General features: G+C 53.0%; 4 protein-coding genes across 4 annotated transcripts; 1 reads left to right on the top strand and 3 right to left on the bottom strand.

The window, feature by feature from the left end:
• The first annotated feature begins 1,123 nt into the window (after window positions 1-1,123).
• On the top strand, window positions 1,124-17,854 carry LOC131555505 (collagen alpha-1(I) chain-like). The gene is made up of 10 exons (XM_058801542.1): window positions 1,124-1,523; window positions 1,716-2,345; window positions 2,620-2,805; window positions 5,427-5,562; window positions 9,633-9,873; window positions 10,487-10,860; window positions 11,203-11,638; window positions 14,799-14,887; window positions 16,703-16,898; window positions 17,813-17,854. Exons 1-10 carry the CDS (start codon window positions 1,124-1,126, stop codon window positions 17,852-17,854), a joined length of 2,730 nt encoding a protein of 909 aa, XP_058657525.1.
• A 4,733-nt stretch (window positions 17,855-22,587) lies between these two features.
• DTNB (dystrobrevin beta) lies at window positions 22,588-171,274 on the bottom strand. The gene is made up of 22 exons (XM_058802790.1): window positions 171,196-171,274; window positions 170,571-170,650; window positions 156,660-156,727; window positions 155,026-155,106; window positions 149,910-150,123; window positions 146,565-146,650; window positions 140,830-140,984; window positions 137,507-137,612; window positions 134,834-135,000; window positions 130,218-130,342; window positions 112,977-113,054; window positions 110,787-110,879; window positions 106,601-106,688; window positions 103,660-103,745; window positions 100,291-100,404; window positions 93,183-93,279; window positions 81,488-81,508; window positions 42,760-42,919; window positions 35,098-35,187; window positions 29,957-30,131; window positions 25,549-25,582; window positions 22,588-22,767 (listed from the first exon to the last, which is right to left on the bottom strand). The coding sequence occupies exons 3-22, from the start codon at window positions 156,724-156,726 to the stop codon at window positions 22,681-22,683; spliced, it is 2,124 nt and encodes a 707-aa protein (XP_058658773.1). The 5' UTR covers window position 156,727; window positions 170,571-170,650; window positions 171,196-171,274; the 3' UTR covers window positions 22,588-22,680.
• A 9,863-nt stretch (window positions 171,275-181,137) lies between these two features.
• ASXL2 (ASXL transcriptional regulator 2) lies at window positions 181,138-231,584 on the bottom strand. Its single transcript, XM_058801894.1, has 12 exons — window positions 231,384-231,584; window positions 213,338-213,420; window positions 201,505-201,613; window positions 198,957-199,107; window positions 196,560-196,672; window positions 194,640-194,781; window positions 191,218-191,358; window positions 189,432-189,595; window positions 187,736-187,832; window positions 186,743-186,848; window positions 184,773-185,553; window positions 181,138-183,785 (listed from the first exon to the last, which is right to left on the bottom strand). The coding sequence occupies exons 1-12, from the start codon at window positions 231,438-231,440 to the stop codon at window positions 181,731-181,733; spliced, it is 3,999 nt and encodes a 1,332-aa protein (XP_058657877.1). The 5' UTR covers window positions 231,441-231,584; the 3' UTR covers window positions 181,138-181,730.
• Window positions 231,585-245,124: 13,540 nt separating this feature from the next.
• Window positions 245,125-262,472, bottom strand: KIF3C (kinesin family member 3C). The gene is given in 9 exon segments (XM_058801911.1): window positions 245,125-245,218; window positions 246,462-246,481; window positions 246,483-246,641; window positions 247,501-247,609; window positions 249,219-249,335; window positions 251,809-251,927; window positions 252,010-252,132; window positions 253,083-253,184; window positions 261,060-262,472. Coding segments are annotated over 9 exon segments (2,256 nt in total).
• Between the last annotated feature and the right edge of the window lie 3,090 nt (window positions 262,473-265,562).

The following is a 265,562-nucleotide window of genomic DNA, read 5'->3' as shown; positions in this document are numbered from 1 at the left end:
AGCGTGAGAGGCACGTGGGGTGCAGGACACGCTGCAAGGGCACAGGGCAGGGTTTGGGGTGCAGGGTGTGTGGGGTGCAGGGGGCACACTGTGGGATGCAGGACACGCTGCAGGGGGAGCACAGGGCAGGGTTTGGGGTGCAGGGTTTGGGGTTTGGGTGCACACTGTGGGGTACCAGGCGTAGTGTCTGCATGGTGCAGGATGTGCGGGGTGCTGTCAGTGAGGGGCTGGTAGTGCCATCACCTGCAGGGTTCTGGGGTGCCAAGGGTGCAGGACAGGGGTGCCCAGTGCTGCCTGGGGGCCCAGGGGGATGCAGGGTGTGAGTGTTGGGTACAGGGAGTCGGGGGACATTGTCTGTGGGGTCTGGGGGGTGCTGGCTGTGCGGGACGGGGTGCGGGGCGCAGAGTCCCGGGTGCAGGCTCTGGGGGGATGCAGGGTGTGGGTGCTGGCTGCAGGGGGCTGGGGGTCGCTGGCTGTGGGGTGCGGGGGGTGCTGGCTGTGCAGGACGGGGTGCGGGGTGCCGGGTGCGGGGGGTGCTGGCTGTGCGGGGTGCCGGGTGCGGGGTCCCGGGTGCCGGGTGCGGGGTTGCTAGCTGTGCGGGGTCCCGGGTGCGGGGTGCCAGGTGCGGGGGGTGCCGGGTGCGGGGGGTGCCGGGTGCGGGGGTGCCGGGTGCGGGGGGTGCTGGCTGTGCGGGGTGCCGGGTGCGGGGTCCCGGGTGCGGGGCGATGCCTGCGGGCTCCGGGGGCCGCATGCGGGGGGCCGGGGGGGAGGCGCCAGCCGGCACCTGTTGCTATGGCAAACGCTGCATTCGCCATGGCCGGGGCTGCTGTTGCCTTTGGCACCGGAGCTGCAATTTGTTTCTAGAGCTTTCCAGCCGCAGCCGTTCCCAGCGGCGGGCGGGGGGCTCGGGCGGGGGCTCGGGGGGGCCGGGCCGGGCAGGACGGCACCGCTCCCAGCCCAGGGCATCCCCCGGCCCGCGCCCGGGGCAGCTGGGGGGCTGCTGGGGGGCTGCAGCCGCCCCCCGACACAGCCCCCGGGATTTGGGGTGCTGGGGGGCAGTTGGGGAGCTCAGCCCCCTGCCCCAGTGCCCCCCGAGCGGCCCCTCCCGCGGGGTGGGGGGAGGATGGGGAGGGCAGGGGAGTGGGGGGTGGGCGCAGGCTGGGGGTGCCGGGTTGGGGTGTGGGATCTGGGGGTGCAGATTGGGGCTGTGCGGTGCACGCTGTACCCCAAGCACAGCGGGCGCTGGGGGGGGACTCCCCGGCCCCCTTCCCTCGGCAGCCCGGGGAGCCCCCGGGGAAGCCCCGGTCCCCTGGGTGGCACAGCGCTGCCACCCCACGCCAGCGCCCCGCGGGCACGCTCGGCCCGTGGGCACCGGGATGCCGTCGGTGACGGGCCGGGGCTGGCACCGGCACCCCCCGCACCCCCAGACCACCGCTACTGCCCCCCTGTCAGCGGCGGTGCCACCAGGCAGCCCCACGGCACGGCACGGCACGGCACGGCCCGGCACAGCACGGCCCGGCACGGTACCTCGGCCCCCCGTTCCCCTGCGAGTCGCCTCCCGGGGTGCCGCTGCCTGAGCCCCCCACTATCCCCGAGTCCCCCGGGACCCCGCTCCCGCCGCGCCTCGGCACGGCACGGCACGGCTCGGCACGGCACGGCACGGCCCCGAGGCGCTTATGGCACGGCACGGCTGGGCACGGCACGGACACGTGCAGCGGGAGGGAAGCACCGGGGACACCGCGGCTGCACCTCGGGGGATCCCCGGCCGCGCTCGCTCGGGGGGTCCCAAGCCGGGGGTCCCAAGCCGGGGGTCTCCGCCGTGCCGCCCCCGGTCCCGCCGGCAGCGGGGACCCTCCGGCAGCCCCGGGGCACGGCCGAGCCCCTCTCCCTCCCTCCCGGCCGGGCCCGCCTGGCGCTGCTGGCGGCTTTGATTCGCTTCCAGCCAACATGGTCTCCGAAGGCTCTAAAAATAGTTGTTGTGCGCACAAGCCCCGCGGCACGCAGCGAGCCCCGGCCGCCGAACAAAGCCGGGATCCGCCGCGGCCCGGCCGCCTCCCGCCGCCCGCCCCATCCCGGAGGGGCCCGCGGGACCCGGCCCCGCTCCCCGCGCTCTTACCGGCACGGCACGGCACGGCCCGGCCCGGGGGATCCGCGGCCCCGTGCCCTGGCTCAGGCTCAGGCCGCCGGCACCGGCCTCGGCGGCATCCCCCGGCCGCGGGCACGGAGCCCGCCCGGTGCTCCGGCGCTCCGGCGCTCCCCGTGCGCGGCCCGTGTGTCCCCGGTGCTGGCGGCGCTGCCCTCCCGGGGGCCCCGGCGGTGCCGCTGCCGCACGGCGGGAGCGGCGAGTCACGCTCGGCGCGGCGGCAGAGGCGTTCCGAACTGGGTTACCTGCGCCGGCTGGGCGAGACACGCGGCAGCCACCGGCACGAAAATGGATGGAAAACCCACCCGAAATCCCGCCTTTTTGCTTTTTTTTTCTTTCCTTTTTTTTCTTTTTTTTTTTCTTTTATATATATATATATATATATATATATATATATATATATATATATATTTCGGGACCTCGGCGGTGCCGTGCCGCAGCCGGGAGCCTGCAGGGACCTTAACCGGCCATTTTAGGTGACGGCGAGCGGGGTGTCCCCCGCAGCCCCCGGTGCCCGTGGGACGCCGTCACCGCAGTGTCCCCCCCGTCCCCAGGTGACCCCGCGAGCGGCGGTGACACCCCCGCCTTGGCCGGGGTCCCCCGTGCGCCGGCGGCCGTGGGGACGCACGAGGGACCCCGGCCAAGCGCCTCTCCCGTGACAAGTGCCGCAGCGTATTATTATTGTTGTTGTCACTTTGAGTCACTGCCGCCGCCGCGCTCCTCCTCCTCCTCCTCCTCCTCCTTCTCCTCCTCCTCCTTGCCAGCAGCACGGAACGGCTCCGGGATTGACTCAGAGAGGGGACAGGAGCGGCGGCCGTGAGTCACCCCCAGCCTGTGCGCCCCCAAAGCCGAGTCACCCCCAAAGCCTTGAGTCACCCCCAGCCTGTGCGCCCCCAAAGCCGAGTCACCCTCGAGCCCCCCAAACCCCGGAGTCACCCCCAGCCTGTGTCCCCCAAATCCTGCGTCACCCCCAGCCCGTGGCCTTGACCCCGTCTCCGGGGCTGTAATTTAGGGGTGAAATATTTGGCCCCTGCGTGCCACAGCTCTGGAAGCATCTGGGGGACTCGGGGGTGAAGTGCCAGTGGGAGCTGGGGCGATCCTAAAAATACTAAAAATACACCTGGTCCCAAGGGGGGGGACCCTGGGGAGCTCAGCTGCACTGAGCAAACCCTGTGGTGCACTCCAGGGATGGAGTCACTGCACCCCATGGCACCCCAAGGATGGAATCACTGCACCCATGGCACCCCAAGGATGGACATGGCACCCCAAGGATGGAGTCACTGCACCCCATGGCACCCCAAGGATGGAGTCACTGCACCCCACAGCACCCTGGGAGTGATTCACTGCACCCCATGGCACCCCTGCACCCCACAGCACCCTAGGGAGAAACACATGGCAGCCCACAGAACCCCTGAGAGTGATGCATAGCACCCCAGCACCCCATGGCACCCCACGGAGTGATTCCTGCACTCCAGGGCACCATAGCACCCCAAAGAGTAAATCACAGCACCCATGAACAATCCCAGCACCCCAAAGAGTCAATCACAGCACCCCATGAACAATCCCAGCACCCCAAAGAGTAAATCACAGCACCCCATGAACAATACCCAGCACCCCATGAACAATACCCAGCACCCCATGGCACCCCTGGGAAGGATTTCCTGCACTGCATGGCACCATGGCACCCCAAAGAGTAAATCACAGCACCCATGAACAATCCCAGCACCCCAAAGAGTCAATCACAGCACCCATGAACAATCCCAGCACCCCAAAGAGTCAATCACAGCACCCCAGGGCACCCCATGAACGATCACAGCACCCCATGGCACCCCAAAGAGTAAATCACAGTGCCCATGAACAACCCTCAGCACCCCAAAGAGTAAATCCCAGCACCCCATGGCACCCCAGGGACTGATTCACTGCACTCCAGGGCACCACAACACTCCAAAGAGTCAATCCCAGCGCCCCAGGGCACCCCAAAGAGTCAATCCCAGCGCCTCATGAGCAATCACAGCACCCCACAGCACCCCAAAGAGTCAATCCCAGCGCCTCATGAACAATCACAGCACCCCACAGCACCCCAAAGAGTCAATCCCAGCGCCTCATGAACAATACCTGGCACCCCAAGGACAGTCCCCAGCACCCCAGGGCACCCCAGGACCAGGCCCTGCCCTGCTGCACACCACAGCCAAGGGCAGCCACAGCCCCACAGCCAGAGCAGCACCCACCTGCCCAGGGCATGGGGCGGGATAATGGGATGGGATAGTGGGATGGGCTGGGATAATGGGATGTTATGGGCAGGGTAGGATGTGATGGGGTGGGATGGGTTGTTATGCAGTGTTATGGGGTGGGATGGGGTATTATGGGGTGTTATGGGGTGGGATGGGTTGTTATGGGTTGTTATAGGTGTTATGGGATGGGATGGGTTGTTATAGGGTGTTATGGGGCGAGATGGGGTATAATGGGGCGGGATGGGCTGTTATGGGTTGTTATAGGGTGTTATGGGTTGTTATGGGGTGTTATGGGTTGTTATAGGGTGTTATGGGCTGTTATGGTTTGTTATGGGTTGTTATGGTGCGTTATGGGGTGTTATGGGGTATTATGGGGTGTTATGGGCTGTTATGGTGCGTTATGGGGTGTTATGGTGCGTTATGGGTTGTTATGGGTTGTTATGGGGTGTTATGGGTTGTTATGGGTGTTATAGGGTGTTATGCAGTGTTATGGGTTGTTATGGGGTGTTATGGGTTGTTATGGTGCATTATGGGTTGTTATGGGGTGTTATGGATTGTTATGGGGTGTTATGGGTTGTTATGGGGTGTTATGGGTTGTTATAGGGTGTTATGGGTTGTTATGGGTGTTATAGGGTGTTATGCAGTGTTATGGGTTGTTATGGGGTGTTATGGGCTGTTATGGTGCGTTATGGGGTGTTATGGGATATTATGGGGTGTTATGGGTTGTTATGGGGTGTTATGGGTTGTTATAGGGTGTTATGGGTTGTTATGGGGTGTTATAGGGTGTTATGGGTTGTTATGGGGTGTTATGGGGTGTTATGGGTGTTATAGGGTGTTATGGGTTGTTATGGGGTGTTATAGGGTGTTATGGGTTGTTGTGGGGTGTTATGGGTTGTTATGGGTTGTTATGGGGTGTTATGGGTTGTTATGGGTTGTTATGGGTTGTTGTGGGGTGTTATGGGTTGTTATAGGGTGTTATGGGCTCTTATGGTGCGTTATGGGGTGTTATGGGGTGGGATGGGCCACTGAGGCATGCGGCCCCCCTGTGCCAGGCCGTGCCCAGCCCTGCAGGTGGCACAGGGTGGATGCAGCCAGAGGATCCCGCAGGAACAGGATCCTGCTGCAGCACCGGGAACACCGGGAACGGGAACGCCCCGCCGGGAGCACCCAGGAGCTGCAGGAGCTCCGGTACCGGGGAGAAAACCCGGGAGATGGGCTGATCCCGGTGAGCAGGGCCTGGGGCAGGGCTGGGGGCCTGGGGCAGGGCTGGGGGCCTGGGGCAGGGCTGGGGCAGGGCTGGGGCCATGCTCAGCAGGATGGGATGGGCTGGGAGCAGTGGAGAACCACGGGAACCGGCCCCACACCCGGCACACACTGAGCCCAGCACCGGGCCAGAGGGACGGGGCCGTGCCGGGGGAGGGGAGCCTGCTGAGGGCTCCTCCTGAGCTGGGGGGGAAACTGAGCGGGGCCTGCAGCCATCCCGGGCCTGGGGCCATCCCAGCAAACCCAAACTGAGCAGGGCTGGGGCCATCTCAGCAAACCCAAACCCATCCCAGGCCTGGGGCCATCTCAGCAAACCCAAACCCATCCCAGGCCTGGGGCCATCCCAGCAAACCCAAACCCATCCCAGGGCCTGGGGCCATCTCAGCAAACCCAAACTGAGCAGGGCTGGGGCCATCTCAGCAAACCCAAACCCATCCCAGGGCCTGGGGCCATCTCAGCAAACCCAAACTGAGCAGGGCTGGGGCCATCCCAGCAAACCCAAACCCATCCCAGGCCTGGGGCCATCCCAGCAAACCCAAACTGAGCAGGGCTGGGGCCATCCCAGCAAACCCAAACCTATCCCATCAAACTCAAACCCAATCCAGGGCCTAGGAGTCATCCCACCAAACCCAAACTGAAAACCAAACCCAATGCGGGGCCTGGATCCATCCCACCAAACCCAAACTGAGCAGGGCTGGGGCCATCCCAGCAAACCCAAACCCATCCCACCAGACTCAAACCGGGGCCTGCAGCCATCCCAGCAAACTCAAACCCAAATCCAACCACAAACCCATTGCAAGGCCTGGAGCCATCCCAGCAAACCCAAACCCATCCCACCAGACTCAAACCAGGGCCTGCAGCCATCCCAGCAAACCCAAACTCAAATCCAATCCAGGGCCTGGAGCCATCCCACTAAACTAAAACTCAAACCCAAACCCATCCCACCAAACTCAAACCAGGGCCTGGAGCCATCCCAGCAAACTCAAACCCATCCCAGCAAACCCAAATGCATCTCAGGGCCTGGAGCCATCCATTCAAACTCAAACCCAAATCCAACCCCAAACCCAATCCAGGGCCTGCAGCCATCCCAGCAAAGCCAAACCCAAAACCATCCCAGGGCCTGAAGCCAAACCACCAACCCCAAACCTTGCCAGGCCCTGGGCCATCCCACCAAACCCAAACCCAACCCCAACCCCAAGCCCATCCCGTGGCCCGGAGCCACCCCAGCACACCCGCACCGTGCCGTGCCACGCCGTGGCACACGCGTGCCTGGCACGCTCCTGTGGCACCTGCCGGCCCACGCGCTGCCCCGGGGTACCGCGCCCTGCTGTGGGAAGGGGTGTGCCAAAATACAACTGGGACGGGCCAAAACAAAACTGGGATGGGCCAAAGAGAACTGGGATGAGCCAAAGTAAAACTTCCTGCACGAAATCCAGCGCCTGAGGCTCTGAGAGTGAGAGTGGCAGCCATGGCATGGCGTGGCATGGCACGGCGCGGGGTGGCACAGGGTGGGGTGGTGCAGCGTGGCAAGGCACAGGGGCTGGGGACACAGCGGTGGCTGCCAACGTATTGCAGGGACACGGCCAGCCAGGGTCATTGCGGCACGCTGGGATGCACTGGGACACACCGGGACACCAAAGATGCACCAGGATCACCAGGATGCACTGGGACATACTGGGACAAACTGGGATGCACTGGGACACACCGGGACACCAAAGATGCACCAGGATCACCAGGATGCACTGGGACATACTGGGACAAACTGGGATGCACTGGGACACACCGGGACACCAAAGATGCACCAGGATCACCAGGATGCACTGGGACATACTGGGACAAACTGGGATGCACTGGGACACACCGGGACACCAAAGATGCACCAGGATCACCAGGATGCACTGGGACACACCGGGATGCACTGGGACATACTGGGACAAACTGGGATGCACTGGGACACACCGGGACACTCTGGGTTGCACTGGGACACAATAGGACAAACTGGGACACCAAGATGCACCAGGATCAGCGGGACGCACCGGGACACACCAGGACACACTGGGACACACAGAGATGCAGTGGGACACACCAGTATGCACTGGGATGCACTGGGACACACCAGTATGCACTGGGATGCATCAGGACACACTGGGACACACCAGGACACACCAGGATGCACCAGAACACACCGGAACACAGCAGGATCCACCAGGACACACTAGGACACACCGGGACACACCAGGACACACCGGGAGGCACCAGAACACAGCAGAATGCACCAGGACACACCAGGATGCATCAGGACACACTGGGACGCACTGGGATGCACTGAGACACAGCAGGTCACACTGGGACACACTGGGACGCATTGGGACACACCGAGACACACCAGGACACACCAGGACACACCGGGATGCATCAGGACACACTGGGACACACCGAGACACACCAGGATACACCAGGACATACCAGAATGCACTGGGGTGCACCGGGACACACCAGAACACATGGGGATGCACTGGGATGCACTGGGATGCACCAGGACACACTGGGATACACTGGGACACACCGGGATGCTCTGGGACACACCAGGGTTCACCGGGATGCACCAGGACAAAGTGGGATGCACCGGGACACACCAGGACACACCGGGATGCTTTGGGACACACCGGGAGACACCAGGACACACCGGGCCCGCCAGCAGGCACCAACGTGGTGCCATTCCACAAGGGAGCGGAGGCTGCTCCTTGTCACCAAAGCTGCTCGGTGTCACCAAAGCTGCTCGGTGTCACCAAAACAAGCCAGTGCCACCAGAGCTGCTCGGTATCACCAAAGCTACACCGTGTCACCAAAGCTCCTGCATGTCGCCAAAGCTGCTCCATGTCACAGAACCGCTCCACTGGGAAGTTTGGAGCTGACTCAGCACAGGGGGCCGGAGCTGCCGGAGCTGCCGGAGCTGCCGGGGCAGCGGGGTCGGTCCCACCCCAAGCCGGGGCTCCCCCGGGGGTCACCGCCACCACGGGATGTGGCCGCCGGTGCGGCGGCCAGCACGGAACCCGGCCGGTCCCGCGGTGACACCGGCGACGTCACACAAAGGGCAGAAAGAGGAACCGGGGGAGGAGGAAAATCTCATTTGGCCGCAGGTTTGCGCAGGCGAAACACCCCGGAAAGCGAAGCGGGGGGAGGAAACGGCGGTGGGAGGGAAAGGGACAGGGGAAGGAGGAGGGAGAGAGGGGAAACGAGGGGGGAGGGAGACAGCGGGGAAGTGGGGAGGGAGTGGGAAAGGGGAAGTGAGTGGGATGGGCGAGGAGCAAGAGGGAAGGGGAAAGCAAAAAGGGAAAAGGAAAGCAAAAAGGGAAGGGGAAAGCAAAAAGGGAAGGGAAATGATGGGGAAGGGGGAAGGAAGAGAGAGATAGGAAGCCAGAGGGGCAGGGGAGTGGGAGGGGAGTGGGAAGTGAGCAGGAAGGGGGAAGTGAGAGGGAAAATGAGGAGGAAGGGAGAAGTGATGAGGAAGTGGGCAGTGAGTGGGAAGGGGAGAGGAAGATGGGACAAGGGAGAGAGAAGGAGAGATGGGAGAAGGAAGGAGAGAAGGGAGAGGGAAGGGGAGAAGGGAGAGGGAAGGGGAGAAGGGAGAAGGAAGGAGAGAAGGGAGAGGGAAGGGGAGAAGGGAGAGGGAAGGGGAGAAGGGAGAGGGAAGGGGAGAAGGGAGAAGAAGGAGAGAAGGGAGAAGGAAGTGGAGAAGGGAGAGGGAAGGGGAGAAGGGAGAAGGGAAGTGGAGAAGGGAGACGAAAGGGGAGAGGGAAGGACAGAAGGGAGAGGGAAGGGGAAGGGGAGAGGGGAGAGGGAAGGGCAGGGGAAGGAGCCGGGCCCCCGGGGGGAGCAGAGCGGGCAGGCCGAGCACCCGCAGCCCCGGCAGGCCCGGCCCGGCCGCCCCCGCCCGCGGGCCCCGCGGCGCTGCGCCTCCTCCGGGGGGGATTTTTGGTGCAAAATCCCCCAAGTTCGGGCAAGGCCGGCCCGGCCCGGCCGCTCCCCCGGGGGCCCCGCCGCGGGCAGGGCACGGGCGGCCGCGGCCCCGCGTCCCGCCGGGGCGCACACGGCGGTGACACGGCGGGCCGGGAGGGGACCGGGAGGACAGCCCGCGGTGCCACCGGGCCCCGCTGCCCTTCAGCCGCCCGCGCCGCGCTCAAGGACACGGCGGCGCCGCGGGGGCCGGGCCGGCCGGGCCGCGCGGCCACCCCCGTTCGCACGGCCGGGCCGAGCGGGGCCGGGCCGGGCCGGGCGGGGGCGGCGCGGGGCCGGGGGGGCCCGGCGGGCCCGGCCCTGCCGTGTTTTCCTGCCGCGGGCCCGGGACGGCGGACGCATCGGGGCCGCGCCGGGCCGGGCCGGGCCCCGCCGAACCCCGCCGGAGGCAGCCGAAGTGCGCCGGGGGGAGCCGAACCTCGGCCGTGGGGAGCCGAACCTCAGCCGCAGGGAGCCGAACCCCCGCGGAGACACCCGAACCGCTTCCGGACGGGCCCGAGCCCTTCCGAAGGCACCACCCGAACCGAACCGGACGGGGCTGGGCCGAGCCGAACGGAGCCGAACCGAGCCGAACGCATCATCCGAACTGAACCGAATGCAGCCGAGCGCGCCCGAGCGGAGCCGAGCCGGGCCGGCGGTGCCGGTGCCGCTGTCCCGCCGTCCGTCCCGCCGTCCGTCCCGCCGTCCCGCTGTCCCGGTTACCTGGGCCGCTGCGGGCCCGGCGCAGAGCCCCGCCGAGCCCCGCCGAGCCGTGCCGAGCCCCGCCGAGCCGCCGCCGCCGCTGCGCTGCCCGGCCAGGCCTCCTCCCGCAGCGCCGCCGCCTCCACTGCAGCACCGAGCCCGCCGCGCGGTCCTAGAGCCCGCCGGCAGCGCGCACCGGCACGGGCACGGCGCGGAACCGCTCGGGAACGGGCACGGGAACGGGCACGGCACGGCTCGGAACGGCACGGGCACGGCACGGCTCGGAACGGCACGGAAACGGCTCAGGGCACGGAACGGCACGGAACGGCACGGGCGTGGCACGGCTCGGAACGGGAACGGCACGGCATGGGATGCCTTAACACGGCACGGCGCGGAACCGCACGGACACGGCTCAGGGCATGGCACGGCACAGAACGGCACGGCTCGGAATGGCACAGCACGGGCACGGCACGGGCACCGCCAGCACGGCTCAGGGAATCGCATGGCACGGCACGGCACGGCACGGCACGGCATGGCATGGCATGGCATGGCACAGAGCTGAGCTCCTGCACTGGGGCACGGACAGAACCCGGTGTGCCGTGCCAAGGCGTGCCATGCCAAACCTTGCTGTGCAGTGCCAAGCCGTGCCGTGCCAAGCCCTGCCATGTGAAGACCAAGCCAAGCTATTCCATGCCAAACCATGCCATGCCAAGCCAGGCCAGGTTGGTCTGAGCCAAGCCAAGCCAAGCAGAGTCAAGGGCTGTGCAGTGCCAAGCCAAGCTGTACCGTGCCAAGCCATGCCGTGCCAGATCAAGCCAAGGGCTATCCAGTGTCATGCCAAGATGTGCTAAACTGTGCTGTGCCAAGCCAGGCCGGGCCAAGCCAAGTGTGGTCAAGAGCTGTGCAGTACCAAGGCAAGCCAAGCCAGGCCATGCCAGGCCAAGCCAGGCCAAGCCAAGCCAGGCCAAGCCAGGCCAAGCCAAGCCAAGCCAGGCCAAGCCATGCCAAACCAAGCCAAGCCAAGCCAAGCCAAGCCAAGCCAAGCCAGGCCAAGCCAAGCCAGGCCAAGCCAGGCCAAGCCATGCCAAGCCAAGCCAAGCCAGGCCAAGCCAGGCCAAGCCAAGCCAAGCCAGGCCAAGCCAAGCCAGGCCAAGCCAAGCCAGGCCAAGCCAGGCCAAGCCAAGCCAAGCCAAGCCAGGCCAAGCCAAGCCAGGCCAAGCCAAGCCAGGCCAAGCCAGGCCAAGCCAAGCCAGGCCAAGCCAAGCCAGGCCAAGCCAAGCCAGGCCAAGCCAAGCCAAGCCAAGCCAGGCCAAGCCAAGCCAAGCCAAGCCAAGCCAGGCCAAGCCAGGCCAAGCCAAGCCAGGCCAAGCCAAGCCAAGCCAAGCCAAGCCAAGCCAAGCCAAGCCAAGCCAAGCCAGGCCAAGCCAGGCCAAGCCAAGCCATCCCTTCTCGCCCTGTCCCCACACTGGTGCCAGCCGTGTCCCCGGTGCCAGCCCCACCCCTGGCACTGCCAGCACTTCTCGGGGGCTCTGCCCCTCCCTGGATCCTGCCCGGGCAGGGGGAGGCTGGGGGGACCCCAGAGTGACCTGGGGCCCTCGGGGGGCACAGATCCATCGGGATTCCAGACCCACAGCGACCCACAGCAGCGCTCGGCCCCGGGGGCAGGGGGGTCTGGGGAGGGGTCTCAGTTCCCTCTGAGGGGCCTGGGGGGGCTGGGCTGGGAGAGCTGGGCACTGCCAGGGGAACCCAAATGGGCACTGCCAGGAGAACTCAACGGGGCACTGCCAGGGGAACCCAAATGGGCTTGGGGCAGGGGGCTCAGGGCTGCAATTGGGGAACTCCAGAGGAGCCGGGGGGCTCAGGGGGCTCAGGGGGCTCGGGGGGCTCAGGGGGCTCGGGGGGCTCAGGGCTGGGCTGGTGAAGCTCCCGATACCCCAAAGGAGCTGTGGGCAGCTGCCAGTGCCACTCCCAGCACCTGGCACAGCTGTTGTTTCAGTGCCCAAAGCCCGGGTTTGATCCAGGCCTGGGCAGGTGCTGAGGATGGGGGGACTCTGGGGGGACCCTCGGAGCACCCAGCACCCCCTGGGCACCGTCTGGGCACCGCTGGGGCTGCCAGGCTGTGGCACAGAGCCCGGCGGTGCCCAGGCTGTGCCCGGCTGTGCCCGGGTTGTGTTTGGCTGTGCCCTGGCTGTGCCCTGGCTGTGCCTTTCTGTGCCCCGGCTGTGCCCTGGCTGTGCCCTGGCTGTGCCTTTCTGTGCCCCGGCTGTGCCCTGGCTGTGCCCGGCTGTGCCCTGGCTGTGCCTTTCTGTGCCCCGGCTGTGCCCTGGCTGTGCCTGGCTGTGCCCGGCTGTGCCCTGGCTGTGCCTTGGCTGTGCCCTGGCTGTGCCCAGGCTGTGCCCTGGCTGTGCCTGGCTGTGCCCTGGCTGTGCCCGGCTGTGCCCTGGCTGTGCCCTGGCTGTGCCCTGGCTGTGCCCGGCTGTGCCCTGGCTGTGCCCTGGCTGTGCCTTTCTGTGCCCTGGCTGTGCCCGGCTGTGCCCGGCTGTGCCCGGCTGTGCCCTGGCTGTGCCTAGCTGTGCCTGGCTGTGCCCTGGCTGTGCCCGGCTGTGCCCTGGCTGTGCCTTTCTGTGCCCGGCTGTGCCCGGGTTGTGTTTGGCTGTGCCTTGGCTGTGCCCTGGCTGTGCCCGGGTTGTGTTTGGCTGTGCCCCAGCTGTGCCCGGCTGTGCCCTGGCTGTGCCCTGGCTGTGCCCGGGCTGTGCCCAGCTGTGCCCTGGCTGTGCCCTGGTTGTGCCCGGGCTGTGCCCAGCTGTGCCCTGGCTGTGCATTTCTGAGCCCCGGCTGTGCCTGGACTGTGCCTGGGTTGTGCCCTGGTTGTGCCCAGCTGTGCCCGGCTGTGCCCTGGCTGTGCCCTGGTTGTGCCCTGGCTGTGCCCCAGCTGTGCCCGGCTGTGCCCTGGCTGTGCCCAGGTTGTGTTTGGCTGTGCCTTTCTGTGCCCGGCTGTGCCCGGCTGTGCCCTGGCTGTGCCCTGGCTGTGCCTTTCTGTGCCCGGCTGTGCCCTGGCTGTGCCTTTCTGTGCCCGGCTGTGCCCGGCTGTGCCTTTCTGTGCCCGGCTGTGCCCGGCTGTGCCAGGAGCGAGCGCAGCCCCGAGAGGGGCCCCTGGGCAGGGCTGCCCTGGCCCTCCCTCCGTGCTGGGAGCTCCCGGGGCACGGGGGGGCACTGCGGAATAGCGCATTAATTAACAATGCTAATTAACGGCTGTTCCCTGCGGGACAGGCCCTGCTCGCTGCCAGGGGTGAACCGATGGGGAGCCCGGCTGGGAAGGAGCAGAGCATGGCATTGATCCCCCAAATCTCACGGGCTGGGATTGGGATGGGCATTGATCCCCCAAATCACACAGGCTGGGATTGGCATTGATCCCCCAAATCTCACGGGCTGGGATTGGGATGGGCATTGATCCCCCAAATCACACAGGCTGGGATTGGGAGTGGCATTGATCCCCCAAATCACACAGGCTGGGATTGGGAGTGGCATTGATCCCCCAAATCACACAGGCTGGGATTGGGAGTGGCATTGATCCCCCAAATCACACAGGCTGGGATTGGGAGTGGCATTGATCCCCCAAATCACACAGGCTGGGTCCTGCTGGGCTGGGATTGGGATTGATCCCTCAGATCCCATAGGCAGGGTCTTGCTCGGCTGAGATTAAACCCTCAAATCCCACGGGCAGGATTGCACTGAGCTGGGATAGACCCTGCAAATCCCATGGGTTGGGTCCTAATGGGCTGGGATTAAACCCTCAGGTCCCATGGGCAGGGACTGGGATTTACCCCCTGATCCCATGGGCAGGGATTGGGATTGGGATTGGGATTGGGATTGGGACTGGGATTGGGATTGGGATTGGGACTGGGATTGGGATTTACTCTCTGATCCCGTGCTGGGGAGCAGCCCCACATGGGCTGGGCTGGGCAGAGGAGGAGGAAGAGGAGGAGGAAGAGGAGGATGCCCATGGCTCATCCACCTTCCCCAGCAGGCCCTGCTGTCCCCACGGTGTCCCCACGGTGTCCCCACGGTGTCCCCATGGTGTCCCCACGGTGTCCCCATGGTGTCCCCACGGTGTCCCCATGTCCCCAGCGCCACCGTGCCCCCCGGGGGTGGCAGCTCCATCCCCTGCAGGCTGAGAGCCCCGTGGTGTCCCTGTGGTGTCCCCTTGGTGTCCCCATGTCCCGGTGGTGTCCCCAGGGTGTCCCCAGGGTGTCCCCAGGGTGTCCCCAAGGTGTCCCCATGTCTCCAGCGCCACCGTGCCCCACGGGGGTGGCAGTTCTATCCCCTGCAGGCTGAGGAGCCCTGTGGTGTCCCCACGATGTCCCATGGTGTCCCCATGTCCCCAGAGCCACCGTGCCCCCAGAGCAGCTCAGCCCCAGCCCTGTCCCCCTCCCCGGGCAGGACGTGTCCCCTGCTGTCCCCAGGCAGCGTCCCCTGCCACCGCTGCTGCCACCCCTACACTGGGGTGTCCCTGGGGTCCCAGCCAGCCCTGTGACCGCACCGCGGTAACGCGGTAACGCGGTGACACGGTGACACGGTGACACGGTGACAGCTGCAGGGCAGGGCGGGTCCCTGGGGCGGGATGGGGTTAATTAGGGATTAATTATTCATGCCTGGGGGCGGCTCCAAATTAAACCGGGCTGGTGACACGGCCTGGGGAGTGCTGGTGGCACCGTGTGACAGTGGGACAGGGTGTGCCCGTGTGCTGGCAGTGTCACCGTGTGCTGGCAGTGTCACTGTGTGCCAGGGTGTCACCGTGTGCTGGCAGTGTCACCGTGTGCTGGGCAGTGTCACTGTGTGCCAGGGTGTCACCATGTCCTGGCAGTGTCACCGTGTGCTGGGCAGTGTCACTGTGTGCTGGGCAGTGTCACTGTGTGCCAGGGTGTCACCGTGTGCCAGGGTGTCACCATGTCCTGGCAGTGTCACTGTGTGCCAGGGTGTCACTGTGTGCCAGGGTGTCACCATGTGCTGGCAGTGTCACTGTGTGCCAGGGTGTCACCGTGTGCTGGCAGTGTCACCATGTCCTGGCAGTGTCACTGTGTGCCAGGGTGGGGGTGACCCTCCCTGGCCACCTGTGCCAGGCCCTGGGGACACAGGTGTGGTGACACTGGTGACACAGCTGCCAAGCTGAGCAGTGCCATGGGGCAGTGAGGGTGGCAGCGCTGGTGGCCAAGGGATGGTGACCCCGAGGGACGCAGGTGTGATGCCACCCGCACTGGAGGGACCCCAGGGGACCCGGGCATGGTGCCACCATGGCTCAGGTGACCCAAGGGACATGACTGTGATGGTCCCACGGCCAGAGGGATCCCGAGACTCAGCTGTGGTGGCATCGTGGCCCCAGGGCCCGCAAGCTGCTGGCACTGCCACTGCTGGGTGCTCCTGGTGTCCTGGTTCCGTGTCCCAGTGCTGTGTCCTGGTGCCACTCCTGGTGACATGTCCCGGTTCTGTGTCCCGGTTCCATGTCCCAGTGCCAGTCCTTGTCCATGTCCCAGTGCTGTGTCCTGGTGCCACTCCTGGTGACATGCCCTGGTGCCGTGTCCTGGTGCCACTCCCAGTGTCGTGTCCTGGTGCCCTGTCCCGGTGCCACTCCTGGTGCCATGTTCTGGTTCTGTGTCCCGGTTCCATGTCCCAGTGCCAGTCCTTGTCCATGTCCCGGTGCCGTGTCCCAGTTCTGTGTCCCGGTTCTGTGTCCTGGTGCCGTGTCCCGGTTCTGTGTCCCGGTTCCATGTCCTGGTTCCATGTCCCGGTTCTGTGTCCCGGTTCTGTGTCCCGGTTCCATGTCCCGGTGCCGTGTCCCGGTGCCATGTCCCGGTTCTGTGTCCCGGTTCCGTGTCCCGGTGCCATGTCCCGGTTCCGTGTCCTGGTGCCGTGTCCTGGTTCTGTGTCCCGGTTCCGTGTCCCGGTGCCGTGTCCCGGTTCTGTGTCCCGGTGCCGTGTCCCGGTTCCGTGTCCCGGTGCCGTGTCCCGGTTCTGTGTCCCGGTGCCGTGTCCCGGTTCTGTGTCCCGGTTCCGTGTCCCGGTTCCGTGTCCCGGTGCCGTGTCCCGGTGCCGTGTCCCAGTGCCGTGTCCCGGTACCATGTCCCGGTTCCATGTCCCGGTACCATGTCCCGGTTCCATGTCCCGGTTCCATGTCCCGGTACCGTGTCCCGGTACCGTGTCCCGGTACCACTCCCGCCGTGCCGCTGCCGCTGCCTCCGCCCGGGGAGGAGAGCAGAGCAGCTGCGGCCGTGCCCGCTGTCCCCGCTGTTCCCGCTGTCCCCGCTGTCCCCGCTGTCCCTCCCGCCTGACCTCGTTTCCCGGTTATGCAACCGCGGCCGGTTCCTCTCAGCGGCGATGGCCGCAGCCCGGGCACCGCGGGCACCGCGGGCACCGCGATCCCGCAAGGGGCTCAGTGTCCCCCGGTGCCACCGGGGCCCGTGCCACCCCTGGCTGTGGGAGCGCCGGTGGCACCGGTGGCACGGCGCGGGCGGTGCCCCGTCCCTGGGGACACGGCGAGTGCCACACGGAGCCGCGGGGCGGGCAGGGTGGGCACGGGATGGGCACAGCCTGGGGCCGCACCCGCGTCACCTGTGCCACCCATGGGCAGGAGGAGGAGGAGGAGGAGGAGGGGGCTGGGATGAAGGGCAGGGGGGGCAGCGATGAAGGGATCGAGCCGGGGATGGGATGGGATGGGATGGGATGGGGTGGGATGGGATGGGATGGGATGGGGTGGGATGGGATGGGATGGGATGGGATGGGATGGGATGGGATGGGATGGGATGGGATGGGATGGGGGGCCGGGGGAGCAGCCCCGGGACCTGGCGCTGAGCCGAGCCCCCGGCCCCGTGTTGGGGGACACCGGGTGTACAGGGGGTCCCTGAGGGTGCACAGAGACCCTGGGGTGTCCACGGGGTGTTTGGGGCGCCCGTGCTCTCTCCTTGGGGTGCTTGAGCTTCTGGGGACCCTCCATGGGGCACTTGGGGTCCTCAGGGTCTCTGTGGGGCTCCCGCGGCCTCCTTGGAGTGCACCAGACCTGAGGCGTCCATGGGGCTCCTGGGGTGTCCATGGGGTTCCTGGGGTGTCCATGGGGCTCCTGGGGTGTCTATGGGGCTCCTGGGGCGTCCATGGGGTTCCTGGGATGTCCATGGGGTTCCTGGGGCGTCTATGGGGCTCTTGGGGTGTCCATGGGGTTCCTGGGATGTCCATGGGGTTCCTGGGGTGTCCATGGGGTTCCTGGGGTGTCCATGGGGCTCTTGGGGTGTCCATGGGGTTCCTGGGATGTCCATGGGGTTCCTGGGGTGTCCATGGGGCTCTTGGGGTGTCCATGGGGTTCCTGGGGTGTCCATGGGGCTCTTGGGGTGTCCATGGGGTTCCTGGGATGTCCATGGGGTTCCTGGGGTGTCCATGGGGCTCTTGGGGTCTCCGTGGGGCCGAGCAGGAGCTGCCCCTCCCCCTGCAGCCGGGAACAATCGGGATTAATTACGGCTCTAATGAGGAGTGAGAGGGTTACGGCCCGGGGGACGAGCGGGCGGCCCCGGCGCGGTGCCAGAGCCGGGTACGCGACAGCGCCGTCGCCACCTCGATGTCCCCAGGCCCGGGGTTTGCTGTGGGCGTCCCCGCCTTGGTGCCAGCGGGCATCGGGGGTTCTGTCACCGCCCTGATGCCCCAGTCCCGCTCTCCCCGGCCAGATGTGCGGCCGTGCGGGGGAAGGGAAGGGAAGGGAAGGGAAGGGAAGGGAAGGGAAGGGAAGGGAAGGGAAGGGAAGGGAAGGGAAGGGAAGGGAAGGGCGGGGCAGCACATCTGGCAGCTGTGCCGTGCCGAACAGTGCGCGCTCTGTGCGGTGACCGCGGCCATGACCAATGCGGGATCTCCGCTCCCGCAGCTGCTCCGGCCCCAGGGAAGCCTCGCTGCCCTTTGCCATCGAACCCGAGCTCTGCCGCATGGCCGGGGGACAGGAACCGGGGGAGGAGATGGAGATGGAGATGGAGGGGACAGCACCCCGGGGAGGAGATGGAGATGGAGGGGACAGCACCCCGGGGAGGAGATGGAGATGGAGGGGACAGGAACCCGGGGAGGAGATGGAGATGGAGGGGACAGGAACCCGGGGAGGAGATGGAGCTGGTAAACACTTGGCGGATGGCAGAACACGGCTCCGTGCTCGCAGGCTGCTGCTGGAATCCTTCCCCGGGACTGCGGCATCGGCTGCGGCTCGCCAGCCGCTCGTGGGGACAGTGCTGATCCCTCCTGGGGACAGTGCTGATCCTGGGGACAATGCTGATCCTGGGGACACTCCTGATGGCTCCCGGGGACAGTGCTGATCCTGGGGACAGTGATGATCACTCATGGGGACAGTGCTGATCCTGGGGACGGTCCTTCCTGCTACTGGGGACAGTCCTGCTACTGGGGACAGTCCTGCTCTGGGGACAGTCCTGCTCTGGGGACAGTCCTTACCCCAGGGACAATCCTGATCCTGGGGCTCCCAGGGACAGTCCTGCTTCTGGGGACAGTCCTGATCCCGGGGACAGTCCTGCTCGCTCCTGGGGACAATCCAAGTCCTGGGGACAATCCTGCTCCTGGGGATAATTCTGCTCCAGGGACAGTCTTGCTTGGTCCCAGGGACAGTCCTGATCCTGGGGACAATCCCACTCCTGGGGACAGTCCTGCTCCAGGGACAGTCCCCCACTCCCTGTGCCTGCAGGAACAGGGAATGGCACCGGAGCACTGTTCAGCCCAGGGGGCAATTAAAAAGGGGTTAATTACCTCCCCAGGGACACCCTGGCTGTGTGGGCACTGCCAGGGCTTGGGGAGCCAGGAGTGGCCATAGCCAGCCCCGTCCTTGTGTGTGGCACCCACAGAGCAGGCACTGTGGGACATGGCTCCTGTCCCCGTGGCAATTGGCATGTCCCTGTCCTGGCATTAACCTGTCCCCATATAAATGGGCATGTCCCTGACCTGGCATTAATCTGTGCCCATTCCCTACCCCATGGCAATGGGGATGTCCCTGACCTGGCATTAACCTGTCCCCATTCTGTGCCCCATGGCAGTTGTCATGTCCCTGTCCTGGCATTAACCTGTTCTCGTGACAATTGGGATGTCCCTGTCCTGGCATTGACCCATCCCCATGGCATTTGAGATGTCTCTGTCCTGGAATTAACCTGTCCCCATGGCAACTGGCATGTCCCTGTCCTGGCACTAACCCATCCCTATTCCCTGCCCCATGGCAATGGAGATGTCCCTGCCTTGGCATTACCCGGGGGTGCCAGCACAGGGACAGGGACCGGGCTCTGCCCCAGGGCTGCCCATGGGTAAGCACTTTTAGGTGCATTTTCCTTGGGTTCGTTTTTTTTCAGGTGCATTTTCCTTGGGTTCGTTTTTTCAGGTGCATTTTCCTTGGGTTCGTTTTTTCAGGTGCATTTTCCTTGGTTTGGTTTTTTCAGGTGCATTTTCCTTGGGTTCGTTTTTTCAGGTGCATTTTCCTTGGTTTGGTTTTTTCAGGTGCATTTTCCTTGGGTTGGTTTTATTCAGGTGCATTTCCTTGGGTTGCTTTTTTTCGGGTGCATTTCCTTGGGTTGCTTTTCCAGGTGCATTTTCCTTGGGTTGGTTTATTCAGGTGCATTTCCTTGGGTTGCTTTTCCAGGTGCATTTTCCTTGGGTTGGTTTATTCAGGTGCATTTTCCTTGGGTTGGTTGGTTTTATTCAGGTGCATTTCCTTGGGTTGTTTTTTTCCAGGTGCATTTCCCTTGGGTTGGTTTTGCCCCAGGGAATTGCAAATGGCAATCCTGATCAGGAGGGTGCAGCTGGTGTGAGCTCCATGTCCCTGCCCCAGCCTGTGTTCAGCCCAGGGGGCAATCAACAAGGGGTTAATTACCTCCCTAAGTGACACCCTTGGGTGGCATGTCACAACAGCCAAAGGTGCTGCACGCCCAAATGCACCAAATTCAGCTGAAAACCCTCGTGAAGTGGTCCCTGCCTCTGTCCTGGTCCCCTTCTCTCCATCCTTGTCCCCATCTCCATCCCCATTCCTATCTCCATCTCACCATCTCTCCTCATCTCTGTCCTTATTTCCATTCCCATCCCTGTCCTTATTCCCATCCCTCTCCCCATCCCTGTCCTTATCCCAATTCCCATCTCCATCTCCCATCCCTCTTCCCATCTCTGTCCTTATCCCCATCCCTCTCCCCATCCCCGTCCCCATCCCCGTCCCCATCCCTGTTCTTGCTCCCATCCTTCTCCTTGTCCCCATCACTGTCCTTGTCCTCGTCCCCATCCCTGTTCTTGTCCCCATTCCCATCCCTGTCCTTGTCCCCATTGCCATCTCCATCTCCCATCCCTCTTCCCATCTCTGTCCTTATCCCCATCCCTGTCCCCGTCCCTGTTCTTGCTCCCATCCTTCTCCTTTTCCCTGTCCCCATCCCTGTCCTTATCCCCATCCCCATTCCCCTTCCCATCCCTGTCCTTGTCCCCATCCCTGTCCTCATTCCCATCCCTGTCCTTGTCCCCATCCCCGTCCCCGTCCCTGTTCTTGTCCCCATCCCCGTCCCCATCCCTGTTCTTGCTCCCATCCTTCTCCTTGTCCCCATCCCCATCCCTCTTCTTGTCCCCATTCCCATCTCCATCTCCCATCCCTCTCCCCATCCCTGTCCTTTCCCCCATTCCCATCCCTGTTCTTATCCCCATTTCCATCCTTCTCCCAATCCGTATCCCCATCTCTCTCCTCATCCCTATCCTTGCTCTCATCCCTGTCCCTGTCCCCATCCGCATTCTTAAACCCATCCCCATCCCCATCCCTGTCCTTGTCCCCATTCCCATCCTGGTCCCTGTCCCTGCCTCTGTCCACATCCCTGTTCACATCCCTGTCCTTGTCCCCATCCCTGTCCTTGTCTCCATTACCATCCTCATCCTTATCCTCGTCCCCATCCCTGTTCTTATCCCCATCCCCATCCCTGTCCCCATCCCCATCCCTGTCTCCATCCCTGTCCTTATCCCCATTCCTGTCCCTGTACCCATCTCCATTCCTGTCTCACACCCGTCCTCATCCCTGTCCTTGTCCCTGTTCCCATCCCCATCCCCATCCCTGTCCCCACCCCTGTCCTTATCCCCATTCCTGTCCCCATCCCTGTCCCATTCCTATCCCTGTCCCCTTTCCCATCTGGAGCTGCTCTTCCCTCCAGGTTCTCCTGGCTGCCCTGGCAGCTCCTTCCCAACATTTACACCAAGCCAGGCTGTGGCCACCAGGGTGTTCATTGTCCCTGTCCCTGTCCACCAGGATGTTTATTGTCCTTATTGTCCCTGTCCCTGTCCCTGTCCACCAGAGTGTTTGTTGTCCCTGTCCCTGGCCACCGCGGTGTTCATTGCCCCTGTCCCTGGCCACCAGGGTGTTTGTCTCTGTTGCTGTCCCTGGCCAACAGGGTGTTTATTGTCCCTGTCCCTGTCCCTGCTGTGGGGAGGGGGCAGACCTGGGGGTGCTGGGGGTCTCTGCCACCCCGGCTCCCTCATTTCCCCAAATTCCACCCAAACTGAGCCCAGCTCCTGGTGCTGCTGCTCCTCTCAGCCTGGCCCTGCTCCTCCCTCCATCCCTGCTTGGGCTGGGTCCACCAGAGGTTGGTGACCCACCACAGCCCCACCCCTGCATCCCACCACCCACCCGGGAGGCTGTGGCCTCACACCTGGCTCCAGGTAAGGGCTGAACCCCCCAGGTGTGGGCAGGAGCTCCAGGTGGGTTTGGAAAGGCTGAATCCCCATTGCAGGAGCTCCAGGTGGGTTTGTAAAGCTGAATCCCCATTGCAGGAGCTCCAGGTGGGTTTGGAAAGGCTGAATCCCCATTGCAGGAGCTCCAGGTGGGTTTGGAAAGCCTGAATCCCCATTGAAGGAGCTCCAGGTGGGTTTGGAAAGGCTGAATCCTGAACCCCCCCCTGCAGGAGCTCCAGGTGGGTTTGGAAAGGCTGAACCCTGCCTGCAGGAGCTCCAGGTGGGTTTGGAAAGGCTGAACCCTGCCTGCAGGAGCTCCAGGTGGGTTTTTAGGGCTGAACCCCCCAGGTTTTGTGCAGGGGTGACCCTGGGGGCTGCTGCCCTCTGTTCCATGCACAGGGAGGGACAGAGCCAGGGGCAGTGACCCCGTGGGGGTGACAGTGGCTCTGTTGGGGGGACCCTGGGAGGGAGCAGCACACAGAGCCACCAGCAGTGTCCTTTCAGGTGTTATTTTTGTTTTTTAAGCCTGCCTGAGCGGCTGAGCCGGGCGGGAACACACCGAGGGTGCATGCAATGGCCTGAGGGGCAGGAGAGGCCTCGGGACAGCTCCCGGTGCTGGCTCCAGGTGGTGGAGATCGGTCACAGTTGCACGATGGTGATGGATGGGCTGGAACGGCCTCTTCTGAGGGGGGAGACATCCCTCGGTCGCAGGAGCATCCTCCGAGCCTGCGGCACCGGGAAACCCGTCAGGGACTGCGGGGATCCTGCAGAAATCACCCAGAAATCCCCCAGAGATCCTGCAGGGATCCTGCAGAAATCACCCAGAAATCCTGCAAAGACACTGCAGAGACCCCACAGGAATCCCACAGAAATCCCCCAGAGATTTCACCTGGCCCCAGAGCCAGCAGTGCTGGGAGCAGGGATGGGAACGGAGCTGGGAAGGGAATGGAGCCCCAGGAGGGGCTGAGGGAGCTGGGAAGGGAATGGAGCCCCAGGAGAGGCTGAGGGAGCTGGGAAGGGGCTCAGCCTGGAGAAAAGGAGGCTCAGGGGGACCTTGTGGCTCTGCACAAGTCCCTGACAGGAGGGGACAGCCAGGGGGGTCGGGCTCTGCTCCCAGGGAACAGGGACAGGACAAGGGGAAATGGCCTCAGGCTGGGCCAGGGCAGGCTCAGGGTGGACACCAGGAGGAATTTCTGCATGGAAAGGGTGCTCAGGCCTTGGCAGGGGCTGCCCAGGGAGGTTGGCAGTGCCCATCCCTGCAGGTGGCACCTGGATGTGGCACTGAGTGCCCTGGGCTGGGCACAAGGTGGGCACTGGGCACAGGTGGCACTGGATGGGCTGGGAGGGATTTTCCAGCCTGAATGATCCTGGGATTCTGTGAGGTTCCAGCAATCTCTGCCTGGAGCTGTTTGCAGTTCAGATCTCTGTCAATGACCTTCCTCAGGCCCTCTGTGATGGTTTGGGGTCATTTTCAGCAGGTGGAGCCCCCAGCTCTCTGCCCTGCAGCAGCTGCTCTGGACAAGGGGAAATGGCCTCAGGGTGGCACCAGGAGGAATTTCTGCATGGAAAGGGGGCTCAGGCCTTGGAACTGCTCAGGGAGGTTTGGGGTGCCCATCCCTGGAGGGTTTCAAAGCCCTGTGGCACTTGGGGACAGGGAAAACCTCTGGGGTCACCAAGTGCAATCCTCACCTTGTGCCCTGAGTGCCACCTCCAAACCTCCCTGGGCAGCCCCTGCCAAGGCCTGAGCACCCTTTCCATGGGGAAATTCTCCCTGCAGGAAGAGCCACCACGGTGTAAAGGGTTATTTTTGCTCTCCTTTTGTCCTTTCCCATTTTTCTGTAGGATCCAGGAGCCTGGCTGGTTCCTCTCCCTCGTTTCTCATGGTATCTCATTCACTCTCTCATGTGCTGGAGGCCCCACTGGGCTCTGGGGAGGGGGAAACTGGGGCTCCTCCTGTCCCCTCCAGCCCTGGGGGTGGCAGGGTCACTCATGTCCCTTTCTCCAAAGCCTTTCAGGGGTGAGGAAAGCCTCACTCTGTGGCTGCCCGTGCTGCCTCCCCCTCCAGCACTGCAATTTCACTCCTTCTTGAGTTACCAGATTGTTTCCCAGATCAGGCAGGACTTGAATTCCTAATGCAAAAACTGCCAGAAAGGCTCCTGAGCCCCTCTGGGGCTCTCTCCTTGCACTGCTGGGAGGTGGGGAAAAGGGCAAATCCCCTTTTTTCACTTGGCAGAGGATGTTTGGTGCGAGCTGCTGCTGGGATTATCCCACAGAATCCTGCTCTGGATCCACAACTGGTTCTCCTGGCCCCTGGGGATCAGGGAGAGGTGGAAGCTTTGTCCTGCCTGGTGCCTGCCATCCCCAGGGAGAGGGAGGGGGTCCCAGAGGAGGGTCCCTGCTGTCCCCATGTCCTGCTGTCCCCATGTCCTGCTGTCCCCTCTGGTGCATCCCCCTGCTGTCCCCATGTCCTGCTGTCCCCATGCCCTGCTGTCCCCTCTGATGCATCCCCCTGCTGTCCCCATGTCCCTGCTGTCCCCTCTGGTGCATCCCCCTGCTGTCCCCATGTCCTGCTGTCCCCATGTCCTGCTGTCCCCTCTGGTGCATCCCCCTGCTGTCCCCATGCCCTGCTGTCCCCATGTCCTGCTGTCCCCATGTCCTGCTGTCCCCATGCCCTGCTGTCCCCTCTGGTGCATCCAGGCAGGATTTTCTGCCTCCTGCCCACCGGGAGTGGTGATGGGCGTCATGGCAAACCTCCAGAGGCTGAGGAAACCCGAGCCTGCTCCTCGCAGCTTTTCAGGTGGGGCAGATAAGGATCTCCCTGGAGACACCGCAGGCTCCAGCCCTGCCCCTCCTGCCCTCCCTGCACCTGTCTGTCTGTCCATCTGTTGTGCCTGGTTATTAACTCGCGGCCCTGCTTTTCTGGGGGCAGACAGGGTATTTTTGGTCTGTCTGGACAGCGTCCATCACCACGGGCTCCTGTTTCCTCTCCTTACAGAAGGGACAATAAATGGGAGATAAGGCTGGCAGAGATGGGGGTGATGGCGTCTGCCCACCCTGGAGAAAGCTCAGAGCCCTTTGCAGAGGCTGAAGGGGCTCCAGGAGAGCTGCAGAGGGACTGGGGACAGGGATGCAGGGACAGACCCAGGGAATGGCTCCCAGTGCCAGAGGGCAGGGCTGGATGGGAGATTGGGAATGAGGAATTGTTCCCTGGCAGGGTGGGCAGGCCCTGGCACAGGGTGCCCACCCTGGATCCCTGGCAGTGCCCAAGGCCAGGCTGGACCATTCTGGCACAGTGGAAGGTGTTTCTGCCATGGCAGGCATGCCACTGGATGGGATTTAGGATCCCTTCCGACCCAACCCATTCCACAGTTCTGAGGAAAACATCCTTTTGAGTGGAGGGATGGGCAGGTGGGACCTTCCTGGGGCAGAAACAGGACAAGAGCAGGAGGTGACAGGAGCCCAGGAGGAGACAGGAGCCCAGGGGCTGGGACAGGTGTCCATCCTTACCTGAGCTGCTGTCCAGCCTGTGCTCCCTCCTAACCTGCAAAGAGGGAAGGACAGGTTAGCACGGGGAGCATTTCCTGTCCCACGAAATGAGGATGTGCCCCCAGCTCCTACTGCTGTGCTGGGACAGAATTCCCTTTATCCCTGCCCCTTCTCCCCAGGTGTCACACACATGAATTATGAAAAATCCTTCCCTTAGGGTTTTCCCTCCTGAGAAGCTGAGAGGCCTCAGGAACAAAATGTAAACAATGATTATCTGCTGCTGTGGAATGCAACAGGAGCGTCTGTGATTGGGCTCATGTGGCTGTTTGTAATTAATGGCCAATCACAGTCAGCTGGCTCGGACAGAGAGCCCCAGCCACAAACCTTTGTGATCATTCCTTTTCTATTCTTAGCCAGCCTTCTGATGAAATCCTTTCTTCTATTCTTTTAGTATAGTTTTAATGTAATATATATCATAAAATAATAAATCAGCCTTCTGGAACATGGAGCCAGATTCTGTTCCCTCACCCTGGGACCCCTGTGAACACCACACACCCAGCACCACAGAGAAGAAAGATCCTGCCTCAGTTTCCCTGTCATTCCCACCCTGGGCTTTGATCCCGGTGCCCTCAGCCCCTCCAGGTGCCACCTCCCCGGTGCCATGGTCCCTCCCTGTCCCTGCTGTCCTGGGCAGCTCAGCTGGGCCCAGGGTGGCCTCTCTGGTGCCAGGCACAGGGGCAGGGCTGTGCCCTCCTTGCCAGGAATGCCACGGGAACCACAGAGCCTGACAGGGACACGTCACTGCCGCGGGGTCACCTCGGTGTCCCCGTGCCAGGCTGCCCCTGCCAGCCTGTCCTGGCACCTGGGCACCTCCCCAGGGCTTGGCCCTGTCCCTGCTGAGCTGCACGAGGGTCTCACAGGGCGTTTCTCCAGCCTGGGGATGTCCCAGGGGCACAGCCCCCTCTGCCAGCTCGGTGCCACCCCAAACATGCCAGGGACTGTCCTCTGGGGACAGGGGGATGCAGGAGCTCAGCTTTGGCCAGGATGGGCAGGGGCATTCCATGGAATCCTGGAATGACCTCGGAGCCCCCCCAGTGCCAGCCCAGCCATGGCAGGGACACCTGGGACTGTGCCAGGGTGTGCCAGTGTCCGGCCCGGCCCTGGGCACTGCCAGGGAGGCAGGGTGGGCACCCTGTGCCAGGGCTGGAATTTCAAACAGGGTATTTTTGTTCAGGAAATGCAATGGATCAGAAAGCTCTGCTGTTCCCAGCAGTCTGAGCGGAACCCAGGGGTTTGGTCCCCCTTGCAGTGGTGCCAGGGTTATAAAACCCAAATGGGCAGCAAGGAAGGGACAAGGACGTGGTGAGTCTGAGGTGGCACTGTCACAGGGTCGCATCCTGGCACTAAGGGGGAGAAGCAGCAGGAGCTGGCCAGCCCCTGGCAGAGCTGCTCCCACCTGGGCTAACAGCTGGCAGGGAAGCTGTGCCTGCACGGAGCCAGGGGGGATGCACAGGGAGCAGCACCGAGGCTGGGCTGCCGTGGTGGCACATCTGAGCCATCCCCAGGATGGGACATGGAGGAGGCTCTGCCAGCTCCCAGCTGCGCCCCCAGAGCCCGGAGACCTCGGGGACACCTCTGGGGACACTGCTCTGTGATCCCAAACCACAGGGGATGCACCGAGTGGGATTTGTGACACAAATCAAAGCGGGAAACGTGTGTGCAACAAATCCTCCTCGTAGAGGATTCATCCCCCAAATCCAGCCCTGCTCCACTGAAGGTCAGCCTCTCCAGCAGGGAAGGGAGGGCTGGGGTTCATTAATTGGGAATAAAACAAAAACACAGCAGGGGAATAGGAAATAACCACATGGAGAAACTTGTGAGGAAGCCCAAGGATGATGCTGTCCCTAGGTGTGGCATTAAATCAAAACAAGGTCGATTTGGAATGGATATTGGGCAGGAATTGTTCCCTGGGAGAGTGGGCAGGCCCTGAGTGCCCAGAGAAGTGCCCCTGGATCCCTGGCAGTGCCCAGGGCCAGGCTGGGCAGGGCTGGGAGCACCTGGGACAGTGGGAGGTGTCCCTGGCATGGCAGGGGTGGCACTGGGTGGGCTTTGAGGTCCCTTTCCCATCCAAACCGTTCTGGGGTGATTCTCTGAGTCCGTGGCAGTGAGGACCAGCCCCTGCCATGGTTTTGGTGGGGTTCAGGGGCTGGGGACCCCCTGAGCTGCTTTTTCCTATTGTTCATCCCAAAAGGAGAACGCTGCTGAACGAGGGCTCACTGTGGGCTCCCCACCCCTGCAGCCCCCTGGCCACAGCTCCCTGGCTCTGGTGCCACCCCTCCCTGCTGTCCCCCAGCCCCTGCAGCTCCACACTGATCATTCCTGGCTCTCCCTGCCAGAGGCTGACCTCACCGGCTCTGGGACTGCAATAAAGTGCTTTTTCCCCTGGCAGGGACAGTATTTACATTCCACACCGAGGCTCTTGGACCCGGCTCTGCTCTTGGACACGTCTGGGGAGAGTTTGTGCTCCATCTCTGCTCCATCCACCATCTGCCGCGCCTCAGCCTCCCCCTGCCCCGTTTCCCATGCCAGACACAATGCATATTTGGAAAGAGCCGCGCGGATCATCTGCTAAGCATCTCAAATATTCCAGTGATGAGGAATGTTCTGGGGCAGAGAGGGTCCTGAGAGCCGGGTCTGCTCTGAAAAACTCCCGTTTGAGCCCAAATCCAGCTCCCCGCCGCGCTCAGCCACGGGTGGGCAGAGGAACGGAGCAGCTCCAAACACCTGGGTGCCCTGCAGGAGGCAGGGATGGGGAAGCCCGGGGCAGTGAGCTGTGCCGGGAGCAATGCCGCAGCAGCTGAGCCAGCAGGAAACGTGTGTGTAACAAAAGCAGCCTCCAAACCCTGCTCTGTTGATGCTGGAGTGGGGCTTGGCTCGAGTGAGACAAACGCCGGCGCTGATTCACACCCGGCCAAGGCTGTTCCTCTGTTTGGGTTTGGAACGTGCAGAGCAGGAGCCAGGAGAGCCCTGAGGGAGGTCCTGGCCCTGGGAGGAGCCTCCTGGTGGCTCCTGGAGCGTGAGGAGAGGAGCAGACGCTGGCACTGCCTCCCTCGGGCTGCCCTGAAAACCCCGAGGCCACGAGGATCCCTCCCAGCGCTGGGGTAACTCCTGGGATGGACACGGTTCCTCAGCACAGGGGGAGAGCCTGGGACACCAGGGACACGGGGGTGACAGGGAGGGACCTCCTGAGACACTGGTGGCACTGCCTCTGGGATCCCCACTGGCACAGGGACACTGCGGCCAAGGTCACCATGGGATGGATCCCCACTGGCACAGGGACACTTGTCCTGCCATGGTCACCCTGGGATGGATCCCCACTGGCACAGGGACACTTGTCCTGCCAAGGTCACCCTGGGATGGATCCCCACTGGCACAGGGACACTTGTCCTGCCAAGGTCACCCTGGGATGGATCCCCACTGGCACAGGGACACTTGTCCTGCCATGGTCACCATGGGATGGATCCCCATTGGCACAGGGACACTTGTCCTGCCAAGGTCACCGTGGGATGGATCCCCACTGGCACAGGGACACTTCTGCCAAGGTCACCCTGGGATGGATCCCCATTGGCACAGGGACACTTGTCCAGCCATGGTCACCCTGGGATGGATCCCCATTGGCACAGGGACACTTGTCCTGCCAAGGTCACCCTGGGATGGGTTTCTCACAGCCCCTGGAGCAGCTCCTCCTCCTCTCTCACATTTCCATGTGTGACCCTTGCTGTGAGAAAAGCTGAGCACAGGACAGGACTGTAACACTGGCCTGTGGCAGCTGCTGGGGACAGGGACCAGGGCTGGGAGGTGACACATGCCAGGGCAGAGCCACAACACCTGCCGGGGGCTGCTCCAGCAGAGCCACCTGCATCCAGAGCCACCTGCACCCACAGCCATCTGATCCAGAGCCATCCACCTGCACCTGGGGACATCCACCTGCACCTGGGGACATCCACCTGCACCTGGAGACATCCACCTACACCCAGAGCCATCCACCTGCACCTGGGGACATCCACCTGCACCTGGAGTCACTTGCACCCAGAGCCACCCACCTGTTCCTCCACCTGCACCTGGGGACATCCACCTGCACCCAGGGACATCCACCTGCACCTGGGACATCCACCTGCACCCAGGGACATCCACCTGCACCTGGGACATCCACCTGCACCCAGGGACATCCACCTGCACCTGGGACACCCACCTGCACCCAGGGACATCCACCTGCACCTGGGACATCCACCTGCACCCAGGGACATCCTCCTGCACCTGGGACACCCACCTGCACCCAGGGACATCCACCTGCACCTGGGGACATCCACCTGCACCTGGGACATCCACCTGCACCCAGAGCCACCCACCTGCACCCAGAGCCACCCACCTGCACCCAGGGACATCCACCTGCACCCAGGGCCCCCCGAGGGGTGCAAAGGGAGGCAGTGAAGCCCCAGAGGAGTGGTCAGAAATCGCTGCAGAGCTCTCAGACAGGTTTGTCCCCTCACCTCTATCCTTTCCATTCTGCAGCTTCTCTGTTTCTTCCTCGTCTTCTTCCTCTGCTTCAGGAAAAAACACAGAGAGGAAAAGCAGGCATGAGACAGGGGGGTGAGAGGAGAGAGGCAATTGTGGAATTGTTGGGGGTGGGAAATCCCTCAGACCATCGAGTCCACTTTCCTCCCAGTTCCCAAGGCCACCAGTGCCCCATGTCCCCAAGTGCCACATCCACAGGGCCTTTAAACCCCTTCAGGGTTTTTATTTTATTTATTTTATTTATTTATTTTTATTATTTTAAAAATATAATAAATATTGTTTTGTTATATTCTATGTGGTAACTGGAGGGGAATATCAAATGCAGGCTGAACTAAAGAAGCATGGTTGCACCATGAGGTCAGATTTTTGAATTTACTGTGATAGGGAGTAACATCTTCAAACAAACATTTATTTTCCCCTGCATTAATTAAAATTAATAAAATAAATTAAATATACAATATTTATATATTATATATTTCATAAATATTATATATAATAAATTATATAATACATATAAATATTATATATAATATTTATATATAATTATATATAATTATATAAAAAGATAATATATTATCTTTTAATGTAATAATAATATAATGTTATATTATATTATATTATATTATATTATATTATATTATATTAATTATAATAAAATAAATAAATAAATAAAATTAAAATTATTTAAATAATTAAATGTAAAAAAAAATAAATTAAATTTTACACAATAGGTCATGTACATAGAGCCAAGTCTCTCCAATCCTTGAGGCTCTGAAGATGCCTTGGGAAGGTGAGGAACCCACTGTTCCCATACACCCACAGGAACATACAGATTATTTGGGGATGATCCCATAAATGTGCCTGATATTTGAATATCTCTTGGAATTGGCCGAACACCCACTGGTTTTGGCCAAAACCACCAACCAAACAGGTGGGAAATGGTTTCTTGGGGGTCGTGTTGGACAAATATTTGCTATCTAAACCTGAAGCAATAGCTGAAGTCACCCAAACATTCATTTTAGATTGGCTAAAGCAGCTGGAGAAACAAACAGCTGCAGACCCAGAGGTGTTTGGGGTGGGTGTGACCAGAGGGGACCTCACAGACACATCCTTGGTGGCTTTGAGAGCAGCATGGTGACACATGGGGGTCACACAGCTCCAGTGGGTCCTTGAAGGGAGAGCTGAGGAGATCAGGCAGCTCTGGAATGAGCAAAACTGGGACCTGGAGCTCAGTGTGGGCTCAGGAACAGCCAGCAAAGGAATTGCCTTGGTTCCCTGCAGAGCAGCAGCCCTGAACCTGCCACTTTGGAGCTCGCATAGAGCAACAACGGAGTAAAAGTGCAGTAAAAATGGAGTAAAAATGGAGTAAAAATGGAGTAAAAATGGAGTAAAAATGGATCAGTGTTTGCCCAGCAGCACCGGGAGCGTGAGAGGCACTGTGGTGTGGCTGTGGCTCTCTGGTGTGGTTGTGGCACTGCGGTGTGGCTGTGGCACTGTGGTGTGGCTGTGGCACTCTGGTGTGGCTGTGGCACTGTGGTGTGGCTGTGGCACTGCAGTGTGGCTGTGGCACTTTGGAGTGGCTGTGGCACTCTGGTGTGGCTGTGGCACTGTGGTGTGGCTGTGGCACTGTGGAGTGGCTGTGGCACTGTGGAGTGGCTGTGGCACTTTGGAGTGGCTGTGGCTCTCTGGTGTGGCTGTGGCACTGTGGTGTGGCTGTGGCACTGTGGTGTGGCTGTGGCACTTTGGAGTGGCTGTGGCTCTCTGGTGTGGCTGTGGCACTGTGGTGTGGCTGTGGCACTGTGGTGTGGCTGTGGCACTGGAGTGGCTGTGGCACTTTGGAGTGGCTGTGGCACTGTGGAGTGGCTGTGGCACTTTGGATGTGGCACTCTGGTGTGGCTGTGGCACTTTGGATGTGGCACTCTGGAGTGGCTGTGGCTCTCTGGTGTGGCTGTGGCACTGTGGTGTGGTTGTGGCTCTCTGGTGTGGCTGTGGCACTGTGGAGTGGCTGTGGCACTGTGGTGTGGCTGTGGCACTGTGGTGTGGCTGTGGCACTCTCCTGTGGCTGTGGCACTGTGGTGTGGCTGTGGCACTTTGGATGTGGCACTCTGGAGTGGCTGTGGCACTCTGGAGTGGCTGTGGCACTGTGGTGTGGCTGTGGCACTCTCCTGTGGCTGTGGCACTTTGGAGTGGCTGTGGCACTGTGGTGTGGCTGTGGCACTCTCCTGTGGCTGTGGCACTGTGGTGTGGCTGTGGCACTCTGGAGTGGCTGTGGCACTGTGGTGTGGCTGTGGCACTGTGGTGTGGCTGTGGCACTTTGGAGTGGCTGTGGCACTGTGGTGTGGCTGTGGCACTCTCCTGTGGCTGTGGCACTGTGGTGTGGCTGTGGCACTCTGGTGTGGCTGTGGCACTTTGGAGTGGCTGTGGCACTCTCCTGTGGCTGTCCCACTGGGGGACATGGGGCAGTGGTGGCCTTGGCAGTGCTGGGGGAACAGTTGGGCTCAGGGGCCTGGAGATCTTTTTCACCCTCGGTGATTTTGTGATTCTGTGATTGTGTGACTCCACAGCTCCATCACAGAATCATGGAATATCCTGAGCTGGAAGAGAGCCCCAGGTCCATGAGTCCACACCCTGTCCCTGCCCAGACCAACACCAACAACCCCACCCTGGGCATCCCTGGCAGTGCTGCCCAAAGGCTCCTGGAGCTCTGGCAGCCTCAGTGCCCATCCCTGGGCAGCCTGGGCAGTGCCAGCACCCTCTGGGGATGAACCTTTCCTGCTCTCCAGCCATCCCTCCCCAGCACCATGGCAGGAGAAGGTGGCTGGGGCCATCAGGGCACCCTGGGCGCCATGGGAGGATGGGGTGGTGCTGCTGTGAGTGTCCCCTCCTGGGACAGGGACAGGGACAGGGACAGGGAAAGGGAAAAGGGAAGGGAAGGGAAGGGAAGGGAAGGGAAGGGAAGGGAAGGGAAGGGAAGGGAAGGGAAGGGAAGGGAAGATCCCAGCCCTCCCCACGCTGCAGGAGCTGTCTGTTCCCACAGCTCCCCTCGGGACACGACGTGTGAAATCCTGCTGGCTCCATCAGCTGAGGATAACTCATGCTCTTCCTCATTTGCACAAATGACACCATCGCAGACACTTCCAGGGGAGCCTTCCCTGCTCTCTGCATCTCCTCCAGCACGAGCCTGTCAGCAGCTCCATTCTCATTCCATTCCCACTCCCTGGTGAGCCACACAGCTTTGGAGGGCCCTGGCATGGCTGGTGGCCAGGGATGGACCCTGGGGGTGGCTGCAGCTGTGTCAGGGGTTTGGGATGGAGATCAGGGAAAGCTGTGGGCAATGCCCTCAGGCACAGGCTGGGATTGTTGGGGTGTCCTGGGCAGGGTCGGCAGCTGGATCCCTGTGGCTCTGACTCAGGCTGTTCCACAATTCTGTGACTCTACAACACTCCCTGTGCTCTGGAAAGCAAAAAGGGACGAGTGCAGAGCCTGGGCAGAGGTTTGCTCTCCGTGTTTGAGCCTTGGGGGCAGAGCTGAGGTGATTTATGGGGGAGCTGGTGGCCTTGGCACGGCCCTGCTGGTGCTGTGTCATCCATGGACAGCTTTATTAACTGGAGCTGCCTCTGCTGCCAGGACATGGGGCTGGAGGGGGATTTACTGCTGGGCAGTGAGACCCCCCTGTTCATCCCTGCAGGCTCCACCACCACCACGGCAGAGCCTCGTGGGTCACCCAAAATGTGTGGGGAATTTGGTGCTGGCTCCAGCAGGGAGCAGGGACAGACACAGGACATTTCTGTTCTTCCTCCTCAGCACCAAAACCAGCCCAGAACAGATCCACAGCATCCTTCGCCTTGCCAAAGGCAGGAACAGACACAGGGCACCTCTCTTCCTCCTCCTCAGCACCAAAACCAGCCCAGAACAGAAACACAGCATCCTTCACCTTGCCAAAGGCAGGAACAGACACAGGGCACCTCTCTTCCTCCTCCTCAGCTGTAAAACCAGCCCAGAACAGAACCACAACACCTTCACCTTGCCAAAGGGCAGGAACAGACATGGGGCACCTCTCTTTTTCCTCCTCAGCTGTAAAACCAGCCCAGAACAGAACCACAACACCCTTCAACTTGGAAAAGAGCAGGAACAGACACAGGGCACTTCCCTTCTTATTCAGCACCAAAACCAGCCCAGAACAGAACCAGAACCACAGTACCTTCACCTTGCCAAAGGGCAGGGACAGACACAGGACATTTCTGTTCTTCCTCAGCACCAAAACCAGCCCAGAACAGAACCACAGCACCTCCACCTTGCCCAAGGGCCTCCACAGAGTCCAAGCTGTGACTGCTCCCGTTTGTCCCCAGCCCAGAGCACTGAGTTCAGTCCATCCCTGGGCACATCCAGGGATGGGACTGCACCCTGGAGAGCCCTCTCAGAGCTGACAGCCCTGGAGAGCCCTCTCAGAGCCTGACAGCCCTTTCTTTCCATGCAGAAATCCCTCCTGGAAGCAGGATTTAGTGCTGCAGCACTGCATGGTCCCAGCCCTGCTGGTCAGGAGACACTTCCCTGGGAGAGGCAGGAGCTGCCCCAGCCCCAGAGGGGTGTTCAGCTCCCCTGGCACGGGGAACAGGCTCAGAGGGACTAATTAGCTGTTTTCCATGTCATTGTTTAACCACAAGGGATGAAAGTGGCCTCCTGTACAGTTATTGAGACGTGGTTGCATCATCTGATGGGGAGGCACAGCAGGGTCTCACCTGCTGCCCAGGTACTGCAGGAATCTGGGGACACTCACCCCAAAAACCTGCTCTGCCTTGTGACTGTGTCTTTAGATCATCACCCAGCACTGCCCAGGGAGCGGTGTTGGGTGTAAAAGTGATTTTTCACTGAGAACGTGGACATGCAACCTCACATTACAGAAAACAACGGAACAGAAATAACAGTTAATAGAAAAACAGTTTTGACAGAAGATACATCTAAGGACAAATCTCCAAGCTGTGGCTCAGCCCTTACCTGAGTGCAGCTCCTTCACCAGCGAGGACATGGTGTTGGTGATGGAGTCAGCTGCCACCAGCAGGTCATTGCGCAGGTTCCTCCTCGTACCTGGCAGGGACACACAGAGGGTCTGCAGGGGCTGCACTGCCACTGCCACTGCCCCCAGGGTCCCCCGTCCCCACCTGGGGGGGCTCCCAAAGCAGGGGAGATGGGTCTGCAACAGCCCTGTGTGCCCCATGCACTGATCACCCTGTGACAGTGACACTGACAGTGACACAGTGACAGTGACAGTGACACAGTGACAGTGACACAGTGACAGTGACACAGTGACAGTGGCACACACAGCATCGGCAGGGGCTGCACTGCCACTGCCCAGGGTCCCCTGAACCCAATTTAGCCTCACTGTCCCCACCTGGACTGCCCCAAAGCAGGGGAGATGGAACTGGAACAGCCCCGTGTGCCCTATGCCCTGATCACCCTGGGACAGTGACACTGACAGTGACACAGTGACAGTGACAGTGACACAGTGACAGTGACACAGTGACAGTGGCAGTGACACAGTGACAGTGACACTGACAGTGACACAGTGACAGTGACAGTGACAGTGACACAGTGACAGTGACACAGTGACACTGACACAGTGACACTGACAGTGACAGTGACACAGTGACAGTGACACAGTGACAGTGACAGTGACACAGTGACAGTGACACAGTGACAGTGACAGTGATAGTGACACAGTGACAGTGACACAGTGACAGTGGCACACACAGCATCGGCAGGGGCTGCACTGCCACTGCCCAGGGTCCCCTGAACCCAATTTAGCCTCACTGTCCCCACCTGGACTGCCCCAAAGCAGGGGAGATGGAACTGGAACAGCCCCGTGTGCCCTATGCCCTGATCACCCTGGGACAGTGACACTGACAGTGACACAGTGACAGTGACAGTGACAGTGACACAGTGACAGTGACACAGTGACAGTGACAGTGACACAGTGACAGTGGCACACACAGCATCGGCAGGGGCTGCACTGCCACTGCCCAGTGTCCCCTGTCCCCACCTTGGGCTGGCTCCCAAAGCAGGGGAGATGCAGGAGCAGTCCCTTGTGCCCCATGCCCTGATCACCCTGGGACAGTGACAGTGCAGTGGCAGTGACAGTGGCAGTGGCAGTGACAGTGGCACACACAGCATCGGCAGGGGCTGCACTGCCACTGCCCAGAGTCCCTTTTCCCCACCCGAGCTGGCTCCCAAAGCAGGGGAGTACAGGAATCTGTTTTTTGCTGACGGAGTGACAAAACTATCTTTTGTCTTTTTAAAAAGGAAATAAGTTTAGGAGTTTTTATTTTTGATTGGGTGAAAAAGGTGTTTTATAGGGTTTGGGGGACTTCATTTTAAACTTAAGGATAGTTAATTGGACAGGAGCTGAAAAGTCCTGTCTGAGCAATTTACTAGAGAAAGAAGAGAACAAAGAAACTAACAGCTTTTATGAGGTGTTTTACCAGGGCCATGAGGGTTTTTTGCACTTAGATTAGTTTTTCTCTGTAAAGCGTTTTGTTATTTTGCCTTTTATTAAAACTTTTTTGTTTCTAACAGTGCCACAAAAACCATCCTGCTGATTTCATGCCTTCTAAGGTAGCTGAGCTATCTTGGGTGTGAAATAAATCTCCAAAAGCTTATGAGACCTAACTCAAAGAGATTCCTATTTCAGGGGAGATGGATTCACCCTGGAACAGCTCCGTGTGCCCCATGCCCTGATCACCCTGTGACAGTGACAGGGACAGTGACAGTGGCAGTGGCAGTGACAGCCCCTGGCTGCTCCTCCCACCCTCAGGGCTGTGAGCTCCAAGTGGGATCAAGGGTTGGAATTCTCCCCCTTTCTGGAGGAAGGAATCCTCTTCCTCACAGGGCTCTGTGCTGGCCCTGGTGACCCTGAGCTGCCTGGACACTCCCTGGTCACCCTGGGGGACAGCAGCAGTGCCCTGGTCACCCTGGGGGACAGCAGCAGTGACCTGGTCATCCTGTGACAGTGACCTGGTCACCCTGTGACAGTGACAGTGACCTGGTCACCCTGGACAGCAGCAGTGACCTGGTCACCCTGTGACAGTGCCCTGGTCACCCTGTGACAGTGACAGTGACCTGGTCACCCTGGACAGCAGCAGTGCCTTGGTCACCCTGGGGGACAGCAACAGTGACCTGGTCACCCTGTGACAGTGACCTGGTCATCCTGTGACAGTGACAGCGACCTGGTCACCCTGGACAGAAGCAGCAGTGCCCTGGTCACCCTGTGACAGTGACAGTGACCTGGTCACCCTGGACACCAGCAATGACCTGGTCACCCTGTGACAGTGACCTGGTCACCCTGTGACAGTGACAGTGCCCTGGTCACCCTGGACAGCAGCAGCACTGACCTGGTCACCCTGTGACAGTGACAGCGACCTGGTCACCCTGGACAGCAGCAGTGCCCTGGTCACCCTGTGACAGTGACCTGGTCACCCTGTGACAGTGCCCTGGTCACCCTGTGACAGTGACAGCGACCTGGTCACCCTGTGACAGCGACCTGGTCACCCTGGACAGCAGCAGTGCCCTGGTCACCCTGTGACAGTGACAGCGACCTGGTCACCCTGGACAGCAGCAGCACTGACCTGGTCACACTGCTGGACCAGTGACCACCAGTGGCCCCATCACCAGTGGCCACAGCTGGGCCAGGTGAGCCAGGAGAGCATAGGCACACAGCCGTGTTATTGTTTAGAATAAAAAGAAATTTAAGAAAGTAATACAAAACTTTTTGTATCACTAATGATCTATTAAACTACTAAAAAACTAAATATGTTTTTGTGAAACACACATGTTAAAGATAAAAAACTTAATTTTTTTTTAAATTAACAAAAAAGAAACAAACAAAACCACTAATTTTGTGTAGTGGTTTCGGTTTGTTAATTTTAGATTTTTTGAGTTTTTTTAATGAGTATGGTGGTTTTTACTGTTGGTTAATTATTAATGTATTTCTTTTTTTTGTTGTGAGATAGGATTAGGAGAAAGGTAAAGTAAGTTTAAGATTTTAAAAGGTATAAAGGAAATTTTAAACTTTATTTCTTTTTATAATTGATAAAAAATTATTTTAATGCATTTATTTTTTTGTTGTGAGATAGGATTAGGAGAAAGGCAAAGTAGATTTAAGATTTTAAAAGAGCCTAAAGAAAATTTTAAATTTCATTTCTTTATATTATCGATAAAAAAATATTTTTAAAAATTATTTTATTTTTTTTTTCTACCTGGCACAGGGATCACCCCACAGGGCTGTGGGGCCTCCTGAAGGCCACATCTCCCTTGGATCTGGGATGTGCCCATCCCTGGAAGGACCCAAGGCCAGGCTGGAGCTACCTGGGGTGGTGTCCCTGCTGTGGAGCAGCTGGACAATGTCACCAAGCCCACCCAGACATCTCCTGCCTGGGACACTCAATTATTTTATTAAGTGAAAAAATGGACATTTTCTTCTGCTTCCTGTGCTCTCCACTGGCTCAGCCCTGCCTGATTTTGTGTGGTTAATATGAAACAGCACTAATTGTGCAGATTGCCTTTCCGTAGGAGCATTCCAGGAAGGTGATGGCAGAGGATTTTCTCCTGCAAGAGCATCAGCCCCACCGTGGTTATCACGAGAGGAGCCTTGCTGTGGGCACTGGTGGATCCAAGGGTTCCCCAGGGACTGTCTTCTTCTCTTCCAAGGTGGCCAACAGCAGGATTGATTTTCTAATTAGATGGTGGCCTCTGCATCTGAGCATTTCACCCAGAAACCACCAGGTTTTATTCTAAACCCACACTTGGTCACCATCCCAGTGCAACCTCGGTGATGCTCTGCTGGGTGGAACATCAGGAGATCATCTAAGGAGGGAACTTTTCCAATCTCAAGACTGTAAGACCGAGATCTCTGGGGTTCAGTTCTTCAAAGCTTTCCTGCTCCAGAGATCCCCCCAGTAATGGGGCAGCTCGTGGGAGGAAAAATGAGCCCTTGGTGTGCCTGCTCTCTGTGCTCTCAGCACAGCGAGAGGTGCAACCATCACATTTTTAATGTCTGGTGGATGTGCAAAAGGCAGCAGGAGTAACTGAAATGCTTTTGTTGAAGTACAATCAGGGTGCTGAGGGTTGTCTTGGGTTTGTTTTGGTCCCCACTGACAGCTGGCTCCTCACAACACATATCTGGGATGCTGTCAGGTGTTAAAAACCTGGAAAAGCCACAAGTTAAAAACCTGGGAAAGCCACTAGTTTAAAAACCTGGGAAAGCAACAAGATAAATACCTGGTAAAGCCACAAGTTAAAAATCTGGGAAAGCCACTAGTTTAAAAACCTGGGAAAGCAACAAGATAAAAAGCTGGGAAAGCCACAAGATAAAAACCTGGGAAAGCCATGAGTTAAAAACCTGGGAGAGCCACAAGATAAAAACTTGGAAAGCCACAAGTTAAAAACCTGGAAAATCACAAGTTAAAAACCTGGGAAAGCCACAAGTTAAAAACCTGGGAAAGCCATGAGTTAAAAACCTGGAAAAGTCACTAGTTAAAAACCTGGGAAAGCCACAAGATAAAAACCTGGAAAAGTCACTAGTTAAAAACCTGGGAAAGCCACTAGTTAAAAACCTGGGAAAGCCATGAGTTAAAAACCTGGAAAAGTCACTAGTTAAAAACCTGGGAAAGCCACAAGATAAAAACCTGGAAAAGTCACTAGTTAAAAACCTGGGAAAGCCACTAGTTAAAAACCTGGGAAAGCCATGAGTTAAAAACCTGGAAAAGTCACTAGTTAAAAACCTGGGAAAGCCACAAGATAAAAACCTGGAAAAGTCACTAGTTAAAAACCTGGGAAAGCCACTAGTTAAAAACCTGGGAAAGCCACAAGATAAAAACCTGGGAGAGCCACAAGTTAACCTGGAAAAGCCACAAGTTAAAAACCTGGGAAAGCCACTAGTTAAAAACCTGGGAAAGCCACTAGTTAAAAACCTGGGAAAGCCACAAGATAAAAACCTGGGAGAGCCACAAGTTAACCTGGAAAAGCCACAAGTTAAAAACCTGGGAAAGCCACAAGATAAAAACCTGGGAAAGCCACAAGTTCAAAACCTCAAAACACCACAGCAGGTCCTGAGGAAGGGGCAGTCCTTAGGGAGAGGCAGCAAGGTGCCCCTGATAGGTCCATCAGCTCAAGGAGAAGGTGAAGAACATGCTGGGGTGACTCTGCTAGAAGGGATTGCCCTGCCATGGCCTCTGCTCCTTCCCAGGAAAGGGCAGATGGACACAGATCCAACAGGGATGCCAGGGAAGGCAGGAAAATGAGCAAAGATCCAGCATGGCATGTTCTGCCATAATCAGGGGCTCCAAGCAGCTCAAAGACCATTCCCTCCCTTGTGCTCCTCACAAACACAGGGCAGGAGGAGCATGAAATGGATCCTGGGGTCCTCCTGGGGCACAGGGAGCTCTGTCCCCATCCTGGGCTGGGAAAGGAATCCTGTACATCTGCTGTGAGCACTGAAAAAGCACACTGTACCTGTCACACCTGCAGTGAGCAGTGATAGATACACACTGTACCTGTCACACCTGCAGTGAGCACTGAAAAAACACACTGTACCTGTCACACCTACAATAAAACCTGTGACACCTGCAGTGAGCACTGATAGATACACACTGTACCTGTCACACCTGCTGTGAGCACTGATAAATACACACTGTACCTGTCACACCTGCAGTGAGCACTGCAAAAACACACTGTACCTGTCACACCTGCAGTGAGCACTGATAAATACACACTGCACCTGTCACACCTGCTGTGAGCACTGATAAACACACACTGTACCTGTCACACCTGCAGTGAGCACTGATAAATACACACTGTACCTGTCACACCTACAATAAAACCTGTGACACCTCCAGTGAGCACTGATAAATACACACTGTACCTGTCACACCTTCTTTGAGCACTGAAAAAACACACTGTACCTGTCACACCTGCAGTGAGCACTGATAAATACACACTGTACCTGTCACACCTGCAGTGAGCACTGATAAATACACACTGTACCTGTTAGACCTGCAGTGAGCACTGATAAATACACACTGTACCTGTCACACCTACAATAAAACCTGTGACACCTCCAGTGAGCACTGATAAACACACACTGTTACCTACAGCCTGTTTGGGTTGAGGTGCAGCCTCACTTCTGCCAGGTTCCTTCCCATGTTTGGTTTGTTTGGAGAAGGAACCTGGCCACCTGACAAAGGGATTTGATGCTTCCATTCACAATCTTCCCTCCCTGGGATGGGAAACCACGTCCAGCTGAGGTGGCCTGTCAGATTTTACAGAAACTAACCCCCTCTGCATCAGGTGAGGGTTCTCATTCACTGCCCAGGAATCAGGGATGTGATTCCCAGCAGGATTTCCCAGGGAACACCACCAGGTCCACACAGATAATCACAGAAATATTGAAGTTGGAATAGACCTCCGAGACCATCAAATGCAGCCTTTGTGGATTGCTGTCCGTCCCTTGGCTCTGCCCACAATGTGCCATAGGGACAGGAGGATTTTCTGTCCTTTCTCCACTGGCAGAGAGGAGAACATTAGGGACAGGTGGAGGTGCAGCTTCCAAGAGGGGATGTCCACAAAGAACCTCCATGTCTGCCACAGATGGGAACACCAGGCCCTGCTGCTGTGCTGCTCCCAGCTAGCTCCACATTCCAGGATGCTCCTATGGCACTAAAGATGAAAGGCTCTGGATGGGCCAACAAGGAGAAAAGAGCCTTGAAACCCCTTGTGTTTCTTCTGGCAGTCCAACCACCAGGTTTGTAAACACAACAGGTTTGTAAGGTTTTATTCTGAAATGATTTGTGGGCATAACTTCCCTTCGTGGAAGATCATCTTTAGAAAAACAAATTAACTTCATTAAGTTCAAAAGATTCAAAGTGTGCCCCCAGATTTGGTCCAGGGCACAGGAAAGGGGCTTGTGATGATTGCCTTGGAATGGTCAGTTATGTGTGTGTTGTACGTGGGATCAGGGGATGGTGTGGGTGGGAAGGACCTTAAGGATCACCTGGTTCCAAAACCTCCAGGGACATCTTCCCCTGTCCCAGGGTGTCCCAATGTCCAGCCTGGCCTTGGGCACTGCCAGGGATCCAGGGGCAGCCACAGCTGCTCTGGGCACCATGTGCCAGGGCCTGCCCACCCTGCCAGGGCACAATTCCTCATTCCCAATATCCCATCCAGCCCTGCCCTCTGGCACTGGGAGCCATTCCCTGGCTCCTGTCCCTCCATCCTTGTCCCCAGTCCCTCTGCAGCTCTCCTGGAGCCCCTTCAGGCCCTGGCAGTGGCTCCAGGATGTCTCCAGAGCTCAGTTTGTCCCTTGAACCCCCCAGATGTGCCCCCCACAGGATTTGTGTGCTGAGAATCAGAAGCCCAGCCCGGAGCCATGGCAGGCAGCAGCACCTTGGGATGACAGGATGCCAACTGGGTTGGGTGAGAAGGGAGCTCAGAGCCCCCTCAGTGCCAGCCCTGCCATGGCAGGGACACCTGGGACTGTGCCAGGGTGTGCCGGTGTCCAGCCTGGCCTTGGGCACTGCCAGGGATCCAGGGATCTCTGCCCACTCTCCAGGGCACAATCCCTCCCCATGCCCGCTCCTTGCCATGGTGGCTCGTCCCCATGGTTGTCACCTTGTGTGAAGGCCTCGTGCACGTCGCCCCCGAGTCCCGGCAGCGCGTCCTGGGCCCCGTGTGTGGGTGTGGAGCCGGCTGAGGCCGAGCGTTGGAGCACGGGCCCGGCGGGTGGGCGGCCATGGGTGGGCGAGGGCTGGGCCGAGCCCGCGGCCTGCGCCTGCGGAGACACAGAGAGAGCCCTTGGCACGTGGGCACGGCTGGCACCGGCCCTGTGGGAACAAACACACACAGACAGGCACGGGGACACACACACACAGACACGCATGGGGAAACGGGCAGGGAGAGCCTGGGCCCTAAAGCCACAGACAGGCACCTGGAAACGGGCAGGGAGAGCCTGGGCCCCAAACACACACCGGGAAATGGGCAGGGAGAGCCTGGGCACTAAATACACAGACAGGCACTGGGAAATGGGCAGGGACAGCCTGGGCACTAAATACACAGACACGCATGGGGAAACGGGCAGGGAGAGCCTGGGCCCTAAAGCCACAGACAGGCACCTGGAAACGGGCAGGGAGAGCCTGGGCCCCAAACACACACCTGGAAATGGGCAGGGAGAGCCTGGGCACTAAATACACAGACAGGCACTGGGAAATGGGCAGGGACAGCCTGGGCACCAAACAGGGATAGCCTGGACCCCAAACACACACAGGGCAATGGGCAGGGACAGCCTGGGCACCAAACACACACAGGTGACAGGGACATGGGCAGGGACAGCCTGGGCACCAAACACACACAGGTGACAGGGCAGGGACAGCCTGGGCACCAAACACACACAGGTGACAGGGACATGGGCAGGGACAGCCTGGGCACCAAACACACACAGGTGACAGGGACATGGGCACGGACAGCCCGGGCACCAAACACACACAGGTGACAGGGACATGGGCAGGGACAGCCCGGGCACCAAACACACACAGGTGACAGGGACATGGGCACGGACAGCCCGGGCACCAAACACACACAGGTGACAGGGACATGGGCAGGGACAGCCCGGGCACCAAACACACACAGGTGACAGGGACATGGGCACGGACAGCCTGGGCCCCAGACACACACAGGTGACAGGGACATGGGCACGGACAGCCTGGGCCCCAGAGCGCTCCCATTGCCAGCAGGGATGGGGTGTGATGCACGGGCGGGGGCTGCTGTGGGAGGTGGTGGCACCACAGGCGTAGAGCTTCATTTACTTATTTTTAAATTGTGATGTATTTTCATGTATTTTTATCTATTTTTATCTGTTTTGAGATGTTTTTTACAAAATCACATGCTTTGTATGTTTTATGCAAGCATTTATATATTTATATAGTACATATGTAGATATTTATATATTTTTTCAGATTTATTTATATATTTATTAATATATTTATATTGTATGCTTATATATGTACATTTTACATATGGATATATTAATATATATACTTATATAATTTATATATGTAATATAATAATATATTACATATATATTTATACAAAAGTAATATGTATATATTCATATATAGTATTTATATACTACAAATGTATTACAAATATACTTGTAGTATATAAATGCTATATATTCACTATATATAAATATCTAATACTTCTATACTACGAATATATTTTTATATTTACATAAAATATATCTTTTTATACAGTGTATATATTTTATATAATATGCATTCTATATATTTATAAAATATTTAAATATTTTATAAATTATGCATATCTAAATGAAAATTTAGATTTTTAATATATTTATATATGTATCACATAACATTTATATAATACATACATATTTATACATTACATATGTAGGCATTTAATGTATTACATATATAGATATTTTATGTATTTTTACACTGCTATATTTTAGATCTAGTCATATAATTTGACTTGTTGCTGACAGAGTGAATTTTTAGATCTCATTTTACATTTTCTTCCAGTCTAGCCCACCCCATTCCTGCTGCGCCATCCCAACAACCTCCAGAGCAGCTCTGCAGGAGAGGTGACAGTGCTGTCCCCAACAGGGATGGTGGTGTCCCCTCAGTGTTGAGGGACAGCCCAGGGCTCTGCCAGGTGCTGCCCACGGCCTCGAGTCCCAAAAAATCCCAAAAACCCCAAAAAACCTGGGCTCCTGTAGGGCTTGGGGAACTCTGCCAGGCTCACTTGGCCAGGCTCCCCATGGAATTCCTCCATGGAATTACTTAATGGAATTTCTCCACCTCAAACCCAGCCCATTCCACCCCTGCCATGGCAGGGACACCTCCCACTGTCCCAGGGTGTCCCAGTGTCCAGCCTGGCCTTGGGCACTGCCAGGGATCCAGGGTGGGCACCATGTGCCAGGGCCTGCCCACCCTGCCAGGGAACAATTCCTCATTCCCAATATCCCATCCATTCCTACCAGGGAACAATTCCCAATTCCCAATATCCCATCCAGCCTTGCCAGGGAACAATTCCCAACTCCCAATATCCCATCCATCCCTGCCAGGGAACAATTCCCAATATCCTATCCATCCCTGCCAGGGAACAATTCCCAATTCCCAGTATCCCATCCATCCCTGTCCCCTGTCCCCCCACTCCAGCTGTGCCCACTCCTTGCACCAAGGCACACCGTGACCCCAGGCTGGCAGTGCCCACTCCTGTCACACCCCGACAAGAGGAAATGTTTTTGTCACCAAGGCTCCTGTTTGAGACACTCCCCCTACCCCGACATTCTTCGAGAAAGTGCCCCAAGCCCTGAAGGTTTCATGTCAATGGTTTGTCACCCCTGGCAGCAGCTGCCTGCCCTGATTTGCATTCCACGGCCAGCAGAGCAGCGGCGCTGGGAACGTCCCCCAGCTGCGGGTGACACGGGTGACACGGTTCCTGGAAAACACCCGGGCTGTCACAGCACATCCTGAGGGTGATGGGGACACGGGGACAGGGACAGGGCACGCTGCTCCCCCTCCCCGTGCAGCTCCTGGCGTGACCGAGCCTCGCGGGGCTCAAAGGGGGATCTGAAAGTTGTGGGGTCAGTGGAGCCTTGAGCTTTGCCTTCCTAGAAACACGTGCTGGCACAGCTGGGGCTCCCCAGCTGGAACAGCTCTCACTGCTGAGCCCAGAGCGGTGACAAAACAGCTCCTGGCTGGTGGAGGGTGACAAACACCCCCTTGGCACAGCACAGCAGCACTCAACTCCTGGGGCATCTTCCCAAGGACAGGCTGGGATTGTGGAGCCATGGAGCCACTGAGGCTGGAAATCCCTCTGAGACCACGGAGTCCAACCATCCCCAGCACTGCCCAGGCCACCACTGACCCCTGTCCCCAAGTGCCACATCCACAGGGCTTTGAAATCCCTCCAGGGATGGGGAGTCTGCCCTGCCTGGGCAGCTGTGCCAGGGATGGACAATTCCAGGTGGGAATTGTTCCCAACATCCACCCTGAGCCTGCCCTGGCACAGCCTGAGGCCGTTTCCCCTTGTCCTGTCCCGGGAAAGGAAAGGGAAAGGGAAAGGGAAAGGGAAAGGGAAAGGGAAAGGGAAAGGGAAAGGGAAAGGGAAAGGGAAAGGGAAAGGGAAAGGAAAGGAAAGGAAAGGAAAGGAAAGGAAAGGAAAGGAAAGGAAAGGAAAGGAGCTGCTCTGCTGAGAGAGCAGGGGCAGCAGGGCTGTGCCAGCCTGGTGTGGGAGGACACAGAGCCGTGCCCCTACAGGGCTGGGCACAGCCCAGAGGCACCACGGGACCTCTGTGGGTTCAGTGTCCCCATTCCCTGGCACAGCTGTGCTGGGCTCTGCTCCTCCACAGAGCTCCCAGGGTGGGGAACTCCAGGATGCCTTTGGGAAACAGAGCCGAGGTGGAGCTGAACAAGTTTGGGGTGGGGAACTCCAGGATGCCTTTTGGAAACAGAGCCAAGGTGGAGCTGAACAGGTTTGTGAACTCCTCTGGCTCTGCTTTGGAGCTGCAGCCCCAGAAAACCCCAGCAATTCCTGACTGATTCCATGTCCTTCCTGGAACCTGCACCGGGAGGACACACAAGATGGATTTCCATTTAGAAAAACCACGGAGGGAACCTCTGACCTGGCTCCTGAAATATTTGGGAGTCAACTTCGATTTATTGTCCCTGGCTTATGGAGCCTTGTACACAAGAGCTGTGAGGTTTAACCTAAAATGCCATTTCCAGGGAAAAGGGCTGTGCCCTGAGCAGGGATCAGCTCCAGGGGAAGGGTGGATGGAAGGGAAGCAGCGCCCATAGGAGCCTTCCCCAGCTCTCCAAGAGGACTTCACCATCACCTCCCTCAGCCCAGCAGTTCAGCTGGAGGTCCCCCACCCTCTGGGGAGCTGCTGCCAAATTTTCCACAACCACTGCGACAGAGAAAAGCTTTAAAGGAGAACAGGATGGAAAAAGCCTCCAAAAATTTGGGTTGCGTTGAGAAGGATGAAAGTTTGACCAGAAAGTCTCACAGATATGTGTGCTTAACAGAAAGATTTTTAAATGTGGAGTCTGATGAAGGAATAGAGATGGAAGCAAGTTTTGATATAGAAGAAAAGACTTTCTGAGCCAGTCTTGCTGGATAACCAAGGAAGCAACGGGTGTGTTAGTTAGAAGGGGTTTGTATGGCTTAGAGCAAAGGATAAACCCACCCCAAACAAGAAGAAAGAAAGAAAGAAAGAAAGAAAGAAAGAAAGAAAGAAAGAAAGAAAGAAAGAAAGAAAGAAAGAAAGAAAGAAAGAAAGAAAGAAAGAAAGAAAGAAAGAAAGAAAGGGCAAAAAAGTCAGCAGATGTGGCAAGTAGAAAAAAGGTCTCAGAATTTTCCACTGCAAGAAAACTGAAAAACAACTTCTAGCTTAAACTGTAATGCACTGACTTTTAGTGATTGGAGAACAGTAACATGAATATGGTAATTACAGTAGTTATGATAGGCTGTAGGTAAAAGTTAAGGTATAGATTGGTTCTGCTGTATTAAGATGCTCAGCAAAGAAAAGTATAGAATGCATTGTAACCAAAAGAAAAGTATATAAAGGAATGTAACCAAAAGAAAAGTATAGAATACATTGTAATCAAAACCAAAGGGTCTCCAGGCCTGCCTGCAGCTGTCACCACAACCCTGGACTGCTGTAACATCTTGGATACTGCATTTTGTATACAATAAACTGCATTTTGTATACAATAAACTGCATTTTGGAGAGCTGCCTGGAGTCCCACATCTCTCATTTCAACTCTTGCAGGCTGGAAGGAGCCTTGAGGGGTTTTTGGAGCACCAAGGGCACCTCCAGGGTGCTGCTCAGGCTCCTCCTCAGCTGCACTTTGAGTGGCTCCCCAAGGAAGCCTCACCACCCCTGTGGGCAGCTGCTCCATGGGAATTCCTGTCCCAAACCCAGCCAGAAACCCCAGCTGGTGTGTGACCATGCACATCTGGAAAGGAGCTGGCTCTGCTTCCCCCTGGGGCAGCAGCAGGCAGATGAGCACAGCTGGATTTCCCTTTTATTTCCCTTCTGCCTCCTCCTCTCCTGCACCACCTTGAACACTAGAAAAGTGTTGGAGCCCTGGCTGCTGGGAATTTCAGATTTTCTGTGCTGGGAATTTCAGACTTTCTGTGCTGACACATTCTGACCCCCAGGACAGCACTGCGTTTGACCTGAGGCCGTGGAGAAGCTTCCAGAATTGATTGAGAGCACTGGGATTGTGGGTGTGGAGTTGGGTACAAGTGTGTGATATCACAGGGTGGAAAACTTGGAGTTTGGGGTTTTAGAGTATGGTAATAAATATGGGGCAGGATGGAGGTTTTAGGGCAGTGGCTGATCCTTCTTCTTCACCTTCTTCTTCACCTTCTTCACCTCCTTCTTCTCCTTCCTCACCTTCTTCTTCTCCTTCTTTACTTTGTTCTTCTCCCTCACCACCTTCTTCTCCTTCTTCTTCTCCTTCCTCACCTTCTTCTTCTCCGTCTTCTTCTTTCTTCTCCATGGGTTTGGGAGTTTTTTTTTTTTTTTTTTTTAACTGGACAGAAAGGTCCACATTGTGGACTTTGAGTGATCAGTTATTGAGTTAAAAGTGGAAATAATTTAGGTGTCATTTCTTAATTGGATAGTTTAGCCTTAAAAGACCTTGTAGGGAAAGACAGTTGGCCATTTTGCAGCTTGTTAAGAGAATGCTGCAGAACTCACAACTTGTAAAACATATAAGAAATAATAAACACCTGAGTCTGAATGTGAAATTCCATCTGGAGAGCTTCAATCCTGACCCTGACAGAGGCAGAAGAAAGAAGCCCAGAACCAGCAGAGAAGTTGCCCCAGAGAGGGACAGGACCCACAGCCCCTGGGGGTTTCCAAAGCTACATGAAGCCAGAACTAACCTGATCTAATTCCAGCTGCAGTGCTGCTTGGAATCATGGAATTCTTTAGGCTGGAGAAGACCTTTAGCTGAGTCCAAGCATTGAGTTCATCTGCTTCAAGTGGAAGGCTGAACCAAAGACCCCCAGAAGTCCCTGAAGCTACAGATGCTCACTGAGGAACTCAGAAATCCACAGATTTTACCACGGAAATATCCCAAACTGCTTTGGGTGGGAAATGACCTCAAAGCCCACCCAGTGCCACCCCTGCCATGGCAGGGACACCTCCCACTGTCCCAGGGTGCTCCCAGCCCTGCCCAGCCTGGCCTTGGGCACTGCCACGGACCCAGGGGCAGCCACAGCTGCTCTGCTCCATTTTAACGTGGAGCTTCTTCCTGGGAGCCGATTAAAGGAGAAGGGATCTTGCACACACAGCAACCCCAGAGGTTTCAGATAAGCAGTTTAGACAAGCAAACATCTCATCATGCCCCAGATACTGCAGGAAATGCAGCACAAACAGAGCAAAGAGGAGAGCAGAACACACGGGCTGTGTGTGCTCCAGCAGAGGGTTCCTGGTTCATCCCCACAGCTTGTCCTGCAAATATCCCTGCCATTTTTCATTTTTCATGGAAAATCGGGGAATCTCACTGGAGTTTAGACTGGAAAACACCTCAGTTTTGGGTTCTCATCCCCACAGCCTCTCCTCCAAATATTCCTGCCATTTCTCACAGAAGCTTGCAGCAGTTCAGGCTGGAAAAAACCTCAGTTTTGGGTTCTCATCCCCACAGCTTCTCCAAATATCCCTGCCATTTCTCATTTTTCATGGAATCTCACAGGAGTTTAGACTGGAAAACACCTCAGTTTTGGGTTGCTATTCCCACAGCTTCTCCTCTAAACATCCCTGCTGTTTTTCATGCAATCTCACAGCAGTTCAGGCTGGAAAACACTTCAGTTTTGGGTTCTCATCCCCATAGATTCTCCTCCAAATATCCCTGCTGTTTTTCACAGAATCTCAAAGGAGTTTAGACTGGAAAACACCTCAGTTTTGGGTTCTCATCCCCACAGCTTCTCCTTCAAATATCCTTTGCCATTTTTCATGACCCTCACAGCACTTCAGGCTGGAAAGCATCTCAATTTTGGGTTCCCATCCCCACAGCCTCTCCTCAAAACATCCCTGCCATTTTTCATTTTTTATGGAATCTCTCAGCAGTTCAGGCTGGAAAACAGCTCAGTTTTGGGTTCTCATCCCCACAGCCTCTCCTCCAAATATCCCTTTGCCATTTTTCATGAAAAATTGCAACAGTTTTGGCTGGAAAACACCTTAGTTTTGGGTTCTCATTCCCACAGGTTTGCCTCCAAATATCCCTTTTTCATTTTTCACAGAGTCTCACAGCAATTCAGGCTGGAAAACACCTCAGTTTTGAGTTCTCATCCCCACAGCCTCTCCTCCAAACATCCCTGCCATTTTTCATGGAATCTCACAGCAGCTTAGGCTGGAAAACACCTCAGTATTCGGTTCCCATCCCCACAGCTTGTCCTCCAAATATCCCTGCCATTTTTCATGGAACCTCAGAGCAATTCAGGCTGGAAAACACCTCAGTTTTGGGTTGCTATTCCCACAGCTTCTCCTTTAAACATCCCTGCCATTTTTCATGCAATCTCACAGCAGTTCAGGCTGGAAAACACCTCAGTTTTGGGTTCTCATCCCAAAAGTCTCTCCTCCAAATATCCCTGCCATTTTTCACGGAACCTCACAGGAGTTTAGGCCTGAAAACATCTCAGTTTTGGGTTCTCATCCCCATCTCCAAAGCCCCAGCAGCCTCCTCGTGCCTGATGCCAAGAGCAAATCCAAGTCCCTCTCAGGAAGGCTGAATAGTAATTAATTCAGGACAGAAATAATGAACTACAGAGGAATTTCAATTCACACGTTTTTCTATTTTAACAGAAAAACCCTTGACAACTGATTTTGGGGAGGAAAAAAAAAAACTTTTCCAACCACATTTAAACCTCCTTTGCATGAGGCTGATGAGGCAGCCCACGCCTCAAAGGCTGCACGAGAGGGATGGAGCAGAGTTTGCTGTGCAGTGTCTGCACTCAGGGATGTAGGGAAGGACGGATGGACGGATGGATGGACGGATGGATGGATGGATGGATGGATGGATGGATGGCTGGATGGAACAGAGTTTGATTTCCAGTTTTTGCACTCAGGATCTCCCCCTGTGCTGCCTTTCCCTCCAACAGAGTGCACAGCTCCAGGCTGTGATAAAGGCTGGAATGCTGCTGGGCCGGTCCTGCAGGGCCTGGCTCCTGTCCTCACAGCCCTCACAGCTCTGCCAGGCTCAGGGTGCTGCTGGGAACACAGGGACACCTCAGGGCACACCCCAGCACCGCCTGCAAGGCCCAAATCCTATTTAGGGGGGCCCCAAATCCCATTTCTGGGAGCCCCAAATCCCATTTTTCAGCCCCAAATCCCATTTTTGGAAGCCCCGAGTATAATTTTTTGAAGCCCCATATCCCATTTCTCGAGCCCTAAATTCCATTTTTTGAAGCTCCATATCCCATTTCTCGAGCCCTAAATTCCATTTTTTGAAGCCCCAATCCCATTTCTGGAGCCCCAATCTCATTTCTGAAGCCCCAGTCTCATTTCTGAAGCCCCCAATCCCATTTCTGGATTCCCAATCCCATTGCTCGAGCCCCAAATCCCATTTTTTGAAGCCCCAATCCCATTTTTTGAAGCCCCAATCCCATTCCTGGACCCCCAATACCATTTCTGGACCCCCAATTCCATTTCTGGAGCCCCAAATCCCATTTTTGATCCCCCCCAAATCCCATTTTTGATCCCACCCCCTCTCCCCAGCCTCTCTGGCCCTGCACATCACGAGTGCAGTCACGGGGCTGCAGTTTCCCTGCGAGGCATTTCTCCAGCATTTGGGGCTGTGCTGCCATTTGCCTTTTTCTTTTCTTTTTTTTTTTTTTTTTCACCAGTTAATTCACCAATTATTTACGTTAAGCAGGAAGGGAGGAGAGGCCCTTCCAGAGCTGCACACGGAGCTGCTGCTGCTGCTGCCTGAGTAATTCCAGCTCGATCGAAGCCAGTGTGCTAAAAATAATCCGCCCCCCTCGCTGCAAAGAGTCTTTGAGGGAAATATTTAAAGCAGAAAACGAGGCTCAGCCCCCCCCCCGTTAACCCGATTGTGGCAGGGAAATTGAATTTCCCCGTGCTCCCTCCCGGAGCGGGCGCATCAAAGGCTCATTAGTGGGGAACGCTAATGACCTTTGTGAGGCATTAATTACATCCCCGAGCCAGCGCGGGAATGGGCGGCTTCATGGCGACGGGGGCGGAGAGGGAGGGTGTCCTGTCCCCATTCCCAGGGATCCAGAAATCCCACGGATCCCAGATTCCACAGATCCCAGAAATCCCTCAGATCCCACAGACAACTGGGGATCCCAGAAATCTCAGAGATCTCAGAAACCCCACAAATCCCAGAGGGCCCAGAGATCCCACAGATCCCAGACACCCCAGAGGGCCCAGAGATCCCACAGATCTCAGAGATTCCACAGATCCCAGACACCCCCGAGATCCCACAGACCTCACTGACCCTGCAGACCCCACAGATGCCTATCTCCCCATGTGGGGTGGAGACACACACCCAGAGGATGAGGATGGGCCCCATCCCTGTGGGATCCTGGCCTGTTCCCAAGGATGGATTCCATCCCTGTCTGGCCCCGGCCTGTTCCCCACATGCAGAGATGAGGATGGATCCCATCCCTGTCCTGGCCTGTTCCTCACACCCAGAGGCTCACTGATCCTGTTCCCCACACCCAGAGGCTCACAGATTTCATTCCTCACACCCAGAGGCTCACTGATCCTGTTCCCCACACCCAGAGGCACACAAATCTCATTCCTCACACCCAGAGGCTCACTGATCCTATTCCCCACACCCAGAGGATGAGGATGGATCCCATCCCTGACTGCTCCTGATCCTGTTCCCCACACCCAGAGGCTCACAGATCTTGTTCCCCACACCCAGAGGGATGAGGACAGAGCATCCCTGTGTGATCCTGGCCTGTTCCCCATGCCCAGAGGTTCACAGATCCTGTTCCCCACACCCAGAGGCACACAGATCTCATTCCCCACACCCAGAGGCACACAGATTTCATTCCCCACACCCAGAGGCTCACAGATCCTGTTCCCCACACCCAGAGGCTCACAGATCCTGTTCCCCACACCCAGAGGCTCACAGATTTCATTCCCCACGCCCAGAGGCTCACAGATCTCATTCCCCACAGCCTGGACGGAGCATCCCTGTGGGATCCTACACCCAGAGGCACACAGATCTCATTCCCCACATCCAGAAGGACGAGGATGGATCCCATCCATGTCCTGGGCCTGTTCCCCACACCCAGAGGATGAGGAACTCATTCCCCACACCCAGAGGACGAGGATGGATCCCATCCCTGTTGTGGCCTGGTCCCCACACCCAGAGGGATTAAGATCTCATTCCCCACACCCAGGGGCACACAGATCTCATTCCCCACACCCAGAGGATGAGGATGGATCCCATCCATGTCCTGGCCTGTTCCCCACACCCAGAGAGACACAGATTTTGTTCCCCACACCCAGAGGATGAGGATGGAGCCCATCCCTGTTCTGCTCCTGGCCTGTTCACCACACTCAGAGGCTCACAGATCCTGTTCCCCACACCCAGAGGCTCACAGATCTCATTCCCCACACTCAGAGGCTCACAGATTTCATTCCCTACACCCAGAGGCTCACAGATTTCATTCCCCACACTCAGAGGCTCACAAATCCTGTTCCCTACACCCAGAGGCTCACAGATTTCATTCCCCACACCCAGAGGCTCACAGATCTCATTTCCCACACCCAGAGGCTCACAGATCCTGTTCCCCACACCCAGAGGCACACAGATCCTGTTCCCCACACCCAGAGGCTCACAGATTTCATTCCCCACACCCAGAGGCTCACAGATTTCATTCCCCACACCCAGAGGCTCACAGATTTCATTCCCCACACCCAGAGGCTCACAGATCTCATTTCCCACACCCAGAGGCACACAGATCCTGTTCCCCACACCCAAAGGCTCATGCTGCTCCAGGACACGGGGTGGGAGAAGCTGAGTGTGCTGTGGCACCCCGACACCCACAGGGACAGACAAACTGCACACAGAACACAGCTGGAGAGAGGGCAGGGAGTGAGGGGTGCACTGCAAACCCAACCTGCAGCCCGGGCCATGCCTGCTGGGACAGCAGCAGGAATCCAACATGGAAAGGGGATCAGGCCTTGGCACTGCCCAGGGAGGTCTGGAGTGCCCGTCCTGGGGGTGTCACCTGGATGTGGCACTGAGTGCCCTGGGCTGGGGACAAGGTGGGACTCCATGGTCTGGAGGGATTTTCCAGCCTCAATTCCAGCTCTGGGGTCCTGTGCTGTGCTTTGGATCCCTGCCAGGACCCGGCTCCTCAGCCATGCCAGGCAGGAACACCCAGAATCCATCCCAGGTGAGGGATCAGGGCATGGCCCGTGGCCAATCCCACCGAAAACTCACCTGGAACGGCCCAAAAGCTGATTATTGACAGATACACAATGGCCTGGGGGACACGGGGGACACAGGCAGCACCCGGCACATCCCCCTCTCAGGGGATGGCAGTGTGGCCAGGCTGTGTCCCCAGTAAGGATGGCAGCAGCCTGGGGGCAGCAGTGTGACCCAACCCTGTCCCCAGGGAAGGTGGCAGCTGCCTGGAGACAGGGATGTGACCAACCATGTCCCCACGGATGGTCCCAGCTGCCTGGGGACATCAATGTGGCCAGGCTGTGTCCCCACGTAGAGTGGCAGCACCCTAGGGACAACAGCGTGGCCAAAGTGTGTCCCTAGGGAGGGTGGCAGCAGCCTGGGGACAGTATCATGGCCAGGTCATGTCCCCAGGGAGGGTGGCAGCTGCTTGGGGACAGCAGTGTGACCCAACCCTGTCCCCAGGGAGGGTGGCAGCTGCCAAGCTATAGGAATGTGAGCAGACCCTGTCCCCAGGGAAGGTGGCAGCTGCCTGGGGATGGCATTGTGGCCAGGACACGTCCCCAGGGAGGGTGGCAGTTGCACAGGGGCATCAGGGTGACCAGCCTGTGTCCCCACGACAGAGGGGTTCCCTGGACATGGCGGGAGGGGGTTCCCTGGGCAGGGCAGGGCAGGGGGTTCCCAGGCCTGGGGGGTCCCTGACAGGAGGGTTCCCAGGACAGGGGGGTTCCCTGGTCAGGACAGGGGGGTTCCAGGACAGGGGAGTCCTTGGGCAGGGGGGTTCCCAGGACAGGGGGGTTCCCTGGTCAGGACAGGGGGGTTCCAGGACAGGGGAGTCCTTGGGCAGGGGGGTTCCCTGGTCAGGACAGGGGGGTTCCAGGACAGGGGGTTCCAGGACAGGGGGGTTCCTGGTCCAGGGGGTTCCCGGTCCAGGGGGGTTCCCTGGCAGGACAGGGGGGTTCCCATGACAGGGGGGTTCCATGGCAGGGGGTTCCAGGACAGGGGGGTTCCCTGGACAAGGGGTTCCCAGGGCAGGGGTTTCACGGTCCAGGGGGGTCCCTGGGCAGCACAGGTGGGTTCCCAGGTGCGGGGGGTTCCCCGGCCGGGCCCCTCCTGCCCCCCAGCCCCCCGTGCCCCCCATCAGGTCCCATTGCCGATCCCTTTGATCTCCCCACTGCCGCAGCGCTGTTTGTTTTCATTCCTCTCCATCCCCCCGCGGAGAGCCGGGATCAGGAAACAATAAAACCTCGGTTACCACACAGAACGCCGCCTTTTCCTTTCAAAGCCTGACATTTTTGCTTTCATCCGCCGTTTGCACAGGGCCGGGGCCATGTGCTGCCCCCTCCCCAGGCACGGGGCCCCTCCGGGCGGGGGTCCCGGAGCTGCTGCGCTCAAGATGCTCCATGGGGATTGTTCCATGGGGCTGCTCCGGTTCCCCATCCCCTCCCGGGGCTGCCCGGCCGGGACTGCAAAGGATAAAGGCGTGATTTGTCCGAATTGTCCCGGTTCTGCTTTCCCTGCTTGGGGTTCATGGCTGGGAGGTGTCACCGGGGGCACTGCAGGAGGAAAACCTCTGATTTTGGGGTCTCTGATTTTGGGGTCTCTGATTTTGGGAACATCTGATTGTAGGAGCGTCTGACTTTGGGAACCTGATTGTGGGAGTCTCTGATTGTGGGCGCTTCTGATTTTGGGAGACTAATTTTGGGGCCTCTGATTTTGGGAGTCTCTGATTTTGGGAGTCTCTGATCTTAGGGCCTCTGATTTTGGGAGTCTCTGATTTTGGGAGCTCTGATTGTGGAGCCTCTGATTTTGGGAGCTCCTGATTTTGGAGTCTCTGATTGTGGGAACCTCTGATTGATTGTGGGAGCCCCTCATTTTGGGAGCCTCTGGTTGTGGGAGCCCCTGATTTTGGGGTCTCCGATTTTGGGAGCCTCTGATTTTGGGGCCTCTGATTGTGGGAGCCTCTGATTTTGGGGCCTGGGAAACCTGGGAAAGTGATGCCAGGCAGGGGTGAGGGAGGAGGAGGAGGAGGAAGAGATGCAGAGCAGCCAGCCATGGCAGGAGGGACAGGCAGGACTTGGGTGACACCACGTCCTCAAGGCCACGGCTGCCTCCCCTCCCCTTCACTCTCTGAACAAGTCTTAACGGTGCAAAAATTATTATTTAGAATAAACAGAATAAGATGACTGGGGATAAAAGCATCATGTAGTGAACCCAGGACATCCCACCCCTTATCCCCACATTGTCAGCTCACTGCTAACACTAATATCTGTTATAACTCTACAAACGCATAAATTATACATCCAAAAAACAGCACTAACTACTAACAAATTAACTACTAACACTAATATCTGTTCTAACTCTACAAATGCATAAATTATACACCCAAAAAACAGCACTAACTACTAACAAACTAACTACTAACACTAATATCTGTTCTAACTCTACAAACGCATAAATTATACACCCAAAAACCAGCACTAAATACTAACACTAATATCTATTGTAACTACAAACAAAACATGATACATCCAAAAACCAGCACTAACTACTAACACTAATATCTCTTCTAACTCTACAAACACAACATTATATTTACATTTAGTATTTTATAATGTTTATATTATAAAACATTATATATTTACATTATAAATCCAAAAACCTGCCACAAACCAGACAAGGTGTTGGGAGGAGCTGACTTGGCTGCTCTGGGTGAGCAGGATGGAAATGCAGGGCAGAGATGGGCCAGGAGAAGTAAAACCAAGCCCAGCAGAGTTAAACCAGACCCAGCTGAGTTAAACCAGACCCAGCAGAGTTAAACCAAGCCCAGCAGAGTTAAACCAGGCCCAGCTGAGTTAAACCAGACCCAGCAGAGTTAAACCAGACCCAGCTGAGTTAAACCAAACCCAGCAGAGTTAAACCAGATCCAGCAGAGTTAAACCAGACCCAGCTTAGTTAAACCAGACCCAGCTGAGTTAAACCAAGCCCAGCAGAGTTAAACCAAGCCCAGCTGAGTTAAACCAGACCCAGCTGAGTTAAACCAAGCCCAGCAGAGTTAAACCAGACCCAGCAGAGTTAAACCAGACCCAGCAGAGTTAAACCAGACCCAGCTGCGTTAAACCAGACCCAGCTGAGTTAAACCAAGCCCAGCAGAGTTAAACCAAACTCAGCAGAGTCAAACCAAGCCCAGCAGAGTTAAACCAAGCCCAGCTGAGTTAAACCAGACCCAGCTGAGTTAAACCAGACCCAGCAGAGGCCAGACCTGGCTGTGCTGGGCTGGAGCCAAGATCTCCAACAGGACAGGGACAGGACAACCACACACAAAGAGGGACCTCGGGAATCCAGGATGAGCTCTGCTGCCTTTCCACAGCCTGGAGAAAGGGCTGGGGGCTCCTGGGGGCCGGGGGGACACAAAGGGACATGGCCAGGAGGGGCTGGGACAGCATGGGGACACACGTGGGGACACATCAGGGCAGCAGCCCTGGGGCAGGATGGAGAGTCTGAAAATATCACTTGTGACCCTGAAATGTCCCAGAAAAAGAAAAGGGAGGGACCTGCAGGGCACCCCAGGGGTGTTTGGGGCTGTCCCTGAAGGGTTCGTGAGCTCAGCTCCACGCTGAGACTCCACCTGTGGCTCTGCATCCTCGTAAAATCCAGGAGAAAACGGGCTCTGAAAGACAACCCCGGGGCTGGAGGATCCAGGAGGAATTCCTCAGGGATCCGTGCACTTCACGTTGTAATGAGGAGCACAAAAATAACCTGGCTCTAATGACACTTCCTGATGACATAAAGGTTGGGATGAGTCACGAGCACAGAGGCAGAGCAGAGGCTCACGCTCGGCTCTGGAGGCTGGGCTGGCGTGGGGAGCACTGAGCAGCTGAGAGCCGGGGTGTGAGCCCAGCTCAGCCTGCAGGAACACAGCCCAAAATCCCAAAAATCCCCCAAAATCCCCAAATCCCCAAACACCCAAATCCTCCAATCCCTAAACCCCCAAATCCCCCAAACTCGGGCTGTGAGCCCAGCTCAGCCTGCAGGGCATGACAGGAACACAGCCCCAGATCCCCCAAAATCCCCAATCCCCAAATCCCCCAAATTCAGGGTGTGAGCCCAGCTCAGCCTGCAGGGACTGCCAGGAACACAGCCCCAAATCCCCCAAATACCCAACCTCCCAAATACCCAAATCCCCCAAATACCCAATCCCCAAATACCCAAATCCCCCAAATACCCAATCCCCAAATACCCAAACCCCCAAATCCCCCAAATTCAGGGTGTGAGCCCAGCTCAGCCTGCAGGGAGTGCCAGGAACACAGCCCCAAATCCCCCAAATACCCAACCTCCCAAATACCCAAATCCCCCAAATACCCAATCCCCAAATACCCAAATCCCCCAAATACCCAATCCCCAAATACCCAAACCCCCAAATCCCCAATCCCCAAACCCCCAAAAACCCCAAATCCCCCAAATTCAGGGTGTGAGCCCAGCTCAGCCTGCAGGGAGTGCCAGGAACACAACCCCAAACCCCTAAAAATCCCCAAACCCCCAATCCCCAAAAACCCCAAATTCCCAATCCCCAAACCCCCAATCTCCAAACCCCCAAATCCCAAAATTCCCAAACCCCCAAAAATCCACAAACCCCCAAACTCCCAAATCCTAAAACATCCACAAATCCCCAAAAATCCCCAATCCCCAAACCCCCAAATCCCCCCCAAAAACCCAAATCCCTGCAGAACGGGTCCAGAGAGAGGAACTCAAAACGGAAAAGGAGAAATGGGAGGCAGGGGAGAACAGAACAAACTCTGTTCTGCATCTCAGCAAAAGGAAAACCTCAAGGGCAGGCCCTCAAAAGGAGTGGATCCACGGGATTTCCATGGGTTTCCATGGGATTTCCAGGGATAAATGACAAGCACCTCCTCATCCAGGGAGCATTCCAACCCCTCAGCATCACACCTAAGAGCCCCTGCAGAGCTCCTTAAAGAGTTTTATTTTCCCTACTGATAAAAACTTTTAATAAATCTTGAAGGAACAGGGAGATTCCAGTGGCATAATCGCATTTTCTGGGATAACGATGAAAGGGAAAGGGGAATGACTGGGAAGATCACATCAGTGAGAAACAGGAAAAAGGTCAGGAAAGCTGAGAGGAGATGGGAACAGCAGAAAAAGGACAGGATTGTGGCAGAGGAGCTTTTGGTGGCTGTGGCAAAGCGAAATGGAGATGGGGATGCTGAGGGTGCTAAGGGGGAGAAGGGAACACCAGGGCCAAACTCTGCTGGAGAGCACAGGCAGGGGGAGAAGGGGCTCACCAGGGGAGAAAGGCCAGGCAGAGGCATTAATTAATTACTATTATTATTATTATTATTATTATTATTATTATTATTATCACCATCATCATCATTATTATCATTATCATTATTATTCTAGTTTTTGGTTTTATTTTATTTTATTGCTACAATAATTGTTATTATTGTTATAAATTATTGCTGTAATAATTTTATTGTTATAATAATGACGATAATAAAATCTTATTATATATAATATATATAATTATATACTATTATATAATGATATATGTAATAATATATATATTATTATATATTATAGAGAATAATACTATATATAATATAATATAATATAATATAATATAATATAATATAATATAATATAATATAATATAATATAATATAATATATACAATTTAATAACAACAACAACAACAACAACAACAATAATTTAAAGATTTGGAATGACCTGGGGACACCCCTCTCCTCAGCTCCAACATTGGGAGGAGCTGACTTGGCTGCTCTGGGTGAGCAGGATGGAAATGCAGGACAGGATGGACCAGGAGAGGTAAAACCAGACCCAGCAGAGTTAAACCAGACCCAGCTGAGTTAAACCAGACCCAGCTGAGTTAAACCAAACCCAGCAGAGTTAAACCAGACCCAGCTGAGTTAAACCAAACCCAGCAGAGTTAAACCAAACCCAGCAGAGTTAAACCAGACCCAGCAGAGGACAGATCTGGCTGTGGAGAACCAAGGTGTTCACCAAGGTGCTCTCCAACAGCCTGGGGGCAGAAATCAGGATTTAGATGGATCTGATGGATCTTTGTTGTTCTCAACAGCACCAGAGACACTTCAGGCTCAAATGGTGAGCACAGAATGGAATTGTACTGGATTCAATCCCTGAATCAAGCAGGTGAGTTGGCCTGGGGAGGTTTTTACACAAACGCCCATTTTCTACATTTAGACATTTCCAATTCCTGCCCAGAAGTGAGAAGTGCAGGAAAAGCAGTGGCAGTGGAGCAGTTGCCTTGCTGAGGAATGGAAATGTTCCAGACACTGAGAAAAGGCTGCTCTGAGGGGAAAACCACCTGACTCATGGAAAGAAAGATGACAGAGCTGCACATCATTGTTCCTCTCGGGAGAGGAGAGGCTGTGCACAGCAAAACCCAATCACTGCACCCTCCGAGCTCCCTGAGCTGCAGGGAAACCACCCAGAAAGGGCAGGGCAGGAATGACTGGGGCAGGGAAATCCCTCCCCGCCCATCCCAGCTGTGCCTGACCCCACAGGGCACTGAGTGCCACGTCCAGCCCTTGCTGGGACCCCTCCAGGGGTGCTCAGAGCCCCAGAGACCCCTGGCACCTGCGGGACATCACCTGAGGAGCTGTGCAGGGCTAGCTCAGGGTGAGGAGCATCCTGAACTCAAACCCAGCCCTTGCCTGGAGGGGCTGGGGATGTTTGGGATGTTCAGAGAGGCTGCACGTTTGGGATGCTCAGAAGGGCTGCACGTTTGGGATGCTCAGAGGGGCTGGGGCACGTCTGGGATGTTCAGAACCAGCTCAGGGTGAGGAGCAGCAAAAGGAGAACCTCCAAAAACAGGAGCCCAGTCCTTGCCAGCAGGGGCTGGGGATGCTCAGACACAGCTCAGGATGAGGAGCAGCAAACCCAGCCCTTGCCAGGAGAGGCTGGGGCACGTTTGGGATGTTCAGAGCCAGCTGAGGATGAGGAGCAGTGAGCTCAGTCCTTGCCAGGAGGGGCTGGGGATGCTCAGAGGGGCTGGGGACGTCTGGGACGTTCAGAACCAGCTCAGGGTGAGGAGCAGCAAAAGGAGAACCTCCAAAAAGCAGAGCCTGGTCCTTGTCAGGAGGGGCTGCATGTTTGGGATGTTCAGAGGGGCTGAGGATGCTCAGAGCAAGCTCACGGTGAGGAGCAGCAAAAGGAAAACCTCCAAAAACTGGAGCCCAGCCCTTGCCAGGAGGAGCTGGGGATGCTCAGAACCAGCTTAGGATGAGGAGTAGCAAAAGGAAAACCTCCAAAAACTGGAGCTCAGTCCTTGCCAGGAGGGGCTGTGGATGCTCAGAACCAGCTCAGGATGAGGAGCAGCAAAAGGAAAACCTTCAAAAATCAGAGCCCAGTCCTTGCCAGGAGGGACTGGGGCACATTTGGGAGGTTCAGAGGGGCTGGGGCTGTTCAGAACCAGCTGAGGATGAGGAGCAGGAAGCCTGGTCCTTGCCAGGAGGGGCTGGGGATGCTCAGAGGGGCTGGAGATGTTTGGGATGTTTGGAACCAGCTGAGGATGAGGTGCAGTGAGCCCAGTCCTTGCCAGGAGGGGCTGGGCACGTTTGGGATGTGCAGAGGGGCTGGGGCACGTTTGGGATGCTCTGGTGGCAGCTGGGGGAGGCAGGGAAGGAGTGAAGGAGGCAGGGAAGAGTAATTCTGGCTCCAAGATGAGCCCCCGAGGCTCCTGTGACGTGTGTGCAGGAAAGGAGGTGCGGAATCATCCTGGGGGAGAGGGCTGTGGGGTGGTGATGGAAACAATGATTAAGGATTAATCATTAATTAATGATTAATGTGGCTTCGGCTGCTGCTGCTGCAGGGGGGAGCAAAGGCTGCCTGGGTCCACAGGGCAGGGAGAGCAGCTCCAGCAGCTTGGGAGCTGCAGCTCCAGGTCTGGGCTGCTTGGGAAAGGGGAGAGAAGGCAGGCAGAGCAGGCAGAATGTGGGCAAGGACACAAAAACTGGGGAAATGTTTAAATTCCTCCTGGCTTCCATCATTTCCTGAACGCTTTCCCAATGTTTGCTGCAGTCCTCGAGGACTCTGGGGACTGGGGAAAGCTGGGCTGGGGGGAGTACTGCCAGGGCAGGTGTGGAATCATGGATAATGCCATGGGCAGGGATCATGGATAATGCAGGGCCATGGATCATGGATAATGCCATGGGCAGGGATCATGGATAATGCAGGGCCATGGATCATGGATAATGCAGGGCCATGGATCATGGATATTGCAGGGCCAGAGATCATGGATAATGCCATGGGCAGGGAACATGGATATTGCAGGGCCAGGAATCATGGATAATGCAGGGCCATGGATCATGGATAATGCCATGGCCATGGATCATGGATAATGCCATGGGCAGGGAACATGGATAATGCCATGGGCAGGGATCATGGATAATGCAGGGCCATGGATCATGGATAATGCCATGGCCATGGATCATGGATAATGCCATGGGCAGGGAACATGGATAATGCCATGGGCAGCAATCATGGATAATGCAGGGCCAGGGATCATGGATAATGGCATGGGCAGGGAACATGGATAATGCAGGGCCATGGATCATGGATATTGCAGGGCCAGGCATCATGGATAATGCCATGGGCAGGGATCATGGATAATGCCATGGGCAGGGAACATGGATAATGCCATGGGCAGCAATCATGGATAATGCAGGGCCATGGATCATGGATAATGCCATGGGCAGGGAACATGGATAATGCCATGGGCAGGGATCATGGATAATGCCATGGGCAGGGAACATGGATAATGCCATGGGCAGCAATCATGGATAATGCAGGGCCATGGATCATGGATAATGCCATGGGCAGGGAACATGGATAATGCCATGGGCAGGGATCATGGATAATGCCATGGGCAGGGAACATGGATAATGCAGGGCCATGGATCATGGATAATGCCATGGGTCAGGGATCATGGATATTGCAGGGCCAGGGATCATGGATAATGCAGGGCCAGGAATCATGGATAATGCCATGGGCAGGGATCATGGATAATGCCATGGGCAGGGATCATGGATATTGCAGGGCCAGGCATCATGGATAATGCAGGCTTTGCCCCGTTGGGAACAGGGATCTGGTGTCCGGGGGTCAGGAAATGCCACCTGCAGGACAGGGACAGGAGAGAAATCCTGGGAAAATTATTGATTGTGCATGGGGTACAAGGACACAGGGACAGGAGCTGCTGGGGTAGGAGAAATCCTGGGAAAACCCTGGATGATGATGATGATTATTATTATTATTATTACTACATGGAAGTGTTGTATGATGGACCAGGGCACTGGGACAGGAGAGAAATCCTGGGAAAATCCCACATTGTCCATGAGGGATGAGGGCACAGGGACAGGAGCTGCTGGGATGGGAGAAATCCTGGGAAAATCCTGGATTATTATTATTTATTATTTATTATTCTTATTCTTACTACTACTACTACTATTACTATTACTATTATCACTATTATTATTATTGTTTTGCACAAGGGACCACAGCACAGGGACAGGAGAGAAATCCTGGGAAAATCCCAAATTGTCCATGAGGGATGATGGCACAGGGACAGAAGCTGCTGGGATGGGAGAAATCCTGGGAAAATCCTGGGTTATTATTATTTATTATTTATTATTTATTATTTATTATTTATTATTTATTATTTATTATTTATTATTTATCTTATTCTTACTACTACTACTACTACTATTACTATTACCACTATTATTATCATTGTTTTGTACGAGGGACCACGGCACAAGGACAGGAGAGAAATCCTGGGAAAACCCCACATTGTCCATGAAAACAAATCCCAGCAGGATGGATCATCCCTGGGCAGGCCCTGGAGTGAGGAATGCAGCCCTGACAGCAGCACAAAATGTGGGATTTCCTCTCCATAAACCCCAGCCATGGAATGGCAAAACGTGAGCACAGCTGGATTTCTGTACCCACAGATTTCCTCTGCGTAAAGTGGCTGGAGGGGGTGAAATGGGGAATGAGGAGTTTGATGAGCAGGGCAGAGCAGAGCTGAAGGAAAGCATCTCTCAGTGCTGATGTAAAATCAAAATCCACCTTGTGGAGCCTGTGCAGGAAGGGTAATGGGTGTGAATTTGTGGCTCTCTGGGTGGATAAATCTGATATTGGGGTGGCTCTCTGGGTGGATAATCTGATATTGGGGTGGTTCTGTGGGTGGATAAGTCTGATATTGGGGTGGCTCTCTGGGTGGATAAATCTGACATTTGTGGCTCTCTGGGTGGATAAATCTGATATTGGGGTGGCTCTCTGGGTGGATAAATCTGACATTTGTGGCTCTCTGGGTGGATAAATCTGATATTGGGGTGGCTCTCTGGGTGGATAAATCTGACATTTGTGGCTCTCTGGGTGGATAAATCTGATATTGGGGTGGCTCTCTGGGTGGATAAATCTGACATTTGTGGTTCTCTGGGTGGATAACTCTGTGTTTCAGGCAGAGATGGGGGCTCACAGAGCCCTGGGCTCCCCTGCTCAGCTCACACAGGTGAGCAGCAGCTGGGGCCTGCCAGCATTTCCTGCTTTGCCTACACAACTGAACCATTCCTCATCCTATTTTTGGCACTCCTGGCTTGTCAGCAGCAGCAGCAGCAGCACGAGATGCAGAGGAGCTGCAAAAAACCCTCCCCAAATGCTGGGGAATCATCCTGGGCTGTGCCTCCCCACACAGGGAGCAGGGACACGTCAGGGATGACAGGGCAGAGGCACGGAGCTGCTTCATCATGGTTCCAGCTCACCCTCCTCCTCCTCCTGCTCCTCCTCCTCCCTCTCAGCATCACTCAGTGATGCTCAGTCACGGTACCTTCCTCCTCCTCCTCCTCCTGCTCCTCCTCCTCCCTCTCAGCATCACTCAGTGATGCTCAGTCACGGTACCTTCCTCCTCCTCCTCCTCCTCCTCCTGCTTCTCCTCCTCCTCAGCACTCCCAGTGATGCTCAGAGTCTGCACACACCCCAGACAGGCAGAATTCCATTTCTGGAGGAATCCCAAAGTTCCTGAGGCTGAAAATCCCTCCCAGACTTTCCAATCCAGGCTGTGCCCAATGCCCACCTTGTTCCCTGAGTGCCACGCCCAGGGGACACCTGCAGGGATGGGCACTGCCAACCTCCCTGGGCAGTTCCAAGGCCTGAGCACCCTTTCCATGCAGAAATTCCTCCTCATGTCCAAAAGGAAGAGGCAGAGAAGGTGAAATTTAACCCTCAGCAGTGCCAGGGTGGGGGCTGGAACCTGCCCTGCTCCCCAGCACTGGGGGTGACCCTGTGCCCCACACCATCCCCAGCACCCCTTTTCCTTGCAGAAGGAGCTCCCGGGGCTCAGCAGCCCTGGTGAGGGCAGGACAGGCCCAGCTCCCTCCCCTGGGCACTGGGAATGCAGATTCACACTGCAGAGCAGCACAGCAAACCTTCAGGAAGGGATGGGAGGGAGCTGGGGAAGCAGGATCCAAGGATTTACAGAGCTGACAGAAACCTGAGGAAGAAGGAGCCCAGGATTCACAGAGGAACCTGAGGAGCTCCAGGATCCCCAGGATGTGCAGAGGACCCTGAGGAGCTCCAAGATTTACTGAGGAACCTGAGGAGCTCCAGGATCCCCAGGATTTACAGAGCTGACAGGATCCTGCAGTATCCCAGGATTTACAGAGGATTTTCTGAGGAGTTTCAGGATTTACAGAGGACCCTGAGGAAGCAGGATTCCAGTATTCCTGGAGCCTAAGGAGCTCCAGGAGCCCCGGGATTTACAGAGCTCAGGAACCTGAGGATTTGCATGATCCCAGGATTTACAGAGCAACCTGAGGAGCTCCAGGAGCCCCAGGATTTACAGAGCAACCTGAGGAGCTCCAGGAGCCCCAAGATTTAGGAGCTGAGAACCTGAGGAACTCCAGGATTTACAGAGAACCCTGAGGAAGCAGGACCCCAGGATTTACAGAGCTGACAGGACCCTGAGGAGTTCCAGGAGCCCCAGGGGTTCCAGGATTTACAGAGCTGACAGGAACCTGCAGGATTCCAGGATTTACAGAGGGACCTGAGCAGTTTCAGGATTTACAGAGGGACCTGAGGAGCTCCAGGAGCCCCAGGATTTACAGAAGAAGCTGAGGAATTCCAGGATTTACAGAGGCACCTAAGGAGCTCCAGGAGCACTAGGATTTACAGAGCTGACAGGACCCTGAGGAAGCAGAAGCCCAGGATTTACAGAGCTCAGAAGAACCTGGGGATTTGCATGATCCCAGGATTTACAGAGGAACCCGAGGAGCCCCAGGATCCCCAGGATTTACAGAGGAACCCAAGGAGCTCCAGGATCCCCAGGATTTACAGAGGAACCTGAGGAGCTCCAGGATCCCCAGGATTTACAGACGACAATGAGGAGCTCCAGGATCCCAGGATTTACAGAGGAACCTGAGGAGCTCCAGGATCCCCAGGATTTACAGAGCTGACAGGACCCTGAGGGGTTCCAGGATTTACAGAGGGACCTGAGGAGCTCCAGGATTTACTGAGGAACCCAGGGAGTTCCAGAAGCCCCAGGATTTACAGAGCTCAGGACCCTGAGGAGTTCCAGGAGCTCCGGGGTTTACAGAGGAACCTGGAGAGTTCCAGGATTTACAGAGGACCCTAAGGAGTTCCAGGATTTACAGAGCTGACAGGAATCTGAGGAGCTCCAGGAACCCCAGGATTTACAGAGGAACCCGAAAAAGTCCCAGGAACCCCAGGATTTACATAGCTCAGAGGAACCTGAGGATTTCCAGGATCCTCGTGATTTACAGAGGAACTTGAGGAGCTCCAGGAGCCCCAGGATGTACAGAGCTCAGGGACCTGAGGAGCTGCAGGATGCCAGGGTGGGCAGCAGCAGCAGCAGCTGTCCCTGGCACCGAGCCCGGGCTGCTGTGCCCCTTTGGGGGCCGTTCTGCAATGGAAATACCCTGGGCATCATCCAGCTGCTCGCTGGAGCGCTGCTGCACTGCCCCGTGTGCCACATCCCAAATCCCACACCCCACATCCCACACCCCATGTCCCAAGTCCCACTCCCACATCCCAAATCCCACACCCCACATCCCATGTGCCATACCCCACATCCCAAATCCCATATACCACACCCCGAATCCCACATCCCAAATCCTACATCCCAAATCCCATATACCACACCCCGAATCCCACATCCCAAATCCTACATCCCAAATCCCATATACCACACCCCGAATCCCACATCCCAAATCCTACATCCCAAATCCCGTGTCCCATATCCCACATCCCAAATCCAGTGTCCCACACCCCACATCCCAAACCCCAAATCCCACGTCCCAAATCCCACATCCCATGTCTGACATACCACACTCCAAATCCTACATCCCAGGTACCATATCCCAAATCCCACGTCTCAAATCCCAAATCCCCCATCCCACACCCAGATCTCCAGGCTGTGCCTGGGGAGCAGAGTTTGCTGCCTGAGGGCCACAGGCACACAGCCTACACCCCAAATCCCACCCCCCAAACCCCACATACCACACCCCACATCCCAATTCCCACGTTCCAAATCCCACATTCCCACACCCCATATCCCAAATCCCATGTCTGACATCACACACCCCACGTCCCACATCCCATGTACCCGGCCATGGGCACTTCCCCTGAACTACATCAGTGAGAACACCAAAACTTCAGTTAAAACTACCAACACTTCAGCTAGAACACCAACACTTCAGCTAGAACACCAACACTTCAGTTAAAACACCAAAACTTCAGTTAAAACTCCAACACTTCAGCTAGAACACCAACACTTCAGTTAAAACACCAAAACTTCAGTTAAAACTCCAACACTTCAGCTAGAACACCAACACTTCAGCTAGAACACCAACACTTCAGCTAGAATACCAAAACTTCAGTTAAAACTCCAACACTTCAGCTAGAACACCAACACTTCAGTTAAAACACCAAAACTTCAGTTAAAACTCCAACACTTCAGCTAGAACACCAACACTTCAGTTAAACTTCAGCTAGAACACCAACACTTCAGCTAGAATACCAAAACTTCAGTTAAAACTCCAACACTTCAGCTAGAACACCAACACTTCAGTTAAAACACCAAAACTTCAGTTAAAACTCCAACACTTCAGCTAGAACACCAACACTTCAGTTAAAACACCAAAACTTCAGTTAAAACACCAACACTTCAGTCAAGACAACAAAACTTCAGTCAAAACAACAAAATTTCAGTTAGAGCACCAACACTTCAGTTAAAACACCAAAACTTCACTGAAAACAGCAAAACTTCACTTTAAACACCAAAACTTTCTATTTCTCTGCTGCTTTAATTCTTTGTGGGTTTTAGCACACCTGCCCCAGGCTGGAAGCAGGATTTGTGTTTACAGCAGTAAATCACCAACACAGCACAGCCCTTCTCTGCAACCCCGGTCTGGGTTACACAGGGATTTTGCTCGTTACAACAACTCCCATTTCCCTTGGGTAAATAAATAAAAAACCAGCCCCAGGAGGCTCCAGGCTGGGAGCATCACGCGAGGCTGAGGCTGCAGCTGGGACTGATCTGGGGCAGGGCTGCTCTGGGGATGGATTGATGCCAGGGCCAGGTTTGCCTTTCCTGAGGGAGGGAAGGGATCCCTGCCCTGCCTGGCACCATCTGAGCCAGCAAAACCCAACCCCAGCATCCCCAGGCCCTGAATCCAGGACATTTCTGTCATGCCAAACAGAGTTGTGGAGATGAATTGATGCCAGGGCCAGGTTTGCCTTTCCTGAGGGAGGGAAGGGATCCCTGCCCTGACACCATCTAAACCAGCAACATCCAAGCTCAGCATCCCCAGGCCCTGAATCCAGGATATTTCTGTCATGCCAAACAGCAGCAGGCCTGGGTTTGCTGGGTTTCTTTATCTTGCTTCCAGCCTGCTTCAAATCAGCTGTAACTACAAAAAAATCTAAAAAAAAACCAACAACCCCACAGTTAAAAGGTTCTTCTCTTGCAGCAGAGCCATAATTGGTCCCATTTGTCAAGGGGATCCCTGGCCAGAGGAGAGGAGACCCCCAAACACCTCAGGCCCTGTCCCTGCCAGGGGCACAGATATCTCCTGCCTCTGCCACACCACGATGGCTTCAGAGGGTGATTGGGCAATAACTGGGGACAATTCCTCATGGAATTCCTTAATGGAATTACCTCCCATGGTCCCAGGGTGTCCCAATGTCCAGCTTGGCCTTGGGCACTGCCAGGGATGCAGGGTGGGCACCCTGTGCCAGGGCCTGCCCACAATGCCTAATTCCCAACATCTAATCCGAATTCCCCCTCTTTCAGGCTGCACCCATCACTCCCTGCCCAGTCCCCAGTCCCTCTCCATGCCCTGGGAGCTCTCCCAGAGCCTCCTCTGCCCCCTCTCAGCATGCCCAGGGCTCCAGCCCCCCGTGTCCCCCCGCAGCTCTCCCCTGTGCCCCAAGCCCCAGAGCAGAAATGCCTTTGTTGGGCTGGGGAGGTGCAGAACAAACTGGAGAGGGGCCAAGATTGCCTCTGGTGAAAGCAGCCACTTCAAAAAGACAAAAGTTTTACAGCAAAGAGGAAAACGAGTGATTTATGCCCAGCTTGGCTGTGTCAGGCCATACCTAAAGCCTGGAGCTGCACAGAACATGCCTCGACAAGATGTTCCAGGGCCGCCTTTGAAAAAGACAACCCCTATAAAGAGAGGAGGTGGAAAAGGGGAATGTTCCCAACAGAGGAAAGGGCCAAAGCAGAGCAATAAAATCTGTGCAGCAGATGATGAGCCCAGCCCCAAATTGCTGCCAGCTGTTAGCAACCTTTGCCCAGAGAAATGGATTTCATGTGAGGTCAAGAAATCCCAAACTGCCATTTCCTCATCCCTGCTAACGAGGGCCAGGTGCCACACGGAGCTGCAGAGGATCCAGATGTCCCTCACGTGGCTCTGGGTAATGGTCCCAGGGAAAGCTCTGCAGATGCACCCACAGAAACAAGTTCGTGCTAATTATCTGCAATTGGATTAGGGGGCTTAGGAGCACCGCTCACCCCCAGCTTCAGGGACGTTCTCCTGCAAGGTGGGGTGGAGCTGGTTCTGCTGCATGTTCCAGCACTCTGCATGGAAGGGGTTTTGTGAATTCTGTCTGAAATCCATGAAAATTGAAGATTTCGTGGACTCCCCACCCCTGGCAGTGCCCAAGGCCAGGCTGGGCAGGGCTGGGGACACCCTGGGACAGGGGAGGTGTCCCTGCCATGGCACTGGGTGGGATTTAAGGGCCTGGTTGGGAAGGATGAAAGTTTGACCAGAAAGTCTCACAGATATGTGTGCTTAGCAGAAAGATTTTTAAATGTAGAACCTGAAGAAGGAATAGAGATGGGAGCAAGTTTTGATACAGAAGAAGAGAATTGCTGAGCCAGACTTACTGGATAACCAAGGAGGCAAAGGCTGTGTTAGTTAGAAGGGGTTTGTATGGCTTAGAGCAAAGCACAAACCCACCACAAACAAAAGAAAAGAAAAGAAAAGAAAAGAAAAGAAAAGAAAAGAAAAGAAAAGAAAAGAAAAGAAAAGAAAAGAAAAGAAAAGAAAAGAAAAGAAAAGAAAAGAAAAGAAAGAGAAAAGGAAAGAAAACAAGACTGCTGATATTGCAAGTAGAAAAAAGGTCTCAGAATTTTCCACTGCAAGAAAACTGAAAAACAACTTCTAGCTTAAACTGTAATGCACTGACTTTTAGTGATTGGAGAACAGTGACATGAATATGGTAATTACAGTGGTTATGGTGGGCTATAGATAATAGTCAAGGTATAGATTTGTTCTACTGTATGAAGATGCTTGGCAAAGAAAAGTATAGAATGCATTGTAACCAAAGGAAAAATATATAATGCACTGTAAGCAAAATAAAAGTATAGAATGCATTTGTAACAAAAAGAAAAGTATATAATGCAATGTAACCAGAACCAAAGGGTCTCCAGGCCTGCCTGCAGCTGGAGCTGACACCCTGTCACCCACAGCCCTGGACTGCTGTAAGGTCTTGGATGTAATAAACTGCATTTTGTACACAATAAACTGCATTTTGTACACAATAAACTGCATTTTGTACACAATAAACTGCATTTTGGAAAGACCCTGGAGTCCCACATCCCTCATTCAGGCTCTTAGTCCTTCCCACCCAAACCACCCTGTGCCTCCACCAACAATCCCTTCTCTGGGTGATATCCAAGGCACAGCAAAGCCTCCAAGCTGAATTTCACCCACACCTGGGTGGACATTGCCGAGCAGGTGAAGAAGCCTCAGCTCTCCCTGTGCCTGAACAGCCACAATTCCACAGGGAGCAGCGCGGGAACGCTCACTTTGGTGGTTCAAATGGAATTTTGGAATGAATAGCTGCTGCCAGGCACTGCCCATGGCAGACAGGAGTGTTTGGGTGCTGCAGGGCAGCAGGAGGGGTCAGGGATGGAGGGAAGGAGGGATGGAGGGATGGAGGGATGGAGGGAGGGAGTGCTGGGTCACACTGAGCGCTGCCCGCACTTGAAGCTCTTGCAGCACTGGAAGCCAGCACTGCTCCACCAGAGGCTGCAGGCTGGAAAATCCAGCAGGGAAGCAATAAATCCCACGGCAGACAGGTGTGTTTGGGTGCTCCAGGCCAGCAGGAGGGGTCAGGGATGGAGGGAAGGAGGGATGGAGGGATGGAGGGATGGATGGAGGGAGTGCAGAGTCCAGCCAGCACTGCTTCACCAGAGCCAGCAGGGCTGTGAAATCCAGCAGGGAAGCAATAAATATTTCACATCCTGGACTCCACCAGGCCGCTCCTTTAACCACTTCCAGCCCTTGCCCAAAGAAAAGACGTCAGAGGAGAACATTCTGGAATTCTGCCCTGCCAAACCCAGCAGCAGCGTCACGATTCCCAGGGACAAAAAACACAGCAAGGAGAGGCAGGCCTTGCAGAAACAAATCAAATCCTGCTGGAACATCTCTACAGGCATGGCAGGGATCTCTCAATGATGGAAACAAAACTGCCAGAGGCTCAACTGTCCCCAAATGAGGCAGCAAAAAATTTGTGGCAACGCGGAAGAGAACTGAGAAAGGCCATCAACACATCCACAAGATCTTCAGAAAAGGGGACAAAGGGTGGCATAAAGTGGTAGATGGTCTGCAATGATAATACCACAGATATCAAAACATTCCTGCTGTTCTGGGACATTCCTGCTGCTCTGGGACATTCCTGCTCTGCTCTGGGACATTCCTGCTGCTCTGGGACATTCCTGCTGCTCTGGGACATTCCTGCTCTGTTCTGGGACATTCCTGCTCTGCTCTGGGACATTCCTGCTGTTCTGGGACATTCCTGCTCTGCTCTGGGACATTCCTGCTCTGTTCTGGGACATTCCTGCTGCTCTGGGACATTCCTGCTCTGCTCTGGGACATTCCTGCTCTGCTCTGGGACATTCCTGCTCTGTTCTGGGACATTCCTGCTCTGTTCTGGGACATTCCTGCTCTGCTCTGGGACATTCCTGCTGTTCTGGGACATTCCTGCTCTGTTCTGGGACATTCCTGCTGCTCTGGGACATTCCTGCTCTGTTCTGGGACATTCCTGCTCTGCTCTGGGACATTCCTGCTCTGTTCTGGGACATTCCTGCTCTGTTCTGGGACATTCCTGCTCTGTTCTGGGACATTCCTGCTCTGCTCTGGGACATTCCTGCTGTTCTGGGACATTCCTGCTCTGTTCTGGGACATTCCTGCTGTTCTGGGACATTCCTGCTCTGCTCTGGGACATTCCTGCTCTGTTCTGGAACATTCCTGCTCTGCTCTGGGACATTCCTGCTGTTCTGGGACATTCCTGCTCTGTTCTGGGACATTCCTGCTCTGCTCTGGGACATTCCTTCTGTTCTGGGACATTCCTGCTCTGCTCTGGGACATTCCTGCTGCTCTGGGACATTCCTGCTCTGCTCTGGGACATTCCTGCTCTGTTCTGGGACATTCCTGCTCTGTTCTGGGACATTCCTGCTCTGCTCTGGGACATTCCTTCTGTTCTGGGACATTCCTGCTCTGCTCTGGGACATTCCTGCTGCTCTGGGACATTCCTGCTCTGTTCTGGGACATTCCTGCTCTGCTCTGGGACATTCCTGCTGTTCTGGGACATTCCTGCTCTGCTCTGGGACATTCCTGCTGCTCTGGGACATTCCTGCTCTGTTCTGGGACATTCCTGCTCTGCTCTGGGACATTCCTGCTGTTCTGGGACATTCCTGCTCTGTTCTGGGACATTCCTGCTGTTCTGGGACATTCCTGCTCTGTTCTGGAACATTCCTGCTCTGTTCTGGGACATTCCTGCTGCTCTGGGACATTCCTGCTGTTCTGGGACATTCCTGCTCTGCTCTGGGACATTCCTGCTCTGCTCTGGGACATTCCTGCTGCTCTGGGACATTCCTGCTCTGTTCTGGGACATTCCTGCTCTGCTCTGGGACATTCCTTCTGTTCTGGGACATTCCTGCTCTGCTCTGGGACATTCCTGCTCTGTTCTGGGACATTCCTGCTCTGTTCTGGGACATTCCTGCTCTGCTCTGGGACATTCCTGCTGTTCTGGGACATTCCTGCTCTGCTCTGGGACATTCCTGCTGTTCTGGGACATTCCTGCTCTGCTCTGGGACATTCCTGCTGCTCTGGGACATTCCTGCTCTGTTCTGGGACATTCCTGCTCTGCTCTGGGACATTCCTGCTCTGTTCTGGGACATTCCTGCTCTGTTCTGGGACATTCCTGCTGCTCTGGGACATTCCTGCTGTTCTGGGACATTCCTGCTCTGTTCTGGGACATTCCTGCTGCTCTGGGACATTCCTGCTGTTCTGGGACATTCCTGCTCTGTTCTGGGACATTCCTGCTGCTCTGGGACATTCCTGCTGCTCTGGGCTGAGCTCTGTGGCCCTGGCAGCATTGCAGACAGTGCAGAGAACACACCCAGCCTGTGTCAGTGAGTGATCCAGGTGTCACTCATGTTCCAGCAATGTGCATCAGAGCAGGATGAATGGGGCAGCGCTGCTCTGGCTCGTGCCCAGCCTGGGGAGAGACAGGGCCTGAGAGCCCTGCCAGGCTGGAAAATTTCTGTGCTGCTCCAGGGCAGGGTTAAATGTAAACCAGAGGTGTCTAGTACTGCAGGGCAGGATTAAACCCAAACCAGAGCTCTCTGCTGCTCTAGAGCAGGATTAATGCAAACCAGGGCTCCCTTCGGCTCCAGGGCAGGATTAAACCCATCCCAGCTTAATCCAGAGCAGGATTAAATCTATCCAAGGGCTCCTTGCTGCTCCAGAGCAGGATTAGATGCAAACCAGGGCTCTCTGCTGCTCCAGAGCAGGACTAACCCATCCCAGGTTAACCCAGAGCAGGACTAACCCATCCCAGTTAACCCAGAGCAGGACTAACCCACCCCAGTTTAACCCAGAGCAGGACTAACCCATCCCAGGTTACCCAGAGCAGGACTAACCCATCCCAGGTTAACCCAGAGCAGGACTAACCCATCCCAGTTAACCCAGAGCAGGACCAACCCATCCCAGTTAACCCAGAGCAGGACTAACCCATCCCAGGTTAACCCAGAGCAGGACTAACCCATCCCAGTTAACCCAGAGCAGGACTAACCCATCCCAGGTTAACCCAGAGCAGGACCAACCCATCCCAGTTAACCCAGAGCAGGACTAACCCACCCCAGTTTAACCCAGAGCAGGACTAACCCATCCCAGCTCACCAAGGCTATGACATCACATCAGAGTTATGACATCACACCAGGGCTGTGACATCACACTGAGCTCTGTTCCTCCAGGATATCACGCCAGGACTATGACATCACTCCAGGGCTATGACATCACACAGGGGTTTTTGACATCACTCCAGGGTTATGACATCACTGCAGTACTATGACATCACACTGGGGTTATGACATCACTCCAGGACTATGACATCATTCAAAGGCTGTGACGTCACTTCAAGGCTGTGATGTCACTCCAGGGCTATGACATCACTCCAGGACTATGATATCAGAGTAGGGTGATGACATCACACCAGGGATGTGACATCACACCAGGCTCTGTTCCTCCAGGGCTGTGACATCACTCCAGGGCTGTGACATCACTCCAGGGCAATGATATCAGTCCAGGGCTGTGACATCACACGGAGCTCTGTCCCTCCAGAGCTATGAGATCATCCCAGGGCTGTGACATCACACCAAGGCTATGACATCACTCCAGGGCTATGACATCACCCCAGGACTGTGACATCGCCCCAGGGCTGTGACATCACACCAGAGCTATGACATCACTCCAGGGCTGTGACATCACCCCAGGGCTGTGACATCACACCAGAGCTATGACATCACTTCAGGGCTGTGACATCACCCCAGGGCTGTGACGTCACACCAGAGCTATGACATCACACCAGGGCTGTGACATCACTCCAAGGCTATGACATCACCCCAGGGCTGTGACATCACACCAGAGCTGTGACATCACCGCAGGGCTGTGACATCACCGCAGGGCTGTGACATCACACCAAGGCTCTCTGGGGCCCAGGTCAGAACAGAAGCTGCCCAAGCCTTGATGGGAGCTCAGCCCTGACCATGTGGCACCAAATCCTCTCCCCCCTGCACAGCCACCACACAAAATCATACAAAAACACCAAAACAACCCTGCAACCCACAAAATAACCCTGCAGATAAAATTAAATACAAAAAACCCCAAACCAACCCTACAACCAATCCAAACACCACCCCAACCACAATTCCCACCACAAACACTGAATAAAACATAACCCTTTGACTAAAATTAAAGAAACCAAAACCTTAAAACCGGCCCTACAACCAATCCTAACAATCCCAACCACAGACACCAAATAAAACATAACCCTACAGCTATAATTAAATACAAAAAACCCAAAGCCAAACCTACAACCAATCCTAACAACCCCAACCACAAACACTGAATAAAGCATAACCCTACAGCTAAAATTAAATACAAAAAATCCAAAATCCAGCCCTACAGCCAATCCTAACACCACTCCAGCAATTCCCACCACAAACACCAAATAAACATAACCCTACAACTAAAATTAAATGCAACAAAACCCCAAAACAACCCTACAACCAATCCTCACACAATCCCAAACACAAACACTGAACAAAGCATACCCCACAACTAAAATTAAATACAAAAAGCCCCCAAAACCAGCCCTACAACCAATCCTAACACAACCACAATTCCCACCACAAACACCAAATAAAACATAACCCTACAGCTAAAATTAAATACAAAATACCCCAAAACCAACCCCACAACCAATCCTAACACAATCCCACCCCAACATTCCCACCACAAACACAAAATAAAACATAACCCTACAACTAAAATTAAATAAAAAAACCCCAAACCAGCCCTACAACCAATCCCAACACAACCCCAACTCAATTCCCACCACAAACACTAAATAAACATAACCCTACAACTAAAATTAAATAAAACAAACCCCTAAAACAACCCTACAACCAATCCTAACACCGCCCCAACCACAATTCCCACCACAAACACTGAATAAAACACAACCCTACAAGTAAATATAAATACAAACCCCAAAACCAACCCTACAACCAATCCTAACACCGCCCCAACCACAATTCCCACCACAAACACCAATTAACCAAACCTTTCAATTAAAATTAAATACAACAAAACCCAAAACCAATCCTAACACAACCCCAACCACAATTCCCACCACAAGCACCAAATAAATCATAACCCTACAATCAAAATTAAATACAGCTAAACTCCCAAACCAGCCCTACAACCAATCCTAACCCAACCACAAGCACAATCCCCACCACAAACACTAAATAAACATAACCGTACAATTAAAATTAAATACTGCAAAACCCCAAAACCAACCCCACAACGAATCCTAACACCACCCCAACAATTCCCACCACAAACACCAAATAAAACATAACCCTACAGCTAAAATTAAATGCAAAATACCCCAAAACCAACCCCGCAACCAATCCTAACACAATTCCCACCACAAACACCAAATAAATCATAACCCTGCAGCTGAAATTAAATACAGAAAAACCAAAACCAAACCTACAACCAATCCTAAAACAAGCCCAACCACAATTCCCACCTCAAAAACCAACACCATAACCCTTCAATTAAAATTAAATACAAAAAAAAAAACCCAAAACCAACCCTAACACCACCCCAACCACAAACACCAAATAAAACATGACCCTACAATTAAAATTAAATACAAAAAAAACCCCAAAACCAACCTTACAACCAATCCTAACACAACCCCAACCACAATTCACACCTCAAGCACCAAATAACCATTTACAAACCCCAAACAAAACATTTAAATACTTCAAACATGCCTCAAATAAAATACCCCAAAATACAAACACATAAAAAACCAACACAAAAACATAAAAAATCAATTAAAAAATTAAATCCCCCCCAAAAAACTCCCCAAACCATTCATCTTAAACTAAAACCCCCCCTTATAAAACTATAAGAAACCTGCACCTTCTCAGCCAGAGGGGATTTCCAGCCTCTCCCGGGATTTCTCAGCTTTTCCTGGGATTTCTCAGCTTTTCCTGGGATTTCTCAGCCTGTCCTGGGATTTCCCAGCCTGTCCTGGGATTTCTCAGCTTTTCCTGGGATTTCCCAGCCTGTCCTGGGATTTCTCAGCCCCTCCTGAAACTCCCAACTCTCCCAGGCTGCACATTTACAGTTTTTCCTGGGATTTTCAGCATTTCCTGGGATTTTCAGCATTTCCTGGGATTCCCAACCTTCCCTTCCCAGCCAGGGTGGAGCAGCTCCAGGCCTTGCAAAGGCAGGATGTCAAATTTCAACTCCTGCAGACCAGAATTGTGTCCTTTGGTTGCCCCAAATCCGCCTTTTTTGAGCCTCAAGCCAGCTTAGGCACCTGCATCCCCGGCTCCAGAGGGCTGGGCGCCGATGGAATGTCACTGTGCTGATGTTATTTCAGTTTTGGCTCCTCCTGACACAGTGCTCCGGGGGGAAAAGGGATTTAAAAGCGCTCAGCTTCTTCCATGATCTGGTATTTCCCCTTTTCCTACAGCCACAGTGCAGAGCAGCACGGGGCTGACACAAAGCCCTGCAGAGATCACTGCCAGGGGAGGGGGATCCTTCAACACCCCAAATCCCAACCGAACCCCTCCTGCCAGAGCCCCAGCACACCCAGGGGTCACCACCACGTCCTCTGAGAAATCCCCTTGCCCAGGATTCCTGGAAATTGAGAAAGAGGAAAACAATTCTCATCTCATTTGCTTCTCCTGGGTTTTGCTGCCCTGGAGTGTGGTTTGGAGATTGTTTGTCCAACAGGTGATTGTTCATTGATTTAATGTGAATTATTTTTGACTTAATGACCAGTCAGGGTCAGGCTGTGTCAGACTCTGGAGAGAGTCAGGAGTTTTGAATTATCACTATTTGTAGCCTTCTGTAAGTATCCTTTCAATATAATATGATATGATATGATATAATATAATATAATATAATATAATATAATATAATATAATATAATATAATATAATATAATATAATATAATATAATATAATATAATATAATATAATATATATTGTAGTGTAATGTAATATAATACAATAATACATAATAATATATATTTATATATGATATATAAAAACAATATAATATAATATAATACAATATAAATTATGTATTACATTATATAATTATATATTATATAATTATATATTATATAATAATATATAGTATTCCTATTATATATAAATATAGTAATATAAAATTCATAAATAATAATATATTAATAAATAATATATATTATACTGTTATATTTAACTTAATAAATTAATGTAATTAATGCAATTAATTTAATTTTATATAATAATTATTATATATAATTAAAATAGAATTTTATGTAATAATAGATAAAATTTATATTATAATAAGGAAATTATGTTATAGTATATATTATTATATTATATTATATTATATTATATTATATTATATTATATTATATTATATTATATTATATTTATTATATTTATTATATTATATTATACTATATTATAGCCTTCTAAGAACATAGAGTCAGATTCCTTCTTTCCTTCCAAGGACAGGGACCCCATAAAATACCACACCCAGGGAGGGCTTTGGGTGGGACACAGGGCAAATCCTCCCCTGGCAGGGTGGGCAGGGCTGGGCTGGCATTCCCAGAGCAGCTGGGGCTGCCCCTGCATCCCTGGCAGTGCCCAGGGCCAGCCTGGACAGGGTTTGCAGCACCTGGGACGGTGGAAATGTCCCTGCCGTGGCAGGGGTGGCACTGGGTGAGCTTTGGGGCCCCTTCCCACCCAAACATTCCAGGGTTCCCCAAGGATGAGCTGGGTACAAGGTGCCCACTCAGCACCACCCCAGCCTGGCCACAGCAACACAAACCCACCCAGGAATCACCGAGGCCACTTAAAACCGAAGTGTTCCCACCAATAACTGCCGCCCCAAAATGTCTATTCCCCCACAAAAACGAGCCCCAAAAATCGCCAGCCATATATCCAACGTGCAGTTTTACGTCTGTGAGAAACAGCACACGGATTTACGCCCACCAAAGCTCTGGGGGCAAAGGACTGCTCGGAAACGCCGCGCAGCTCCTGCCGTGTAAGGTTTTCTGTGAGCTGTTTAGGTGGCCTGGAAAGGCCCAGGGATGGCCTTGAAGAGCTGACGCTTCAAAGGACGAGGAGAGACTTCTGATCTTGTCTCGGTCTTGGTGTTCATTAATTGTTTATCTAAAAGATTTTCTTTCAGCCCGACAGAGGTCTGCACAGCAAGTCAGCCATGGGCACACTGCGAGCCCCCGGGGCGGTCACTTATCTTTATACCCGAAGTTACGTGTACAATATTTATCATTTTTCTCCCCAATACCTTCTACCCTTATTAACCGGTGCACTTTTAGTAATGACCAATCCCAAAGTGCCACCACCACCACAGAAGATGGAGGCCAAGAAGAAGAAGAAGAAGGACAGGACACGCCCCAATTCCTCCATCTTACTTCTTTAGACCCCCCTGTACCAAAATCCTAAACCCTGTGTTTTACACTTTAACTAACTTATCCCTTCACCATACACCCAGTGGAATCCTCCCAGTCCTCATACAGGTGTCGTCTCCTGTGTAGGATCAAAATCCTGCCACCAGACGCTTCTGGCAACATTCCAGGATTCCCGAGCCCCCCAAGGGTGGTCTCGGCCACTCTGCACCTCCGTCCTGAGGTGCTGAGATCCCACACTGCCGCACACATCTGGCAGCGCCGGGAGCAGCAGCCGCGCAGCTCCTGCCGCACACATCTGGCAGCGCCGGGAGCAGCAGCAGGGCTCCCTCTGGAGCGCATCCCGAGCACGGGAACGCAGCAGAGCCCAGCCGTTCCTCCCCTCGCCCCCTCCAGGGGCCATGGAGCCGTGCCCGCAGTATTAAGTCATTAATTAGCTTTCCTGCGTGGGCTCGCATGTGGCAAGGAGGCAAATTAAAGGATTCCTGAAGAGGCGGGAAAGCTCTCCGAGCTCGTGGAACCCTCCCAGAAATGAGAACCCCCGCTCCTGTGCACGATTCCACAAAAGCCTCGGCAGCGCTGCCCTGTGGCAATGAAATTCCCTGGAAAGGGAGAAGGGATAGCTCCGGGACAGACAGACACACAGACACACACACAGCCGTGCTCGGGGAGGCTCTGCTCCACATCCCAGGCAGGAAAAGCCACCCCTCCATCCCCGGGGCTCATTTGCAGACAAGGCAATTAACAGAAAATGGATTTCATGCACGAAGGGGGAGAAAAAAAAAGTCAGATCACCTACAAGGTGAAGTCAACTTACTGCCTGCTTTTGTTCTTCTTCCTGGAGAGGAGGGGAAAGGCGGAGAGAGAGAGAGGAAAGGTCAGTCATGGTGTGAAAATGATGATTTCACCCACAACACCCAGTGAGAGGACAGGACACGGCGCCAGCACCTGCGAGGGCTGAGGGGCAGCACAGGTGACATTTGTCCCATTATTTCTCCCATTTTTCCCATTATTTGTCCCACTTTTCCCATTATTTCTCCCATTTGTCCCATCATTAGTCCCATTACTTGTCCCATTTGTCCCATTATTTGTCCCATTTGTCCCATTATTTGTCCCATTATTTGTCCCATTTTTCCCATTATTTCTCCCATTATTTGTCCCATTGTTTGTCCCTTTTATCCCACTATTTGTCCCGTTTGTCCCACTCTGGTGGTGGGCACAGTGGGTGCCAGCAGGGCTCCCTGGCTAGGAGGGGACACCCAGGGGTGTTTCTGCTCCTTTGGTCTTTATTTATTTATTTTATTTATTTATTTATGGGCTCAGCCTGGCACAGGGAAGGTGCCCTGCCCATGGCAGGGGGACTCTGGGTGGGATTTGTGCTCCCTCCTCACCCAAACCGTGCCATGATCCACAAATTCTGCTCCAGACATCCAACAGACCCCAAATCCATCCCATAAAGTCTGGGGGTGCCCCTGGGAGTGTCCAAACACACAAAAGGGGCAGCACAGAGCCCCAGCAGCTCAGGATGCCCCCGGGTCAGCTCCCCTGGCACTGCCAAGGGCAGAGCAAGCAGGGCTGGGAGGGCATAGGAATAGAATAAAACAAACCAAAACAAAATAAAATAAAATAAAATAATATAAAATAAAATATTAAAAATCTTTTTAAAATATATATAAAATAATATATAAAAATATATATAAATATATAAAATATTAAAAATAAAAAATAAAATATTTTAAAATATATAAAATATATAAAAATATATAAAATGATAAAAATAATAAAATATATAAAATTATATAAAATATATAAAATGTTAAAAATATAAAAATATATAAAATATATATATAAATATATATAAATATATAAAATATTAAAAATAAAATAAAATACAATTCCATTAAAATAATTAATAAAATAAAATAGTTAAAAAGGAGCAGGGATGCTGAGCAGGGAAAGAGCAGCTCCCGCACTGCAGGAATGTCTCAGTACAAAAAAAAAAAAAGGTGAAATTCAGGTGAATTTGTCCCCTTTTGAAGCAGGGAGATGTGACTGGGCAGGGCTGGTGGAGGCACATCCTGCCTTCAGCTGCAGCAGAACTGCTGGGAATGAGCAAAATGTCACCCAGGCCAGAGCTGCCTCGGGAATTCAGACATTTCCATGGATTTTGTGCTCTCGCAGACGAGAGCCAGCAGGGCTGTGACCCTGGGATGAATAAATGATGAATAAATGATGAATAAATCACAGAATGGGAACAGTCAGAAATCACAGAACTGGAATGGGCAGGAATCCTGACCCCTGTCCATGCCAATCCCAGCCCTTCCCTGCACCCTGCTGCAGCCCCCCAGAAATCCAGGTCATGGCATTAAAACCCTGGGATAAAAGCTCCTTCTGGCCTGGAAATCCATGAACCCGTTTATCACCCTTCCCCTGCTGATCTCCCATCTGAGCAGGATTAACCAGAACCTTCCCTTAATTTAAAGCAGTTTCACCCTGCTGACCACTGGGAGCTGCTCTCCCACCCAGCCTGGGGGACAATTCTGAGGGTTTGAGAAGATATTTTGGGGGTTTTGGACAAGATTTGGGGTTCCTTCAGGTGTGGTTTTGGTGGTTTTTAGCAGGTGTGGGGCCTGGCCATCCCCACATCCCAAATTTCCACTTGTGCCTCCCACCAGCAGCGGGACCAGATGGGGACCCAGCTCAGGGAGAAGATCTTCAATCACCTCCACACCACACACACAAAAAAAGAGTTGTTGCTTTGAAAAACGAGGCCCTGGCATTGAGCACAGATGTGAAAATCCCTGTGAGCAGGGCTGGGGCTGAGCAGGGCAGGATAAATCACAGAGGAAATGGGCAGGGGGGAAATGGGATCTGTGTGCTGGATAAATCACAGAGGAAATGGGCAGGGGGGAAATGGGATCTGTGTGCAGGATAAATCACAGAGGAAATGCAGGAGGAAATGCAGGGGGAAATGGGATCTGTGTGCTGGATAAATCACAGAGGAAATGCAGGAGGAAATGCAGGAGGAAATGGGATCTGTGTGCTGGATAAATCACAGAGGAAATGCAGGGAGGAAATGGGATCTGTGTGCTGGATAAATCACAGAGGAAATGCAGGGGGAAATGGGATCTGTGTGCTGGATAAATCACAGAAGAAATGCAGGGGGAAATGGGATCTGTGTGCAGGATAAATCACAGAGAAAATGGCCAGGGAGGAAATGGGATCTGTGTGCTGGATAAATCACAGAGGAAATGGGCAGGGAGGAAATGGGATCTGTGTGCTGGATATCCATGGAAATGGGCAGGGAGGAAATGCAGGAGGGAAATGGGATCTGTGTGCTGGATTTCCATGGAAAGAGCACCCAGGGGTCCCCAGGGACCCTCAGCACAGCCAGGGGGGCTGTGGGGAGCAGGGAATGGGGAAATGAGGGAATGGAAGAATGGGGGATGGAGCCACAGCCCCAGGATGGTTCTGGTGGGGAAATCCCTGAGATCCCACCTGGAGACACCATCCCAGGGGGCTCCAGCCCTGTAAATCCTGGCCATGGACACTTCCATGGTGGGGCAGCCCCAGATTCCCTGCCAGCCCAGTCTGGGATTGCAGAAATTCCCAGAACTGGAAGGGTCAGCACTGCCAAGGGAGGATTTGTGGGGAACACTCAGAAATCCGAACCCTGCCTCGATAGCAGCAGCTGGGGAGGGCCCTGTGAGGGGCCAGGAACAGCAGGGCAGGACCCCAGGTAAGGGGTCAATTAACCCTAAACCTAACAAACAACCAGCATGGTCAGAAATCACAGAATGGGAAAGGTCAGAAATCACAGAGTGGGGATGGTCAGAAATCACAGAATGGCCAGAAATCACAGAATGGTCAGAAATCACAGAACTGGAATGGTCAGAAATTACAGAATGGGAATGGTCAGAAATCACAGAAATGTCAGAAATGACAGAATGGGGATGGTCAGAAATCACAGAATGATCAGAAATTACAGAATGGGAATGGTCAGAAATCATAGAAATGTCAGAAATGACAGAATGGGGATGGTCAGAAATCACAGAACCAGAAATAGTCAGATATCAAAGAATGGGAACAGATAGAAATCAAAGAATGGTTAGCAATGACAGAACTGGAATGGTCAGAAATCACAGAATGGGGATGATGAGAAATCACAGAATGGGAACAGTCAGAAATCACAGAATGGTCAGAAGTCACAGAATGGGGATGGTCAGAAATCACAGACCCAGAACAGTCAGAAATCAGAGAATGGCAATGGTGAGAAATTACAGCATGGTCAGAAATCACAAAATGGTCAGAAAGGACAGAACCAAAAGGGTCAGAAATCACAGAATGGGAACACTCAGAAATCACAGAATGATCAGAAATCGCAGAATGGGAAAAATCAGAAACTACAGAATTGTCAGAAATGACAGAACTGGAATGGTCAGAAATCACAGAGTGGTCAGAAATCGCAGAGTGGTCAGAAATCACAGAACTATAACAGTCAGAAGTCACAGAACCAGAACAGTTGGAAATCACAGAATGGGGATGGTCAGAAATCACAGAACTAGAACAGTCAGAAAACAAAGAATGGGGATGGTCAGAAATCACAGAAAAGGTACAGTCAGAAATCACAGAATCAAAAGGGTCAGAAATCACAGAACCAGAACAATCAGAAATCAGAGAACCAGAACACTCAGAAATCACAGAATGGGAAGGGTCAGAAATCACAGAATGGGAAGGGTCAGAAATCACAGAATAGGAACACTCAGAAATCACAGAATAGGAACACTCAGAAATCACAGAATAGGAAGGGTCAGAAATCACAGAAGCAGAACACAGAAATCACAGCACCAGGACTGGTTTTGCTTGGAAGAGACCTCGTCCAGGGCCTCTGCCTGCCCCGAGTGCCACCAGCACAGCGTGGGGACAGTGGCTGAACCTCAGGGACAGCCCTGGATGGCCTTGCACAGATGGAACCATGGAACATTCTGGCTCGGGAGGGACCCCCAGGACCCTCCCGCAGCTCCTGCCCTGCCCAGAGCCCCCCAAATCCCCAAATGCCACCCTGGCCATCCCTGGCTGGGCTGTGCAAACCCTCCTGGAGCTCTGCAGGGTCTGGGGATGTGTTCATTCCCCGGGGAGCCTGGGCAGGGCCAGCACCCTCTGGGGATGAGCCTTTCCCAAAATCCACCCCAAATTCCCTGTTCCAGCCCTTCCCTGGCTGCTGTCCCTGTCCCAGAGATCAGCGTCAGAGCTGCCCCTTGACCTCCAGGATCTTTCCTCACTTTCCTTCCCTTCAGGGAGGAATTTGAGGCCCCAAACTCTGAGGCAAGCGGGGCTGAATCCAGCCCTAAACGGCGAAATGAAGGCGGCATTAAAAATGTAAAAAACACTGCATAAGAAAATGGAAAAAAAAATCCCCATAAAAGCTTAACAGCTGATGTAAATTATACATGAACAGCTCTGAGGAGCTCCAAGTGAGGAGAGAAGCAAAAACCTGGCGGGGGAAAATCGTGTCTGGCAGGGCTAAAAGCACTGAGAAGGAGAGCTGGAAATAAAGAGCAGCATCAGGAACAGAGCAGAGCCTGGGGCAGCAGGGCCGGGCTGGGATCCTGACACCAACCATGAGAAAAAGGTGCCAAAAGTACTTGGGAGAAATGGTATTGTTAGCTCAGCACACTGGGGGACTTGCAGCTTAAAATATTTCCCTTAAAATAATTTTAAATAATTAAAATAAAAATTAAATTAAAATAAATTATTAAATTAATACATTAAAATAAAATAATTTAAATCCCTTAAAATAATTTTAGAAGTTAAAAATAACTTTAAAATAATTAAAAGAAAAAAGTTAATTAAAATAAAATAATAAATAAATTGAAATTTAAAAAATAATTTAAATCCCTTAAAATATTGAAAATTATTTTAAAATAATTTAATAAATAATTAAAATAAAAATAAATAAAAATAAGAAATTATTAAATAAATAAAATAAAACAAAGCAAAATAATTAAATAATAAATTAATACATTAAAATGAAATGAAATGAAATGAAATTAAATTTAAAAAAATAAAATATTAAGATCCCTTAAAATAATTAAAAAATAATAGAGCCAGGAGCTGCCTGGGGCAATATAAATATAAATATAAATATAAATATAAATATAAATATAAATATAAATATAAATATAAATATAAATATAAATATAAATATAAATATAAATATAAATATAAGCAGGAACTCGACCTCCAGCTTGCTTTTCTCAAAAATAAAAATAAAAGTAAAAAATAAAAATTAAAATAAAAATTAAAATTAAAAATAAAATAAAAATAAAAATAAGCAGGAAGTCAACCTCCAGCTTGCTTTCCCAAAATATAAAAATATAAAAATAATTTCTATTAAAAGTCTGGGCAGGGCACAGAGCCCATCCCCAGCAGAGCGGAGCAGGGGCAGTGAGGGCCCAGCTGTGCCTGCTGAAGGCGTTTCAAATCCCCGTTCAAGGGCTTTTACAGGCCTGAGGGAGCAGAGCTGGGCTCAGGAGGTTCTGATGGGCACAGCTCAGGGGACAGGGATGTTCTGGCTGATCTTCTGGGTTTTTTTGCCCATTCCCTGCAGTTCTGCTGCAGCTGAATTTGTAGCTGGGTTTGAGGGAGGAGAACAAAGGGGGCAAACCCAGCTCACACTGAAAACCAGGCACGAATTTCTGATGCTCAGGCAAAGCTGCATTGGCAGGGAATTCTGAGTTTTGGATTCCCCCAGCTCCAGAGGAACAGATGTTCTTCTGGAAGAGATTTCATCTGCAGGGCTCCAGAGGGGGAAAAGGGGATTTGAGTGGGATATTGAACTGGCTTCAGGAAAAAGCAGAATTCCAAACTTGGCCAGTGAGTGGCTTCAGGAAAAAGCAGAATTCCAAACTTGGCAAGTGTGTTGTGCTCAGGTGTGGGACAGGATGGGGACGGGGGCTGGAATTCCTGCCCAGGATGGAACCAGGGGCTGGAATTCCTGCCTTCAACCCAGACCCAGAGAAAGCCACAACTGGGACCCTCACTCACCCCCTGCACTGCTCCCCATTTATTTCCCAGTGCCAGTGGGGAGTGCTGAGCCCAGGTACCAACCCAAAATCCTTCAAACCCCCCCAGATCTGGGGTTCTGCAGGTTTTACCCACAAAAACAACAGTGGGGAGCGCTGAACCACAGGTCCCAACCCCAACTCCTTCAAACCCCCCCAGATCTGGGGTTCTGCAGGTTTTACCCACAAAAACCACACTGGGGAGTGCTGAACCACAGGTCCCAACCTCAACCCCTTCAAACCCCTCCAGATCTGGGGTTCTGCAGGTTTTACCCACAAAAACCACACTGGGGAGCGCTGAACCACAGGTCCCAACCTCAACCCCTTCAAACACCCCCAGACCTAAGGTTCTGCAGGTTTTACCCACACAAACCACAGTGGAGAGCCCAGGAACCAAGCCAAACCCCTTCAAACCTCCCTAGATCTGGGGTTCTGCAGGTTTTACCCACAAAAAGCCCGGAGGAACCTTCACCCCCTGCACCCCGCACAGAGCTGGCACGGAAATGGCTTTTGGCAAACTCAGGGAGGGTTTTTAGGGGGTGGCAGCAAAGCAGGGAGCCCAGGGGAGGGAGGGAAGGAAGGAAGGCAGGAAGTGGCGGAAGGAAGGAAGGAAGGAAGGAAGTGGCGGAAGGAAGGAAGTGGCGGAAGGAAGGAAGGAAGGAAGTGGCGGAAGGAAGTGGCGGAAGGAAGGAAGTGGCGGAAGGAAGGAAGGAAGTGGCGGAAGGAAGGAAGTGGCGGAAGGAAGGAAGTGGCGGAAGGAAGGAAGTGGCGGAAGGAAGGAAGGAAGGAAGGAAGGAAGGAAGGAAGGAAGGAAGTGGCGGAAGGAAGGAAGGAAGTGGCGGAAGGAAGTGGCGGAAGGAAGTGGCAGAAGGAAGTGGCGGAAGGAAGGAAGGAAGGAAGGAAGGAAGGAAGGAAGGAAGGAAGGAAGGAAGTGGCGGAAGGAAGGAAGTGGCGGAAGGAAGTGGCGGAAGGAAGTGGCGGAAGGAAGGAAGTGGCGGAAGGAAGTGGCGGAAGGAAGTGGCGGAAGGAAGTGGCGGAAGGAAGGAAGGGGCGGAAGGAAGTGGCGGAAGGAAGTGGCGGAAGGAAGTGGCGGAAGGAAGGAAGGAAGTGGCGGAAGGAAGGAAGTGGCGGAAGGGAGGAAGTGGCGGAAGGGAGGAAGTGGCGGAAGGGAGGAAGTGGCGGAAGGGAGGAAGTGGCGGAAGGAAGGAAGTGGCGGAAGGAAGGAAGGAAGGAAGGAAGGAAGGAAGGAAGGAAGGAAGGAAGGAAGGAAGGAAGGAAGGAAGGAAGGAAGTGGCGGAAGGAAGGAAGGAAGGAAGTGGCGGAAGGAAGGAAGTGGCGGAAGGAAGGAAGTGGCGGAAGGAAGGGGCGGAAGGAAGGAAGGGGCGGAAGGAAGGGGCGGAAGGAAGTGGCGGAAGGAAGTGGCGGAAGGAAGTGGCGGAAGGAAGGAAGTGGCGGAAGGAAGGAAGTGGCGGAAGGAAGTGGCGGAAGGAAGTGGCGGAAGGAAGTGGCGGAAGGAAGGAAGGAAGTGGCGGAAGGAAGTGGCGGAAGGAAGTGGCGGAAGGAAGTGGCGGAAGGAAGGAAGGAAGGAAGGAAGGAAGGAAGGAAGGAAGGAAGGAAGTGGCGGAAGGAAGGAAGTGGCGGAAGGAAGGAAGTGGCGGAAGGAAGGAAGTGGCGGAAGGAAGGAAGTGGCGGAAGGAAGGAAGGAAGGAAGGAAGGAAGGAAGGAAGGAAGGAAGGAAGGAAGTGGCGGAAGGAAGTGGCGGAAGGAAGGAAGTGGCGGAAGGAAGGAAGGAAGTGGCGGAAGGAAGTGGCGGAAGGAAGTGGCGGAAGGAAGTGGCGGAAGGAAGTGGCGGAAGGAAGGAAGGAATGAAGGAAGGAAGGAAGGAAGGAAGGAAGTGGCGGAAGGAAGGAAGGAAGTGGCGGAAGGAAGTGGCGGAAGGAAGGAAGGAAGGAAGGAAGGAAGTGGCGGAAGGAAGTGGCGGAAGGAAGTGGCGGAAGGAAGGAAGGAAGGAAGGAAGGAAGGAAGTGGCGGAAGGAAGGAAGGAAGTGGCGGAAGGAAGGAAGTGGCGGAAGGAAGGAAGGAAGTGGCGGAAGGAAGGAAGGAAGTGGCGGAAGGAAGTGGCGGAAGGAAGTGGCGGAAGGAAGTGGCGGAAGGAAGTGGCGGAAGGAAGTGGCGGAAGGAAGTGGCGGAAGGAAGGAAGGAAGGAAGGAAGGAAGGAAGGAAGTGGCGGAAGGAAGGAAGGAAGGAAGGAAGGAAGGAAGGAAGGAAGGAAGGAAGGAAGGAAGGAAGGAAGGAAGGAAGGAAGGAAGGAAGTGGCGGAAGGAAGGAAGTGGCGGAAGGAAGGAAGTGGCGGAAGGAAGGAAGTGGCGGAAGGAAGGAAGTGGCGGAAGGAAGGAAGGAAGGAAGGAAGGAAGGAAGGAAGGAAGGAAGGAAGGAAGGAAGGAAGGAAGGAAGTGGCGGAAGGAAGGAAGGAAGGAAGTGGCGGAAGGAAGGAAGTGGCGGAAGGAAGGAAGGAAGGAAGGAAGGAAGGAAGGAAGGAAGGAAGGAAGGAAGGAAGGAAGGAAGGAAGTGGCGGAAGGAAGTGGCGGAAGGAAGTGGCGGAAGGAAGGAAGTGGCGGAAGGAAGGAAGTGGCGGAAGGAAGGAAGTGGCGGAAGGAAGTGGCGGAAGGAAGTGGCGGAAGGAAGTGGCGGAAGGAAGTGGCGGAAGGAAGGAAGGAAGGAAGGAAGGAAGGAAGTGGCGGAAGGAAGTGGCGGAAGGAAGTGGCGGAAGGAAGTGGCGGAAGGAAGTGGCGGAAGGAAGTGGCGGAAGGAAGTGGCGGAAGGAAGGAAGGAAGGAAGGAAGGAAGGAAGGAAGGAAGGAAGGAAGGAAGGAAGTGGCGGAAGGAAGTGGCGGAAGGAAGTGGCGGAAGGAAGTGGCGGAAGGAAGTGGCGGAAGGAAGGAAGTGGCGGAAGGAAGTGGCGGAAGGAAGTGGCGGAAGGAAGTGGCGGAAGGAAGTGGCGGAAGGAAGTGGCGGATGGAAGTGGCGGAAGGAAGTGGCGGAAGGAAGTGGCGGAAGGAAGTGGCGGAAGGAAGTGGCGGAAGGAAGTGGCGGAAGGAAGGAAGGAAGGAAGGAAGGAAGGAAGGAAGGAAGGAAGGAAGGAAGGAAGGAAGGAAGGAAGGAAGGAAGGAAGGAAGAAAGGAAGGAAGGAAGGAAGTGGCGGAAGGAAGGAAGTGGCGGAAGGAAGGAAGGAAGGAAGGAAGGAAGGAAGGAAGGAAGGAAGGAAGTGGCGGAAGGAAGTGGCGGAAGGAAGTGGCGGAAGGAAGGAAGTGGCGGAAGGAAGGAAGTGGCGGAAGGAAGGAAGTGGCGGAAGGAAGTGGCGGAAGGAAGTGGCGGAAGGAAGTGGCGGAAGGAAGTGGCGGAAGGAAGTGGCGGAAGGAAGGAAGGAAGGAAGGAAGGAAGGAAGGAAGGAAGGAAGGAAGGAAGGAAGGAAGTGGCGGAAGGAAGTGGCGGAAGGAAGTGGCGGAAGGAAGTGGCGGAAGGAAGTGGCGGAAGGAAGTGGCGGAAGGAAGGAAGGAAGGAAGGAAGGAAGGAAGGAAGGAAGGAAGTGGCGGAAGGAAGTGGCGGAAGGAAGTGGCGGAAGGAAGTGGCGGAAGGAAGTGGCGGAAGGAAGGAAGTGGCGGAAGGAAGGAAGTGGCGGAAGGAAGTGGCGGAAGGAAGTGGCGGAAGGAAGTGGCGGAAGGAAGTGGCGGAAGGAAGTGGCGGATGGAAGTGGCGGAAGGAAGTGGCGGAAGGAAGTGGCGGAAGGAAGTGGCGGAAGGAAGTGGCGGAAGGAAGGAAGGAAGGAAGGAAGGAAGGAAGGAAGGAAGGAAGGAAGGAAGGAAGGAAGGAAGGAAGGAAGGAAGGAAGAAAGGAAGGAAGGAAGGAAGTGGCGGAAGGAAGGAAGTGGCGGAAGGAAGGAAGGAAGGAAGGAAGGAAGGAAGGAAGGAAGGAAGGAAGGAAGGAAGGAAGGAAGGAAGGAAGGAAGTGGCGGAAGGAAGTGGCGGAAGGAAGTGGCGGAAGGAAGGAAGTGGCGGAAGGAAGTGGCGGAAGGAAGTGGCGGAAGGAAGGAAGTGGCGGAAGGAAGGAAGTGGCGGAAGGAAGGAAGGAAGTGGCGGAAGGAAGGAAGGAAGTGGCGGAAGGAAGTGGCGGAAGGAAGTGGCGGAAGGAAGTGGCGGAAGGAAGTGGCGGAAGGAAGGAAGGAAGGAAGGAAGGAAGTGGCGGAAGGAAGGAAGTGGCGGAAGGAAGGAAGGAAGTGGCGGAAGGAAGGAAGGAAGTGGCGGAAGGAAGGAAGGAAGTGGCGGAAGGAAGGAAGGAAGGAAGGAAGGAAGGAAGGAAGGAAGGAAGTGGCGGAAGGAAGGAAGTGGCGGAAGGAAGTGGCGGAAGGAAGGAAGTGGCGGAAGGAAGTGGCGGAAGGAAGTGGCGGAAGGAAGTGGCGGAAGGAAGTGGCGGAAGGAAGGAAGGAAGGAAGGAAGGAAGGAAGGAAGGAAGGAAGGAAGGAAGGAAGTGGCGGAAGGAAGGAAGGAAGGAAGGAAGGAAGGAAGGAAGGAAGGAAGGAAGGAAGGAAGGAAGGAAGGAAGGAAGGAAGGAAGGAAGTGGCGGAAGGAAGTGGCGGAAGGAAGGAAGTGGCGGAAGGAAGTGGCGGAAGGAAGTGGCGGAAGGAAGGAAGTGGCGGAAGGAAGGAAGTGGCGGAAGGAAGGAAGGAAGTGGCGGAAGGAAGGAAGGAAGTGGCGGAAGGAAGTGGCGGAAGGAAGTGGCGGAAGGAAGTGGCGGAAGGAAGGAAGGAAGTGGCGGAAGGAAGTGGCGGAAGGAAGGAAGGAAGGAAGGAAGGAAGGAAGGAAGGAAGGAAGGAAGGAAGGGAAGGAAGGAAGGAAGGAAGGAAGGAAGTGGCGGAAGGAAGGAAGGAAGTGGCGGAAGGAAGGAAGGAAGTGGCGGAAGGAAGGAAGGAAGGAAGGAAGGAAGGAAGGAAGGAAGGAAGGAAGGAAGGAAGTGGCGGAAGGAAGGAAGTGGCGGAAGGAAGTGGCGGAAGGAAGTGGCGGAAGGAAGTGGCGGAAGGAAGTGGCGGAAGGAAGGAAGGAAGGAAGGAAGGAAGGAAGGAAGGAAGGAAGGAAGGAAGGAAGGAAGGAAGGAAGTGGCGGAAGGAAGGAAGTGGCGGAAGGAAGTGGCGGAAGGAAGTGGCGGAAGGAAGGAAGGAAGGAAGGAAGGAAGGAAGGAAGGAAGGAAGGAAGGAAGGAAGGAAGGAAGGAAGGAAGGAAGGAAGGAAGGAAGGAAGGAAGTGGCGGAAGGAAGTGGCGGAAGGAAGTGGCGGAAGGAAGTGTCGGAAGGAAGTGTCGGAAGGAAGTGGCGGAAGGAAGTGTCGGAAGGAAGGAAGGAAGGAAGGAAGGAAGGAAGGAAGGAAGGAAGGAAGTTAGTTGTGCTTTTGGTTCCTTACTTTGAGCAGCTTCATCAGCCCCTCCAGCTGCACCATCAGCTCTCTCCTGCTCTCCTGCAGGGCTGACATCCTCTGCTCCAGCTCATCCTTCCTCTGCCTGTGCCAGGGACATGGGGGAGAGAGAGAGGAGAGACAAACTCAGGCTGTGTCAGAGCTGCCAGGGAGGGAATTCTCCTCTGTGAAAGTCACCCTGAATTCCAGCACTGGAGGTGACAATTCCCTTCTGCCCCCAGCCATGGCAGCTGCAGAGAAAAATACACTTTTATATGGATACATATCCACATTTTTCTGTCTCTGAGCATCCTGCAGAGCCCAGACTGAGCAGGAGGAGCTTTGGGGAGCAGAGAGAGGGAAATGGGAGGGCAGGAAATGTGAAAAATGCACATTTTATGATTGGCTTTTCACAAACATTAAAATGAATATTACATGTGTTACATTAGAAGGTTATGCTGTATTCGTTTTTTTGGTAGTGTGTTAAATACAGTTTTAGGTTATAACATAATGTTAAAATAGAAACTATGCTATGCGAGATACTTTTTTTTAAAGAGAGGAATGAGATACTGTCAGATAGCAGCCACAGGACACCTGAATCTTTCAGAGAAAGAGAATTTATTGCTCCCTTATCAGAAGAAATTAATTTCTTCCTGCCTTGCTCAGCCCTGGAGATGCAGTTAGGATTAAGAGGAAGGAGCTGACACTGCCCAGACAGAATCCTGTGTTTGAATGGAATTTATGCATCATGGATGAGGTGCATGAATGTGCAACAGGTTATTCTTATTAAGGGTTAATCCTCTGTTAACGTGGGGCCTTTTTCGGGCTTATTTTGCTCAGAAAAGGTACCCAGACATCCGTAACTCTTTGTTTTTATTGTCTCATATTGTCCTAAATCCCAATTGTTCAAATTATTATTACTCTAATTATATTGATATTTTTATAACCATTTTATTACTATTAAATAGTAATTAATTATTAATAATAAATTATTGAATAGCAAATAAATAATTAGCTAGGAATTATTTATTAATATTAAATTAAATAGTAAATAATTAAAAATTAAGTTAGATTTAAATTACTTTAAAATTATTTTTAAAATTAATGAAATTACATTAAAATTATTTAAAATAAAATGTAAAATTAATTTAAAATTAATTTACAATTATTTTCAAATTAATTTAAAATGCAATTTAAAAATAATTTAAAAGAAATTTAAAACTATTTTCATATTAATTTAAAATAAAATTAAAAATTAATTTAAAATACGTATAAAATTAAATTAAAATCAATTTTAAATAACATTTAAAATTAATTTAAAATAAATATAACATTAGACAAAAATTAATTTAAAATAACATTTAAAATAAAATTTTAAATTGATTTAAAATACGTATAAAATTAAATTAAAATTAATTTTAAATAACATTTAAAATTAATTTTAAATAAATATAACATTAGACAAAAATTAATTTAAAATAACATTCAAAATAAAATTTTAAATTGATTTAAAATAAATATAAAATTAATTTAAAAAATTAATTAATTAAGTATTACTTTTTAAATGTTAAAAACGAGTGATCGGTGTTTTTCCCAAGGAGAGAGGGGGACCCAGATCTCTCTGCAGAGCCCCAGCAGCCAGGCCCCGTCCCCTGCAGCACAGCCAGGTGACAGCAGGAGGTGACAGCAGCGACCTTCCCTTCCCTCCGTGCTGCACAAATCTCTGCAGCTGTTCCAGAGCCGCGGCTCGGCCTGGGCTGGTCTAAAACAGGAAAGTGGTGACGGATAAAGAGCGGCTCAAAGCCAGGCTTAGCCAGGCTGGGCTTTGTGTCACACACAGTGAGCCACGGCCCGGGCTGAGGGACTGCCAGCCTGCAGGGACACTGGGGACAGCAGGATGTGCCAGTGTGGGGACACCAGGATGTGCCAGTGTGGGGACAGCAGGACGTGCCAGTCTGGGGACAGCAGGACGTGCCAGTGTGGGGACACCAGGACGTGCCAGCCCTGTGTCACAGTGTGGGTACACCAGGATGTGCCAGTGTGGGGACAGCAGGACGTGCCAGTGTGGGTACACCAGGATGTGCCAGTGTGGGGACAGCAGGACGTGTCAGTGTGGGGACAGCAGGACGTGCCAGCCTGGGGACACCAGGATGTGCCAGCCCTGTGTCACAGTGAGGGGACACCAGGATGTGCCAGCCTGGGGACACCAGGATGTGCCAGCCCTATGTCACAGTGTGGGGACAGCAGGACATGCCAGTCTGGGGACACCAGAATGTGCCAGCCTGGGGACAGCAGGATGTGCCAGCCCTGTGTCACAGTGAGGGGACAGCAGGATGTGCCAGTGCGGGGACAGCAGGACGTGCCAGTGTGGGGACAGCAGGATGTGCCAGTGTGGGGACAGCAGGACGTGCCAGTGTGGGGACACCAGGATGTGTCAGTGTGGGGACACCAGGATGTGTCAGCCCTGTGTCACAGTGAGGGGACACCAGGATGTGCCAGCCTGGGGACACCAGGATGTGCCAGCCCTGTGTCACAGAGTGGGGACAGCAGGATGTGCCAGCCCTATGTCACAGTGTGGGGACAGCAGGACATGCCAGTGTGGGGACACCAGGATGTGCCAGCCTGGGGACAGCAGGATGTGCCAGCCCTGTGTCACAGTGAGGGGACAGCAGGATGTGCCAGCCCTGTGTCACACTCTGGGGACACCAGGATGTGCCAGCCAGGGCAGAATGTCACCTCCTGGAGGCTCTGAGTGCCCTGGAGCTGGCACTGGCACACTGGGGGTAATCCACAAAAAGAGTTCTTTAAAGAACAGAAAATTATGGAATATTTATATATTCCATTATTATTATTACTATTGCTATTACTATTACTATTACTATTAATTTATAGGTTTAATATAACAAATTTTAACCACCCTGAGGCTGGCACTGGCACACTGTGGGCAATCCACAAAAAGAGTTCTTTAAAGAACTCAGGAATATCATTATTATTATTACTGCTACTACTACTACTACTACTTTTCATCATCTTCATCATCATCATCAGCAGCAGCAGCAGCATCATCAGCATCATCATCATCATCATCATCATCATCATCATCATCATCATCATCATCATCATTTCTATATTTAATATAACAAATTTTAACCACCCTGGGTGTTTCTGTGGCACTGGCACACTGTGGACAATCCACACTGGGAATTTTAACAGGAGCTGTTCTTTAAAGGACAGAAAACTCTGGAATAGTTACATATTCAAAATAATAAGAGTAATAGTAATAATGTTAGAGATATTGTTATCACTATCATTATCATTATTTATATATTTAATATAACAAATATTAAACACCCTGGGTGCTGGCACTGGCACACTATGGACAATCCACCCTGGGAATCTGAACAGGAGCTGTTCTTTAAAGGACAAAAACCTCTGGAATATTTCTATATTCTATATAAATATAAATATTTCTATATAAATATATAAATAGAACTGTATAATATAATTATATAATGTAAATATAAATATACATTTCTATATTTAATATAACAAATATTAACCACGCTGGGTGTTTCTCTGGCACTGGCACGCTGTGGGAATTTGAACAGGAGATGTTTGTTAAAGGACAGAAAACTGGAATATTTCCACATTCATTATTATTACTATTACTATTACTATTACTATTACTATTACTACTATTACTTTTATTACTATTATTATTATCCACAGACTCTTATGTACAGCAAACACAATTTTTTCCTTTAACTACTTTACATCTTTAAGACCTGTTCAGTGTGGTTTCCCTTTGGCTCTGTTTTTAGGGTGTGTGCATTCTTGGGTTGTGGATTTAGGGTTTTTTTTAATTATTACTTTCATTTTGGCTCTGGCCCACGCTGCCTTCAGGCACTGAGTGCTGATGGTTGGTATGTTTGTACTAGGTGGTGTTTTCATGTGTTTGTGGAATGTTATCTCATCTAAGTAGCTAATAATAATAATTACTGTTATTGTACATTATAATATTGGCTCACATTATATATATAATAATAATAATAATAAATAATTATAATGCATTATAATAATAATTATGCATTATAATATTGGCTTACATTATATATACATTGTAATAATAAAAAATAATAATAAATAATTATAATGCATTATAATAATAATTATACATTATAATATTGGCTTATATTATATATACATTATAATAATAAAAATAGTAATAAATAATTACAATGCATTATAATAATTATTATACATCATAATATTGGCTTACATTCTATATACATTATTATAATCAACTATATTAATAAAAATTTATAATAATACATTATAATGATTATACATTATAATATTGGCTTACATTATACATACATTATTATAATTATCCTAATAATAAATAATTATAATGCATTATCACAATTATTATACATTATAATATTGTCCTACATTCTATATACATTATTATAATTAATTCTAATTATAATAATGCATTATAATAATACATTATAATAATTGTACATTATAATATTGGCTTACATTATATACACATTATTCCAATTAATTATAATAATCAGTAATTATAATAAATAATTATTATAATTATTATACATTTTAATACTGGCTTTTTGCAAATATTAAAATAGATTTAAAATAATTTATTAAAATAAATTTTATATGTGTATTTTTAAAGTAAGTGTTATAAAGATCTGGTTTTTTATTGCTGTTGGTAATTAAGCTTGGGGAAATAACTAAGATAAGTATCTAATAATAATAACAAAAATAATAATTATGACCAATATACATTATAATACTGGCTTTTTGCAAATATTAAAATAAATTTTTAAAATTATTATTAAATTTTAAATTAATTATTAAAATAAATTTTATATGTGTAATGTTAAAGTCACTTTGTCATAAAGATATGGGATTTTCTTCTGTTGTTAATTAAGCTTAGGGAAATAACTAATATAATTATCTAATAATAATAATTACTATTATTATACATTATAATATTGGCTATATTGGCTTTTCACAAATTAAAATAAATTTTAAATAAATTATCATTAAAATTTAAAATAAATTATTACAATAAATTTTATATGTGTAATGTTAAAGTCACTTTGTTATAAAGATAAGTATAATTGTGGTAAAACGCCTACTTTGCACAGGGCAGTAAAGGTGTTTGCACAAGGGAGTAAAGGTGTTTTCTCAAAGGAGTAAAGGTGTTTTCTCAGGGGTGTAAAGGTGTTTTCTCAGGGGTGTAAAGGTGTTTTCTCAAGGGAATAAAGGTGCTTCTCAGAGGAGTAAAGGTGTTTTCTCAGGGGTGTAAAGGTGTTTTCTCAGAGGAGTAAAGGTGTTTTCTCAGAGGAGTAAAGGTGTTTTCTCAAAGGAGTAAGGGTGTTTTCACAGAGGAGTAAACACAGCAGTAAAGGTGTTTCCCAGGGCAGTAAAGGTGTTTTCTCAGAGGGGTAGAGGTGTTTCCCAGGGCAGTAAAGCTGTTTCTCAGGCACTAAAGGTGTTTCCCAGGGCAGCAAAGCTGTTTCACAGACAATCACCCACACCATGCCCAGTCCCACGGGTCCCTGGTGCCCAAACTCAAACTCCTCCCTGAGCTGTCCCAAGGCAGGGAAGTCTTTATTGACCCCTGAGGGGCTCAAGGGGCTGCCTCGGCCCCGAGTGTGAGATGGCCCAGCCCGGTAACCCAGCCCCGTAGCCCAGCCCAGTGTCCCCGTAGCCCAGCCCAGTGTCCCTGTAGCCCAGCCCAGTGTCCCAGTAGCCCAGCCCAGTAGCCCAGCCCCACAATCCAGTAGCTCAGCCCGATATCCTGGTGGCCCAGCCAGGTATCCCAGTAGCCCACTCCAGTATCCTTGTATCCTGCTATTTCACTATCCCAGTACCCCACTATCCCGCTATCCCAGTATCCCGCTATCCTGTTATCCCAGTATCCCGCTATCCCACTATCGCAGTGGCCCATTCTGGTACCCCAGCAGCCCATCCCAGTACCCCACTATGCCATCCTGGTACCCCAGTAGCCCACCCCAGTATCCCTGTATCCCGCTATCCCAGTACCCCTGTACCCTGTACCCTGCTATCCCAGTACCCGAGTATCCCGCCATCCCAGTATCCCATTCGCCCATCCTGCTATCCCAGCAGCCCATCCCAGTATCCCCGTAGCCCACCCCTGTATCCTGCTATCCCAGTATCCCAGTATCCCTGTATCCTGCTATCCCAGTATCCTGCTATCCCAGTATCCCAGTATCCTGCTATCCCGCTATCTTGCTATCCCAGTACCCCGCTATCCTAGTACCTCAGTATCCCAGTATCCCACTATCCTGGTAGCCCATCCCAGTAGCCCATCCTGGTAACCCAGTAGCCCATCCCGGTACCCCAGTACCCCAGTATCCTGCTATCCCAGTACCCCAGTACCCCATTACCCCAGTACCCCAGAACCTCGCTATCCCAGTACCCCAGTATCCCAGTACCCCCGTACCCCAGTGCCCCCCTGCCCCAGTACCCCGCTATCCCGGTACCCCAGTACCCCAATACTCCACTATCCCAGTACCCCCAGAACCCCAGCACCCCAGTACCCCATTATATCAGTCCCCCAGTACCCCCCAGTACCCCGCTGTCCCAGTACCCCAGTACCCCGCTATCCCGGTACCCCAGTATCCCAGCACCCAGTACCCTGCTATCCCAGTACTCCACTATCCCAGCACCCCAGTATCCCAGTGTACCCCATTACCCCATTACCCCGCTATCCCAGTCCCCCAGTACCCCAGTACCCCGCTATCCCAGCACCCCAGCACCCCAATACCCCAGTATCCCAGTGTACCCCAGTATCCCAGTGTACCCCAGCACCCCAATACCCCAGTATCCCAGTGTACCCCAGTACCCCAGTATCCCAGTGTACCCCAGCACCCCAGTACCCCAGTATCCCAGTGTACCCCAGCACCCCAGTACCCCAGTACCCCAGTGTACCCCAGCACCCCAATACCCCAGTATCCCAGTGTACCCCAGCACCCCAGTACCCCAGTGTACCCCAGTACCCCAGCACCCCAGTGTACCCCAGCACCCCAGTACCCCAGTGCACCCCAGCACCCCGGTGCGTTACCGCAGCAGGCGCAGCTCCGCCAGCAGCGTGGGGTTCTGCTGCGCCTTCTCGGGCGTGGGCTGCGACGCCTGCTCGTGCTCCAGCCGCAGCCGCTGGATCTCCTGCAGGATCTCCCTGCACACACAGGGGGGAAAGGATAGGGTCAGTGCTGGGAAAACACCTGTTTATCACTGGCTTTTAGCAAATATTAAAATTAATACTATATGTGTGATGTCAGAAAGTTATGCTGTATCAATTTTCCTGTTTATCACTGGCTTTTTACAGATATTCACATGAATATTATGTGTGTGATGTCAGAAAGTTAGGCTGTATCAATTCTCCTGTTTATCATTGTCATTTCACAAATATTAACGTGAATATTTGTCCTAGGGTGATGTTATGATGCTTGTATCCCCGTTTGTGTGTTCTGTTTATGCTGGATATTGTGTTCTGTGCATTCAAGACTGGCTCTGAGGAGTGAAAGTTTTGTTTTGGTTTCTTATCAGCCTCCCCACAGCTGGTAGGACACAGGGCAGTATGTGGTGCTGCTTTTGCTTTTTGCTTGGCTCTTTGCTCTCGTTCTTGCTTTGTTCTTGCTTTTAGCTTCTGCTCATTAGTTAGTTTAGCTAAGCAGTCCAAATTTTCCCTGGGCTGTTTCTCCTTTCCCTTGTTTTGGACCTACTGGAACCTGCTCTGGACTGGGCCCTGGGAACAGCGAGAGTTTGCACCCTGTGGCTGCAGCAGCTGCCCCAGCCCCGGAGGGACTGAGAACAGAGCCACCACCCCCAAGAGAGACTTTCTGAACTTGTCATCTTTTCAGAGTGTTGTCATCTGATATTGTTCATTTTGTGTGCTGTGCCCGTTCAACAAACGGGTTCTTTCCACTGCTCTCCGAGGAATCCTTCCCAAACTGGTTGTGGGGAGGGGCCGTGTGGGTTTGCTTACTGGAGGGGCCCCATTTTGGAGATTTTCTCCCAAATTTGCCCTAAACCTGGACATGGGCACAGCCAGGCATGGATAAGGATGTGGGCACAGAACCAGAACAGGGATGTGGGCACAGCCTGGCATGGACAGGGATGTGGGCACAGAACCAGAACAGGGATGTGGGCACAGCCAGAACAGAGATGTGGGCATAGCCAGGACAGGGATGTGGGCACATCCAGCACAGGGATGTGGGCATTGCCCCAGGAAAGGGATGTGGGCACAGCCTGGCATGGACAGGGATGTGGGCACAGAACCAGGACAGGGATGTGGGCACAGCCAGGACAGGGATGTGGGCACAGAACCAGAACAGAGATGTGGGCATAGCCAGGACAGAGATGTGGGCATTGCCCCAGGAAAGGGATGTGGGCACAGCCTGGCATGGACAGGGATGTGGGCACAGCCCCAGGACAGGGATGTGGGCACAGCCAGCACAGGGATGTGGGCATTGCCCCAGGAAAGGGATGTGAGCACAGCCCCAGGACCTGGCACATCCTTTACTTCCCCAGGATCAATCTCTCCCTGCAATCTCTCCATTCCCTGGCACAGAACAGTCTCGGAGCTGCTCCAGGAGGCTCCAATCCAGCCTCAGGGGCTGCAGGGGGGCTCTGGGGCAGCTCTGGCACAGCCCAGTGCCCTTCCCCGAGCAGCCCGTGGGCACAGCCCCAAACCCTGCAGAGGGACGGGGCCAGGACGGCCCAGGGCTCCCTGCAGCAGGGATGGAGCCCTTCCAAGAGCACAGAGTCACCTCCAGCTCTCCTTGCTGCCACTGCAGAGCTGCTCTGCTGCCAGGGGATCTCCAGGAACCATTCCAAACTCATCCTGCCGGGGCACCAAGGCTGCAGCACCGCCAGGGCTGTCACAGACACCTTTTATGAAAAATCCCTTCCTTGGGATTTTTCCTCCTGAGAAGCTGAGAGGCCTCAGGAACAAAATGTAAACATTGATTATCTGCTGCTGTGGGATGCAACAGGTGCATCTGTGATTGGCCTCGTGGGGTTGTTTCTAATTAATGGCCAATCACAGTCAGCTGGCTCAGACTGTCTCAGTCAGTCACAAGCATTTGTTATGATTCTTTTTCTATTCTTAGCCAGCCTTCTGAGGAAATCCTTTCTTCTATTCTTTTAGTATAGTTTTAATATAATATATATCATAAAATAATAAATCAGCCTTCTGGAACATGGAGTCAGATCCTCATCTCTTCCCTCATCCTGGGACCCCTGTGAACACCACCACAGCAGGGCTGAGCTGCTCCTGCCCTCCAGGAACTGCTCCTGCTCCAAAGGGCCCTGGAGCAGCCTTTTCCCTCTGCTGAGGGTGCCTGGGGACAGGGATGGGCACAGGGAGAGCCTGGGGGGCTCCACAGCTGACCCTCTGCAGTAACAAAAATCCTCTGGGTGGCTTTGGAAGGGACCTCAGAGCCCACCCAGTGCCACCCCTGACACCTCCCACTGTGCCAAACCCAGTGCCCAGCCTGGCCTTGGGCACTGCCAGGGATCCAGGGGCAGCCCCAGCTGCTCTGGGTGATGCCTTGTGCAGGCTGAGCTGGAGCAGAGGCTGGGCAGAGCTAAAGAATCAAACAGGGATTTATTCAAAGCATCTCCTGCATGGATCCACCTTGGGCAGCACAAGAGCCCAGCCAGGGCTGCACCCAAGATGAACCAAACTGGTCCCAAAATGAACCCAAGATGAACCAAAATGGCCCCAAAATGGTCCCAAGATGAACCAAAATGGTCCCAAAATGAACCCAAGGTGAACCAAAATGGTCCCAAGATGAACCCAAGATGAACCAAAATGGTCCCAAGATGAACCAAACTGGTCCCAAAATGAACCCAAGATGAACCAAACTGGTCCCAAAATGAACCCAAGATGAACCAAAATGGCCCCAAAATGAGCCCAAGATGAACCAAACTGGCCCCAAAATGCAGAACCAGGCACGGGGTCTGTCACTGGGATCAGTTCTGCTCCATTTGCACCTTGCAGTTCATTGTCCCATTCCAGCTTTAGCCCATGCAGTCCCATCCTTGTTTTTCTCTCTCCTGTTTGTGCTCCTGGGCTGAGATTTGGGTCATTTGTCCTTGGTGCCCAGCTGGAGCAGGAATTGTTTTGTGTCCCTGCTCTGTGCCCAGAGCTCAGCATCCCTGATATGAAACCCAGACCCACACACTAAAGCAGCACAGAACGTGAAAAGATCCCAGCTCTGAGTTTTGCTGGATGTGCCAGTGCTGGAGAAGATGATTTTAAGAAGAGTAAAGATGATCAAACGCCCTCCCTGGGGAACAGGGCAGGGCAGCCCCTCCCCGTGGGTAATTAATGGATGTTAATGAGTAATTAATGAGTGAATGGGGCAGGTGCAGGCCAGCACAGCCCTGGGGAGGGCAGCAGGGCTGTGCCAGCAGGGCTCTGTACCTGTTCTTGTTCTCCAGCTCTGCTATCAGCTGCCTCTGCTGCTTGTTGGCATCAAAGCTGAAGGGCAGGTCTGCAGGGGGACGGGGCTGCAGAGAGAGCAGGGGGTCAGAAAGGGCAGAAAACACCGGGAATCACAGAAAATACAGAAATCACGGGGAATGCAGCCGCACAAATCACAGAAAATACAGAAATCACACAGAGTACAGTCACGGAAGTCACAGAAAATACAGAAAACACACAATCACGGAAATCACTGAGAACAATCACAGAAATCACAGAAAATACAGTCACAGAAATCACACGGTCACAGAAATCACACAGTCACAGAAATCGCAGAATCACAGAGAATACAGTCACAGAAATCAGAGTAGCAGAAAACACAGAAATCACAGAAATTACAGAGAAATCACAGAAATCACACGCTCACAGAAATCAGAGAAACCACACCAATCACACAATCACAGAAAACACAGAAATTACAGAAATCACACAAATCGCGGAAAGCAGAAAACACAGAAATCACAGAAAATACACAAATCACACAATCACAGAAATTAGAGAAATCACAGAAATCACAGAAAACACATAATCATATAAATCAGAGAAATCACACAAATCACACCATTCAAATCACAGAAATCACAGAATCACACCAATCACAAGCACAGAAATCACAGAAATAACAGAAATCACACAATCACAGAAATCAGAGAAATCAGAGAAATCACACCAATCACAGAAATCAGTGAAAATACACAAATCACAGAAAATACACAAATCCCACAATCACAGAAAACACAGAAATCACAGAATCACACAATCACAGAAATCACACCAATCACAGAAATCACAGAAAATACACAATCACACAAGTCACAGAAAACACAGAAATGACACAAATCATACAAACCATAGAAAACACATAAAATACAGAAATTATATAAATTACACAAATAATAGAAAACACATAAAACATAGAAATCACACAAATGATACAATCACACAATCACAGAAATAATATCAATCACAGAAATCACAGAAATTACACAATCACAGAAGTCACAGAAAACACAGAAATTACAGAAATCACACAATCACACCGATCACGCAATCATACAAATCATAGAAAACACAGAAAACACACAATCACAGAAATCATATCAATCACAGAAAACACAAACACAGAAGTCACAGAAAACACAGATATCACACAAATCACACCAATCACAGAAGTCACACATTCACAGAAATAATGTAAATCACAGAAAACACAGAAAATACACAATCACACCAATCACACAAGTAACAGAAAACACAGAAATGACAGAAATCACACAATCATACAATCGCACAAATCATAGAAAACACAGAAATCACATAAATCACACAATCACACCAGTGCCACCAGTCCCACAGTCACACCAGTGCCACCAGTGCCACCAGTCCCTCCCTGGTTTGCAGCCACAGCCCCCAGCCCTGCGTGCCCCCAGGGTGTCACAGGCTCCCAGGGCTGAGCTCCCTGCCCACCCTGCACAGCACCAATTCCATTTTCCTCTGTTTTTTGAAGCCCTTCAGGACACAAAGCCCAGCCCCAGAGCCCCAGTGGCTCCTCCTGGGCACAGAACCAGCCCTTGCTTTGCTCAAAAACTCTGCTCAAACCCTGAGTGTCCCCCCAGTGTCCCCATGGCAGGACAGGGCACTCACAGCATTGCCAGCAGTGTCCCCCAGTGTCCCCATGGCACTCACAGCATTGCCAGCAGTGTCCCCCCAGTGTCCCCATGGCACTCACAGCATTGCCAGCAGTGTCCCCCAGTGTCCCCCAGTGTCCCCATGGCACTCACAGCATTGCCAGCAGTGTCCCCCAGTGTCCCCCCAGTGTCCCCATGGCACTCACAGCATTGCCAGCAGTGTCCCCCAGTGTCCCCATGGCAGGAAGGGCACTCACAGCATTGCCAGCAGTGTCCCCCAGTGTCCCCCAGTGTCCCCATGGCACTCACAGCATTGCCAGCAGTGTCCCCCAGTGTCCCCCAGTGTCCCCATGGCACTCACAGCATTGCCAGCAGTGTCCCCCAGTGTCCCCCCAGTGTCCCCATGGCACTCACAGCATTGCCAGCAGTGTCCCCCAGTGTCCCCCAGTGTCCCCATGGCACTCACAGCATTGCCAGCAGTGTCCCCCAGTGTCCCCCCAGTGTCCCCATGGCACTCACAGCATTGCCAGCAGTGTCCCCCAGTGTCCCCCAGTGTCCCCATGGCACTCACAGCATTGCCAGCAGTGTCCCCCAGTGTCCCCCAGTGTCCCCATGGCACTCACAGCATTGCCAGCAGTGTCCCCCAGTGTCCCCCCAGTGTCCCCATGGCACTCACAGCATTGCCAGCAGTGTCCCCCAGTGTCCCCATGGCACTCACAGCATTGCCAGCAGTGTCCCCCAGTGTCCCCCCAGTGTCTCCATGGCACTCACAGCATTGCCAGCAGTGTCCCCCAGTGTCCCCATGGCACTCACAGCATTGCCAGCAGTGTCCCCCAGTGTCCCCCAGTGTCCCCATGGCACTCACAGCATTGCCAGCAGTGTCCCCCAGTGTCCCCATGGCACTCACAGCATTGCCAGCAGTGTCCCCCAGTGTCCCCCCAGTGTCCCCATGGCACTCACAGCATTGCCAGCAGTGTCCCCCAGTGTCCCCATGGCACTCACAGCATTGCCAGCAGTGTCCCCCAGTGTCCCCCCAGTGTCTCCATGGCACTCACAGCATTGCCAGCAGTGTCCCCCAGTGTCCCCCAGTGTCCCCATGGCACTCACAGCATTGCCAGCAGTGTCCCCCAGTGTCCCTATGGCACTCACAGCATTGCCAGCAGTGTCCCCCCAGTGTCCCCATGGCAGGAAGGGCACTCACAGCATTGCCAGCAGTGTCCCCCAGTGTCCCCCAGTGTCCCCATGGCACTCACAGCATTGCCAGCCTCGGCAGCCAAGCGCGCGGCGTAGCGGGCGATGAGCCGGTGCTCCTCGTCCAGCCGGCCTGGGCTGTCCAGGGCACTGCAAAACAGCACAGGGTGAGAGCAGGGAACTGTGAAACCTGATCAGAACCAGCCCAGGGCACTGCCAAACCAACCCAGAGCCAGCCCAGGGCACTGCAAAACAATCACAGTGAGACGGGGCACTGCCAAGCCTGACCACAGCCAGCCCAGCAAACCTCAAAACCAACCCAGGGCCAGCCCAGGGCACTGTAAAACCTGATCAGAGGCCAGAGCACTACCAAACCTGACCAGAGCCAGCCCAGGGAACTGTGAAACCTGACCAGAACCAATCCAGGGCTGTCCAGGGCACTGTAAAACCAACCCAGAGTGAGCCCAGGACACCTCAAAACCAGCCCAGAGCCAGCCCAGAGCACTGCAGAACAACCCAGAGTGAGCCCAGGGAACTGCAAACCCTGACCAGAGCCAGCCCAGAGCACTGCAAAACAGCACAGGGTGAGCCCAGGGCTGCCAGGACACCCCAAAACCAAACCCAGAGCCAGCCCAGGGTTCCAGGACACTCCCAAACCTGACAAGAGTCAGCCCAGGGCACTGCAAAACAGCACAGGGTGAGCCCAGGGAACTGTGAAATCAACCCAGAGCCAGCCCAGGGAACCTCAAAACCAACCCAGAGTGAGCCCAGGGAACTGCAAACCTGACCAGAGCTACCCCAAGGCACTGCAAAGCAGCACGGGGTGAGCCCAGGGCACTGTGAAACCTGACCAGAGTGAGCCCAGGGCTGTCCAGGGCACTGCCAAACCAACCCAGAGTGAGCCAGGGCACTGTAGAACCTGACCAGAGCCAGCCCAGGGAACCTCAAAGCCAACCCAGAGCCAGGCCAGGGCACTGCCAAACCTGAGCAGAGCCAGCCCAGAGAAATGCAAACCAACCCAGAGTGAGCCCAGCGAACCTCAAAAGCAAGCCCAGAGCCAGCGCAGGGCTCCAGGACACCCCCAAACCCCCCAGAGCCAGCCCAGGGAACCAGAGCTGGGTGGGAGGAGGACGCAGGGAGAGAATCCACAGGGTTCCCCAGCAGCAGAGGAGGGAGAGGGCTCACACACAATCCCCTGAGCTAAAAACACCATTCTGGGTGATCTGGCCCAGATCTGTGCCCCTTGCAGGGGTATTGAGAGGGCTCACAGAGAATTCCATGAGTTACAAACACCATTCCAGGGGATCTGGCCCCTCCTGGCAGCGCTGTGCTCCTTGTAGGGGTGTGGAGAGGGCTCACAGAGAACCCCCTGAGCTAAAAACTCCTTTCCAGGTGATCTGTCCCAGATCTGTGCTCCTTGCAGGGGTATTGAGAGGGCTCACACACAATCCCCTGGGTTAAGAACACCATTCCAGGGGATCTGGTCCTTCTTGAGCTAAAAACTCCTTTCCAGGTGATCTGTCCCAGATCTGTGCTCCTTGCAGGGGTATTGAGAGGGCTCACACACAATCCCCTGGGTTAAGAACACCATTCCAGGGGATCTGGAAGTGCTGTGCCCCTTGCCCAGCCAGGCCCTGGGGGCTGGCACAGGTCTGGCACAGGTCTGGCAGCAGGAAACCCCAGGCTGGTGTGGCTGGGAAGGGTCCCCAAAGCCCGGCCAGTGCCACCCCTGCCATGGCAGTGCCACCTTGCCCTGTGCCAGGGGCTCCAGCTCAGCCCTGATGGAAAGGAGGGACCAGGACAGGTCACACACCGGGGCTGGGCACACCTGGGCTGGGGACAGTGACACTGAGGGGACCCTGGGGACAGGCAACAGTGCCAGGGCAGCAGGAGATGCCAGGGAAGGGAAGGGAAGGGAAGGGAAGGGAAGGGAAGGGAAGGGAAGGGAAGGGAAGGGAAGGGAAGGGAAGGGAAGGGAAGGGAAGGGAAGGGAAGGGAAGGGAAGGGAAGGGAAGGGAAGGGAAGGGAAGGGAAGGGAAGGGAAGGGAAGGGAAGGGAAGGGAAGGGAAGGGAAGGGAAGGGAAGGGAAGGGAAGGGAAGGGAAGGGAAGGGAAGGGAAGGGAAGGGAAGGGAAGGGAAGGGAAGGGAAGGGAAGGGAAGGGAAGGGAAGGGAAGGGAAGGGAAGGGGGTGGGACTGGCACAGCAGAAGGGAGGGGAAAGGTGTGCCAGGATGGGTCCCTGTGCCAGCCCAGAGGGGACACACACAGCCTGGGCAGGACAGGGGACACTCAGGGAATGGGGACACTCAGGGAGAAGGGACACTGAGGGACAGGGGACATTCAGGGGACACCCAGGGAATGGGGACACTCAGGGGACACTCAGGGACAGGGGACACTCAGGGGACACCCAGGGGCAGGGGACAGCTGGGGGACACCCAGGGAATGGGGACCCTCAGGGGACACTCAAGGAAAATTTGGGGGTGAGATGAGATTCCAGCAGGGGGAAATCTGGGGGAAAATATGACATTCCAACAGGGGAAAGATGAGATTCCAGCAGGAGGAAATTTGGGGGAAAAGATTAAATTCCAGGAGGGGGAAATAAAGAGATTCCAGCAGGGGTAAAGACAAGATTCCATCAGGGGGATTTCTGAGATTCCAGCAGGGGAAAATTTGGGGAAAAAGAGGAGATTCCAGCAGGGGAAAGATGAGATTCCAACAAGAGGAAATGGGAAAAAAGATGAGGTTCCAGCAGGGGGAAATTTGGGGGAAAGATGAGATTCCATCAGGGGAAATCTGGGGAAAAAGGTGAGATTCCAGCAGGGGGAAATTTGGGGAAAAAAAAATGAGATTCCAGCAGGGGGACAAAGATGAGATTCCAGCAGGGGGAAGATGAGATTCCAGCAGGGGGAAATTTGGGGGAAAAGATGAGATTCCAGCAGGGGGAAAAAAAGATATTCCAGCAGAGGGAAATTTGGGGGAAAAGATGAGATTCCAACAGGGGAATTCTGGGGCAAGATGAGATTCCAGCAAGAAGAAATTTGGGGAAGAAGTTGAGATTCCAGCAGGGGGGAATTTGGAGAAAAATATGAGATTGCAGCAGGGGAAAGATAAGATTCCAACAGGGGGAAAATTGGGGAAAAAGATGCGATTTCAGCAGAGGGAAGATGAGATTCCAGCAGGGGAAATCTGGGGGACAAAGACAAGATTCCAGCAGAGGGAGATTTGGGGAAAAAGATGAGATTCCAGCAGGGGGGAAATTTGAGGGAAAAGATGAGATTCCAGCAGGGGAAAGATGAGATTCCAATAGGGAGAAATCTGGGGGAAAATCTGAGATTCCAGGAGGAGGAAATTTGGGGGAAAAGCTGAGATTCCAACAGGGGAAAATTTGGGAAAGTTGAGATTCCAGCAGGGGGAAATTTGGGGAAAGATGGGATTCCACCAGACGGAAATCTGAGATTCCAGTAGAGGGAAATTTGGGGAAAAAGATGAGATGCCAACAGGGGGAAGTTTGGGGAAAGAGGAGATCCCAGCAGGGGGAAATTTCGGGGAAAAGATGAGATGCCAACAGGGGGAAAGATGAGATTCCAACAGGGGGGAATTGGGGGGGGAAATCTGAGATTCCAGCAGGGGAAAAATTTGGGGAAAATGATGAGATTCCAGCAGGGGAAATTTGGTGTGAGATTCCAGCAGGATCACAGCGAGAGGTGAAGGAACGAACCCATTTGGGATCAATCAGAATTTGTGAGAGGGGATCTCAGTGCCTGGTCCGGGAGGGACCCAGGGCCACCCCCGTGCGTGTCCCCAATGTGTCCCCGGGCTCACAAAGGTGGCAATCAGGGCTGGGGACACCCCCAGCGTCCCCAATGTCCCCTGTGTGTCCCCGGGCTGGCACTGACCGTGCCCCGCGCCGCAGGTGCCTCACAAAGGTGGCAATCAGGGACACCCTGTGTGTCCCCAGTGTCCCCAGTGTCCCCGGGCTGGCACTGACCGTGCCCCGTTCCTCAGGTGCCTCATAAAGGTGGCAATCAGGGACACCCTGTGTGTCCCCAGTGTCCCCAGTGTCCCGGCACTGACCGTGCCCCATTCCTCAGGTGCCTCACAAAGGTGGCAATCAGGGACACCCTGTGTGTCCCCAATGTCCCCGGGCTGGCACTGACCGTGCCCCGCGCCGCAGGTGCCTCACAAAGGTGGCAATCAGGGACACCCTGTGTGTCCCCAGTGTCCCCAATGTCCCCGGGCTGGCACTGACCGTGCCCCGCGCCGCAGGTGCCTCACAAAGGTGGCAATCAGGGCGTGCTCCTCCCGGCACGGCTCGGGGCTGCTGCTGCTGCTGGGCTGGCACCTGGCAGGGGCGGGGAGAGCAGAAAAACAACAACAAAAATTGCATAAGTTCGGGAAAATTTGTGAAATGCGGGGATGGGATCTGTGAGGGCACTGCTGCCGCCCAGACAACGGGAGGGGACACTGGGGACAGCCAGGTACTGGCACAATGTCACCCTCTCTGCTTCTCTGCCTCTTCCTTTTGGGCATGAAGAGGAATTTCTGCATGGAAAGGGTGCTCAGGCCTTGGAACTGCCCAGGGAGGTTGGCAGTGCCCATCCATCCCTGCAGGCGGCACCTGGATGTGGCACTGAGTGCCCTGGGCTGGGCACAAGGTGGGCACTGGGCACAGCTGGCACTGGATGGGCTGGGAGGGATTACAGAGGGGGCCTGGAAATGGCCCAGGCACGGAGCCAGGGCACCCCAGAACCCCAGAACGCCAGAATCCCATAATCCCAGAATGCCACAACCACAGAACTCCAGAATCCCAGAACCCCATCATCCCAGAACGCCAGAATCCCAGAATCCCAGAATTCCAGAGCTCCAGAACCCCAGAACTCCAGAACCCTAACCATGAACTCCAGAATTCCAGAGCTCCAGAACCCCAGAACTCCAGTATATATTATATATTATATATTATATATTATATATTATATATTATATATTATATATTATATATTATATATTATATATTATATATTATATATATATTTAATATTTATTTACTACCCAGCTCTGCCAAGCACAGCCTGCATCTCGCTGCTTGGCAGGAATATTTAACTAATATAATATAATATAATATAATATAATATAATATAATATTTTTATTCTATAACATATTTATTATAATTATAGAACAATATTATTATTCTATCATCTATTTATAGTATTACAGAATTTAATTATTTACAATTATAGAGTAATATAATTCTATCAATTATTTACAATATTATATTTATTTATCTATTAATTTTAATTTATTTATGACCCAGCTCTGCCAAGCCCAGCCTGCACCTTGCTGTTCAGCAGGAACATTTAATTATCTATATATAATATAATATTTATTTATTCTATAATGTATTTATTATAATTATAGAATAATACTATTATTCTATAATTTATTTATAATATTATAGAATAAATTATTTCTATTTTATAGAATAGCATTATTATTCTATAATTTATTTATACTATTATATTTATTTTATATATATTTATATTTATTCATTACTCAGCTCTGCCAAACACAGCCTGCACCATGCTGCTCAGCAGGAATATTTATTTATTCATTTATAAGATTTATTTATTTAATTTTTTGTATTTATTTATATTTATTTATTCCCCAGCTCTGCAAAGCACAGCTTGCACCTCACTGCTCGGCAGGGATACATAATAATATAATATAATATAATATAATATAATATAATATAATATAATATAATATAATTATAAAATTAATTAAATTATGAAATTATTCAATTAAAGATTAAATAAATATTACAATATTAAAATTATTACATTTTTATTAAAATTATTATATTAAATTATTTGAAATTATATGGTTATATTACATCACATTATATTATATTTCATTAATTATAAAAATCATTAAATTAATAAATTATTATGTTATTAAATTATTAAAATAGTTAAAATATTAAAAATAAGAATTATATTATATTATATTATATTATATTATATTATATTATATTATATTATATTATTTTTATATTATTTTTATATTGTTAATATTTATTTTTATTTATTTATTACCCAGCTCTGCCAGTCCCCACTCAGGGCTTTCCTGCCCTGCCAGAGCTCATCCCCAGCACCATCCCCAGCACCATTCCCAGCCCCAGGAGCTGAGCTGGCACACCTGGGAGGTGCCACAGGGACCGGGGGGCACCTGGCACACAATTCCAGCTGGGGAAGGCAAAACCTGCTCGGGAGCTCCTTGGCACAGCCAGGTGCCACCCACCCAGGCAACAGAAAGCCCTGGACAGGGCAGCTCCTGCAGGGCATCCTGCCAGAGAGCTGGCACCCCTGGCACCCCCCCCACGCCCAGCTGGCACCCCTGGCACCCCCTGGCCAGGAGCGAGGCCAGGTGAGCCCCCGGTACCTTTTGGTTGGCGTGGGCGCTCCCGAGGACACGTGGGTGACCAGGGCCTCGTTCATGTTAGCCACGGGCCTGGGGGGGCTGCAACACACGGGGACACCGTGAGAGACAGAAATACAACCAGAAAATAACCCAAAACACACAGGGATCGGGTCAGAGAGCAGAGAAACAACCAGAAAATAACCCAAAACACACAGGGATCGGGTCAGAGAGCAGAGAAACAACCAGAAAATAACCCAAAAACACACAGGGATCGGATCAGAGAGCAGAGAAACAGCCAGAAAATAACCCAAAAACACACAGGGATCGGATCAGAGAGCAGAGAAACAGCCAGAAAATAACCCAAAAACACACAGGGTGAGAGACAGAAAATACAAATGGGAACTGCCAAAAACAGACAGGGACCCTGTGAGAGAGAGAAAATACACAGGGAAATAACCCAAAACCAGACAGGGACATGGTCAGAGACAGAAAATACAAATGGGAACAACCCAAAACACACAGGGACACGGTGAGAGGGGAGAAAATACACATGGAAACAACCAAAAACAGACAGGGATTGGGTCAGAGAGCAGAGAAACAACCAGGAAATAACCTAAAACACACAGGGCCACTGTGAGAGGGGAGAAAATACACAAGGAAATAACCCAAAACACACAGGGCCACTGTGAGAGGGGAGAAAACAACCAGCAAATTACCCAAAAACACACAGGGAACTGGTTAGATGGGAGAAAATACACAAGGAAATAACCCAAAACACACAGGGCCACTGTGATGGGGGAGAAAATACAAATGGGAACAACCAAAAACAGACAGGGACACTGTGAGAGAGAGAAAACCAACCAAAAACAGACAGGAAGCCTGTGAGAGAGGAGGAAATACAAAAGGAAACAACCAAAACCAGACAGGGATGCTGTTAGAGAGGAGAAAATAGAAAAGGAAACAGCTCAGCATGGACAGGGATCCTGTCAGAGAGCAGGAAAACCAACAAGGAAACAACCAAAAACAGACGAGGAGCCTGTCAGAGAGGAGAGAAACTACCCCACACTGCCAGGGACCCTGTTAGAGGGCAGGAAATACAAAAGGAAACAGACAGGGATCCTGTTAGAGAGGAGAAAAACCATCATATACAGCCCAACACTGCCAGGGATGCTGTTAGTGGGCAGGAAAACCAACAAGGAAACAACCCAGGATATGCAGGGATATTGTTAGAGGGCAGGAAATAGAAAAGGAAACAACCTAACATGGACAGGGATCCTGTTAGACAGCAGAAAAACCACCTGGATCCTGTCAGAGAAACCCAGGACTGCCAGGAATCCTGTCAGAGAGCAGGAAAACCAACTAGGAAACAGACAGGGATCCTGTTAGAGAGGGGAAAATACAAAAGGAAACAACCCAACATGGACAGGGATCCTGTTAGAGAGCAGTAAAACAACCCAGAAGTGCCAGGGATCCTGTTAGAGAGGAGAAAAACCAATAAGGAAACAACCAAAAACAGACAGGGAGACTGTATGAGAGAGAAAATACAAATGGGAACAACCAAAAACAGACAGGGAGACTGTGAGAGAGGAGAAAATACAAAAGAGAACAACCCAGGACAAACAGGAATCCCGTTAGAGGGCACAAAAAGCACCAGGGACAGCCCAAAACAGACAGGGAGACTGTGAGAGAGGAGAAAATACACAAGCAAACAACCCAACACTGCCAGGGATCCTGTCAGAGAACAGGAAAACAGCCCAGGATATACAGGGATCTTGTTAGAGGGCAGGAAACACAAAAGGAAACAACCCAACATGGACAGGGAGACTGTGAGAGAGAGAAAAACAAATGGAAACAACCCAGGATAAACAGGGATCCTGTTAGAGGGCAGGAAAACCAACAAAGGAACAACCCAACACGGACAGGGATCTTGTTAGGGAGCAGCAAATACACAAGGAAACAGACAGGGATCCTGTTAGAGAGGAGAAAATACAAATGGAAACAGATGGGGATCCTGTTAGAGAGGAGAAAATACAAATGGAAATAGACAGGGATCCTGACAGAGGGCAGGAAAACCAACAGGAACAACCCAACACGGACAGGGATCCTGTCAGAGAGCAGAGAAACCACCAGGGACAGCCCAAAACAGACAGGGATGCTGTTAGACGGCAGGAAAACCAACAAGGAAACAGGCAGGGATCCTGTTAGAGAGCAGGAAAACAACCCAGGACAAACAGGGATCCTGTGAGAGAGGAGAAAAACAACCCAGGACAAACAGGGATCCTGTCAGAGGGCAGGAAAACCAGCAAAGAAACAACCAAACGTGGAGAGGGATCCTGTCAGAGCAGAAAATACAAAGCAAAGAGCCCAGCAGTGCCAGGGATGCTGAGAGAGCAGCAAATCCAAGAGGAAATAACCCAGCACTGCCAGGGATGCTGTTAGAGAGCAGCAAATCCAAGAGGAAATAACCCAGCAGTGCCAGGGATGCTGCTAGAGAGCAGCAAATCCAAAAGGAAATAACCCAGCAGTGCCAGGGATGCTGAGAGAGCAGCAAATCCAAGAGGAAATAACCCAGCAGTGCCAGGGATGCTGTTAGAGAGCAGCAAATCCAAAAGGAAATAACCCAGCAGTGCCAGGGATGCTGTTAGAGAGCAGCAAATCCAAGAGGAAATAACCCAGCAGTGCCAGGGATGCTGTCAGAACAGAATTCACACCAGGAGAGGGCCCAGCACTCCGGGCTGAAGACCAAAGGTTGGGCTCCTTTCCCAGCGGAAGCAATTCTCTGATTCCACACACCCAACAAAGCTCTCCCAGCCCTGGGGATCTCCTGGAATGGATCATTTCTGGGGAATTTCTCTGGAAATCCTCTGTCAGGACGGGCCTGTGTTTGCTGGCACAACCACGAGGATAAAAACCGAATTATTGGTGGAATCAGCACAGGCAGGAGGCCTGTGTGAGCCTGGGCCCTGCAGCAAAACCCAAAAATTCTGCTGCCAAAGGACACAAAAAAAGGGACAGGAATGGGTTTGTCCCTCTGAGACACGCCTGAGAGCCATGGAAAAATAGCCAGGAAACACCTAAAATACTTAAATCAGGTTTTTTACTATTGAAATGAATAGTTCAATGAAAAATATTCAGGATTCAGCTACCGAGGAGGGATTTTTGTGGCTTGATAACCTCACCAGGAATCCAAACTATTGAGGTAGAAGAAGGGTCAGTGAGGGGAATGGTCAGCAGGGAATGGTCAGTGAGGGGAATGGTCAGTGAGGGGAATGGTCAGCAGGGAATGGTCAGTGAGGGGAATGGTCAGTGAGGGGAATGGTCAGCAGGGAATGGTCAGTGAGGGAATGGTCAGTGAGGGGAATGGTCAGTGAGGGGAATGGTCAGTGAGGGAATGGTCAGTGAGGGGAATGGTCAGTGAGGGAATGGTCAGTGAGGGGAATGGTCAGTGAGGGGAATGGTCAGTGAGGGAATGGTCAGTGAGGGAATGGTCAGTGAGGGGAATGGTCAGCAGGGAATGGTCAGTGAGGGGAATGGTCAGCAGGGAATGGTCAGTGAGGGGAATGGTCAGTGAGGGGAATGGTCAGTGAGGGGAATGGTCAGCAGGGAATGGTCAGTGAGGGGAATGGTCAGTGAGGGAATGGTCAGTGAGGGGAATGGTCAGCAGGGAATGGTCAGTGAGGGAATGGTCAGTGAGGGGAATGGTCAGCAGGGAATGGTCAGCAGGGAATGGTCAGTGAAGGAATGGTCAGTGAGGGGAATGGTCAGCAGGGAATGGTCAGCAGGGAATGGTCAGTGAGGGGAATGGTCAGCAGGGAATGGTCAGCAGGGAATGGTCAGTGAGGGGAATGGTCAGTGAGGGAATGGTCAGTGAGGGGAATGGTCAGTGAGGGGAATGGTCAGCAGGGAATGGTCAGTGAGGGGAATGGTCAGCAGGGAATGGTCAGCAGGGAATGGTCAGTGAGGGGAATGGTCAGCAGGGAATGGTCAGTGAGGAGAATGGTCAGTGAGGGGAATGGTCAGCAGGGAATGGTCAGTGAGGGGAATGGTCAGCAGGGAATGGTCAGCAGGGAATGGTCAGTGACGGAATGGTCAGTGAGGGGAATGGTCAGCAGGGAATGGTCAGTGAGGGAATGGTCAGCAGGGAATGGTCAGCAGGGAATGGTCAGTGAGGGGAATGGTCAGCAGGGAATGGTCAGTGAGGGGAATGGTCAGTGAGGGGAATGGTCAGCAGGGAATGGTCAGTGAGGGGAATGGTCAGTGAGGGGAATGGTCAGCAGGGAATGGTCAGTGAGGGGAATGGTCAGCAGGGAATGGTCAGTGAGGGAATGGTCAGTGAGGGGAATGGTCAGTGAGGGGAATGGTCAGCAGGGAATGGTCAGCAGGGAATGGTCAGTGAGGGGAATGGTCAGCAGGGAATGATCAGCAGGGAATGGTCAGTGAGGGGACTGGTCAGTGAAATGAATATACATTTCCAGAATAGCTATTTTTGGAGGAATATGTACATTTCCAGGATTTTTCTCTTGGAATCTTGGAAGCTCCAGCTTCTCCCTGTTTTGCTGCTTTGGGATGTGATTTGGAGAATTGTTTACCCAGCATGTGAATTGTTTTTAATTAATGGCCAATCACAGCCAGCTGTGTTGGACTCACTGAATCTGTCACAGGTTTTTACTGTCATTCTTGTTCTGGCCTTCTGATGTCTCCTTTCTTTCTTTTGTGTAGTTTAGTACATAATTTCTTATAATATCATATAATAACATATATAATAACATGTAATATATTATAATATCATAATATAATATTAATATAATAATATATAAAATATATACAGTATATATTATAATAAATATTTTATATAAAATATTTCTATATTAAAAATCTTAAAAATTTTAAAAATATATTTATATATACTTTATATATATTATAATATATATGTAAATAAATATATTTATATTATATTATATTATATTATATTATATTATATTATATTATATTATATTATATATTATTGCATTTATATTATATATATATACATTATCTATATATAATATAATATAATATAATATAATATAATATAATATAATATAATATAATATAATATATCTCAATAAAAAGAGATTTTTAAACAAAATCCAGCCCAGATCAGCTCTGTGCTGCTGGGACTGCCTCAGTTTCCCTTCTGAGCCAGGAACAAACCCCTGGAAATTGGGGTCACCTCATTTCCCAGGCTGTGCTAATTAATGAGTTAAATAATTAATTAATTCTGCAAATGGGACGAGGCTGAGGAGGAAAAGGTGATTTTGGGAGCAGGTGACAAAGGCCCTGCAGCGCTTCTGCTCCAGCCACCACCCCAGGGCGAGGAGGAATGTGAATATTCACAGTTTGGACACGGGAGGAATTAAATGAATTAAAGGAGGGATTAAATTAATTAAATCCCTCCCATAGTTTGGTAAGGAAAAATCAGGGATGGGTAAGGAAAAATCAGGGATGGGTAAAGAAAAGCCAGGGATGGGGTAAAGAAAAGCCAGGGATTGGCAAGGAAAAGCAGGGATTGGTGAGGAAAAATCAGGGATTGCAAAGGAAAAATCAGAGATTGGAATGAAAAATCTGGGATGAGAAGGAAAAATCAGGGATTGGCAAGGAAAAAAATCAGGGATGGGTAAGGAAAAATCAGGGATTGGCAAGGAAAAATCAGGGATGGGCAAGGAAAAATCAGAGAAGGGTAAGGAAAAATTAAGATTTGCAAGGAAAAATCAGGGATTGGAATGGAAAATCAGGGATGGGTAAGGAAAAATCTGGGATTGGCAAGGAAAAATCAGGCATTGCTAAGGGAAAATCAGAGATTGGCAAGGAAAAATCAGGGATTGGTAAGGAAAAATCAGAGATGGGTAAGGAAAAATTCAGGGATTGGTGAGGAAAAGTCAGGGACTGGGAAGGAAAAATCAGGGATGGGTAAGGAAAAAACAGGAATTTGTAAGGAAAAAATCAGGGATTGGCGAGGAAAAATCAGGAATGGATAAGAAAAATCCAGGGATGGGTTAAAGGCAGCAGCCAGACTGGTGCAGGGAGAGCAGCAAGGGCTGGCAGGGCTCAGGCTGCAGCAGCTCCCCAAAAATGGGATAAAAACTGGGGGGATCAGCTGGGGATCATCACCTCCTCCTGGGCAAATCCTGGGGGAAACTTGCAGGAAAATGAAATGGGAATGTGGGAATAATATAGGAATGTGGGAATGTGGGAAAATCCTGGGAGCAACTTCCAGGAAAAATGAAATGGAAATGTGGGAATGTGGGGACAATATAGGAATATGGGACTATGGGAATACAGAAATATGGAAATGTTAGAATGTGGGAGTGTGGGAATAATATGGGAATGTGGGAATATGGAAATATTGGAATATGGGAGTTTGGGAATGTGGGAATTGGGCAGAATATGGGAATATGGGAAAATCCTGGGAGCAACTTCCAGGAAAACTGAAATTGAAATATGGAAATATAAGAATATGGAGATGTGGGAATATGGGAATAACATGGGAATGTGGGAATAATATGGGAATAACATGGGAATGTGGGAATTGGGCAGAACATGGGAATATGGAAAAATCCTGGGAGCAACTTCCAGGAAAACTGAAATTGAAATGTGGGAATATGGGAATTTGGGAATGTGGCAATATAGGAATATGGGAATATAGAAATATGGGAATATAGGAATGTGGGAATATTATGGGAATGTGGGAATTGGGCAGAATATGGGAATATGGGGAAATCCTGGGAGCAACCATATGAAATGGGAATGTGGGAATATGGAAATATGGGAATAATATGGGAATGTGGGAATGATATGGGAATATGAGGATATGGAAATAATATGGGAAGATGGGAATATGGGAATGGGGCAGATTCATCCCTGCTCTGTCCCACAGTGGGAAGCAGCCGAGTCCTGCACTTTGTTCAGCAGGGGCCTGGGGTGAGAAGTGTGGCTCTGCTTCACTGGACAGCCCCAGAATTCCAGAATCCCTGAGGCTGGAAAATCCCTCCCAGCCCATCCAGTGCCAGCTGCGCCCAATGCCCACCTTGTCCCCTGAGTGCCACATCCAGGTGACACCTGCAGGGATGGGCACTGCCAACCTCCCTGGGCAGCCCCTGCCAAGGCCTGAGCACCCTTTCCATGCAGAAATTCCTCCTGATGTCCACCCTGAGCCTGCCCTGGCCCAGCCTGAGGCCATTTCCCCTTGTCCTGTCCCTGTTCCCTGGCTGTCCCCTCCTGTCAGGGACTTGTGCAGAGCCACAAGGTCCCCCCTGAGCCTCCTTTTCTCCAGGCTGAGCCCCTTCCCAGCTCCCTCAGCCCCTCCTGGGGCTCCATTCCCTTCCCAGCTCCCTCAGCCCCTCCTGGGGCTCCATTCCCTTCCCAGCTCCCTCAGCCCCTCCTGGGGCTCCATTCCCTTCCCAGCTCCCTCAGCCCCTCCTGGGGCTCCATTCCCTTCCCAGCTCCCTCAGCCCCTCCTGGGGCTCCATTCCCTTCCCAGCTCCGTTCCCTTCTCTGGACACGCTCCAGCCCCTCCAGGTCTCTCCTGGCAGGAGGGGCCCAGAGCTGCCCCCAGCACTGGAGGTGCCCCAGCAGTGCCAGCACAGGGGACGGGCACTGCCCTGGCCCTGCTGCCACCCCAGGCACACCTGGGCACCCCTGGCCTCGTGCCCAGCTCAGCCCTGAGCTCCCCAGGTGCTTTTCCCGTTCCCTGCGCTCCTGGTGCCACTCAGCCCAAAGCCACCCCCACAAAGGGAGGCAGAGAAAAATCACAAACAACTTCTAATCCAGTCACAATGTAGGTTAGAGACGTCTCATCCCAAAATAGCAGGCTCGGTTTTTTCCAAAGGGAAACATTTCCAACATTTCCAACATTTCCAACATTTCCAACATTTCCAACATTTCCAACATTTCCAAGGTGCTGGGATCTGGCAGTGCCTCCTCTCTACCTGCCTGCTCCGTGTGCCTGGGCAGGAGGATCAGGGATTGATTTGTCCTCTGGGAAACTGCAAATTCAGGAGATTTTAGCAGCAGGAATGACAAATTTCAGTGTTAATTTCACTGGGTTTGTTGCAATTTTAAAGAGAGTTGAAGGTGATTCTGTTCCAGTGTCAGAAATAAATCAAAGAGAAGTTAAAGAACAATCACAAACCCAAGAGTATAAACAGGTAATTGGGATTTTACAGACGAGAACTGAGGAAAATCAATCCCTGAGGACTACTGCAACACCTGGAGCTGATCAATACAATTCACTGCACAAGTAATTATTTAATTTATTGTAATTATTGTAATTCATTGCCGAGTTTCTGAGCCGTTTTATCCCCAAACCTCTGCTGGATTTTACCTCACAGCCAACTCCTGCTCCCAGCTGGGAGATGGAGCAGCAGCACCTGGGCAGAGGGCACCGTGCCCCAATGCCCTCGGCAGGCTGGGCTGGGAAATGTGAACCTGGATGGATCCACAACCACCGGGAAACGCAGCTGGGAGGGCAGGGGAGGGGGCTCAGGGATTGGGAAGGAAAAATCAGGGATGGGTAAGGGAAAATCAGGATTTGGCAAAGAAAAAAATCAGGCTCCCTGCTCAGAGCTGGGGAATGGGGAAAGGGAAAGGGAATGTTTGGGGTGTTCCCTGTGCTGGGCTGCCCGGACAGAGATCCCGAGAACAGCCCAAGAACACCCCAAAAATACCCTGAGCACACCCCAAAACCAGCCCCAAAACACCCCAAGAGCCCCCCAAAAACACCCTGAGCACATCCTGAGTACATCCCAAACATACCCTGAGCAAACCTGAAGCACACCCCAAAAACACCCCAGGAACACCCCGAGCACACCCCAAACATGCCCTGAGCAAACCTCGAACACACCCTGAGCTCACCCCAGGAACAGCATGAGAACACCCTGAGCACACCCCAAAAACACCCCAAGAACACGCCGAGCACATCCCAAACATACCCTGAGCTCACCCCAAGAACAGCGTGAGAACAGCCCGAGCACACCCCAAAAACACCCCAAACATACTCTGAGCTCACCCCAAAACCACTCCCAGAACACCTCGAGCACACCCTGAGAACAGCATGAGAACATCAAGAGAACAGCCCGAGCACACCCCAGAAACACCCCCAAAACACCCCAAGCACATCCCAAACATACCCTAAGAACAGCCTGAGCACACCCTGAGAACACCCCAAACACACCCCGAGGTCACCCCTGTCCAAGCAGCCCCTCCATCCCCCCCAGCCCTTTCAGGATGGCTCCTCCGTGCCCCCAAGCTGTTCCTGCATTCCTGTCCGGGGGGATCCTCCTGCATCCCTCGGAGCCGACCCTACAACGCTCCGAGAATCGATCCTACAAGGCTCGGAGCCGACCCTACAAGGTTCGGGGACCCGATCCCACAAAGCTCAGAGAACAGATCCTACAAAGCACAGGCAGCCGATCCTACAAGGCTCGGAGCCGATCCTACAAGGCTCGAGGAGCCAATCTTACAAAGCTCAGAGAACAGATCCCACAAAGCACAGGCAGCCGATCCTACAAAGCGCGGGGAGCCCATCCTACAAGGCTCGGGGACCCGATCCCACAAAGCTCAGAGAATAGATCCTACAAAGCACAGGCAGCCGATCCTACACGGCTCGGAGCGGGCTCAGACAACCGACCCTACACAGGTCGGAGCCGACCCTACAAAGCTCAGAGAACCGATCCTACAAGGCTCGGAGCCGATCCTACAAGGCTCCGAACCAACCCTACACGGCTCGGAGCCGACCCTACACCGCTCCAAGCGCTACCCCCGGCCCCGGGAGCCGCTCCAGGGCCGTTCCCAGCAGCCGGACCCCGCTCCGGGCCGGTCCCGCCGCTCCTCGGGCCGAGCCCGGCCGGGAGGAACCGGAGCGGGCCCGGAGCCGCCCGGAGGGACCGAACCAGGACTGGGCCAGGAACGAACCAGGAACGAACCAGGACCGGACCAGGACCGAACCAGGACCGGACCAGGACCGGACCAGGAACGAACCAGGACCGAACCAGGAACGAACCAGGAACGAACCAGGAACGAACCAGGACCGAACCAGGAACGAACCAGGAACGAACCACACCCAGGCCAAGCCCGGGGCACCCACCTGCCCTGCCCGGTGCCATCCCAAGCCCGGGGCACCCACCTGCCCTGCCCGGTGCCATCCCAACCCCGGGGCACCCACCTGCCCTGCCCGGTGCCATCCCAACCCCGGGGCACCCACCTGCCCTGCCCGGTGCCCGCTGCCGCCGCCGCTCATCCCGGCCCGGCTCCATCCCGGGGATGGATGCGCGCACCCCGCGCCGTCTCCATGGCAACGGGCCCGCGGCGGGAGCGCGCACGGCCCGGCCCCGCCAGCGCCGCCCCCAAAGCGCGCCCGGGACGCTCGGGGGGAGCCGGCCTCCAAACGGGGATCGTCGGTGGTAGGCATTGGGTTTGCAATGTTTTTTGCAATTTTTTTTAAATTTTAATTTTCTTTTTCCTGCTTTTAAAGTTTTTGCAGCAAATTATTATTATTATTATTATTATTATTATTATTATTATTATTATTATTATTATTATTATTATTATATTTTAGTTTTAATTGTCCTAGTTTTTAAGTTTTCGCAGCGACTACCTCAAAATATATCTTATTATTTATTATTTTAAAAAATATTTTAAAATTAGTTTTTAAATTTGGGGGGTTTTTTTAGTTTTAGTTTTAATTTTCCTGCTTTTTAAGTTTTCGCAGCAACTGCCTCAAAATATGTCTTATTATTAATTTTTTAATAATTTTTTCAATTGTTTTAGTTTTAATTTTCCTGCTTTTCAAGTTTTCGCAGCAACTGCCTCAAAATGTCTTATTATTAATTTTTTAATAATTTTTTCAATTTTTTTAGTTTTAGTTTTAATTTTCCTGCTTTTCAAGTTTTCGCAGCAACTGCCTCAAAATATGTCTTATTATTATTATTTTTTCAATTATTTTAAAAATAATTTTTTAATTATTTTTAAAATTTTGGCGGTTTTTTAGTTTTAATTTTTGTGCTTTTTAAGTTTTCACAGCAACTACCTCAAAATATGTTTTCTTATTATTATTAATTATTTTTTCAATATTCTTTTAGTTTTCCTGCTTTTTAAATTTTTGCACAACTGCCTCAAAATATGTCTTATTATTATAATTTATTATCTTATTATTATTATTTATTAATTTTCAATCATTTTCTACATTTTAAATTTTTTTAGTTTTAGTTTTAATTTTCCTGGGTTTTAAGTTTTCCCAGCAACTGCACCAAAATACGTCTTATTATTATTTATTATTTATTATTTTTTCAATAATTTTTCAATTTTTTTAATTTTAGTTTTAATTTTCCTGCTTTTTAAATTTTCACAGCCTAAAAAAAGTCTTAATATTTTTTATTATTTTTATTATTAATTTATTACTATTATTATTAATTTTTTTCTTCTTTTTTTTTTTTTTTAGTTTTAGTTTGAATTTTCCTCCTTTTTAAATTTTCATTTCTTACAAATGTGTCCTAAATCTACCCCGTGTTCCTCTGCTGGAGGGAGGGAAACAGCCCCCAGCTGCCCAGGAGGAGTTCTTTAACAAACAAACAAAGAAAGAAACAAAAAGAGGATCACAGAATGAAAAACCAGCCTGGAAAAGACCCCCAGGCTCACTGAGTCCAACCTGACTGACCTCCTGTTTATATTTCACCCCATCCTTCCCCCTGAATAAGTTAATTTTAAATAAATTAACATAAAAGTACAAAACTTATCTTGCAGTGCCACCCCTACCATGGGCAGGGATTCCTCTCAGCGCTTCAGCCTGGCCTTGGGCACTGCCAGGGATCAGTTAATTTAAAATAAATTAACATAAAAGTACAAAACTTATCTTCCACACCCAATATTCATCAAGAGAAATGTACCCACAGCAAGGAGAGCTGGAAAAGCTGGGCTTTAGGGGCAGAATGTTCTCCTGGAGCTGGAAAAGCTGGGCTTTAGAGGGAGAATGTTCTCCTGGAGCTGGAAAAGCTGGGCTTTAGGGAGGGAATGTTCTCCTGGAGCTGGAAAAGCTGGGCTTTAGGGGCAGAATGTTCTCCTGGAGCTGGAAAAGCTGGGCTTTAGAGGAGGAATGTTCTCCTGGAGCTGGAAAAGCTGGGCTTTAGGGGCAGAATGTTCTCCTGGAGCTGGAAAAGCTGGGCTTTAGAGGAGGAATGTTCTCCTGGAGCTGGAAAAGCTGGGCTTTAGGGAGGGAATGTTCTCCTGGAGCTGGAAAAGCTGGGCTTTAGAGGGAGAATGTTCTCCTGGAGCTGGAAAAGCTGGGCTTTAGGGACAGAATGTTCTCCTGGAGCTGGAAAAGCTGGGCTTTAGAGGAGGAATGTTCTCCTGGAGCTGGAAAAGCTGGGCTTTAGGGGCAGAATGTTCTCCTGGAGCTGGAAAAGCTGGGCTTTAGAGGGAGAATGTTCTCCTGGAGCTGGAAAAGCTGGGCTTTAGGGGGAGAATGTTCTCCTGAACACACAAAGTTCCACAGGCAGGGATTCCTCCCAGTGCCCCAGCCCGGCCTTGGGCACTGCCAGGGATCAGTTAATTTAAAATAAATTGCTATAAAAATATAAAACTTATCGTCCAGTGCCACCCCTGCCATGGGCAGGGATTGCTCCCAGTGCCCCAGCCCGGCCTTGGGCACTGCCAGGGATCAGTTAATTTAAAATAAATTGCTATAAAAATATAAAACTTATCGTCCAGTGCCACCCCTGCCATGGGCAGGGATTGCTCCCAGTGCCCCAGCCCAGCCTTGGGCACTGCCAGGGATCAGTTAATTTAAAATAAATTGCTATAAAAATATAAAACTTATCGTCCAGTGCCACCCCTGCCATGGGCAGGGATTGCTCCCAGTGCCCCAGCCCGGCCTTGGGCACTGCCAGGACCACTCTGGGAATTCTGTGCCCCCAGGCTCACAGGGAGGATTCCTTGCACTAAATGGAAGAGCCACGGCAGCAGCTCAGGTGCAGGCAGGCTGTGCTGTGGCAGGGACAGGCAGGGCAGCAGGGACAGAGCTCCTGGCACACAGCCTGCTCCTGCTCCTGCCCCCAGATCCTGCTCCTGTTCCAGATCCCATCCCACATCCTGCTACAGATCCCTGATCCTGCTCCTGTTCCAGATCCCATCCCAGATCCTGTTCCTGTTCCAGATCCCATCCCACATCCTGCTACAGATCCCTGATCCTGCTAAAGATCCTGATCCTGCTACAGATCCCAGTTCCTGTTCCAGATTCTGCTACACATCCTGCTCCTGTCCCAGATCCTGCTCCAGATCCCAGATCCTGTCCCAGATCTGCTGCAGATCCTGCCACAGATCCCAGATCCTGCTACAGATGCCAGATCCTGTCCCAGATCCTGCTCCTGTTCCAGATCCTGCTACAGATCTCAGATCCTGTCCCACATCCTGCTACAGATCCTGATCCTGCTCCCAGATCCTGATCCTGCTCCCAGATCCTGTCCTACATCCTGCTACAGATCCCAGATCATGTCCTACATCCTGCTACAGATCCCAGATCATGTCACAGATTCTGTCCCAGATCTGCTCCAGATCCTGCCACAGATCCCAGATCCTGTCCCACATTCTGCTACAGATCCCAGATCCTGCCCCACATCCTGCTCTTGTTCCCAGATCCTGCTCTAGATGCCAGATCCTACTGCTGTTCCAGATCCTCCTGCAGATCCCAGATCCTGATCCTGCTACAGATCCTGATCCTGCTCCCAGACCCTGCCACAGACCCCAGATCCTGCTCCAGATCCTGCTCCAGATTCCAGATCCCGCTCCAGATCCCAGACCCTGCTCCCCCACCCCTGCTCCCAGTTCTGCAGTGGAACAGCAGAAAGCCACTCCTGGAAAAACCAAGCCCAGAGGTTGCTCCTGCCATGGCAGGGACACTGCCACTGTCCCAGGGTGTCCCAGTGTCCAGCCTGGCCTTGGGCACTGCCAGGGATCCAGGGTGGGCACCCTGTGCCAGGGAACAATTCCTCGTTCCCAAATCCCATCCAGCCCTGCCATGGGGTGGCTGTGCCACCTCCATTACACTTTAAAACCAAAGATTTAATGTCAGAAATTTACATTAGGTGGGTCTGGAGCCAGATCCCAAACCCCACAGAGGTGATGGAGCACTTTGAGTGATTCCTCCCAGAAAAAGTGATCCATGCCAGCACCACCTGTGCTTTACCAACCCCACCCAACCTCCAGGTGCCACCATTCCCCATGGCACACTCTGCCAGCCTAGAAAAGGGGCAGCCTCTGAGCTGACACCCAAACCCAACCATGATCTGCATGGAATTGCCCTGCAACAGCCAGGAATCTCCCACCAGACACAGAATCCAGGAAAAGGGGAAGGGAAAGGGAAAGGGAAAGGAAAAGGGGAAAAGGAAAAGGGGAAAAGGAAAAGGGGAAAAGGAAAAGGGGAAAAGGGCTCAGCTTTTCTGCAGTCTCTCCCCCTGTTTGTTTGTGGGTGCTGATGCTGCTGCAGGTGCTGATTCCCTCACCCAAATCAAACACAATCAGCCCCTGGGCACCCCAAAAGTGATTCCCTGGGGCCTGCAGCAATTCCTGCTTGGAGCTGGGTTCCAGCAGAGAACCTCCCCTGCCTACAGCCCCTCAAACCAGAGGGATTTATTGTTATTTTTGGTGTTTTGCTATTTTTGTTCTTTCAGTGGTGTCACAGCAGCCCCAAGGCCTCATGTCCCTCACACAGACCCCAGTGGGTCCCTTTTGTCCCTGGGATCTCCCTGGGATATCAATCCCTGCTCCCAGGGTTCCTGCATGGGTCAGTGCTGCTGTCCCAGAGCTGTCCTTGGGCCAGCAGGCCCCATGTCCCCATCCTCTGCTTTTCAGGGCATTGGGTTCACATTTAATTAAAGCTGGCAGTGCACAGCAGATGCCTCTGAGCTGCTGCCAGGAGTGGCTGGCCAGCTGTCCCTGTCCCCAGTGCCAGTCCCTGCAGGAAGTGTGACATGTCCCCACCGTCCCTATCACTGCAGGAGCTGCCCACCCCTGTCCCCATGTCCCAGTCCCAGCCCTGTCCCCACTGTCCCTGTCTCTTCAGGAGCTGTGCAGCCCTGTCCCCATGTCTCAGTCCCAGCCCTGTCCCCCCTGTCCCTGTCCCTACAAGAGGTGTCCAGGCCTGTCCCCATGTCCCTGTCCCTCTGTCCCTGTCCCCATGTTCCAGCCCTGTCCCCATGTCCCTGTCCCTCTGTCTCTGTCCCCATGTTCCAGCCCTGTCCCCATGTCCCTGCAGCAGGTGCCCAGCCTACAGGGAAAAAGGTGAGTGGATTCCAATCTATGGCACTGGAAACAAAAGGTGTTTGTGGTGAGGCTGAGCTGGGCCCTCTCCTAAATCCAGATTTAGGGCTACAGTGAGCTCCTGCCACTTCCAAGGCAATGCCAGGGGGGAAAGGAAAGCAGTGATGGGTTGGGAAGGGAGAGGCAGTGATGGGTTGGGAAAGAAAGGCAGTGATGGATCAGGAAGGAAAGGCAGTGATGGGTCGGGAAAGAAAGGCAGTGATGGATCAGGAAGGAAAGCAGTGATGGATCAGGAGGGAAAGCAGTGATGGATCAGGAAGGAAAGCAGTGATGGATCAGGAGGGAAAGGCAGTGATGGATCAGGAAGGAAAGGCAGTGATGGATCAGGAAGGAAAGGCAGTGATGGATCAGGAGGGAAAGGCAGTGATGGATCAGGAAGGAAAGGCAGTGATGGATCAGGAAGGAAAGGCAGTGATGGATCAGGAGGGAAAGCAGTGATGGATCAGGAGGGAAAGGCAGTGATGGATCAGGAAGGAAAGGCAGTGATGGATCAGGAAGGAAAGGCAGTGATGGATCAGGAGGGAAAGCAGTGATGGATCAGGAGGGAAAGGCAGTGATGGATCAGGAAGGAAAGGCAGTGATGGATCAGGAAGGAAAGGCAGTGATGGATCAGGAGGGAAAGGCAGTGATGGATCAGGAAGGAAAGCAGTGATGGATTGGGAAAGAAAGGCAGTGATGGATCAGGAAGGAAAGGCAGTGATGGATCAGGAAGGAAAGGCAGTGATGGATCAGGAGGGAAAGCAGTGATGGATCAGGAGGGAAAGGCAGTGATGGATCAGGAAGGAAAGGCAGTGATGGATTGGGAAAGAAAGGCAGTGATGGATCAGGAAGGAAAGCAGTGATGGATCAGGAAGGAAAGGCAGTGATGGATCAGGAGGGAAAGCAGTGATGGATCAGGAAGGAAAGGCAGTGATGGATCAGGAAGGAAAGCAGTGATGGGCTGGGAACTGGATCCCAGTGCTGCTCCTCACCCTCTCCTACAGATGGGAACAGTTTTCCCCAGCCCCTGCAGGACACTGAGGTTTATCTGCAGACTGACTTGAGCTTGGTTGGGTCTTTGCCTCTCAGTTTGTACTTTGGAGGTGAAACGTGACAAAGTGGGGGAGCAGAGAGACCTCAGGCTGCTGAAAGCAGCACCAGTGCAGAGGTTTTCCATCCAAGCCATCCCTCCAACAGCAGGGTGACAGCAATGCCATGGAGAGGGGACCTGGATGTGAGGCCCTGGGCTGCTCCGTGGTGCTGTTTAGATAATTTCATTTAAATAAATGAGAAATCAGAGCCTGATCCAACAGCAGGGGGTTCAGGGGTGGCGAGGGGGTTCAGGGGTACTCACACCATGGGGCTGAAGTTTGGGGGGATCAGGAGGGGTCTCAGGGGTCAGGAGGAGGCCCAGGGCTGGGGAGGGGGCACAGGGGGACTCACAAAATGGGGGCCAGGTTCGGGGGGGGCAGGAGGGAGCTCAGGGGCTGAGGAGGGGGTTTAGGGGTTCAGGGGGTCTCAGGGGGCTCTCAGGTGGTTTCAGAGGAGTTCAGGGTTACTCACACGATGTGTGCCAGGTCCAGGGGGGTTCAGGGGGTCTCAGGGGGTCTCAGAGGGGCTCAGGGTTACTCACACGATGTGTGCCAGGTCCAGGGGGCTCAGGGGGAGGCTCAGGGGGTTTCAGTGGTTTCAGAGGGGCTCAGGGGGAGGCTCAGGGGGTCTCAGGGGGTCTCAGAGGGGCTCAGGGTTACTCACACGATGTGTGCCAGGTCAGGGGGCTCAGGGGGAGGCTCAGGGGGTCTCAGGGGGTCTCAGGGGGAGTTTAGGGGCTCAGAGGGGCTCAGGGTTACTCACACGATGTGTGCCAGGTCCAGGGGGCTCAGGGGGAGGCTCAGGGGGTCTCAGGGGGTCTCAGGGGGGCTCTCAGGTACTCACACGATGTGTGCCAGGTCCAGCGGCCGCTCGGGCTGCTCGGGGAACAGCGGGCGGGGCGGGTCCCGGCTGGGCACGCAGCCCAGGGAGCGGCTGATGGCGTGGGTCAGCTTCTTGGCCGGGGATTTCTGGGGAAAAACGGGGAAAATGGGCTTGGATGGGGGAAATGGCATTGCACAGGGGAAAAACGGGGGAAATGGGGTTGCACGGGGGAAATGGCATTGCACAGGGGAAAAACGGGAAATGGGGTTGTACGGGGGAAATGGCATTGCACAGGGGAAAAACGGGGAAAATGGGCTTGCACGGGGGAAATGGCATTGCACAGGGGAAAAACGGGAAATGGGGTTGTACGGGGGAAATGGGGTTGCACAGGGAAAATGGGGTTGTACGGGGGAAATGGGGTTGTACAGGGGAAAAACAGGGGAAATGGGGTTGTACAGGGGAAATGGCATTGTACAGGGGAAAAACGGGGAAATGTGGTTGCACAGGGAAAATGGGGTTGCTGGGGAGAAACGGGGAAAACAGGATTGTACGGGCGAGACAGGGATTGTTGAGGGGAAATGGGATTGCAGGGGAAAACCAGGGGAAACGGGATTGTACAGGTGAGAGGGGATTGCTGGGGAACAGCACAGATGAGAGGGGACTGCACAGGTGAGACAGGGATTTCTGGTAATAAGCACAGGTGAGCCCGTGATTTCTGGGGGAACAAGCACAGGTGAGACTGGGATTTCTGGAGAAACAACACAGGTGAGACAGGGATGGCTGTACAGGTGAGCCCGGGGGTTCCTGCAGGAACAAGCACAGGTGAGTACAGGAATGTCCCCCCCATGGCTAAAGTGACAAAACTCTCCTTTGTCCCCTCAAAAAGGAAATAAACCCATAAGTTTCTCTCCTCAATTAGGTGAAAAGACACCTCATAGGATCTGGGGGACTTCACCTCAAACTTAAGGATTGCCAATTGGACAGGAGCCAAAAAGTCCCACCTGAGCAATTTACCAGAAAAAGAAGAGACCAAGGAAACCAATCCCTTTTGTGAGGTGTTTTACCATGGGCAAGGACCTCTGGCTCAGTTTTTCTCTGTTTGTTATTTTGCCTTTTATTAAACCCTTTTTGTTTCCAGCATTGCCACAGAAGCCATCTTGCTGATTTTATGCCTTCTAAGGTATAATATTTATATATATAGAATATATTTTATATATTTTCTAAGGTATGTTATATATATATATATTATATATTTTATATATATATAATATATATTATATATTTTATGCCTAGCTGAGCTATCTTGGGCGTGAAATAGATCTTCAAGAGCTTATGAGACCTGGCCCAAATAGACCCAAATTTCAGAATTCCTGGGGGAACCAGCACAAGAAATTCCCCCAGGATTTTGGGGGAACCAGCACAGGTGAGCCCAGGAAGGAAGGGCAGGGCAGGCACACACACCTGGGACAGGCAGCAGAGGGCACAGGAGCAGAAATGCCCAGCACTGCTGCGAAATCTGTGCACTGGGGATCGAGCTCTGGGAGGCTCTCAAGGGCTCCGACAGTGGAAATTGAAAATTTTAACAAAAGGATGGAAGATTAGGAAATAAACCAATTACACCTGGGGGCTCTCAGAGGGATGAATCCCACCCCATTAAGGGATTTTCACATCACTCTCTGAACACAGAGGGGCATTTTGAGGGCAGGAACAGCCCCTTGCCAAATTTCTGTCCTTTACAGCAGAGCCAAGCTGGGGCAGGGCTGGGACAGGCAGGAGTGAATTTATCTCATTTCACAACTCCCCTCAGTGGTGCTAAATTATTGTTGTCACTGCTAGAAATGAAGGGATGGGACTATTTTCAAGCTAAGAACAATTTATTTCTTAATAAATATAAATGTTAATATCAGAGGCTGTCAGATTTTAGAGGAGCAAGCATTTGGCTGCAGTTTAGGAGTAGTCACAAGTTTCTTCATTACAAGGCAATATTTAACTTCCTAAACTAACTGACAGCTGCCACAGGATTTATTTTACTTTTTAAACCTATCACTTTTACTTATTTCTGCTGCATTATTGGATACTTTTATTTAATGGGCTTCTAATTCACAGGCTTTTATTGTAACTTCTAAACTCTCAGTTTATTCCATAAAACCACACCCTTGCATTATAAACCCTTCACCATTTTGCCCAGTACCAGAATATTTAAGGCATATTCTTACTTACAACTATAGAAACACACATTTATGATTTTTTTGTTAAATGTCTGTGTATTGTATTTTTACATTGTACTTTTACATTTACATTTTTACATTAATCTAAGTGTCATCTAAGTCTACAGATTAAACTATTTAGAGTCTGTAGAAGTTGTTTTTGTTTTTCTGATTCTCACACTAAATGGCCTCAAAGAATTGGTAATCCTGGGTCCTGGGCCTTCACAATCCAGTTTCTCACTTATTTAAGGCATATTCTTACTTACATCTATAGAAACACACATTTATGATTTTTTCTGCTAAATGTCTGTGTATTGTATTTTTACATTGCATTTTTACATTTATATTTTTACATTAATCTAAGTGTCATCTAAGGCTATTGATTAAACTATTTAGAGTCTGTAGAAGTTTTTGTTTTTCTGATTCTCACACTAAATGGCCTCAGAGAATTGGTGATCCCGGGTCCTTGGCAATGCTGGTGACACCCACAGGAATGACCAAAAAACGGGGTTTAAATCCCAAACTGACTTACAAAATTAATTCTGAAAGTGCTGCTGTGCTCCCAGCAGTGACATGGAACCCTGGGGATGGTCTTTTCCAACCCTAAGAACTCCATAATTCCATATGGGAGGTCACACATCAGCTGGCAGCTCCTCCTGCTGCTCTCCTTCACTGGCACCCCAGGAAAGGGCAAGCCCTGGCTAATTACAGCTCTGGAATTAATTACAATTATTAATTATTAATGGTAATCATTAATTAATTACAATTATTAATTACTGCTGCTGTACAACACTCCAGAATGGGACCAGCTCCCAAGGGACACTCAAGTGAAAATTCAGATGAATAGTGGTTCAAATAGGAGTTACATAAACACCATCAGTGCCTGGCAATTACCGATAATTGATAATTAACACCAGTCACTGCCACGGAGTCAATTCCTGCTGGTGTCCAGCCTGCCCTGGAGGTGCAGCCTCATTCCTTCCAGGTCCTGGGGTTTTTATTTATCAGCCCCCAGCTCCATCCTGGGGAGCAGCAGAATGGTGGGAAGGCCCTGGAGAGACTCTGGAATGGGCACTTGGTCATCGCAAATCATCAAATCCTGAAAGGGTTTGTGTGGAAGGGACCTTAAAGCACAAATCATTCCTGCCCCTCTGCTTTAATTCCTTTGAAATCCTATGAAAACCACAATCTGGTTTTATATCATTGATCCCACAGAGAATTCAAAGTATGCACACAAGATGTGATTACTCCAAACTCAAACCCCTCGTTTTCCTAAACTAATTCTTCACCTGCTGAAAACGCCCACATTTATTTCTCTCTGAGTTTGGTCATTTGAGGCGTGGAGGGACAGACACAGGGAATGGCTCCCACTGCCAGAGGGCAGGGCTGGAGGGGATATTGGGAATTGGGAATTGTTCCCTGGCAGGGTGGGCAGGCCCTGGCACAGGGTGCCCACCCTGCATCCCTGGCAGTGCCCAAGGCCAGGCTGGACACTGGGACACCCTGGCACAGTCCCAGGTGTCCCTGCCATGGCAGGGCTGGCACTGAGGGAGCTCTGAGCTCCCTTCCCACCCAACCCAGTTGGCATCCTGTCATCCCAAGGTGCTGCTGCCTGCCATGGCTCCGGGCTGGGCTTCTGATTCTCAGCACACAAATCCTGTGGGGGGCACATGTGGGGGGTTCAAGGGACAAACTGAGCTCTGGAGACATCCTGGAGCCACTGCCAGGGCCTGAAGGGGCTCCAGGAGAGCTGCAGAGGGACTGGGGACAAGGATGGAGGGACAGGAGCCAGGGAATGGCTCCCAGTGCCAGAGGGAAGGGCTGGATGGAATACTGGGAATTGGGAATTGTGCCCTGGCAGGGTGGGCAGGCCCTGGCACAGGGTGCCCACCCTGCATCCCTGGCAGTGCCCAAGGTCAGGCCGGACACTGGTATGGGAGCACCTGGGACAGTGGGAGGTGTCATGGTGCCCATGAGGAAAGCCTTACCCATGAGGGGTGCTCTGACCAAGGAGGAAGAGGTTCCCTGCCATGAGGAAAGCCTTACCCACAAGGAGTAAGGAGTAAGAACATCTCACCAAGAGGATGTTCCCTGCCATGAGGAAGGCCTTACCTGAGGAGTGCTCTGACCAAGAGGAGGTTCCCTGCCATGAGGAAAGCCTTACCCACGAGGAGTGCTCTGACCAAGGAGGAGGAGGTTCCCTGCCATGAGGAAGGCCTTACCCACGAGGAGTGCTCTGACCAAGGAGGAGGAGGTTCCCTGCCATGAGGAAGGCCTTACCCATGAGGAGTGCTCTCACCAAGAGGATGTTCCCTGCCATACCCATGAGGAGTGCTCTGACCAAGAGGATGTTCCCTGCCATGAGGAAGGCCTTACCCGCGAGGAGTGCTCTGACCAAGAGGATGTTCCCTGCCATGAGGAAAGCCTTACCCACGAGGAGTGCTCCTTCATCTGGTGCTGGTTGCTGTGGGGGCCGCTGGCATGGCCCCTCCAGAAGCAGTTCTGGCACAGCTGGTAGTTGTGGCACTGCTGGCAGCGGTACCTGAAGCCCATCATGCTCTCACAGTGGCAGTACGAGCACTCCACGGGGTGGAAGACTGGGGGAAACACAAAGGAAAGAAAACTTTCAGGGGATTTTTGGTGAACCCTGATTTCCTGATGAGAGGAAGGAATAAAAATAACCCAAACCCTGATTTCCTGATGAGGGGAAGCAACACCAATAACCCAAACCTTGATTTCCTGATGAGGGGAAAGAATAATAACCCAAATCCAGATTTCTTGATGAGGGGAAGCAACACCAAAAACCCAAACCCTAATTTCCTGATGAGAAGAATAAAAATAACCCAAACCCTGATTTCCTGATGAGGGGAAAAATAATAACCCAAGCTCTGATTTCCTGATGAGGGGAAGGAATTACAATAACCCAAACCCTGATATTCTGATGAGAGGAAGCAATAATAACCCAAACCCTGATTTCCTGATGAAGAGAAGGAATAATAACCCAAACCATGATATTTTGATGAGGGAAGGAATAATAACCCAAAACCTGATTTCCTGATGAGGGGAAGAAATACCAATAACCCAAACCTTGTCTTCCTGATGAAGAGAAGGAATAATAACCCAAACCATGATATCCTGATGGGGGGGAAGGAATATCAATATCCCAAACCCTGATTTCCTGATGAGGAGAAAAAATACCAATAACCCAAAATACAAAACCCTGATTTCCTGATGAGAGGAATAAAAATATCCCAAACCCTGATTTCCTGATGAAGGGAAGGAATTACAATAACCCAAAGCCTGATTTCCTGATGAGGGGAAAAAATAACCCAAAATACAAAACCCTGATTTTCTGATGAGGGGAAAGAATACCAATAACCCAAACTCTGATTTCCTGATGCTGGGAATAAATAATAACCCAAACTGATTCCCTGATGAGGGGAAGCAATAATAACCCAAACCCTGAAATCCTGATGAGGGGAAGGAGTAAAAATAACCCAGGGTTTTTTTTGTGTTTTCTTGATAGTTTGGTTGTTTTACTGGGTTTTGCTTGTGGTTTTTATTTTCTGTCATTGTTTTCTTGGGCTTTGTTTGCTTAGATTTTTGTGGGGTTTCTTTGTTTAGGATTTTGTCTGTGGGGTTTTTTCTTGTGGTATTATTTCTGTTTGTTTTCATTTTTCTGCAAGGGCCAAAACTGGGATTTGGATGGGAAAGACCCCAGTGAAGGGGAGCAGCCCAGCTGGTCCCATCCTGCTCCTGGCTGCTGCCAGGGAATGCCAGGATCAAACCAGGAGCAAACCAGGATCAAACCAGGATCCCTTTTTCGCTGGAGTTCACCCAACATTTTAACCACATCCACCTCCTCACCTCCTGGTGAGGACTTGACCCCATCAAATTTAAATTGCCACCATCAAAATTAATTTAAAAACCCCAGGATCCCTGAGGCTGGAAAATCCCTCCCAGCCCATCCAGTGCCAGCTGTGCCCAATGCCCACCTTGTGCCCAGCCCAGGGCACCCAGTGCCACATCCAGGTGACACCTGCAGGGATGGGCACTGCCAACCTCCCTGGGCAGCCCCTGCCAAGGCCTGAGCACCCTTTCCATGCAGAAATTCCTCCTGGTGTCCACCCTGAGCCTGCCCTGGCCCAGCCTGAGGCCATTTCCCCTTGTCCTGTCCCTGTTCCCTGGCTGTCCCCTCCTGTCAGGGACTTGTGCAGAGCCACAAGGTCCCCCCTGAGCCTCCTTTTCTCCTCTCCCAGCTCCCTCAACCTCAGGAATATTCAGAAAATGTCATTTTAACTAAAATCCACGGGTTTTGCCCTACTGCTGCTCTGACACCCAGCCAGTTCCCACCCCACATCCCCAGGAATGTGACCCCACCAGCTCTGGGGTGCTCTGGGCCAGGACAGGAAGGCACAAGGACAGAGCACCCCAGGCTGCCAGCAGGGAAATGTTTGCAGAAGGACAGAGCATTGCCAGGCTCCCAGCAGGGAAATGCTGCACAAGGACAGAGCATTGCCAGGTTCCCAGCAGGGAAATGCTGCACAAGGACACAGCACCCCAGGTTCCCAGCAGGGAAATGTTTGCAGAAGGACAGAGCATTGCCAGGCTCCCAGCAGGGAAATGCTGCACAAGGACAGAGCACCCCAGGCTGCCAGCAGGGAAATGCTGCACAAGGACACAGCACCCCAGGCTGCCAGCAGGGAAATGCTGCACAAGGACAGAGCACCCCAGGTTCCCAGCAGGGAAATGCTGCACAAGGACAGAGCATTGCCAGGTTCCCAGCAGGGAAATGTTTGCAGAAGGACAGAGCATTGCCAGGTTCCCAGCAGGGAAATGTTTGCAGAAGGACAGAGCATTGCCAGGTTCCCAGCAGGGAAATGCTGCACAAGGACAGAGCACCCCAGGTTCCCAGCAGGGAAATGCTGCACAAGGACAGAGCACCCCAGGCTGCCAGCAGGGAAATGCTGCACAAGGACACAGCACCCCAGGCTGCCAGCAGGGAAATGCTGCACAAGGACAGAGCACCCCAGGCTCCCAGCAGGGAAATGCTGCAGAAGGACAGAGCACCCCAGGCTCCCAACAGGGAAATGCTGCATTTACCATTTTCCACGTGGGCCAGTCTGTGCATGAGGGGCAGCCACACAAGGCACTGGGGAGGAGGGTCGGCCATCAGCGTGTCCAGGAACATGTTGAGCATCACCTTCTTCTGCAGGGAGAGCACAGGGAGCGCTGGGGGCACAGCCAGCACGTTTCCCATGCCGGGCTCCTCCAGGCTGACAGCTCCTCTGTCAACTGAGATTTGCTGAAAAATCACTTTGCCAGGTTATTGCTCCCGAGAAGATGAAGCCTCAGCTTCTCCACGGTTTGCTTTTCTGGAATGTGGCCTGGAGATTGTTTATCCAAACATGTGAATTGGTTTTAATTAATGGTCAATCACAGCCAGCTGTGTCAGACTCGCTGAGTCTGGGTTTTTATTGTCATTCTTGTCAAGCCTTCTGATGTATCCTTTCTCTTTCTTTAGTATGGTTTTAGTATATAACGTAATAAATATAATAAATATAATATAATAAATACAATATAATAAATACAATATAATAAAATATAATAAATATAATAAATATAATATAATATAATATAATATAATATAATATAATGTAATGTAATAATTTTAATAAACAATTTTATATTTTTAATATTTAATATCTTAACAATATATTTCTATTTAATATTTATTTGTTTATTATGTATTTAATAGTTATTTCCATATTTTAAGATTTATTCAATATTTAATATTTTAATAGTTTTTATATTTTCATATTTTTATAATTAATAAGATATAATGTAATGAAATATAATTATTTTCATAATTTAATATTTAACATTTAATACTTAATATTTAATTTATTATTCTTATTTTTAATATTTTAACTATTTGAATAATTTAATAACGTAATAATTTATTAATTTAATGATTTTTATAATTAATGAAATATAATGTGATGTAATATAACCATATAATTTCAAATAATTTAATATAATAATTTTAATAAATAATGTAATAATTTTAATATTGTAATATTTAATCTTTAATTTAATAATTTAATAATATAATGAATTTTATAATTAATGAATTATATTATATTATATTATATTATATTATATTATATTATATTATATTATATTAGCCTTCTGAGACCTTGGAGTCAAATTCTCATCCTTCACCTCATCCTGGGCACCCTGCCAACATCACTGGCACACTGTTCCAATTGTGCCTGCCAGGAACGTTCCTGTGCTGCCCCAGCCATGGAATCAGGGATGGTTGAGGTGGGAAGGGACCTTAAAAATCCCCCAGTGCCACCCCTGCCATGGCAGGGACACCTCCACTGCCCCTGGGTCCCTGGCAGTGCCCAAGGCCAGGCTGGACATTTGGGTTGGAGCTCCTGGGACAGTGGAAGTGTCCCTGCCATGGCAGGGGTGGCACTGGGTGGGATTTAACTCCCTCCCAACCCAAACCAGTCTGGGATTCTGAGAACATTTTAAATTAAAGCAATTTACACGTTTTAAGCCCCAAAGTCCAGCCTGGCCTTGGGCACTGCCAGGGATCCAGGGTGGGCACCCTGTGCCAGGGCACAATTCCTAATTCCCAATATCAGATGTAAATCTGGAGCCTCTGTGATTCTGAAATCAAAGGCTGTTTCCTACTGTGCCACATTCCAAACATGCTAATTGCTAATTAACTTATATTTAGTCACTATAAATTTTACATCAAATGCTGCAGAAATGTTTCTGCTGGAGCATCATCATGCCCAGAGTCTAAACATTTAATTTTAGGCCTAAGATCAATCAAGTTCATGTTTACAGTTGATTTTGGGATTAGTTATATTATTTACATTACCTCAAATGAGAAACAAATCGTTGGAACAATTAAAATGCAACTGCAATGGATTTTAAAATAAACTGGAGCACAGGAGGTGTTTACTTTGAACAGATCCTGGAAGTGACTTGTTAAACTAATTGTCTTAACACAGTGAAAAAGCTTTGAGAAATCAAGGGAAAACAGTGAAAATGGCATGGTTTGTGTTTTGGGGAAGGAATGAGTCAATGCTGATGTTCTGATGGGGAACAGGGGAGGCCCTTCATGGAGAGGGATCAACTGAAATGCAGAAAATCCTTCAGCTGCTTATTGTGGGCTGTTTCAAAGTGCTTGGGTTGTACAGGGGACCTCAGTGACCCCCAGCCCCAACGCCCTGGGAACCCCGAATCCCAGATCCTGAATCCCAAATCTCACATCCCAAATCCTGAATCCCCCATCCCAGACCATGAATCCCAGACCCCAGATCCCAAATCCCTGATTAAAAATCCTGAATCCCAAATCCCTGATCTCCAATCCCCAATCCCCGATCCCCAATCCCAGACCCCAATCCCTGATCCCAGATCTCTGATCCTGGCTGATCCCAGACCCCTGATCCCTTATTGAAAATCCCGAATCCTGAATCACAAATACAGAATCCCAGATCCCCAATCCCTGATCCCAGACCCCCAATCCTGAATCCTTGATCCCAAATCCCAGACCCCAAATCCCCAATTCCAGATCCCCAAATCCCAGACCTCAAATCCCCATCCCAAATCCCAGACCTCCAATGCCAGACCCCAAATCCCCGATCCCAGACCCCAAATCCCCAATCCCAGACTCACAAATCCCCAATCCCACATCCCAAATCCCCAGTCCCAGACCCCCAATCCCCAAACCCAAATCCCCAATCCTGAATCCCAAATCCCCAATCCCAGACCCCAAATCCCCGATCCCAGACCCCAAATCCCCAATCCCAGACTCCCAAATCCCCAATCCCACACCTCAAATTCCCAATCCCAGACCCCCAATCCTCCAACCCAAATCCCCAATCCTGAATCCCAAATCCCCAATCCCACACCCCAAATCCCCAATCCCACACCCCAAATCCCCAAACCCAAATCCCCAATCCCAGACCCCAAATCCCCGATCCCCAATCCGAAATCCCCAATCTCTGATCCCCAAATCCCCAATCCCAGACCCCCAACCCCAGACCCCAAATTCCCAATCCCAGATCCCCAAATCCCAGACTCCAAATCCCCAACCCCAGATCCCCAAATCCTAGACCCCAAATCCCCAGAACCAGGACCCCCAATCCCAGGCCCCCAAATCCCCAATCCCAGACCCCAAATCCCCGATCCCAGACCACAAATCCCAAACTCGCAATCCCAGACCCCCAACCCCAAACCCCAAATCCCCAATCCCAAACCCCAAATCCCCGATCCCACACCCCAAATCCCCAATCCCACACCCCAAATCCCCAACCCCACACCCCAAATCCCCAACCCCACACCCCAAATCCCCAATCCCAGACCCCAATCCCCAATCCCCAGACCCCAATCCCATCCCTGACCTGCTGCGGGAAGCAGGTGCGCAGCGAGTGCTCGGTGTAGCCGAAGGAGGGCCCCTCAAACACGGCCGTGGGCAGCTTCAGCACCTCCCGCAGGAACTGCTCGAACTTGGGGAACACCAGCAGCCCGTTGGAATCTGAGATCTGAGAGAAAATATCTGTAAGGAAATACAATAAACCCCCATCAATATGGGGTCACTGCGGGAACGGCTCCCGTGCACCCCGAGGGGTTCCCTGAGCTGGGCTCGGAGCAGGGCTGATGGCAGGGCAGGATCTATCCAGGTCAGGGCTCCCAGTCCCTGCTTCCTCCAGGCCATGCCATGCCATGCCATGCCATGCCATGCCATGCCATGCCATGCCATGCCATGCCATGCCATGCCGTTATCGCATCCCATTATCCCATCCCATGGATCCCATTAATCCATCCCATTATCCCACCCCATCCCATGGCATGCCATCCCATTATCCCATCCCATCCCATCATTCCATCCCATTATCCCATTCCATGGATCCCATGGATCCCATCCCCTGGATGCCATGCCACGCCATCCCATCCCATCCCATTATCCCATCTCATGGATCCCATGCCGTGCCATGCCACGCCATGCCATCCCATTATCCCATTCCATTATCTCATTCCATTATCTCATCCCATTCCACGGATCCCATCCCATGGATCCCATCATCCCATCCCATCCCATTATCTCAACCCATTATCGCATCCCATTATCCCATGGATCCCATCCCATTATCCCATGGATCCCATCCCATAGATGCCATGCCATTATCCCATCCCATCCCATCCCACCCCATTATCCCATCCCATTATCTCATTCCATGGATCCCATGGATGCCATGCCATGCCATGCCACGCCATCCCATGGGTGCCATGCCATGCCATCCCATCTCATCCCATTCCATTATCCCATTATCCCATCCCATGGATCCCATGCCATGACATGCCATGGATGCCATTATCCCATCCCATGGACCCCATTATCCCATCCCATGGATGCCATGCCATGGATGCCATGCCATGACATGCCATGGATCCCATTATCCCATCCCATTATCCCATCCCATGGATCCCATCCCATGGATCCCATCCCATGGATCCCATCCCATCCCATCCCATCCCATCCCATCCCATTCCATGGATCCCATGCACAGCTGGGACAGAGAGGGAGCAGAGCAGAACTCCAGGGGAACACAGCTGGAACCTGAACCTACAGAACCCCCAGAGGAGGCTCCAGAGGGGAACTCAGCTGTGCCAGTGCCAGAGCTCGCAGAGCTCCAGGGAAATGCCCACTGAGGGCCCAGGGAATGGCAGGGGCACCACAGCCCAGGATCTCTGGCACTGGGAAATCCCAACCTGCGCCCAATGCCCACCTTGTCACCAGCCCAGGGCACTCAGTGCCACATCCAGGTGCCACCTGCAGGGATGGGCACTGCCAACCTCCCTGGGCAGCCCCTGCCAAGGCCTGAGCTCCCTTTCCATGCAGAAATTCCTCCTGGTGTCCACCCTGAGCCTGCCCTGGCCCAGCCTGAGGCCATTTCTCCTTGTCCTGTCCCTGTCCCCTGGCTGTCCCCTCCTGTCAGGGACTTGTGCAGAGCCACAAGGGCCCCCCTGAGCCTCCTTTTCTCCAGGCTGAGCCCCTTCCCAGCTCCCTCAGCCCCTCCTGGGGCTCCATTCCCTTCCCAGCTCCCTCAGCCCCTCCTGGGGCTCCATTCCTTTCCCAGCTCCATTCCCTTCTCTGGACACGCTCCAGCCCCTCCAGGTCTCTCCTGGCAGGAGGGGCCCAGAGCTGCCCCCAGCACTGGAGGTGCCCCAGCAGTGCCAGCACAGGGGACGGGCACAGCTGGGAAGGGGAATCAGATCCCATTTTGGGTCTGGGATATTGGGAATGAGGAATTGTTCCCTGGCAGGGTGGGCAGGCCCTGGCACAGCTGGGGCTGCCCCTGGATCCCTGGCAGTGCCCAAGGCCAGGCTGGACACTGGGGCTGGGACAGTGGGAGGTGTCCCTGCCATGGCAGGGGTGGAATGGGGTGGGATTTAATTGGGGTGGGATTGAATGGGGTGGAATTTAATTGGGATGGGATTTAAGGTCCCTTCCAGCCCAAACCATTCTGAGAACATTTGTGATCAGAGGAGTTCACACTTTTTAAGCAGCTCTGTGGGGACAAACATCCTCCTGAGAGCAAAAGGTGCTGAGCAGCTGTTCCCTGATGTTTGTAAGGATGGAAGGAGAAGAGGGAGGTGCTGCAGGTGCCCCACTCCCTGTCCCTGCTCCTCCCCGAGCCCTGGGGGTCCCTGATCCCCTCCCCAGAGCTCCAGATCCCAGGGGCAGGATGCAGAGAGCACGACAGAAAAATGATGTCAAACAGATCTCAACGATGTCAGACAGAAACCAGAACTGTCCTGGGACCCAGAATCTCCTTGCAGAGATCCCACACAGAGCCAGCTGGGCCCTGAGGCACCCCCAGAGCCTGGGATGCTCCAAAGGGAGGATTCACCAAAGGAATCACGACCTAGAACTGCCCAGGATGTGACAGATCCCAGATCTCCTCCGTGACACTGAGCCCTCTCTGCTGTTATTTCAGGCACCAGCAGTAACTAAACATCAAAAAGCTCATGCTGGCAGAAAATAACCTTCATTTCAGTGATCAAAACCAGCTTCAGGAAAAAAGACACTCTCAGAAAGGCACATTTCCAGTAAACTGGAGGAATTATCCCAGTTTCCTGAAAGAATGAGCTCAGGAAGAAGCCTGCAATGCCTTAGTTGAGAGGGATAAAGACACCTGGAATTTGCATCACTGACTGAAGAGAGCAGCTTGAACTGAAGGTCCCTTGAATAATGTTTATAACATTATTTTTATAACATTATTATTTATAACATCTTTTATAAAGAAAACATATTAGGAGAAATGGGGGCAAAAAAGAAAAAAAAAAAGGTGGATTTGTGTATTTTAGAAAAACAAGCCAGCCAGAAAAATTAGACTTGACCTAGAAACTGAATGTGGAAAAAAAGGTCAGGATGAAAATGCACACAAAATGAAACCAATGGGAACAACTAAAATTAGAGAGCCAAAATTCCAGAATCCGAATCCATTCTGGAGCAGAATCCTCCTGCACAGGAGCTGAAGGTCTGCAATGAACCTGGCAGGGTGGGACACAACAGGGACAGGACACAATTGTATTTAAAATGGGCTGAAACCTCCTGGGTGTGCTCAGATTGAGCAGGCAGTGAAGTGATCCTAAAGGGAGAGAAGTTCAAGGTATGGAAATCTGAAAATGAGAGAGAACAGCTCAGGCCGTGCCAAGGGGAAATTAAAAACCCCTCCAAGCCCCACCAATGTTTGTCTTGCAGTGAAAAAAGTGGGTTTGTGGTCAAAGTGGGAAAAATCCACATGGGGAATTGGCAGGGAAACTGGAAATGCTGAAAAGCAGGATGTAATAAATAAGAATAAATAAATAAAAAGTAGGACATCCTTTCAAAGGGCAGCTGGTGACAGGATGAGAGGGAACAGCCTCAGGCTGGGCACCTGGAGGAATTTCCCCATGGAAAGGGGGCTCAGGCCTTGGAGCTTTGGGGTGCCCATCCCTGGAGGTGCCCCAGGAATTCCTGGATGTGGCACTCAGGGCTCTGGGGACAAGGAGGGCACTGGGCACAGCTGGGACTGGGTGGGCAGAGAGGGATTTTCCAGCCTCAGGCATTCTGGAATCTGTCACAGACACATTTTATGAAAAATTCTTTTGCAGGATTTTTCTCCTGAGAAGCTGGTAGGCCTCAGGAACAAAATGTAAACAATGGTTACCTGCTGCTGTGGGATGCAACAGGTGGGTCTGGGATTGGTCTCATGTGGCTGTTTGTAATTAATGGCCAATCACAGACAGCTGGCTCGGACTGTCTGGTCAGTCACAAGATTTCCCTTTCCTTTTCCTTTTCACTTCCCTTCCCTTCCCCTGATGAAATCCTTTCTTCTATTCTTTTAGAATAGTTTTAACATATAATTTTCCTTTAATACAATACATATCATAAAACAATAAATCAGCCTTCTGAAACACGAAGTCAAGGTTCTCATCTCTTCCTCTGTCAGAATTGCTGCCAAATCCAACAGGGATGGATCCCTGCCTTGCACAGCCCCACAAGGAGCTGCTCATCCCAGGAAATCCCAGAGCCAGGGAAGGGCCCCCAGTCCCTCTGTGCCATGGGGACACTCTCAGGACACTGTCCTGTCCCCACCATGGGATGAGAAAACATGAAAAAAACACAAATCCCAGGATTTCCAGAGAGCTCCAGCCTGCTCAGGAAAGGGAGGCTGGGCTGGGATCCCTCTGCACAAGGAGATTTTGGGGGTGAAGTGGGTCAGTAACCAGGGAGACATGTGGGAAATGGATTTGTAAAGAATAAAACAAGACTAGGTGTTTTATAGAATTAGAGCTTGTAAAGAGTAAAACAAGACTAGATATTTTATAGAATTAGAGCTTGTAAAGAGTAAAACAAGACTAGATATTTTATAGAATTAGAGCTTGTAAAGAGTAAAACAAGACTAGATATTTTATAGAATTAGAACTATGAAAATACATTGCAGCAAGACAATGTGGAGAAGAAACAGAGGTGATTGGTGTTGGAAGTGATAGCAGCACGGTGTGGCAAAAGCTGATAAGCCAAATAACATTTCTAAGCTGTTGTAACCAAGAAATGGTTTGGCTTCTGATGAAATGGCATTGGTGTCTCACTGATAATACTGATAATAGAATAAAAAATCTTTTTAGAAAATAAAAAAAAATCTTTTTAAGATTTTATTCTTAATAGAATAAGATCTTTTAATAAAACTTTTAAAGATTTTATTGTCAATAGAATAAGATTATTCTAAATAGAATAAAATCTCTGACACTGATAATAGAATAAAATCTTTTAAAACACCTCTCAGGTGCCCTGTCTCTGTAAAAGCTGCGAAAATCAACAGGAAAGAGAGGGGGAAAGCCAAGCAGCACAATCATAGTGCTGAGAAGAAACCCAGAGCAGGGAGCAGCTGGAAGGGGAAGGAGCAGCTGGAAAGGGGAAGGAGCAGCTCTTTGCTGTTCCCCATCCTGCTCAGGATTTTCCAGAACTGATTTTCTAGAACTCTTCCACCACCGCTTTCCTTTCCAGCTGGAGGAATCCTGTTCCGTGTGCTCATCCAGCAGGATCTGGGGTTTGCTCAGAGAGGAAAGGAACTGAGCTCAGGGGCCAGCAGGGCTCTGGGACAGGGCTGGGAGCAGCCTGGGACACTGGGAGGCGTCCCCAGGTCCCTTCCAACCCAAACCATCCTGGGATTCTACCTCAGCAGCTGGGATTACAGAGTGAGAAGGTGCAGAGAGCCTCAGGAAATTCACAGGAACCTCCAACATCCCCAAAACAGGGAAATGGTGACACCTGGGACATTTCCATTGGGAATCAGCCCTCAAATTCTCCATTTAAAGAAGTGCTAAATTGAAGGAATGGGCTTGGGAAGGCTCCTCAGTCCTGGGCTTGGGATAACCAGGAATTGGAATATGGAACAAACATCCCTGGAGGTGTCCCAGGAGGCCTGGATGTGGCACCCAGTGCTCTGGGGACAATGTGGGGACTGGGCACAGCCCCAGCTCAGTGCAAAGATCACAAAATCAGCACAATAAAACCCTCCAGAACGGAACAGAACAAACACAGGGAAAGAAAGAGTCCATAAAGGTGGGATTCCTCAGGGGTACTCACATCTGAGCTTGTCCAGGATCTTCCCCCCACACATGGTGGCCAGCATGGCTTTCACTGAGAACACTGTCAGCTTCCCATGGCCCTCACTGCAGGGAAAGGCACCTGTGAGAACTGCACAGGGATGGAGACAAAACCACCCCAGAAATCGTGGGAATGACAGCAACCACCCCAGAAATCATGGGAACAACAACAACAACCACCCCAGAATCACTGAAATAATGGGAACAAAAATAACCACCCCAGAAGTCATGGGAATAACAACAGCAACAACCACCCCAGAATCACAGAAATCATGGGAACAACAACCACCGTCCCAGAGCCCCAGAAATAATGGGAACAACAACAACCCCAGAGCCCCAAAAATCATGGGAATAACAACAACAACAGAGCCCCAGAAATCACAGGAACACCACCAACAACCACCCCAGAATCCCAGAAATAATGGGAACAAAACCACTCAGAACCCCAGAAATAATGGGAACAACAGCAGCCACCACCTCCAGCAACTCCCAGCATTTTAAATAATTGTAACTAAACTTGCTGGCCAAGGAATTTGGACTGGCATGGAAAATGCAGAGATGGGGAAAGCACAGGGTGAGTGTGGGGAGAGCTGGAAAAGCAGAAATCCCTGAAGGGAGTCTCTGAGAGAGCTGAGAGGGGCTTTGGGCAAGGGCCTGGAGGAGCAGGACCCAGAGTGGGAAGGGAGCTCAGAGACCCCCCAGTGCCACCCCTGCCATGGCAGGCACAGCTCCCACTGTCCCAGTGTCCAGCCTGGCCTTGGGCACTGCCAGGGGTCCAGGGGCAGCCACAGCTGCTCTGGGCACCCTGTGCCAGGGCCTGCCCACCCTGCCAGGGAACAATTCCTTATTCCCAAGATCCCATCCGTCCCTGCCCTCTGCCATTCCCTGGCTCCTGTCCCTCCATGCCTTGTCCCCAGTCCCTCTGCAGCTCTCCTGGAGCCCCTTCAGGCCCTGCCAGGGGCTCTGAGCTCTCCCTGGATCCTTCTCCCCTCCAGGTGAGCACCCCCAGCTCTCCCAGCCTGGCTCCAGCTCTGGTGGCTCCTCTGGGCTCTCTGCAGCAGCTCCAGGTCCTTGTGCTGTTGGAATGCCCAGGGCAGGTGGGCTCTCACCTGGGGACAGGGACAGAACCCCCCCTTCCTGCTGCCCATTCTGGGGGATCAGCCCAGGGCAAAGCTCTCCTGGAAATCCAAACCCCTCCAAGTCACAGCCTCAGCCCCCTCCCCTTTCACTCTTTACCAGACATGATTTTATATCAAAGTTCAGCTTGGGATTAGCTCCCAGAAAAAGCAGTGCCCAAAGCCATCAGTGTCTCCTCCCAGGACACAGCCTGTCCTTGGAAAGCTCTCTCCTGATGTCCCCAGACACTGGGCCTGTCCCCTGACACTGTTTATAAATCACCCAAACCCCGAACTCCTCCCTTCCAGATCCACTCTGCCCCAGGAGCAGCTGCTGAGGAACCTGCCACCTGAATTCCACCAGCAGGGAAAAAGACAAAACCTTCTGTAAGATCCTGAATCCCCTGCAAGAGGAGATTTAAACCCAGGAATGGCCACAGGAATGGAAGCAGAACTGGGGACTGGTGCAAGTCAGGCCAGGCCTGTGAGGCTCCTTCCTCACTCTCCACATGTCCCCAGCCTGGCTCTGCAGCAGGTTCCACAGCAGGGACATCCATGTGGATGTGCCACTGATGCCAACCCCAGCTCCTCACCCAGCCCAGGCAACTCCCCCTGCCCTGCTGGCCCTGCCAGGGCCCACTGCAGCATTCCAGCTGTGCCAGAGCAGCATTCCAGCTGTGCCAGGGCCCTCCTCAGAGCACCCAGCCAGGCAGAATTCCCAGGAAGGGCACCCTAGGCCAGGCTGGACACTGGGGTAGGAGCACCCTGGGACAGTGGCAGTGTCCCTGCCATGGCAGGGGTGGCACTGGATAGCTGGTGCAGTCCCTTCCCACCCAAACCACTCCAGGATTCAGGGATTGTACCTGCCAAGGGGAATGTTGAAGGTTCTGATGGTGCCAGCAGCACCCTCTGTGAGCACTCTGTGAGCACTCTCAGCATTCCAGCAGGGATGGGCGTTCCTATAAAAGCACAGCCTGCCGTGCTGCTGAGCTCCTGGAGAGGGAGCCTGAGCCCTGCCCTGCTCTGCCCGAGCCCTGCTCTGCTCTGCTTCAGCCCTGCTCTGCTCTGCTCCATCCCTGCCCTGCCCCATCCCTGCTCTGCTCTGCTCCATCCCTGCCCTGCCCCATCCCTGCTCTGCTCCATCCCTGCTCTGCTCCATCCCTGCTCTACTCTGCCCCATCCCTGCTCTGCTCTGCTTCAGCCCTGCTCTGCTCTGCTCCATCCCTGCCCTGCCCCATCCCTGCTCTGCCCCATCCCTGCTCTGCTCTGCCCCATCCCTGCCCTGCCCCATCCCTGCCCTGCTCTGCCCCATCCCTGCTCTGCTCTGCCCCATCCCTGCCCTGCTCTGCTCCATCCCTGCCCTGCTCTGCCCCATCCCTGCCCTGCCCCATCCCTGCTCTGCCCCATCCCTGCCCTGCTCTGCCCCATCCCTGCTCTGCTCCATCCCTGCTCTGCCCCATCCCTGCCCTGCCCCATCCCTGCCCTGCTCTGCCCCATCCCTGCTCTGCTCCATCCCTGCCCTGCTCTGCCCCATCCCTGCCCTGCTCTGCCCCATCCCTGCTCTGCCCCATCCCTGCTCTGCTCTGCCCCATCCCTGCTCTGCCCCATCCCTGCCCTGCCCTGCCCCATCCCTGCTCTGCTCTGCCCCATCCCTGCTCTGCTCCATCCCTGCTCTGCTCCATCCCTGCTCTGCTCTGCCCCATCCCTGCTCTGCTCTGCCCCATCCCTGCCCTGCTCTGCCCCATCCCTGCCCTGCCCCATCCCTGCCCTGCCCCATCCCTGCTCTGCCCCATCCCTGCCCTGCCCGAGCCCTGCTCTGCTCTGCCCCATCCCTGCTCTGCCCCATCCCTGCTCTGCCTGAGCCCAGCCCAGCTCAGCACAGGGCTCCCAGCAGTGCCCAGCTCCCCTCAGAGGGCAGCCCTGGCACATTCCTGGGCACACTCCTGCTGCTCAGACAGGCAGGGCTGGCACCACAGGGGGCACACTGGCACTGCTCAGACAGGCAGGGCTGGCACACAGAGGGCACACTGGCACTGCTCAGACAGGCAAGGCTGGCACCACAGGGGGCACACTGGCACTGCCCAGGCAGGCAGGGCTGGCACCCAGGAGCAGCACTGACCTGTCACAGGCTGCCAGGATGAAGTTGAGCAGCAGGCTGATGCCCTGGCACTGCGCTGGCAGGCAGGGCTGGCACACAGGGGCACACTGACCTGTCATAGGCTGCCAGGATGAAGTTGAGCAGCAGGCTGATGCTCTGCTCCACGCTGATCTGGTGGCTGGAGGGCAGCCGTTTGTTCAGCTGGTAGTAGATGGAGGAGATGATGGTTTCCAGGCGGGACACGTTGAGCTCCGTGCTGTGGTCCAGGGTGTTAAGGCCGTTATCTCTGAAGGCTTCAATCATGTTCCAGATATCAACGAGGTGAACTGGGAAACAAAGGGAAAACAGAATCACAGGATGATGAGGTTGGAAGAGATCATCGAGTCCAACCTGTGCCCTAACATCTCAACCAGACTAGAGCACCCAGTGCCATGTCCAGTGTTTATAAAAAACACATCCAGAGATGGTGATCCCACCCCCTCCCTGGAAAGAGCATTCCAGTGCTTTATTATTATTTTGGTGAAAAACGTCTTCCTAATATCCAACCTATACTGTAAGAGCCTACATGAGGGATGTGGGACACCAGGCTGCTTTTCAAAATTGAGTTTATTTCATCCAAGACGTTACAGCAGTCCAGGGTTGTGGGTGACAGAGCCTGTGCCTACAGCTGGAGTCCTGCATCCCTCACTCAGGCTCTTACTGATGGTGCCCCACATTGGGCGCCACTGTAAAAGTTTAAATGAGAGATGAGAGACTCCAGGCAGCTCTTCAAAATGCAGTTTTTATTGCATCCAAGATGTTAGAGCAGTCCAGGGTTGTGGGTGGCAGAGCCTGTGCATGCAGGTGTCAGCTCCAGCTGCAGGCAGGCCTGGAGTCCTGCATCCCTCATCCTTCTTACTAATGGTGCCCCACGTTGGGCGCCACTGTAAGAGCTGAAATGAGAGATGTGGGACTCCATGTTCTCTCTAAAATGCAGTTTATTACATCCAAGGTGTTACAGCAGTCCAGGGTTGTGAGGGACAGAGCTGTGCCTACAGCTGTCAGCTCCAGCTGCAGACAGGCCTGGAGTCCTGCATCCCTCATTCAGGCTCTTACTAATGGTGCCCCATGTTGGGCGCCACTGTAAGAGCTGAAATGAGGAATGTGGGACTCCAGACAGCTCTTAAAAATATAATTTATAACATCCAAGAGTTACAGCAGTCCAGGATCATGGGTGGCAGAGCCTGGGCATGCAGGTGTCAGCTCCAGATGCAGACAAGCCTGAAGACCTGCATCCCTCACTCAGGCTCTTACTAATGGTGCCCTACATTGGGCGCCACTGTAAAAGCTGAAATGAGGGATGTGGGACTCTAGGCAGCTCTTCAAAATGCAGTTTATTGTATCCAAGATGTTACAGCAGTCCAGGGTTGTGGGTGACAGAGCTGTGCCTACAGCTGTCAGCTCCAGACAAGCCTAAAGACCCTTTAATTCTGGCTAAAAATGCATTACATACTTTTCTTTTGGTTACAATGCATTATAAACTTTTCTTTGCTGAGCATCTTAATACAGCAGAACCAATCTATACCTTAGCTATTATCTATAGCCTATCATAATTACTGTAATTACCATATTCATGTTACTGTTCTGTCACTAACAGTCAGTACATTGCAGTTTAAGACAGAAGTTGTTTTTCAGTTTACTTGCAGTGGAAAATTCTGAGACCTTTTTTCTACTTGCCACATTTGCTGACTTGTTTGCCTGTGTTATTTTTCTGCTTGGTACAAACATCTTCTTGTTTGGGGTGGGTTTATCCTTTGCTCTAAGCCATACAAACCCCTTCTAACTAACACACCCTTTGCCTCCTTGGTTATCCAGTGAGACTGGCTCAGCAATTCTTTTATTCCATATCAAAACTTGCTTCATCTCTATTCCTTCATCAGACTCTACATTTAAAAATCTTTCTGCCAAGCACACATACCTGTGAGACTTTCTGGTCAAACTTTCATCCTTCCCAACACTGAGGTAGCTGCAGACTGTGTCCTCTAGTTCTGTCAGAGACCAATCCCTACCTGTCTCCAACCTCCCTTCAGGAAGGTGTAGAGAGCAATAAGGTCACCTCTGAGTCTCCTCTTCTCCAGGCTAAACAGCCCCATATTATATATATTATATAACTTCTATTATATGATATAATATATTATATAGTATATAATATATGTTATATATTATAAAACATTATATATAATATTATATCTATTATACATTACATATTATATAATATTATATATTATATAATATGTGTTGTGTGGTGCTATGTTATATATTGCATTATATATATTATATATTGCATTGCATTATATTATGTTATATTATATTATACACTACATTATATATATTATATATTATATTGTGTTATATTATATAATATATTATATATTACATAATATTACATTATATCATATAATGTCATATAAAATGCTATACTAAAACTATACTAAAGAAAGAGAAAGGAGACATCAAAAAGCTAGAAAGGAATGAATAATAAAAACCTGTGACTGACCAGAGTCGTAACACAGCTGGCTGTGATTGGTCATTAATTAAAAACAATTCCCATGGAACCAATCAAAGATGCACCTGCTGGTGAGCAACCTCCAGACCACAATCTAAGCAGTCAGATAATTATTGTTTACATTTCTTTTCTGAGGCTTCTCAGGAGAAAAGTCCTGGTGAAGGGATTTTTTAGAAAATATCCTCGTGACACCTGGGAGGAGCAGAGCCTCCCACTGAGCTTGCAGTGCTTCAGCCACCGGCCCCAATTCCTCCCTGGCAGGGTGGGCAGGCCCTGGCACAGGGTGCCCAGCCTGCATCCCTGGCAGTGCCCAAGGCCAGGCTGGACACCGGCACACCCTGGCACAGTCCCAGGTGTCCCTGCCATGGCAGGGCTGGCACTGGGGGACTCTGAGCTCCCTTCCCACCCAACCCAGTTGGCATCCTGTCATCCCAAGGTGCTGCTGCCTGCCATGGCTCCGGGCTGGGCTTCTCATTCTCAGCACACAAATCCTGTGGGGTGCAGATCTGGGGGGTTCAAGGGACAAACTGAGCTCTGGGGACATCCTGGAGCCACTGCCAGGGCCTGAAGGGGCTCCAGGAGAGCTGCAGAGGGACTGGGGACAAGGCATGGAGGGACAGGAGCCAGGGAATGGCTCCCCCTGCCAGAGGGCAGGGCTGGACGGGATATTGGGAATGAGGAATTGTTGTGCCCTGGCACAGGGTGCCCACCCTGGATCCCTGGCAGTGCCCAAGGCCAGGCTGGACACTGGGACATCCTGGGACAGTGGGAGGTGTCCCTGCCATGGCAGGGGTGGCGCTGGGTGGGATTTAAGGGCCCTCCCCACACCCAAACCACTCTGGGATCTGATGAAGCTCTAAATCCACTACAAAATGTTCACAGTGATTCTGAACACCCTCATGCTGACTGGTAGGAGGAACTTGATGTTCCAGTTAAACTCTGGCAGTTTCCAGTTGATCCAGTTCCCAAACCCAGAGGATAATGTTTTATAAACACAGGTTTGGGGTTCCCAAGCTCTCCCCCAAATTCCCCTCCTGTACCCAAGCAGTGTTAACAACGTGCAGAAACCTTTCCCAAACCACAGTGAGCCATCTGCAGAACCACATGAAGCAACATTCTGAGACGTTCCCAAGCTTTTAAAATTTGCAGGAGGGTGGAGGGGACATCCAAGGATCAGCAGCCACCCAGAGCAGGGACACAGTGACATTTCAGAATGATCTGCAGTCAGTGTGAGCTGATGCCTCCCTCACACTGACCTAACTTTGTATTTCTCACACAAAACCCCCCCAAAGGACCAGGCTGTGCCACCCCCTGAGCAGAGAGAGCTGCAGGGCCCCATGCCCAGCCCAGGGGTGCCAAAGGGCTCCTGGGGGGCACCAGAGCCCTGTGCAGAGCTCTGGCCCCATGCCCAGCCCAGGGGTGCCAAAGGGCTCTTGTGGGCACCAGTGCCCTGTGCAGAGCTGCCATTCCTTTGTGCCCTATGCAGAGCTCTGCAGCTGCCATTCCTTTGTGCCCTGTGCTGGTAAACAGAGTTTGAACCCTAAAACTCCAACTACAGCCAGAACCCTTTATATGAAGAATTACAAGCCATGAAAGTTTAAGTAGAATGATAGTGAATTTATCACAGAGTGAAAAATAGATTTTGGGGTTTTAGAAATGGGGGTTCAGGGGGCAAGATGGAGGAACCTGGGCATGTCCAGCCTTTGTCCTTCTTCTTCTTGGCCTCCATCTTCTGCTGTGATGGTGGCACTTTTGGATTGGTTTAGAGTAGGAGCTCACTGTCTAACATAAGTGATAGGCATTGGAAAGTAATTGTAAATATTGTACGTGTAGTTTTTAGTATAAAGACATAACACAGCCCTGGGGCAGGCAGAGTGCCTCTGACTGTCTTGCTTGGCTGGATAGGAGAAAGAATTTTATAGATAAGGAACAATAAACACCCTTGAGACCGAGAAATGAAGAGCTCTGACTCCTCCTTCAACCACCGGGGTGGGAAAAGAGACTTTGCGACACATCTCTGGTCACAGTGAGCAGCTAGAGAACCTGAGACTCCTGCTGGCCTCCTCTACCTCCTCAGCCCTTCTGCTGGTCTCCTCCTCAGCCCCCAGCAGTCAGTTCCTGTGCCCTGGGATTAGGGATCTCCTCCCACACGTTATCCTGCTCTGCTCTTTGCTGTGTCCAGCTCAGCAGGGGCAGGGCACAAAGTGCATCCTGCTCACTGGGATTCACTGGGATTCACCTGGGATCCACCTGGGAGCTGTCCAAGGTCAGAGCCCACAGCAGGGAAGGGGAGAACCTGCCCTGCCCAGAGCTCTCCATGGTCACCGATGTCACCCGTGTCCCCACAGGGACACCTGCAGGCAGGGACTGGCCCTGTGCTCACTGGGGCTGCTCTGGGGTTCCCTGTGAGGAAACAGCCCCTCACAGAGCTTGAGACCACTTACACCCAGCTCTGAGGGCAATGAACACCACAGCTCCCTTGGAATTGACATTTTCTGAACATTAAAGAATAAACATGAAAATATCACAGAGCATCGGGCAAGGCTCACTGCCTGTTTAATTCCATAATCAATTCTGTATCAGATCTCTGTTAAACACAGCAGGTCAGGGCTCCCCTGCCCTCCAGGGGTGCAGCAATGCAGCAGCCATGCAGCGGGGGGGAGGAGAGGCAGGCAGCACTCACGGTTGCACCTCTTCTGCACGAAGCGCAGCTTGCAGGCGGTTCTGTACGTGGAGAGCCGGATCACGTCGAAGTTCTGGGCTCCTGCAACAAACCAGAGCTGCTGTGGGGCTGGGCTTGATTCTGAAAACCCTCTGCTGCTGCTGCTGCTGCTGTGGGGCAGGGCTTGATTCTGAGCACCCTCTGAACCTGCTGATGTGAGGCTGTGCTGCTGTGGGGCTGTGCTTCCTTGTGAGCACCCTCTGAACCTGCTGCTGTGGGGCTGGGCTTGATTCTGAGCACCCTCTGAACCTGCTGCTGTGGGGCTGTGCTTCCTTGTGAGCACCCTCTGAACCTGCTGCTGTGGGGCTGGGCTTGATTCTGAGCACACCCTCTGAACCTGTGCTGTGGGGCTGTGCTTCCCTCTGCACACCCTGTGCTGCTGTGGGGCTGTGCTTCCCTCTGAACCTGCTGCTGTGGGGCTGTGCTTCCCTCTGAGCACCTTCTCCACCCCCTGGTGCTTCCCTCTGCTCCTGCCAAAAGGCTCCAGAGTCTCTTCCCACCCATCCCAGCCATGGCACGCAGGGGGGTCCTGCCCCTGTGCCCAGGTGAGAGCCCACCTGCAGAGCTGCCCCAGCCCTGGGCAGCAGCACAAGGACCTGGAGCTGCTGGAGAGAGCCCAGAGGAGGCACCAAGATGATCAGAGGGATGGAGCAGCTCTGCTGTAGGAAAGGCTGGGAGAACTGGGATTGTTCAGCCTGGAGAAGGGAAAGCTCTGGGGTGACCCAACTGCAGCACCTGGAGGGGCTGGCAGGAAGGATGGAGAGGGACTGGGGACAAGGCCTGGAGGGACAGGACACAGGGAATGGCTCCCAGTGCCAGAGGGCAGAGCTGGATGGGATCCTGGGAATTGGGAATTGTGCCCTGGCAGGGTGGGCAGGCCCTGGCACAGGGTGCCCACCCTGGATCCCTGGCAGTGCCCAAGGCCAGGCTGGACACCGGCACACCCTGGGACAGTGGGAGGTGTCCCTGCCATGGCAGGGGTGGCATGGGCTGGGATTTAAGGCCTTTTCCCACCCAGACACTCCCTGATTCCCTAACAATGCTACTCTGGAAACAAACCAGTATAAACAGTTAGTTTGCAGTCAGAGCTCCCCCAGTGTGTAACTGGAATTAAGGACATGCTGGCCCAATCCAGGAACCCCCTTCAGCCCTGACTCCTGCAGGACAGCAGGACAATGTGATGCCATGCAAACACCAGTTCCTAACTCTGCTTTTCCAGAGGAGAATCCTGCACAAATCAGCCCCCAAACCATTTCTTGACTCAGCAGCATTGCAGGGCCATTTTCTACCTCTTTTTAAGGCCAAAGCTGCTCTGCCTGCTGTCACTATTCATTGAAATAATTCTCCACAACCCTCAGGCACTGGCACGGATGAGAGATGTGAGGATTCCCTAAGGAAGGAGCTCCCCAGAACCCATGGATAAATACGCTCCCCAGGCATATCTGACTCCCTCTGGGCATTACTCTCCTGAGCAGCCCCTGGATGGCTGTCCCTGCACGGACTTGGGGACAGGATGGGGACAATCTGCTGCAGCTGGCCCAGGGAAGCTCTCAGTGAAGAATCAAGGACATCATGTCTTCAGATTTCCTACTTACTCATTTCCATGAACAGCTGCCTCTTCTCTGCCATGGTCCTCCTCCTCTTGCCACTCTCCTCAATCATTCTGGAGACAGAAATGGCAAACACTGTTTGTGTGTGAATTCTGTGACAGGAGCAGCAGCATTCTGTCCCTCAGTCTGATTCTGGTCGGGGACTGGGGATTCCAGGACAGACAGACACCTCTCATCCTTACCCCATTCCACACACACACCCCAGGCTTGTTAACACCTTCCAAGGCACAGGAAACATTAATTCAACATTTCAATTGCTCTAGTTTGAAAAGCCCAGAGCTGCATTGATACAAGCAGAAATATCCCATAAAAATTCCTCTGTTCTGAACCAAAAAAGGGGAAATGCTGCAGCTGGAGACTTTGGGGGTCAGCAGGAACAGGCTCAGCCCATTCCCTTCCCTGGCTGACAGAGGTGAGTGACCCCTCTTCAGAATCCTTCAGCTTGGAAAAGGATTTGTGGGGATGTTTGGTTTGGGGGAATGTTGGCTTTAAACAAAACTTGTTAAAATTCATTTAACTTTGAGACCTGACACCTGAGGTCACTTGGGATTTGTCAGGGAAGTAGAGAACTTCAAATGAATTAAGTTGCAAATAAAAGCAGTTTGACAGAGGGCTCCCTTTCCTGGGAAATCAGATGAAAAGAGTGACAGGAGCAGGGAGCAGCTTGCACTGGATCAGAGGTTACTGACCCCTCTTCCCTGCAGCATCACAGAATCCTTCAGCTTGGAAAAGGATTTGTGGGGATGTTGGGTTTGGGGGAATGCTGGCTTTAAACAAAACTTGTAAAAATTCATTTAACTTTGAGCCCCTGAGGTCACTTAGGATTTTCCAGGGAAGTAGAAAACTTCAAAGTTAAGTTGGAAATAAAACCAGTTTGGTGGCAGAGGGCTCCCTTTCCTGGGAAATCAGATGAAAAGAGTGACAGGAGCAGGGAGCAGCGTGTACCCCAAGGTAAGGGGGCACAGGGACAATTCAGCAGCTCTCAGGGCTTATTTCACTCCACAGTCCTAAAAGATGCCAAATTTCAGCCCACTGCAGCAAAAAAAAAAAATTGAAAGTTAATTCAGCATCAATGTAAAATTTAATTTCTAATTCAACTAATTATTACATTGTTCTTTGGTTACCAAATTCACCAACTTAAAAACCATTAAATAGAGGTTTTATGTGTCTAACCCCCCAAAAAAAAAAAAGACAAAAATGCCAAACAGCTCTCCTACAGTTCCATACAGACTACAGCTGGCTCAGCCCAGGCTGCAGCAGCCTCAGGGGGCACCAGGAGCAGCACAAAGTCCTGCCTTGGCACTGGCACAGCCCCCTGGGCACAGCCTGGCATTTCCCAAGGTCCTGCTGGAACCCCACAGCTCAGAACCCTCCTCAGCCTTTTTCCTTCTCAGGAAGGAAAACAAACACATGAGCTCTGAGCTGAAAATACACTGTATTTCCATGGTTCAGGAAACCACAGACAGAACCAATGTGCTGCTGTGTCTTTACTGGATTTTTTTACAGGAAAAAGCCTCAGTGGCAATTTTTATGACTCGTAGAAGTTGGGGGATTTGGGCACACGAGTTTCCAACCCCATCTCATTCCCCACCAAGCACCTGCCAGTGCCATCACTGCCATCTCTTTGCCCAGAGATTCCTCATTCAGGGAATCCTGGAATGGTTGGGTGGGAAGGGAGCTCAGAGCCCACCCAGTGTCACCTCTGCCATGGCAGGGACACCTCCCACTGTCCCAGGGTGCTCCAACCCCAGTGTCCAGCCTGGCCTTGGGCACTGCCAGGGATCCAGGGGCAGCCACAGCTGCTCTGGGCACCTGTGCCACCCCTGCCATGGCAGGGACACCTCCCACTGTCCCAGGGTGCTCCAACCCCACTGTCCAGCCTGGCCTTGGGCACTGCCAGGGATCCAGGGGTCACTGCCAGTGCCAGCACACAGCACCCAACAGTGCCACACACAACTCCTGCATGAAGGGGACAGAGTGACAGAGCCAGACACAGTTCTACTGCAGGGGAGCTGAGTGTCACCTCTGTGCCCTCTGCAAGGAAAAGGAGGGACTGAGAGCCCTGAAACGGGACCTGAATGAGGGATCTGCTCTCTCCATGATGCCAGAACTGTTCAGCAGGAAAATCCTTCCCAGACCACCCAGTACAATCTGTGTCCAATGCCCACCTTGTCCCCTGAGTGCCACATCCAGGTGACACCTGCAGGGATGGGCACTGCCAATCTCCCTGGGCAGCCCCTGCCAAGGCCTGAGCACCCTTTCCATGCAGAAATTCCTCCTGGTGTCCACCCTGAGCCTGCCCTGGCCCAGCCTGAGGCCATTTCCCCTTGTCCTGTCCCTGTTCCTGGGAGCAGAGCCCCACTCCCACATTGCTGGCAATGAGGTTCTGTGAGGAGATTTGACAAACCTGTTTTCAATCCCTGAACCACCAGGCACAGGAGGATCCCTCGGTGGTGAGGCTGGCAAGAAGGAAGGTGGGGAATCTTTCCCAAGTTCAAAACAGCAATGAACCAAACCCACAAGAACTGCAACTATGTTTGGGATGCAAATTACAGTGCTCAGCTCCCAAAACAGGGAAGGGAAGCAGCAGCTTGGCCTGAGCTGGTTTGGTTTGTTGGGTTGGGTTCTTTGAAGGGGGTGGGGAGGCTGGGTTTGGGTTTTGTTGGGATTTTTTGCATGGGTTTTGTTTATTTGTTTGCTGGCTCCTTGGTTTTTCAAAAATGGCAGCAAAATCTGTGAGCAAAGTGCCAGGAAACACAACATGGGCTGGAATGATGTGGCAGCCAGCAATTCCTGAGGGGGCTGCTCCCATTCTGTGGGCACATGGAGGGGAAAGCACTCCAGTACAGAATCCTGGAATGGTTTGGGTGGGGGGAGCTCAGAGCCCACCCAGTGCCACCCCTGCCATGGCAGAGACACCTCCCAGGCTGCTCCCAGGGTCCAGCCTGTCCAGGGACAGGAAATCCAGCTATTTGGAAATCCTTACTGAAAATATATGTTCAACTGAAAGCAGAAAATGGTGCAGTACCTTAGAAAACTGCAGCTGAGTGTGCCTGATGTGAACTTCCAAAATTTCATCATTTCCCTTCATCCTTTCACCTTCTCCCCCTTTCCACAGGTACAACCTCAGGAGCACCCTCTGACAGAGTTAACAGCAGAGCCAACTTATAAACCCCACACCAATTACTGTGGGAAATTCTACACTTGGCCACCATCTAAAATAATGGTATTTTTATATATAGATAGATAGATAGATAGATAGATAGATAGATATAAAAAAATTTGTTTTATTTAAATTATTATATATAATATATAATAATATAAATAAAATAACTGTACTTTTATATAGATATATATATATACATACATATATATATATACACATACACATATATATACATATATATATATATATAAATAAAATGTAATTCTATAAACTCGCTTTTTCCTTGCTCCCCTTGTTTTTTCCTGTCCCAAAGCAGGGAGAGAACAGGGAGTGGAGTGCCCCTGCTCTGTTCCTGTCAGAGCTCTGTACCAGCACAGGAAGTGAGATTGGCACCCCCTGGCAGTGCCCCCCTGGCAGTGCCCCCAGGTTCAGGCCAATACTACAGGACCTTGCTTAGCAGGTTTCGCTCTTCTTGGAGCTCATCAGCTGTAGGTAACGGCCCAAGGACAGCCCCACAGGCAGCTCTGTGCTCAGGGAATCAGCCCTGAGCCACACATGGGCTTCTGGGCACACACGGGATCACAGGCACACACAGTCAGAATCACTCAATCACACACAGTAACACAATCAGCATCACTGAATCACACACAGTCACAGAATCACAGCCACAGAATTAGAATCACACAATCATACTGAATCTCAGAACCAGAATCACACACAGTCACAGAATCAGAACCACTGAATCACACACAATCAGAATCACACAATCACACAGAATCTCAGAATCACACACAATCACAGAATAAGAATCTCAGAATCACACAATCAGAATCAGTGAGAATGAGAATCTCAGAATCACACACAATAGAATCACACATGATGACAGAATCAGAATCACTGAATCACACAATCAGAATCAGTGAGTAACACACAATCACAGAATCACACACAATCACACAATCAGAATCAGTCACACAGTGACAGAATCACAGAATCAGAATCACACACAATCGCTGAATCAGAAACACACACAATCACACACAATCACTGAATCAGAATCACACACAATCACACACAATCACTGAATCAGAATAACACACAATCACACAATCAGAATCATACAATCATGCAGAATCTCAGAATCAGAATCACAGAATCACACACAAACAGAATCACTCAATCACACATAATAACACAACCAGAATCACTGAGTCACACACAATCACAGAAGCAGAATCACTGAATCACACAAAATTAGAATCACACAATCACACTGAATCTCAGAATCACACACAATCACAGCATCAGTCACAGAATCACACAATCAGAATCAGTCACACACAATCACAGAATCACACACAATCAAAGAATCTCATACAATCACAGAATCACTGAGTCACACACAATCAGAATCACACAATCACACAATCAGAATCACAGTCACACACAATCACAATCACACAGAATATCAGAATCACTGAGTCACACAATCACACACAATCAGAATCACTCAATCACACATAATAACACAATCAGAATCACACACAATCACACAGAATCACTCACAATCACAGGATCCGAATCAGACATTCAGAATCACACAGTCACACACAATCAGACAATCTGAATCCCAGAATCATTGGGTTGGAAGAGACCTCCAAGACCATCGAGTCCAACCCAGCCCCAACCCCTCAACTCAGCCCTGGCCCCCAGTGCCACATCCAGGCTTTGTTCAACACACCCGGGGATGGGGACTGCACCAGCTCCCCATTCCAGTATTTTATCATCCATTCCAGAACATTCCAGTATTTTATCATCCATTCCAGAACTTTATCACCCTTTCTGTAAAGAGCTTTTTCCTGATATCCAGCCTAAATTCCCTTGGTGCAGCTCAAGGCTGTGTGCTCTGGTTGTGTCAGTTCCTGGAGAAAGAGCCCAGCCCCAGCTGAGCACAGCCACCTTTCAGGGGGTTATGGTTTGTTTTTGTAGCTGTAGTTGTTTTGTTTCAAGTTAATTTTCTTTCATTGTGTACTTCCACCTCTAAGGAGCACTCCAAAGGAGATTCTGACCTTTAGGGTCTGATAACCATTTGCAGACATTGCTTTGCACTGAGCTTTCTCTGTTTGCAAGAACAGAGAAAGAAAAGTTCATTTACCAATTGTTAAATCTGACTTGGTTCACGTTCCTGGTCAGGCATGTCATTAGCAGAAATAACATTTGATGGCACTGATTAAACTGCAGTTGCTGCATGAAGATAAAGCTGTGCCCATACCTATTTATGGTCAGAAATAACTTGTAATTAAAATAAATCCAAAATCCAGCTTGGGGCATGGGCTGATAAAGTTGTGCCCATACCTATTTATGGTCAGAAATAACTTGTAATTAAAATAAATCCAAAATCCAGTTTGGGGCATGGGCTGATCTGTGCCTCACACAGGGAAGGAGGCTCAGTGACTTTCTGCCATTTTTCTGATCAGAAGGAACAATATTCCTGCTGTTTCAAGGAAAAGCTTTCCTCCCCTGTCAGTTCATTCACTCTTAAAAATGTAACTTTAATAAATAGCAGAACTGGGATGAAGATATTGAATAAAAATTGAGGGCATACCTGTGCTGGCAGAAAAACTTACTGGTGTCCATCTGCTTTGGCACTTCCTGGCTTTGGGCTTCTGAGCTCATCTGGCTTCAACTGACACTTGATAGAAACCATCTAAAATAATTTCTGAACTCTCATAAATGTTTTGTTAAAGTATAAAATTAAACTTCCTTATGATATAAAGGTGCTTAGATTTGTTCATCTCAGACTTCAATAAAAATATCAAGTTTTTTTTCCTTTTTTGTCCTAATTTGAACAAGGACTGATTTAATCCCCTCCTCTCCCTCTGTCTATCCAAAATATCTGATGCTTTTACTCATTTCTTTGTTCTCCTGGTTCACACTCCCAATCCCTTTCCTCAGCATAATTAAGATAATTAATCAGAAATCCTCCTTTGTTCCCCTGTGGCATTTCCCAGGATAGGAGTGACCTGAAATGATTTCAGGGGGACACATCTGACCCCAGGGAAACAAAACCTTCCATACTTATTCAAATAGACTGGTAACATCTTTTAAAGCACATTTTAACCTCTACTGACAATTCTTCTCATTTACCTTTAACATTTTAAACTCTGTTCCCATCAATTATAGGATAATTAACTGAAGCAAAAGCAACTGTGCATAAAAGGATGAAAAGTACCCTGAAATGTTATTTCTGCATCTCCAGCAAGTGCAGGAGCTTCTCTGGGAACCACCAAGCACCTTCCAGCAGCAGCTGCCCCAAAACCCAAAGGTTTGGGTCTCTCACTGATGTTTTCACATGTGCCGCACTCAGATGATTGTGCAAGATCTCTACAAACCCAAAGTGGCTCCAGCCTTGGAGGGTGCAAGGAAAAACCCACCTGGGTGGGAGCCAGGAAAGGGATGGAACTTCTCAGGGATTACAGCTCTGCACTGAAATCCTGAACAAATCAACGGCTCTTTTATTTCCTCCATAAATCCAGTGGATCCAAAGCTGCTCTGCAAGATTCTGCAAAAACCTGCCCAAATAAAGCAGGAACCTTCATTAAAAATGAGCAGGCAGCCCAGTAGCTTAGAGAAAAATACCAGTAATGGAACCTAAACTTTCCCTCCTGCATGCCCTGCCATTCCTGCTGCAGCTCTGAGGTTCTTCCAAGGCACAAGAGAAGCCATCTGCTCTGTTCAGGCAGGACACAGCATGAGGCAGCACAGCCCCACAGAGCCCTGAGTGCCTTCAGTTACTGGGGTGGAAAATCTCTGATGGGCAGGGACATCCTGGCTGGAGAAACCTGGGCATGGAGGCACATCCAGCTAGGCAGGGGCACCAGGGGCTCAGGGGGTGCTGCTCCTGGGTGGGGATGCTCCTCCTGAGGCTCAGGGGATGTTCCTCCTGGGTGGAGGATGTCCCTCCTGGGGCTCAGGGGGTGCTGCTCCTGGGGCTCAGGGGATGCTGCTCCTGGGGCTCAGGGGATGTTCCTCCTGGGTGGGGATGCTCCTCCTGGGGCTCAGGGGATGTTCCTCCTGGGTGGGGATGTCCCTCCTGGGTGGAGGATGTCCCTCCTGGGGCTTAGGGGATGCTCCTCCTGGGGCTCAGGGGATGCTCCTCCCGGGTGGAGGATGTCCCTCCTGGGTGGGGATGTCCCTCCTGGGTAGGGATGCTCCTCCTGGGTGGAGGATGTCCCTCCTGGGTGGGGATGTCCCTCCTGGGTGGGGATGCTCCTCCTGGGGCTCAGGGGATGCTCCTCCTGGGGCTCAGGGGATGCTCCTCCTGGGTGGAGGATGTCCCTCCTGGGTGGGGATGCTCCTCCTAGGTGGAGGATGTCCCTCCTGGGTGGAGGATGTCCCTCCTGGGTGGGGATGCTCCTCCTGGGGCTCAGGGGATGCTCCTCCTGGGGCTCAGGGGATGCTCCTCCTGGGGCTCAGGGGATGCTCCTCCTGGGTGGAGGATGTCCCTCCTGGGTGGGGATGCTCCTCCTAGGTGGAGGATGTCCCTCCTGGGTGGAGGATGTCCCTCCTGGGTGGGGATGCTCCTCCTGGGGCTCAGGGGATGCTCCTCCTGGGGCTCAGGGGATGCTCCTCCTGGGTGGAGGATGTCCCTCCTGGGGCTCAGGGGGTGCTGCTCCTGGGGCTCAGGGGGTGCTGCTCCTGGGTGGGGATGCTCCTCCTGGGGCTCAGGGGATGCTCCTCCTGGGTGGAGGATGTCCCTCCTGGGGCTCAGGGGGTGCTGCTCCTGGGGCTCAGGGGGTGCTCCTCCTGGGGCTCAGGGGATGCTCCTCCTGGGTGGAGGATGTCCCTCCTGGGGCTCAGGGGGTGCTCCTCCTGGGGCTCAGGGGATGCTCCTCCTGGGTGGAGGATGTCCCTCCTGGGTGGAGGATGTCCCTCCTGGGCAGCTGGATGTGGAGCAGCCTCTCCAGGCTGGTTCCCTCAGGCACGTTCAGGGTCTGGAGCAGAACTGCTCCATGGGGCTTTCCCAAACACCACAGAGTGGAAATTGTCACAGACATCTTTTATGAAAAATCTTTTCCTTGGGATTTTTTCTCCTGAGAAGCTGAGAGGCCTCAGGAACATATTGTAAACAATGATTATCTGCTGCTGTGGGATACAACAGGTGCATCTGGGATTGGTCTCATAGAGTTGTTTCTAATTAATGGCCAATCACAGACAGCTGGCTCAGAGAGCCCGAGCCACAAGCCTTTGTTATCATTCCTTCTTATTCTATTCTTAGCCAGCCTTCTGATGAAATCCTTTCTTCTATTCTTTTAGTGTAGTTTTAATGTAATACATATCATAAAACAGTAAATCAGCCTTCTGAAACATGGAGTCAGATCCTCATCTCTTCCCCAAACCAAAAAGCCCTGTGAACACTGTCACCAGAAACAGGGAATTGCAGTGGGTTTGTTGTTTATTCCTGGCTGGATAAAGCTGGGCATGGGGGCACATCCAGCTGGGCACGGGCACCAGGGGCTCAGGGGAAGTTCCTCCTGGGTGAGGATGTCCCTCCTCAGTGGGGATGTTCCTCCTGGGTAGCTGGATGTGCAGCAGCCTCTCCAGGCTGATTTCCTTTGTCAGAAGAGGTTAAAATGTGAATTAAAAGATCAGGCACATTCAGGGTCTGGAGCAGAACTGCTCCATGGGGCTTTCCCAAACACCACAGGGTGTAAACAGGGAATTGCAGTGGGTTTGTTGTTTATTCCTGGCTGGATAAAGCTGGGCATGAGGGCACATCCAGCTGGGCACGGGCACCAGGGGCTCAGGGCTGGCTCAGTGCTGCCCAACACCCTCAGGGCATGGAGGGCACCAGCCTGGCTCAGCTCAGGGACAGCCCCAGGGATGTGGAGCTGCTGGGGGCTCTGCAGAGGGAGCAGGACAGCCTGGATCCATGGGCTGAGGGACAGCACGGGTGAGGGACAACAGGGCCAAGAGCTGGGTCCTGCACTGGGGTCACACCAAGCCCGAGGAACCCCAGGATAGGAAGGGAATGGAGCCCCAGGAGAGGCTGAGGGAGCTGGGAAGGGAATGGAGCCCCAGGAGAGGCTGAGGGAGCTGGGAAGGGAATGGAGCCCCAGGAGAGGCTGAGGGAGCTGGGAAGGGGCTCAGCCTGGAGAAAAGGAGGCTCAGGGGGGACCTTGTGGCTCTGCACAAGTCCCTGACAGGAGGGGACAGCCAGGGGACAGGGACAGGACAAGGGGAAATGACCTCAGGGTGGACACCAGGAGGAATTTCTGCATGGAAAGGGAGCTCAGGCCTTGGCAGGGGCTGCCCAGGGAGGTTGGCAGTGCCCATCTCTGCAGGTGTTACCTGGATGTGGCACTGAGTGCCCTGGGCTGGTGACAAGGTGGGCATTGGGCACAGGCTGGACTAAGAGGACTTTCACAACTGAAATCATCCTGTGATTCCAGGCAAACCCCCTGGTCTGAGCCCCAGGGTGAGCCCAACAACTCCACCTGGTCAGAAACTGATAAAGATTGTACTGGATTCAAGCTCAACAAAGATGGAACAAGTCACAAGATTTCATCAGAGGTTTCTCTGACAGCCTTGCAAAACCTTTAACACAGGTTCCCTCCAGACAAAACAGAACAAACTCAAACCCAGGAGAGCTCCAAACCACCTGAGCTTCTGTGACTTCACATCTGTGTCAGCTGAGAGCCCCGAACAGAGAGCAGCCCCAGCCCTGAGGACCTGCAGGTCAGGCTAAGAATGGTGAGGGTGGCACTGGGGTGCCAGCCCCATTGCCAAGGTGCCATTTGAAGCTCTCTGTGTCCATTTCCAGTGCCCAGGGAAGCACTGAGGCTAAGAATGGTGAGGGTGGCACTGGGGTGCCAGCTCCTTTGCCAAGGTGCCATTTGAAGCTCTCTGTGTCCATTTCCAGTGCCCAGGGAAGCACTGAGCCTGGGCACAGAGCTGTGCAGGCTGTGCAGGCCAGCACTGAGGGGCTGAGCACAGATTATCCTGGCACAGCGCTCTCCAGCACACTCAGTGCCAAACCAGAGCCAAACCCTCATCCTCCCTCACTGCCCCACAGCCTGAGGAGCAGAAATGGCTTTTTCCAACCTGCCTGTTGAAGTTCATGTCATGGCATTTACCATGAGCCTGCAAACAAGAGCAAATCCAGCAGCTGAAAGGGTTTCCTTGAAATAAAGCAGTGCTCCTGTGGGGTGAGAGAAATGAAACATTACAGGAGGATTTCTGAGCAGGACGAAGTTGGGAACAGTCTAATTAAAGCTCACCTCTCCCTCTCAGGAAGGGAAGACTCATTTTTGTGCAGGGGATTTCTGAGCACTCAGTGCCCCCAAGGGAACCTGGCAAAGCCTCCCCTCTCTATCTGACCCCACAGGAGAGAGCCCTGAGTGCAATATTCATGATGAGGAAGGTTCTGAGCTGCATTCCTGCCCTTTTCCCCATTACCCCAGCCTGGGAGGTGGAGCAGGAGCAGGTCCCACACACCTGGCAGCTCAGAGCTCCCTGCACACCTGGGGAGGAGGGAAACTCCAGTGAGGAACACCTGCAAACAGGAACTGCTTTCCCCCATCATGAATTACTCCAGGATAAAACAGCTTGCTCAGTTTTAACTCATTAATTTCACCTCCTCCATTGACTTACAGTGTGAAATCTTCCTCACCAGCTTCACAGGTCCAAACTCAAATAATGCCAGGTTTGTGAAGTGTCAGATATTACTGAAAGGAGCACAGAACCATTAATCTGCATTTAAAAGTCTCTCTGCCAGTGCCCCAGGCAATGGGAACTGAACACCCACACAGGCCTGATAACTTTAACTTTGTCTGAGCTGCCAGACACACACACAACCCCTGCTTCAAAGCCTGGCAGCACCCAAACTGCTCCTCACTGCTCCAGCTGGGCTCACAAAGGGCTTGCTTTGCACAAGAACAACATAAGCCTGAAGTACAAGTCCAGCTGATGACACTTGCTGTTGCGTTCTGTGAAACTAAGAGTTTTTATCACTTAGTTTTGTCACTTTCTGTTTTAAAAAAGAAATAAATAAAGATTTTAGTGACGGCCTCAGCTTCCTCCCTGTTTGCTTTATGCCAGGGCACCCCTTTACCTCTTAAATCCCAGAATCACTGAGTCCAACCTCTGACCTAAATAAAGTTAAAATTTGCACTGGCAAAGACTGAAAATGCCTCACCTTGCAGTCAGTCACTCAGTAGCTACTTAAGTTCCTATGTTTGTAAGTGTTTTGTAACCACAGCACATCCTTCAGACATCACACTCTTTTAAGACTCAGTGATGAATTGCCACCTGCTGTCATAATTCTATTTGTTTCCACCTGGCCAAATATAATGTGCTGTCTGCTGTGGAATTTTAAGGTCTCCTACTGTTTCTTCCAGATCTAGGCTGCCTAAAAATCTTCATTACATAAGGTTTTTTTAATAAATCTGTATTATTTAAGCACAGCTGAGAAGTTAAAATAGTTCATTCCTTAAAGCCCACAGGACTGGGAAAGGCCCATGAAACTATTTAAATTTAGGCACAGTTTTATCAATAGAAATCCGTTTGAACACTAAACCAGAGACAACAAAATCATGGTTTCTTCTCCATGGCACCAAGGGAAAACAATTAACACAATAAAATATGATGAATTCGAATCCTTATCAGCTGACTCACCTGATCTGACTCCCTCTTTAGGCTCTCTAAAGCTGCCCCAGAGCAGCCCATGCAGGCAGGCTGAGTGTGCAGCTCAGGGAGGCTCAGCCTCCAAGCCAGGCCCAAAGCCTGGCTTCAAACTTCCAGACGTGGCTCCTTCCCTCCTCAGAAACTGTCCCAGCTTCCACAACACACAGCTGAGCACAGCCACCCTGCTTTAAAGGGCTGAGAATATTTACCTTGGTTTAAAGGGGTGAGAACATCCACCCTGGTTTAAAGGGCTGAGCACAGCCACCTTGGTTTAAAGGGCTGAGCACAGCCACCTTGGTTTAAAGGGCTGAGAACATCCACCTTGGTTTAAAGAACTCAGAACATCCACTTTGGTTTAAAGAACTCAGAACATCCACCTTGGTTTAAAGGGTTCCTAACTGAGAACATCCACCTTGGTTTAAAGAACTCAGAACATCCACTTTGGTTTAAAGAACTCAGAACATCCACCTTGGTTTAAAGGGTTCCTAACTGAGAACATCCACCTTGGTTTAAAGGATTCCTAACTGAGAACATCCACCTTGGTTTAAAGAGCTCCTAACTGAATACACCCACCTTGATTTAAAGGGCTGCACAACTCAGAACATCCATCTTGGTTTAAGGGGCTGCACAACTCAGAACATCCACCCTGGTTTAAAGGGCTGCACAACTCAGAACAAATCCACCTTGGTACAAATGGCTCCTAACTGAACACACTCACCTTGCTTTAAAGGGCTCCTAACTCAGAATATCAGGTTGGTTTAAAGAACTGAGAACACCCACCTTGGTTTAAAGGGCTCCTAACTCAGAACAAATCCATCTTGGTTTAAAGGGCTGCACAACTGAACACATCCACCCAACTAAACACACCCACCTTGGTTTAAAGGGCTGAGAACATCCACCTTGGTTTAAAGGGCTGAGAAACATCCACCTTGGTTTAAAGGGCTCCTAACTCAGAACAAACACCTTGGTTTAAAGATCTCAGAACACCCACCTTACATTAAAGGGCTGCACAGCTCAGAACATCCACCTTGGTTGAAAGGGCTCCTAATTCAGAACACCCACCCAACTGAGAACATCCACCTTGGTTTAAATGGCTGCTTAACTCAGAGCATCCACCCTGGTTTAAAGGGCTGTCTAAATCAGAACAAACCCCTTGGTTTACAGGGCTGTCTAACTCAGAACACCCACCCTGGTTTAAAGGGCTGTCTAAATCAGAACAAACCCCTTGGTTTACAGGGCTGTCTAACTCACAGCTCCTTCCTAGGTCCCCTCCACTATTCACCACTCCCTAACACATGCACTGCTCTTGGGCCCTGGGATAAAGCAGAGGCCTGGCTGCATCAGCTGCACCCCGGCCAACACAAAAAGCCATTTACTGTTCCAAAAAACCGCTCCAAAGCCAGGGAGCCTGGGACAATGCTGGCAGGGCTGCTGCACTCAGCACCACAGGAACTGCAGTGAACAATGAGGGTGTCCCACAGAGCTCACAGGAGGTCCTGCATGTGTCCCCTTAAATACAGGATTGTGGAAGTGTCAGAGCCAGCCCTGGCAGCCCAGCCTGGGAGCTGCTCCCTTGGCACTGACTGGTTTGAGTGGGAAGGGACCTGAAAGCTCAGCCAGTGCCACCCCTGGGTCCCTGGCAGTGCCCAAGGCCAGGCTGGGGCTTGGAGCACCCTGGGACAATGGAAAGTGTCCCTGCCATGGCAGCACGGTGGAATTCAATGCTGTTTAAAGCTCTTTCCCACCCAAAGCATTCGGTAATTCTATGATTCACCTTCCCCAGACGAGGGATGTGTTGCACAACAAACAGAATTCTGGAGAAATTTGAAACGGAGGATTCCATCTTTTTACATGATTTCATGATATCATATTTCCACACGTCCAGCACATAACAGAAAATGCAGGAGTCACTGCTTCACAGCACAAGTTTGTCATCAGTGAAAAATGTCAATATCAGTATTGTGAGTGTCAGAAAGAGGCAACTGAACGTACAAACACAAGATTTTGATGTCAACACCACAGTCAATCCCAACAGATCCCATTACCTGAATCACACTGAGAAGTCCCTCAGGGCAACTTCCACTTTCCTGGGCTCACTTCCTTCTTCAGACATTTAAACCACGACCTAAGGAGAGGCGAATAACACCAAGTGAGCCTTTTCTGCAAGGAAGCAGCGGTTTGCCATGGAAAAACTACACTGCCTTATTTCACAGCCCCAGCACGGTGCTGCTTGTGCCCTGGCTGCTGCTCCCGTTAACTGCAGACCAGGGGAGCCTGCACATCCCGGGTCTCCCGTTAATCATAGACCACTGCAACCTGCACATCCCGAGTGTCCCGTTAATTACAGATCAGCGGAGCCTGCCCATTCCAGGTCTCCCGTTAATTACAGATCAGCGCAGCCTGCGCATCCCGGGTCTCCCGTTAACACCAAAGCAATGCAGCCTGCACACCCGGATCCCCCGTTAACACCAAAGCAATGGAGTTTGCACATCCCGGGTCTCCCGTTAACACCAAAGCAACGCAGCCCACACATTGCGGCTGCCTGCCAGCAGCTGTTCCGCGGCCGGGAGGAACACCGGAGCACGGCCAAACCAGCGGCCGCGCCCCCCAGCGCGGTGACCCGGCCCCGCTGGGCTCCCCCCGGCCCGGCCCCGCCGTTCCCCGCCGTACCTGAGCCGGTGCCGGGGCTGCCGCGGCTCCCGGGGCTCCAGGGGCGGCCGGGCCGCCTCAGCCGCCGCCGCGCTCCAACGGTCCCGGCCGCCGCCGCGCGGCGCCCCGGCCAATCAGGGCCCGCCTCCGCCGGGGGCGCGCGACCCCCCGCCAATCCGCGCCCGCCCGGCCCCGCCTTCTCGCGCCCCTCAGCCAATCGGCGGCCAGCGCCGCCTGGCGCGCTCCCGCCTCCGCCACAGCGCGCCCGCGCCGCGCGGCGCTCACCCCGGGGCGCGGCGGGACCGCGCATGCGCAGAGCGAGCAGCCCAGGGGCGGCCCCGCCCCCGGCCCGCCCTGAGGGGCTGGGGCCGCCTGCGGGGAGAGGGGCGGGCGGAGCGATGGCCGAGGCAGCGCTGGGGGCTCCGTCAGCCGTGGGTCCCCTCACAGCCATCCCTCAGCTATGGCTGTCCCTCAGCAGCATCCGCTCCGCACCGTGTTAGCTATGGGCTCCCTCACAGCCATCCCTCAGCCGTGGCTGTCCCTCAGCACCATCCCCCAGCACTGTGTCAGCCATGGCCGTCCCTTCACAGCCATCCCTCAGCACCGTGCCAGCCATGGCTGTCCCTCACAGCTCAGTTCCGTGTCATGACTGTCCCTCATCACCATCCCTCAGCACCGTGTCAGCCATAGCTGTCCCTCAGCACCATCCCTCAGCACTGTTTCAGCTAGGGGTCCTCTCACAGCCATCCCTCAGCACTATGTCAGCCATCGCTGTCCGTCAGCACCATCCCTCAGCACTGTGGCTGCCATGGCTGTCCCTCAGTACCATCCCTCAACAACGTGTCAGCCGTGCCTGTCCCTCAGCACCGTGTCAGCCATGGCTGTCCCTGTCACAGCTGTGAACAACTGCCATCCCCTCAGCATCCAGCCACAGCCATTGAAGAGCTCCATCCCCTCAGCTCCCAGGGCTGGAGCTCCTCTGCCATGGAGCCAGGCTGGCAGAGCCGGGAATGTTCAGGCTGGAGAAGGATCCAGGGAGATCCTGGAGCCACTTCCAGGGCCTGGAGGGGCTCCAGGAGAGCTGCAGAGGGACTGGGGACAAGGCCTGGAGGGACAGGACACAGGGAATGGCTCCCACTGCCAGAGGGCAGGGCTGGATGGGAGATTGGGAATGAGGAATTGTTCCCTGGCAGGGTGGGCAGGCCCTGGCACATGGTGCCCACCTTGGATCCTTGGCAGTGCCCAAGGCCAGGCGGGACACTGGGACACCCTGGCACAGTGGGAGGTGTCCCTGCCATGGCAGGGGTGGCACTGGATGGGCTCTGAGCTCCCTTCCCACCCAACCCATTCCATGGCTCAATATTTCTATGGGCTGTGAGGGCAGCTCAGGCTCGTATGGACTGTGCCCCTGCAGGAGTGTCCCCTGTGCCAGCAGAGGCTGTCACAGCTCCCCAGCCACATCCACAGCTGTGTTTCCAGTGAGGGCATCCCCTGCTCCATGCTGTGACGATCCCTGTGGATATCAGCATTCCCTGGGCACCGGGGCTGTCCCTGCTCGCCTTGCTGGCAGAAGCGCCGATGCCGGCAGCGTTTCCTGAGCAGGACCCGGCAGGACGGGCTCTGTTCCAGGCTCTGTGTCCCCTCGTGTGCAAATGTCACAGCTCCTCCTGCACAGCGCGGTCTGTGCCTGCAGGAGGGGAGGAGAATTCCGGCTGTGGAGGAGAGGAGGGACCACTCTGGCAGAGAATAGGAAGTGAGAGGGGAAATTGCCGCTGCAGCTGCTGCTGTGGCGATGCTCATTGCGAGCTGCCTGTGCCAGTGACGGTGCTCGGAATTCCGAATTGGTCCCGGAATTCCGGAGCCAAGCGCACGGGTGGCAGTGGGACCGAGTGAGGGAGGTGATTCCTGCTGGCTGCGTTTCCACCCGAAAGGCAGCAGCAGCCAAAGCGGCATTTGGAAAAGCCGTCTGCCGTGGGCTGCAGGGACAAGCGCTGCAACCTGCAAAAACACCAGATGGTGCCATGGCCTCGGTTATTTGCTCAGGCTTCCCCCTCCTCTTTGGGCTGTGCTCATCCTCCTCCTTCCCAAAGGTCCCAGGGGAATTCAGCCTGGCTAGGAAAAAAATAGGTTTTACTTACTGAACAACGAGACAGAGCCGTTAATTAGTCACACGGATTAAAAATGAGAATAAATTAAAGCCTAGTGATGCCGCCAAGATGCCACCTGAGGGTTGGGAGGATTATTCCCACTGGCAGGTCTCCAACCCCCTCCATACTTAAAATACAGAATTGTTGATACTTTTAATGAATTCAGGGAAAAGAAATCCCAAGCTCTTGCACGTTCCTCAGTGCTGCTGATTTTATCGAGTTGTTAAGTCCACTCAGAGTTTTCCTGTCAGAAATCAGGTGAGTTGGTCACACACCTGTTTCCCCAAATCCCTCCATTTTAACAGAAATCAAGTTCCTGTCACTTGATACAGGTTTATTCCTGTTTCTTTCTTTCCCCCAAATCTACAGTTCCATGCTCCTCAAGTGTCTTGGGACCCCAAGAATTGAAGGAACTGCAGAATGTATTAAGGCTAAGTAATAAACCAACGTTTTCCCTTTAAAATATGCCAAAAGAAAATTTAACAGATATCCACAGCTTGTAAAGCCAGGCAAGTGGAGTTCCCTGTGAGGGGAAGGAAGAAGGAAATCCCTGAAAAGTCTCAGCAGGACCCAGGGCCATGGCCCCAGATGGTTTTGGTGAGCAGAAGATGGACCATGATGGGGGAGCACATGTGTGCAGTGATGAGGTGTTGGTTCCTTTGTCCACCCACCCACCACCACCCAAACCCGTGGGGAAGAAGGTGAAGAAGAAGGTGAAGAAGAAGGTGAAAAAGGTGAGGAGGAGAAGAGCAAAGTAAAGAAGAAGAAGAAGTTGAGGAAGAAGAAGGAGAAGAAGAAGGTAAAGAAGGACCAGCCACTGCCCTAAACCTCCATCCTGCCCCATATTTATTACCATATTCTAAGTTTTCCACCCTGTGATATCACACACTCCTACCCAACTCCACACCCACAATCCCAGTGCTCTCAATCAATTCTGGAAGCTTCTCCACAGCCTCAGGTCAAATGCAGTGCTCTCTTGAGGGTCTGTGCCTTTCAGCACAGAAAGCCCAAAACTCAGCATCCAGGGTTCCAACACAGAGGAATTACAAGATCCTACATTCATTTCCAAAGAGGGCATGGTGGGAGGAAGAGGAGCAGAATCCATGGCAGGACATGAGCCACAGGCAAGGATTTTGTCTGGTGCTATGTCCTGAGGGCACGGATATTCCAGTGCCAGGTTGGGAATGGGCTGTTGGGAGCAGCCCTGGATCCCCCTCTGAGACTCTAAGGTGGACTTTTATACATATATATATTTACTTATATATAAAAAAAATATATATATATATCCACATGTGTCCCCCAGGGATTGCTCCTGGGCTGCTTTAAATGCCCAGAAATCACCCCAGTGACCCGAGGGTGCCTTTGATCCACACCCCCAGCACAGAGAAGCCTGAACTGAAGGGGACAGGAGACCAGTTTGGCTCCGTTTTGAACTGGGAGATGCAGCAGCACCACTGGAATAAAGAACAATTGTTTGGAAGTGCAGCAGCTCCAACACTGCCATTTTGACTCACCCAGGCACCTTAAACAGCAAACAACCCCCAAGGCGGCTGTTCCCTCTCAGGGCTTTGCAGGAGGGGAGGAAGAGGCCTGGGATGAAGGCAGGATCCCTTTGGACAGGGTGTCACCCCGTTCTTCTAAGCCTTCTGATGTTTACATTTTTGTAATGGAGTTTGTCACGCACTGTTCATGTAAATAATGATCGGTTTGCATTCCTTTCTGGAGGAGAAGAAATTTGATGGACTGTTGGTTTGACCAGTGTCATCGGAGAGGTGGCACTGTCATCCTCCAGTCCAGGGTCACTTTTGGAATTCTATTTATATTGAGGTCAAGAAATAAACTTCCCTTCTTTTACCTTGGAGGTTCCAGTGTGCAAGTCATTTTATTTTGTGTATTACTGGGACAGACAGGGAGCTGAGGCACAGGAGGGACCGCCCTTCACAGCCCCTGTGCAATGGGAAGAATTCACTGATTGATGAATGGAAATAGAGATTTGCTTTTACAACTTATAAACTTTGGGTTTGCTGATAAATGAAATTGGACATTGAAAGATGAAAGAAACCTGGGGAAAACCCCTAAATTCTGTAAGAATTAAAAATTAAAAGGGAGGGTTATACATTAGAGGGAAATCTCTGGTATCAGGCATTTTGGGAAGTCTGTGCCTCTCAAGTATCTCAGCCAATGGGGAAAGAGAGAAGGGAAATGTGGCTGGGAAACTGGGATAAAAAGGAGGCTGCATCCTCCAAAAATTGGAGAGACCCCAGGGGAATGCCCATGGCCTCTGCCTTTATTTGAATTAAGTAAAAGGACTCCTGTGTCTCCTTTTTGGACACGAACCTCTGGTGTTTGTGGACTGATTTTCCTAACATGGAGCTGTGTCTGCTCTCAGTGCCCCCTCCCGATGGGAATTCACTCCAGTGCCACACAGACAGATCCACCTCTGCAGGAAGATTTGCACCAACAGCCCTGCAGAGTGAGAAATCCCCTACTTGGAGTTCCCTTGACAGCACCTGTGGAGGTTGGGTGCCTGAATCCCCCACAGGGTGGTGTTGGTCAAAGTGTGGATTCCATAGCTGGGAGCTCTTTTCCAACCTGAATGATTCTGTGGAGATCCCACCCATTTATCCCCACCCACCTTGGAGCAGGGGCTGTGGCAGCTTTGGCTGCGTGGGGTCATCCTTGTGGGGAGCTCCTGGAAAATCTCAGAAAATGAGGAAATCAGAACAATTTAAACACTCAAACTGCTACAGCCTTCCCCAAACCCTTTGCTCTGGGCTTGTGCTTCCCTGCAGAGCTCCCACCCGCTCTCCCCCCATGCTCCTTTCCCTCGTTTTTGTGTTTTTAAACATTATTACATCTCAGATCCAACCAGCTCAAATACTTTTTAATACATTGAAAATGTAAAATAAAGCATATACGAAGTACATACAGTATATATATACACATATTTCAAATACTTAAAATTCTTATGTAAAATATGATTTTTTTTCTATATTATTTGTGTAAAAATACATTTTCAAATGGTGTCACCTCGATTTTGCTGTACAGACCCTCAAGCCCAATCAAAGTCCCTTTTAAAAAGGCAAAAGACAAAGGTTTAGGATTTTTGGAACTATGTTTACAGGCCTGTTGTCCACACAGGAAAAGCCTCTGGGAAACAGTATTGGATTGCTTGTTTGTGAGAATTCCCATTTTTATTGCATTAATGGCAGGAACAGAGCCTGTTCAGTTGTGCTGCAGAAACCCCGCTGGCCTGGCCGAGGGACGGCCCCAGTACCCTGTCACCACCAGAACCCCTCCTTTGCCTGCTCCTTTCAGATACTAAAATATATATATTATTTAAAATATATTACTGTAAGCTCTCCGACTCTAAGCGTTAAAAACCACCCAGGGCTGCTCGCTCCCGGCACCAGCTCCTGTCCCCTGTGCCCTGTCCCCGTGTCACACGGGCAGCCGGCAGCGCTCTGCCCAGCCCTGCAATTACCTGCGATAATCAATCAATCAATCAATCAATCAGCAAAGCGATGCTGCCACGGCCCCGCCGCCTCCCACATCCCCGCTGTGGGCAACCCCAGCCCTGCTCTCCGCACCTCCCGCGGCTCTCAGGAACCATCGCACGGAGCCTCCCCGGAGGGGAGAAACCCCAGAGCCGCTCCCGGTCCAACCCCCTGCCATGGATGGTCTTTGCTGCCTCCCCCGGAGAGGCCCTCCCGAGGAACCCTCCTGAAGAAACCTCCTGAGGATCCCTCCGGGAAGGTCCTTCCTGAGGATTCATCCGGAGGAACTCTCCTGAAGGTTCCTCCCGAGGGTCCCTCCCAAGGATCCCTCCTGAGGGTCCCTCCTGAGGATTCATCCTGAGGATCCCTCCTGAAGGTTCCTCCCGAGGGTCCCTCCCAAGGAGCCCTCCTGAAGGTCCCTCCTGAGGATCCCTCCGGGAAGGTCCTTCCTGAGGATTCATCCGGAGGAACTCTCCTGAAGGTTCCTCCCGAGGGTCCCTCCTGAAAATCCTTTCTGAGGATTCTTCCTGAGGGTCCCTCCTGAAGATCCCTCCTGAGAGTCCTTCCTGAGGATCCCTCCTGAGGATCCTTTCTGATCATTCCTCCTGAGGGTCCCTCCTGAAGATCCCTCCTGAGAGTCCTTCCTGAGGATCCCACCTGAGGAACCCTCCAGAGGATCCCTCCTGAAGGTCCCTCCTGAGGGTCCCTCCCGAGGATCCCTCCTGAGGATCCTTTCTGATCATTCCTCCTGGGGGTCCCTCCTGAAGATCCCCCCGAAGAATCCCTCCCAAGGATCCCTCCTGAAAGTCCCTCCCAAGGTTCCCTCCTGAGGATCCTTTTCGAGGATCCCTCCTGAGGAACCCTCCTGGAAGGTCCCTCCTGAAGATCCCTCCTGAGGATTCCTCCCAAGGATCCCTCCCGGTAACGACCTGACCAGGAACTGCTGCTCCAGCAGCTGTTTTGTGCAACCAAAAAAGAAAATAAAAATCCACCTCCCCAACCAGTGCAACTGCTTTGAACCTCCTCCTTCCTGTAAATTCCTGGGGAAAGTAAAATTCCACATCAAATTCCTTCCCTTGCTCAAAACCTGAATCCCCAGAGCCGTGCTGGCACCTCCTGTGCCACAGCCTGTCCGTGGGGTTTGGGACGTTGGTCAGGCTCTAATTCCAGTTCTGCGTCCTGAAAAGGGAAACCAAAACCTCCTCCCTCACCAGGTTCCTTTCCCTGCCACAAACACTCTGACATCAGGCTTTGGAAATCCTGGATTTTTGATGCCACCATTCCCTGCAGTGCCAATAAATTCACTCCTGGGGGACCAAAGTGTAATGGTTTAAACTCTGTCACGACATCCTTTATCGTAAATCCCGTGTGGAGGTGCATTTACTGTGGGTGGGAAGGAGCCCAGCAGTGGGACAGGCGGGTCCCACCCCAGGAACCCCACAGGATCCCCCTTTCTGAAAGCCATCACCCCACACCCAGCTGCAGCACTCAGAACTTTCCGGGCTTTGTCCCCATTCCAGGGTTTATCACACCCAGCCCCTGACCCCAAACAATCTCCTCACACCCAGTGCCCTCTGCTCACCCTCAGATGCCCCCCCAGGCTGCACCAGGAGCGTGCTCAGACCTCGGTGGGCACTGAGAAAATCGATTTCCTTAAGAAGAAAGGGAAGAAAAGTAGCCCAAGCTAAGTGTTGGTCCATGAAACGGAACTAAGGCACTGACAGGTGGAAACTCCCGAGCCACCAGCACCACCCTCCCCTGGCCAGTGCCAGCCTGGGGCCACCTCCATGTCCTGGGTCACCAGCCTGCCCCTCCTGGATGGCACAGCCAGATGGGCACATTCCCACGGGATGGCTCTGGGAATGGCACCCCTGCGCCGCCAGGGACGGGCACAGCAAGCCCACACTGAGCAAGGGCACCAGGGAAAGCCAGCAGGAGGAACCAGCCGGGCAGGGACGGTTTGGGAAGTGCCAGGGGAGCTCTGAAGAGCCTTTCCAGTGGCAGCAGCAGCTGCTGAACACCTGTGAGTGCTCAGGGTCACACCTCCCTCCTCATCCTCTGCTTCCCCCTCTCCAGCAGCCTGGAAAATCAGCCTGAGAGGAGCCAAGGAGAGACCAGGACTGACCCAAGCGTGCAGAGACACCTCTCAGTCTCCTCTGAGAACAACTGTCAGCTGCACGTTGGCCTCTGCCAGGCTGCCCCAGCCAGGAATGGAAGTGTGTGTCCAGGACTACCAGGGAGGAGTGGGCAGACGCTGCTCTCAGCTGCAAACCAGCCCACGCTGCCTCCTCCCTCCCCAGGTTTACAAAAATGCAGGATTTCCTCTCCCAAGCAAGAGCTGGAAGTGGGAAACAGCAGGAACTGGCGCAGGCAGGGGATTCTTGGGTTCCCCCACCACCACCACGGGTGGGAGATGCTCGTGGGGACAATTTTGTGCAATGTTCAGATTCAAAAATTGACTTAATTTCTAATCCCTAAATGCTCCTCACCAGGGGATCCTGAGCAGAGATGTGGAATCACCTCAGTGGGGGTCACTGCTCTGCAGTGAAATTCAGCTGGCAGTACCAGAGCAGGTGATGCTGCAGCTCCTGCTGCTCCAGAGGCAGGGAGGGAAACGCTCCTGCTGCCACAGGATCCAGTCTGGAACTCCCTTTTCCGTGTCATCAACACCTAAATCACAGAGCCATGGAATATCTGTGCTGGAATGGCCCCAAAGGAACCATCCAGTCCAACCCCTGACCCTGCACTGACACCCCAACAATCCCACCCTGTGCCTCAGAGCCCTGTCACACACCCCAACAATCCCACCCTGTGCCTCAGAGCCCTGTCACACACCCCAACAATCCCACCCTGTGCCACCCAGCCCTGTCACACACCCCAACAATCCCACCCTGTGCCTGAGAGCCCTGTCACACACCCCAACAATCCCACCCTGTGCCTGAGAGCCCTGTCACACACCCCAACAATCCCACCCTGTGCCTCAGAGCCCTGTCACACACCCCAACAACCCCACCCTGTGCCTCAGGGCCCTGTCACACACCCCAACAATCCCACCCTGTGCCACCCAGCCTTGTCACACACCCCAACAATCCCACCCTGTGCCACCCAGCCCTGTCACACACCCCAACAATCCCACCCTGTGCCACCCAGCCTTGTCACACACCCCAACAATCCCACCCTGTGCCACCCAGCCCTGTCACACACCCCAACAATCCCACCCTGTGCCACCCAGCCTTGTCCAAAGGCTCCTGGAGCTCTGGCAGCCTTGGGCACCTCCTGTTCCTCAGAAAACCCCCAGGAATTCTTTTGCTCCTCACCACCAGTGCCGGGCGCCCGGGGAGGAGGGCAGGGGAGCAGTAGTACAAAGGACAGGGGAAGGGAAGGCTGAGCACCCCTGCACCACTCAGCTGCCCCACTGCTGGGGGAATATTGCTTCAGCTTAAAAAGGCCTTTGGATTAAAAGTGAATTCAGTGCTTTTCCATCAAAAACATACACAGCTCTGTTCCCTGACCAGGATGCAGCAAGGCCCCCACCCTCCCCGGGTGATTTGTGCTCCATCAGTACCCTCAGGAACACGGGGCCTCTGTGCTTTGATTTCCCCCAGTGCAAGTGAAGGAAGCCAGGAACTGTCAGGGAGCACAGGAGCCACCAGCATGTCCCCAGTGAGCCCTGAGGGGCTGCCCAGCACCCTGAGCTCAGCTGGGCCCCAGCTGAGCTGAGCTCAGCCCGATTTGGTATTTCAAACACAAAGAGCCACCCAAGGAGGCCCAGGCAGACACTCAAGCGCCTTCCCCTACACCCAGCAAATACAAAATCTTGGACAGAAACTGGAGATGTCTGACCATGGGGGTGTTTGGATGAGAACAAAATGCTTCCCAGAGCGTGGCAGGACCCAGGGTGACACTTTGTGCCCATCACCTGGCCCTGTGTCCCAGGAACAGCTGGGACAGCTGGCTCTGAGCCACAGGATGGCAGCTCCAGCTCCTGGGAATGCCCAGGAGAGCAGATCCCTGCCAGCCCTGGGAATGCCCAGGAGAGCAGATCCCTGCCAGTTCTGGGAATGCCCAGGAGAGCAGATCCCTGCCAGTTCTGGGAATGCCCAGGAGAGCAGATCCCTGCCAACCCCAGGAATGCCCAGGAGAGCAGATCCCTGCCAGTTCTGGGAATGCCCAGCAGAGCAGATCCCTGCCAACCCCAGGAATGCCCAGGAGAGCAGATCCCTGCCAGGTCTGGGAATGCCCAGCAGAGCAGATTCCTGCCAGGACTGAGCTGCTCTGGTCACTGCCATGGCCAGCCCAGCTCCAGCAGCAGCACACCCGGACACCTGGGATCCTTCAGCTGGCATACTGGGAGAGGGGATCTGCACACCAGGAACACCAGCCTGCATTGCACAGCCCAGGGGCCTCTGGAACAGAGGGAAAGGCAGTGGAGGGAAAGGCTGGCATGGCATCAGCTCCAGGGATCTGAACTGGGAGCCTGCTCAGGGCTCCTGCCTCACTACACACAGCTGGACTCGGATTATCCCATTCCCTCTGCCAGGAGAAAACCAACAATGGGCTGTGGGATCTCCATGGGGAGAGCAGAGCTCAGCAAACGTGCTCAGAGCAGGCTGGGGTTACTGGAACTGCAGTACAAGTCAAACGCTATCCCTAAAAGATTGAAAAAATATCTTTAAACAAAATAATGTGGCATATTTACAGAATTCCTTAAGTGCAAACTCTTGTCACAATTCACGTAGTCGAGCGCGATTTCGACTCCCTGTACAAGAAGGTGCTCTTTCGTTAATGAAAGAAGGACTCTAGCTCTGGATTCCTGATTCAGTAACGTGTCTCTTGTGCAAGGCAGTAAAATTCCTGTTTCTTCCCAAGATTCTCCTGACGGCAGCCCCCGAGGCGGCCGTGCCGCTCCCCGTTACCGCACCACGAGGCAGGAGACGCAGAGCTTGGAGGGGCCGATGCAGTCGTCATGGCAGAAGGCGCCGCAGCCCTTGCACATGATCATGGCTTTCAACCTGCAGTAGCATTTGGAAGGGGGATCCTCCATGGCGCCGTCCTCGGCGAACGCCTGCACCGGCAGGCTCTGCCCGCGGCCGCCAGAGCTCACGGCCTGCCCGGCGGGGATGGTGGTCACGGTCACCGAGAAGGACATGACGTTGCCCATGGAGCTGCCCAGCTGGTTGCACTCGCCCATCAGCGAGCCCTGCCCCACCATGTCGGGCGAGGTGGAGACGTTGATGGTGCCGCTGTAGCTGCCGGGCAGCTTCGGGGGGTGCGGGGCGGGGAGCAGCGGGGGCTGCGATGGATCTGGGGATGGGGCGGGGGGCCCAAAGAGCTCCGTGCCACCGTGGCCCTTGCCCCTCATGGCGTGGGCCATCTGCTCCTGCGCTGCCTGCAGCAGGTCCCTGGCCAGCGCGGTGCCATCCAAGGCCGGCACCTTCTCCTTGGCGGCCTTGGGCTCTGCGGGGCCGTGCGAGCCCTGCTCCTTCTCCCCCTGCCCCGCCCGCGGCTCCTCCTTGCTGCTGCCGTGCTCCCGCTCGTCCCCGGAGCTCTCATCGTCCGCGTCCTCCTCGCTGCTGCTGCCGCTGCCCCGGCCGCCCGCGTCCTCGCCCTCGCCGAGCTCTGCCCCGGCGCCCTCGGCGGGGCTGCCCAGCCCCAGGCGGGGCTCGGCGCTCAGGGAGGAGCCTCTCCTCAAGCTCTCCGAGCCGCGGCCGTAGGTGGAGATGTTGAGCAGGTAGTGCCCGGACATGGCAGGCTTGCACGTCCTCCTGCCCGTGAAGCCCAGCATGAATCTCTGCCTGGTGGAGCTGCTCTCCACCGGGAAACCTGAGTGCGGGAGGTTCAGCTGCGAGGGCTGGAGGACGGGCAGCACGTTCTGCCTCTGCACCCTCTTGATCAGAGTCTGCAGGATCTGCTCCTGGGTGGATTTGCTCAGCGCCTCGTGGTGCTGCTCGGGCCCGGGCTCCTTTCCCGAGGGCAGCGGGAAGGTCCTTGGAATGTGAGGCAGGGGCCTGCTCTGGCAGAAGATCTTGCCAAGCTGCTGCGGGAGCACCCCCGATGCTCTGTCCCCCGCCTCGGTGCCGTTCCCCGCCGCCCCCTTCTCTTCCTGAGGAGCCACCGGGCCACTTTTCGCTTCTGCTTTGGTCAGCGCCTTGGGCAGGATCTGCTCCAGAGGGACGCTCTTGCCCTGGAGCAGCTGCGTCACCAAAGGGTTGTTGGCAGGAATGCTGGAGGAGCTCGCTCGGGGAGGGGATTTAAGGCTGGCTGCTACCGAGGAGCTGCTGGAGGCTGGGACGGCTGCACCCACAGCTGCAGCCCGGGCTCCGGGGCCCGTGGGTGGCAGCGGGGACACCAGAGGGGACGGAGGTTTGCCTTTGGGGAGGTCACAGCCGCTCCCCGCTGCGGGCCCGTTCCCGTTCCGGGCCGCGGCAGGAGGGGCCCCGCCGGGGGTGCCCGGGGAGCCGGGGGTGGCCGTGCCCCGCGGGGGGCTCGGCGTGGCCCCGGCTCCGTTCCCTAGCGCCGGGGCAGCCGCGGGGGCCGCTCCTGGCTGTAGTTGTGCTCCAGGAGGATGGCGAGCAGCTCCCGGCTCCGCCTGGCCCTGCACCTGCGAGCGGGGCCCTGGGCCGTGGGGAAGGAACCTTCTCGAACCTCCCCCGCTTCCAGTTCCTGCCGGTTCCAGCGCCTTGGCTCCAGCTGCGGCTTGGGGGGCTCCGCCGGGGTCGCTCCCGTCTCCTCCCCTGCCCGGGGGTCTCCCCCCGCCCGGGCCGGGCCCTGGCACGGCTCCCCCGGCCGAGGCTGCGGCGGCTGCGGCTGCTGCCCTCTGAGCCTTGGCCTGCTGCGCTCTTGCCTTGATGTCGGCCAGGGTCCTGGCCCCTGTCCTGCCAGGACTGCCGAGGGACAGCGGGAAGCACGGCCTGGGAGAGACCTGGCCCGCAGGAAATGGCATCGGGGAGATTCTGGACACGGGAATCTGCAAGAGGGCGGGAGAAAAGCACAGCTGAGACACGGGAACACCTGACCCAGGAGAAACATGGGGAACACCCGACCCACAGGTTGGTGTTTGCACTTCGGTCTGAGAAAACTGGTGGTGGTGGTGGAGAAATCCCTTTGGAGAAATCCCTCCTGTCCCTGCCTTGAGACAAGAGACCTGTCTGACCCTCAGATGGAGAAATCCCTTTGGAGAAACCCCTCCTGTCCCTGCCTTGAGACAAGAAATGTGTCTGACCATTGGATGTCTCCCAAGCAGTTTTGGGGTGCTGCAAACCCCATGGCTCTGAGTGATGTCACAGACATATTCTATGGAAAATCCATTCCTTAGGAGTTTTCCCCCTGAGAAGCTGAGAGGCCTCAGGAACAAAATGCAAACATTGATTATCTGCTGCTGTGGAATGCAACAGGTGCATCTGTGATTGGTGTCATGTGGTTGTTTCTAATTAATGGCCAATCACAGTCAGGTGGCTCGGACTCTCTGTCCGATCCACAAGCCTTTGTTATTCTTTCTTTTTCTATTCTTAGCTAGCCTTCTGATGAAATTCTTTCTTTTATACTTTTAGTATAGTTTTAATATAATATATATCATAAAATAATAAATCAGCCTTCTGAAACATGGAGTCAGATCCTCATCTCTTCCCTCATCCTGGGACCCCTGTGAACACCATCACACAGCCCCACAAAGCAGACTGCCGTGCTGCCAGGGGCCCTGCCTTTCCCCCCAGTGTCTGGGCTGGCTGCAGGGGAGCCTGGATGGCCCCTGTGGCCCTGGGTGTCCCCAGCTGCCAGGCTCCTGTCCTTTGTCACCACAGCCCTGCAGAGCCCTGCACGTCTGCAGCCTGGGATGGCAGGAGCTGTGACAGGGATGGGCTGGGCTCTGAGGGCATTTCCACCCCCCTGAGCCCACGGTTTGGGGTTCAGAGCCCCGGGGGAGGCCTGGCCGTGGCTGTGTCCCTGCCGGGCTCACCTTGAGCGGGGGCACCCGCGGCACCGCCGGCCCCGTGCTGGGAAAGGGCTGCCTGCGAAAGGCCTGGGGCTGCTGCTGCTGCTGCTGCTGGTGCTGGCAGGGCTCAGCCACACGGGGCTTCTTCTCAGGGCTGCCTGGAGCTTCCTCCCTGCTCTCCAGCTTCCTCTTGTGGGCCTCCACCCCGACCTCCATGGCCTCGCTCCCGGGGGGCTTCTTCTCCTTCTCCTTCTCCTTCTCCTTCTCCTTCTCCTTCTCCTTCTCCTTCTCCTTCTCCTTCTCCTTCTCCTTCTCCTTCTCCTTCTCCTTCTCCTTCTCCTTCTCCTTCTCCTCCTCCTCCTCCGCCTTGGCTGCCGCAGGGCTCTGCGCCTTGGCTGCTGCCCCGCCAGCCTCGGGGCTCTTTGGTTTGCTTGGGGCACCCAGAGATTCCTTCCCTGGCACCTCCTTGGCCACCCCAGGCTTCCTCTGCTCCTCGGCCCCGTGGCTGGAGGTGCTGGGGGGTTTTTGGGGCAGGGTTTCTCTCTCCCGGCCGGGCCCTGGTCTCTCGCCGGCTCTCACCGCTCGCCGCTCCGGGGACACCTCAGGCTTGGCTGCCTTGGGCTGTGGCTCCTCTCTGGCCTCCTCTCCTGCTTTCCTGCTGGCTCCTGGGGCTGCCTGGGGCTCTGAGGGAGCTGTGGGCGTGCTCTGCTCCCGCCGTGGGGCCGGGGGGCTGCGGGGCCGGCCGGGCTCTGCCGCCTCGGGCTGTGCTGTCAGGCGCTCCGACTCCTCGGGGCTCAGCCCAGAGCTGCCAAGGGAAACAGAGATTCTGCTTTGTAAAACACCCCTGCAAATCCATCCCATCCTTGGGAAATGGGGGCTGGATTCTCTAAATAAGCTCCCTAAAGAGATGTCTCACACACCCAGTTCTGCGCCACCATCACTGAGAACCTTCCCTACTGATAATCCTTCCACAGGAAGCAGAAATGAGCATCAGAGATTGAAACCAGCTAAATGCACTACATGGAACACTGGGTAGCTCCAGGCCTGCTCCAGACACCAATTTTCCAGGTTGCACACCCAAAGGGTTTGGCCAACAGTGAGTATTTCCCTGTATGAGCCCCCAGTGCCTCCTCTGCAGCTCGCACGGTGACACTGGCAGGAGGGGACACTGAGAAGGAGAGGTCCCACCACCCCTTCAGGAGGAACATGGGATCTAATTCCCACAGAGATGTCTGGGAAAAGTTTCTCCTTCTGGATTAACTCTCAGTGATTCATCAAATTGTTTTTTTTTTTTTTTCCCAAACATAACCCTGTGAAGGTTTAGTGAATCTGTGGATTGGTTCCCCAGACAAGTTCTCAGGAGCTGGAGGGAGCTGAGCTCCTGCACATGTCCCCTCCACACTGTCCTGCTGTCCCCCTCATGCCTAGGACTGGGGCTGTTGTCACCTTCCCACCTGGCTCAGGTGGCTGAAGAAGCTCCTGCTGAGCTGCACTCCCAGCCTGGTGTATCCCTGTAGTGGTTCCTACAACCTGTAGGGACACCCACAGCATCCCAACCACACCATGGAATGCCAGGAATGCCCCCAAAGCTGGCACAGGGCAGGGTTAGAAATCCCTGGTCAGTTATTTACACCTGTGTGCTCCTTCCCAGGTCCCTCAGCAACTCAGAAACCTCCAAACCCTCCCTGAGGCCCAAAGGATGGGAAACCTCTGAAGCAAGAGGAGGCAGACAATGAAAACTTGGCAGATTTGGTGTGGGTCTGGACATGTGGGAATGCAGGTCCTGACCCTGGGCTGGCTCCAGGCAAGGAGGGGAAGAGGAGTCACATCCCAGGACACCCTGCAGTGGATAAATGGTGACAAACCTCCCACCTGACCCAGATCCTGCTGCCATTCCCAGTTTCCTGGAACCAGCAGGAGCCAGGAACCTCCCTGAGGCTCCAGGGAACCCAATGTCCATGGATGGACACCCCAGAACCCAGCTGAGCCCTCACCTCTGCCCGTAGTAGCTCTCAAAGAAGTGCTCCTTCCACAGCTCCACCTTCTTCTCCTTCTCGATCTCCTGCCGGATCCGGAGCTGCATTTCTGGGGTGAACTCTCCTGGGGATGCAGAGGGGAATTCTGAGCAGGGAAGGGTTGGGAAGCAGGGCAGGGACTCAGGTGGGTGTCCCAGGAGCCCTGACAGCCCAGGCTGCTGCTCCAGAGGAATGGGGCAGTCCAGGGAATGGAGCTGGGAAGGGAATGGAGCCCCAGGAGGGGCTGAGGGAGCTGGGAAGGGAATGGAGCCCCAGGAGAGGCTGAGGGAGCTGGGAAGGGAATGGAGCCCCAGGAGAGGCTGAGGGAGCTGGGAAGGGGCTCAGCCTGGAGAAAAGGAGGCTCAGGGGGGCCCTTGTGGCTCTGCACAAGTCCCTGACAGGAGGGGACAGCCAGGGGTGATTGGGCTCTGCTCCCAGGGAACAGGGACAGGAGGAGAGGGTCAGACGTGGAAGGGCCTCACCACCCTCCCAGGGAGAAATTTCCCCAATTTCCATGCAAACACCCAAAGGGATGGCTCAAAGCACTCCATGGCCTGCTCTGGAACAGAATTTCCCTTCTCTGCCCCCAGTAGTGTCTGCGTTTAGGTGCCACAACCCCAGAATGCCCCAGCTCTATTGTCAGTTCAGATTTTAAACATTTTTCCTTCTTTTCTCATCTCTTCCAGAGATTTCCTGTGTCAGTTCAACACAGAACTCCTCCTGCAGCCCTTTCCTACCCTGAACCCCCCATCTGTGGGCAGTGAGTCCTGCAGAGCTGCAGCTTCTGCAGGAGCACCCTGCAGGCTCTTTCAGCCCTCCCTGGCTCATCCTGGGGCTCCCCCAGCCCCTCCCCAGCTCATCCTGGGGCTTCCCCATCCGAGGGTCCTGGGGCTCCCCCAGCCCCTGCCCAGCTCAGGGGTCCTGGGGCTCCCCCAGCCCCTGCCCAGTTGGGGGGTCCTGGGCAGGCTTTACCTTCTGACAGCCTCTCCTTCCAGCCCTGAGCAGCCGAGGTGAAGAACTCGTTGTTGAGCGCGGAGCTGCTGAGCTTCATCAGCCCGTCAGGACCCACCTGGGGGGACAGAGCATGGTCACCTGCTGGCCACAGCCTGGCCACAGCCCTGGTCACCTGCTGGTCACAGCCTGGTCACAGCCTGGCCACAGCCCTGGTCACCTGCTGGTCACAGCCTGGTCACAACCTGGTCACAGCCCTGGTCACCTGCTGGTCACAGCCTGGTCACAGCCCTGGTCACCTGCTGGTCACAGCCTGGTCACCTGCTGGTCACAGCCTGGTCACAGCCCTGGTCACCTGCTGGTCACAGCCTGGCCACCTGCTGGTCACAGCCTGGCCACAGCCCTGGTCACCTGCTGGCCACAGCCTGGTCACAACCTGGTCACAGCCTTGGTCACCTGCTGGCTACAGCCTGGTCACCTGCTGGCCACATGATGGCCACTGCCCTGATCACAGCCCTGGCCAGCTCCTGACCACAGCCCCATGTCACCTGGTGGCCAGAGCTCATGCCACAGTCCTGGTCACCTGCTGGCCACTGCCCTGTCACCTCCTGGCCACAGCCCTGTCACCTGTTGTCCACCTGCTGGCCACAGCCCGGTCATCTGCTGACCAGAGCTCATGGCCACAGCCCTGGCCACTGCCCTGGTCACCTGCTGGCCACAGCCTGATGTCCCCTGCTGGCCACTGCCCTGGTCACCTGATGGTGACTGCCCTGGCCACAGCCCTGGCTACCTGGTGGCCACAGCCTGGTCACCTGCTGGCCACTGTCCTGGTGTGCTGGGCCATGGCTGGAGCAGGGGAGCAGCTTTAGTGTCCAGCTCTGTGGGGACCAGGATTTTGTCACACAGCTGGACAAAGCAGAGCCTCAGAGGGGCACACTGAAAACGTGCTGCTGTTTCAATGATTATTAGGTGACTATTATTATTATTATTATCATTATCATTATTATTATTATTTGACAGTGAGGTCACCCAAAGGTGGATTGGCTCTCCCTGCCCCTGTGCCCCTCTGCCCACAGGTACCACAAGGGGAACAGGATCTCCACCTGGCATCCCTCCCTGCCTGCCCCAGAGCCCTGCAGGGTGGGGCAGCCCAGGTGAGTTGTGTACCTGTGTGGGACAGCCCAGGTGAGTCCTGTACCTGGTGGGGCAGCCCAGGTGAGTTGTGTACCTGTGTGGGACAGCCCAGGTGAGTTCTGTACCTGTGTGGGACAGCCCAGGTGAGTCCTGTACCTGGTGGGGCAGCCCAGGTGAGTTGTGTACCTGTGTGGGACAGCCCAGGTGAGTTCTGTACCTGTGTGGGACAGCCCAGGTGAGTTGTGTACCTGTGTGGGACAGCCCAGGTGAGCGTGTACCTGTGTGGGACAGCCCAGGTGAGTCCTGTACCTGTGTGGGACAGCCCAGCCCAGGTGAGTCCTGCACCTGGAGCAGCCCAGGTGAGTTCTGTACCTGGTGGGGCAGCCCAGGTGAGTGTGTACCTGTGTGGGACAGCCCAGGTGAGTTGTGTACCTGTGTGGGACAGCCCAGGTGAGTGTGTACCTGTGTGGGACAGCCCAGGTGAGTGCTGTACCTTGGCACCCCAGCCCAGGTGAGTTGTGTACCTGTGTGGGACAGCCCAGGTGAGAGTGTACCTGCTGCAGCCCAGCCCAGGTGACCGTACCTGTCTGTCCACGTCGGGCAGCAGCAGCAGCAGGCGCTGCTGGCCCTCAGGAGGCAGCAGGCTGAAGGTGTGCTTGTTGATCAGGGCCCTCAGGTTGGTGTTCACCAGGATGGAGTCCGGCGTCTCCACGTCGATCTCGGCGCAGCGCGCTCGCTTCAGCTGCCCTGGGGAGCACAACACACCTGGTCAGCCTCACCTGGTGAGCACAACACACCTGGTCAGCCTCACCTGGTCAGCCTCACCTGCCCTGCCCTGCCCTGGGGGAGCACAACACACCTGGTCAGCCTCACCTGCCCCTGGGGGAGCACAACACACCTGGTCAGCCTCACCTGGTGAGCACAACACACCTGGTCAGCCTCACCTGGTCAGCCTGCCCTGCCCTGGGCGGGGCACAATACACCTGGTCAGCCTCACCTGCCCTGCTGAGCACAACACACCTGAGCAGCCTCACAAACGTAAGACAGAAAAACAAGGATGGGACTGCATGGGCTAAAGCTGGAATGGGACAATGAACTGCAAGGTGCAAATGGAGCAGAACTGATCACAGTGACAGAGCCCGTGCCTGGTTCTGCATTTTGGGGCCATTTTGGTTCATCTTGGGTTCATTTTGGGACCATTTTGGTTCATCTTGGGTTCATTTTGGGACCATTTTGGTTCATCTTGGGTGCAGCCCTGGCTGGGCCCTTGTGCTGCCCCAGGTGGATCCATGCAGGAGATGCTTTCAATAAATCCCTGTTTGATTCTTTAGCTCTGCCCAGCCTCTGCTCCAGCTCAGCCTGCACAAGGCATTACCCCAAACACAACCCCGTGAGGGTTTGGTGAATTTATGGATTGGTTCCCCACACAATTTCTCAGGAGCTGGAGGGAGCTGAGCTCCTGCCATGTCCCCTCCACGCTGTCCTGCTGTCCCCTGTCCCCATCATGCCCAGGACTGGGGTTGTTGTCACCTTCCCACGAGCACAAACCTGGCTCAGCAAGCTCTGGACTAAACCAGCCCAACCCTTCATCTAAATCTGAAAGTGATGGGCACATCCCAACCCTGGCAATGGGCACATCCCAACCCTGGCAATGGGCACATCCCAACCCTGGCAATGGGCACATCCCCACCCTGCCAGAGCTCCTGGACAGCCAGGGAACCCCAGAGTGGGATTGTTGGGATCACCTGGGCAGCTCCAGGAGCTGAACTCCATCACCCTTTGGGGTTGCTCCCCCTCAGGACATTCCATCCCTTTGTAAGAAAATCCCCAAATTCCCCAGGGTCAGTCCCACCCTTGTAAAATGTAACAGGAACCAGGAAGGTTGGGAGGGCTCAGAAAGCTCCAGGAAAGGGCTGGGAGCCAAACCCAGCATGGAGACCCAGGGAGGAATTTCTTTTCCATTTTTCATGTCCTTAGAGTGTGTAATTACATCAAAACCCCACAAATAATGCAGCTTCAACAGCTGGGAAGTCCCAGGAGAGGCCCAGCTGGGAAGGGCTGATCTGAGGATGGAATTGGGAATTATTTATCCCAATCCCAGCAGCCTGGCAGCCCCTCCCAGGGTCCCTCAGCAATGCAATGAGCTCACTCCACTCTGTTCTGCTGGTTTGGGATTTGCCCTGGCTCTGGAGCAGCCAAAGCCCTGGGGAAGCAGGAGAAGCAGGGGATGGAAGCAGGAGAAGAGCAGGGGATGGAAGCAGGAGAAGCAGGGAATGGAAGCAGGAGAAGCAGGGAATGGAAGCAGGGAATGGAAGCAGGGGATGGAAGCAGGGATTGGAAGCAGGAGAAGCAGGGGATCCATCTCTTACTTGCATGGAGCCTGTCAGATCTGGGGAAGGGCTTCTTGGGCAGCCCTGGCAGGGAGTTCTCCAGCTTCACCGAGGGCGAGGAGCTGCACGTGGAGTTTGGGGGGCTGCTGGAATGTCCATCTGTCTGCTTCCCTTCCCAACCTGCCAGAGAGGGACACATGGAACAGGGACATGCACAGGGGAACCCTAAAGGAGCATCATCCTGAGGGGATGGAGCTCCCAGAGCCACCCCTGCAGCCCCAGCAGCCCCAGCACAGCCATTCCTGAGCTCCTGCAGGGGATGGAGCTCCCAGAGCCACCCCTGCAGCCCCAGCAGCTCCAGCACAGCCATTCCTGAGCTCCTGGAGTGCTCCTGCCCAGCAGCTGAGTGCAGGAGATCCACTGGAGCCACCAGGATATCCCAAACCAAAGGCATGGACAGGCACATCCCACATTTCCCAGTTAATTCCAGTTCATTTCCCATCTCATCTGACCCAGCCATGGTCCCATTCACACTTCCAGGGCTAACAGAGCTCCTGGCAGGGAAATCTCTCCAAACCTGCCCTGTCCTTGCTGAACTTCACCCCTGCCCTGCAGCTTTTGTCCTTGCCCACCCTGGGAAACTCCTCCTCCTCTTCCCAGGGCTCAGTTTCCCATCCTGGTTCCTCTCCCTCCCTTCTCTCCCTTACACAAACTATTCCAGCTCTGAATAACCCCCTGAAATTGTACAAGTTGTTCTCTCCTTCCATCAGTTTGAATAGTGACACTGGGAATTGTCCTGCCTTGGAATGGGGACACTGGGAATTGCTTTGGCTTGAAATGGGGACATTGGAAAGTGCCCCTGGCTTGGAGAGAGACTGGCACAAGCTGGATGTGTGCCCACAGCCCAGCTGCCTGCAGGGAATGGGCTGGAATGCTGAGCCCTGCCAGGGATTGTCTGGCACACTGAGCCTGCCCCAAGCCAGGGAATTCCAGAGGTGCCAGGGAATTCCAGAGGTGCCAGGGAATTCCAAAGGTTCCAGGGAATCTGGCAGGTGCCAGGGAATTGGGCAGGTGCCAGGGAATTCCAGAGGTGCCAGGGAATTCCACAGGTGCCAGAGAATTGCAGATGTGCCAGGGAACTCCAGAGGTGCCAGGGAATTGGGCAGGTGCCAGGGAATTCCAGCAGGTGCCAGGGAATTCCACAGGTGCCAGGGAATTGGGCAGGTGCCAGGGAATTCCAGAGGTGCCAGGGAATTCCAAAGGTTCCAGGGAATCTGGCAGGTGCCAGGGAATTGGGCAGGTGCCAGGGAATTCCAGCAGGTGCCAGGGAATTCCACAGGTGCCAGAGAATTGCAGATGTGCCAGGGAACTCCAGAGGTGCCAGGGAATTGGGCAAGTGCCAGGAAATTCCAGCAAGTGCCAGGGAATTCCACAGGTGCCAGGGAATTCCACAGGTGCCAGGGAATTGCAGAGGTACCAGGGAATTGGGCAGGTGCCAGGGAATTCAGCTACTCTGGAAAGAAATCAGGGAAAGCTGTCTGGAATAGGTACCAAGAATTTGGGACACCATGGCAAACCTGGTGCTGGCAGGGAGCCCCTGACCTCACTGCTCCCTGACACCACCAATTCTGGAAACCCCTCAGGGATCTTCCAGGTGGGGACAGGACATGGGACCCACCCCGAAGGATGAGGAGCAACTTCAGAAAACATCAAATCCAGGAGAAATCCCAGAACATAAACACCAGGAGAAACTCCCAAATATAAATAGCAGGAGAACCTCCAAATATAAACACCAGGAGAAACTCCCAAATCTAAACACCAGGAGAAATCCCAGAACAGAAACATTGGGAGAACTCCCAGAACAAAACAGAAATAGAGAGAACCCAAAATAGAAATAACCAGGAGAAACTCCCAAACACAAACACCAGGAGAAACTCCCAACTATAAATAACAGGAGAAATCCACAAATATAAACACTGGGAGAAATCTCCAAACATAAATAGCAGGAGAACCCCAAATATAAATACTAGGAGAAACTCCCAAACAGAACCCCCAGGAGAAATCCCAGAACAGAACCACCAGGAGGAGAAGGCCCCTGCACAGGGAAGAGGTGACTGGGAAAGTCCCTGAGCACTGGGAGCAGCTTGGAACCAGGGAAAGGCACAGCCAGAGACATCCCAGAGACAGCCAAGGTACCTCCAAAATCCAGCCAAGACCATCCAAGATCCATCCAAGATGATCGTTCAAGATCCAGCCAAGACCCATCCAAGATCCATTCAAGATCATCCAAGATCCATTCAAAATCCATCCAAGATGCATCCAAGGTCTGTCCTTACAGTCACAGCTATACATGATCCATCCAAGGCCCTTCCCAAATCCAGCCAAGACCCATCCAAGATGCCTCCAAAATCCATTCAAGATCTATTCAACATCCATTCAAGATCTATCCAAGATCCATACAAAATCCCCATTCAAGATCATCCAAGATCCATTCAAAATCCATCCAAGACCCTTCCTAAATCCAGACAAGATCCCTCCAAAATCCATCCAAGATCATCCAAGATTCATCCAAGATCATCATTCAAGACCCATTCAAGATCATCCAAGATCCATCCAAAATTGATCCAAGATCCAGCCAAAATCCATTCAAGATCCATCTAAGATCATCCAAGATCCATTCAAGATGCATCCAAATCCATCCAAATCCATCCAAGATCATCCAATATCCATTCAAGATCCATCCGAGGTCTGTCCCCACAGTCAGAGCTATCCAAGATCCATCCAAGACCCTTCCCAAATCCAGCCAAGATCCATCCAAAATGCATCCAAGATCCATTCAAAAACCATCCAAGATGATCATTCAAGATCATCCAAGATCATTCAAGATCCAGCCAAGATCCATCCAAGATAATTCAAGATCATCCAAGATCCAGTCAAGATCCATCCAAGACGCTTCCCAAATCCAGCCAAGATCCCTCCAAAATCCATTCAAGATCCCTCCAAAATCCATTCAAGATCCCTCCAAAATCCATCCAACGTCTGTCCTTACAGTCACAGCTATCCAAGACCATCCAAGACCCTTCCCAAATCCAGCCAAGATCCAAAATCCATCCAAGATCCAGCCAAGATCCATCCAAGATCTATTCAAGATCCATCAAAAATCCATCCAAGATCCATCCAGGGCCCTTCCTAAATCCAGCCAAGACCATCCAAGACCCCTCCTAAATCCAGCCAAGATCCATCCAAGATCATCCAAGATCCCTCCAAGATCCATCCCAGGTCTTTCCCTACCCGGTGCCTCCCTCACAGCCCCAAGCCCTGGGGCAGCAGCTGGAGGCTCCAGAGCCCAGAGGAAGGTGCAGAAAGGAGCAGTTGCCCCTGCACCCCCCTGGCAGTGCCCAGAGGAAGGTGCAGAAAGGAGCATTTTCTCCTCCACACCCCCTGGCAGTGCCCACACGTACCTGACCTCCCGGGGGTGGCCTTGGCCTTGAGCAGGACGTGCTGGCCGGAGGGCAGGGCCATGCCCGGCCCCATGCCCGGCCCCATGCCCGCCCGGCACTGCTGCTGCTGCTGCTGCTGCTTCTGCTGCTGCTGCTTCAGGGCCTGCAGGGACACACGGGGCACACAGAGGGTCAGCCACCCCACAGGGGGCACACAGAGGGTCAGACACCCCACAGGGGACACACAGAGGGTCAGACACCCCACAGGGGACACACAGAGGGTCAGACACCACACAGGGGACACACAGAGGGTCAGACACCACACAGGGGACACACAGAGGCATCAGATACCACACAGGGGACACACAGAGGGATCAGATACCACACAGGGGGCACACAGAGGGTCAGACACCACACAGGGGGCACACAGAGGGTCAGACACCCCACAGGGGACACACAGAGGCATCAGATACCACACAGGGGACACACAGAGGGATCAGCCAACCCACAGGGGACACACAGAGGGTCAGCCAACCCACAGGGGACACACAGAGGGTCAGCCACCCCACAGGGGACACACAGAGGCATCAGATACCACACAGGGGACACACAGAGGGATCAGCCACTCCATAGAGCACAGGGCATGGGGATCAGGGATCAGCCACCCCACAGGGCACAGGGCATGGGGATCAGGGATCAGCCACCCCACAGGTATCAGGGATCAGCCACTCCACAGGGCACAGGGATCAGCCACCCCACAGCCTGTGGGGCACAGCAGTGGGCACACAGCACAGGGCCTGCCCGCCCTGCCAGGGAACAATTTTTGCAACGTTGTCATTTTTGAGATTTTTTTTTAATATTTTTAGATTTTTGAGATTTGAGATTTCCCAGTTTTGAGATTGAGATGCCAGATAAAGCATTTCATTCCTCAGGATCCTGGGGCCATGAGCAGTGCAGCTGGGGGAACACCTGTGAACCCCACCCTGGGGGAATAATTCAGCTGGAATTCCCCATCATGGAATTCCTGCCTTCCTTCCTCCTCCTGTCCATGGAATTCCTGCCTTCCTCCTCCTGTCCATGGAATTCCTGCCCTCCTTCCTCTTCCTCCCTCTCCAGACTCTCTGTCCCTGGAATTCCTGCTCTCCTTCCTCCTCCTGTCCATGGAATACCTGCCGTCTTTCCCTTCTCTTTTTCCAGACTTTCTGTCCATCGAATTCTTGCCCTCCTTCCTTTTGTTCCAGACTCTCTATCCATGGAATTCCTGTCTTCCTTCCTCCTCCTCCAGACTCTCTGTCCATGGAATTCCTGCTCTCCTTCTTTCTCCTGTCCATGGAATTCCTGCTCTCCATCCTTCTCCTGCCCATGGAATTCCTGCTCTTCTTCCTCTTTTTCCAGACTCTCTGTCCATGGAATTCCTGCCCTCCTTCCCTCCCCTGCCCATGTAATTCCTGCCCTCCTTCCTTCTCCAGAATCCATAGAATTCCTGCCCTCCTTCCTCCTCCTCCAGAGTCCACGGAATTCCTGCCCTCCTCCTTCTCCTGTCCATGGAATTCCTGCTCTCCTTTCTCCTCCTGTCCATGGAATTCCTGCCCTCCTCCTTCTCCTGTCCATGGAATTCCTGCCCTCCTGCCCTCCATGTGGACGTGCAGCCCCCATGGAATTCCCTGGGAGGGAATTTTTGCCCCCAGAGGATGAATTCACTGCATTTTCCCCCAAAGACTGGATTTACCATCCCCATTTCCCAGGAAGCAAGGGGATCTCACCCCAGAATTGGGGAAAAGAAACCACATTTTACACCCTCTCTCTACAACTATATTTTCAAAATTATTATTTAAATGTGTTGTTTTTGGGGAAATTGTAATTTTAGGGAAAAAGGAGCAGAAGAGCACAGGGTTCCCAGTGGAAGGGACTCCATCCCTGCAGGGAAACTGAGGCACTGACCTGCTTGAGGGCCTTCTTGCTGTGCTTCTGGGAGGAGGAGAGGCCCTTGGCCGGGATGGACGGGGACGGGCAGCCGGGCTGCGGGGAGCCCGCGGGGGGCAGGCGCGACGGCACTGCGGGGGAAATAAAAATAAAAATTAAAAATATAAATACAAACATAGGCAGGAACTCAACCTCCAGCTTGCGTTTCCCAAATACTGAATAATAAAAATAAATATAAAATAAATATAAAATAAATATAAGTATAATTATAATATTATAAATATAATATAAATATAATCATACCTATAAATATAAATATAACAATAAATACCAAATGTAAATAAATTATAAGTTGTAAATAAAATATATAAAATTAAATGTAAATATAAAATATGTAAATATAGATATAAATATAATTATAAATATAATAAAAAATATAACACAATAAATATAACATTATAAATGCAAATACAAATGTAAATGTATATATAGATATAAAAGCTATAAGTATAAATATAAATAGAAATAAGTAGTAAATGTAAATAAAATACTCTATAAGTAAATACAAATATATAAACACACTATATAAATGTAAATATAGCTGTAAATATAAACACATCAATATAAATATGAAATATAAAAATAATATAAACATAGCTATAAATAGAAATATTGATGTGTTTATATGGGAGAGGTTTTACAGCAATTTTGCGAGAGAAGTTTGATAAGAGGATCCATGTTTACTGAAAGAATTCCATACCAAGGTCATTGTTGTAGAAAACAAGAAAGGAGAGAAGGATAAATAAGAGAAACCTGCAATTCTCTGTTCCAATGAGCACTGGCTCTTCTGACCAATCAGTGAAGTATAAAACCAGGTTTGTAAGAGTGTATAAAAACCATTGCATGCTGTAATAAAAACAGCTTGAAGCCTTCTGCAAATGGAGTGTGCTGCTCTGTATTGCCCCATCTCAACTAGGACAGTGTCAGGTCCTGCTCTGACTCTGGCAGAGTTCTTTTGTATGACTGCATTTTTCATTTTATTTTTATTTTCTTCCCTCATAAAGAACTCCTATTCCTATTGCCACATCTTTGCTTGAGAGCAAGTTTAAGCAATTATAATAATTAAGCAAATTATAAGTAAATTATAATGATTTAATTATTATAATTTGCTTATAATTTATAATAATCATCATAATTTTACAATAATTAATAAAATTACAAATAATTGTATGGTTTTATAATAAATATATTTTATAACATTATAATAATTTTGATATAATAAAATATAATTATTTATTAATTATATTTACTAATATTATTGATAATTATTAATAATAATTATATGCAAATTATAATAATTTAATAGCTATAATTTGCTTAATATTTATAATAATTATAATAATTTTATAATAATTCATAAAAGTATAAATAATTGTATAAATATTATAATATATAATTGATAACATTATAATAATTTTATTATAATAAAAAATGATTTATTAAAGAGATTTTGATAATATTATTAATAATTATTAATAATAATTATAAGCAAATTATAAGCAAATTATAATAATTTAATAACTATAATTTGCTTATAATTTATAATGATTATAACAATTTTATAATAATCTATAAAATTATAAATATAAGTTTATACATTTTATAATAACATATAATGTATAGCATTATAATAATTTTAATACAAAATATAATAATTTTAATAAAATACAATATAATAATTTATTAATGATATTTTAATAATATTATTATTTAGTAGTAGTAGCAGAAAATTATAAGCAAATTATAATAATTCAGAGGGAGGGGGTTTACATTCTTCATTTCAGGAGAGGCTCCTGCCTTCTTTAGCAGACACCTGGCTTTCCAAACATGAACCCTCAGGTACCCGTTCCCTTCCCTGCCCACCTGCAGCTCAGCTGGGACCATTCTGAGGCCAGAGAAGGCTCTGTTCCCCCCAGAGCCCGGGTGAAACCCCCTCTCCCCAGAGAGAACTCACCTTTCCTTCTCTCCCCACACACAACTCACCTTTCCTTCTCTCCCCACACACAACTCACCTTTCCTTTTCCTCTCCCCACACAGAGCTCACCTTTCCTTCCCCTCTCCCCACACACAACTCACCTTTCCTTTTCCTCTCCCCACACACAACTCACCTTTCCTTCTCTCCCCACACACAACTCACCTTTCCTTTTCCTCTCCCCACACAGAGCTCACCTTTGCTTTTCCTCTCCCCACACAGAACTCACCTTTCCTTCTCTCCCCACACAGAACTCACCTTTCCTTCCCCTCTCCCCACACACAACTCACCTTTCCTTTTCCTCTCCCCACACAGAGCTCACCTTTGCTTTTCCTCTCCCCACACAGAACTCACCTTTCCTTCTCTCCCCACACACAACTCACCTTTCCTTTTCCACCTGCTCTTCCTCCTGTCCTTGGCGGCGCAGCCGTCGCTGCTGGAGCTGCTGTGCTCTGAGCTCTGCGAGTCTGAGTGGCCATCACTGCTCTCCTCCGAGCCCTCTGACAGCTCCTTCAGCCCATCTGGGATGTCCTTCTGCCAGGGGACACGACAGAGCCTCAGCAGGGTCACCCCAGTGACAGGGGCAAAACCCCAAAACCACAGGGGTTTGTTCACCAAATTCAGCCTTTTAATGCCCCACAGCTGCTCGGTGCTGGCCCCAAAGCTTTCTGTGGGTTCTGCAAACACTGAATGTAGGGGACACCTCCTGAACTCTGTCTCCACGCCCTGAACTCTGTCACCTCCCAAAATGCCCTTCCCAGATTCCCCTTCCCTGAGCACCAACCCCAGGACAAGGCATGGAGGGGTGGGAATAAATGGATCCCAGTGCCAGAGGGCAGGGATGGATGGGATGTTGGGAATGAGGAATTGTTCCCTGGCAGGGATGGATGGGATATTGGGAATTGGGAATTGTTCCCTGGCAGGGATGGATGGGATGTTGGGAATTGGGAATTGTTCCCTGGCAGGGATGGATGGGATGTTGGGAATGAGGAATTGTTCCCTGGTAGGAATGGATGGGATGTTGGGAATTGGGAATTGTTCCCTGGTAGGGATGGATGGGATATTGGGAATGAGGAATTGTTCCCTGGTAGGGATGGATGGGATGTTGGGAATTGGGAATTGTTCCCTGGTAGGGATGGATGGGATATTGGGAATGAGGAATTGTTCCCTGGCAAGGCTGGATGGGATATTGGGAATGAGGAATTGTTCCCTGGCAGGGATGGATGGGATATTGGGAATTGGGAATTGTTCCCTGGTAGGGATGGATGGGATATTGGGAATTGGGAATTGTTCCCTGGCAGGGATGGATGGGATATTGGGAATGAGGAATTGTTCCCTGACAGGGATGGATGGGATATTGGGAATTGGGAATTGTTCCCTGGTAGGAATGGATGGGATATTGGGAATTGGGAATTGTTCCCTGGCAGGGATGGATGGGATATTGGGAATGAGGAATTGTTCCCTGGCAGGGATGGATGGGATATTGGGAATGAGGAATTGTTCCCTGGCAGGGATGGATGGGATATTGGGAATTGGGAATTGTTCCCTGGCAGGGATGGATGGGATGTTGGGAATTGGGAATTGTTCCCTGGCAGGGATGGATGGGATATTGGGAATGAGGAATTGTTCCCTGGCAGGGTGGGCAGGCCCTGGCACAGCTGTGGCTGCCCCTGGATCCCTGGCAGTGCCCAAGGCCAGGCTGGACACTGGCACACCCTGGCACAGTGGGAGGTGTCCCTGCCATGGCAGGGGTGGCACTGGGTGGGCTCCAGAGACAAACCCACCCCAAATCAGGAATAGTGTGAGCTGCAGCCTCCTTCTAATATTTAAAATCCAGCTTATGTTTAAAGACAAGTCCCCATTTCTCCCTGTCTGACTGACACTGAGGACAAGGTGATTTCCCAGCTCTGGACACAAGCTGAGGGCAGTAAAGTTTCCCTCTCAGGGCTGCAGTTTCACTGTTTCATTAACATTTTAATTACTCCTTCACTGCTAGGACAGCAATCCCCACCAGCAAGGTGCACTGTGGGTGAGGAACTGCACACTCACAGCTGAGGATGGGGGTTGTTCCTGCTCCAGGGAACAGGGACAGGCCCTTTTGGGATTATCCTGGAGAATCTGGACATAAAGAGGAATTTCTGCATGGAAAGGGGGCTCAGGCCTTGGCAGGGCTGCCCAGGGGGTTTGCAGTGCCCATCCCTGCAGGTGTCCAGAGAAGAGATGGGGACAAGATGGGGATGGGGCACAGCTGGGATTCAATCCGGTTGGATTAAGGGTTTTTTGATTTAGGGATGGGGTAACTGAGAGGTGCTTTAAAAACTTTTATTTTATTTTATTTTATTTTATTTTATTTTATTTTATTTTATATATTTCATTTCATTTTAATTTATTTTATTTCATATGTTTAATTTAATTTCAATTTATTTTCATTTACTATTTTTTAATTTAATATTTATTTTATTTTATTTTCTATTTGTTTTATTTTATTGTAATTTCTATTTAATTTTATTTCATTTTATTTTATTTTATTTTTTATTTCACATATTTCATTTTATTTTCATTTATTGTATTCCATATCTTTAATTTAACTTAATTTTATTTTATATATTTAATTTTACTTTCATTTATTTTATTTTAAGATACCTTTTTTTTTTTTTTTTAAGATATATAATTTCATTTCATTTTTTCATTTACCCCACCTCTGAATCAAAAAACCCTTAATCCAACAAATCCCACTGGGTTTTTCAAGCCCTGGGGACTCTGGGACCCTGATCCAACCCCTTTTTTAAGCCCAAGGCTGGCACTCACCCTGAGGGTGTGTAGGTGCCCACCCTGCCCCGGGCACTCACCCTGAGGGTGTGCAGGTGCCCACCCTGCCCCTGGCACTCACCCTGAGGGTGTGCAGGTGCCCATTTTGCCCCTGGCACTCACCTTGAGGGTGTAGACGCCCATCCTGCCTGGCACCTTGTAGAAGATGCCCTCCTCTCCGCGGGAGTTGGTGTGCAGCATGGCATTCAGGCAGGCCAGGGGGGACGTCCCGCTGCAAGAGACCCCGGGGAGTGAGTGTCCCCTGGGACCCCACAGCCCAGATCTGACCCCACAGCCCAGCCCCAGCCCCACAGCCCAGATCTGACCCCAAATCCCAGATCCAGCCCCACAGCCCAGATCTGACCCCAAATCCCAGATCCAGCCCCACAGCCCAGATCTGACCCCAAATCCCAGATCCAGCCCCACAGCCCAGATCTGACCCCACAGCCCAGCCCCAGCCCCACAGCCCAGATCTGACCCCACAGCCCAGCCCCAGCCCCACAGCCCAGATCTGACCCCACAGACCCCAGGGAGCCCCACAGCCCCCAGACAGGGGGCCCAGATCCAACCCCACAATCCAGATCCAACTCCATAGCCCAGATCTGACCCCACAGCCCGTCAGCCCCACAGGGGGGGCAGGGGGCCCAGATCTGACCCCACAGCTCTGATACAACCCTACAGCCCAAATCCAGCCCCACAGCCCATACCTCACCCCACAGCCCAGATCCAGCCCCACAGCCCAGATCCAGCCCCACAGTGGGCAGGGAGCCCAGATCCAGCCCCATAGGCCTGATCTGATCCACAGCACAAACCTAGCCCCACAGCCCCGATCTGACCCCACAGCCCAGATCCAGCCCCACATTGCATGGGCAGGAGCCCATATCTGACCCCACAGCCCTGATCCAACCCCACAGCCCAGATCCAGCCCCACAGCCCCCCAGATCCCGGCCCTGTTCCCAAGGGAATGCAAGCTGCAGCGGCACAAGCAGCAATAGGGGAAGCAGTGCATGGGTGCTGCAGCCCTGGCGGGGGAAGCAGTGCATGGGTGCTGCAGCCCTGGCCAAAAGCAACCAAAAACCCCCTGCAAGGTTCCTCTGACAGACCCCAAAGCAGCTCCAGCTCTGGGGGAGGCTCAGGGCAGCTTTGGGGTGAGCTGAGGATGGGCTCCAGAAGGATTCAAAGTTGTGTTGGGGTTTTTTTTTCCCAAAAAAGAACCCAAGTTCTGCTGGAACTGGGGTTGTGGGGCACCAAATGGGAACCAAGGGTGCAATTCCCCCTGGGAAGGGGGAGCTCCCCTATCCCAGATCCATCTTCCCACCAGGGCTGCAGGGGTTTTGGGGTTTTTGTCGGCTTTTAACCCATCCTGCTGCAGGCAGGAGCAAGGCCAGGCTGGCCCAGCAGCTGAGCTGTGTCCCCAGGGAGGGACAGAGGGACCAAAACTGCACCTCAACTCAGCCGTGGCACCCAGTGCCACATCCAGGCTTTGCTAAACACACCCAGGGATGGGGACTCCACCAGAACATTCCAGAACTTTATCACCCTTTCTGTAAAGAACTTTTTGCTAATATCCAGCCTAAATTTCCCTTTGGCTGTGTGCTCTGGTTGTGTCAGCTCCTGGAGAAAGAGCCCAGCCCCAGCTGAGCACAGGCACCTTTCAGGGGGTGTAGGGGCTGATAAGGTCACCCCTGAATCTCCTTTTCTCCACCCCCAGCTCCTTCAGGGGTTCCTCACAGGGTTTGTGTTCCCAGCCCCTCTCCAGCCTCGTTGCCCCCTCTGGACACACTCAAGGATCTCAAGGATCTCTTGGGAACGTCCTTGCCAACCTGAGGGGCCCAGAACTGGGCACAGCCCCGCAGGTGTGCCCTCAGCAGTGCCAGGCACAGGGGCACAATGACCGCCCTGCTCCTCTGGCCACACCATCCCTGACACAGGCCAGGTGGCACTGTGACCTCCTTGGCCACCAGGGCACTCTGCTGGGCCGTGTCCAGCTGCTGTCACCGGGTCCCTTTCTGCCGGGCACTGTGCAGCCACACTGTCCCCAGGCTGTAACACTGCGGGGGTTATCGTGGCCAAAATGCAGCAATGGCCACTTGGATTCGATTGCCCTTTCTCCTGATTTTTTTAAACTTTACTGCCCTTTCTCCTGTTTTTTTTTTTTTAGATTTTATTGCCCTTTCTCCTGATTTTTTTGGATTTCATTGCCCTTTCTCCTGATTTTTTTGGATTTTATTGCCCTTTCTCCTGATGTTTTTGGATTTCATTGCCCGTTCTCCTGATTTTTTTGGATTTTACCACCCTTTCTACGGATTTTTTGTTGCCCTTTCTCCTGATTTTTTTTATTTTACTGCCCTTTCTTGTAATTTTCTTGGATTTTACAGCCCTTTCTCCTGATTTTTTTTTTTTATTTCATTGCCCTTTCTCCAGATTTTTTTAAATTTTATTACCCTTTCTCACGATTTAATTTTATTGCCCTTTCTCCTGTGTTTTTTTTTTTTAATTTTATTGCCCTTTCTCCTGATTTTGGATTTTAATTGCCCTTTCTCCTGATTGTTTTTGGATTTGATTGTCCTTTCTTCTGATTTTTTGTTATTTTATTGCCCTTTCTCCTGTTTTTTTTTTATTTTATTTTACTGCCCTTTCTCCTGATTTTCTTGGATTTTATTGCCCTTTCTCCTGATTTTCATGGATTTTATTGCCCTTTCTCCTGATTTTACCAGTAAGGCCATCTCCTTCACTTCCTGGGAACACACCCATGGCAATTCCCACCGTTCCACCTCAGAGCAGCCCTTGGAGAAGCAGACGGTGTAAAAGATGAGTTTCTGCTTCCTCCAGCTCCCTCAGCACCTTCTGCTCCTCCTCAATCCCTCCCAAACCCACTGCAGTGCCAACATCCCAGTCCTGGAGGGGGTTCTAAAATGGGATCCATCCCTCAGGAGAGCCCCTGGGGCTCAGCAGGACCAGACCAAGGTCTGGAGCTGGAGTGTCCTGCTTTGTCCCCAGTGAGGCCACTCAGCCCCAGGGAAGGCTCACCAGTGCCAAGGGTGATGCCTCAGGTTTGGCTTTTCTGTTTTTCACGTTCTGTGCTGCTTTAGTGTGTGGGTCTGGGTTTCATATCAGGGATGCTGAGCTCTGGGCACAGAGCAGGGACACAAAACAATTCCTGCTCCAGCTGGGCACCAAGGACAAATGACCCAAATCTCAGCCCAGGAGCACAAACAGGAGAGAGAAAAACAAGGATGGGACTGCATGGGCTAAAGCTGGAATGGGACAATGAACTGCAAGGTGCAAATGGAGCAGAACTGATCCCAGTGACAGACCCCGTGCCTGGTTCTGCATTTTGGGGCCATTTTGGTTCATCTTGGGTTCATTTTGGGACCATTTTGGTTCATCTTGGGTTCATTTTGGGACCATTTTGGTTCACCTTGGGCTCATTTTGGGACCAGTTTGGTTCATCTTGGGTGCAGCCCTGGCTGGGCCCTTGTGCTGCCCCAGGTGGATCCATGCAGGAGATGCTTTCAATAAATCCCTGTTTCATTCTTTAGCTCTGCCCAGCCTCTGCTCCAGCTCAGCCTGCACAAGGCACCAAGGGAAGCTCCAGACAAAGCCTCACTGCCTGGATCCAGCTGCCACAGGCACTCAGGGGACAAATTTCCACTTTTCCCTTTGGAGCATCCCCTGCTCCCCCCCATCCCCTGAGAGCCAGGAGCTCTTTGCTGAGGGTGCAGCCACCCCCAGTGCCAGGGCTGGCAGCGCCAGGGCTGGCAGTGCCAGGGCTGGCAGTGCCAGGAGCAGCACAGGGGCAGGGTTAGGGAAGCAGCTCCTGTGCCAGGTCACATTCCCCAACATGCAGCAGCCCCAAAGCAGCACAAGCCCACATGCAAAGCCAGCCCCAGCCAGGCAGCCGGGACGGGGACAGGGACAGGGACAGGGCCAGCAAGGAGCTGCCAAGCCCCAGGGTTCCCAGCTGGAGGCACAGCATTACTCCAGGGTTACACCGGGGTTACTCCCAGGAGCAAGCTCTGGGTTAGGGAATGGCAAAGGGGGGGTGTTAGGAGAGGAGGAGCTGGACCCAAGCAGTGCTGGGTCCGGTCTTACCTTCTGCAGGTGGAGTGCAGCCCAAAAAAAGGAGAGAAACACCCCTTTAACAACTTCAGCAAAACAATGGAGTCATCAGTGCACACACACACCCTCCCTCCTCCCTTCCAGCAGAACCACAGCCCAGGGTTTGGGACCCCAGGGTTTTGGGATCCCAGGGTTTGGGACCCCAGGGGTTTGGGATCCCAGGAGAGGCAGGAAGGATACACCAGCCAGGTGCCTCTCCCCTTCCATCAGAAAAAAAACCCCAAGATTTGGGATCCCAGGGGTTTGGGATCTCAGGCTTTTGGGATCCCAGGAGAGGCACGATACACCTGCCAGGTGCCTTCCCCCTTTCCACCAGAACCATACCCCAGGGATTTGGGATCTCAGGGGTTTGGGATCCCAGGGGGAGCAGGATACACCTGCCAGGTGCCTCCTTGCACATCCCAGGGGTTTGGGATCCCAAGGGTTTGGGATCCCAGGGGTTTGGGATCCTAGGGGAGGCAGGATACACCTGCCAGGTACCTTCCCCATTTTACCAGAAGCACATCCCAGGGTTTGGGATCCCAGGGGTTGGGATGCGAGGGGTTTGGAATCCCAGGGAGGCAGGATACACCTATCAGGTGCCTTCCCTTTTCACCAGAACCATACCCCAGTGGTTTGGGATCCCAGGGGGAGCAGGATACACCTGCCAGGTGCCTCCTTGCACATCCCAGGGTTTGGGATCCCAGGGCTTTGGGATCCCACAAGAAGCAGGATACGCCTGCCAGGTGCCTCCCCTTCCACCAGAACCACACCCCAGGATTTGGGATCCCAGGAGAGGCAGAATGTATCTGCCAGGTGCCTCCCTGCACATCCCAGGGTTTGGGATCCCATGAGAGGCAGGATACACCTGCCAGGTGCCTTCAACCAGAACCACATCCCAGGGTCTGGGATCCCAGGAGACAGGGGATCAGGGACAGGGACACCTGCCAGGTGCCCCCAGAACAGCTCCCGTGTGGAACCTTCTGTCACCTTCACCTGGGGATGAACTCCCTGGCAGCCAGGTGGGCCCTGGGGATGTGCCCCCCTGTGTGGGAACACCATGGAGTAGGAACTTACTCACTCCTTGTCCCCCTCTCTGCCCTGCTCCCAGCTCAGCACTGCACCCCAAACTCCCAGGGTAATGGAGCAGGAGCTTCCTTACCCCCGCGGTGACCCATGGGCTCCCCAAGAATGGAAACCAGTGCCCATCTTGGCTGGCACACCAGGATTTTGGGGTTCCTGGAGTGCCCTCAGAACTCCTCAGTGTCTCACTGTGCACCAGCCCTGCCACAGCAGCATCCCAAGGGGGAATCTCTGCCTGCACACCAGGATTTTGGGGTTCCTGGAGCTGCTGGGTGACCCCAGGACACCTCAGTGCCTCACTCTGCACCAGCAGCACCCCAAGGGGATCTCTGCCCACACACCAGGATTTGGGGGTTCCTGGAATGTCCCCAGGACACCTCAGTGCCTCACTCTGTACCAGCAGCACCCCAAGGGGATCTCTGCCCACACACCAGGATTTGGGGGTTCCCCAGAGCACCTCAGTGCCTCACTCTGCACCAGCATCGCCCCAGAGGGGATCTTGGCTGCCACACCAGGATTTGGGGGTTCCTGGAGCACCCCCAGAGCAGGAATGGGTGCAGGATCACAGGGAGATGCAGTTCAGGAGCCACACCTGGAGCACTGAGAGCCCGGCAGAAACCTGGGGATGGGGATCAGTGTGGAGCTCGCCACAAAGCTCTCAGAACACACTGAACCTGACTAATTAACAGCTCTAATTAAAGATCTATCACCAGGAGCAGATGTGAGCTGCAGGAACATCAGAGACTGGCACATGAGCAGTCCTGGCTGGGAGGAAATCCCTCTGCAGCCTTTCCAGCTGTGGGATCCAGGTGCTGTGCACAGGTCCTGCTCATCCCCAGGGAATGGAACCAGCAGCTCCTGATCCCAGAGCAGGATCAAAAGAGAAACTCCTCCCTCTGAGGCTTTTGGGGGCTGGAGTTAAAATTTAGGTGGTTTGGGGATGTACTCTGGATTTGTGCTACAGAATCACCTGCTTGTGCTGAAGAGAAACCCCAAACTGAGGGAATTTTTAGGGCCTCAGCTCTGGTGTTTTCAGCTCTGAGGTTCCTCACCTACAGAGGGTTCCAGCCCACACTTCTCCTTCTCCCACTTGTTTTTTAAAGCAGAAATTTAAATTTCTTATGTTTCCTTCAGTCCCTGAAGCCCCTGACCAGGGCTGGGTTATCCTATAAAGTAGCTGCAGCCAAGTCCTTGTAAGAGTGAAAATTTCTCTGCCATTTTATCCTGGGGAAACAGCAAAAACTGCTACAGCCGGCCTGGGCTGGGGTGAGAGAAGGGGAATATTCTGTCAGGTATGGGTTTCACACCTTTGGGAGAGGGAAATGCACAAATATTCTGTCAGGTATGGGTTTCACACCTTTGGGAGAGGGAAATGCACAAATATTCTGTCAGGTATGGGTTTCACAGCTTTGGGAGAGGGAAATGCACAAATATTCTGTCAGGTATGGATTTCACACCTTTGGGAGAGGGAAATGCACAGAGGAATATTCTGTCATTATGAATTTCAGACCTTTGGAAGAGGGAAATACAAAGAGGAATATTCTGTCACTATGGATTTCAGACCTTTGGAAGAGGGAAATGCACAAAATCACCTGATGGGTTTCCCCTACACACAATAATTGTATTTAATCCTCCCTGCCAGTGCTAACAACCCAACCTTTCTGTGGCAATGCTCGTGTTGAATTATTACATTTCAAACCAACATTCTGCATTTATTAATTATGGATTCCACCGACTCAGACACTGAAATCATCCCTTGTCCCCAGTCCCTCTGCAGCTCTCCTGGAGCCCCTTCAGGCTCTGGATCCTTCTCCTCTCACCCCCAGCTCTCCCAGCCTGGCTCCAGGGCTCCTCTGGGCTCTCTCCAGCAGCTCCAGGTGTTTCAGGAAAATTCCCAAATTCCAAATTCCACTGGGAGCTGCAGGGACTGCCTGGAGCCCTCCCTGCTGCAGCCCCAACCCCAAGAACTCAAACACTGAACCATCCCACAAGGAAAACGCTCCCCAAAAATTCCCCCTTTCCCCTGGCTGTGAGCAGGAAATCCCGCACAGCAAAACCCCAGGAGGGTTTTTATGGCCATTTCAGCAAACCCACATTCCAAAAACCTCACTCAGGGGGAATCTGAGGGAAGGCAGGCTGGTGATTCCTCAGGGAGGAATGTCTGGGTGTCCCTGTCCCACCCCAGACACCCAACATGAGCAATGGGACAAGATCTCTGCAGGATTTGTGGAAAATGTTTAAAACATGATAGAAGGAGTATTTGTATAGAAATTTTGAGATAAGAAATGCTGATTTAGAAATGTTATGGAATAGGATAGATACTGGATAGGATATAGGAGAGATAAGAGACAGAAATGGAAATAGAAATAGGATAGATATGAGACAGAAATGGAAATAGAAATAAGTTTTAAAGCATGGTTTTATAAAAAATAAATGCTTAGAGTGTATTGTAATTAAGAAATAATTGCCTTCTGATTGTGATGGTGGAATTAGGAATTGTGCCCTGTCCCACCCCAGACAACCAACATGAGCAATATCCAACACAGGGACACGATCTCAGGGTGTGCCACTGCAGGATTTGTAAAAAATGTTTAAAACTTGATAGAAAGTTTATACAGTGTGTATCTGTATACAGATTTGAGATAAGAAATGTTGATTTAGAAATGCTATTGAATAGGATAGATATTGGATAGGATATAGGAGAGATAAGAGAGAGAAATGGAAATAGAAATAGAAAAGAGAGAGAAATAGAAATAAGTTTTAAAGGATGGTTTTGTAAAAATAAACGCTTAGAGTGTATTGTAATTAAAGAGTTGACTTCTGATTGTGATGGTGTGAATTATAACATCTGTGTTGTCTTACTCTTCACAGGAGACTAAAAACAAAATAAAAGTTTTTAAAACACCTCTCAATTGTCCCATCTTTGAGTCAGAAAACAACTTATTTAGGCATTCCAGGAGCCAGGGAATGGCTCCCCCTGCCAGATGGGAATTGGGAATTAGGAACTGTGACCTGGTAAAGACTAGGTCATTTTACAGCTCTTGGAAAACCATTAGAAACTGGTTTAAGATTTTTTTTTAAATTTAATTTTTAAATTTAAAAAAATTTTAATTTAATTTTTTTAAATTATAGCTATTCTGAGCTTGCTGTACCTGGGATTTCCAAAAGCTGCTTTGTGCCAAGCCCATCTTGTCACGGGCTGTGCCTGACCAGGGGCCCAACCCAGCACAGATCCTGGCCCTGACTGCAATTTAATTGCTTCAAATGTGACAATCCTGCAGCTTTTACCCTACAGAAAGCCTTGTTACAGCAAAAAAATGTATATCTAAATAGAAATTTTTATATTTCAAATTGATAGTATAAATATAATTTATATTTATTTCTATAAGAAAGTTTATATATATTTATACATATAATTTAGATATATAAAGAGATATTTTTGTATTTCAAATAGATAGTATAAATATAATTTATATTTATATAAATAAGTATATATAAATATATTCTATTTATACATATAATTTAGATAAAGAAATATTTTATATTTCAAATCTATAGTACAAATATAATTTATATTTATTTATATTATTAAGTATATTTATATTTCTAATTTTTATGTTTATATTTATAATGTAGACATAAATACTTTTACATTTCAAATACATATTATAAACATATTTATGTCCCTTTATATAAAAGTATGTATTTATAAATATAATTTATATTTCTATAAATATTTTATAGTTATATAATTTTATGAGTTTATATATATGAAATTTATAATATATATTTATACATTTAAAATATAGTAATATATTTATATAATATTTCTATTATTTACATTTCTATAATTATGAATTTATTTAGATTTGTATTTATATAATAATAAATAGAATCTATTAGAATATATATTTTATGTATATAAATATGTATTTAAATATATATATATATAGATATCTATCTATATACATGAGCTCAGCCCCAGCTCAGCTCTAAAAGGAGAAGGCTGAAGGATGAAAGGCACAGCTGCATTTCTGTGCTGCTTTTTTTTGGTTTTTTGTCCAAAATCTGCCCTGAGCAGGCACAGACTGCATCTCCTGGGTCCCACCTGGGCTCCTGCCCGGGGCTCTGCCCCAAAACCACAGGATTTTAGTAAAAAAGGTTGTAAAAAGGTTGTAAAAAGGTTTAGCTGGGTGTTGGCTGCCCTTGTGCTCTGTCACCAGTCTGACCAGTCCATCTCCAGTCTGACCAGTCCATCTCCAGTCTGACCAGTCCATCTCCAGTCTGAGCAGCACCTCTCCAGTCTGACCAGGGAGCTCCAGTCTGACCAGTCCATCTCCAGTCTGACCAGTCCATCTCCAGTCTGACCAGTCCATCTCCAGTCTGACCAGAGCCCTTCCAGTCTGACCAGTCCATCTCCAGCCTGACCAGTCCATCTCCAGTCTGAGCAGCACCTCTCCAGTCTGACCAGTCCATCTCCAGTCTGAGCAGCACCTCTCCAGTCTGACCAGTCCATCTCCAGTCTGACCAGTCCATCTCCAGTCTGACCAGGGAGCTCCAGGCTGACCAGTGAGCTCCAGTCTGACCAGGGAGCTCCACGCTGACCAGTCCATCTCCAGTCTGACCAGTCCATCTCCAGTCTGACCAGTCCATCTCCAGTCTGAGCAGCACCTCTCCAGTCTGACCAGTCCATCTCCAGTCTGACCAGTCCATCTCCAGTCTGAGCAGCACCTCTCCAGTCTGACCAGTCCATCTCCAGTCTGACCAGTCCATCTCCAGTCTGACCAGGGAGCTCCAGTCTGACCAGTCCATCTCCAGTCTGACCAGTCCATCTCCAGTCTGACCAGTCCATCTCCAGTCTGAGCAGCACCTCTCCAGTCTGACCAGGGAGCTCCAGTCTGACCAGTCCATCTCCAGTCTGACCAGAGCCCTTCCAGTCTGACCAGTCCATCTCCAGTCTGACCAGGGAGCTCCAGTCTGACCAGTCCATCTCCAGTCTGACCAGTCCATCTCCAGTCTGAGCAGCACCTCTCCAGTTTGACCAGTGAGCTCCAGTCTGACCAGTCCATCTCCAGTCTGACCAGTGCCCTCAGGCTGACTGAGCTACAGTTGGTGAATTTGAATTAACACTATTTAGTTCAACACTATTTAGTTTAACACTATTCAGTCTAACACTATTCAGTTTAGTTTAACACTATTTAGTTTAACAATGTTTAGTTTAACGCTAGTTTAACACTATCTAGTTTAGTTTAATACTATCTAGTCTACTTTAACACTACCTAGTTTAGTTTAACACTATTTAGTTTAGTTTAACACTATCTACTTTAACACTACCTAGTTTAGTTTAACACTATCTAATCTAACACTATTTAGTTTAGTTTAACACTAGTTTAACACTATTCAGTTTAATAATGTTTAGTTTAACACCAGTTTAACACCATTTAGTTTAACACCATCTAGTTTAACACTATCTAGTCCAACACTATCTAGTCTAGTTTAACACTATCTAGTTTAGTTTAACACCATTTAGTTTAACACCATCTAGTTTAACACTATCTAGTTTAGTTTAACACTATTTAGTTTAGTTTAACACTATCTAGTTTAGTTTAACACTAATTTAACACCATCTAGTTTAACACCATCTAGTTTAACACTATCTAGTTTAACAATGCTTAGTTTAACACTTAGTTTAACACTATCTAGTTTAGTTTAACACTATTTAGTTTAGTTTAACACTATCTAGTTTAGTTTAACACTAATTTAACACCATCTAGTTTAACACCATCTAGTTTAGTTTAACACTATCTAGTTTAGTTTAACAATGCTTAGTTTAACACTTAGTTTAACACTATCTAGTTTAGTTTAACACTCTTTAGCACAGACCTGCAGCTGCCCCCAAAGCCTGGCTCTCCCTCCCTCCCTCTGGTCCCTCCCCAGGAGCTGCCCGAGCTCATTTGGCTCCCTGGGCTGGATAAATTCCACATTTCCCAGAGCTGGGCCATGCTCAGCTCCCTTGGGACAGCACAACCCCTGCAGTGGGCCCTGACCTTTTCCTGCAAAGCACAAGGATTGCTGCACCCAGCTGGCCAAGGGGACTGCAAAACACAATTCAACCAACTTCAGGATGGCTGCTTAATTCCAAAACAGATCAACAGGCCTATCCTCTTTATGCCCCTCTCTTTTTCCTTGCTCTCAGAAAACTGAAGAGACACTTTGCCCTTCCCAAGGATTATTGCGGCTCTCTGATCCCTGGGAGAGCTGATTCCCAGCAGGATTCCAGGACTCTGGAATTCCAGCAGCTCAGGAGCTGCTCCATGCCCAGAGCAGATGGGTTTCATGGAGCTGCATCCCACCAGGCTGCTCAGGGGGGCAGGAATTCAGGCCCCAGGGCATTCACTTATTTTTTAAAGCAGAAATTAAAATTTGTTCTGTTTCCTTCAGTCCCTGAAGCCCCTGACCAGGGCTGGGATATCCTATAAAGGAGCTGCAGCCAAGTCCTTTATTTTATCCTCTAAAGGAGCTGCTGCCAAGTCCTTTATTTTATTTCCTATAAAGGAGCTGCAGGCAAGCCCTGCACACCTGGGAATCAGGTATGATCTTACCCAGCTCAGTGGGGAAAAGCACTTGGGAGCTGTTTACAAACAGGACCCAGACTCCAAACCTGAAATATTTCAGTCCCAAAACTCCTCAGGAGCTGGGAGTTAACAGCAAACTGGTTAACACCAAGCTGGAAGCAGAGCACCAGAGAGTTTTCCTGCTTTACTCAACTCACCTGATTTCCTTAAGGCCTTCTTTTTGGATAACTTGAAGGATCTCTTTATGGCTCATGGGTGTGTTGGGATATTTCTCCAGGACCTGGCAAGAAAGAGCAGATTGAGAGGAAGTTATTCCTTTGCATTCTGATTTTACATTTAACTGCACCAAAACTTTCATTTAATGGCAGTTATTCCTTTGCATTCTGAATTTACATTTAACTGCACCAAAACTTTCATTTAATGGCAGTTATTCCTTTGCATTCTGAATTTACATTTAAGTGTACCAAAACCTCCATTTAATGGCAGTTATTCCTTTGCATTCTGAATTTCTATCCAGCTCCACCAAAACCTCTAGTTTAGGTGTTTATTATTTCTTATTAATGTTACAGTCTCACAGCAGTGAGTTCTTCAGTTCTTCACTAACAAGGCACAAAATGACCAACTATCTCTTGGTACAAGGTCTTTTAAAGCTAAACTATCCAATTAAGAAATGACACCTAAATTATTTTCACTCTTAACTCCATAATTAATCCCTCAAAGTCCACAGGGCAGGCTTTTCTGCCCAGTTACAAAATACCACCCAAACCCATGGAGAAGAAGGTGAAGAAGGAGAAGGTGAGGAAGATGAAGGTGAGGAAGGAGAAAAACCAAGTAAAGAAGAAGAAGGTGAGGAAGGAGTAGAAGGAGAAGAGGGCGAGGAAGGAGAAGAAGAAGAAGAAGGTAAAGAAGAAGGAGAAGAAAAAGGAGAAGAAGGTGAGGAAGCAGAAGAAGGTGGCGAGGGAGAAGGAGGAGAACAAATAAGAAGGAGAAAAAGAAGGTGAGGAAGGAGAAGAACAAAGTAAGAAGGAGAAGAAAAAGGAGAAGAAGATGAGGAAGCAGAAGAAGGTGGTGGTGAGGAAAAAGAAGGAGAAGGACAAATAAAGAAGAAGAAGGTGAGGAAGGAGAAGAAGAAGGAGAAGTAGGTGAAGGAGAAGAACAAAGTGAAGAAGAAGGAGAAGATGGTGAGGAAGGAGAAGAAAAGGAGAAGAAGGAGAAGGAAGGAAAAGGAAGGAGGAGAAGGAAGGAAAAGGAGGAGAAGGAGGAGAAGGAGGAGAAGGAGGAGAAGGAGGAGAAGGAGGAGAAGGAGGAGAAGGACGAGAAGGACGAGAAGGACGAGAAGGAGGAGAAGGAGGAGAAGAAGAAGAAGGAGGAGAAGGAGGAGAAGGTGGAGAAGGAGGAGAAGGAGGAGAAGGAGGAGAAGGAGGAGAAGGAGGAGAAGGAGGAGAAGGAGGAGAAGGAGGAGAAGGAGGAGAAGGAGGAGAAGGAGGAGAAGGAGGAGAAGAAGAAGAAGAACCAGCCACCACTCTAAAGCCTCCATCTTGCCCCATATTTATTCCATATTCTAAGCCCCCAGACTCCAAGTTTTCCACCCTGTGACGTCACACACTTGTACCCAACTCCACACCCACAATCCCAGTGCTCTCAATCAATTCTGGAAGCTTCTCCACGGCCTCAGGTCAAATGCAGTGCTGTCCTGGGGGTCAGAGTGTGTCAGCACAGAAAGTCTGAAATTCTCAGCACAGAAAGTCTGAAATTCTCAGCGCAGAAAGTCTGAAATTCTCAGCGCAGAAAGTCTGAAATTCTCAGCACCCACAATTCCAGCAAGAGGCTGTTTGAAACCCCCTGCACACACCAAGTTCCCAACTCTGGCCCCCAGAATGTTTTTTTTTGTTGAAGCGCCCCAGCACCAGCCCTGCCCCGGCCCCTGGGGTCCCTGAGCTGCTCCCCGGGGTCTGGCAGGCAGAGCTGCAGCTGCGGGGAGCTGCTGCAGCAGGCAGATGCCACTCACCACATGTCACCGGGATATTTCGGGACATTTCAGGCCATATTCGTGCTGGGGAGGGGGATGGGCAGGAAATGCCTCGTTTCCTCTTAATCATCAGCTCTGACCCGAGCCCAGCACATCAAAGGCCAGGCCTGACTTAGGCTCAGCACAAACCCAGGGGGACTCTGCAGAAGGACGGGAGCAGTTCCCCCTCCTCTCTTGAGCAGAACCCCCAGCCCTGCAGGACCCTGCCCCTCACTACCGTGGGCATCCATCCCAAGGTTATCCCAGTCCCCTCATTCCCTCAGGGATCCATCGCCAGGTTTATCCCAGTCCCCTCAGGGATCCCCAGCTTATCCCAGTTCCCTCAGGGACCCCCAGGTTTATCCCAGTCCCCTCATTCCCTAGGGGATCCCCAAGTTATCCCAGTCCCCTCATTCCCTCAGGGATCCATCCCCAGGTTATCCCAGTTTCAGGGATCTCCAGGTTATCCCAGTTTCAGGGATCTCCAGGTTATCCCAGTTCCCTCAGGGACCCCCAGGTTTATCCCAGTTCCCTCATTCCCTCACGGATCCCCAGCTTATCCCAGTCCCCTCAAGGATACCCAGGTTTATCCCAGTCCCCTCATTCCCTCGGGGATCCCCAGGTTATCCCAGTCTCGGGGACCCCAAGGTTATCCCAGTCCCCTCATTCCCTCAGGGATCCATCCCCAGGTTATCCCAGTCCCCTCAGGGATTCCCAGTTTATACCAATCCCCTCATTCCCTCAGGGACCCCCAGGTTATCCCAGTTCCTTCATTCCCTCAGGGATCCCCAGCTTATCCTATTCCCCTCATTCCCTCAGGAATCCATCCCCAGTTTATCCCATTCCCTCAGGCATCCCCAGTTTATCCCAGTCCCCTCAGGGATCCCCAGTTTATCCCAGTCCAGCTGTCCTGGAACGGCTCTGCCAGGCCCTGCTGAGCTGCAGCACCTCCCTGCTCCCAGAACAGATCCCTGCATGCAGCTCTGGATGCTCCAGCTGAGCATCCCCATCCTGGAAAATCTCTTTTTAATGCTGTTAAATCCTGACTTTCACAGAACCACGGGTTGGTTTGGGTGGGAAGGGGCCCCAAAGCCCATCCAGGGCCATGGCAGGGACACCTTCCAGCATCCCAGGTGACTCCAAGCCCTGCCAACCTGGCCTTGGGCACTGCCAGGGATGCAGGGGCAGCCCCAGCTGCTCCGTGAGATGGAAGTGGGATTTGTTGGCACTGCCACAGCCTCAGGGGCTCATCCCAGCTCTACTGAAACTCTCCACAGCAAAGGATGCAGAGCTCTGGGGTGTTTGCAGAGCGATGGCAGCCAGGCCAGAGCAGCTTTTGGTTTCCATCACACAGCTCTGGCCAGGACACGGCTCACCCTGTGCCACCAGCCAGGAGCTGCACCAAAAGCTGGAAGGCCAGAAATGGAGGATATCTCCATTTCCATCTGTGCTTTCACCTTTTCAGGTGAAATCAGGAGAGGAGTGAAGCTGAGATCCATCCACAGGGAGCTCAGGGCCATTTCCACCACACCAAACTCTGACTGGGCATTTTCCTCCTGGGCACTGTGTTATCCCAAATTTCCCTCCCTGGATGTGCTCCATGTGGCTCAAATTAATCAAATTTGATTAATCTGTCCCCAGTGAAGGCTGAGTTCCACCAGGGAACCTCAGCCAGGGCAGAGGGGAGAAAAGCTGCTCCACTTCTGTCCCTGCACCTCTCCCAGGTGTTAACCCTTCAATGTCCACAGGGCCCTGAGCTCAGCAGGGTGAGGCTGCACAGGTCTCACTGCCACCCCCGCCAGGCTCCCTGCAAACCCTGCTGGGCTGCTCTGGGAAGGTCACAGGGGAACACCAACCAGCTCTGCCAGCTGTCCCTGTTCTCCAGGACATTCCTGGAACCACAGAGTCCTTTAGATTGGAAAAGCCCTTGGAGATCACCAAGTCCAACTCATTGCCCAGCACTGCCAAAGCCACCACTGCCCCATGTCCCCAAGTGCCACATCCACAGGGCTTTTAAATCCCTCCAGGGATGGGCACCTCAAACCTCCCTGGGCAGCTGTGCCAGGGCAGGACAGCCCTTTCCAGGTGGGAATTGCTCCAAATATCCACCCTGAGCCTGCCCTGGCCCAGCCTGAGGCCATTTCCCCTTGTCCTGTCCCTGTCCCCTGGCTGTCCCCTCCTGTCAGGGACTTGTGCAGAGCCACAAGGTCCCCCCTGAGCCTCCTTTTCTCCAGGCTGAGCCCCTTCCCAGCTCCCTCAGCCTCTCCTGGGGCTCCATTCCCTTCCCAGCTCCCTCAGCCCCTCCTGGGGCTCCATTCCCTTCCCAGCTCCCTCAGCCTCTCCTGGGGCTCCATTCCCTTCCCAGCTCCCTCAGCCCCTCCTGGGGCTCCATTCCCTTCCCAGCTCCCTCAGCCTCTCCTGGGGCTCCATTCCCTTCCCTGGACATGCCCCAGCCCCTCCAGGACTCTCTTGCCCTGAGTGTCCCCATGATGGGCTCAGGATGGGTTTCCAAAAGCACACAGAGGGCTCCCTGAACCCCCAAAGCACACAGATGGCCCCCTGAACCCCCAAAGCACACAGATGGCTTTCTGAACCCCCAAAGCACACAGGTGGCTCTCTGAACCCCCAAAGCACACAGAGAGATGTTTCCCTGAACCCTCAAAGCACAGATGGCCCCCTGAACCCCCAAAGCACACAGGTGGCTCCCAGAAGCCCCAAAGCACAGATGGCCCCCTGAACCCCCAAAGCACACCAATCTCAGAGCACAGGGCACAGACCCCGTCACCAGGCTGCACTCCCTGCTCCTGGAGCCTTTCCCACCCTCCATGGCCCTGTGGCTCCCCCAGCTGCCCCTCCTGGCTCGCCGGGGCTCTGCCAGCCCGGGATCAGAGCTCCTTGTGCTGGGCAAGGCCAGAGCAGGTTCCAGCCCAGCCCAGGGTGCCCTGCCCTGCCAACAGCCTCTCTGCGCTCTCCAGGAAACGTTTCACAGCAGATAAACAAAGCAGCTCACACTCCTGCTGCCACACAGGCTGCTCCAGGAGAACCAGGAACGAGGATTAAAGAGACTCTCAGCAAAACAGATGCACCTTTAAAGAGCTGATACACCTTAAGGAGCTTCTGCCCTCTCCTCTGCCCTTTTAATCCCATACCAGATCTTTCACCCGAGTCATTTTAGTCACTGTGTGTAAAGAAATAAAATCCTACAGAGTCTGAGAGGGAACTCAGCTCTGGCCAACTGAGCCAAGCTCATTGTCAATGAAGGAGCTGACCACACTCTGCTGCATTTAGGAAAGCTCTGAGAAATGCATTTGGGAAAGCTCTGAGAGATGCATTTGGGAAAGCTCTGAGAGATGCAAGTGCTGCCCACATAAACCTGGATCAGGCAGTGTTCACAATTAAAACCCGTGTTTGAAGTGGTTGGGGTTTTCTGGAGGTGTTTTTATCAGCCCATCAAGGTTTAATGGGGTTGTTTGGGGGTGTTTTTATCAGCCCATCAAGGTTTAATCCAGAGATCCTCCACAGCTGGATGTGAAGGAGAACCTCACACCAGCAAAGCTTTGGCAAAAATGCACTCTGGAATTCGTCCTATTGGTTATTCCCTTATACAAAGAAGGATTTAAAACTGGATTTAAAACTGATGTTATAAACACAATCAGCACTTCCACTCGGGTTCCTTCCTGGAAATAGAACCTAAACTTCCTGAATCCACGAATGCAAGCAGCTGAGCAGCTCCCACCGGGCTCAGACAAGCTCTGCAGAGGCAGGCAGCAAAACCTGATCATCTGGTTCCACCTCAGCCTCACATCCAGGAGGGAATTCCAGCTGCAGCCACCATGGAAATGGGAGAAGCTGCCCATCTGCTGCCAGCAGGGCATCACCCTGCAATGCCAGCCTGGCACACAAGCGGGTCAGCCCTAAAAAACTCCAGAGGATGTGAAATTGCTGCTCAGTCTCAGTCACCCCCAGAAAACACAACAGGAGCCCCGGCGGGATGAAGGACTTGACCCAGATTGCAGGATCTGCTCCACTCATCCCATTAGGCAAATGCTGGCCAGGATTTAGGCAGAAAGCAGGTCAGGGAGGGATGGACAATCCTGTGGCATCAGGAGCCAGGTGCCACTAAAGGGCACATTTCACACTGAGCTGGCACAGGGCTGGAGCAGCAGCAGGGGAGGGAGATCCCAGAGCCACCTCCCTGCCTGGGGACATCTCAGCTGGGGGATCCCAGAGCCACCTCCTCCTTGGGGACATCCCTGTCCTGCTGGGAGATCCCAGAGCCACCTCCTTCCCTGGGGACATTCCTGTCCAACTGGGAGATCCCAGAGCCACCTCCTCCTTGGGGACATCCCTGCCCAACTGGGAGATCCCAGAGTCACCTCCCTCCTTCCCTGGGGACATCTCAGCTGGGGGATCCCAGAGCCACCTCCTTCCTTGGGGACATCCCTGCCCAACTGGGAGATCCCAGAGTCACCTCCTCCTTGGGGACATCCCTGTCCTGCTGGAAGATCCCAGAGCCACCTCCATCCTTCCCTGGTGACATCCCTGCCCAACTGGGAGATCCCAGAGTCACCTCTCTCCTTGGGGACATCCCTGTCCAACTGGGAGATCCCAGAGTCACCTCTCTCCTTGGGGACATCCCTGCCCAACTGGGAGATCCCAGAGTCACCTCCTCCTTGGGGACATCCCTGTCCAACTGGGGGATCCCAGAGCCACCTCTCTCCTTCCCTGGGGACATCTCAGCTGGGGGATCCCAGAGCCACCTCCTTCCTTGGGCACATCCCTGTCCTGCTGGAAGATCCCAGAGCCACCTCCTTCCTTGGGCACATCCCTGTCCTGCTGGAAGATCCCAGAGCCACCTCTCTCCTTGGGGACATCCCTGTCCAACTGGGAGATCCCAGAGCCACCTCCTTCCTTGGGGACATCCCTGTCCTGCTGGAAGATCCCAGAGTCACCTCTCTCCTTGGGGACATCCCTGTCCAACTGGGGGATCCCAGAGTCACCTCCTTCCCTGGGGACATCCCTGTCCTGCTGGAAGATCCCAGAGCCACCTCCTCCCTGGGGACATCCCTGTCCTGCTGGAAGATCCCAGAGCCACCTCCCTCCTTGGGGACATCCCTGTCCTGCTGGAAGATCCCAGAGCCACCTCCTTCCTTGGGGACATCCCTGTCCTGCTGGAAGATCCCAGAGTCACCTCCTCCCTGGGGACATCCCTGTCCTGCTGGAAGATCCCAGAGTCACCTCCTCCCTGGGGACATCCCTGTCCTGCTGGAAGATCCCACAGTCACCTCTCTCCTTGGGGACATCCCTGCCCAACTGGGGGATCCCAGAGCCACCTCCCTCCTTCCCTGGGGACATCTCAGCTGGGGGATCCCAGAGTCACCTCCCTCCTTCCCTGGGCACATTCCTGCCCAACCTTTACTGTCCCAGTGTCCAGCCTGGCCTTGGGCACTGCCAGGGATCCAGGGGCAGCCCCAGCTGCTCTGGGCACCCTGCCAGGGAACAATTCCCAATTCCCAATACCCCATCCATCCCTGCCCTCTAAACTTTCTGATTTCTGATGCTTCATTTCAAATATCCCTCCACAAGGACACTGAGGTGCTTCTTCAGTTTCTGGATCAGTGGAAAACTTGTCCAACCAAAAGACTCCATGAGCATTCTGAAACTGCCCTGAGCTCCCACCAGCTTCCAAAGCTCCTCCAGCTCTAAGTGGAGAATAAACAGCTCCAGAGAATCACAGGATATCCTGAGCTGGAAGAGACCCACAGCAATCCAGCCCAACTCCTCCTTGAAAAAATCCCAACAGGGTTACAGCAGCCCCAAAGGCCAGGAGAGGTTTGCTGGCTAGGAGGGATTTTTGTGGGGAAAAGCAGGAGTGACCCCCTAGAAAAGCACTCAAAGCTTCTGGCCTGGGAGCTTACAACCCTGAATTCACATCTCTGAATTCACATCCCTAAATTTACACTCCTGAATTCACATCCCTGAAATCACATCCTTAAATTCACATCCCTAAATTCACATCCCTACATTCAGAACCCTGAATTCACATCCTTAGATTCACATCCTTGAATTCACATCCCTAAATTCACACCCCTGAATTCACATCCCTGATTTTACACCCCTGAATTCACATCCCTAAATTTATATCCCTAAATTCATATCCCTAAATCACAACCCTGAATTCACATCCCTGAATTCACATCCCTAAATTCACACCCCTGAATATACAAACCCTGAATTCACATCCTCAAATTCATGCCCCTGAATTCACATCCCTGAATTTACAACCCTGAATGCACATCCCTGGATTCCCATCCCTAAATTCACCACCATGAATTCCCATCCCTAAATTCACCACCATGAATTCACATCCTCAAATTCACACCCCTGGATTCACATCCTTAAATTCACATCTCTGAATTCACACCCCTAAATTCACACCCCTGGATTCAGCCCAGCAGATAAACTGGAACAGCTCCAAGGTGGGGTTGGAGTAGAACACCAGGACAACCTGGGGATGAGGTGGGAGAGGGATTTGTGTCTGCTGGGGGGACTAACAGGGTGGCCTTTCCCAAAAACCCCTCTGTGCCATCCCTGAGGGTTTGAGAAGGTTGTACAGGGGATCTAAGAGTGAATTATCTGTCACCCTGTTCTTCTAAGCCTTCTGATGTTTACATTCCTGTGAGGAACTTTCTCACATGTTTTCTGTAAATAACTCATTCTTTTACATTCTTTTCTGGAGGAGGAGACATTTGATGGACTGTTGGTTTGTCCAGTGTCATTGGAGAGGTGGCACTGTCATCCTCCAATCCACTGTCACTTTTGAAAATCTATAAATGCTGGAGTCAGAAATTAAACTGTCCTTCTTTTTCCCTTGGAGATTCCAGTTTTCCTGTTGATTTATTTCATGTCCTATAGTGACAATTATCAGCAAGAGATAATTATCAGTTGTAATTATTATTCCTAAGACAGACCTGCACCACTCCTGGCTGTCCACTCAGGCTGCCCCCACAGCACAGGAATTTGGGGTTCACACCAAGCAGACCTGCAGCACTGCTCTGACACTGAGCTGTCAATATTGAATAAATTCATGTTTGAGCTCAAGCCCTGCAGCAGTGCCTGCCTTCAGCCATGGAGCTGGCACAGGGCTGGAGCATTTCCCATTGTCACCAGGGTCACCATTTGTCAACATTGTCCCAATGTCACCATTTCCCACTGTCACAATGTCACCATTTCCAATTGTCACCACTGTCACCATTTTATTTGTCAACATTGTCCCAACGTCACCATTTCCCACTATCACAATGTCACCATTTCCAATTGTCACCACTGTCACCATTTTATTTGTCAACATTGTCCCAACGTCACCATTTCCCACTGTCCCAATGTCACCATTTCCCATTGTCACCACTGTCCCAGTGTCACCATTTCCCATTGCTGTGCTGTATTTTGTTGCTGCTCATTGACTGAGCTGCCAGTATTAATAAAATACTATCAAACTCACAACTTAGAGATAAATATTCCTTCCCATGTGGAGCACAGGGGAAACCTCAGCCCTCATCCCTTCCTTTCAAGGCTGGAAAACACAAAAAGCTGCCTACAGACCTGCAGGAAACAGCAGCTCAAAGATGGACAGGAAGCCTCAGTGGCCTGAAGTGTCACAAAAATGACATTTGAAGGACATTTGGTGCCCTGTTAAGGGAAGTGTCACAAGAAATGACATTTGAAGCACATTTAAGGGAAGTGTCCTGTGTGTTGAGACTGTAAATAAAAGCAGTTTGTTACTGGTTTTATTTACAAATCACCTACAAGCCAAACCCTTGAACTGAAATTCTTCCTTGCAGAATCTCTGAGAGGGGGAAGGGGAAAGGGTCTCCACAATTTGAATTTTCACAACAACACCTCAGACTGGGCCACACTGGGGTCTGCACAATTTGAATTTCCCTCTTTCCATAAACATGCCATGGGAATAAACAACCCCAGGACTACCAGAGACAGATGAAGACCCAATGATTCTTCTGCTTCTGCTGCAGAATCAGATGCAAGCACATGAGAGCAGGAGGAAGGAGAAAGCCTGAACCTCCCTGAACCCCAACACCCTCCAAAGGGAGCTCAGAACCATTCCATGAGAGACTGGACAGAACTCAGAACCATTCCATTGGACAGAACTCAAAACCATTCCATGAGATATTGGACAGAACTCAGAACCAGTCCATGAAAGACTGGACAGAGCTCAGAACCATTCCATTGCACAGAACTCAAAACCATTCCATGACATATTGGACAGAACTCCAAACTATTCCATTGGACAGAACTCAAAAGCATTCCATGACAGAATGGCCAGAACTCAAAATAATTCCATGACAGACTGGACAGAACCCAAAACCATTCCATGAAATACTGGACAGAACCCAAAACCATTCTATGAGAGATTGGACAGAACTCAGAACTATTTCATTGGACAGAACCCAAAACCATTCCATGACAGAGTGGACAGAGCTCAGGAGAAAGACAATAAGGGAATAGGACTTGGATACAGCCAAAGAATCACTTCTGGCCCTGCCAGTGAGATATGGCAGAGGAAATCACAAAACCCTCTGAGAGCACATCCAAGCACATTTAACAGGAGCTGATTTATTTGATTTACTTGTCCCAGCCACCAAAGAGCTGTGACCAGGTGCATTTCCACCTCCTGCAGCTGCTCCAAAGGGGTGGCACAGGTGATCCCTCAGGTGCCTCCAAGCTAAACCAAGCCTGGGATTTTACACCAGGAAACATCACTGGTTTAGGGTTTTATACCAAGAAATATCACTGATGTTGGGTTTTACAGTGCAAAAGCCTTGCCCTGCAATGCTCAGGGGCAGGGCTGAGCTGCCTGGGGAGGAGAGCACAGCCTGAGCAGCAGGAGCTGCCCCAGGGCTGCAGCAGCTCCAGAATCCCCCTGCAAAAATCCCATGAACCAGACTGGGAGAGATGAGTGATGCCAGGGGTGACTCTCACAACTAAAAGCTCAATATCATGTATATATGTTAGGAGACATTTTATAGATTTATGTTTTACCCCCCCCCGCCCAAATTCCATGACCCAAACTGTGACAGATGAGTGATGTCATGGGTGACTCTCACAATAAAAAGTAAATATCAAATATACATGTCAGAAGAAGTTTTATAGATTTATAGTTATCTTTTACCCCCCTCCTGCCCAAATTCCATGACCCAAACTGTGACAGATGAGTGATGAGGCCATGGGTAACTCACAATTAAAAGGTAAATATCATATATATATGTTAGGAGAAGTTTTATAGATTTATCATTACGTTTTACCCCCCCTGCCCAAATCACAGGAACCTGACTGTGAGCAATGCCATGGCTGATTCTCACAATGAAAAGGTAAATATAATGTAGACATGTTAGAAGTTTTACAGATCTATAGTTATCTTTTACCCCCCTCCTGCCCAAATCCCATGAACCAGACTGTGATAGATGAGTTAGATGAGTGATGCCATGAATGACTCTCACAATTCAAAGGTAAATATCATGTACACATGTTAGGAGAAGTTTTATAGATTTGTTTTACCCCCCCTGCCCAAATCACAGGAACCAGACTGTGACAGTTGAGTGATGCCATGGTTGACTCACAATTAAAAGGTAAATATCCTGCATATATATGAGGAGTAGTTTTATAGATTAATAGTTATCTTTTATCCCCCACCTGCCCAAATCACAGGAACCAGACCGTGACAGATGAGTGATGCCATGGTTGATTCACAATTAAAAGGTAGATATCATCATAAAAGGTAAATATCACCTTAAAAAAGGTAAATATATGTTAGGAGAAGTTTTATATTTACAGTTATCTTTTATTCCCCTTGTGTTGTTATCAGAGAGTGCCCTGGGATTGGGATTTTGGGAGGGTGGGATTGTCACTATGGCATCCTGACATCCAATCAAGATTTAGGGATTTAAACTCCACCACTGGACAATAAAAATTAATCAATGGACACAACGTTGGGAAGGGCTAAAGGGTTAAAAGGCAAAACCTCCTTGTGGGGTGAGCACATGGTGAGAAACTCCTCTGCCTTTTTTCTCTATTCAGTCTGCTGTTGTATTTTTGACAAGGTTTTAATAAACCTTTAAAATTTTTTTAAAGTGAATAGCATTCCTCACAAGACAGACCAAGCAAAAGTGTGGCAGAGCTCTGTGGTAAAATCCACACCTACAGCACGTTTATGGCTCTAAACAAGGAAATTGCTCCCTGGGAGAGTGGGGAGGGGCTGGGAAGGAATTCCCAGAGCTGCCCCTGAATCCCTGCAATTGTCCAAGGCCAGGTTGGACACTGGGGCTGGAGCACCCTGGGACAGTGAAATGTGTCCCTGCCATGGCGTGAGGTCACATTTAAGCTCCTTTCCAACCCAAACTGTGACTCTATAAAATACAGGGAATATCTCTGGGGTCCTTCACCAGCTCTGAGTTTGTCTCCTGGAGCACAGCAGTGGAGAAGAGCTGCTCACATTTCCACCTGGGAATTCCAATTTTCACAGCATCACAAACTGCTGGCAGAGGCACCGGGGGCACACCTGGGGCTCCCCTCCAGGCACAGCCACCTCTCCCTGCTCTGCACAGCCCAGGGCTTTTCCAGCTGCTCTGCCACCCTGGGAAAGGTGGGCAGCCCTGCCAGGCCCAGAGCCAGCCCCTGGGGCAGCTGCGGAACTGCTGTGCTGCTAATTGGGCTTGTAATTACAACCAAAGCAGCCCCACCTATGAAAAATGGGCTTCACCCAGCTCCAGCAAGCACCTGCACAGCCACAGCTGCAGGGGTGGCACCTGCAGCACCTCAGAGCCCGGGAAGAGGTTAAAATTCCCAGCAGGAGCAAAGGAACTTGGAAATGAGTGTTGCAAACAGCAGGCCAATAATGGGATTATTGTGACTGGAAGGAGGATTTTGTAGTCTGCTGCTTTGCTGCAGCCATCAGAGGGGATTACACTTCCCCCTCACCCTGCACAGGTTCTGTCTCCACACAGGAACCATTTTTAAGCCTCCATTTGTGCGTTAGAGATGCCCAGGATGAGCTCAAAGCAGATTTCAGCTCACTACAACTGCCAGGAGCAGAAGTGCAGGTGGCAGAGGATGCAGCTGAGCCCAGAGCTGCAATCTGGCTGTACTGGGAAGTGAGAGAACCCCAGAGACCCTGAGGCTGGAAAATCCCTCCAAAGCATCCAGTGCCAGCTTTGCCCAATGCCCACCCTGTCCCCAGCCCAGGGCACCCAGTGCCACATCCAGGTGACACCTGCAGGGATGGGCACTGCCAACTTCCCTGGGCAGCCCCTGCCAAGGCCTGAGCACCCTTTCCATGCAGAAATTCCTCCTGGTGTCCACCCTGAGCCTGCCCTGGCCCAGCCTGAGGCCATTTCCCCTTGTCCTGTCCCTGTCCCCTGGCTGTCCCCTCCTGTCAGGGACTTGTGCAGAGCCACAAGGTCCCCCCTGAGCCTCCTTTTCTCCAGGCTGAGCCCCTTCCCAGCTCCCTCAGCCCCTCCTGGGGCTCCATTCCCTTCCCAGCTCCCTCAGCCTCTCCTGGGGCTCCATTCCCTTCCCAGCTCCCTCAGCCCCTCCTGGGGCTCCATTCCCTTCCCAGCTCCATTCCCTTCAGGTCTCTCCTGTCAGGTCTCCAGCACGCAGTGAGGGGCACCTGATTTTCCTGAAATCCTTCAGGAAAAGCTTGAAAAAAATTCAGGAAAAATCCCTCCAAGAGCTGCAGCTGCCTGGGGATGTGTGTGAGTGAGGAGTGAAGCAGAGTGCCCTTCTCCATGGACGTGTGCCAGGGTCTGTGCCAAGCCCTGCCCAGGCAGGAGCTGTTTCCCTGGAAGCAGTGCCAAGGTGATTCCCTGGCAGCACACACAGAGCTGTGCCAGAGCTGGGGCCACCACCTGCCCTGGCCTTCAGAAACCTCTGCAAAGGCATTTCACAGCTGGGACAGAGCAGCCCTCACCTCAGCACTGCGTCTGCCTTGGAAATTCATCCTCAGCCACAGCCTGGGATCAGGGAAGGAGCTGTGATAATCCTCAGGGGCTGAAAACCACATAAAGCACCACCAAAAAGCCCAACAGAGCAACAAACAATCACCTCCAGAAAAAAAAAAAAAAAAACAAAAAAAAAAAAAACAAACAAAACAGGAAGACTTTACCAGCTTCAGGTATCAGCTCATTCTGCAAGCTGGGATTAATCCCTGAACCTCCCTGAGATGTGTCAAACCCTGCCAGGCTCTCCAGGAGGAGCCTCCTGGGCTCCACAGCAGCCTCCAGACATTTCCCAGGAACAACGAGGTAGTGAGAGCTGTGGAGAACAGGAGGCACCAAGGTGAGCAGAGGATGGAGCAGCTCTGCTGAGGAAAGGCTGGGACAGCTGGGATTGCTCACCTGGAGAAGGGAAAGCTCTGGGGTGGCCTTGCAGGGCCTGAGGGGGTGAACAGGAAAGATGGAGAGAGAGAATTTACAAAGGATGGACAGGACCCAGGGAATGGCTCCCAGTGCCAGAGGGCAGGGCTGGATGGGAGATTGGGAATGAGGAATTGTGCCCTGGCAGGGTGGGCAGGCCCTGGCACAGGGTGCCCGTGGTGCCTCAGGTTTGGCTTTTCTGTTTTTCACGTTCTGTGCTGCTTTAGTGTGTGGGTCTGGGTTTCATATCAGGGATGCTGAGCTCTGGGCACAGAGCAGGGACACAAAACAATTCCTGCTCCAGCTGGGCACCAAGGACAAATGACCCAAATCTCAGCCCAGGAGCACAAACAGGAGAGAGAAAAACAAGGATGGGACTGCATGGGCTAAAGCTGGAATGGGACAATGAACTGCAAGGTGCAAATGGAGCAGAACTGATCCCAGTGACAGACCCCGTGCCTGGTTCTGCATTTTGGGGCCATTTTGGTTCATCTTGGGCTCATTTTGGGACCATTTTGGTTCATCCTGGGACCATTTTGGGACCATTTTGGTTCATCTTGGGTTCATTTTGGGACCATTTTGGGACCATTTTGGTTCATCTTGGGACCATTTTGGGACCATTTTGGTTCAGCTTGGGTTCATTTTGGGACCATTTTGGTTCATCTTGGGACCATTTTGGGATCATTTTGGGACCATTTTGGTTCAGCTTGGGTTCATTTTGGGACCAGTTTGGTTCATCTTGGGTCCAATTTGGGACACACTAAAGCAGCACAGAATGTGAAAAATAGAAAAGCCAAACCTGAGGCACCATGGGCACCCTGTGCCAGGGCCTGCCCACCCTCCCAGGGAACAATTCCTCATTCCCAATCTCCCATCCAGCCCTGCCCTCTGGCAGTGGGAGCCATTCCCTGGCTCCTGTCCCCCCATGCCTTGTTCCCAGTCCCTCTGCAGCTCTCCTGGAGCCCCTTCAGGCCCTGCCAGGGGCTCTGAGCTCTCCCTGGATCCTTCTCCCATCCAGGTGAGCACCCCCAGCTCTGCCAGCCTGGCTCCAGCCCTGGAGCAGCTCTGGGTGCAGGATCCCAACCTGAACCTGGCACAACTCCAGCCCTGGCACAGCCTGAACACAAACTGTGTGCTGCCCACCCCCTGAACTCCCAGCAGCAGCAGCTGCTCCCCTCCTGCAGGTGAATTTGGAGCTGCAGGACCCCAGCCCTGTCCCAGCACCTCCTGCAGGTGGGTTTGGAGCTGCAGGACCCCAGCCCTGTCCCAGCAGGGGCAGCAGCCTGTCCCAGCTCAGTGCAGCTGCAGAGAGAGGCAGGAAATGAGAACAGGCTGTTTATCAACAGTGACTTCCTGCCCTCCTGGGGACCTTCCCTCACCTCCTGCTGCCCCAGTTTGCAGGCCCACAGCTCTCCACAGCAGTTTCATGGAATTCCCTCCTCTCACCTTTGAGCTAAATTAATTAATTCAGTTAATTCAAGTATAATTCACCTCAATGTACTGCAGAACTGGAGGAGACCTAACCCCAAACTCCTGGCCAGGAGGGCTAAAGTGGAGCAAGAACAGATCAGCACCAGAAGTTAATTATAAAAAAAACCAATGTTTTTGCTGGTTTAGCTGCCTCAACCACCTGTGAGCAGCAGTGCAGAGGTGAGAGAGCAGGAGAGGGACCAGAAAATGCAGCTGGGATGGCCTGAGGCTGCTCTGCAGGGAGCTGGGGAGTTCCTCAGGATAAGCCTGCATGGAGAGCCAGGTCTGAGGAGCAGCTGAGGGAGCTGGGAGAGGAGAAAAGGAGGCTCAGGGGGGACCTTGTGGCTCTGCACAGGTCCCTGACTGCAGGGGACAGCCAGGGAACAGGGACAGGACAAGGGGAAATGGCCTCAGGCTGGGCCAGGGCAGGCTCAGGGTGGATATCAGGAGGAATTTCTGCATGGAAAGGGTGCTCAGGCCTTGGCAGGGGCTGCCCAGGGAGGTTGGCAGTGCCCATCCCTGCAGGTGGCACCTGGATGTGGCACTGAGTGCCCTGGGCTGGGCACAAGGTGGGCACTGGGCACAGCTGGCACTGGATGGGCTGGGAGGGATTTTCCACCCTGAATGATCCTGGGATTCTGTGAGGTTCCAGCAATCTCTGCCTGGAGCTGTTTGCAGTTCAGATCTCTGTCAATGACCTTCCTCAGGCCCTCTGTGATGGTTTGGGGTCATTTTCAGCAGGTGGAGCCCCCAGCTCTCTGCCCTGCAGCAGCTGCTCTGGACAAGGGGAAATGGGCTCAGGGGGGGCACCAGGAGGAATTTCTGCATGGAAAGGGGGCTCAGGCCTTGGAACTGCTCAGGGAGGTTTGGGGTGCCCACCCCTGTGTCCTGGATGTGGCACTGGGTGCCCTGGGCTGGGGACAGGGTGGGCATTGGGCACAGCTGGGCTGGGAGGGCTTTTCCAAGCTGGATCCTGGACAAGCAGAGCCCCAGGCCCAGCCCCTGCACCCCAGGGGTCACCCTGGGGGTCACCCCAAAGCTCAGGAAAGGAACCCCCACACAGAGGGGACACCTGGAGACATTCCTGAGCCCGGGGACGCTTTTATGTCACCTTCCAAAAGCAGGACAAGGCACCTGAGAGATTTTACCTTCCCTAGCACAGCTTTAAACCTTCCCTGCAAGCCCAGCACACAACCAGAACCCCAGGCAGGATTTCTGCCCCAAAACTCAGCCAAACCCGGGCAGTCTGGAGCTGGAGTTTGACCAGAGTGCCCTGGCATTGCTGCTGAGCACACAGGGTTGCCAGAGCTGGGGTTTTGGCAGGGATTTGCTCATCCTTTCCTCCTTTTTCCTGGCTCTGGGCAAGGTGCAGCCTGCAGGGGGGAGAGGGCTCAGTGGAGAATAAGTTCAGCCCTTAAGTGGATTCTGGAAGGGCTCAGTGGATGCTCAGAGGCTGGAAAAGAGCTGATCCCATTTTTACCCTCTCCTGGAGACCCTGCCACTGTTCTTTCAAAACAAAATGTTAAAATTACACACAGAGCAACTGCCTGCAAGCCAGCAAATTATTTCTTAAAAATCTCCACCTGCACTGAATCTCCTGAACACAGCAGCTCCCCTGATGCCTTTCACGCTGTAAACACGAGGTCCAAGTGAATTTATTTATTAAAATACCCCTTGCAAGTCCCAGCCGCAGGTTTCTATTTACATTTGCTCCCCAGGCAGCCTTTTCAAGTCTTGTTTGAACAGATCCCTCTTCCAGGAGGGTTCCCAAGCCCCAGCTCCTCCTCCACTCCGAGAGGGGGATTTATCCCGAGCTGGGAAGGGCGAGCGGAGCTCTCAGAGCTCAGCGTTTCGCACCTGCGGAGTTTTCCTCTCTCATTCCCGTCCCGTATTCCGAACTTCCCTTTTCTCCACCCTCCGTGCCCGGCCCAGGACAGCGACAAATTTTTGTACAGCTGGGACAGCGAGAGGCAAAGATTCGCTTTTTACATGTGCAGCTCTGCTGAATGGGGGCAGCTCAGCACCCGAGCGTGTCGGAAATCACCGCAAACACCGAAAAAACACGGCAAACACGGAAAAACCCCCGGTGCCTCTCACTTGCTGGCAGCTCTGACTTCCCCCCTCGCTCTCCACAGCAAATCCAAGCGGCAATCCCTCCCCCACGCCGCTCCCCGGGGCAATCCCGGCCGGGAAGCACGGAACAACCGGAGCCCAGGTCACAATAACCCCGCCGGCTCTGCAGGCGGCCGGGCAGGCCCCGCCGCCCCCCCGAGCCCCGGCGGGAGCGCCCCGACCCGCCCCGCGGCCTCCGACCCGCCCCGCGGCCCCCCCGCGCACCGTCCGGGCGGCCTCTGCCCAGGTCCTGCCCTTCTTCTTGCGGCCCTTCTCCCTCATGTCGGACGCGGCGGGGCTCGGGGCGCTCGGGGGGTGTCGGGCGGGCGCGGCGGGCGGCGGGGCGGGGGCGGCGGCCCCTCAAAGGCGAGCGGCGCCGAGAGCGGCGGCCCCAGCGCCCGCCGCCGCCGCCATGTTGGCTCCGGCTGCGCACGGGCCGCGGTCATGTGACCCCGCCCGCCGGCCCCGCCCACGGCGCGGGGAGGGGCGTGGTCTGAGGAAGCCACGCCCACCCCGCCCTGCCCCGGCCGCGTTCCCGCCTCTCGGAGGGACGAGCAAAGATGGCGGCGGCGCCTGAGGGGCGGCGAAGATGGCGGTGGTGCCGCTCTGGTGTGGTGCTGGTGTGTCCTTCCCTGGCTGCCATCGGCAACAGCTCCGCTGTCCCGCCGCCATCGAGTGTCACCGGCAGCCTCCGCTCCCTCCTCCGGCTCGCCGCCGGTGCCCGCAGCCTGCGCTGGCGCCGTGGCTGAGGGAGAAAGATGGCGGCGGCTCCCTCAGAGCCTCAGCCGCGCCCTCTGCGCCCGGTGCCCGCCAGCTCGGCGGTGACACCGATGGTGGCGCCTTAAGAGTCAGAAATAGCGAATAATTCCCCCAGGGAGTCCTGGAGAATGGGCAAGGGGTGTGCAACGGGGTCTTGGCTGTGGTTGGAACGGCCTCAAGGAGCCTGAGCTCCCTCAAAGGGCCTTTGGTGAACAGTCGGGGTCTTCTGTTGAGTAGTGTCTGAAGAACGTCAACCACTTGTTTTTAAAATGTTAAAAGTTTAATAGTTATAAAAATAGTAATATAATTATAGTAATAAAAATTTGGACAATTTGAATTAGGACAATACAAGACAATAAAAACAAAGAGTTACAGACAGTACGGGTACCTTTTTCTGGGCAAAATAAGCCCCCCAAAAGGACCCACGTTAACAGAGGATTAACCCTTAAAAACAATAACCTGTTGCATATTCATACATCTCATACATGATGCATAAATTCCATTCAAACACAGGATTCTGTCTGGGCAGTGTCAGCTCCTTCCTCTTAATCCTAGCTGCATCTTCAGAGCTGAGCAAGGCAGGAAGAAGCTCGTTTCTCCTGATAATGGAGCAATAAATTCTCTTTCTCTGAAATATTTAGGTGTCCTGTGGCTGCTATCTCGCTCCGAGTCCTTTCTTTAAAAAAAGTATCCTACATAGCATAGTTTCTATTTTAACATTATGTTATAACCTAAAACTGTATTTAACACACTACTTAAGAAAATTAATACAGCATAACTTTGTAACATAACACATATAATATTCATTTTAGTATTTGCAAAAAGCCAAACATAAAATACACATTTTTCACGGTGTCTCTTGTCACCTGCTATGTCTCCTGTCACCTGGCTGGAGCCACATGGTGTAAATATAAGAGTGGATGTGATTGTTAAGAAGCCCAAAGCAGCAGACAAGTCCTGCTTGGCACAAAATCCTTGGTGAATTTTGTTCAGAATGGAACGGGGGCACCTCCCCAGAGCCCCCAAAGGAATCCAGGTGGGCACAGACACAAATATTGCTAAATAAATGTGCATTAGGCAGGTGGCAGCCATGCATTGCATGGGTGGTTTTATGAAAACATGCACAAATGTTGCAATTTTTGCTTTTTGCTTTGCTGGCTTTGTGGAACCTCCACTTTGCACCCTGTGTGAAACAATTCAGTGTCTCATTTATAAAGCATTTCTAAACTCTGTCCAGAGAGCTCCAAAATCAGCCCTGTCCCCCCTGCCCTGTCCCCATTCCCCCTCACACCAGCCCTGCCTCAGTTTCCCCCATTCCCCATGTGAGAAACATGGCTCACTATTTAAAATTTTTATAAAAGCTTATAATGGATAAAATCCAGCACTGGGTGCTTGGCTATTTGCCAAAAGCACAGTGTTAATTAAAATCCATGTTCTTTATATACTGTTAAAATACAGGGGGTAAATGTATATTCCTAAGAGTATATACATATTGCTAAGAGTTTATATATTCTTTTTGAATTCCTTTGAGTTTAGATGATCTTCTGCTTGGTTTTAACCTTTGACTTGTCTTCATGCCATCTTGTAGATGAAAGTAATATATTCTATTAGTCATAAAGGAACTTATCATCTTGTAGATGAAACTAATATATTTTTCTATTTTTTTTTTTTTTTTTTTGTGTTATCTTGTCTTTCAGATAAGACAGTCCCTGAATGTGGGAAATCCCCTAATTATTTCACACCATTTTCTGAGTTGCATGAAAAAGACTGTACCATAATAGAGACTGTGAAAGTTGAAATGCTGAGATATTATACATTACATTACTGTTTATAAAAGCTGGCAGATTATACTGTATCAAAAGCAGAAATTTGGCAGCCACAGCTCCCAAACAAGCTGCAATTTCTACTTCAGCCATTGCACTTTTGGCCCCACTGGGAGATACAAAAATGATTAATTTTGAGAGGATTGAGGCATTTTTTTGTTGAAATCATGGAATCACACACTGGTTTGTGTGGAAAGGACCTCAAAGCCCATCCAGTGCCACCCCTGCCATGGCAGGGACACTTTTCACTTTTCCAGGGGTGCTTCCAGCACAGAATCTCCTCATGCTCCCTGATAGTTGTGTTATCAAAGTTGATATATAATATAGAATTAATCAGATGTTTAATGTTCCATTGGTTCTGTGGTTCCAGGTTTCTCTGACTGATTCTGGCTGAAAGGATAAGTGGTGACACAGCCTGGAGCACAGTCAGAGTGAAACGTGGAGGAACACACCTGGGAAGCCACAATTCCAGGACACAGGGTGACAAAGAAGGTCCTCCCTGTGACAGGTCAGTGCTGTGGGCATGAGCCGTGCAGAAATAATTGACAATAAATTCAGCAGTGTGGAACAACAACAAATGACAGGGAATGAGAAAGGGGAAATTCCCTGAGCAGGGACAACCTGAGGATATCGGCTCCCTGCAGGGGGATTTATCTTCCCTTCAGTGAGGGTGGGTTTGTCTATTCCCAGCGTCAAGGATCTCTTCAAAAGTGATGGAATTGACTGTGATTAAGGATCTAATTAAGGCTGGGGGGTTGCTGATTCCCACTGGGAAGGCAATCAGCAGCTGGAACAGGAGATATGTCTGCTCTCCCCTCAGCAGAGGTGTCAGGACTCCCCTCAGTGTGAGGGGTGGTGCTCTGGGCAAGACACAGAAATCCCAAATTCTTCCCTCAATTACATCCTTCCAGCTGCTCTTCTGGATTCACCCCGGGGTTCTGCTGCTGCTGCAGATGTGGATCCACCTGTTTGAGATCATGACTCAGTGCACTGAGGGATGGGAGCAAACACTCAGGTGGTGGGGAAAGGCTCAGGGGAGGAACACAGGGGGATGGGAAAAGGCTCAGGAATGGAGCACAAGGGGATGGGAGAAGGCTCAGGGAGGGAGCGCCAGGACTTGGAATCCCAGGCAAGGAAGGAAGGAAGGTGCAACTGCCCCAAAGGTGATCCCAGCAGGGAGCTGCAAGGATGTGCAGTGGGATGGCTCCCAGGACCTGCACTGACAGTTCCAGCACTCCATGTTCCTGTGACACATTCCCAGAGCTGCTGACCCCAGCTGGAAGTGCAGCAGCCCCTGGAGCTCCAGGAGCAGGTCTGGCGCTTCCCTCCTGCCCAGAGCTGTCAGACACAGTTCCTGTTTATCAAACAAACAGTGAGATCACAAGAGGATGCAGCCTGCACTTCCTTTCCCTGTGTGATGCACTGAGCACCAGCTGGGGGTTCTGCAGCTTGGGCTGGGCCATGCTGTGGATGGGTCATTCCTTGCAGCTGCATTCCAGCACCTGTCTGCTGGAGCTGGGCTTCTCCTGCCCACCCCCAGCCTGCACAGAGAGAGGAGGGGCAGCCTTCAGGGCCAGGCTCCTGCGTTTCCCAGGGAAACAGGAAATACGTGGAGGCCTTTCCCAAAGTGTGCCCAATTCCTTGGGGCTGGGGTGGGCTGGGATCTCCAGAGCTCAGCTCAGCTCAGCTCAGTTCATCACTCCCATCCCATCCCAACCCAGCCCAGCCCAGCTCAGCCCAGCTCAGCTCAGTTCAGTTCAGTTCAGTTCAGCTCAGTTCAGTTCAGCTCAGCCCAGCTCAGCTCAGCCCAGCTCAGCTCAGTTCAGTTCAGTTCAGTTCAGTTCAGTTCAGCCCAGCTCAGCTCAGCCCAGCTCAGTTCAGTTCAGTTCAGCCCAGCTCAGCTCAGCCCAGCTCAGTTCAGTTCAGTTCAGTTCAGTTCAGCTCAGCCCAGCTCAGCTCAGTTCAGCTCAGCTCAGTTCAGTTCAGTTCAGCTCAGCTCAGCTCAGTTCAGTTCAGCTCAGCTCAGCTCAGCTCAGCTCAGTTCAGTTCAGTTCAGCTCAGCTCAGCTCAGTTCAGTTCAGTTCAGTTCAGCCCAGCTCAGCTCAGCCCAGCTCAGTTCAGTTCAGTTCAGTTCAGTTCAGCTCAGCCCAGCTCAGTTCAGTTCAGTTCAGTTCAGCTCAGCCCAGCTCAGCTCAGCTCAGCTCAGCCTAGCCCAGCTCAGCCCAGTTCATCACTCCCAGCCCAGCCCAGCTCAGCCCAGCTCAGCTCAGCTCAGCCCAGCCCAGCTCAGCCCAGCCCAGCCCAGTTCATCACTCCCAGCCCAGCCCATCACTCCCAGCCCAGCCCAGCCCATCATTCCCAGCCCTGCTCCCTCTCCTGACAGCTCACAGCAGGGTCCCACGTGCTCTTCCCAGCAGAAAACATTGCAGTGGAAACCCAACCAGAGGGGCTGCCAATAATTCAGGTATTAGGAGGAAATTGTTCCCTGGCAGCTGGGGCTGCCCCTGGATCCCTGGCAGTGCCCAAGGCCAGGTTGGACACTGGGGTTGGCAGCACCCTGGGACAGTGGGAGGTGTCCCTGCCATGGCAGAGCTGACACTGGGTGGGCTCTGAGCTCCCTTCCAATAACCATTCCATGGTTCTGTGCCATTCCATGTCTCTGTGATACCACCCTGGAGGCCTCCATTCCATTTATTCCCCCAACCCTTCAAAGCTCTGCTGGAGCACTCAGAGCCCTGGCTGGCACTCAGTGTCCTGGCAGGGACACTGCTCTGCTGTCCCCACCCTTGTAAATTTGCTCTCCCTTCAGCCCCAGCTGCTCTGGGTGATGCCTTGTGCAGGCTGAGCTGGAGCAGAGGCTGGGCAGAGCTAAAGAATCAAACAGGGATTTATTGAAAGCATCTCCTGCATGGATCCACCTTGGGCAGCACAAGAGCCCAGCCAGGGCTGCACCCAAGATGAACCAAAATGGTCCCAAAATGAACCCAAGATGAACCAAAATGGTCCCAAAATGAACCCAAGATGAACCAAAACGGTCCCAAAATGCAGAACCAGGCACGGGGTCTGTCACTGGGATCAGTTCTGCTCCATTTGCACCTTGCAGTTCATTGTCCCATTCCAGCTTTAGCCCATGCAGTCCCATCCTTGTTTTTCTCTCTCCTGTTTGTGCTCCTGGGCTGAGATTTGGGTCATTTGTCCTTGGTGCCCAGCTGGAGCAGGAATTGTTTTGTGTCCCTGCTCTGTGCCCAGAGCTCAGCATCCCTGATATGAAACCCAGACTCACACACTAAAGCAGCACAGAATGTGAAATAAATATAAAGCTAAAACCAGAGGGATCAATCAGATCTCTAGCACTGACACTGCTGCTGTCATTTGGGAAAACATTCCCAATAAAATTCAACCTCAGTTTCCATCTGAGGTTCAGTCAGAATCCCAGCTAGGCAGAGCACTGACTGTTCTCTTCACAGAGCCACAGAATCCTGGCATGGTTTGCATGGGAAGGGACCTCAGAGCACACCCAGTGCCACCCCTGCCATGGCAGGGACACCTCCCACTGTCCCAGGGTGCCCCGGTGTCCAGCCTGGCCTTGGGCACTGCCAGGATGCAGGAGCAGCCACAGCTGTGACCAGATGCCCTTGCTGAAAGCCATTAAAGCCTGCAGGAAAATCACTGAGAAAAATGTAGGGACAGAAGTGCAGAGCCACTGGGGAGGAAAAGAGAGGAATTCTGGCTGTTTGGGAAGCTGCAGCAGTACAGGGGGAAGCCCACAGGGTGTCATGAGAGCGTCAGGGAACAACAAAAATCCCCAAAATAATCCCCAAACCCTCTCTGCACCAAAGCCTTCCCACACAGCTTCTCTCTTGTGAGATGCACACAGAACATTCCTGGTGGCTGTGGCTCCTCTCCTGCTTTGAAAACCACTCAGGAATGAAAACATTTGGGCCTTTAGGAATTGTGTATAACCAATAAATCCCAGAGCACTTTACAAAGATGATAATAAGCTTTAGCACTGTGCTAGCAGCAGGAAACATGGAATATCCTGAGCTGGAAGGGACCCAGAGGGATCATCCAGTGCAGCCCCAAGCCCCAACAACCCCACCCTGGGCATCCCTGGCAGTGCTGCCCAAACCCTCCTGGAGCTCTGGCAGCCTCAGGGCTGTGCCCAGGGAGCCTGGGCAGTGCCAGCACCCTCTGGGGAAAACCTTTCACAATATCCAACCTAAACCAAGCTTCATCCAGGCTGGCCTTGGGCACTTCCAGGCACAGCTTCTCTGGCAACCTAGGGTATCAATTTTAAATTCACGGCAGGAAAAGTACTATGAATTGTACTAAGAAAGAAACAAAATAGTTGTAGTGAATTTATCCTAAATTTTCTAGATTTCAATACAAAACTACATTTTTTTCTGAACTGCCAGCAGATGGGACAACTAACCCTTCAAATGACCCTTCAAGTCATATTCCTACAATGTGGTTGAACATTGCCGTAAAACCTGTGGAGCTCTGTAGGACTGCAAGGGGAGGTTCTTGCAGGGAAACAAAGAGCTCAGGGATGAGGGGATGCCCCTCCCTGCTGCATCCAGGGAGTGTCCCCAGCACTGGAAGCACAGCAGATGTTTGGGAGAAGCTGATGTGGCCCCGAGGAAGGAGCAAACACCACAAACCAACCCAGGCAGCGCGGCAGACCCCCCTGGGTATTCCCTGCCTTGCAAATTTTATGAAGCTGGGCCATCAATATTCATGGCTGCAGGAGCTGAGGCCATCCAGGCTCCTCCAGGAGCTGGGGGGGACAGCAGGGAGCCAGGAACCCCCCCTGGCCATTAGCCCAGCCCAGCAGCTGAGCCCCAGCATGAACCAGGCACTGCAGAATGTGCAAGGGAAGAGATTCCCTGGATGCTGAGAATTTGAAACTTTCTGTGCTGAAGGGCACAGACCTGCAAAAAAATACTGTATTTGACCTGAGGCCTTGGAAAAGATTTCCAAAATGGATTTCCAAAAAGATTTCCGAAATGGATTTCCAGAATGAGAGCACTGGGATTACAGGTGTGGAGTTGGTTAGAAGTGTGTGATATCACAGGCTGGAAAACTTAAGAGTTTGGGGTTTTAGAATGTAAATATGGGGCAAGATGGAGGTTTTAGGGTGGAGGCTGCTCCTTCTTCTTCACCTTCTTCTCCATGGGTTTGGGTGGTATTTTGTTATTGGACAGAAAAGCCCACCATGTGAACTTTGAGGGATCAGTTACTGGGTGAAAAGTGAAAATAATTTAGGTGTCATTTCTTAATTGGATAGTTTAACCTTGTAGGGAAAGATAGTTGGCAATTTTGTAGCTTGTTAGGAGAATGCTGCAGAACTCACATCTTGTAATAGAGATAGGAAATAATAAACATCTGAGTCTGAACGTGAAATTCCTCTCAAGAGCTTCAATCCTGACCTTGACAGAGGCAGAAAAAAGAAGCTGGGAGCATTTCTGGTATTGGCAGACCATGACCTCTGCTTCCCAGGTGGAAATCAGCCTCTTTCTTTCACATTTTCACATCATTCCTGTTGATTTTTACAAAACCATTACAAATGCCATTCCTGGTTGGAAAGCAGGGCTTTCCCCAGAAGGAAAGTCCCCAGGAGCACTGGGCTGAAGGAGAACAAATCCCCTTTGTCTCTGCCTCCCTGTGACCTGTTTCCCTTGGAATAATCCCATTGTTAGCTCCACTCAGGCCTCTCCTCAGGGAGGGTGTCAGAGTTTCACCAAAATCCCTCATTCTGTCCCTCACACCTGCAGGGTTTCATGTTCCAGCTGAGCATGGAGCTGCTGTGGTGACATTTGGTGACATTTGGTGGCATTTGGTGGGATTTGCTTTGGACCAGCCCACCTTGGTTGTTCACATGTTCCCCTGCCAGGATTTTGAGGTGGATTTTGTTGATCCATCCAGTCCTTTCAGGGGGTGAAGTTAAATAGAGCAGAGAACCCCTCAAGTTCCCCTTTCCCCATTTTAAAGACATCTCTCATGTTTATCCTGTTCCTGTTCATCAAGTGTCCTGTTTAGATGCTCAGCCTCTTCTCTGTGAGAGCTCAGACCCCTCACTGGCACCTCTGAGGCCACTTCACCAAATTCCCTCTGAGAGTTAAATCTGACTGGCTGATTTGGGGACATCCAGTGCCTTTGAGGGACCTTTCATCTTCCCTTTTCTTGCCTCAGTCCCTTTTCAGTGGCATTTATTGTGACTCACCTGATCAAAGCGACCTTTTCCATGAGAAACAGAACAAATCTCTGCGTGCCTGCAATCACAGACTCCTTTGGGCTGGAGACCACTGAGCCCAACCACGTCCCCAGCACTGCCAAGGCCACCAGGGACCCTTGTCCCCAAGTGCCACATCCACAGGGCTTTAACTCCCTCTGCTGTGGGCAACCTCAGAGCTGGGAATTAAACTGCCAGAGGGCAGGGCTGGATGGCATCTTGGGAATTGGGAATTGTTCCTGGCAGGGTGGGCAGGCCCTGGCACAGCTGTGGCTGCCCCTGGATCCCTGGCAGTGCCCAAGGCCAGGCTGGACACTGGGACTGGGAGCACCTGGGACAGGGGAAGGTGTCCCTGCCATGGCAGGGGTGGGAATGGGTGGGCACTGAGGTCCTTTCCCAACCCAACCTAAGCCAACCCAACCCAATCTATGCCTTTGCAATGTTTTTTCCATCTCCCCTCTTCCATCTCCCCTTTTTCCATCTCTCCCTTTTCCAGCTCCCCCTTTTCCATCTCCTTCTTTTCCAGCTCCCTCTTTTCCAACTCCCCTTTTCCATCTCCCCTTTTCTATCTCCCCCTTTTCCTTCTCTCCCCTTTTCCAGTTCCCCCTTTCCATCTCCCCTTTTCCATCTCCCTTTTTCCATCTCCCCATTTTCCACCTCTCCCTTTTCCATCTCTCCCTTTTCCGTCTCCCCTTTTCCATGCTTCCTTTTCCCTCTTTCCCCTTTCCCATCTCCCTTTTCCAGCTCCCTTTTTCCATCCCCCCCTTTTCCATCTCTCCCTTTTCCATCCCCCCTTTTCCTCCTCTCTCTTTCCAACTCCCCTTTTCCATCTCCCTTCTCCCAGCTCCCCTTTTTCCATCCTTCCCTTTTCCATCTCTCCTTTTCCATCTCTCCCTTTCCCATCTCCCCTTTTCCATCCCCCCCTTTCCCATCTCTTTTTCCATCTCTCCCCTTCCCACCTCCCCTCTCACCCCCAGCCCAGCTGTGTCCGTGCGCTGCCCCAGGCTGTGCCGGGGCCATTCCCGGTGTCCCCGCGCTGGAGCTGCCTGGGTTTGTGCCGGCTCCATCTCTCCTGGAACACAAATCCGAGCGCAAGTCCCGGGGGAGGGAAGGAAGGAAGGAAGGAACCCAGGAATCCTCGCTCCCTTCCGCGCCAGCTGCTCGGCTCGGCCGGGCTAAGGAGGCGGCGGAGGCCGGGCAGCGATGCTCATTCATTCCTTTATTGTGTCCTGGCCATCCCGGAGGGCGCTCCCAGCGCGGGCTCGAAGCTACATTACAGCACAGTGAGGAGCGTCCATCCCGCCAGGAACGGCCTCTCTCCCGACACTATGTATAATATATATATATTTATAATATGTCCTGTATAGTCCTATGTATAGAGTGACAAGGATGGGCCACCAGACAGTAAACTTTTGATTTCTAAATAAATCACCAGAGCAACAGGCACGAAAATTTGGTCCTAATCGAGGCCCTCACCTTGTCCATGAACCCGCAACAGACCCGCACCCCCCTCCCCGCGGAAAAACGGCCAAACCTGAACCCCAAAAGAACAGTTCAACAACAACGAAAGGAAGCCCCGGCCCAGCCCCCGGCCCCGCTGGGACACACGGACAGCGGGACACACGGACAGCGAGCGGCACCGACGGCCCGAGCGCTCCCCGCGCTGCCGGGCTGGGCTGGGACAGCTCCCGAGGAGCAGGGAGGGCTCGGGAGCGGCTCTTGGTGCTGGAAGTGCCTCATCCCAACCCTGCGATGGCGATTCCCACCCTGTGCTCTGCTGGAAGGGCTCCAGAGGATCCCACCATGATCACAGCTCTGCTGGAATTCCAGAGGATCCCTCTGTGGTCACAACTCTGCTGGAATTCCAGAGGATCCCACCATGGCCACAGCTCTGCTGGAATTCCAGAGGATCCCACCGTGACCACAGCTCTGATGGATTTCCAGAGGATCCCACCATGGCCACAGCTCTGCTGGAATTCCAGAGGATCCCTCTGTGGTCACAACTCTGCTGGAATTCCAGAGGATCCCACCATGGCCACAGCTCTGCTGGAATTCCAGAGGATCCCACCGTGACCACAGCTCTGATGGAATTCCAGAGGATCCCACCATGGCCACAGCTCTGATGGAATTCCAGAGGATCCCACCATGGCCACAGCTCTGCTGGAATTCCAGAGGATCCCACCATGGCCACAGCTCTGCTGGAATTCCAGAGGATCCCACCGTGACCACAGCTCTGCTGGATTTCCAGAGGATCCCACCATGGCCACAGCTCTGCTGGAATTCCAGAGGATCCCACTGTGATCACAGCTCTGCTGGAATTCCAGAGGATCCCACCATGGCCACAGCTCTGCTGGAAGGAATTCCAGAGGATCCCACCATGATCACAGCTCTGCTGGAAAGGTTTCCAGAGGATCCCACCATGGCCACAGCTCTGCTGGAAGGAATTCCAGAGGATCCCACCATGATCACAGCTCTGCTGGAAAGGTTTCCAGAGGATCCCACTGTGACCACAGTTCTGCTGGAAAGGCTTCTGGAGGAATCCTCCATGAACACAGCCACCCTTCCTGGGCACAGCCACCCTTCCTGGGATGCTCCATGGCCCGGGGATGAGGACACCCTCAGCTCCTGAGTTGTTTCCCACACCCTGGGTGAGAACAGAGGCCAGGGAAGGTCTCTGGTTCATCACTTTGGGGCTCCATGAGCTGCTGATCCTGGAAAACAAGGAAGGGAGGAAATTCTATTCCCGCAGCCCCCCAAGCTTCTCCTCGTTCTGAGTCTGTGCTTCCTGACCCCAACTTCCAGATGCTTTCCAGGAAATTAAATAACAAACCAGCTCTCCCAGCCACTGTGTTCCAGAATCAGAGAATCCCGGACCGGTCTGGGCTGGAAGGGACTTTAAAGCTCACCCAGTGCCACCCCTGCTGTGACAGGGACACCTTCCACTGTGCCCAGGGCTGGGATGGTGTCCCAGGGCCAGCTCGCTCTGGGGGATGCCCTGGGACACCCCTGGCTGTGGGGGCACCTGTGGCCAGCCCTGACCCCACAGCATGGAAAGGACTCCTCCAACACCTTCCCCTGCTCCCTCCTGCCAGGCTGGGCATGGCTGCTGCCAGGGGAGGGAGCTCAGTCCTCAGAGCAAGGTGCCAGGCTGGGGGAGAAGGGACAAAGGTTCTGGAAGGATACAACAGGGTGTTATGGGGCACAGAGCAGGGTGTTTGTTATGGGGCACAGAGCAGGGTGTTATGGGGCACAGAGCAGGGTGTTTGTTATGGGGCACAGAACAGGGTGTTATGGGGCACAGAGCAGGGTGTTTGTTATGGGGCACAGAGCAGGGTGTTATGGGGCACAGAAAGGGTGTTATGGGGCACAGAACAGGGTGTTTGTTATGGGGCACAGAGCAGGGTGTTATGGGGCACAGAGCAGGGTGTTTGTTATGGGGCACAGATGGAGAGGGAAGGCAGGAGCAGAGGGCAGTGGTGGAGAGCTCCAGGCAGGGCAGGGTTAGATGGAAGGGGAGAGGATCCCTGGGCAGTGCAGGGATGTGTCAGGCCAGCTGGGAAGGGCAGTGGATGGCCCAGCACAGCCACGTGTGGATGGGACACGGCTGCTGAGGGAGCTGAGCTCTGCCCAGCTCCTGCTTCCCTCTGGGTGTCCCCATTCCATACCTGTGCTTTGCTCCCTCGCCCTCCCTCACCTGTCCTGAGTGCAGGAGCACTGAGGGGAGCAGGGACCAGGCCACCAGCAAAGAGCAGCCTGCCCACAACAGTGCTGGAGTCTCCTTCCCTGGGGGGTTCCAAACCCACCTGGCCACGTCCCTGAGTAACTGCTCCAGGTCCCTTCCAGCCTCACCACCCTGTGCAGGAATTCTCTGTTTCCAGAGGACATTTCCTACCTGCAATCCTCCCTGACCTGCCCTTGGCTGAGCCAGGAGAGCCAGGGGTCACCTCCTCATCCACAGGGATCTCATCCATCACAGGGATGTCCCCACACCACCATCCCAGGGACACCAGAGCTGCCCCACCAGCTTCCCTCCCCCTGAGAGCCGTGCAGGACACCAAGTGCTGTCCCTGCAGCTGCTGGGCAGGATTCAACCCCCAGAGCCCTCCTGGCTTCCCCCTCTCACCCATCACCACGCCAATCCAGTCCTCCACACCCCACCAGGCAGTTTGTCCCAACCAGGAGGTGACAGAGGTGACCTCCGTGTGCCATTGTCCAGGGGACAGCGATGCCATCGCTGCCCTGGGTGTCACCTCCCTGTCCCACATTTCCCTGTCCCTTCAGCTGCAGATGGAGCCTCTGGAAGGGGGTGGAGATTTCCAGATTTCCACCTCTGGCTGTGTCAGGAGCTGCACACCCACAGTCAGCGATGGGAGCCTCGGTGGGGCTGTCTCCAGTGTCCCCAGGGCGTCCCCAGAGCGTGGCACAGCTGGACAAAGCCCTGTGGCCTTTGGGTGACTTGGCCTGGTGACTCTGCAAGCCCTGGGGATGGAGCTGTGCCAGCCGTGCCCACAGTGGGCGAGGTGTCCCTGCTGCCACCAGAGTCGATGCAGGCTGGGGAGTCCCTCAGGGGGACTCTGACAAGGCACTGCCACCACAAAGTCTCCCAATCCACGCAGAAATCTCCAAATTCCCTGGGATCCAGCACAGCAAAGCCAGCACAGGGGTTAGGGCAGCCGGGATGGAGCAGTGTCCTGGTGCTGTCACTATGCCCAGCCCTGTGCCAGGGTGGTGTCCCCGTGCCCAGCCCTGTGCCAGGGTGGTGTCCCCGTGCCAGGCAGCGTGGGCAGGGCTGGGAGCTGGGCAAATCCAGCACGGTGCCCACTGCCAGCCTGAATGTCCATCAGTCCGAGCACAAATCCTGCCTCCGCTCCATAAATAAATAGGTTAAATAAATAAAGTGACAGATCCGGATCGGGGGGGGGGCGGAGGGAGAGAAGGAGGGAGGAGAGGGAGGGGAGGAGGGAGGGAGGGAGAGGAGGAGGGAGGAGGGAGGGAGGGAGGGAGGGGAGGAGGGAGGGGCAGCCGCCCTGGCCGGGGCCGTTCGTGTCTCCACACACACACACAAAGTAGCTGAGGACAAGGACGAGATGGGGCCGCGGGTCGGGCCCCCCTCGGCCCTGGGGGGCTCAGTCCGGTTCGAGGGTCCGGGCGGTCACTCCTGGGCCGGCAGAGGGGCGGCGCACGGGGAGCTGGAGGCCAGGGACACGTGGGTGGTGGAGGACGGCAGCGACCGCGGCGTCTGGCACCTGGGGACACAGAGACACTCTGGGGATGCTGTCCTCGGGCACCTGGGGACACAGAGACACTCTGGGGATGCTGTCCTCTGGCACCTGGGGACACAGAGACACTCTGGGGATGCTGTCCTCGGGCACCTGGGGACACAGAGACACTCTGGGGATGCTGTCCTGCCGTGCCTTCCCACCCTGCCCACAATCCAGCCCTTTCCCTGGGCGTTTGATGCGCTGGCAGCACCAAAGGGCAGCCCTGGCTGGGTGGGAGGATACCTTGGGTCTGGGATATCGGGATATCAGGGATTGGTTTGGGTTGGAGAGATCTTACAATTCGTCCAAGTGCCACCCTAGCCATGGCAGGGACACCTCCCACTGTCCCAGGGTGTTCCAGTGTCCAGCCTGGCCTTGGGCACTGCCAGGGATCCAGGGTGGGCACCCTGTGCCAGGGCCTGCCCACCCTGCCAGGGAACAATTCCTCATTCCCAGGATCCCATCCAGCCCTGCCCTCTGGCAGTGGGAGCCATTCCCTGGCTCCTGTCCCTCCAGGCCTTGTCCCCAGTCCCTCTGCAGCTCTCCTGGAGCCCCTTCAGGCCCTGCCAGGGGCTCTGACCTCCCCCTGGAGCCCTCTCCTCTCCAGGTGAGCACCCCCAGCTCTGCCAGCCCTGGAGCAGCTCTGGGGGCTCCTCTGGGCTCTCTCCAGCAGCTCCAGGTCCCTCCTGCACAGCCTCAGGAGCATTCAAATGTCTGAGCACAGCGAGCACTCCCGGGCAGGCTCAGCCCCGATGGGACAGCTCTGCCTGTCCCAGCCGTGTCCCTGTCCCCCCCCAGCTGTCCCAACCGTGTCCCTGTGCCCCCCAGCCGTGTCCCTGTCCCCCCCAGCTGTCCCAGCCCTGTCCCTGTCCCCCCCAGCCCTGTCCCTGTGCCCCCCAGCCGTGTCCCTGTGCCCCCCTCTGTCCCAGCCGTGTCCCTGTGCCCCACAGCCATGTCCCTGTGCCCCCCAGCTGTGTCCCTGTCCCCCCCAGCTGTTCCAGCCGTGTCCCTGTCCCCGCTCTGTCCCAGCCGTGTCCCTGTGCCCCCCAGCCCTGTCCCTGTGCCCCCCTCTGTCCCAGCCGTGTCCCTGTGCCCCCCAGCCGTGTCCCTGTGCCCCCCTCTGTCCCAGCCGTGTCCCTGTGCCCCCCAGCCCTGTCCCTGTGCCCCCCCAGCCGTGTCCCTGTCCCCGCTCTGTCCCAGCCGTGTCCCCCGCGGGGCTGTCACGCACCAGGAGCGGGATTTGCGCACGCCGGGCGGCCGCGGGCCGCTGCAGGAGGCTGTCCAGGTGCATCAGGCGCTCCAGGTGCAGCGCCCGCGGGTCCTGCTCGGCCGCGGGGTCCCGGCTGCGCTCGAACTCGAAGATGGCCGGGGGGGACAGGTCCAGCTCCAGGAACATGATGTTCTCAGCCTGCCCGGGGACAGCCAACACGGGAGGGAGTCACCGTGGGGAGGACACGGCTCCGGGGCAGCGGGATCCTCTCCTGGCTGCCCTGGCACTGGGCTGGGGGCTCAAGGCTCTGCTCTGGCTCTCCCAGCCTGTCCCAGGGATGTTCTCTCCAATGGCATGGGAGCCAGGAGCTCCAGGACTGGAGCTGGGAGGATAAAGCTGGGAGCTTGGATCGGTGTCTCCCAGATCCTTGTGAGCTTGTTTACTCCATCTTCCCTTCCAGTGTTATCCATCCCTCCACCCATCCGGTCACCATCTGCCATCCATCCACCTCCAGCTCTCCAATCACCTCCATCCATCTACCCACCCATCCACACAATCATACACATCCATCCACACACCCATGGATCCATCCATGGAACCATCGATGGATCCATTCATCCATACATACATATATCTCCATCCACACATCCATCTACATCCATCCAAGTCCATCCACCCATCCATCCCCACATCCATCCATCCATCCATCCATTTCCATCCCTATCCATCCATGTCCATCCATCCATCCAGTCACCATTGCCTTCATCCATCCACCTCTGGCTCTCCAATCACCTCCATCCATACACCCAACCATCCATACATTCATACACATCCATCCAACCATCCATACATTCATACACATCCATCCATCCATCCATCCATCCATCCATCCATCCATCCATCCATCATCCATCCCTCCATCCATCCATCCATCCATCCATCCATCCATCCATGGATCCATCCATCATCCATCCATGGATCCATCCATCCATCCCTCCCCACCCTCCATTACCCCATTCCCTCCCCACCCCTGCCCACCCCGCTGTCCCCGGCGTACCCTGAAGCGGGGGTGGGATCTCCTGGCCATGGCCACCCTGGCGTAGTGGCTGATGGGCCTCTTGTAGCCCACGGCCGAGGTCGGGCGCCGCTTCATCTGGGAGCTGCTCCTGGGGCACACGGAGGGGGATGTGACCAACAGAGCCCCAGGGACCACCAGGGGCTGGGCTTGGGGGGATTCACACTGAGGGTGGGCTTGGGGGGATTCACACTGAGGGGTGGGCTTGGACAGGATTCACACTGAGGGTGGGCTTGGAGGGATTCACACTGAGGAGTGGGCTTGGGGGGATTCACACTGAGGAGTGGGCTTGGGGGGATTCACACTGAGGGCTGGGCTCGGGGGGATTCACACTGAGGAGTGGGCTTGGACAGGATTCACACTGAGGGCTGGGCTTGGACAGGATTCACACTGAGGAGTGGGCTTGGGGGGATTCACACTGAGGAGTGGGCTTGGGGGGATTCACACTGAGGAGTGGGCTTGGACAGGATTCACACTGAGGGGTGGGCTTGGGGGGATTCACACTGAGGGATGGGCTCGGGGGGATTCACACTGAGGAGTGGGCTTGGGGGGATTCACACTGAGGAGTGGGCTTGGGGGGATTCACACTGAGGAGTGGGCTTGGAGGGATTCACACTGAGGAGTGGGCTTGGGGGGATTCACACTGAGGAGTGGGCTTGGGGGGATTCACACTGAGGAGTGGGCTTGGAGGGATTCACACTGAGGGTGGGCTTGGGGGGATTCACACTGAGGAGTGGGCTTGGACAGGATTCACACTGAGGGTGGGCTTGGACAGGATTCACACTGAGGGTGGGCTTGGGGGGATTCACACTGAGGAGTGGGCTTGGGGGGATTCACACTGAGGAGTGGGCTTGGGGGGATTCACACTGAGGGTGGGCTTGGGGGGATTCACACTGAGGGTGGGCTTGGGGGGATTCACACCAGGGCTGGGCTTGGGGGGATTCACACCCATGGGCACCTACAGGAGTCACCCAGCCCTGGGGCCACTCCTGTGCATTGGCAGGGACAGGGACACAGGGACTGTGCCCCAGGGACAGGGATGGGGACAGGGACATAGGGACATACCCTGGGGACAGGGACAGAGATACAGGGACTGTACCCTGGGGACAAGGATAGGGACAGGGACACAGGGACTGTGGCCTGGAGACAGGGATGGGGACACAGGGACTGTACCCTGAGGACAGGGACACAGGGACAAGGACAGGGACTGTACCCTGAGGACAGGGACACAGGGACTGTGCCCTGGGGACAGGGACAGGGACAGAGGGACACAGGGACACAGGGACATACCCTGGGGACAGGGATAGGGACACAGGGACACAGGGACATATCCTGGGGACAGGGATAGGGACACAGGGACAAGGACAGGGCCACAGGGCCACAGGGACAGGGCCACAGGGACAAGGACAGGGCCACAGGGACACAAGGACAGGGACACAAGGACAGGGACACAAGGACACGGGGACAGGGATAGGGACACAGGGACACAAGGACAGGGCCACAGGGACAGGGACACAAGGACACAGGGACAGGGACAGGGCCACAGGGACAAGGACAGGGCCACAGGGACAGGGACACAAGGACACAGGGACAGGGACACAAGGACACAGGGACAAGGACAGGGCCACAGGGACAGGGACACAAGGACACAGGGACAGGGACAGGGCCACAGGGACAAGGACAGGGCCACAGGGACGCACCCTCCAGCAGGAACCAGCGGCTGGAATTTCCACTGCTCCTCGTCGCCATCGAAGTACAGGCGGTTCATGATCTTGTTCTTCTCCTCGGGAGGGATGAAATTCTCGATGATCAAATACCTGAGGGATGGAGCAGGAGCAGGAGAGGAAGGGGTTAAATGACAGGAGACAGAAACCAGGCACAGAGGGAGGGGAAAGGCAGGAAGAGAAGGAGACACAGAAACATCCGGAGGATGGAAATGCGATGGAGGGGAGAGGCTGAAGGAGCAGACGCAGCCGTGGAAAGGGAGAGGCAGGAGAGGACGGGCATCAGAGAGAACCAGGGGAGCTCTGGGGCTCCAGGCAGCACCAGGACCTTTCCCTCCTCTCCTGCCACGCCTGCTCTCACTGCCCAGCCTGAAAATCAAGGGAAGCTCAGCAATGCCAAGGGACCCCAGGGGGAATCTTTTCTCCTATGGTTTTTGGGAAGTGGAGCAGCTGTCAAAAACTGTTTTAAGGCAAGTGTCGCAGACATCTTTTATGAAAAATCCTTTCTTCAGGATTTTTCCTCTTGAGAAGCTGAGAGGCCTCAGGAACAAAATGTAAACACTGATTATCTGCTGCTGTGGAATGCAACAGCTGCATCTGTGATTGGTTTCATGTAGTTGTTTCTAATTCATGGCCAATCACAGCCAGCTGGCTCAGACAGAGAGCCCGAGCCACAAACCTTTGTTATCATTCTTTTCTATTTTATTCTTAGCCAGCCTTCTGATGAAATAATTTCTTCTATTCTTTTAGTATAGTTTTAATGTAATATGTATCATAAAATAATAAATCAGCCTTCTGGAACATGGAGTCAGAGCCTCGTCTCTGCCCTTATCCAAGAACCCCTGTGAACACGGGCACAGGCAAGGAGCTGCATCAGGGAGCTGTGGTGGAGGAGAGAAGGGGCAAAGCTGGAGAGGAAATTCAGTTTGTAGTGAGATTGTTTCACCCTGCAAACGCTGCAGTGCTTGTAAATAGCTGGGGGGTTACAGAGCTGAGAGAGAGAGGAGTGTTTGAAGTGAGAACAAACCCCGGGGGCAGCAGAGCTGCAGCTGAGAGAGGCTCCAGGGAGGGAAAACTCTGCCAGGAGAGAGCCAGGAGGGGAAAACTCTGCCAGGAGGGAGCCAGGAGCTCCAGGGAGATGGGGCCACCCCGAGTGCCCAGAGCTGCTGTCCCTCCAAGGACACTGTGGTGGCCAGAGCAGTCACCAGGTGCCCTCGGGGCTCAGCCACAGCCAGGGTTTGTGCTGGAACATTTCCTGGTTTTCCCCCTTTCTTGGCAACTCTTGGATGCCCCCTGTGCTGCTGCCCCCAGTGCCACAGCTTGTGCCACCTCTGACACCTGGGCAGGGCTCAGCTGTCCCTGTCTCTGGGTGAGGTCAATCCCTCCAGTTCCGCACCCACTCTGAGCCTCTGAGCTCCCCAGCCCTGCTCTGAGCACCCCAAACCTGCTCTGAGCATCCCAATCCTGCTCTGAGCCCCCCCAATCCTGCTCTGAGCACCCCAAACCCTCCTCTGAGCTCCCCAACCCTGCTCTGAGCACCCCCAATCCTGCTCTGAGCACCCCAAACCCTCCTCTGAGCTCCCCAATCCTGCTCTGAGCACCCCAAACCTGCTCTGAGCATCCCAATCCTGCTCTGAGCCCCCCCAATCCTGCTCTGAGCACCCCAAACCCTCCTCTGAGCTCCCCAATCCTGCTCTGAGCATCCCAATCCTGCTCTGAGCCCCCCCAATCCTGCTCTGAGCACCCCAGCCCAGCTCTGAGTCCCCCATCTCTGCTCTGAGCTCCTGAGCCTTGTTCTAACACCCCAGCCCTGCTCTGAGCCCCCCAACCCTGCTCTGAATCCCCCAACCCTACTTTGAGCACCCCAACCCTGCTCTGAGCACCCCAAACCTGCTCTGATTCCCCCAAACCCTCCTCTGAGCCCCCCAAACCCTGCTCTGAGCCCCCCAACCCTGCTCTAACACCCCAACTCTGCTCTGAGCCCCCCAGCCCTCCTCTGAGCCCCCAACCCTGCTCTGAGCACCCCTCAGCCCTAGTCTGAGCCCCTGAGCCCTACTTTGAGCACCCCAAACCTGCTCCAACACACCATCCCTGCTCTGAGCTCCTGAGTCCTGCTCTGACCCCCCAACCCTGCTCTGAGCCCCCCATCTCTGCTCTGAGCCACTCAGCCCTGCTCTGAGCCCCCCATCTCTGCTCTAACACCCCAACCCTGCTCTGAGCCCCCAAATCCTGCTCTGAGCCCCCCAGCCCCGCTCTGAGCCCCCAAATCCTGCTCTGAGCCCCCCATCTCTGCTCTAACACCCCAACCCTGCTCTGAGCCCCCAAATCCTGCTCTGAGCCCCCCAACCCTGCTTTGAGCCCCCCAACCCTGCTCTGAGCCCCCCAACCTTGCTCTGAGCCCCCCAACCCTGCTCTGAGCCCCCTAACCCTGCTCTGAGTCCCCCAGCCCTGCTCTGAGCCCCCCATCTCTGCTCTGAGCAACCCAAACCTGCTCTGCACACCCATTTCTCCACGACCACCAGGTCCAGGAGCCCCCCAAGGCCCTGACCAACACCCCAACACCTACTTGAGCTTCAGCTCCCGGGTCTGCTCGTTCTGGGCCTCCTCCAGGTCCTGGCGCACGCGGATGTACTCGTCGTGCTGGTCCTGGATCTCGGCCTTCACGGCCTGCAGCTTGGCATAGAGCTGGGAGGGGACACAGCACCTCAGCCCCGTCCCCAGGGAGGGGCCTCCCGCTCCCTGTGCCCACCTGGCACCACGCTCTCACCTTCTTCAGCTTCTTGGTTTTGATCTCCACCTCCTGCTGCAGGGACGTGTAGGTCTCGCGCAGCTCCATGGTCTCCTCGTCCCTCAGCAGCATCTCCTGCTGCATCTCCCGCTCCCGGCGTTTCTGCGGGGCAGGGACACGGCTGGGACCGGGATGGGCACGGGGAGGACACACCAGGACAGCCCTGGACAGCTCTGGACAGCCCAGGACAGCCCAGGACACCCCAGGACAGCTCTGGACAGCCCCAGGACAGCCCCAGGACAGCCCCAGGACACACCAGGACAGGCCCAGGACAGCCCCAGGACAGCCCCAGGACAGCCCAGGACAGCTCTGTCACCCCCAGGACAGCCCCAGGACAGCCCCAGGACAGCTCTGGACACCCCCAGGACACCCCCAGGACAGCCCCAGGACAGCCCAGGACACACCAGGACAGCCCAGGACAGCTCTGTCACCCCCAGGACACCCCAGGACACCCTCAGGACAGCCCCAGGACAGCCCAGGACAACCCCAGGAGAGCCCCAGGACCGCCCAGGACACACCAGGACACACCAGGACACACAGGACACCCCAGGACAGCCCCAGGACAGCCCCAGGATACACCAGGACAGCCCAGGACAGCTCTGTCACCCCCAGGACAGCCCCAGGACAGCCCCAGGACAGGCCCAGGACAGCCCAGGACAGCCCCAGGACAGCCCAGGACAGGCCCAGGACAGCCCAGGACACACCAGGACAGCCCAGGACAGCTCTGTCACCCCCAGGACACCCCAGGACACCCTCAGGACAGCCCCAGGACAGCCCAGGACAACCCCAGGAGAGCCCCAGGACCGCCCAGGACACACCAGGACACACCAGGACACACAGGACACCCCAGGACAGCCCCAGGACAGCCCCAGGATACACCAGGACAGCCCAGGACAGCTCTGTCACCCCCAGGACAGCCCCAGGACAGCCCCAGGACAGGCCCAGGACAGCCCAGGACAGCCCCAGGACAGCCCAGGACAGGCCCAGGACAGCCCAGGACAGCTCTGTCACCCCCAGGACACCCCAGGACATCCCTGTCACCCCCCTGGTACCTGCTCCGCGATCTCCTGCCGCCTCAGCTCCAGCATCTTCTGCTGCTCGTTGGTGTGGTCCACGATGGTCCTGCCCCCGATCAGCAGCTTGCTCTCCATGGCCTGCAGGGGACAGGGACAGGGCAGGGGGTCAGGCTGCCATCCCCACCCCTGCCTGAGGGCTTTGCCCCATGCCACCCTCACTGGGTGTGACCCCCAGCCCTGATCCCTGTCCCCAGCCCTGATCCATGATCTCTGATCCCTGATCCCTATCCCTGATCCCTGTCCCCAGCTCTGATCCCTGTCCCCATCCCTGGTGGTCACCCCCATCCCTGATCCCTGTTCTCATCCCTGATCCCTCATCCCTGTCCCCAGCCTTGATCCATGCTCCCATCCCTGATCCCTGTTCCCATCCTTGACCCCTGTCCCCATCCCTGGTGGTCACCCCCATCTCTGATCCCTGTCCTCACCCCTGATCACTGTCCCCAGCCCTGATCTCTGATCCCTGTCCCCATCCCTGATCTGTGTCCCCATCCCTGATCTCTGATCCCTGTCCCCATCCCTGATCCCAGTCCCCATCCCTGATCTCTGATCCCTGTCCCATGCCCATCCCTAATCCCTAATGGTCACGCCCATCCCTGATCCCTGTTCTCATCCCTGCTCCCATCCTTGATCCCTGTCTCCAGCCCTGATCCATGATCTCTGATCCCTGATCCCTGAGCCTATCCCTGATCCCTGTCCCCATCCATGATCCCTGTCCCCATCCATGATCCCTGTCCCAGCCCTGCTCCCTGTCCCCAGCCCTGATCCCTGATCCCTGATCCCTATCCCTGATCCCTGTTCCCATCCCTGTCCCCATCCCTGCTCCCTGTCCCCAGCCCTGCTCTCAGGGATGTGGGAGCATCCAGGGCCCCTCTGCTCGGATCCCTGCTGATGGGGAGGAGGCTGGGCAGGACTGGATTGGACATGGGAACAATTCCCACCTGGAAAGGGCTGCCCTGGCACAGCTGGCACTGCAGGGTGGGCAGGGATGGGCAGGGATGGGGTGGGATGGGCAGGGATGGGATGGGATGGGGTGGACAGGGATGGGATGGGATGGGATGGGATGGGATGGGATGGGATGGGATGGGATGGGATGGGATGGGATGGGATGGGATGGGATGGGATGGGATGGGATGGACAGGGATGGGATGGGATGGGATGGGATTCATGGGATGGGATGGGCTGGGATGGACAGGGATGGGATGGGATTCATGGGCTGGGATGGACAGGGATGGGATGGGATGGGATGGGCTGGGATGGGATGGGATGGGATGGGATGGGCTGGGATGGGCAGCAGCTGTGGGCTGGACCCCGCCCCACCGGGCCGGCACACAGAAATGCACAAACACACACATAAACATACACAAATACATACAAATACACACCAAAATGGGGCTGTGCACACAGAAACGAGGCTGTGCACACACATAAATACACACAAAATCACAAATAAACACATACAAACATACACAAATACATACATGCAGGGGCTGTGCACACATAAATGCACACACACACAAACACACACATAAACACACCCAGGGGCTGTGCACATAGAAGTTAACTGAAAACTGAAACACTGAAATACACACCCAGGGGCTGTGCAAACAGAAATGCAAATTACACACACACAGGGAGCACATCCTGTGCCAGGCTGAACACATTCACACACACATGGGTACGTGTGGGAGCACCGGGTGTCTGTGCACACCATGTTTGTGTGTGTGCGTGTACGTACACACTGTGTATGTGTGTGTGTGTGTGTGTGCACAGTGTGCATGTGCACACCATGTGTGTGCATTTGTGTGTGTGCACTGAGTCGATGTGTATGTGCACACACTCCGTGTGTGTGTATGTGCACACGGTGTGTGTGTGCACCATGTGTGTGTATTTGTGTGTATGCACGCTGTGTCTATGTGTACATGCACACTCTGTATGTATGTGCACACCATGTATGTGTGTGCACACTGTGTGTGTATGCACACTGTGTCTGTGTGCACACTGTGTATCTGCACACCATGTGTGTGTATGTGTGTGTGTGCACTCTGTGTATGTGCCCACTGTGTGTGTGCACTCTGTGTGTCTGTGTGTATGTGCACACTGTGTGTGCATCATGCGTGTGTTTGTGTGTATGCACACAGTGTGTGTGTGTGCATACTGTGTATCTGCATATCACGTGTGTGTGCATGTGTGTGTGCATGTGTGTGTACACACTGCATGTGCACATTGTGCCTGTGTGTGTATGTGCACGCTATCTCTGTGTGTGCACACTGTGTGTATGTGCAGACTGTGTACATGCACACTGTGTGCACACTGTTTGTGTGCATGTATGTGCACACTGTGTGTGTGCACTCGTGTGTGTGTGCACACTGTGTGTGTGTACACCGTGTGTGTCTGCGTGTGTGCACTCTGTGTATTTGTGTCTATGTGCACACTGTGTGTGTGCAATGTCTCTGTGTGTGCACCATGTGTGTGGGCAACCATGTGTATGTGCACACTGTGTGTGTCTGTGTGCATGCTGTGTGTGTGTTTGTGTCTATGTGCACACTGTGTGTCTGTGTATGTCCACACTGTGTCTGTGTGTGTGTGTGTGAGCACACTGTGTACTTGTGTTTATGTGCACACACTCTGTGTGTGTGAGCACACTGTGTACTTGTGTTTATGTGCACACACTGTGTGTGTGTGTGAGCACACTGTGTACTTGTGTTTATGTGCACACACTGTGTGTGTGTGAGCACACTGTGTACTTGTGTTTATGTGCACACACTCTGTGTGTGTGAGCACACTGTGTACTTGTGTTTATGTGCACACTCTGTGTGTATATATGTGCACACTGTGTGTGTGTGTGTGAGCACACTGTGTACTTGTGTTTATGTGCACACACTCTGTGTGTGTGAGCACACTGTGTACTTGTGTTTATGTGCACACACTGTGTGTGTGTGTGAGCACACTGTGTACTTGTGTTTATGTGCACACACTGTGTGTGTGTGAGCACACTGTGTACTTGTGTTTATGTGCACACACTGTGTGTGTGTGAGCACACTGTGTACTTGTGTTTATGTGCACACACTCTGTGTGTGTGAGCACACTGTGTACTTGTGTTTATGTGCACACTCTGTGTGTATATATGTGCACACTGTGTGTGTGTGTATGTTCACACTGTGCACACAGGGTGTGTATGTGCGTGTACCTGTGTGTTCACACTCGGTGTGTCTGTGTACACACTGTGTGTGTGCACACTCTGTGTGTCTATGTTCACACAGTGTGTGTGCACACTGTATGTCTGTGTGTCTGTGTGTGTGCACACTGTGTGTGCAGACTGTGTGTGTGCGCACTATGTGCAGACTGTGTGTGTGCACATGTGCACACTGTGTGTATGTGTGTGTGTCTCTGTGTGTGCACACTGTCTATGTGCACACCCTGTGTGTGTCCATATGCACACTGTTTGTATGTGTGTGTGTGTCTGTGTGTGTGCACACTGTGTGTCTATGTGCACACTCTGTGTGTGTCCATATGCACACTGTTTGTATGTGTGTGTGTGTCTGTGTGTGCACACTGTGTGTGTGCAGACTGTGTGTGTGCACACTGTGTGTGTGCCCATGTGCACACTGTGTGTGTGTGTGTGTGTCTGTGTGTGTGCACACTGTCTATGTGCACACTGTGTGTGTCTGTGTGCACACTGTTTGTGTGTGTGTGCACACTATGTGCAGACTGTGTGTGTGCACACTGTCTATGTGCACACTCTGTGTGTGTCCATATGCACACTGTTTGTGTGTGTGTGTCTGTGTGTGTGCACACTATGTGCACACTCTGTGTGTGTCCATGTGCACACTGTTTGTATGTGTGTGTGTCTGTGTGTGTGCACACTGTCTATGTGCACACTCTGTGTGTGTCCATATGCACACTGTGTGTATGTGTGTGTGTCTGTGTGTGTGCACACTATGTGCACACTCTGTGTGTGTCCATATGTACACTGTTTGTATGTGTGTGTGTCTGTGTGTGTGCACACTGTGTGTCTCTGTGTGTGCACACTATGTGCACACTCTGTGTGTGTGCCCATGTGCACACTGTTTGTATGTGTGTGTGTCTGTGTGTGTGCACACTGTGTGTCTGTGTGCAGACTGTGTGTGAGCACAATGTCTCTGTGTGTGTCCATGTGCACACTGTGTGTGTATTTGTGTGTCTGTGCGCACACCATGTGTGTGTATCCATGCCCTACAGCCTGGCTCCCGTGTCAGGGCGTCCATGAGGGACAAACGGAGGGACACCCTGTGCCCCCACGGCTGCACCTCAGGGGTGTCAGCAGGGACAGACCCAGATGTCCCCAGGACACCTCACACAGCTTCAAAAATCACTGTCCCAGCCACAGAGACAGCTCAGCCACCGTCTCTGCAATGTCCCCTCTGCCACCAGCACATGGCCATCTCTGCAATGTCCCCTCTGCCACCAGCACGTGGCCATCTCTGCAATGTCCCCTCTGCCACCAGCACGTGGCCATCTCTGCAATGTCCCCTCTGCCACCAGCACGTGGCCACCCTCACCCCAAGGCACCTGCCCTTGTGTCCCTCTGTCCCCCCAGATCCAGGGCCCTGCTCCTCACAGGGCCTGGCCCCCTCCCCACTGCCATGGCCACTGAGGGACAGAGGGGCCACCAGGCCACCCCAAGGGTGGCGCCAGCTCTGGGGGTCACACAGTGATCACGGTGCTGCTGCCACATGTCCCTGGGCAGGGGTCTCCATGGGGGTGCTGTGCACAGAGTGAGGGCTCTGGCAAACCAGAGGCCAACCTGCCTGGGGCAAGGCTCTGTTTCCATGGTTTTCCCCCCATTTTTCCCCTTCCGGCTCCAGGGGGTGCATTGTGGGTTCTGGGGGAACCCAGGGGACACCCCACAGCCATGCCAGCAGCCCCCAGGGGACACCCCCACAGCCGTGGGTGCCCCAGCCAGCCCCCCTCCCACAGGGCTGACACCGCCTCTCGCAGATTAAGGGGTTTCTCAGTGCCACTGTTTCCTCCTCCCTGCCAGGGCATTCATTCCCTCTAAGGAAGAGGCTCCCAATCTCCTTTGGCACTAAGCCTCTCCCAGGAACTCATTTCCGGCACCCAGAGAACTTCCCAGCGCTTTCCCTCCCGCTGACCTCGGCCTCAGCCCCTGGCACAGCCCTTGGCAACACCCACAGCCCATAGGCAGCTCCTCTGTGGCACAGCCCCTCTGCCTGGGCACACAGCTGGGCACCCAGAGCACAGCTGGGCACCCAGAGCACATCTGGGCACCCAGGAGCACACAGGGGCAGCCAGAGTACATCTGGGCACCCAGGAGCACATCTGGGCACCCAGGAGCACATAAGGGCACCTAGGAGCACATCTGGGCACCCAGGAGCACATCTGGGCACCCAGGAGCACATAAGAGAACCCAGGAGTACATAAGGGCACCCAGGAGCACATAAGGGCACCTAGGAGCACATAAGGGCACCTAGGAGCACATCTGGGCACCCAGAGGCACATCTGGGCACCCAGGAGCACATCCAGGACCACATCTGGGCACCCAGGAGCACATAAGGGCACCCAGGAGGACATAAGGGCACCTAGGAGCACATCCAGGACCACATCTGGACCCCCTGGAGCACATAAGGGTACCCAGAATCACATCTGGGCACCCAGAATCACATAAGGGCACCTAGGAGCACATCTGGGCACCCAGGAGCACAAAAGGGCACCTAGGAGCACATCTGGGTGCCCAATGCACATCTGGGCCCCCACAATCACATCTGCTGGGGCAGGCTGACCCCACCTCTCCGAGCTCCGTGTCCCACATGTCCCAGCTGGGTGGCAGAGGCAGAGCCCACACCCACGAGTGTGACAATAACACAGGGTGCAGTGTGTCACCCGTGGGTGTGGGGGGCACCCCGTGTCCCCCCGTCACCTCAGCTGTCTTTGCCACGGTCATCACAGAGCCAGGGGCTCCTTGCCCAGCCCCACGGTGTGGCAAAGCTGCCCAGGAGCACCCTGAGGCCACCCAGTGTCCCTGCAGCGCCCATTGGGGTGAGTGCCACAGGAGGCTGTGCCCCTTGGTGCTCACTGAGGTGACACCTCTCTGCTGTCACTGCGCTGTACCCCCGTGGCCAGAGGGTCCCCGTGTGCAGAGCAGCCCCAAAGGCCACCAAAAGGGACACGGTGTCACCTCTCCTGCAGCCCTGCCTGGTTACTCAGCAGCTCCAGGACACACGGTGGCCCTGAGCCAGCCCTGCTGAGCCACACAGGGACACTGGGCAGGACAGCTGCCAGCCCAGGCAGCCTGCACCCCGCAGCCTGCACCCCACTGTGACAGGGGACGGCTGCAGAGACCCCTGTGCCTGTGCCAGGCATCCTGCTGTGCCAGCACCCTTGGCACGGGACGCTTGTCACGGGATACCCGCCGTGCCAGCCAGCAGCCCACGGCTCTGCCCCAGGGGCACGTCCCAGTGCGATCCCACGCTCTCTGTGCAGGCATCCAGGCATGGGCACACATCCCTGGGCACAGCCAAAACACCACCCTGGGCACAATCACACATCCCTGGGCACGGCCAAAACACCACCCTGGGCACAATCACACATCCCTGGGCACAACCACACATCCCTGGGCACCACCACACATCCCTGGGCACAGCCAAAACACCACCCTGGGCACAATCACACATCCCTGGGCACAACCACACATCCCTGGGCACAGCCAAAACACCACCCTGGGCATGATCACACATCCCTGGGCACAATCACACATCCCTGGGCACAACCACACATGTCTGGGCACGGCCAAAACATCACCCTGGGCACAACCACACATCCCTGGGCACAGCTAAAACACCACCCTGGGCACAATCACACATCCCTGGGCACAATCACACATCCCTGGGCACGGCCAAAACACCACCCTGGGCCTGATCACACATCCCTGGGCACAATCACACATCCCTGGGCACAACCACACATCCCTGGGCACGGCCAAAACACCACCCTGGGCACAATCACACATCCCTGGGCACAGCCATGTGTCCCTGGGGCTGCAATAAACACCACCCTGGCCATGGGAGAGGGTCCAGACCCCTGCCCAGCCCTGGCACCCTGGGCATGTCCCACCCCAGAGGGTCCCTCCCTGCCTGGGCTCCAGCACAGTCCCTGCATCTGGGCCAGCAGGGCTGTGCCAGCGGGGCTGTGCTGAGCGTGATGCCAAGGGTCAGGGGGCTCCCTCCCCACCGGGGATCCCGGCCCCACGGCCACCGTGGGCAGGGAGGAGAGGTCAGGACCCCCCAGCAGTGGGGACAGGAGCAGGGCTGGGGCAGGGGGAGGTGCAGCCCCAGACCCCGGCCCAGCTGGGGCTGCTGTGGCCCCTCTCACCCTCAGCACCAAACCCCTGAGCATCCCTGAGCCAGCAGCGGTGCCCCCACGCACCCTGCTCTGGCTTGGGGTGCCAGGAAGGATTTGGGGTGGGGATGTGGGTCCCTGCAGAGCTGCCAGGCCCTGCCCATCCCCACAGAGCCCACTGGGAGCCAGGGGCTGTTCAGAACTGGGGGCAGCTGCCCCGTGTCCCCAGCCCAGCCCCGGGCTCGCTCCCGAGGCCACCAGGGACAAATCTGCAGCATCACTCTCCTCACTCCCTGCCCACACAGCTGCTTTGTTGTGCTGGAGGGGACAAGAGCTGAGCACAGCACGCTCGTGCCACAGTGACCCTCTCCCCCGTGGCCCTTCCCTGCCACTCTCTGCAGGTCCCCACAGTGTCCCCACGCAGGTCTGAGGGCCACCCCAGCCCAGCCCCACACCAGAGCCCAGGGCTGCCCTTGGGGACCCTGCCTGGTCACCTCACTTGGGAGGGCGGGCACCTCCCTCAGGCTCCCTGCTTGGGGTCCATTCCCATCCACACCAGGGGCTGGGGGCACAGCAGGCACCCCGGCCCCGTTTGTCACCATGCCTGGCAACACGAACCTTGTACTTGATGGCCAGCAGCTCCGTGGCCTCCTGCTCCTTCCGCAGGTCCTCAATCATCTTCTCCTTCTCCTGGAGCAGCTTCTGCTTCTCCTCACTCACCAGGCTGTGGTCATCCTGGATAGCGGCTTTCTCCTCTTCCAGCCTCTCCTTCTGCTCCTTCAAGTAATTCTCCATGGTCTTCTCCAGGCCATCCTCATTCTCATCCTCCCCTTCATTGTCCACGGTGCCCTCTCCATCCACCGCTTTCTTCCTCCGGCTGCTCCTCCTCCTCTTCTTGCCCAGCATCCCGCGTTTCTCCAGCTGGGCTTTCAGCCGCACGATCTCCTCCTGGAACTCCCGCAGCAAGGTGTCCTTGGGGTCCTCGTTCACCCGCGGCTTGTTCTTGATGTTCTTGGCCCTGTTGGCGAACCTGAGGGTGGAGAGGCTCTCGTCGTAGCTGTGCGAGGCCGGGCCCAAGGTGGCCACCATGATTGTCTTGGCGTTGCCCCCGAGGGAGTCCTGCAGCAGGCGGGTGAGCTTGGAGTCCCGGTAGGGGATGTGCGTGCTCCGCCCGTCCACCAGCGCCGAGATGACGTTGCCCAGGGCCGAGAGGGAGAGGTTGATCTTGGAGGCCTCCTTGGGGCGCTCTCCCTGGGCCCCCATTTTGTTCTGGCGCTCGCTGCCGGCCAGGTCCACGAGGTTGAGCTTGCCCACGCGGATGTGCTCCTCGCCGTCCGGCCCCGTCTCGCTGCACTCGATGGTGATGAGGAAGATGGCGTGCGAGCGCGAGCTGTGCTCGTTCATGTTGGTGCTGCCCACCGAGCGCGTCTGGCTGCCCAGGTTCATCACGTGCTCGATCTCCTTGACGTTCTTGGTCACGAAGGAGGAGAGGTCCTTGATGTACACCCCGGTCTCGGGGTTCTCCTTCAGCTCCAGTTTCTTGCTCTGGTCCTTGGCGAGGAGGTCCCTGATCTCCTCCTGGTAGATCTCCAGGTACGAGGCCCTCACCAGGTACTGCTGGTTCTGCGAGCGGGAGATGTGGGTGAAGATGTGCTCGAAGGCGCTGGGGATGATGCCGCGCTTCTCGGGCTCCGCCCAGGCGCCCTGCATGGTGTAGGTCTTGCCGGTGCCGGTCTGCCCGTAGGCGAAGACGGTGCCGTTGAAGCCCTGCAGCACCGAGTCGATGAGCGGCCGCACCGTCTCATCGTAGAGGTCGGCCTGCTTGGAGCTGGCGTCGTACACGGCGTCGAAGGTGAAGGTCTTGGGCAGCTCCCCGGGGGCGGCGCGGGGGTTGCGGATGCTCACCTGGCCCAGCTTCACGTCCAGCTCCAGGACGCGCTCGTATCCCGCCGCCTCCTCCCGCCGGCTCATGGGCCGGCACCGGGCCACCACCCGGAGCGCCTCGCAGCCGCTGCGGGGCTTACCGGCCATGGCGGCGGCGGGCGGGGCCGGCGGCGCAGCGGGGCTGGGGGGCTCAGCCGCGCCGCCCCCGCGGCATCCCCGGGGCCGAGGCCGGGGCCGGGGCCGGGGCCGGGGCGGAGCGGGCGCGGGCGCGGCGCGGGGCGCGGGCGGCCGGGGCGCGGCGGGGCGGCCCCGCCGGGCGCTCGCTCATGGCAGCGCGGCCGCTGCGCCCCGCCCGGTGCGGGGATGGGGCGGCCGGGGCGGGCCGGCGCGGGGCGCGGCCGCGCCGCGATTGGTGCGCGCTCCCGCGCCCGCGCCCGCGCCCCCCGAGCGCGCTCCCGCGGCCGAGCACCCGCAGGCGCGGGCGGGAGCGGCGCCGGCCCCCCCCGGGCACGCCGGGAGCTGTAGTGCGGCCTTTGTGCCGAGCCCGGGGTGCGGGATGCGGGATCAGGGGGAGCGCTGCGGTGGGGAATGAGGGATGCGGGACTGGGACGCTGCATTGGAATGCACAACCGGCTCGTGGGATTGGGATGCGGCGTTGGAATGCGGGATTGGGATGTGGGAAGAAGGATACGGCGTTGGAATGCGGGATTGGGATGTAGGATGAAGGATACGGGTCTGCCGGGCAAGGTCTGGGATGCAGGATTAGGATGCAGGATACAGAGTGCAGGATCGGGATATGGGATCACAAATGCAGGATTGGCATGCAGGATGTAGGACTGGGATATGGGATGAAGGATACAGGATTGGAATGTAGGACAAAGGATTGGAATGTAGGACTGGGATGCTGCACTGGAATGCAGGACTGGGATGTGGGATGAAGAATACAGGTCTGTCAGGCAGTGCTGGGATGCAGAACTAGGATGCAGGATTGGGATATTGGATCACAAATGCAGGGATGGCATGCAGGATGCAGGACTGGGATATGGAATGAAGGATACAGGATCGGGATGTAGGACAAAGGATTGGAATGTAGGAGTGGATGCTGCACTGGAATGCAGGACTGGGATGTGGGATGAAAGATGCAGGGCTGGGGTCCGGTGCTGGGATGCAGCACTGGAATGCAGGATTGAGATTCTGGGCTGGGATGCTGCATTGGAATGCAGGATGAAGGGTTCCAGATGAAGGACTGAGGATGAAGAATGCAGGTCGGGGATGTGGGATACAGGATGTGGGTTGCAGAATGCAGGATGCAGGATTTGTGTCTGTGAAGGAGAATGTTTTTGTGGAATGCAGGATGTGGGATGCAGGATGCAGGACTGGGATGTGGGAAGCAGGGTGCAGGGTGCATGATGGGGGACCAGGGATGTGGGATTGGGGTGCAGGACAGAGAGAAGCAGGGAATGCCCAGTCCCATCCCTGTGGGGCTGGGGCAGGGTCACCCTGTGGAATCTGGGGGTCCCTGGGCTGTCCCAGGCTCTGTGTCCCCTTGCAGCCTGGTATGGCTGGTGCATCCCAGTGGGAATAATCCCAGTGCCTTACGCGGCTGCAGGGGGAGATTAAACATTCTTGTGGTTAATCAAGTCTGAGCAGCCACCCGTTCCTTCCCCAGAACCAGCGATTATCCCATAATTAATTAATTAGGGTATTGCTGACATACACAGGCCTGCCTGGCGCTGTCTGAGTCCTCCTGCTCCAGGAGGAGCTTCCAGGCAGGGACAGTCCCCTCCCCAAAGGCACAGCCCCAGCCATGGAGGGGGACCGGGGGACAAAGGAGGGTGTGAGAGAGGAAAGTGGGAGGGAGAGGCAGCAGGGATGGAGATGGAATCAGGATGGAGGGGGCAAGTGGAGGATGGAGAGATGATGGGGAGGGTGAAGGAGGTTGGAGGGGGATGGAGGGGGATGAAAACTTCAGAGGAGGAAGGGTGGGAGGGGGATGCAGCAGTGATGGAAGGAAGGATGGAGAGGGGTGGAGGAAGGATGACAGGGATGATGCAGGGGGATGGATGGATGGATGGATGGATGGATGGATGGATGGACATGGTTGGATGGATGGATGGATGGATGGATGGATGGATGGATGGATGGATGGATGATGGATGGATGGATGGATGGATGGATGGATGGATGGATGGGTGGATGGATGGGTGGGTGGATGGATGGATGGATGGATGGATGGATGGATGGATGGATGATGGATGGATGGATGGATGGATGGATGGGTGGATGGATGGATGGATGGATGATGGATGGATGATGGATGGATGGATGGATGATGGATGGATGGATGGATGGATGGATGGATGGATGGATGATGGATGGATGATGGATGGATGGATGGATGATGGATGGATGGATGGATGGATGGATGGATGGATGGATGGATGATGGATGGATGGATGATGGATGGATGGATGATGGATGGGTGGATGGATGGATGGATGGATGGATGGATGGATGGATGGATGGATGGAGGGATGGATGGATGGATGGATGGATGGATGGAGGGATGGATGGATGGATGGATGGATGGATGGATGGATGGATGGATGATGGATGGATGATGGATGGATGGATGATGGATGGATGGATGGATGGATGGATGGATGGATGGATGGATGGATGGATGATGGATGGATGGATGATGGATGGATGGATGATGGATGGGTGGATGGATGGAGGGATGGATGGATGGATGGATGGATGGATGGATGGATGGAGGGATGGATGGATGGATGGATGGATGGATGGATGGATGGAGGGATGGATGGATGGATGGATGGATGGATGGATGGATGGATGGATGGGTGGATGGATGGATGGATGGATGGATGGATGGATGGATGGATGGATGGAGAGGGTGACAAATGGAGGGGGCAATAGAGGAGGATGGAGGGACAACGGAGGGGATGGAGGGTGTTATGGATGAAGGCAGTGATGGAAAGGTGGAGGAGATAGAGAATGGCATGGGGGGACACTGGGGGCTGTGGAGGGGACACTGCTGGGGCCACCTTTCCTCTCCTGCCCTTTCCCAGGGAAGGCTCCATGCCCAGGGTGCTGCAGCTGGGCCCTGTCAGGGGCACAGCCATCGGGTGGGGACAGTCCCCATGGCACAGCACAGACCTGGTGGTGCTGTCCCCACTGTGTCCCCACATCCTGGCTCCCCACCAAGGCCCTGAG

The sequence above is a fragment of the Ammospiza caudacuta genome, chromosome 3, assembly GCF_027887145.1.
Source record: "Ammospiza caudacuta isolate bAmmCau1 chromosome 3, bAmmCau1.pri, whole genome shotgun sequence".
NCBI lineage: Eukaryota > Metazoa > Chordata > Aves > Passeriformes > Passerellidae > Ammospiza > Ammospiza caudacuta.
This window is presented reverse-complemented; position numbering and strand designations above follow the sequence as displayed.

What these genes read in the sequence shown, in the direction of transcription:
- ASXL2 (XM_058801894.1), bottom strand. Translation starts at nt 231,440, where the DNA reads ATGAGGGAGAAGGGCCGCAAGAAGAAGGGCAGGACCTGGGCAGAGGCC. An exon ending in GAAGGCCTTAAGGAAATCAG is followed by an intron (nt 201,614 to 213,337) that starts GTGAGTTGAGTA and finishes GGTCTCTTGCAG; the next exon opens with CGGGACGTCCCCCCTGGCCT. An exon ending in CGCGGGTGCCCCCGCTCAAG is followed by an intron (nt 183,786 to 184,772) that starts GTGAGCCCGGCA and finishes GCCCTCTTGCAG; the next exon opens with ATTCCCGTGTCCAGAATCTC.
- DTNB (XM_058802790.1), bottom strand. Translation starts at nt 156,726, where the DNA reads ATGATTGAGGAGAGTGGCAAGAGGAGGAGGACCATGGCAGAGAAGAGG. An exon ending in ATCCTGGCAGCCTATGACAG is followed by an intron (nt 146,651 to 149,909) that starts GTCAGTGTGCCC and finishes CTTTCCCTGCAG; the next exon opens with TGAGGGCCATGGGAAGCTGA. An exon ending in GGTGAAGGAGCTGCACTCAG is followed by an intron (nt 30,132 to 35,097) that starts GTAAGGGCTGAG and finishes TTTTTCCTGAAG; the next exon opens with CAGAGGAAGAAGACGAGGAA.
- LOC131555505 (XM_058801542.1), top strand. Translation starts at nt 1,124, where the DNA reads ATGGGGAGGGCAGGGGAGTGGGGGGTGGGCGCAGGCTGGGGGTGCCGG. An exon ending in GCACGGCACGGCACGGCACG is followed by an intron (nt 10,861 to 11,202) that starts GCACGGCATGGC and finishes TGCTGTGCCAAG; the next exon opens with CCAGGCCGGGCCAAGCCAAG. An exon ending in GGAGCCGCGGGGCGGGCAGG is followed by an intron (nt 16,899 to 17,812) that starts GTGGGCACGGGA and finishes CTCCCCCTGCAG; the next exon opens with CCGGGAACAATCGGGATTAA.